Source organism: Ahaetulla prasina, chromosome 7 (assembly GCF_028640845.1).
Source record: "Ahaetulla prasina isolate Xishuangbanna chromosome 7, ASM2864084v1, whole genome shotgun sequence".
NCBI lineage: Eukaryota > Metazoa > Chordata > Lepidosauria > Squamata > Colubridae > Ahaetulla > Ahaetulla prasina.
The window spans coordinates 54,193,765-54,482,122 of record NC_080545.1 but is presented as its reverse complement, the minus strand read 5'-3'; the positions used below and the strand labels follow the sequence as shown (position 1 = coordinate 54,482,122).

At 38.2% G+C, this 288,358-nt stretch overlaps 5 protein-coding genes and 1 long non-coding RNA gene across 11 annotated transcripts in view; 2 read left to right on the top strand and 4 right to left on the bottom strand.

The window, feature by feature from the left end:
- ACSS3 (acyl-CoA synthetase short chain family member 3) overlaps nucleotides 1-30,860 on the bottom strand; it is a 52,714-nt gene extending 21,854 nt beyond the window's left edge. Inside the window, exons 1-9 of one of the 4 annotated variants that reach the window (XM_058189557.1) lie at nucleotides 30,717-30,860; nucleotides 24,483-24,627; nucleotides 17,671-17,859; nucleotides 10,229-10,363; nucleotides 9,801-9,941; nucleotides 7,638-7,718; nucleotides 7,462-7,557; nucleotides 5,615-5,766; nucleotides 2,337-2,440 (exon numbers count right to left, since the gene is read on the bottom strand). In XM_058189557.1, coding sequence (XP_058045540.1) covers nucleotides 2,337-2,440; nucleotides 5,615-5,766; nucleotides 7,462-7,557; nucleotides 7,638-7,718; nucleotides 9,801-9,941; nucleotides 10,229-10,363; nucleotides 17,671-17,859; nucleotides 24,483-24,521 — 937 coding nt within the window. In that variant the 5' untranslated portion in view covers nucleotides 24,522-24,627; nucleotides 30,717-30,860. Of the gene's footprint in view, nucleotides 1-2,336; nucleotides 2,441-5,614; nucleotides 5,767-7,461; nucleotides 7,558-7,637; nucleotides 7,719-9,800; nucleotides 9,942-10,228; nucleotides 10,364-16,363; nucleotides 16,501-17,670; nucleotides 17,860-24,482; nucleotides 24,646-25,883; nucleotides 25,973-30,716 lie in introns of those variants that run through there. The other 3 variants (XM_058189556.1, XM_058189558.1, XM_058189559.1) reach the window with 3 other exon arrangements.
- Nucleotides 30,861-41,362: 10,502 nt separating this feature from the next.
- Nucleotides 41,363-100,004, top strand: LIN7A (lin-7 homolog A, crumbs cell polarity complex component). 2 transcript variants are annotated; one of them, XM_058191546.1, is made up of 6 exons: nucleotides 41,363-41,402; nucleotides 74,015-74,133; nucleotides 87,111-87,182; nucleotides 95,085-95,294; nucleotides 98,149-98,361; nucleotides 99,567-100,004. In XM_058191546.1, the coding sequence occupies exons 3-5, from the start codon at nucleotides 87,123-87,125 to the stop codon at nucleotides 98,359-98,361; spliced, it is 483 nt and encodes a 160-aa protein (XP_058047529.1). In that variant the 5' UTR covers nucleotides 41,363-41,402; nucleotides 74,015-74,133; nucleotides 87,111-87,122; the 3' UTR covers nucleotides 99,567-100,004. The 2 variants fall into 2 exon arrangements, with proteins under 2 accessions (XP_058047529.1, XP_058047528.1); XM_058191545.1 differs by lacking the exon at nucleotides 41,363-41,402 and adding an exon at nucleotides 66,886-66,958.
- Nucleotides 100,005-120,856: 20,852 nt separating this feature from the next.
- Nucleotides 120,857-129,278, bottom strand: MYF5 (myogenic factor 5). Its single transcript, XM_058190969.1, has 3 exons — nucleotides 128,315-129,278; nucleotides 122,573-122,648; nucleotides 120,857-121,438 (listed from the first exon to the last, which is right to left on the bottom strand). Exons 1-3 carry the CDS (start codon nucleotides 128,849-128,851, stop codon nucleotides 121,236-121,238), a joined length of 816 nt encoding a protein of 271 aa, XP_058046952.1. The 5' UTR covers nucleotides 128,852-129,278; the 3' UTR covers nucleotides 120,857-121,235.
- A 3,412-nt stretch (nucleotides 129,279-132,690) lies between these two features.
- Nucleotides 132,691-159,944, top strand: LOC131202209 (uncharacterized). 2 transcript variants are annotated; one of them, XR_009156093.1, is made up of 4 exons: nucleotides 132,691-132,854; nucleotides 143,441-143,542; nucleotides 146,844-146,900; nucleotides 159,102-159,944. It is a non-coding gene; the product is annotated as an uncharacterized LOC131202209 (long non-coding RNA). The 2 variants fall into 2 exon arrangements; XR_009156092.1 differs by lacking the exon at nucleotides 159,102-159,944 and adding an exon at nucleotides 147,020-147,182.
- Nucleotides 137,846-140,926, bottom strand: MYF6 (myogenic factor 6). Its single transcript, XM_058190970.1, has 3 exons — nucleotides 140,257-140,926; nucleotides 139,953-140,043; nucleotides 137,846-138,707 (listed from the first exon to the last, which is right to left on the bottom strand). Exons 1-3 carry the CDS (start codon nucleotides 140,836-140,838, stop codon nucleotides 138,589-138,591), a joined length of 792 nt encoding a protein of 263 aa, XP_058046953.1. The 5' UTR covers nucleotides 140,839-140,926; the 3' UTR covers nucleotides 137,846-138,588.
- A 2,861-nt stretch (nucleotides 159,945-162,805) lies between the features above and the next one.
- Nucleotides 162,806-284,984, bottom strand: PTPRQ (protein tyrosine phosphatase receptor type Q). Its single transcript, XM_058191656.1, has 58 exons — nucleotides 284,937-284,984; nucleotides 284,214-284,351; nucleotides 283,487-283,622; nucleotides 277,655-277,909; nucleotides 276,597-276,814; nucleotides 276,139-276,325; nucleotides 275,729-276,013; nucleotides 273,086-273,370; nucleotides 271,731-272,000; nucleotides 271,006-271,266; nucleotides 270,305-270,435; nucleotides 269,602-269,731; nucleotides 253,664-253,924; nucleotides 251,162-251,322; nucleotides 250,215-250,326; nucleotides 249,452-249,678; nucleotides 248,436-248,505; nucleotides 247,761-247,960; nucleotides 246,216-246,450; nucleotides 243,816-243,944; nucleotides 240,493-240,639; nucleotides 238,534-238,706; nucleotides 238,210-238,417; nucleotides 236,992-237,117; nucleotides 236,712-236,891; nucleotides 234,213-234,320; nucleotides 232,769-233,050; nucleotides 231,326-231,508; nucleotides 220,414-220,515; nucleotides 217,407-217,527; nucleotides 216,379-216,536; nucleotides 213,734-213,879; nucleotides 212,614-212,782; nucleotides 211,771-212,064; nucleotides 210,921-211,196; nucleotides 210,205-210,356; nucleotides 208,135-208,276; nucleotides 207,356-207,628; nucleotides 198,947-199,273; nucleotides 194,174-194,295; nucleotides 190,672-190,858; nucleotides 189,605-189,849; nucleotides 189,086-189,152; nucleotides 187,859-188,017; nucleotides 186,598-186,820; nucleotides 186,067-186,140; nucleotides 184,994-185,093; nucleotides 183,040-183,168; nucleotides 174,798-174,824; nucleotides 174,111-174,192; nucleotides 172,899-172,989; nucleotides 170,886-170,962; nucleotides 168,392-168,526; nucleotides 168,155-168,280; nucleotides 167,059-167,207; nucleotides 166,416-166,551; nucleotides 164,336-164,456; nucleotides 162,806-163,125 (listed from the first exon to the last, which is right to left on the bottom strand). Exons 1-58 carry the CDS (start codon nucleotides 284,982-284,984, stop codon nucleotides 163,088-163,090), a joined length of 9,594 nt encoding a protein of 3,197 aa, XP_058047639.1. The 3' UTR covers nucleotides 162,806-163,087.
- Between the last annotated feature and the right edge of the window lie 3,374 nt (nucleotides 284,985-288,358).

Genomic DNA, 288,358 nt, shown 5'->3' with positions numbered 1-288,358 from the left:
ACATAAAATCTGCCTCTCATGTCCTAGGCTCTATGGGAAAAAAATCCCCAGTTCTGCCATTTTTTATATACATTCTTGTTCAATATCTCAGTGTCAGCTGCTCCTCCTTCACATACTTCAGCTTTATTTTATTTTATTTTACTCTATTTTATTTTATTTTATTTTATTTTATTTTATTTTATTTTATTTTATTTTATTTTATTTATTTTATTTTATTAATCATACTTATATACCGCACCATCTCCCGTAGGACTCAGGGCGGTTCACAGGCATATTAAAACAATATAATAAATAAGCATTAAAACCCAGTTAAAACTAAATATTACCATGGCCTGATCACTAAAACAGTAAAAACCAGTAAAAACCCCATTAAAATTTGCTAAAACATTTTATTCTTAGGCTAGTCCAGCGCACTGAAATAATAGAGTCTTCAGTTCCCGTCTGAAGGTCCGGAGGTCGGGGAGTTGTCGTAATCCCGGAGGAAGCTCGTTCCACAGGGCTGGTGCCGCCACAGAGAAGGCCCTCCCCCTGGGGGTCGCCAACCTACATTAATAGGTTTAATAAATAACATTTGAACTGTCCTCTGTCTGCTAATAGTACATTGAGGAATGCTATAAAATTAGTTACAGTGACCAGTAATAATGCACACAGCAGTAAGAAAATTTTGACTTAACTGAAGGGAAGGAAGAACTTTAATATATTAAGGAAATATAGAGAATATAATACCTGTTTATTGGGATCATTTGGTATTTTAGATGGCTCTAGAGACAATTGTTATGGCTTATCTATTTAAGAGGATGTGGATTTATTCTCCTTAGTGCCTGAGGACCAGGACAAGAACCAAAGGATGAAAGCTTTAGAGAGATTTAAACTTAAAACTAGGATGAATTTCTTGATCATGACAGCTTAAAACTAGGATGAATTTCTTGATCATGATAGCTTAAAACTAGGATGAATTTCTTGATCATGACAGCTATTAAACAGTGCCGCAGCCTGTTTCCTGGAATCATAGGTGGTCCATCATTGGAAGCTTCCCAAAAAAGACTGGACAACCATGACTCTGGGATGGTCTGGGTATCTCTGCCCTGAGCAGCAGTTTTGAACCATTTCCAACCTTATTTTATAAGCTGAGAATAACCGGATGGAGCAGAGGGACTCCACCCAGCCCATTCGAGACATAATTGGCACTTCAGCTGCTACTCAGTTTCATCCAGCTTGTTTGTTTATTTGTGACAGCAACATCTCCATGAAGCCAATCTCACAAGAGACTCTCAATAGTCATTTTTCAGTGGTGAGTTTCAACCTATTCTAGCCTCACCCAGTCAACAATGTGACAACATAAAGCTTCTGTTCATTACTGTTAAATCAACACTCTAGCTAGTGAAGATAGATAAATCATTAGTAAACACATGGCTGGAGTTTGGTTGACAGGGCTTCCCCCCCCCCAATTTGAACTGGCCTTTCCAGGATGAAGCAAAAGAACAGCTGCAGCAATGGCTGTCTAGCCTCCATGTCTTTCAGGATGGACTTTGAAAATAGCTATGACAACAAAGCTATTCAAGAAGTACTTATGATTCAATGCATGAGGGAAACTGCATCACTTCTATGTTCTCCATGTGTTCTTCCTCATGGCAATATTGGGACCAAAGGCAAAGAATGGTGAATTTGCTCTCTGTAACCCCTCAAACAATCCAAATGGCTATTGATGAGTGGGGTTAGATAAATGAGATATAAGTAGCATCAGAAGACTCAATTTTCAGACACACTTTTTCCAAGGTCAGTGCTGTTCCCGTTTAAAACTCTACCTTTTTTTTTTTCCAAATACCTATCAAATTGCAGATGGTGGCTATTTTCTCCCAACATTTGCTACCAGTTTTGAGGGTGTGGTTCATGTGCAACTCTTGCTTGCTTACAACTGAGCTGAGACTAAAAAAGTTTTTTTCTACTATATGTAATTTTTACATAGCTGGACTTTTCCTACTGGTGCATTTCAACTCTATTCCTTCCCATTTTACATACAGATAAGAAAAATATTTTTTCTAATAGATAAATACATATCAGTCTTTTGTTTTCCCAAGACAATAGTATTCAGTTAATTCATGATTCTTAGATAAACACAATAGCTCAAAACAATAGAAGGTACAGATATAGTAAAAGAAACCAAAATAAAGTGGGAAGACAGTACAGTAGCTATAAAAAGGAATCCAAATTAATGAAAAAATACAAACTTATTTAAGGTGCCCAACATGTGAACTAATCTGAAATACAAACTTCAATCAGAAAAGACGTAAAACTGTTTATGTGAATTTGTTTTCAGACAGGTATAATCAACTCACCAGTTTGCCACCAATGATCCAAAACTGGTACCTTGAAAATTTTTTTGCACCATTCTAATGTATCCACATCACAGCGTTCACCAGCTACAAACAACGTTCGAAACCTACATTAAATAGGATTATTTTCAACATTATTTTCCTACCAAGAAATATAAACATATAATAACAGATGCATTTATGTATAGTATTGTTTCCTACTTACAGAAGAGTTATAAAGCAAGGATACTCACTTTTTTTACATTTTATATTTGAATGCTACACCAGAAGTGAGGGCAGGATAAAAACTCAAGTTGACTTCATTATATTCACATTTTCAGGTAAAAAAAATAATTATAGTGAATTTATTTACTATCAATTACTATACCCTCCTGTCACTTTAAGAAGTGTGATTTGTAACAACTTTGGGAGATTTCCGAATTCATAAATATGATTTTTAAGGATCACTGATAACCTGCAGATCCTCAGATTCTCTATCTTACAAGGATTTCCAAATAGGTAATCGTATTAGTTTACTGCAGCAAAAGAACCTGAGAAAAATACATTTATTTTAGCATAATGTCTGTTAAACTGGATTGATTGTTTATTGTTCATTCAAGGATTATTACATTTTTCTTTTGCACAGCAAACATACATAATTTTCAAGTAGATGATGACGACGTGATACTGAAACAAGATTCTTCCATCATTACACACAGAGAGCACATTGCTAGATGAAAGAAATTTGTAGATGTAGAGAGCAAAAAGAATGGCCCTGAAGAAGGTGAAGAAGAGCTGCTACCAAGGCAGTAGTAAAATAAGAGTGGGGCGCAAGTCTTAGCCAATATAGTAAAATGAGTAAAGGCTGACAGGTGCCTCCCTAGATAGCACAGAGATAAAGGAAGGATTCAAACTTGCAGGATTCCGTTACTACAGCTGTTACAATTACAGTGGTACTGACTTACAATCGACTTACATACTGAATAATAAGTTAATTTATGGAAATGTGTAGAGGTTTGCAAGGAAGAGTAAGGAAATTAATTTGAGTGCTAGGGATCTGATTCAACAAGTCTGTAGTGGATGGAAGTTGGAATCAAAGGCAATAGAACCATCAGATACTAATGTATGCAAAAGTGATAAAAGACTTCTTGCTTGACAGCATGACATCCAGAAGAAAAACAGAACAGGTGACTTTCCAGAATGGAGCGGTTAAAAGAAATAGAGAGAGACAAAGTTAGATTTGTTCAAGAAAAGAAAAAAATGCTGTTGTGTGTATGAAAGATAGACACACATACACAGACCTATAAAGACAAAAGAGAGGAGCAGAAGGAATGTATCTTGAAGAACAATAGCTAGTAAAAAGAAATGATTGTAAGAGGCAGCCTGGGAAGATAAAGGGAACAAGGGACAATGTTTCTCTTCTTGCAGTACTGTGCCCTGCTGGGACTCCATTCCTTTAGAGATATGCTGAGATAATTTTGAAGAAAGTATGTAGTTAACATTTAATCAAAAGTAAGAGACAGTCCTGGGAAATTAAATAAAGCATAAGAAACAAACGCAAAATAATTGCACCTTAATTCTGTCTGGTAAACTAGGGCAGGGGTCTCCAACCTTGGCAACTTTAAAACTTGTGGACTTCAACAAAGCTGGCTGAGGAATTCTGGGAGTTGAAGTCCACAAGTCTTAAAGTTGCCAAGGTTAGAGACCCCTGCACTAGTGGGCAAAAGGAAACTCCATAGGCATTCTAATTTTATTATTATACCACCCAACAATAATGTGGCATTCCTGTAGTCTTTGTACTGCTTCTTGACCAATCTCAAAGGGCTCACAACTCAACTCCCTGCAGCCACATAAAGCTGTGGTTAAGTGCATGAGATTCAGATTAGTTAGCACAATCAACCAATGAGGGGAAAGATAGAAGCTACCAAGTTTCAGGCTGTCAAGCAAGAGAATTGTCTAACGGATTGGGGGGGGGAGGGAAGATTGGGGGGGTGACTTTCATTTCCAGAATTCAGAGGCAAACAGGATTTAAACTGGCCAAAGAGGAAGATCCAGGGGTGATCAAGCAACCAAGAGAAGAATGACACAACTCCGCAAGATTTTTGCAAAAGCAGCTTGTGGCTGTATTTTTATTACGGGAGAACTTTAAGCGGGCATTATGCTTTTGAAATGCACTGCTCAGGAGAGTACTCAGACTACTGAGAGCATGAACTGCTGTCTCTAGGCAAGCCTCACATTCCCAGTGAACTTACTAACTGTTTCCTCAAGTGATTCTTATCTCTGTGTAATATTGCCTGTGTATCTGTGGCTATTATTTGCTTAATGCAAGTAGTACACTTTTTTCTTCTTTACATAACTAAAGGTGTATATATATGTGTGCGTGTGTGTGTGTGTGTGTGTGTGTGTGTGTGTGTGTGTAGGTCTTGGTATTTTCGGGTCTTTTCCCGTGTAAGGTTGAGAGTATCTTGGCGACGTTTCAACGAGGTCTCACTCATCATCTTCAGGCTGGTGTCTTCAGCTTTGTGCTTCTATATATATATAAGAATATATATATATATATTCTTATTGGGTGTCCCAGGAGGGAAGGAGAACATCATCCTTTAGAGCCCTCCTGCTGACTAGAAGACTAGGCAGCAGATTTCTTTAAAGTGAATTAGATAGAAAAGGATCCTCCTGAGAGATTCCATGTGGAATCAGCTTCTTAAACTCAGAACCAGCCACTGTGCCAAAACAGTACAATGGAAGAGTGGATTATCGCAGAAGATAATTATCCTGTTCAATTAAAAATACGTTCACTCCAGCTCATTGTCCAGTTCTATCTAGTGTAAAATAACTGGACAATGAGCTGGAGTGAACGTGTAGAAAATAACATTTTTTCACCAACAAATTGTAATATGGTAGAGTTCAGGAATGAAATAATATGAATAGGCCTAACAATAATGAGAAGTGGCAATAGTTTTAGAAGATGATGTATTCTAAAGACAAAGCGAATTAAGGTAACTTGATTCGGGTAACTGAAATTATCTGACAATATATTTCAAATAGATTCCTGAATAAAAGAATTGAGATTAGAAGTGCATCTGCCACAGATGTATTTGGAATAAATAAATACAAAACAAGTTTAATGAGATCAAAGTCACATTCAGAGAGTGTTGTTCTTGCTGTTCTAGTTTGTGAAGCTTATTAAAGCCATTTGTCCAATCAAGGCCCATTTTAATGTTATTTCTGTTTTCTAGGGCTTTGCTATCATACCCAATTTTGCATCATCTGCAAATATGATAAGCAAAAAGACCAAAATTCACCTTGTCAAATTGTACTGTTTCCCCAGGACAGCCTCAGGGTCCTGTTGACGGATTGCTCTAATTGCAGTTGGTGCAGTAAAAAGAGCCACTGCTCCATATTCTGATAACACACGGAAAAAAGCACCTGCATCTGGAGTTCCTACAGGTTTTCCCTATAAAGAGATTAGTTTTAAAAATGTAACTGGGTAAAAGGTATTCCATAATTCTTTCACAGTTTAAGGGCTCATTGCAACATGGCATCAACTTGTCAGCAGAATACTGAAACTATGATTAAAATGCATTTGTACGAACATGAGGAAATTATTCATATGCACCCACATTAGTGTGTTAAGGCTGTCTGGTGATGCACTGAATAAATTAACAAGGTACAAAAAAACATGTCTTGCAAGTACTGCATTGAATTGTTACCAGGTAATTATTAGCACATTGCATACACATCTCAGCAGGTACAAAACCAGGCTGACCTTCTTTGGGTTTCAAGCACACTCAAGCCTAGATACCACTATTTGGAAATCCCAGACCTATACACTAAACTAAACTCCTTCCAAATTGTTATCAAGAAAACTCCATGCAAGTATCCATGAAAATTATCGAAACTGAGCTCAACTCAGAGTCTCACTTATTCTGTCAGCTTTGGAATCCATATTAGGATGGAAGCTTCCACACTGCCACCTTCTCATGTGTGGGAAAGTAGGAGGGGGGGATTTAGGAGAGGGAATGTATTTAGACAAAATAGCATTCTTCCTTTCGGTCAAGGTCAAGATGATCTTGCATCTGGAGAAGGCATGTGGAGTGCTGTCTCAAGATGGGACAGATGGTGATTGGAGCATGTGATCGACTGATGAGTGAGGGTATGGTTTGGGGGTTTTTGATTTACTGAAAGAAAACCCAGAACTCTCAGATTCAGGTTTTCTCAGATGTGCCAGTATACCTACTCTAATAAATGGAACTTTTGAGAAAATGTTTGCTTCAAAGTTTTTAATTGGAAATGGGGTTTTCTGGAATGCTGACATATTCATTCTCTCTGTTTTGGTTGATTTATGTTCATAATCCGGTACAGTTTTTAAGCCCAGGTACGAGCAGGCTTTTAGTCAATGGAGACTAGATTTTTTTTTTGCAAGTGAAGACCATGGTGGATGGGGTGATGATGAACACCTGAGTTGGGCAAGAAGGAGCTTCTCTCTTTCCCTGAGTGGTTTTGTGGTGTTGCTGTTGTTGTTTTGTTCCTTTTACCTATATAAAGCTATCTCAGTGGCTCAAAGGCTGACTTTGGGTATGCTTTCTGTTTCAAAATTATCTTTTTAAATTCCTCAATTACTTGGTGCTAACATTTTTGAGAAAATCACTATCTTATTAACCTGCCTGGGCCTTGCAGGCATCTTTGGTAAGATGTCTACATATATTATCAAAGAAAAAATGCACAACATGTATTTTAAAAAAGGTGTTTTTAAAACTCACTGCTTAGAAGTTGAATAAAATATAGTTCTCCTGATGGCATATAATGTGGAAAAAGTAGTTTATTTAAAATCAGAGGAAAAAGCTTCCAATCTTCACCTCTAGTATATAAAGATGTGGAACATGCAAACTTCAGGCTTGCTGTAGCTTGCTTACATAGCAGGAAACTATTATTTTCTTAGACTAACATAAGCTGCTAAACAGATGAGAGTGCTCCACAAATTATGTTTCTCCAAGCCTTCCTAATCACCTCATAACCAAACATTCTATATGAGACTGGTATTCCTAAAAGTAGTAATAGTGATCACCCATTAATTAACAGAATTGTATGTGTCTATTTGCTGAAGAGCAACTCAAATGAGTTAAATAATTAAAAATTTAAAAATAATCACCTCATATAAAATTGTTGTATTCCCATGCAGAAGAGGTCCATAGCAAATGTAAGAATGACCAACCACCCAGCCTAAATCAGATGCAGCCCACCAGACCTAAAAATGAGATATAAAATGTAATTAAAATATAGGCACAAATTTTCTTAATTGAAACATATTATATAAATTGAAATTACCTCTTTAGACTTAAGTCCATATACAGCTGACATGGTCCAGTTTAGCATAACTGCATAGCCACCTGTTGGTCTGACAACACCCTGAATGAAAGAAATTTGATATTTAAATAATTAATTAGAATTAAATGAGCACTTGCAGGAAATTAATATCCCTCTCCTTAATTCTGAGAGCTTTCAGGTTTCCAAGCATAGGTTACAAGATATAAATCTGTTCTTTATTCAGAATCTAGTTCTTAGATGCAATATGGGGAATGTGTAATTCTACAATGGCAGGAGAAAAATTGAGATTCTGCAGTTCAGTTAATCCAAATGCATTTTTTAAAGCATGGTGAATATTCTGCAGTCTTCCAGATATTTCTGAACTTTAACAAGGTCATAACAGATAATTCAATAACATGTGGAAAGTCACAGGGTTCCCATCCCTTTTTAGGACTATGAATAGATGTAGAAAGAACTTCAGGTAATTGAAAGAAAACAAGTTATTCTCATTTAATCACTACAAAACATAATTAGTATTTCTGAGGTTTATAGCTTCCATTTTCTAATCCATACTATTTTAATGTGGAAATGGTACAGGCTAGAAAATCCACACATTTGAATTGGCATAGTCACCATTTCTGGTATTTTATCAATTAAAACATCTTTTGGAGGGACATGTTATGGTTCAAATCATTGTTCAATTTAGTGTGTGTATGTGAGGCAGAAAAGAAATGCAATTCAGTGCAATGAGACAGCTGTTGCTTCCAACCCACATATATCCTTCTAACTTCAAAGAGCCCACCCATAGCTTTGCACTATTGGCTTACCAGCTCCTCCCATGGCCAGAGAAACTGTTACAATGGCTTAATAGACTTAACACAGAACAACACTGGAGAAGACCAGGTCAGTGTTGGCTTAGGCATAGGTTGAACACTAGCTTTAAAAAACTGGCCTTCCCTGCACTTTCCAAACTGCATGCTGGAGCAGCACATCCCACCAGATAGTTTCTTTTCTCCCTCAGATATTTAAAACAGCATGGACAATCTTGCCTGGCATTAGCCAACCACCCTTCCAAATCTTCAGAGTCAACTCAGTGACTGACTGGCCTAGCTCAATCACAGATCTGAGTCTGCAGCTGGCTAGTTTCACTACATACTGTTTCTTAAGAGATGTGTGTCTATAACTACTCTGGGAGCCCCACCTTGCTCCTAAACAGAAAGGGATGGGCTAGTTGAGGGGCAGGTATAGAAGGGCAGAAGACACCTCCTCACACACACATACACACACAAAGCAGCAATGTTCATAAGAGATGGTTCTGGAACAGTTTGAAAAGCAACAATGTCTATGAAGGTGTAATTCAACAATAACTGGAATAAGAGCTGAAATAATTGAGCCAGGAAAAGGAAAAAAGAGAATGCATTCTTCCTTCCCCATTCCCAAATGTTGAAAAAGCCCAAGCCTGATAAGTTTGAAAAACTCAGCCTATTCCTACTTGCCTCCTATCTTTCCCCAAACAACCCATTTACATCAAGACTGAATAGATCATAAAATAACAAATGGATTTTAAAGGTCACCTGGTGCCTGCCTACATCTTTTTAGGCAGCTATCCTGTTTTCCCCAAAATAAGACATTCCCTGATAATAAGCCTAATTGGGCTTTTGAGCGCATGGCAATAAGGCCAAGCGCTTATTTCAGGTTTCAAAAAAAATATAATAAAGGGTCTTATTTTGGGGAAAATATCTTTGTAAAAATGCCTATGTTTTTTATGATGCATAAGGATTTTCTATCTCTTAGATTTACAGGTAAATGTACCTTCCCTTTCTTCATTCTCATCTCTGATACAGAAGGTGGCTGCATTGCTATGATCTCTCCTCTTGTTCTTATGGGAATTTTTTAACTTTTGTTGCGACTTCTTTACACACACAGTAATATTCCACTGTTTTTGACCATATGCCACTAATACACAAGCCCAGGCTTTTAATCTTATCCCTCACTTCATACAAAAGCAAAGTTGTGCCAAATCAGTTAGGAGAATGAACAGAATTTGAACATTAACCCTCCTAAAAAAACTAGGAGAAAACTAAAGAGAAAAAAAGTTTAAATGAAATTAACTAATTAAATATTGCCTGATCTGGAATAGAACTTAACTTGATTACAATTATTTGCATTGAAATACAGACCTACCTTGGGTGTACCAGTAGTTCCTGATGTATAAAGAATATAAAGTGGATGTTCTGAATGTACAGGAATAGCGTCACATGGCTTTGCTTTGGCCATTTCTTCATTCCAGTCCAAATCACGTCCTGGCTTAAGAGGAACAGCTCCCTGTATACAAGGTAATAACATTATGTCTTGTAAAAGCACATTTATGTACATGCACAGAGAAAAGAATAAAATAATAATAAAATCTTCTTTATGCAAGAATTTTAGTATCTATAATAGCACATATAAATACAGTATACAGTATTTCAAGGCTGTAAGGGACAGGAAATTCAGACTAAAATGATGAAATGCCAGAATCCAATGAAATTAGAGATTGCAATTCAACTGTTTAGGGAAATATGATTTGAAAGACTAGAGCAATGAGGAACATAAATGGTTGCTATAATTACCATATTAGGGCGGCTATAAATCAGAACTCTTTCTGGTTGATGACTGATCATCTCCAGTGCTTTCTCTAGAAGTGGCACATATTCCACTTTTCTTCCAGGTTCTATTCCAAATGTGGATGTTACAACCAGTTTTGGCTAAAAAAAAGAGAGTATATTACATACATACATACATATACATATACATGCATACACATACAAACTCAAATCATACTAAGCATCAAGATCATACCTCCTTCTCCACAAGCAAAGAATCCATTCAGCATTGAAGAATCCCGGGATCTTTCCCCCATAATTACATGCACAAATGCTTGATTAAATAGAAAAATGATGTGTATGCATTTGCAGCAAGACAAAAGAATGACTTGTTTTCATGTTTAGAATTACAAGTTGTTTCAAGCCTTGGATTCATCACCCTGTGGCATAAATGTGTTTTTAAATTTAAATTAAGGGGACTTCCGGTGGCTCCGCTTCGTTAATGGCGGTCTATTTTAGCCCGCCAGTTCTGTGTGATTCTGTAGAGCCGCTCAGACAGCGTTAATCTGCTGTCAAGTGGCTTGAAAATCTCTCCCTCAGGCAAAGAGGGAGAGGTGAGCATTCGGGCTGAAGTAGAGCCCCCAGGAAAGCCCAAGAAAGATTTCTGGTGGCTTGACGGGAATGCTCCTTCTATAGCCCGAAAAAAGCTCCGGAATCCGGAACACTTCTGCCAAATGGCGGAACAAAACGCAGCGTCCATCTCCACGACTGAAATGGATTAGTGAAGGACTGCTAACGCGGACAGAACTGAAACAGGAGCGTTGGCAGTTGATTGTAAGAAGATTTTAACTCCCTGACAGAGAATGTATTCGTAGTCAAGATTGGAGATGATGAAAGGAAATGGTGTTTTGTGTATTGAAAGTAAATGGCGTTTTGTGTATTGGAAGTGAAAGCTAAGGAAATGCTTATTACAATTGCTGGCGTGGAACCTTTAAGAAGAATATAACAAGATATTTTTTTAAATGGAATTTTTTGTCTCTTTTTTTATTTTTTTATTACAGTGTTTAAGAAGAAAAGTTTACTGAATGTTTCTTTTTTCTTTTTCTTTTTCTTTTTTCTTCTTCTTGGTATTACTTAGTTTAAAAATGGCTTTTAAGCAAAGAGAATTAACCACTTCTAAAATACTGGAAATTTCTTCAGTTCAGATACAGAAATTAAAAGAAGATATCAAGGAAGGTTTAAGGAATTTTTTACAGGAGCTTATGGAGGCTCATCTTTCAGAAATAGATAAAAAATTTAATGAAATGGAGAAAGAAATACTGGATTTTAAAGATAGGGCGGAAGAGCAGAGGAGGGAGATAAAAAAATTAAAGGAATCAATTACCCCATTGTTACTATCTAGTATTCAGACGTAGGAAAGACTGGAAGAACTTAACCAAATTAATTTAGATTTGCAAAGGAAAATAGATGAAGTTCAAATTAATTTGAATTTAGAAAATAAAATAGATGATATTCAGGTTAAGGTAGATAGTGCAGATGAAGAAAGGGTTATATTACAATATAAATTAATGGAATATGCTATAAGGGTGAGGGGATTAAAAGAATGTAGGCATGAAAATTTGAAAGAGATTTTTACTCAGGCCTTTGCTCAGATAGATGGAGTGGAACCAGAAGATTTTGAAGTTAATATTGAAAAAAATTATCATGTTAATTCTTGGTTGGCAAGGCAAAAGCATTCACCGAAAGATGTGGTTATTTATTTTACAAATAAGAAGATTAGGTATGGAATTTTGCAAGCATTTTATAAAAATAAATTCCAAATATTAGGACAAGATATAAAATGAAGGAAATTCCTCCTAAAATGTTAAGAAAGAGAAAAGAATTTGCTTTTTTAGTGGATGAATTTAAGAAACATCAGATATATTTTAGATGGGAGGTTCCAGCTGGCTTAACAGTGAATTATAAAGGAAGAAAGTATTTTCTCAATACAGTTTTCAAAGCACGAGATTTCTACACTAATGTATTAAAGATTGGGAATCCTTTATCGGTAGATGTTAAGTTGATTGGTGAATAGATGGTGGAAAATGTGTAAGATAGAAGATAAGGGGAGGGAGAATGTTTAATTCTATTATATATGATTATGGTTAATTTTTGTAAATGATTTATTTTGGATACAAATGTGTAATTTTAGGGGTACTATTTGATATATTTGAGGTATAAAGGAATAGGAAGATGGAATATTGTTTAATTTTGGAGGATAGATAGTAAAATTTAGGAATTTGGATTAAATATTATATTTGAGAGATGGATGTAATGTCGTTATATGATTAACTAGAATTTAATTGTTAAACTGATATATTTTGGATAAGTTATAGGTGTAATTTTAATAATGTTATTTGATATAAGCAAGGTAAAGTGAAGATTTTAATTATTACAATTGACATATTGTGGAGATAATATAGGTTTAACAATAATATTAGTAATATTACTTGATGTATGTAAATGATACCAAAGATATGAAAAGATGGATTATTGTTTACCTTTGGAGATTGGACAGTAAAATTTAAGAAATTAAGTTGGAAATATGAACTATTCTTGAGAGACTGCTTAAGGAAGAAAGACAATACAGAAGAATCCTTGGTGAATATTGGAAGATGGAACGTTGTTTTGGTATTGATTGATGAAGGTTGGATATTAAAAACTATGTACTTTATTGAAGAACAAACACCAACTCAATCGGAAATCTTGGAGAACTCTAGGAGTGGAATGGTCTGATTGATATATAATGGATTGGAAGAAATGTATTTTCTTTGTTTCTGGAAGGGGAGTTAAGGTTTTAAGAGTGACTATGGATTATGATTTGTGTTATATTTTAATTTTTGACTGTTAGTTTTATACCCTGTATTCGGTTCTAGGAAGTCCCGGGGGGAGGGGGGAGGGAGGGGGAGGAAGGGGGAGGGGAATGAGGGTAGAAAATGGATTGATGGTTAATGTACAGAGATGATTGAAGATGTATAATTAATGTAAGATCGGAGCTGCCTGGCTACCATTTCAGAATGATGGGAAGGAAGGAAGGAAGGAGAAGAGAAAAGGAGGTAGGAAAGAGAAGAGGAGGAAGAGGAAAGGAAGGAAGAGGGATAGAAGAGGGAGAAGAAAGGAGTAGGGAGGAAGGAGGAGAGGATGTAGGTAAGAGAAGGGGAGGATGGTCGTGGAAAGTAGAAGAAGGTAGAGAAGGGAATAGAATAGAATAGAATAGAATTTTTTATTGGCCAAGTGTGATTGGACACACAAGGAATTTGTCTTGGTGCATATGCTCTCAGTGTACATAAAAGAAAAGATACGTTCATCAAGGTACAACATTTACAACACAATTGATGATCAATATATCAATATAAATCATAAGGATTGCCAGCAACAAGTTATAGTCATACAGTCATAAGTGGAAAGAGATTGGTGATGGGAACTATGAAACGATTAATAGTAGTGCAGATTCAGTAAATAGTCTGACAGTGTTGAGGGAATTATTTGTTTAGCAGAGTGATGGCCTTGAGGAAAAACTGTTCTTGTGTCTAGTTGTTCTGGTGTGCAGTGCTCTATAAGCGTCGTTTGAGGGTAGGAGTTGAAACAGTTTATGTCCAGGATGCGAGGGATCTGCAAATATTTTCACGGCCCTCTTCTTGATTCGTGCAGTATACAGGTCCTCAATGGAAGGCAAGTTGGTAGCAATTATTTTTTCTGCAGTTCTAATTATCCTCTGAAGTCTGTGTTTTTCTTGCTGGGTTGCAGAACCGAACCAGACAGTTATAGAGGTGCAAATGACAGACTCAATAATTCCTCTGTAGAATTGGATCAGCAGCTCCTTGAGCAGTTTGAGCTTACTGAGTTGGCGCAGAAAGAACATTCTTTGTTGTCCTTTTTTAATGATGTTTTTGATGTTAGCTGTCCATTTGAGATCTTGCGATATGATAGAACCCAGAAATTTGAAGGTTTCTACTGTTGATACTGTGTTGTCAAGTATTGTGAGAGGTGGAAGTATGGAAGGGTTTTTCCTAAAGTCTACCACCATTTCTACGGTTTTGAGTGTGTTCAGTTCCAGATTGTTTTGGTTGCACCACAAGGCTAGTCGTTCGACCTCTCGTCTATAGAGAGTTAAAGGAAGAGGGGTGGTGACCGGGCAGGTCCGATTAATGGTATATGACTGTACACTAAATATGTTATTGGATTTGAATGTTAAAGTAAAACTTTTTAATAAAAAAAAATTAAATTAAAACTTTTATTTTCCAATATTTAGTGTAACCCCACACACTAAAAAACTAAGTGATTCTTAGCCTGATGCAAAATCTGAACTCAGTTTATCTTTTGCGTAACCTAGGAATTTTGCTCATTACATCAAATACAGATTTAGATTGTTCAATCAGTAATGCCATATTCATCACAATTTGAAACTTTCTTATTAGGCATACCCTCTAATGCAGAAGTTCACCAACCATTGAGTCTTTCTTTAGGTTAGTCCAAAAGGTCTGAAAGATTAAAGACTAACTTAACTTGAACAAATGGTTAATGGTTCCCAAAAGAAAATATTTATTATTAGTGAAAATGTTACATGTATATGTAAAATCTGGGTAATTGCATATTGCTTGTATCTCTGTATTTCCCTTCAAACTACAACACTGTCTTTGCAAGTCTGCACAGAGAAATACAGCATGGGCTACGTATACAGTAGTGGCCAAAATTGTGGAAACCTTTTTGGAAAAGTGTATTTTTTTTTTGGTTTTTTTTTTTTTTTTGTTTTTGTTTACATTTATACCCCGCCCTTCTCCGAAGACTCAGGGCGGCTTACAGTGTATAAGGCAATAGTCTCATTCTATTTGTATATTTTTACAAATATATTTTTGAGGTTTCATGGCTAATAACACCATTGTTTTTTGGAGTAGTACCATAAAATTATATATCAATGGAAAGATAATTTAATCAAGAATGTAATGCAACGAAGTTTGTTCAATTATCTGTATTCTATGAAAAGGTATAGCCAAATAACCAGAAAAAGGAAACACAACTTGCTTAGGTTGATATCAGGCAGCTTTCCTTCATCTGATTGTAGCCAAAGAGCATGAGTGTTTAGAGAACCAATCAGGTGTCATCTTGCTTCGGCAATGAGCCAATCATATCACACTAGTATTCAGTTATTGATGTCATGTATTGAAGCTGAGAGGAGGACATTTGTCAGTGTGTTACGTGATCTCTATCAAGTTGGTTGGGGGTTTTTGTGTTCTTTCATTTAGTGAGCTTGTAAAATGTAAAAAAATTAAAGTAATGGTGCAAAAAAGAGTTGACTGGTCACCCAGAAAGTGAAGTAAAATAGTATTATTAAGTGAACAAGGCTACAGTTATAAAGAAAATAGAAGAAAAATTGGTGGAAACTTAACCAAAGGTGGCATTTCTAAGTTTTTGAAGAGGTATAAGGAGACTCAATCACTACAAAGCCACACTGGTAAAGGCAGGAAAAAGTGCACAAATGATGATAGAAGAATTAAGAGACTGTGCCTACGTGACAGAATGTTTGGTGCAGACTGCAGGAATTTGGCCTAAAATCTAGAATTCCACGAAAAAAGCCACTTTTATCATATCTCTTGATTAAATTATCTTTCCATGAATATATAATTTTATGGCACTGCTCCAAAAGAAAAGTGGTGTTATTAGCCATCAAACCTCAAAAATACACTTTTCCCAAAAGGTTTCCTCAATTTTGGCCACTACTGTATTGTATTTTGGGTTATGAAATAAGGAAGGAGGGCTTAGAATGGAACAGTCGGCAACAGTCCAAAACTCTACCCAGCTGCCATTTCTATGCAGATGCATTAACAAGATGGGAGAATATTATTTTCTTCAACAACTCCTAGTCAAATCTGGTCCACCAATTTTCTGGCTTCTTCGACACATAACATTCAATCTTGTTCTGATTTGGGAAAGTTATCCTGTTGATGGGTAAACAGAAAAAGCCCTGAGCCTTTTTACATCCTTTCTTTCCAACATTTCACTGGATTAGAAAAAACAAAAACAGACAATATGAAGAAGCCAAGATTAATTTTGTTCTGCAGCAAATACCCAAACAAATAATCCTCTCTGGAATCTGAAAGAAATTTCATTCATTTTTACTCCTACCTTTAAACTATACTTTCGGAATACTGTTAGAGAAAAACATGAATTAGCCACAACATAATCATCTGCAAAGCAGGCAAGCACTAGCTCAGAAGCAGTTGGAATTCTTTCTTTTCAACACTGTAATTGATGAATATTACCTGTAAAAAAGATAAGAAACCAGTTATCTATGGTCTCTGATCATGACATCCAAATTCATTGCAGTGAACGCATGGAGGAATTATCTTTAATAAACTTATTACTAGAGGATCAAAGGAAATCTTATTAACAAAACATTACTGATGAAACCCATCATTCATTGCTATTGTAACTTTTTAAAAAATAAACCAAGGTGATGACAAAAGCATACAAAATAACCAGCTAGCATCATCCAAAGCAAGATTATTCAACATGGTGTGTAGATGTGTCAGAGTATCTAGCATCTAATAGGCTTCTTGCCTCAGATGACTTCTTCAGAATAGTTTTGAGTGAAGAAGATATGAAAGCTGGAGGTAGTAGGAACGACAGAGATTATCCTTTCAATATATATATATATTTATGCATTGTTACCAGTGGTTCGTTTCAAATTATTTTACTACCAGTTCTGTGGGTGTGGCTTGGTGGGCGTGACAGGGGAAGGATACTGTAAAATCTCCATTCCCACCCCACTCCAGGGGAAGGATACTGCAAAATCCACATTTCCTCCTGATCAGATGGGACTTGGGAGGGAGAGAATAGATGGGGACGGAGCCAGTCAGAGGTGGTATTTACCGGTTCTCTGAACTAGTCAAAATTTTCGCTACTGGTTCTCCAGAATTGGTCAGAATCTGCTGAAACCTACCTCTGATTGTCACAGTATGCACTCTATAGTTCAAACATGTCTAATGCTAAAAAAAAATGAACCCTTGATTGAAAGATTATATTGATCAGTTAAGCTTCTGCTAAAGGAGCATGCTGTCCTAAATTTAAATTCTGTCTAAATTCATGCTATGTGCTAAGTTCTCATGAATTCAGAAAAATCAAGACATAGCCTGAACTAAGAATGCACGTATTATCCTTCTGCTTCAAGCCTAGGTCAGCTTACTTATAAGAAAGTTGCTCTTTTAGGTGCAACTTTAAAATATGAAATTACTTCAAAGCAAGTGTAAGCGTTTTTTTTCATGGCTGAGTAATAAAATTGGTTATTTGTGATATATAAACAATGTAAATGGCATCAGTTCTGATATTCTCACACAATTAAGCTGGCAGAAATCTGTGAAAGAAAAGTTTGTTTTTAAAGTATTTATCATAAGACTGCCATTTCCTCTCAGAATACGAGAGATGTTTATTACCTTGGCATGATCAATGCGACTAGAAAGCTCTTTCGAAGCAAATCCACCAAAAATAAGACTATGTATAGCTCCTATTCTTGCACAAGCCAACATAGTGTACATTGTCTGTGGTATCATCGGCATGTAGATAACAACACAATCTCCTTTCTTCACACCGTGACTCAGCATAACACCAGCTAGCTTGGAAACCTGTAAAAGTAGCAATTTACAATTATTGATATGAACTTAAAGTTTCTGGTATTAACTATTGTTTAGACTTTATTAAAAGCACCCATGTGATAAAGAGGTAATTCCATAAGGTTGGGCTTACAGTATATATTAGTACAAAGTCACTTTGATACAAAATCATATAGTAAAAGCCACCTTAACTTTTCACAAGCTTTCCAGAATATACAATATATGCCAATTGCCGCAGTGGTGAAATCCAATTTTTTTTTTACTACCAGTTCTGTGGGAATGGCTTGGTGGGCATGGTGTGGCTTGGTGGGCATGGCAGGAGAAAGTTACTGCAAAATCTCCATTCCCACCCTACTCCAGGGGAAGGATACTGCAAAATCTCCATTCCCATCCCATTCCAGGAGAAGGATACTGCAAAATTCCCATTCCCTCCCCACTCCCGGGGGAAGGATATTGCAAAATCTCCATTCCCACTCCACTCTGGGGTCAGCCAGAGGTGGCAATTGCTGGTTCTCCAAACTGCTCGAAATTTCTGTTACTGGTTCTCTAGAACCTGTCAGAACCTGCTGGATTTCACCCCTGATTTCCCGCCATTTCACATCCTTTCATTTAAAATACAGAGTGAATATAGAGGTACGTACTGTACTAAAATTTGATGGAAAATATGTATTCTGAAAAATTAAACAGGAGAGTTTAGGACTCAGGGGTGTCAAAATGGCGGGCCATGGAACAGATATATCATGCGCAGGACATGCCCACCCCAGCTTTGCAAAAGGGAAAAACATCACAAAATGTCACCTGACAGCAATATGATGCTGCGAGTTTGACACCCATGGTTTACGTTGTTTAATATTTAAGAGGTTCATTTTAATTTCCTTCTGTATTTAGTATGCATTCTTTGTAACTTTAGAAAGAATTGTAATAAGCTTGTATATTGCTTAACACAGTGTAAGCCGCCCTGAGTCTTCGGAGAAGGGCGGGATATAAATTCAAATAAAATAAAAAAATAAATAAATCTTTACACAATCAATTTCATATTCGTGAGTATGTATGTGTGTGTGTGTGTGTGTGTGTGTGTGTGTAGTTGAAGTATTAGTTTAAGGTATTATTACAGATATGTTTTATTAATATTATTATATGATATTTAGATTAGATTATATTTAGATTAGATTGTTTTCAAATCTACTAGCAATTTATAATTTGTGAGTAATCCCATAAATTTTTATGCTAGTTGAAGACCAAAATAAAAATGAATCCAGTTGCAATAATTTATGTGCTTATTTCTTGATGCAGACCAATTTACCTCTTAAAATATATTTCTGGTATCTCTACTCTTACAACACTACGATTGTTATTTATATTACAAAATATTATTCTTTGAAAAGAATTCACATAAACATGCAACTTCACATTATAAATACATAGAAAAGACAGTATTTGGCTTATTCTCAATTTGCATCACTTACAAATAAAACTGAATGAGCATCAATACAGAATACAGAATTTGCATTTCATGATATTACATATTAAATATGCAAGGGTTTTCACGCGGAGCTCCTGTAGAAAAAAAAAATATCAAACAAAAACACAAAAATATTTACAAGGCCCAAAGGCATTTCAATTCATCTGTCCTTTGATATAGTCCCTTGTATTTCTGTTGTAGGCCATTGACTTTTTATCTCCCTGAGTCTCTAAACACTTATCGACACTGTAACTATCATAAATATGAACCAGTTGCCAAGCATCCAAATTTTGATCACATGACCATGGGGATGCTGCAATGGTCGTAAGTGTGAAAAATGATCATAAGTCATTTTTTTCAGTGCCATTGTAACTGTGAACGGTTACTAAACTAACTGTTGTAAGTCAAAGACTTACCTGTATAATGAAAAAAGCTGAGAATCACATAAATATTTAGATAATGAGTAAAAGCAGTATGATATTCTTAGAAATCTTTTAAGTCAGAAGTCAGCAACATGTCTGCCTTTACAAGAATAATATGTTTGATCTTTTTTATTATTATATATTTCACAGGATGTTTTCATTTAGAATTAAATCCCCACAATTCTCTTAACCTATCCAAGTTTTTTAGCAAGGGCATAAGAAATATATCCACTGATTTTTCTTCTGTGGCCCTAAGACTCACCAGGATGCTGGTGGATTTCAGCAAATATTTTGACTTTTTTCCAGTATCAGAAGTTGAGATAATAATGGGCAAAATGGGTACCTAAAGCTTTGCAGACAATACATTTATTTCACCCTGGCTGTGGTGGCTCAGGCTGTAAGATAGCCTGTTATTAAAACACAGCAGCCTGCAATTATTGCAGGCTCAAGTCCCATCAGGCCCAAGGTTGACTCATCCTTTATAAGGTAGGTAAAATGCCTTCCATCCTTTATAAGGTAGGTAAAATGAGGACCCAGATTGTTGGGGGGGCAATAAGTTGACTTTGTAAATATACAAATAGAATGAGACTATTGCCTTACACACTGTAAGCCGCCCTGAGTCTTCGGAGAAGGGCGGGATATAAATGTAAATAAATAAATAAATAAATAAATAAAATACTGAAACTTCTTCCAGAATGGGTCCTGGCCCTGGCCCTAGCCTACCTACTTCTGGAGTACAAAGATCACCATTTCAAACCAAACCCTCAAACTATCTGATATCTTGCCTTGTAGGTACAAGACATTGTTACTTTTTTTTTTTTTTTGCTCTCTTTTTTAAAAAAAATGATGGAACTTTTTACCTTTGGATTCAATCATTATAACTTAGAGGAACACCCTATTTTCTATTAAGTCTGATTTTTCCATGGGAACATTTTCTTCTTGTAGCTTTCAGGTAAGCAATACCCGTGAAGTAGTTACTTTGGTTTCTCCTCCTATGAATTCCAGCTAAAATAACTTCTTTAGAGTTGGCCTGTAGCCAGTGAAGTTTGGAAGATGAATTGAAGGAGGAGAATGGAGTTTATTTCCCTGGTCCTAATTTGTATTACTTGTTCTAAACTAAAAGAAGTTCATAGAAGTTAACACTCCATTTTTCTTCAAGTAGTTCAGGTAGATAGCATTACTCCTCCTCCATAAAATCAAGCCACTGGCTCTGCATGACATAAGCAATATAGAGGCTTATTTTTATCCTCTTCTGAAAGTATATTCTAGATGTATATTATATAAGCAAGGGGAGGAAGGAAGAAGAAAAATAAATCTTTTGAGAAGTGAAGCCATACAAACTGCTCACTTAATTACTTGTCTGGAGGATACGGATAGCATTCTTCTATTAAGAAAATACAGCAAAACATTTATTCTATTGACTTGAGGAAAAGGCATAAACCCAATTAATAGGCATATCACAATGCCTCCTAGGTGTCCTGAGAGATCAATTTGAATAAATGGTTTATCTATGCTAGAATATTAAAGTGGAAAAGGCAATTTAGGGGATAAAGAGTGAAAATCCAAACTGAAGAAATCACCAAAATAACCAGATTCCACTGCATTTCTGGAATAGAGAGCAATTAAAGGAACTATTGGTCTACTTACACTAAATTAAAAACAGAAGGATGCCATTTTATTTATGGTGGAGCTTGCCTGTAAAACTGATTTCAACCTTGATCTGTTTATTTCATGAATACATTCAGATTGTTTTCTGGGAAATAATAAAGAAGTGTTCCTTCACTGTCATGTTCTAGAATATATTCCCCAGTCTAATGCACTGGAATTTTTGATCCCATCTCCAAATATTAAACAGGTTTATCCCTGCTTACCTGTTCAAAATCATATTAAGTTGACCTTGTACCTGGTCTAAAAATATATCATTCAAAAAAAGTATTTTAAAACATATAATGTTAGTCAATAATTCAGTACAACCAGACAAAATAATAATAAACTAATAATAAAATAAAGTAAATAAAATAATGATAATGATAATAAATAAATAAATAATAAATGAGCACCAACTCAGAAAGCTCAAACTGCCCAAGGAGCTGCTGATACAGTTCTACAGAAGAATTATTGAGTCTGTCATCTGCACCTCTATAACTGTCTGGTTTGGTTCTGCAACCCAACAAGACAGACTTCAGAGGATAATTAGAACTGCAGAAAAAACAATTGCTAGCAACCTGCCTTCCATTGAGGACCTGTATATTGCAGGAGTCAAAAAGAGGGCTGTGAAAATATTTACAACCCCTCACGTCCTAGACATAAACTGTTTCAATTCCTACCCTCAAAACGACGCTCTAGAGCACTGCACACCAGAACAACTAGACACAAAAACAGTTTTTTCCCGAATGCCATCACCTTGCTAAACAAATAATTCCCTCAACACTGTCAAACTATTTACTAAATGTGCACTATTAATCTTCTCATCGTTCCCACCACCCATCTCCTTCCACTTATGACTTTAACTTTGTTGCTTGTATCCTTACGATTTACACTGATATTGTTTCCTGATTGCTTATTTGCATCCTACGACTACCATTAAGTGTACCTTAGAATTCTTGATGAACATATCTTTTCTTTTATGTACACTGACAGCATATGCACCAAAACAAATTCCTTGTGTGTCCAATCACACTTGGCCAATAAAAAATTCTATTCTATTCTATTCTAAATTGTCTGATGTTAATGGGTTTTAAATCTTTGTATCTGTCTATCAATAAACTAACAGCATCTAAACCAGCATAACAAAGTAAACCACTTTAAATATTGATAATTAAGGAAATATCAAACATCAAAATATTCATTACATGTACCTTTTGCTTGGTGTCATATGGGCAAAATGTTGACTTGGAAGAGCTTAGAGATTCTATTTTGCATATAGTGGTATGCTGCACATGATCGTGTATTTAATTCAAAAATGGAAAATTGGAGACTTTTGAAATTATGCAACCTGGCAGAGCAACAAGACTTTTAAAACCAAGTTCTTACAACTCTCTTTTACAAATGAGAGAACAATACTGTTTTAAGAATGACAAAATCACAATTTATTGAGAAGGTACTTTTGTTAATATTCTTAGCCAAGTCCCATTCATAAGAACCTGAAGAGCAAATATTAGTTATATTTGGTAACTGCCTTTTTCTTAGAAATTTCCCCACATTCTTGTACTACATAAATGTCCTTTCTCAATCTTCTTTAAATAAATCCTCTGTGATATGGGCCAGATCAGTACTCATTCAGAATCAGATCATGGATGGTTGTTGCTTTCTTATTTTACTAACATGGCATTTGCTACATCACGAATTGAGCTACCTGAACTGGAGGATCTGGAAGACATCAACAATCTGCCGGATTTAGATCTAAACCTGATTATTATACAGAACTATTCCTATAGTTTTCCAAATCTTACCTAAAGTCTACAGTGGATTCAGAAAGTATTCAGACCCCCTTTACTTTTGTCAATTTTGTGCTGTGCTGCAGCTTCATTCTACAGTTGTTGAAATTCATTTTTTTTCTCGTTAATCTACATTCAGTACTCCATAATGACAAAATGAAAACAAAATTTTAGAAATGTCCATAAATTTATTTTAAAAAAACCCTGAAATATCAAATAGAATAGAATAGAATAGAATTTTATTGGCCAAGTGTGATTGGACACACAAGGAATTTGTCTTGGTGCATATGCTCTCAGTGTACATAAAAGAAAAGATACGTTCATCAAGGTACAACATTTACAACACAATTGATGGTCAATATATCAATATAAATCATAAGGATTGCCAGCAACAAGTTATAGTCATACAGTCATAAGTGGAAAGAGATTGGTGATGGGAACTATGAGACGATTAATAGTAGTGCAGATTCAGTAAATAGTCTGACAGTGTTGATGGAATTATTTGTTTAGCAGAGTGATGGCCTTCGGGAAATTGGGATAAGTACGCAGACCCTTTGTACAGTATCTATCGTCAATCTCCATTGAAACAATAATCTTTATAAATAAGACTAAGACAGATGCCATCTGAAGACATATTTAAAGCTGTTCATAGAAGACAGAAGCTTTCATCTATATAACACAGAATTATACAAAGAAACCAGTACACCGCTTTGCGATTTGATCATCTCCACTCATACAGCTCTTCGGTTATGCAAACATTACATTGACATTCAGCTCAATATTCAGTACAAATTAATTATACATCCTCTTATTCTATGGCAAAACTCTATAATTAAAAAAGACAATCTTCTAATGACTTTCAATTGTTAACCTACTGCACTGTCATGTTACATGTAATTAAACTGAAAAGATTAAAAATAGTAAATAGCCACAGCAGGGGGCAGCATCTTTCTGACCTCAGCTAATCTCAAAAAGCTGAGTAAGTCAGACATGAAAGGCACTTGTATAGAAGGGGTGCAAATTAAATTGGGAAACCACATTTACTATAGTCAAGAAAACAACATGGATGTATCTGTACAGTCAACAGGAGTCAAATTCAACTCAAGGGAAACTTTGAGAAAACAAACAAGAGAAGGGGCTCAGTGGTAGAACAAACTCAATAACAACACAGAGCAACAGTATCTGTTTCAAGTGAACTCGAACAGAATTTATGTATTTGCAATTATCTATTTTCTCTATTTGAAATGTTATAACTATTATAGGATATGTTTTATCATTACCGTCATTTAGTTTGAATATTCATGTAAAACATACCTGTTCAAGAACTTCATTGTAAGTTATAAACTCTTTCATATTTGTTACAGGACTGTCATAGATAATAGCAATTTGATCCCCGTGTCCATTCTCAATATGGCGATCCACAGCATTATAACAAATATTCAGCTCTCCTCCAACAAACCTAAAAAAGGAAAATGGATTGGAAAATTAGATTTAAATATCAATATGGTGGGCACCTGATTAAATAAATCGATTTTTCTTTCCTGATTTTTTCCGATTTGTGTAACATCACTTACAAGTATATAGTATTAACAAATCTAATTATAATTCTTATATACTATCCAAATAATGTGTAGATATCAAAACCAGCCCCATTTTAGATTAGAATTAGGTTACTGTGCAGAAATATGTATATATTATGCTAAAGCACAAGCAGAAAACGTTGGTGTAGATTTGAATAAGTATTTGATTTTGAGATTCACAGCTGATTTTGGAGATGTTAACCTGGAATCCTGATTAGATATACCGAGACACAGCAACAGGTGACAGAGAAATTTATGCTTTGTGGCATAAAACTTCAGGATATAACCTAGTTATCCAATAGGAGGTTATTTATAAGTGATAGCACTAAACTTGGCACATTCTTAAAGAAAAAGATTTCAAGATCCATAATTAACTCTAGAGTTCACAATATTCATTTTTATTGGCTGTATTTGGGTTTTTTTTTTCAACAATCAGGATCTTTTAGCCTATATAATTTAAGCTGCAAAGAAAGTAAAATCTGAAGAAAAAAAAGAATAGCAGATCCCTGAAATATCTTTACTTTAACATCCAAGTACAATTTGTATTCATGTTACAAAAAATTGGTGATAGAAGACTTCAGTGTCCTTTAAAAGTCATACTAATTATAAAACATCATGCAGAAAGGTTGTGTGGATCAAAATACAATGAATAAAATGCTTTCATCAACTGAGACATTCCTTTGTTTGGAGCTACAAATTAAAAGGGAAAACCTCTAACTGATTTTTGTGGCCAAATTATGTAATTTGTAGACTAAAAGCCGAATCAAAATATTTATATAAGAAAATCTGCAAAGCAAAGCAGTGCCTTGTCAGCCTGAATCAATGGTAAATTAAAGACAACAACAACAACCACTTCACAAACTGTTTCATAGGTCTTTGGAGAGGGAAAGTCGCCTAAATATTTCCTTAAAATATTTATATCCTTATCTTCCTTCAAAAGAGGTGAACACTACAAAACAAGAATTAACAACATAAAACATCAATTTTTAAGTTAAAACTGAAATGGCACCAAGTTACCACAAAATGAAAGAACAATTAAAAAATTAAAAATAAATTCAACTAAAATTAATTGAATAAAACAACCATTCACACTTCAAATAATTTCCTATACAGGAGAGGAGGTTAACTAATTTACCTTAGATTGTGCAAGATAGGATGAGATGGGCCAAATCTCAGGAAATCCCAATGCTTCCCACTGCTTTAACAGCTCTTTGACATACTGAAAGTCTATGATAAGGGCAACAAGAGGCACAAATAATGTCACTGTCATTATGAGTTCATAATGCAACTGACATCAGTTATGTAATTTACATCAGTGCCATCTCCTTGACTACATAAACTACATGTTATCTGTGCAATGATGTTATGACATAGATGGTGGGACAGCTATATTATGTATTTGAGGTCTTTGCTCCCACCGTGTACAGCAAAGCTTGTCTTCACAACAGCTACCCTCTGGAACACCATAGCACCTGACATTAGGTACCCACAACCCTGTTGGCCTTTTGAAAAGCCCTTGAGACTTTGCTATTTTTCCAAGCATGAAATAGGAAGTTAGTTGAATTGATTGCTGATTTCCTTAGCTATTATAGTATACTTCTATACAGTATAGTGTGCTTTTGGGAAAAAATTTAAAAAATGTTAGCTGACTAAAACTCATGTTTGCAAGATGGCTGGCCTTTTAAATTGATGAAAGAAATCAATAACAAACTTTTATTATTTACCATGCACCATTCTGAGCTTTTGTTATCTCTCTCCCTAGCTTCCATTCATTCTTGGATCTATTTTCAGTTTCACCATGAGAAATTAATTATCCCTTCCCTCACAGGACTATACAGACATGCTTATTGAAGAAGGGGCTATTGTGTACCAACTGCTTCTCAGTCAGTTTTAATACTTCAATACATACATAAACTTCACAAGCTTCTTTCGAGAATTATCTAAATTACTTATATCAAGGCACAAGGACGCAAGGACAACCCACGATTTACTTCCCATTCTTACAAATGAAAAACAGCCCCACCCCATCCACCCCTCCTTATTTCTGCAAATACATACATAATGGAATATTGGTCAGGAAGGGTTTTGCTTTGCATAAAAGATTTACGGTATATGGAGAAAGACACTGAAGTTAGGAGTACAACTTTTGTACGTGTAAGAAAGTATTTTTGAAACTGTGTTTGTATGACAGAAAACAAAGGTAAGCTTTATTTAAGAAACAACATCATGAAGGGAAAGCCTAAATTACTTACCTATAGCTAAGGATCTGTAGCAGCGGTCTCCAACCTTGGTCCTTTTAAGACTTGTGGACTTCAACTCCCAGAGTTCCTCAGCCAAGGGGACCAAGGTTGGAGACCCCTGATCTGTAGCATGTTCTCCTCTGTTAGAGAGAGAGAAAAATTAAGAACCTGAACAGCGCCAGTCAAACTCAGAAGAAAAAGATAACTAAAGGAGAAAAAAGAGATGACAGGCAACAGAATCTCAGGGTCATTAATAAGAGTCATGATGTTTTAGACTAGGAAAACAAATTTTCTACAGAAAAAAAAGAATCCCTCAAACCCTCTCTACATTAGCCCCTTTGTCAATAGATTTATAGGTTCAAAAAGCTAATGTATGTCAAGTTAATTTTCAACAAGTGATTCATGCATGGTGATTATAAAGTGTGCTCCTACAGAGTGGTTTATGGCTAAGTGTGCAATAAATACTTACCCAATTGCTATTTATATGTTTATTTATAGTGTAGTATATTAGCATACCCCTTCCAATTTTACAAGTCTTATTGCAATTTCCAAAAAAATAAATTTAAAAAAAACAGTAGATGAAAGCAATCAATAAAACATGCATTAAAACATTATATAAAATACACACAAATAATTTAAAAATATAGCAAAATAATTCTCCAAGAGTGGTCTGCAGACTGTTGGAGATGCATGATGCTCCAGAGGTAATTTGCTACAATTTCACACATTCAACAGCCTCAGCAGGTTGTCTTAGCACATCTCCAGATGAGCATTGCTAGAAATGGCAAAGGAGGGCTGAAGGCGAAGTGGGTCTCTGGCTAATGAACTACTAGCACATATCTAATAATCTGGTCAGAAGAGGCTGATTTAAGCCTTTTTGCTGCCTCAGCCCCTACCTGAAGTGATAGATACTTAATCTGGAATTGCATTTTGATTTTGAGGTCAGTTTAAAGGGATTTTTAAAACTGATGAGATGGGAAGGGATACAAATGCAACTCTGGCTTATGTGTGTATATATACACACGCACACACATCCTTCCACTTATGACTGCATGACTGTAACTTTGTTGCTTGTAACAAAACATTTATATTGACTGTTTCCTAGTATGATTTGGTTGCTTATTTGTACCCTATGACTATCATTAAGTGTTGTACCTTATGATTCTTGATGAATGTACCTTATCTTTTTATGTACACTGAGAGCATATGCACCAAGACAAATTCCTTGTGTGTTCAGTCACACTTGGCCAATAAAGAATTCTATTCTATTCTATTCTATTCTTATGGAGAGGGAGGGAGGGAGGGATAGAGAGAGAGAGAGATTGAAATTGTTTAACTGGGGTGCACACACACACATATATGGAGAGTTTGTTTAACTGGGCTGTCCTTGCAGTTTCCAAACTTACATTTTGTGGTCCCAAATTGCAGAAATCTTGAGAAGTGCTGACTTAGAAAATAATAGCAGCAATAAGAACTTGAAAATATGAGAACAGCATTGTACATTATTTAAAGGTTTCCAAAACTAAAAAATGCTTTACCTGGCCTAAAAAAGATGGTGTGAGATGTACCTCACTAGCGACAGCATTCCAAAGTCTGGAAGCCAACACTGAAAAGTCTGCTCCTGAGTACCCATTCAGTTAATTAACTGATTAATTGAATAATCACTCATGGCATGCTCCATAGTAAGATACTCAGAAAATACCCTCCAAAGATGACTTTAAGGTATAAGTAGGATCATATGTAGGATCAAAAACAATAAGGAAGTGATATAAGTTCATATTGCATTCTTGCAATTTTTGTACAAACTAAGTTCTGAACTATCATTGATCAGCAATCTGAAAAAAATTACCAGGATTTATTCAAATTAGGTCATAGCTGATGTACCAGTTTATGTTAGATCAGCGGTTCTCAACCTGTGGGTCGCGACACCGTTAGGGGTCGAATGACGATTTGCCAGGGGTCACCTAAGACCATCGGAAATATGGGAAGTATACTTGCGAGTCGAAGAATCGCTTCAGGCGCGATGAATTAAAAAAGAGAGAAATCTTTGCTCTGATGTCTCCCTCTCAAGCCAGCTGCAATCACTCCCAATTGCTAGCCTAATCTGGCTTCAGGCGCGATAAACTTAATAGGGGAGGAGTCTCTGCTTTAATGCCTCGTCCTCAAGGCAATCGCAAGCAGTTCAGATCGCTAGCCAATACAACTTCAGGCGCGATAAATTAAAAAAAACAGTTTGCCACTTTTTTTCTCCTTCTGCGGCTGCTGAGGCGTGCTGAGATCGCTGCCTAAAAAAAAATAACTTTACGGTTGGGATCGCCACATTGTAGGGAATTGTATTAAAGGGGTCTCTTGCCAAAGAGGCCAGTTACTTAGCTTATTACTCAAACCAGGCTCTTTTATTGCCTCATCTAAATCCAAAGTTTAAAAAAGGGTCAATCTGGATGTCATCATCATCATACTAACACTTTACTCTAAATTTTGAAATCATCTCACTCAGTGGTTTCATGTAGCTGTTGGACAGAATGAGGGATAAAACAGAACTCTGCATAACTCCACAACATAAATGCCATGTAGTTGAACAGAAATACCTACTGGTTCTCAACCAAACTCCTTGGAAAATGCTGCAGAGTTTCTGGAATCCATTGAAATCAATCATCCTCCATAGGCAGATGATTCTAATACATAAGGTAAAGGTTCCTCTTGCACATACGTGCTAGTCGTTGCCGACTCTAGGGGGTGGTGCTCATCTCCGTTTCAAAGCCAAAGAGCCAGCACTGTCCAAAGACGTCTCCGTGGTCATGTGGCCGGCATGACTCAACGCCAAGGGCGCACGGAACGCTGTTACCTTCCCACCAAAGGTGGTCCCTATTTTTTCTACTTGCATTTTTACGTGCTTTCGAAACTGATAGGTTGGCAGAAGGTGGGACAAGTAACGGAAGCTCACCTGTTACACGGCAGCACTAGGGATTCGAACTGCCGAGCTGCCGACCTTTCGATTGACAAGCTCAACGTCCTAGCCCCTGAGCCACCACGTCCCTAATACATACATGTATGTCCCTAATACATACTAATGTCCCTAATATATACATGTATGTCCTAATACATATACACACTTAATTGCAGAAACAGTTGCAGCAAATCGTTTAAATCTCAACCACAAGTGATGTAACGATTGACAAAACAACAGATGCAACAGACAACATCTTCAGACATTCCCAGTAAGGGGAAAAAATAGTCCAGACCATGACCTGTTATAGATGGTGGTAGATGAGACAGACCCACAACTGACGTAAGTTCACAAAGGGATACTGTTGGGTGGCAGGATGGGTGGGTAGAATTGCCAGTCTGATCCATATGTCCCACCCAAAGACTAAATGCCATTGGAAGAGGAGAGAGTGAGTTTCTACAGCAATTCTTCCTGCCCAATAACTGACTCTGAGCAAAATAGCAAATGGCAAAATAGAGTATATGATAACGCTTTCAGCAAGTCTCAGGTCAGCAGTGCAATTTTTTTTCCTTTGATCTCTGTCAACACAGAAGTTGTTGACACAATTAGGTTGCTACATTTGTCAAAGTGCATTTCCAAGAAACAGCAAACTAATAGCAATAATACTCCATGAATCATCTCATATTAAAAATAATTTCAGAATACTCATTAATGCAATATAAAAATGCCACAAAGTAATATGCTTTGCTCCTTTTACTCAGTATCAATATAGGGGAACTACCTGTTCAGGTTACTGGAGCTCTGTTCTTGTCCCTAATCAGAAAGGTTGAAACTTTAGGACAACTTTCCTTAGCCTAAGGTTTTTCCACCTTCGCCAATCAGCACAATCATTACAGTGTTATTGAAAGCAAGACAAACCTGTTTTTAGAGCGCAACTATACAAGAAAAAGAAAGAAAACAGGCAATTAAATACTGATATCGTCCATAGCAGGGGTCTCAAACCTTTGCAACTTTTAAGATTTGTGGACTCAACTCTCAGAGTTCCTCAGCCAGCAAAGCTTAAAGTTGCCAAAGTTGGAGACCCCTGGTTCATAGTGTAATCACTTTTAATTTCCAAGTTTCCTACAATTACAAATGTTCATTGTGCTTAATATTATAAGGACAATCTACCCCATGGGAGGAACATCAGACCAACCATTTCTTGGATGACCTTCTGGCTATTTATTTATTTATTTATTATTTAAATTTGTATACCGCCCTTCTCCCGAAGGACTCAGGGCGGTTCACAGCCAGATAAAATAAACAATAATAAATACTATTAAAATACAATTAAAAAACTTATTCAATTGGCCGAGATTAAAAATTTAGAATAAATGATAAAAACCCATTAAAAAACCCACAAATTTAAAAACTAATCCTAATCCAGTCCTGCGCAGATGAATAAGTGTGTCTTAAGCTCGCGACGAAAGGTTCGGAGGTCCGGAGTTGGCGAAGTCCTGGGGAGTTCGTTCCAGAGGCGGGAGCCCCACAGAAGGCCCTTCCCTGGGCGTCGCCAGGCGACACTGTCTCGCTGACGGCACCCTGAGAGTCCCTCTCTGTGAGGCGCCGGGTCGGTGAGAGGTATTCGGTAGCAGTAGGCGGTCCCGTAAATAGCCCGGCCCTATGCCATGGGCGCTTTAAAGGCGTTCACCAAAACCTTGAAGCGCACCGGAAGCCACAGGTAGCCAGTGCAGTCTGCGCAGGATAGGTGTCACATGGGAGCCACGAGGGCTCCCTCTATCACCAGCAGCCGCATTCTGGACTAACTGAAGCCTCCGGATGCCCCTCAAGGGAGCCCCATGTAGAGAGCATTGCAGTAATCCAGGCGAGGCGTCACGGGCGTGGTGACTGTGCACAAGGCATCCCGGTCTAGAAAGGCGCAACTGGCGCACCAGGCGAACCTGGTGGAAAGCTCTCCTGGAGCGGCCGTCAGGTGGTCTTCAAAGACAGCCGTTCATCCAGGAGCGCCCAGATTGCGCACCCTCTCCTCTCCAATGACTCGCCCCCAACAGTCAGCCGAGGACTCAGCTGACTGTACCGGGATGCCGGCATCCACAGCCACTCTGTTTTGGAAGGATTGAGCTTGAGCCTGTTTCTCCCCATCCAGACCCGTACGGCTTCCAAACACCGGGACAGCACTTCGATGGCTTCATTGGGGTGGCCCGGTGTGGAAAAGTACAGCTGGGTGTCATCAGCGTACAGCTGGTACCTCACACCGAAGCCACTGATGATCTCACCCAGCGGCTTCATATAGATGTTGAACAGAAGGGGCGAGAGAATCGACCCCTGCGGCACCCCACAACTGAGGCACCTCGGGGCCGACCTCTGCCCCCCTGTCAACACCGTCTGCGACCGGTCGGAGAGATAGGAGGAGAACCACCGATAAACGGTGCCTCTCACTCCCAATCCCTCCAACCGGCGCAGCAGGATACCATGGTCGATGGTATCAAAAGCCGCTGAGAGGTCTAATAGGACCAGGGCAGAGGAACAACCCCTATCCCTGGCCCTCCAGAGATCATCCACCAACGCGACCAAAGCCGTCTCAGTGCTGTAACCGGGCGGAAGCGGACTGGAGCAGGTCTAGATAGACAGTTTCATCCAGGTGCAGAAACTGATATGCCACCATACTCTCTACAACCTTCGCGCGGGCGGGTTGGAGACAGACGATAATTACCTAAAACAGCGGGTCAGGAAGGCTTCTTGAGGAGGGGCCCCACCACCGCCTCTTTCAAGGTGGCCGGAAAGACTCCCTCCAACAAGGAAGCGCTCGTAATCGCCTGGAGCCAGCCTCGTGTAACCTCCTGAGTGGCCAGCACCAACCAGGAGGGGCACGGGTCCAGTAAACACGTGGTGGCATTCAATCTACCAGCAACCTGTCCATGTCCTCGGGAGCCACAGGGTCAAACTCATCCCAGACAATATCACCAAGACCGCCCTCAGACGCCCCGTCTGAATCACCGCAATTTTGGTCCAGACCATCCCGAAGCTGAACGATTTTATCGTATAGATAACCGTTAAACTCCTCAGCACGTCCCTGCAGCGGGTCATCCGCTCCCCTGGTGAAGGAGGAGGCGGGTCACCCACTGGGGCGGCTGGGCGGTTATCTGCCGATGCAATGAGGAGGAGGCGTAGCGCCTCGCTTCCCTCAGTGCCACTAGGTAGGTCCTAGTATAGGATCTAACTAGTGTCCGATCAGCCTCCGAACGGCTGGACCTCCAGGAACTCTCTAGGCGTCTTCTCCCGCGTTTCATCCCCTCAGCTCCTCGGAGAACCAAGGGCGGTTGGGATCTGCGCCGGGTCAAAGGCCGCAGAGGCACGACACGGTCTAAAGCCCCAGCCGCAGCCCGTTCCCAGGCTGCGGCTAGTTCCTCTACCGTGCCGTGAGCCAGACCCTCAGGAAGTGGCCCAAGCTCCGTCCGGAACCTCTCCGGGTCCATCAGGCGCCTGGGATGGTACCAACGTAATGGTTCCATCTCCCTGCGGTGTTGGTGGCGGTCAGAAAGTCTAGGCGAAGGAGAGTGATCTGACCATGACAAAGGTTCTGTGACTATATCTCTCAAGTCCAGATCCTTCAACCACTGACCAGAGATAAAAATCAAGTCCAGTGTGCCTCCCCCGATGTGAGTGGGGCCATCCACTACTTGAGTCAGGTCCAAGGCCGTCATGGAAGCCATGAACTCCCGAGCCACTGTTGATGACGAGCCGGCAGATGGCAAGTAAAAGTCCCCATGACTAAAAGTCTGGGGTCTCCACTGCCACCCAGCAAGCACCTCCAGGAGCTCGGGCAGGGCAGCTGTCACGCAGCAAGGAGCCAGGTGCGACCAGCAAGCCCATCTGACACCTATGACCCCATCTCACAAGAGGATTCACACCCGGCAATCTGAGGTACAGTGGTCTCCCTCGGCTCTAGACTCTCTTTAATAACAACCGCCACCCACCACCCCTACCCTGGGCCTCGGCTGATGAAATGCACGGAAGCCGGCGGGCACATTTCGACCAGGGCACGCCCCTTCAGTGCCCAACCAGGTCTCAGTAACGCCTATAAGATCCGCGGCGCCCCCCTGAATAAGATCATGTATTGGGGGGCCTTATTTGCCACGGACCGTGCGTTGCATAACATAAGCCAAAGGCCCAGGCTCTGAGGGTCTTGACCATCCGGGGAACGGGAAAAGTCCGAGGGATCGGGGCACGCGATCGCTTGCAAACATCGAGCGCGTGCCCCCCTAAACCGATATGATCCCCCCCTTCCGCCATATCTGCCCCTCCCACTTACCGTGCAAATAGAACCACCCTCATAAAAAGGAACGCGTTCTCCCCCCTTAACCTCCAAACCCATTAAATAGTCACATGCAGCGCAGGAACTGGTCTCCCTCGACGGGCTACCCCAACCCTCCCCCCACCCCAACCCAAACCCGTCGGTTTCCCTCCCCCCCCTTAAAATCCCCTTTAAAACTCCCCTTAAAAAATCTATTAAAACAACTAATTAAAAAACCCCTAAGCCTCCTATTTTTCGCATGCCACCTCTCGGGACTCCAAAGCCCGTCCTCAAGGTGGGCCCTCGATAATCTGGAGGGCCAAACCCGCGAGAGAGGGGCATCTCGCAGGGCAAGTAGGTCAGCCGCAGTAAATGTTCGCATCACTGAGAAGGTCCGGCAAAAGGCCCATCCTGGGCTGGTCAAGCTGGTAGCAGGTGACAAAGCAGATGGTAAAGTGACCATGACCAGTCTGTCCTGATGGGAAACAGTTCGAGGTAATCCATGTGCGGTAGATGACCAAACCGCTGACTCAGTCAATTCACCACCCCATACAAACAACCCGGGGTGGACTATGGAAGAAGGGGGGGAGGAACGATGGTAAAGATATTATTTAGAGATGGTAAATAGTGGAGGGGTATCCGCTGGGCCCGCGGGCCTTCCTCCGGCGCTACCAAATATCCACGCCACTAGGGCAAGGTCACAACCACCTTGGGCCTACCGGGCCATCCGCCGCCTCAAAGCACCGGGGCAGGCCGCCGCCGCCTACCGCCTCCGCCCGGCCATCGCCACCGGGAAAGCCCCATCGCCACCGCAAGCAGGCCACTGAAATCCCCACCATCCGGGAGGGGACACCAGTCGCCAAGACCCGCCAGCAGTCCCGGAGAGAACCAGGCCGCCGCCCTCGCCGCCGCGAGTTCAAAGAGGCCGATGGAGCCTGGGCGGCCCTCCAGATCTTCATTGGGGCGCAGCCCCTCCGGGGTTCCTCCCATCGCCCCCGGAGACGCCCAAACTCCAAAACCCATCTTCAAATTGCCTGAGTCTTCCAGGCAGGAGTCCAGGGGGCGATGTCAACGCCGAAAAGGCTGGCGGCGGCTCGGCCGCCAGGATTACCTTCAAGGCGCCGTGACTCCGGGGTTCCTCCCAACGCCCCTCGGAGTCGCACAGCGCCCAGCCACCCTTTTTTCGGGTGGCTAGATCTTCCTCCATCAGGGCGGGGGCCTAGGATGTTGTTAAGGCCCCCCCAGACCCGGATAGAGCCCGAAAAGGCCCCTCGCCGCTCCCCCGATCAGCAGGGCGGCGCCATCTTGGACATGCAGAATTTGGTATTTTACTTGTAGTAGAATTATTACAAAAGAATTTATTTCTGAATCTATCAAGCGATATTGTGATACCTATTCGAGATTCTTGTCTTCTCTAATTTTGAACTTTGTTCTTAAATCATTAGGCAGAATCAAGATAGTAAATTTGTTGCAAGAGTGGATAACACATATGCAATCTCTGCATTATGATATTCTAGCTACATTTTTGGATAACTATTTAACATGACCAAAGCTTACTGCAGCTGTGCAGCAATATGATTTATATTCTGGTTAGCCTCTTCCCATTGGGAGGAATTAGATCAACAGAATGGACCTCTAATTTCACTAGCTTCTCTGTATGAAGTTGCTGCTGTTCCCTTAGCAAACATAATTCTTGTGAAGGAGGACAGGATGTAAAATCATAAATGAAAATATAACAGATTGTGTATTCAGGAAACATATATTGACCGCACAGACTGTAAGCTCAATTTTCAATATTTGCTTGAATATTGAATATTAACTTCAATGAATAAAAAAGGAGCTGTCACTTTCATTTGTTCAAATCCATAGATAAATTAGCAGAATTTGCAGAAACTCTAAATATCCATAAGAATGCAGTGGAAACCTGGACAAATATTCTAATTCCAGTCTTCATAAAAGGAATATTTCAGTACAGAGAGCCAACAGCATCACACATTGTAAGCATATCCCTACTGTATGGATAATCATACAGTATATTTTCAACTAAAATGATAGGATATCTAAGAATAATTTTATAATTCAAATTTATCTTACACATTATTAGAATATATAGAGGGAGAAAAGAGAGTATTGATGAAGTATTCTATTCTTTAGTCAGCTCCATTTCTGATATAAATTGCTTTATTTATTGATTACTGAATCACCTTCAAATATGCTAACATACAATTAGAATAGAATAGAATAGAATAGAATAGAATAGAATAGAATAGAATAGAATAGAATAGAATAGAATAGAATAGAATAGAATAGAATATTGGCCAAGTGTGATTCGACACACGAGGAATTTGTCTTGGTACATATGCTCTCGGAGTACATAAAAGAAAAGATACATTCGTCAAGAATCATAAGGTACAATACTTAAGGATAGTCATAGCGAAACAGTCAATATAAATCTTAAGGATACCAGCAACAAGGTTACAGTCATACAGTCATAAGTGGGAGAAGATGGGTGATGGGAACAATGAGAAGATTAATAGTAATGCAGACTTAGTAACTCGTTTGACAGTGTTGAGGGAATTATTTGTTTAGCAGAGTGATGGCGTTAGGGAAAAAACTGTTCTTGTGTCTAGTTGTTCTGGTGTGCAGTGCTCTATAGTGTCATTTTGAGGGTAGGAGTTGAAACAGTTTATGTCCAGGATGTGAAGGGTCTGTAAATATTTTCACAGCCCTCTTTTTGACTCGTGCAGTATACAGGTTCTCAATGGAAGGCAGATTGGTAGCAATTGTTTTTTCCGCAGTTCTAATGATCCTCTGAAGTCTGTGGCTGTCTTGTTGGGTTGCAGAACCAAACCAGACAGTTATAGAGGTGCAGAGGACAGACTCAATAATTCCTCTGTAGAACTGTATCAGCAGCTCCTTATCATGCTATGCTATTTAAAATGAAACCATTTTGGAATATTTTTCAGATATTTTCACTTTGTCTATTTCATTGTGGGGGGGGAACCTAATTTTTTTTTTTAATTTATCCTCAAAAAACCAGGCTGTTCCTTTCAAGGACAATGTGCCAATTGATCATAACTGCAAGCATTCAATGGTGACATCGTTTCTGACAAGGTGTAGTTTACATAACCATGGAAATAGCTACACAGTGTAATATTACAGAAGTGGTCCTGGAAGCTGGGTTAATGAATTCCTTTGCCACAAGAAAGAAATAGTGAGAAGATCAGATGAATACAAACACTGTTAATAACATATAGCAATGGAACCATTGATTGATCTAATGTCTTTAGACGCCACACACAATAGCAATAATCCTAAAAAAACAACAATACACATCTTTGCTACATTGTGATTCAACATAGCCAGAAAAGAGGGAAAAAAACCAAAGGAAACTCTTATCTGTGCATTTCCCTGAAAAATAACTTTCAGTTAAAGAAGGGTTGATCTTGCAGTGGCCCAAGATTGACATCCCCAATGAATCTATGGATCTGCTTTGAGACCTGGAAAGATTCTTCTTAATGATCTGTATTTTGATACAGCTGCAGTTTTATTACATTCACCTCATAATTTAAAGATATCACAGGATAACATGTCTCTTCTTCAGAGGTCGAGTCCTCCATTGGTATCTGTAGATCTTATGGCCATTCTTTTTGTACTCAGGGTAACGGTGTAATGCACCCAATATTCAGGTGACCTGCAGTTCACTGACTGGAGGATCAGTTCACTGCTATTTTAAATTGAAAACTAAACCACACAGTCTTTCAAACAGATTAATCTCCTCTTTAACATTTAGAGTGGCTTTCAAATTTCCCCCAATTATTATCATTTATTTCATGGAATTTCCTGTATGCAATTATGCACAAATAGATGCATAGGTAAGGAAAGATGTTATCATATTTATTAAATGTTATAAAGCTAATTAGCCAAGGAACATAGATTCATTTCCTGGCAAAATCGTTAACTCATACTAAAATCTAGATCTGCTGTTGATGCTTTTTTTCTCCCTGCCCTGCATTGCAGATATATTGGTCGCATTTGACTTTTCTTTTGCAATTGCTTGAGTTTCTTACTTGCAACCACCAAATCAGAAATTGTCTGAAAGATTTTTGCATCATAGCGGCATTACATATCATAGCTTTCATGTAAAAATTCTTTTTTCAGATATTCACCCAGTGGGTAGATTTAGATGTCACGCTAAACACTAATTTATCTCACGTTGATCATCATGTGAGATTTCATGAGAATGTATTCAACTCCTATTTTACAATCCTTCAACAAGTTTATTGTTCCATTGCAAAGGCAAATGAGATAAATTAAGTTACTTTACAATAGTCAAGTCTTATAATACAGAAAGATTGGAGAGGAAGGCATTACAGGAAAGTAAGCAGGCACACAGGGGGGAATATACCAGGGTATTTGGGTAGCATGCTCACAGCTGCTGGCACCAGCATATTACCTCCAATGGATATCTCCTATTTTGTGACTATTTGCTGTCTTTCAATCCCTTTTCCTCTGGTGAATGTAAATACAGATGTTAATTCCATTCTTGATATTTATCATAGCTCAGAGGTGAATATTCCAAAGGGCAGGGCACCGGTTAGGAGGCAAACAAAAACAAAGTTGTGAAACTGATTGGCTGAATGAACTTTCCAAAGATTAGGAAGCAAGGAAAAGAAAAGCATAGTCATAGTCACATGACTTCTCACTTAATGACCATTTTGCTTAAAAGACTGCTTTTGAAGTACTACTGTAAATCCAGTATTGACAGGTGCCAGGATTTGCAAACCTTATATAATTCAATGGAACATCTGCAGATACCCTCTGTTTTTTTTCCGAAAACTGGTTCTTTTTAAAGCATTCAACAACTATACCTAATGATTATGCCACATTTTTAGTTCACTTAGTGGGTCAAGGAACAGGTGGATTCCTAGACATTTAGCTTACTTCCTATTTGGCATATTTACCATCCTTCTCCAAAACCTGAAGGCATTGACATCTCCCTTCATATCTCCAAAACAGAGTTGTATGGATAGGTTAAGTTGATAGAGTGATTGGCTCAAAGCCACCCAGTGAATTTTTCATGGCTAAAAAAAACCTCAACCCTGGGTCTCCTGATCTTGGGACAACATCATAACCGTTACACTGCACTGGATCTTGCAGAACACCTACTCCCATTGCAGTAGATATCAACAGCCAAGTGTCCAAGCAGAAATAGAACAGTGTTCCCTAAACAGGATTACAGTATCTGTTCTTTAAGAAGAAGAAATCAGTTCCTAACATTTCAGCAGCTCAGGGTTTCTTTCATGGGAATAATATATTCAAGAGCTTTAGCAAATCTACACAGAAATAAAGTAAATTGCACTGAGAAATGGAAAATAATAAAAACACTAATTACAAGTATTGAAAACAAAAATATGTTATAAAGAGTAGCGTCTGTTTATTGTACAAATAACATTCGCATCGATTCCAAATGTCAAATTCTCTAACCAAATATTATTTAAGCAAGAAAGCATGAATTTAAATTCCACTGAGGACTAGATTATTACAAAGAATGGTCTTAGCTACTTTTCAAAAAAAAAACACTAAAATATGATCATCTACAGTGCAGTAAACCTTTCGTTCATCAAGTTATTTTTCAAAGTCTATACAAAAACAACTCTAAACTGAAATACAAGAATTTATATTTAGAAGCAAATGTCTGTTTAAAGTTTTGCATAGGCTTAACATACAAGACATCCATTTTTCCCATTGGGTGAATCAAGAAATAAAATAAATATCTGTATAGTATAAGGCCCCCACTTCACCCAAATGAAAAAAAGATCCAAATTTGTCTCCCCATCCCAGTGATACAAAATCACACCCGAGACTTCTATTGTCTCCATCCAGAGAAGAAAAGTAGGACATTGGGCCCAAATAGGTTGCCTATTTTGAACTATATAAATAATGGCTGAGAATCTATTTAGCCATAACACAATTTCTTTTTAAAAAAAATCTAATTAATGCTCAACAATATGAGCAAGTCACTTTATATAATAGTGCCAGAAGTTAAAAGAGCATTTGTTCTCTTTATTTCCTTTTTAATTAGCTCTGAATATAATGTTTCTCTTTAGTATTACTGGCATATTTATACTAGCATTCCTGCTTATGCTTTAGATAATTATTGCCTGAGAAAATAGTTTGAAACACAGAGGAAGTTTAATGAGTTTCAAGAGAACATGGTATGAAAAATGCAATCTTTTAAAAAAACTGACAACACAATCCTGTTGTCCATTTATTGAGGAACAAGTCTCCAAGATTGGCTCAAAAATGTGTATTGGTTTGAACTTGAAAAATGTCCCGTTGAGCATGCTTTGTTTAACAAAAGACTTTATTACCAGCAATAATGAACTACAGAAGGGATGCGGTGGCTCAGTGGCTAAGATGCTGAGCTTGTCGATCAAAAGGTCAGCAGTTCAGCAGTTTGAATCCCTAGTGCTGCATAATGGGTTGAGCTCCCGTTACTTGTCCCAATTTCTGAACCTATCAGTTTCTGAACCTATCAGTTCGAAAGCACATAAAAAATGCAAGTAGAAAAATAGGGACCACCTTTGGTGGGAAGGTAACAGAGTTCTGTGAGCCTTTGCTGTTTAGTCATGCTGGCCACATGATCATGGAGAAGTCTTCGGACAGCGCTGGCTTTTTGGCTTTGAAACGGAGATGAGCACCGCCCCCTAGAGTCAGGAACAACTAGTATGCATGTGCGAGGGAAATCTTTACCTTTACCTTATAATGAACTACAAGACTATGCGTACCTCTTTTAATTGCTTGAGAGACAGGCTGGTCTATTTATTTTTTCAATACATTTTATTAAGAAATGTTATTAAACAGATAAAATACACAAGAACCTAATACAAAATGCATTTTTAAAACGGAAAGAGAAATATTAAAAAGTGTAAAAACAAGTCATCTCCTCTCCTGAAAAGGAAATAATAATAAAAAGAAATTTCCCCCTTCGTTCCAGAAAGTATATTCAACATTAACAACTTATCACTGTTTCTTCAACAACAACCAAATACATCTTCATTGCATATCTCACTGAGAGGCAAGTTGGTTTATAAAGAATTGTGCTGTTTTCCATAGATTCGTGATCAGAGAAGGAGCAGCCTTACCTATATTTTACATTCCCCAAAATAAGTAAGTACTAGTGCCAAGAAAACAATTATTATACCTCAACAATAGTATTCTCTTTTTCAGTGTGCAAAATACAATAATCTGAAATGCAAATGAAGAGCACAGGTTACCTAAATACGAAACAGCCATTGTGCTGCTATTTTTGCTAACTAACAATAGCAACAAATAACACTGCAGATTGGTAAAATGACTTCCAAGTAATGCTATGTGCGACAATGTGTAATAATGCTGTTTTCCTGGCTGTGATGCTGCTTTCCAGAGTAGAACTGGAACTCAGCTTGGCAACAGATGCCGTGTCTTTGAATTGTGTGCTTCTGTTCAATGGGACAAAATGTCCACAAGTAATCAAACATTTGTAGTTTTTTTTATTGATGCCATAAATACATTTGTTGTTGCCATTTGTTTTATATATACATCTTATTATGGGTACCGTACATTTATTGTTGCCAAGGCCTTTTTCTGAGCTATAATTAAAGAAATAAATTATTTTCTTAAAAGAAAGTTAGAAGATAAACCTACCAGCAAAAAGGGACCAACAAAGTACCTTTGTTGACTATGACTATTTAATTAGATTCCATTTATTTCATGCAATCGTTGATTATTTTCAAGCTCATTTGCATTTTAAAAATTAGTTTCAGAGATATTATGCTGTATTTGTAGTTCAAGATTCATAGTATGGTTCCTGTTGGAAATATGGGCCTGCTGTTTCTTTACTGTAGGATCATTATTTTCAGTGAATAATTGGAATCAAATTGCTTATTCATTCTACAGTGAATGGCATAAATACCAAAAGTAAACTGCAGAAAGAATGCTATACTTTACAGGAAGAATAGTCTATAATTTGGAAGGCTTAGTTGATCTTTTGGAAAGAAATGAAGAGTAGTATGTTATTGATAAGGCTTTTGTTATATAGAAAACAATGTGGAGATATAGCAGGAGTGGGCATTCAAACCCATCAATAATGTCTGGAGGTTTTGTTCCTGACTTATATGAAAGTATTAACAAATCTTATTTTAGGCTTGAGCTAAAAATAAAGCTTGCTCTATCTATCTATCTATCTATCTATCTATCTATCTATCTATCTATCTATCTATCTATCTATCTATTGATCCATCCATCTCTCTGAACCACTCCATTCTCAAAGAAATCCTTGAGTTTTATGAAATTGTTAGGGCTATGCAGCACTTTGGATGAATTCCAAATAGGCCCTTTGGAGGATCGAAGGATATGAATATGGAATATACTTGTAATTCATTAAAACACTTATATATGTCCTGAAGTCATTTGTGAACCCAGGAAATGACACTGATGCTTTAAAGAGATGCCATAGCTCCATGATGGCAAACCTATGGCACGTGTGCCAGATGTGGCATGCAGAGCCCTCTCTGTGGGCATGCATGCAGTCACTCCAGCCCAACTCCAATCACATTTCTCCATCGCATTTCACTCAATTCCATTTTCTCACGAAAGAAAAAGATCTTGCAAAGTTGAAACTGATTGAGTGAACTTTTTTGCTTGCATGCTTCACAATGGGGGAGATGGGGTCCCCTCCTCCTGAAGCCCATTATGATGTGGAGCCCTGCATTGTCTCAGCTCGGCAGAAAAAAAGCAGTTGCTTTTCCTGAAGAGCTGCCTTTGTTGGGATGCCCCACCTCCCCGCCAGCCAGCTGAGCATGTTGCTCCTGGGCTCGTTGGCCTTCAGACATCATTCCCACCACCCAGCACCAGTTCAGGAGTTCCTCCCCCCCCTCCACCGTGGTGCCTTCTGCATTCCCACCATACCTTCCCCTCTGCTGCTGCAGCACTCGCACTGGCCATGAGGGATGTGCGAGCTGAATGTTTGGAGCCATGCTTGGCGGAGTTTGTAAGTGGACTTGGTGGGTACAAGAGAACCAAATGGGCTGGGGTCTCCCTTCTAAGCGACCTCGACAAGCTCACTTACAAACTCCAGCAAACACGGCTTCAAACATTCAGCTTGCATGTCTCTCATGATCAGCACTAGCGGTGCAGCGGCAGCAGGGAAGATGTGCGCCCTGCCTGCTCAGCTCTCACTGGCCAGAGGTGGGGCTCCATGCTGCTGCCTCCCAGCCAGAGTGCCACATTTGTTTGCTTGCTGGTCACCTCCAAGGAGAGAGCTGTGCTCAGATTGCCTGGGCCCCCTCCACGGGGAGAGAGACATAGAGGGAGTGGGGGTCTCCCCAACAGGATTCAGGTTGGACTTGCCTTATTTTGTATGGAAACTTTTAATGCTTGGCTTTGCCTTCCAGCCTCCACACACCCCTCTGGATTCACACAATAAGTGAAGCTGGACAGGAGAGCATAGATAGATAGATAGATAGATAGATAGATAGATAGATAGATAGATAGATAGATAGATAGATAGATGATAGAGAGAAAGAGAGAGAGAGATGGAGGGATAGATAGATGAGACAGAGAGAGAGATAAAGAGGGAGTGAGGGAAAGAGAGAGAAACAGAAAGAGGCAGAGAGAGAGGGGGAAAAGAGAGAAAGAGAGAGGGGGAGGGAAAGAGAGAAAGAGAGAGAGGGGGGGAGAGAAAGAGAGAGGGGGAGGGAAAGAGAGAAAGAGAGAGAGGGGGGGAGAGAAAGAGAGAGGGGGAGGGAAAGAGAGAAAGAGAGAGAGAGGGAGAGAAAGAGAGGGTGAAGAGAAAAAGGGGGAGGGAAAAAGAGAAATGATATTACAAAAGTTTTTATTTTTTATTGTTGCTAAATGTAATATTTCAAAAGCAGAAAATATTTCAAAAGCAGAAAAAAATGAAGGGGCATAAATCATGTTTATCTTAGAACAATTAGCTGAACTCTGCATTGTTTATCATTTTAGATAGTAAAACCTCATTATTTAGGTTAAATTGTTGTATTGACACTTTGTGATAAATTTGTGGGTTTTGGGTTGCAGTTTGGGCACTCAGTCTCTAAAAGGTTCACCATCACTGCCATAGGTGCTATGTTTTTAGCTAAACGTGCTATAAAACATATAGTATGGGGAATGAATCCAAAGTGTTGTATAACCCTAAAGATTACTGTTAAAGGAACAAAATGCAATTATAAAATTAAATTCACTACATAATCAAAAAACAAATAGCAGTTATAAACAGGAAATAAATGAGAGAGAGAGAGAGAGATATCCTCAACTTACAACAGTTCATTTAGTGACCCTTCAAAGTTACAACAGCACTGAAAAATGTTATTTCTGTCTGTTTTTCACAGCATCCCCATGATCATGTGATCAAAATTCAGGTGCTGGTTCATATTTATGACTGTTGCTGTGTCCCAGGATCACATGATCATCTATCGTGACCTTCTGATGAGCAAAGTCAATAGGGAAGCCAGATTCACTTAACACCCGTATTAATAACTTATCAACTGAAGTGTTTCACATAACAACTGTGACAAGAAAGGTCATAAAATGGGGCAAAATTCACTTAACGAATGTCTCACTAATAACAGAAATTCTGGGCTCAATTGTGGTCATAAGTCAAGGGCTACCTATAGATCAATATTCTGTAACCAAAGTATTTTCATGGAGCTTTGCTCTGCTTGGGTGCTACAATTGTTTAATAAAAATGGATTTTTAAATGTTTTGATATCCATTTAAATCAGGGATGAATAAATTACAGCCATTAAATGACATATATTCCCCAGCAATCCCATAGAGATCTCTCAGACTGTGTCATCAGAATTTAGCATTATGGTTTTTAATGAGTTTTCTTTTTTAAAATAAAAGTCAGTATAGTGTTACGCCTCCAATATCATTCATAAAAACACATTTAAAAACCAAACTAACCCCCTACGTTTTTAAGAAACCTAACTTCTAAATGATTTTTTAAAACCCTGTTCAAAAATATTAACATATTGACATCCCTGTTTTTATTGATTGATTGGTTTTTGAGAAGGATACAGTTAAAAACTATATTATCAAATTTACATTGGATTTGAGTGTTGCAATAGAATACTTTTCAATGTATATTTTTTTAATGTTCATTTTAGTATACAGAAGGAAACAACAAAAATGCATGAAAATGTATATCTAAATTTAGTATCATCTACAGTAGTCCTCGAGTTATGACCATAATCGAGCCTGTTGGTTATGGTTACAAGTTCTGATGGTCATTAAGCAAGGCATCCATGTAATCACCTGCCAAATAGGGCATGTTAAATTTTTCAGCTTTCAATTTCCAAACATTAGAGGTGCTCAAAAGTTGTGAAATGCCTTCGGGAATGTAAAGATATTTTGGTTACTTTAATATAGTTTAGATGTGCTTGGTAAATAACTACATAAATATGATAACTTTTCAAACCAGCAATTCCCCAGCAAACAATTCAGACCAGCAATTTGCCAGTTTTTTCAAAGAAGAATGTTATTCTGTGTGCAGTGAGTCGAGTGGAAGGTATCTTTATCATTTCATTCCAGAGAAAGGCTCAAAAGCAAGAAAACCTGCTCAAGCGATTGAAAATAATCTGGTATATTTCATGAAGACGAAGGGCATTGACAAAAGCTTGAAGACCATTGGAGGAGATTCTACAAATGTTAATACTGGCTCTGAAGGTGGTGCCATGCACCAAGTGGAGGTCAAACCAGAGCATCCACAGTGCTGATTGATTGGTCCGAAGGTGTATATGAGTTACCTTTGATGTGCAAATTGACTACAACAGAAATAAAGAAGTTCATTGACGAACCAATGCAAGTACTACACTGGCCTTGTCTGCCCAGTCAATAGAGAGAGGTATGAAGCAGGTCACAGAGTCAGCAAGCAGAGTGTATACACATGAAAAATGTGAGGGTTATATCAGAGGCCAAGAAGCAAGTCGGCGGCTGATATCAAAGAACAAATCAAAACAAGACTTGATGAAACTCACTTAAACATGTTTGTAACTCAGATAATTGCTTTCTGATGTTAGTTTATGATTGCATGGATTATTTTTTGATTAGCTAGATGAGATTCATACAGAAAAAAACTTTAATTTTTGTAGCACAAAGTGTAATTTTAGATAAGGTAAGGTTAACAGCTTTTGTGGTTATACATCCAGACGTGGATTTAATATACAAAGCTAAACATTGCACAATTGCAAAAATAATAGCAGATTTGAATTCTTAGTGTAAAGAAACATTTTTAGAACCCCTCACTGAAAAAAATAGCAAAAATTAAATGACATGCCCTGTCTAATGCTTTCCCTCATGTATTTGTTAAGTGAGCTCATGGGTCATTAAGGGGAGCACAGGACGCCTCAGGCGGCAAAGCCTTGGAAATTCTGGTGCAGAGTCAAACCCAGGCCTGCCTTGCCTGAGACTCCCAAACTCCCCACACCCAGATGGCACCAGTTCAATCCTGAGTTAAATATATTCTCTTCTATGGGAAGGTGGAAAAAGGGTTAGAAACTGAAATGTAGTATTCATATAAGAAATGCAACTGATTAATTTTCAATAATATGCAGAGGACTATAACACTGGCCGTGACTTTTTCAAAATCCAAGCTCGCAAATGCTTCTTTATATCAGGTGTTAGAGTATTTCAAAGAATCAGCTTTGAATCTTCAAAGAGAATGAGTTGAAGTTAATTAGCTTAAGTAATTATCTGAAACACTTACCTAATAATCTTATTCATTAACAAATACTGTTGATTGGATTGTTGTCCAGCAAGCAGAATCAGAATAAACTTCCCTGGTAGGAAAAAATAAGTGCCCTTGCTAGAAGTCTTTTCCAATAATGTTCATACTTTATTGCAAAGTACACTTTACTACGGGTATAAAGTTCAGTATTCATGGCCAGAAATAAAGCTGCCATATACCTGATGTAGTGTAAATCATTTGCCTGAGGTAACAAACTGCATAGGGCAGTTGAGCAGGGCCAGCACTTAGTGAGACATCAAGGCAAGCTGGTTGCTCTAATTGCATCACCACCGCTAATATTTTACACTGAGGAACCTTCAACATAAATTCCTTAAAAGAACAATCATTCTAGGGAGTCATGCTGGCCTGATTGCTCACTTACAAAGTCATCAAATTGGGATAATGGTGTCTTCCAGAATGAGTACTAAATCAGAATGCCAGAGCCTAAAAGATATTCAGAAAAAGGTGTTACAGTTGAGGCCTATATTCTGAGTGAGTTATCTGGTGGAAATGGCATGAGGAGAGATGGTTTCCACTGAGATCAAATGAACCTTTGTTTGAAGGGATGTCAAAGAGTTCATGGTAGATTAAATACTGCATGATTTTCTATAGGCAGACAGTTTGAAAACCATTGCTCTGTGTAGTGCCCCCAATCTACATTTGTCTTTTAAAGTCAAATATTAAATCTTACTAGCACATTTCTTATTTCTAAAAAAAAAAGAAAAAAAGAAAAGGTAAGCATATCTTGTACTCTTCAGCTTTGCTATTTTATGAACTTTTTATGGCACATATATTTATACATTAACAGAAAAGCTTCTTTGTAGTATAGCAGGTCATACGGTAAGTTAACACTATTAAAAAGAGTTTTAAAATTGTATCTCATGATTCCAACATATTTTTCCATGTATAGTTCAAAATGACAATGCATTCTAATAAATCTTATTTCTTGCCGGATTCTGCTTTATGTGTTTTCAAATATGAGTGAAATTTAGAGATTTATCTTTCAGAATATTAACAATGCAATTTAATCTTAAAATGAGTGATTAGTCAGATAGCATGCAAGAGATAAGATGTATACATGGAAGAGAGTGAAGATTCCCATCCATGTGCCTAAATAGAAATATGAAATATAAAGATGCCTATAGAAAAGAGTCTCAGGCTGGGAATAAAACGAAAAATATAAAAAAGTTGGAATTAATACTCATATGTTTTAGAGGATGGAAAAGCAAAATTATGAAAATAGTCAATCAAAACTAATGAGCCTAAATTCCTCTAAAAGTTAATTTCAGAAACTCTAGCATAGTTTTATAATCACTGCCTCTAGTGAAAAGTAAACACTTCAGTTTGATGTAAATTATTATTAATTGGTTATAACCAGAGAGTTATAAATTATAACCTAGAAACCATGGTTATGTCAGATAGGGTGGACAAAAGAGAACTCTGGGTAGTTTTGAGTAGGATTTCTGACTTGTAGCAATAGCAGCAACAAAATAAAGACATTTTATGAAAGCAAAAAATAAATGGTTGCATGAAAGGACTGTAAACTCTTAAGTAAAGTTTTCAGAACAAAGGAGAGAAAACTAACGTAACAATCTCAGAATTAGAACCACATGTCTGATGACAGTGGCTGCAATGAAAAAATATTGCCTGCCATGAGTAGGTTTGCACGGAGTCATCTAAGAAGGCACATACATTCTATCTCAGTGCAGCAAAAGAGCAGCCCATCAGCATCTGTTTTGTGACTCTCATTTATTTTATTTTAAGTTTGGAGAAGGGATAAAGTTCAGGGCAACTATTTGATCTCTGAAAAGCCTCCAAAAAAAAGCCCGATTGGAGCCTGCTTTCTGTCTTAAAGCTTGATGTTGGTTTCAGAGCTGATAGAAGTTACATATTTGCTCCAGCCTATCATTCTGATTTGCCATTACTGGGAATATTTATCTCAGCTCTTGAGTTTCTTTCAAGGTTGATTTACAAGACCTTTTAATCGAATCTCTCCCGTACACAATAATGTACTTTACTGCTTGGGTTACAAACTGATCATCTTTCTTCCACCTTTTCTATGCATTACAATATTATGAAGCTCCCATGGTGAGATGAGATATTAAAACAGGAATATTTACTAATATGGATATTTGCCTCCAGGTACAGGAATTAAATGGATTTTTAATGGAAGGCGCTTATGTAATGTACATTAATCACTTTTCTATTTAATATAGTCACATGCTACACTCATTCACTCTTCACCCTAACTCTTCTTGTAGCATCACATACAGTTTTAGTAATTCAGTCCCAATGTATTCAACTTACTTTTATGTTTCTTCTCATAGACACAACCATCACTTCTATATAACAATGTAGACAGAAGCATGCTCTTTTAGGTAGTGATTTTCACTCCTTTCAGTCATCAAAACAGTAAACATCTTTCTGCAAGCATTTGTATATCTTAAAAAGTCTCTATTTTCCCAGTTTTATTAAACATTCTAGCAAGGTACACAAATTTACATACCTGCTGTAGGCTTTACAGAGAGAGGAGGGGAGGGAGGGAGGGATGGGGAGAGAGAGACAGGAAGAGACAGCACTTATAATTTCTAATTCAATTTTGTCTGGCAAAAACTACCTTGATCTTCAATATTTTTTATTCATTTTTACATCATGCATTCTATTTAATATTTGATGCAAATAATTGGGTCCTTGGCCAGCACAAATTCATCTGCATATAAAATTATATCTATATCTCTGTCCTCAACCAAGACATACCTACTATCACCAGAAGCACCTAGTTTACACATATTATTTGTAAAAAAAAAAAAAAAGTAATCTTAGGGAATGCCTTATCTTACTGCCTGCTCCGTGTGGAACAATTCACTAAGGCAATAGAATACCAACCCTCTTTTTTCATCATCATCATCATCATCATCATCATCATCATTATTATTATTATTATACAGGGGGGGCTGCGGACCTCATGGGCATTTCGGAGACTTGTTTGGCCACGGAAGGGGGGGTTCCCCTGGTGGAGATGTGCCCACCGGGTTTCCGGGCATTTCATCAGCCAAGGGCCCAAGGTAGGGGTGGACGGGTGGCGGTCGTTATTAGAGAGAGTCTAGAGCCGATGGAGACCACTGTTCCTCAGATAGCCGGTTGTGAATCCCTTTATGTGAAGTGGGGGTGTAGGATGCAGGTGGGCTTGTTGATCACGTACCTGGCTCCTTGCTGCGTGGCAACAGCCCTGCCCGAGCTGCTGGAGTTGATAGCTGGGATGGCAGTTGATACCCCCAGGCTTATGGTCATGGGGGATTTCAACTTGCCATCAGCCGGTGTGTCATCGACGGCGGCTCGGGAGTTCATGGCCTCCATGATGGCCATGGACCTGACCCAACTAATTGACGGCCCCACCCACGTGGGGGGAAGCACACTGGATCTGATTTTTGTCTCTGGACAGTGGTTGAGTGATCTGCAAGTACGAGAATTAGTCATTGAACCTTTGTCATGGTCAGACCACTCTCTCCTTCGTCTGGACTTTCGGACCGCCGCTCAACACCGCAGGGAGATGGGACCAATACGTTGGTTCCGTCCCAGGTGACTGATGGATCCGGAGAGGTTCCTGATGGAACTTGGGCCGCTCCCTGGCGATCTGGCCCACGGCTCGGCCGAGGAGCTTGTTGCAGCCTGGGAACAGGCTGCGGTGGGCGCTTTGGATCGAGTCGTGCCTTTGCGGCTTCTGACCCGGTGTAGGTCTCAACCAGCTCCTTGGTTTTCCGAGGAGCTGAGGGAGATGAAGCGCCGGAGAAGACGCCTAGAGAGCGCGTGGAGGTCCAGCCATTCTGAAGCTGACCGAACACTAGTTAGGTCTTTTACTCAAACCTATCTAGTGGCATTGAGGGAGGCCAAGCGGGCCTATGTCTCTACCCTCATTGCGTCAGCAGAGAACCGCCCAGCCTCCCTGTTTAGGGTGACTCGCTCCCTCCTTCATCAGGAGGGCGGCGATGATCCCTTACAGGGTTGTGCTGAGGATTTCAGCAGGTATCTGTTTGACAAAATTGCTCAGCTTCGGGACGGTTTGGACCAAAATTGGGTAGTTCCGGGCGAGGAGACAGAAATCCAAATTTTTTTACTACTGGTTCTGTAGTGGATATGGTGTGGCTTGGTGGGCGTGGCAAGGGAAGGATACTGAAAAATCTCCATTCCCACCCCACTCTGGGGCCAGCCAGAGGTGGTATTTGCCGGTTCTCTGAACTACTCAAAATTTCCGCTACCAGTTCTCCGAACTGCTCAAAATTTCTGCTACCGGTTCTCCAGAACCTGTCAGAACCTGCTGAATTTCACCTCTGATTTTCACTCTCATTTCCTTCATTTCTTTTTTTTGTTCTGTGTCTATTTTTTTCTCAAGATCAGTCTTGAGACACTATCAATAAATGGCTTATCCCACATTCAGAAACTCTCATCAATCTTGTATTTTTAATAATTACCTCAATCTTTCATTACAAACAATAAAACTAATCATGCTTTTAAATCATTACTCATTCCATTATTAGCTGAATGTATCAAGTGATCTGTGCTTAAACAAACATATTTTTCCATGTATAGTTCAAAATGACAATGCATTCTAATAAATCTTATTTCTTGCGGATTCTGCTTTATGTGTTTTCAAATATGAGTGAAATTTAGAGATTTATCTTTCAGAATATTATTGATGAGGAGAGATAATGATGGAGTTAAGATAATCCCAAAACTTCCTTTATATGAATAGGTTATTCTTTATTGCCTACCAGTCTACCTATCTACTTACCTAGAATATAACTGGGAGGACTGGAGAAAAGAAACTAAGGTGTTTTTTTAAAAAATTTAGGTTTTTTTAAAAAAAATGCTCCTGGGTAGGTTAAGATCATTAATTTAACTTAGTTTCCGGAAAAGGAAATTAGAAATTATACTGTCAGTATTTATTTAGTGATTTGATACTGCAGTTTGGGAGCTTAATGTTGTGTGGCTCTGAAGGCCACAAATAATAGAGCTGGCTGGAAGTTGTGTGCAATCAGTTGGCTGCATCTTGCCACCCTTGTTTTATACAAATGCATCAACTTCTTATAGATTCAGATACTATAGTAACAAGAATAATGTTGCTTTCCTAAATCTACTTTGAGTCAGTAGTAGAATAAAAAACCCTATTTTCTACAAATAAAGTCTCAAGCCATCTGCTCTTTGAAGTTATATATTTGTAATCTGCACTTGGTCCAAATCTCATTTGTATATTAAAATAAAACTAGCCTCTGTATTGATGAGAACCATTTATATTCGTATTCTTAGATCAATTGAACATCTCATAGGAGCTCTAGATGTTACCATAATAGTGTTTCAAATGTTGTTGTTTTTACAGTTTATTTTTAGATAGCTTTGAAACACTCAGTGGATGGGGGGAGGGGAAGCTTTCTTGTGCCTTTGAAACTTCACAGTATTTTTTTAATAAATTCAGGTTGTCTAATGTGAGGTGAACATACTTTAAATTATGAAGTTACCATGTGGTAGTCATAGAAAGGATACTGAAGTACGATTGAGAACACCTATAGTTAAATCCACAGTTATGGGACCTTATGAAGATTATGACCGAACTTTATTTAGTTTTTATTCTCAATACCATAAGAGGAAGAATGTTTGTAGAAGAAACCTGGAATATAAATCCAACAAATAATGAAGAATACCAAGTCAAACCATTAACCCACATGCTGACTCTGATTAGTCAGATAGCATGCAAGAGATAAGATGTATACATGGAAGAGAGTGAAGATTCCCATCCATGTGCCTAAATAGAAATATGAAATATAATGATGCCTATAGAAGAAAGTCTCAGGCTGGGAGTAAAACGAAAAATATAAAAAAGTTGGAATTAATACTCATATGTTTTAGAGGATGGAAAAGCAAAATTATGAAAATAGTCAATCAAAACTAATGAGCCTAAATTCCTCTAAAAGTTAATTTCAGAAACTCTAGCATAGTTTTATAATCACTGCCTCTAGTGAAAAGTAAACACTTCAGTTTGATGTAAATTATTATTAATTGGTTATAACCAGAGAGTTATAAATTATAACCTAGAAACCATGGTTATGTCAGATAGGGTGGACAAAAGAGAACTCTGGGTAGTTTTGAGTAGGATTTCTGACTTGTAGCAATAGCAGCAACAAAATAAAGACAACAGTGAAATGGGAGGTTTCCTAATTTGTTCTTTTACCAGCTATTGTCTTAAACGTACTTTCTGTTTTTTTGTTTTCAGTAAGAATCAGTTTGGCTTTGTGAACACGGAATGGGGAAATCTGAGTTCTAATGCTGCATTAGGCAGAAAGTCAACTGGGTGACTTGGGGTCAACCATTCTCTCTCATCCCTAGGAAGAACATAATAACAAGCCATTTCCAAAAATCTTGCCAAGAAAACTGCAAGAACTTGTCCTTGTAGTCACCATGAGACAAGACTGACTGAAGGATGCAAAACCCAAAAGACAATATATGTAAAAGATATGTTTAAAAAGGAGGAGGATTCGTTCTCTTTGTGTCTGTGTGTCTGTGTGTGCTTTGAAGTCAGTGTTTTACTCCTAGTGGCTGCCTGGAGTAGTGTGCAGTTTTCTAGGCCAGTTTTCAGAAGTGGTTTGTGATTGTCTCCTTCCTAGGGATGAGAGAGAGTGACTGACCAAAGTCATTTGGCTTTGCACTAAGGAGGATCTAGAATTCGCATTCTCTAGCTTGATGCCTTTAACCACTATACCAAACTGGTTCTCCCTTCCCTCTTACCATTGGCTAAACATAAGCTGACCAGATGTCCCGCTTTTGGTGGGACAGTCCCACTTTTGGCAAATTTGTCCCGCGTCCCGCGGCGTTTTAAAAAAGCCCCACGTTTTTCTGTGGAGGCAACAACTTTCAAGACACGTGGACTTCAACTCCCAGGATTCCCAGCCATGGCTTCTCGTGCTGCACCGCGATTGGCTCCCTCTGGCCTCCTCTCAAAAAGAGAGCTTTGCCATTGGTTGCGCAGACAGGGCACACTGGCAATTGGGCGTTGCTAGGGAGACGGAGGCGTGTTCCTGCTCTGCCCGGGCCCCGTTCGACTCTCCGGCCTTGCACCTGCCTGGTGCCGGCGGACAAAGTTCCCTCAAGCCAAGCCCGTCCCGACGCTGGGGAGCAGCCGAGCCCTCATAGCAAGGTGGGTGCATGGGAAGGCCTGGGTGTGTCTCTCAGTTCCCGCAGGAGGAGGAAGGTCTCTGCGCCTGGACTGGGCCGCGAAGCGTGTGTCAATCGCCTCGGCCTGCTGTCCACCCAGCAGGACTGTCCTGCGGCCGCTTCCCACCACGCAGCACCAGCCTACCCTAACCCATCTGGAGAAAGAGTGATGGAAAGAAAGAGGGGGGCAGAAAATGATGAAGGAGAGAAAGAGAGATGAAGGATAGAAAGGTGGGGAGAAAGATGGAGAGAAAGAGAGATTAAGGAGGGAAAGATGGAGAGAAAGATGAAGGAGAGAAAGAGAAATGAAGGATAGAAGAGGAGAAAGATGAAGAAGATAAAAGGGAGAAAGATGGAGAAAGAGAGAGAGAGAGAGAGAGAGAGAGAGAGAAAGATGGAGAAAGATGAAGGAGAGAAAGAGAGATGAAGGATAGAAGGAGAAAGATGGAGAAAGATGGAGAAAGATGGAGAAAGAGAAGGAGGGAGAAAGAAAGATTAAGGAGAGAAAGATTGAGAGAAAGAGAGGGAGAGAGAAAGATTAAGGAGAGAAAGAGAGAAAGGTGGAGAAAGAGATGGAGAGAAAGAGGGAGGGAGAATGGATTTGTTCTGGTAATTGGTTTAACAAGCATGGCACTGAAAAAGTGACTTATGACTGTTTTTTCACACTTAAGAACATTGCAGCAAAACAGTTTTGCAAACAGGGCAAAAAAGCTATGTCACATGACCACCTGGACATGCCCACCCAGTCACATGAAGCACCGCAGTTGTGCATAGGGACTATCCAGATGGCTGAAAAAAGTGATTTCTGACAGGTTCTCACACTTTTGACCAGTCCTCACACTTATGACCAGTCATCATTTATCCCTGTTGCAGCATTTTGTGTGTAGGGACTACTCGGACGACTGAAAAAGTTATTTTTGACCTCACACTTTTGACTGGTCCTCACACCTACTGTTGTGTCTTGTCCGCTCTCACAGCAGCCGGGGCCTTCTTATCTGCTCCCGAACACGGAGGAATGTATGCCTCCCGGCCCCAGTCCTGGCTCCATGCCCAGACAAGCTGAAGAGGAGGGGGCACCTCCCGGTCCCAGCCCTGGCTCCATGCCCAAGCAGGCTGCAGAGGAGGGAGCACCCCCCGGCCCCAGCCCTGGCTCCATGCCCAGGCAAACGGAGCAGCTAGACCCCTCCCCCTCCTCCACAGCATGTGAGCCTGAGGAAAGTTTATTTCCAACAGCTGCTGATTGGAGTGACCCTCGCATCAGAAGACTGGATAGGCGGAGGCAACAGAAAGAAGGGAGGGGCAGGCCTTAATGAGTGCTGAGTCATGGAGCCACACCCCATGGCCTATATAAAGGATCTGCTTTCTGGCAGTCTCTGAGTCAGGCAAAGTCGAACTTATCTTGCTGAAGTCACTTTCTGGTCTCCTGCTTGCTCTGAGGACTTTGCTAGGACTTTGGGCAGAGCTGCAGAGGCAAGCCTGATTCGGATTTCCCTGACCCGGCCGTCAGCGGAGGAGTGGGACACGACACCTACAACTGTCCTCACATTTTACATTTTGCACCCTATCTTGTAACTGTGGTGAAGAGAAGCAGTTGTGAAATAAGTGACATGGTTGTTAAAAATGCTGCAATGGGCATAAATGTGAGGATGGTCATAAGTGCGAGGACTGGTCAGAAATTACTTTTTTAAGCCCTCTGAGTAGTTTCTATGTCCATAGCCAGGGCCACCCGGTCACATGAGCAGCTAGGCTCGCCCACCCAGTCACATGACCACCAAGCCACACCCCAAAATAAACCACGCCCACAGAACTGGTACTAAAAAAAATTAGAAACTCCCCCCCGCCCGGTCAATGGTGTCCCACTTTACCAATGTTAAAATCTGGTCACTATAGCTAAACATCCTGTGCAGAATACAACTTTCTGTAACTGCTTTGGATTTTTAAAAACGGGGAAAATACACAGTTGAATTTTAGTGGTGATTTGAGAACAGAGAATCTTTTCCTTCCTATCACAAATTGGACTGTATGTGAATTCAGTATTTGATGGGTTAACATATATGAATGAATCTTAATAGACAGATTGTAGTTCGATCATTAAAAAAATGGCACCCACTATGCTGCTTTTCCATCTTTATGTGATAGGAAAAGAATGGAAGAAACAACAGAAAGCACACAGGAGGTTGGTTACAAACATCTATGAAATTATCAGACTCTTTAAATACAGAGGGGAGGTACAGGACTTGTGTGGTATAAGTCTCCTATTATCTCCCATTAGTAAAGATGCTTTTTTTTGTTAGCCAATGAACTATATATGAATTGCTCCAAACAAAATATGACCTTGATTAGATCTCCATATATCACAACACAGTGCAGAACTGCATGGATATGCATTTAGTTCCCCAATGAACCAATGTTTTAATTCTTTAAAAGCAGCATTAAAAATATTATTTTATTATTTATTTTATTTTTCAAATTTATATACCGCCCTATCTCCCTAAGGACTCAGGGGTTCTACAGTTAAAATACATATAAATACAGATTAAAAACAACAATTAAAAACTTACGGAAAGTTCCCACAAACCAAGCCCATCCCGACGCTGGGGAGCAGCCGAGCCCTCATAGCAAGGTGGGTGCGTGGGAAGGCCCAGGTGTGTCTCTCAGTTCCCGCAGGAGGAAGAAGGTCTCTGCGCCTGGACTGGGCCGCAAAGCGTGTGTCAATCGCCTCGGCCTGCTGTCCACCCAGCAGGACTGTCCTGCGGCCGCCTCCCACCACGCAGCACCAGCCTACCCTAACCCATCTGGAGAAAGAGTGATGGAGAGAAAGAGGGGGCAGAAAATGATGAAGGAGAGAAAGAGAGATGAAGGATAGAAAGGGGGGAGAAAGATGGAGAGAAAGAGAGGGAGGGAGAAAGAGAGATTAAGGAGAGAAAGATGGAGAGAAAGATGAAGGAGAGAAAGAGAAATGAAGGATAGAAGAGGAGAAAGATGAAGAAGATAAAAGGGAGAAAGATGGAGAGAAAGAGAGGGAGGGAGAGAGAGAGATTGAGGAGAGAAAGATGGAGAGAAAAATGAAGGACAGAAAGAGATGAAGGATAGAAGGAGAAAGATGAAGATGAGAAAGGGGGGAGAAAGAGAAGGAGGGAGAAAGAAAGATTAAGGAGAGAAAGATTGAGAGAAAGAGAGGGAGGGAGAAAGATTAAGGAGAGAAAGAGAGAAAGGTGGAGAAAGAGATGGAGAGAAAGAGGGAGGGAGAATAGATTTGTTCTGGTAATTGGTTTAACAAGCATGGCACTGAAAAAGTGACTTATGACTGTTTTTTCACACTCAAGAACATTGCAGCAAACAGTCATTAGGGCAAAAAAGCTATGTCACATGACCACCTGGACATGCCCACCCAGTCACATGAAGCACCGCAGTTGTGCATAGGGACTATCCAGACGGCTGAAAAAAGTGATTTCTGACAGGTTCTCACACTTTTGACCAGTCCTCACACTTATGACCGGTCATCATTTATCCCTGTTGCAGCATTTTGTGCGTAGGGACTACTCGGACGACTGAAAAAGTTATTTTTGACCTGTCCTCACACTTTTGACTGGTCCTCACACCTACTGTTGTGTCTTGTCCGCTCTCACAGCAGCCGGGGCCTTCTTATCTGCTCCCGAACACGGAGGAATGTATGCCTCCCGGCCCCAGTCCTGGCTCCATGCCCAGACAAGCTGAAGAGGAGGGGCACCTCCGTCCCAGCCCTGGCTCCATGCCCAAGCAGGCTGCAGAGGAGGAGCACCCCTGCCCCAGCCCTGGCTCCATGCCCAGGCAAACGGAGCAGCTAGACCCCTCCCCCTCCTCCACAGCATGTGAGCCTGAGGAAAGTTTATTTCCAACAGCTGCTGATTGGAGTGACCCTCGCATCAGAAGACTGGATAGGCGGAGGCAACAGAAAGAAGGGAGGGGCAGGCCTTAATGAGTGCTGAGTCATGGAGCCACACCCCATGGCCTATATAAAGGATCTGCTTTCTGGCAGTCTCTGAGTCAGGCAAAGTCGAACTTATCTTGCTGAAGTCACTTTCTGGTCTCCTGCTTGCTCTGAGGACTTTGCTAGGACTTTGGGCAGAGCTGCAGAGGCAAGCCTGATTCGGATTTCCCTGACCCGGCCGTCAGCGGAGGAGTGGGACACGACACCTACAACTGTCCTCACATTTTACATTTTGCACCCTATCTTGTAACCGTGGTGAAGAGAAGCAGTTGTGAAATAAGTGACATGGTTGTTAAAAATGCTGCAATGGGCATAAATGTGAGGATGGTCATAAGTGTGAGGACCGGTCAGAAATTACTTTTTTTAGCCCTCTGAGTAGTTTCTATGCCCATAGCCAGGGCCACCCAGTCACATGAGCAGCTACCCACACCCACCCAGTCACATGACCACCAAGCCACACCCCAAAATAAGCCACGCCCACAGAACTGGTACTAAAAAAATTTAGAAACCCCCCCCCCCCGGTCAATGGTGTCCCACTTTACCAATGTTAAAATCTGGTCACTATAGCTAAACATCCTGTGCAGAATACAACTTTCTGTAACTGCTTTGGATTTTTAAAAACAGGGAAAATACACAGTTGAATTTTAGTGGTGATTTGAGAACACAGAATCTTTTCCTTCCTATCACAAATTGCACTGTATGTGAATTCAGTATTTGATGGGTTAACATATATGAATGAATCTTAATAGACAGATTGTACTTCGATCATTAAAAAAATGGCACCCACTATGCTGCTTTTCCATCTTTATGTGATAGGAAAAGAATGGAAGAAACAACAGAAAGCACACAGGAGGTTGGTTACAAACATCTATGAAATTATCAGACTCTTTAAATACAGAGGGGAGGTACAGGACTTGTGTGGTATAAGTCTCCTATTATCTCCCATTAGTAAAGATGCTTTTTTTTGTTAGCCAATGAACTATATATGAATTGCTCCAAACAAAATATGACCTTGATTAGATCTCCATATATCACAACACAGTGCAGAACTGCATGGATATGCATTTAGTTCCCCAATGAACCAATGTTTTAATTCTTTAAAAGCAGCATTAAAAATATTATTTTATTATTTATTTTATTTTTCAAATTTATATACCGCCCTATCTCCCTAAGGACTCAGGGCGGTTCACAGGCAGTTAAAATACATATAAATACAGATTAAAAACAACAATTAAAAAACTTATTCTATTGCCCAAATTTAAAATAGTATAAATAATAAAAACCCCTTAAAACCCGTAACTTTAAAATCTAATCCAGTCCCGCGCAGATAAATAAGTGTGTTTTAAGCTCGCGACGAAAGGTTCGGAGGTCCGGAAGTTGACGAAGTCCTGGAGGAGTTCGTTCCAGAGGGTGGGAGCCCCCACAGAGAAGGCCCTTCCTGGTGTCGCCAGACGGCACTGCCTAGCTGACGGCACCCTGAGGAGTCCCTCTGTGAGAGCGCACGGGTCGGTGAGAGGTATTTGGTAGCAGTAGGCGGTCCCGTAAATAACCCGGCCCTATGCCATGGAGCGCTTTAAAGATTGTCACCAGCACCTTGAAGCGCACCGGAAGGCCACAGGTAGCCAGTGCAGTCTGCGCAGGATAGGTGTAACACGGAGCCACGAGGGCTCCTCTATCACCCGCGCAGCTGCATTCTGACTAACTGAAGCCTCCGGATGCCCCTCAAGGGAGCCCCGTGTAGAGAGCATTGCAGTAATCCAGGCGAGGCGTCACGAGGGCGTGAGTGACCGTGCATAAGGCATCCCGGTCTAGAAAGGCGCAACTGGCGCACCAGGCGAACCTGGTGGAAAGCTCTCCTGGAGCGGCCGTCAAATGATCTTCAAAGACAGCCGCTCATCCAGGAGAACGCCCAGATTGCGCACCCTCTCCATCGGGGCCAGTGACTCGCCCCAACAGTCAGCCGAGGACTCAGCTGACTGTACCGGGATGCCGCATCCACAGCCACTCTGTCTTGGAAGGATTGAGCTTGAGCCTGTTTCTCCCCATCCAGACCCGTCGGCTTCCAAACACCGGGACAGCACTTGATAGCTTCATTGGGGTGGCCCGTGTGGAAAAGTACAGCTGGGTGTCATCAGCGTACAGCTGGTACCTCACACGAAGCCACTGATGATCTCACCCAGCGGCTTCATATAGATGTTGAACAGAAGGCGAGAGAATCGGCCCTGCGGCACCCCACAAGTGAGGCGCCCGGGCCGACCTCTGCCCCCTGTCAACACCGTCTGCGACGGTCGGAGAGATAGGAGGAGAACCACCGATAAACGGTGCCTCCCACTCCCAATCCCTCCAACCGCGCAGCAGGATACCATGGTCGATGGTATCGAAAGCCGCTGAGAGGTCTAATAGGACCAGGACAGAGGAACAACCCCTATCCCTGGCCCTCCAGAGATCATCCACCAACGCGACCAAAGCCGCCTCCGTGCTGTAGCCGGGCCGGAAACCGGACTGAACGGGTCTAGATAGACAGTTTCATCCAGGTGCAGGGGAAACTGATATGCCACCATACTCTCTACAACCTTCGCAGCGAAGGTTGAGACCGGACGATAATTACCTAAGACAGCCGGGTCCAGGAGGGCTTCTTGAGGAGGGCCTCACCACCGCCTCTTTCAAGGCGGCCGGAAAGACTCCTCCAACAAGGAGGCACTCGTAATCGCCTGGAGCCAGCCTCGTGTCACCTCCTGAGTGGCCAGCACCAGCCAGGAGGCACGGGTCCAGTAAACACGTGGTGGCATTCAGCCTACCCAACAACCTGTCCATGTCCTCGGGAGCCACAGGGTCAAACTCATCCCAGAAAATGTCACCAAGACCACCCTCAGACGCCTCATCTGAATCATCGCAATTTTGGTCTAGACCGTCTCGAAGCTGAACGATTTTATCGTATAGATAACCGTTAAACTCCTCAGCACGTCCCTGCAACGGGTCATCCCGCTCCCCCTGGTGAAGGAGGGAACGGGTCACCCGAAACAGGGCGGCTGGGCGGTTATCTGCCGACGCAATGAGGGAGGAGGCGTAGCAACGCCTCGCTTCCCTCAGTGCCACCAGGTAGGTCCTAGTATAGGACCTAACTAGTGTCCGATCAGCCTCTAAACGGCTAGACCTCCAGGAGCTCTCTAGGCGTCTTCTCCGGAGTTTCATCCCCCTCAGCTCCTCGGAGAACCAAGGAGCCGGTTGGGATCTGCGCCGGGTCAGAGGCCGCAGAGGCACAACACGGTCTAAAGCCCCAGCCGCAGCCCGTTGCCAGGCTGCGGCTAGTTCCTCTGCCTGTTGTGTCTTGCCCGCCCTCAGAGCAGCCGGGGCCTTCTTACCTGCTCCCGAACACTGAGGAATGTATGCCTTCCAGCCCCAGTCCTGACTCCATGCCCAGACAAACTGCAGAAGAAGGAGCATCTCCCTGCCCCAGCCCTGACTCCATGCCCAGGCAAACGGAGCAGCTAGACTCCTCCCCCTCCTCCACAGCAGGTGAGCCTGAGGAGGGTTTACTCCCAACAGCAGCTGATTGGAGTGACCCTCCCATCAGAAGATTGGAGAGGCGGAGGCAACAGAAGGAAGGGAGGGGCAGGCCTTAATGAGTGCTGAGTCATGGAGCCACACCCCATGGCCTATATAAAGGATCTACTTTCTGGCAGTCTCTGAGTCAGGCAAAAGTCGAACTTATCTTGCTGAAGTCACTTACTGGTCTCCTGCCTGCTCTGAGGACTTTGCTAGGACTTTGGGCAGAGCTGCAGAGGCAAGCCTGATTCGGATTTCCCTGACCCAGCCGTCAGCGGAGGAGTGGGACACGACACTGCCGTGCCGTGAGCCAGACCCTCAGGAAGTGGCCCAAGCTCCGTCCGGAACCTCTCCGGGTCCATCAGGCGCCTGGGACGGAACCAACGTTGTGGCTCCGTCTCCCTGCGGTGTTGAGTGGCGGTCAGAAAGTCCAGGCGAAGGAGAGAGTGATCTGACCATGACAAAGGTTCTATGACTACATCTCTCAAATCCAGATCCTTCAACCACTGACCAGAGATAAAAATAAGATCCAGAGTGCCACCCCCGATGTGAGTGGGGCCATCCACTACTTGAGTCAGGTCCAAGGCCGTCATGGAAGCCATGAACTCCCGAGCCACTGTCGATGACGAGCCGGCCGATGGCAAGTTAAAGTCCCCCATGACTAAAAGTCTGGGGGTCTCCACTGCCACCCCGGCAAGCACCTCCAGGATAGGTTTAATAGGTTTAATATCTAAACTAGATGTTGCGGTTAAAACTGTCGTGCTGAATGCCATTTTCCTCAGTGAAACCGCTCTATCTATTTGCTATAAAGAGCAGTCTTTGAACTCATCTGTCTACATTCTATCAGAAGAAACCTCTGATTATAAATCAGAACTGGTAATCATTATAATTTTTATTTTCCAACACAGAACAGAACGTGGCCCTACTTAAAAGCAAAAATGACAACTTCTACTGTGAACTTTGAGCTAATCAAAACAGTGGCATTTAAGGAGCCTTAAGCAGATGGTTTTTAGAGAGTGACGTTATGTAAGTGGCAATAGTTACTGTTCTTCAGCTTTCATTGAAACCTGGAACAATCTGTTGGAATTCTATTGTCTTTTTAGCAGATTGCAGGGGAGCAACCTATAGCCTACAAATTATACACAGATTATACATAATCTCTGCTGTGCCCTTTTGCAAACCCTTTAAAATGTACCACAAACATGTGATGTAAATCTGCAAGGGCACAAAGACACCTGAAGTTGTATAAAAGCAGCCCATTTTACTGACTATAAAGATATTTTTTTCTTTAATAAACAAAGAGGTAACCTAAAACAGCTCTGGAGGATGCTGATGGTTTTATTCACCATAACCTAGATTACAATCAACCAATGTTGTTGATGCTTTCATGTAAAAGATTGTTTTGTTGGCAAGGGATACAGATTTGACAGACTGACTCACTTGGCAAGCATATAATTCTACTTCAGTTTCTGTAGTACTGTATATTATAAAGTTGCAGCTTCCAAAGTAGAAGTGTAGAACTGATATATAAAAAGACCAAAAGTGCTTTAGAAAATGTTTATTTGGTACATGTATTTATATACAGATGGCACAGAGTAATGAGGGTTAAGCAAGCTTCTGTCCCAATGAGAGCCATTGGTTTTAAAGTAACTTAATACAATACACTTAAAATTGTCACTATGGTTTCTAATTAATATATGACTGTTGTGTAGAAAAATATATCCAGCATGAAATGGCATCAGCTATGGAGGGTTTTGTTTTTGTTTTACTTTTATAATATGCAAATACAACTGACAGCAGATATAGAAGGTTTGAAAAGACTGTATTCTCAAAGAACTCAACCTCTTGTTCTAAGCACTTATTTTTAAATTGGGGAAAAAATTGCAAAACAGGTGTACAACAATCTGAGGAACAGTACTTTCAGCATGCCTTATATAAATGTCTGGGTGGAGAGAAGAGGGGATTTCTGTGATAACATGCTTTTCTTAGCCAGGATTATAACTTAAAGAAAACAGAATTTGTATTTTATCTTTTCTTGACCTACAAAACTGGTGCCATGCATAAAATGGATTTTAGCTGTTTTGGAATAAATAAGAAATTCCTCCTCATAATTCTTTCTCCTTAAAAGTGTTGATAGAAGATCAATTATATAATACAATTGAAATTGTATAATATTGTGGATTGATAAATTTTGATTAACTAAATGCCTCATTTAAAATTTTAGGGGACACAAAGGTCCTTTGTAAGTACAGCAGTGGTACAAATATGGCAACACTATCACAAATATGAGTGAGGCCAGAATTTTCTATTTTTTACTAGTTTTTGGAGGAAATTTTGATGTTCTACTCTTTTTAAAAAAAATAAAACTTATATTGTCTACTTTAGGATTTTTCATGCATTTCATGCCTCAGAATGCTGAGAAACTATGCCACTGATTTTTAGTAAATTCAAAAAGCCTTATTTTGCAGCCCCCTTAGCCTAATTCTGGGCAATAAGTATAGGATTCCAGTATTAGGTAGCACTAGGGGAGTCTATCTCTGAAAAGGAAAACTTGCTCTTTCAGGTCTCTTTATGCTGCTTTAATAAAAATTAAGCAAACAAATAGATCTAAGGCTCTATGAAATCTCTGAGAACTTGCTGCCTTCATTAAAGCTGAGTTCTTTCACTCAGAGAATCCTAATTATAGGTATCCGTCAGTCATGCTTCTAGCTGGCGGGTATGTTGCAATTATTCTGTTTTCCTTCTTAACAGGTTTTATTTTCTACTGAAGCGAGGGAAACAGGAGGAGAGCAAGTGGGAAGGTTAAAAACTGGAGATGTCATTACAGTATGGTGAACAAAGCTGGACAACTGCATAATACACTCATAATACTGCATGAGTCAAAAAGAGGGCTGTGAAAATACTCACAGACCCCTCACATCCTGGACATAAACTGTTTCAATTCCTACCCTCAAAACAACGCTCTAGAGCACTGCACACAGAACAACTAGACACAAAAACAGTTTTTTCTCAAATGCCATCACTCTGCTAAACAAATAATTCCCTCAACGCTGTCAAACTATTTACTAAACTTGCACTACTATTAATCTCATCATTCCCATTACCCATCTCCTTCCATTCATGACTGTATGACTGTAACTTTGTTGCTTGTATCCTTACGATTTATATTGATATTGTTTCCTGATTGCTTATTTGTACCCTATGACTATCATTAAGTGTTGTACCTTATGATTTTGATGAACGTAATCTTTTTTTTTATGTACACTGAGAGCATATGCACCAAGACAAATTCCTTGTGTGTCTAATCACACTTGGCCAATAAAAAATTCTATTCTATTCTATTTGGAAGCATTTTCATCAACCTCTTCACTGTTCCATCAGTTGCTGGATTCACACACTATGAGAAACAATATGATTTCTTTGTTTTTATTGCAACATAACCTTTGAATCCAACAAATTTGATTTATAAACTATAGCTTATGAACTAAATTATATCTTCATCCACTGCAACCTTTGGATGAAATTGCATGATCAAACCATTCTAAATACAAAGCTATAAAAATGAGGGTTGTATGTGACTCACCACTTTTGTCTAGATATCTATGAGTATGTGTACACAAACATTCTTCTCCATATCAGTGGTTCTGTGAGTGTGGCTTGGTGGGCATGGTGTGGCTTAGTGGGCGTGACTTGGTGGGCATGGCAGGGGAAGCATACTGCAAAATCTCCATTCACACCCCACTCCTGGGGGAAGGATATTGCAAAATCTCCATTCCCACACCACTCCAGGGCCAGCCAGAGGTGGTATTTGCCAGGTCTCCAAACTACTCAAAATTTCCGCTACCAGTTCTCCAGAATCTGTCAGAACCTACTGAATTTCACCCCTGCTCCATATAATTTTATGTTAATACCAAGTTACAGCTCATTATTTGCAGCTCTTCTAGTGCACATGTCAAGTGTTAATGTTTTCAGATATGTATGGTTATATATCTTATTGACCCCTTCTTCCAATCACTTCTGATCCTTTTTCTTTCTGATCAAATCCGTGTATACCGATATGCATATATGTTACTATCAAATCCAAAAAGATAATTTTTTTAAAAACCCTGCATCATTTAAAGATGGGGGGAGTTATCCCACCCCCCACACATGTGCACTTATGCACACACACGTCTTGATAAATTTGACTTATCTGGAATTAGTTGCTCTGACTATGCCTCCAATTGAGTGAGTTGTGATGTTCATTACTGCTCTCAGCTTGTGGTAATTCTTGGCAGCTTGGATGAAATGAATTACTTGATCACTCAGTGCTGAAATGTCACAGGTGAACTTGCTGGCAAGAGCAACCTCTTGAGGTCCTCTAATGTATAACTTCGTCTCCAGGGTTTCTAGTTTGCACACTGGACAGTAAATACTTCAGGAAAAGGTGGGTGAGTAGCTTCTTTTTTGCTTCCCCAGTTTCTCTCATCATGATACCTTCAGGCATGGTAGATGACTCCCATCATCTCCTGCCCTGGCTAATATAGGGGGAAACATCTGCAAGATGCCAACCAACCAAGCTCAGAGAGAGCCAAGGACTCCACATGGGGGGGGGGGGGAATGGGTTGCAACAGGTTGCAATCAGCTGAGCCCCCCTGCTGCTTTATCAGGCTTGCTGGCCCAATTCCTTGGTTCATCTCGGGTGATCTTCTTCTGTTCTGCCTTGTAAGCACCTGCTGTGATGCCCGACATAATAAGGATGCCTCCGTCTACGGAGACCCGCAGAACCCTTCCGAGCCTCTCGGTTCCCCGGAGTTCCCTTGAGCCTTTGCACTCTCGGCCGTTGCCCAGGGATGCGAAGGACCTCGCGGTGACCCTGCCTCGCCTCCGCCGCTCTTTACCAACAGGCCGTTTCCCCACTGCCAGACCGCTGCCTTGTGGTGTCGCGGCGGCGCGCACAGCCTCGATCGCGCCCTTTTCCCACCTCTTCCCTCCCCCCCCCCATTTCTCTCTTTCACATTCACATACACACCGTTTAGCATCTCCCGGTCTTGCCCCCCCTCGCCTCCCGTCCTCCTCCCTCTCCCTTCCCATCCTCCCGTAGCCCCTCCTTGCCCCCCCTCCTGCTCCCAATTACACTCCCGCCCGATGCTGGAGCCCGGCGTCATTTCAGCTTCAGCCGAGCAGCAGACATGGCGACGACGCTGACAGCGGTCCAACCGCTCACTCTGGACCGAGGTAAGCGCTGCTGTGCTCGGCGCCGCGATCTGACGTCCGCCTTCCTTCGCTTTTTCCCCACCTGTTCGGTGGCAGAGAGTCAGGGGTTGGTTCGGGGGCTGGATGTGGTTTTCGTCTCCCCAGATCCAACCTCAAGAGCCTTCGCTACGGTGGACTCCCCGGAGGCGATTTCCCGGAGGAGCGATATATTGCCCAGCCGGCGGCAACGTGTTGAGGTTGAACCGCCCGGCCGCTTCCCCGCGGGCTCTTCCTCGCCCCTCGCCCCTTATGGGAAGCGCAGCGGCAAAGCCACCAGCCGATTGGGACCCGCTCTTGCCCCTCCATATCAGCCCGGAGGACTTGAGGCAAACGGAACGGGACCACCTTCAGGGTCGCGGTGGTGAACGAGAAGGGAAGGACCGGGGAAACTTTATTTCCGAGGCTTTGGGTGCCCGGGTGCCAGTTTGGAGAAGCAGATTTGGCATCGCGGAGGGTCAACAGCCAGATCAGATTTCCTGGAGACCTTGGCGTTGCCTGTGCCAACATGGCAGGTTTCAAAGGCAGAGAACTATCATTACAAATAAATACAGCCACCCTCCCAACTGGCAGTTAGTAATGTGGGGGAGACGCTTGTTCCAGGCATAAAGAAAAGGGAACATTGGGAAAGGACAACATTTGGACTTCTGTCACTGTTTCACCCAGTAGAGCAAAAAGATATTTATTAATCTGATTTCCATAACTTTGACACTAAGGGCTAGCATCCCCTTATATACTGCTATTTATAACTGCTCTCTATCAATAGGTTATCCCCTGTGGTGGAAATGCTATGGATTATGTTTTGTACATGATGGGGTGAGAGGGGGAACATGAGTCAACCCCCCTTTTCCTTTTTCATTCAATATGTTAATCTGAGATGAGAAAAATGTCATAGATTTGCAAAACTAAAATTTGAGGTGCAGTCCGTATCGCATGCCACTGATAACCAGTTCACTGCAAAATGCAGGTGCCTTGATTAGAAAGGTGCCATTCTAAAGCTATCAGGATGTTTGCAGTCCACATTTCTGAATGAAAGCAGAAGCCAGCAATTTGGCTGTAATTAAATCCTCACATACTTTTTTTTTTTAGAAGAAAATGTTGATTGACAATTCCAAAAGATAATGAAGTTGAGGGACAGATAGATTAACAAGTGGAGTGGAATGAAAAGAAGAGCAGGTGGAAGAGACAGAGGTGTGAAAAAGAAATTTCAGTTCAAGTATAGAACTGCATTTGAAGGTGGGGGGAATCCCTTAATTCAAACCAATTCTCTGTTTGCCCAAAGGAAACATCACATTCTCTTAATTAGAATATAACGGGGGGGAAAACAGTTTACGTTCTTATTTTCTTTTTGATACTACTTGTCGCCTGTGTGACCCAGGAAGTAAGTTCTATTGATTTCACTGGAACTTCTTTGTAATATTGCCACTTTAATAAATCAATATTCAAGAGCCTCAAAATATTTATTTTAAAATCGAAATACAGTATAATTGAAGCTTCTTAGGGACTCTTAAAACTGTCCTTAATTTTAAGTAATTAAAGAATTACAATAAATCCCCAAATTCCTGCTTCACCCTCAGTGTAAAATTCAGATTCTCTGTGTAAAATTCAGATTCTCAGTATAAATTTGAATAGCTTGTTGGAGTGTAATGAAGAACCCTGGAATTTATATGTTGCCAAAGCTTACTTAAAATTCACTTCTGAAATGGACAATTCATGATAGCTAATTCAAAAAGAATAAAGTGTTAGCAGTAGCACTTTATTGACAAAAAAGGATGTCTGTTGCTTCCAAATAGTTAGAAACTCAGTGTGTAATCTGCAGTTTCATCCCAGTGAACTACTTTAAAGCAAGACAAATTAATTCTTAGCAAAAGGTTAAACAGATGGCAATTTATTAGGAAGCATGGATCTTTTTTTCCAAAGGACAGTATGACTACCACATACTATAGTCATTACACTCTGCACTTATTTTTTTTATTTACAAACGAAATAGAATTGTAATTACTCTTAACTTTTTATTTTATATGTTTAAGTCGCAACTACAACTTTAATGAGAACGTACCGAAAGTGGTAAGTAATCAGCTACACAAAAGTAGAGTACAAATATTAATAAATAAAATACTAGGGGAAAAAGCTATCCTTAAATTACATAAATTTATCACGTTATTCAGGTCAGAATTTAATACTGATGTTATATTAAGCAAAATTAATTACTTAATTAGAAGCTACTTAACATTTCACATGAAACTGAAGATAATTGTTCATTAATAAATGCATTTGCATAATGAAATAATTATCACATAAGTGAAATGAAATAAACTCACTCATATATGAAAACAGCCATGAGCAGTTTTTAGACAGGCATGCAAACCTTGCAAAATATGTAGCCTAATAATTTAAAAAGAGATTATTCTTCTCGTTAGCACACATTGAAAGGCCCCTCTCTGAATGCTCTTCACGGTCCTAATAGGTAGAGGTCAGAACTTTTCTGAAGAATGTCCATATGAATTCAATTGGATCTTTTCCTTTAAATGTGTTTAAAAGGTAAAGGTTCCCCTCGCACATACATGCTAGTCATTCCCAACTCTAGGGGGCGGTGCTCATCTCTGTTTCTAAGCCGAAGAGCCATCACTGTCTGATGGCAATTCTGTGGTCATGTGGCCAGCATGACTAAATGCCGAAGGTGCACGGAACACTGTTACCCTCCCACCAAAGGTGGTCCCTATTTTTCTACTTGCATTTTTTATGTGTTTTCGAACTGCTAGATTGGCAGAAGCTGGGGCAAGTAACGGGAGCTCACTCCCTTATACGGTGCTAGGGATTCAAACCGCCAAACTGCTGATCTTTCTGATCGACAAGCTAAGTGTCTTAGCCACTGAGCCACTGCATCCCCTCTAATGTGTTTAGAAATGTTCCTATACATATATTTTAGGACATTAAGTTACACCACATTTGGAATGGTTCCAGAATTAGTCATGCGTAGAATAAACCCATTTAAATCAATGAGGGTCATAGTCACATGGACTTAATATATTGATACTTAGTCAATGACTTTGCTGGCTGGATTGTGGCTTCTTACATGTTTGCTATTCTCCATACACAAAGCTCCTCTCTATTCTCAGTTAATGTTTTTTATATTCTATCATTCAGTCTTCCCCACTATATGTCAGATGATCTTATGTATTCCAAATCCCTTAAACCCTGGAACATCCACAATTCAATCTTCTAGTTAATTGTGTTCTGCCTGTTTCCAACTCTGCCAGAATATGTCTGTATAGGCTAAATGATAAAGCTTCTCAGATTCAACTGTAAAGTGATTACATCTTCCATTATTTTGAAAATATATTCTACATAATAAAAAAATAAGTCAATTTGTGCTGCTTTAAGAAACTGTGTGCTGACAAGAATTGCAGACAGAAGTTCATGTGCTTGAGATTCAGCTTAATCTACCAGTGAAAATTTCTCTAGTTTGAAATAATTTAATGCAAATTTTGGATATCATATATAAAGGTCTCTATTAATGGGGAAAAGGCAGTATAGAATCTGAAAACCACATGTTCCTTCCATGCTAAATTCCCTACAAAAGTGTTTGAACACTCTCAGCTACCTGAGCTGAACCATAGGAATCATTAATTTGACAGTACCACTGATTTATTGGGAAATTCTAGACATACTATAAACCATACTACGGTAAAAATAACTACTTTTCATTGATAATTAAGTGCAGCTATGTACAGAATAAGGGTATGACCTCATAAATGCAATCTAAAACTGAACTTTCAAATTAGCTTTCAAATGGGAAAAGAGAGGAGGAAAAGAACGTGGCTAACTGGAAATTAGCCAAAGCAGATAAATTAATATAATGATAGCTACTTTGAAAAAATACATTTGTTCATTAAAATATATCTATCAACTTTAAGTTACATAATGAAAACAGTGAAAATTCCATGCATCCACATTGCTGCTTAGAAAAGCAATGCCAGCAAATTACAGATATTAGTTGTATCTTCTTTTAAACTTATTTACTTATCAAGTTGTCTATTAATTTTTAATCAAATGTATAACTTGTACAAAAGACAAGTGATAAACTGAATTGAACTGAATTTTAAACCATATAGGCATTAATACATCAGAGTAGGACAGTGGAATTTGTAAAAAAAAAAAAAATTATCCTATGGTTTCTCAGAGCAAATCCAAATAGGGAGCATGGAGTGCTTGAGACAGTAATGGTTATTTTCCTCCATTGCTTTAATGAAGCAGATGAACATTTTGAGTGATATTGCACAACATCATCACTGATTAGATTTATCCAATATCTTTTAGAAATAAACAGACAGCTGAGAGCTTACAACCGGAATGAATGAACAGGGGATCAAACAAGGACAGGGTTTGTTTGTTTTTTCTCTTTTGCAAAAGGAATGAATGATGAGGTTGATCTGTTAAGTTCTAGGGAGGGTTACAGTATTTGGTTTATTGTTCAATTTAGTGTTTTATATCTGAAGATGTGTGTTTGCTTATTTGCAAACACACAAACTATTCATCTGGTATTAAGGACAAAGGTAGCTGCTTCAGACTGGTGGAACTGCATTTCCCGCCTAACAACTCAGACAACTCTTTAAAAAGCAGGACAGGTAGCTGAGAGTGTTCAAAAATTTTGGAAGGAATTTAGCATGGGAGGAACATGTGGTTCTCAGATTCTGCTGATAAGAAGAATATATCTAGCATGTGTTGAAAATAATTTCAAGGCTCATAAAGCCAACTGATCATTATTCATTCCTGCTCAGCATATGAGGTTAAACAATCCAATATTTCATTAGACAATAAGTATGAAGTCCTAAATATTTAGATAAAGATTTTAGAGAGCAAATAGTATTTCATTCATCTTTCCTTTGATGCTTAAAAAATGAGAAGCAAAAGTAAGATCCTGGAAAAGAAATATTAACTAAGAAGATAGTATTGTCCAGAAAGATTTGGACTTCTAAACATGGACATCACAAATGACTCGTAGGCACAAATGGGATGTACCTGAAAGAAGTAGAGAAAATGCAAGGGTAGGGAAGAACCTTGTAAACACCCCTTAACAGCACGGCTTTCAATTACATAGGTTGAAAGAAAGAGGCCCTGATTCAGGTACATAAAGATTGCACATAATAGTGAAGGTACAAGGCAGAAAACATTACTTAGAAATCCTCAATATAGGACATTAGGGAGACCAGTAGAGGTTAACGTTCCACATCTTCATTATCTATGTAGCAATGAACATAGTGGCAAAGAGGAAGAACTTAAATCCTACATAGTAATACAAATAGAATTTTATAGGTATCATGGAAATATAGAGGGATTAGAGTTGTGACTGGAGTGCTTGTGGAAAACAAATTTTAACCAAATATTTAGAAATGCAAACCTGAATTATCCAGAACTACAGACCAGTTAATTCTGGGCAAGCTTCTAGAGCAGATTTTTAAGCAGTACATCTTCAAAACAGAAAAGAGTAAAAAGAATGCCATCATCACAAGGAGCTAATGTGGGATTCTCAGTAAGGAGCCATGACAGTCTACCCTTATTTATTTTTATACAATGACAGGATTAGTAGATCACAAGAATATTGTATTATAGATGTAGTGTATTTTGATCTCAGTAAAATATACGATACATTCTAAATAGACTACAACTACTATTGACAGGTATATGTGAACTAGCTACAAGTAATGGCATCCAAATAATGGTCATTAGGGAAGGAAATGTCAAGTAATTACTCTGGGTTCCCTCATCATCCCAGTGCCCTTTGGCATCTTTGAATTAACCAAAGGATGAAATAGAAGGATGCTCATTAAATTTGTAAGTGATTAGCTAATATTTTAAAAAATATTTAAAAATCACAATTCAGAATAATCTTGACATATTTGAAAGACTGTAATGCATTAAATTGAATGAAATATATCCCATCATCCAAGTATTTCAACTCTCTTTTCACACTGAATAAATTTCCTGGTTTTGTCCTATGGGCAGGTGAAGATTATAATTATATATAACCTTGAGTTAGATTTTGAGAAGCTTAGTATTTTGAAGGTTGCCAGCGCAGAATAGAATAGAATGGAATGGAGTGGAATAGAATGGAATGGAATGGAATGGAATGGAATGGAATAGGATAGAATTTTTATTGTCCAAGTGTGATTCAACACAGAAGTAATTTGTCTTTGGTGCATATGCTCTCAGTGTACCTAAAAGAAAAGATACATTCATCACGAATCATAAGGTACAACACTTAATGATAATCATAAGGTACAAATAAGCAATCAGGTAACAATCAATATCAATATAAATCCTAAGGATACAAGCCACAAAGTTACAATCATACAGTCATAAGTGGAAGGAGATGGGTGATGGGAATGATGAGAAGATTAATAGTAGTGCAGATTTAGTAAATAGTTTGACAGTGTTGAGGGAATTATTTGTTTAGCAGAGTGATGGCCTTTGGGAAAAAACTGTTCTTGTGTCTAGTTGTTCTGGTGTGCAGTGCTCTATAGCATCGTTTTGAGGGTAAGAGTTGAAACAGTTTATGTCCAGGATGTGAGGGGTCTGTAAATATTTTCACAGTCCTCTTTTTGACTCATGCAGTATACAGGTCCTCAATGGAAGGCAGGCTGGTAGCAATTGTTTTTTCTGCAGTTCTAATGATCCTCTGAAGACTTGTATCTGTCTTGTTGGGTTGCAGAACCAAACCAGACAGTTATAGAGGTGCAGATGACAGACTCAGTAATTCCTCTGGAGAACTGTATCAGCAGCTCCTTGGGCAGTTTGAGCTTTCTGAGTTGGTGCAGAATTAACTAATTATCTAGGTAAGCAACTATAGGAAAAACAAAACTGCAGAACTGAACTATATCATAATAAAGTAAAAAAGTTAAACTAATTCTGTGTGGTAAAAATTCACTTTATAATATTTTAGTTGAAACAATATATCTCTCTCTTCTCTCCCCCCCCCTCCTCCTCTTCTTCTTCTCTCTCTCCTTCTCTCCCCCCACCCCCTCATTTGTATCTGTTCAGATATTGCCAGAGCAATTGAACTACTAGAGAAACTTCAAGAATCGGGAGAATTACCAGGACACAAGTTACAGTCGCTTAAAAAAGTACTGCAGAGTGAGTTTTGTACAGCTATCAAAGAGGTATGATAATAAATTTTTGGCAAAACATTCTCTGGGGGTGTGTGTGAGTGGAAAGCCCACTGCTGTTAATAGAGACAGAGTGAACACACCATTTAGAAGACCTCTGTAACATGCCAATAAATAAATACTGCTCTAGAGAGTTTCTGGAAATCATTGGCATATGTCCACAATCAATGCTGCAATAATAAAAATACTTTTTTGCATAAAAATACATAAAGTCTGATCTGACATAAACAGAACCCACCCTCCAAAATATTTTATACTGGGGATTTAGGGGATACCATTACATCACACATGGAGTGCAGGCAGAGGAATTATGAGAACAATCCAATGAAGATGTAGTAATTATTAGTTTCTTGCTACATTTTTTTGTTCTAGCGTGCAAGGAGATTTGCAGAGCCTACAGTGTTTGTTGGAGATAGCTCTCTAAAGATGAGCTCTAGAGAGAGCTAAACAGGAAAGTCCAGTCCAATTAATTAATTAATTAATTAAATAAGTAAATTAAATAAATAAATAATAATCTCCTAACCATTGTCTCAATATCAAGGCAAGCACACACTGAGTATGTTAGTGCTCACAGATCAATGATGGCTACATCACTGGATTGATAGACCCAGAAAAATATGATTATCAATGTAAACGTAAATACATTTACTAGGAAATAGAACTTATTAAGACCTAGGGTGTTTATTCAATTACAACCTGTAGGAATTTGATACATACATTTGTAATGTTTTATATGAAAAATATAATTTTGATTGTAACCTTCCTTATTTTTAAAGAATGCTGATATATATTATTACATATAGGCACTTTCTTTTATTTTTTCCCCAAATAATTAAAACTGATTGCTATAAATAACTATGGCTTTACGAATTTACCAACTCATAGTCAGTGGTAAAGCATTAAGGTTTCAGTGATTCACATGCTCATTACAGAATCATTTTCCCCCTTTCACTTAAATAAAGTTGGGGAATCAAGGCAAATCGAATATATGGATTGAAATAGTATTCCCAACTTTAAAAAACCCTTGAAAGCTTGGAAAATGTAAAATTGGTAGTCCTGGGTGTCATAACTTTTTTACTATCATAAGCAGCATCCACGGAAATTCAAACAAACATTTTAAAATAATTTATATTCCACATATCTTATGAAATGTCATTGTTCTTGTTTGAAAACCTACAATATCACATGGCACAATTTCAAAAGTAATTTTGTGGATCTATGAGATTTTGACATTGCTTTTTACAGTAGTATTTTTTTGTATTCTTATTTGATCCATCATGCATAAAAGAGTTATTGAACCCTAATATAAATAATACTATTCAATGTTTTAGAGCAGATTCCATAATAAAGCCCTTAATAAGGGCCGGGATAGCTCAGGCAATAGAGAAGCCTGTTATTAGAACACAGAGCCTGCAATTACTGCAGGTTCGAGCCCGGCCCAAGGTTGACTCAGCCTTCCACCCTTTATAAGGTAGGTAAAATGAGGACCCAGATTGTTGGGGGGGCAATAAGTTGACTTTGTTAAAAAAATATACAAATAGAATGAGACTATTGCCTTATACATTGTAAGCCGCCCTGAGTCTTCGGAGAAGGGCGGGGTATAAATGTAAACAAAAAAAAAAATTGAATCAACCAAATATTTCAAATTGATGACAGAATGTATATAAGTTGGTCTCTATATCAGAAAGCATTAATACCTCAATGACATTGCTTAAATACTTTTTCATTTTTATATGTGAAAAAGTAGCAGCTAACATATAGCAAAACTCAGAAATTACTTAAATTGATATTCACTATTGGTTGAATGAACTAAAAGCTATTTAGCCAGAGCTTGACAATTGACTGTTCTTTACAGGCTGCTGATTTTTTTGTTCCTGGTAAAGAATAAAACAACCTAAAAGCATCTTTGCAGAACACTCTGCAAAACTAGAACTACTGCAAAAAATGGAAATGCATCAGTAGTGGTTTTCACTTACCTTCGCTACCAGTTTGGAACTGTGTGTGCACACGCTCGCTTCACATGCGCAGCACTTCTGCACATGCACAGAACTTTCTGCACATGTGCAGAGCATCTGTGATGATGTCCGGGTGGGTGTCCCATCACCACAACTGGTTCACCCGAACTGGGGCAAACCGATAGAAAACCACCACTGAAATGCATGTTCAGTCTGCTTATTAACTTTCATAATCCATTTCTCTAAACTTGGTGGGAAGGAAAATCACAATGCCCACTACAGAACTTGATCAATTTATACTTTTCCCTTGTTTAGGCAACAAGAGGGTTTGGGATTCTATAGATTTAAGGAATTCCTCAGTAGCACCCAGTCTACCCCACCAGCAGAACCCACTTCTGCTGATGGAATAGCATTACTATTCTATTCTATGGCAGCAAGAGGTAAACTTTTGGCAACTAGCAGCTGAAGGCTCCAATAGATGGCTGGAGGTGCTGTGATATTGCTGAAATGGACAGTCTGGGCTTTCCAGTGGGATTATTAGTTTGGAGGAAGGAAATTTAAATTAGTTTGGACTAGCTTAGTCCAAAACTAGTTTGTACTTTTTACTTACATATAGTTTTTCAGTTGATGGCTGCCTACAAAAAGGCAGTCAACTCCTGGGAATTCCCATTATAATGATGAATGTTGTGGGGAAGTGTATATAGCTTATGAACTATTTAGAACATTGTACACTCTGCCAAAGACTGGCGTGACATATTATACGATTGCATTCTGAGAAGTTTATGTGTACAAATAATATACCAGCATACACGATTATTTTTCTTTGCTCTTAACTTTCTGGTATTCATAGAATAAAGATAACTAGCTCACAGTTTTTTTAAAAAAACACTTAACAATTTAGAATGTGCCTAGTGACTGTATTATCAGTTTATGGTCATAACTGATTAATTTTTAGATCATTACTTAGAAGCTCACTTTAGTGCAAGTAAATGGTGAAAGTTTGCACTCTCCTTAGAAAACAAATTATTTCTTTTAAAAACCCAAATCCGCTTTAATCAACATTTTATCATCAGCCATGATGGACAAATGCTTAGGAAGTATCATCACAAAGTGTACATAACATGCTTGATAATTTCTAAACTCCAAAGTTATAATTGATTCTCCCGTCTTTATTCCAGACATGTGGTATCATAACATCAGGCAACATATGGATATCCACAAGTGAAATACATGTTATGAGTAACATTGGAGACTGTCCAAAAATGAGATTCTTTTTTTGATGAGATTTCTAAGTAAAATTCTTATTCTTCTAAGTTCCATTCTGTTTCGGGTTGTCGTTGGTCTCTAGAGCAACTACCAGAACAGCATGGAATCTTATTTTTTCTTATTTTCTTATTTTTTCATAATATTTTGTATTATTTATGGTTATATTATATTCTGATATTCTGGTCCAGACAGTTTAAAACAGCTGTTATAATTACATTTTGCATGTTGTTGGCACTCATGGCATAAATGTAATGCCCCAGAATGTAGCAAAGCTGGCTGGGAAATTCTGGGAGTTGAAGTCCACCAGGCTTAAAGTTGCCAAGGTTGGGGACCCCTGGTATATATGATGCTGGTCAATTGAAAAAAAGAAAAAGAAAAAATCTTATCATGAGAATGATAAGCTCATTCAGCTATAAGCTCATGGGCATGCTCATTCAGAAATGCAAATACATGGTAATGTTTACTGTGATGAAATGCCAAACAGTCCTTGGGAACACAGAAGGGACAGCAAGAGCATTAAAAGAGGAAACAGGTCTCTTAAAGAAGAGATTCATGAGTTCAGGGGAAGGAGGAAACTGTAAGAAATTGACTCTGTGTAATTCCTTAATTGTATTAGATATAAGCTGATCTGGAGAATTGCTTTGGTGGGTCTTCAAGATTGTGTACATTACCCTACTAGTGATAAATACCAGAAATTGAAATTATTTTTATTTTCTGCTTTGCCAGCTTCACAGCTGACAATTATTAATCATTAATGACACAACAATTGTTATCTTTTAAATATATTGGTGTCATTCTCATAGCTTCATATATTTGATTGCTTGTATATAAGCAAGTCTTCTTTGCCCTTCCTTGTCCTGTTTAAAAAGTAGTCTAGCTCATTCACTGCTATGTTCTCATTTGGTACCTTTTGCATTAGGATAACAGGTTCCATAATGTGAGTTAAGAATTGGTCTGTATTGCATATAATAGACTGTATTAACCTTGTTAATATTTTGTTCAAGTACTTGAACAAAATGTGATGAATGGAATACTAAATATGCCCTGTGAGAGAACAGGAATTGGCTAGTTTTAAATCAGTTCAGGGGCATCCTTCCTTGTATCTATTCAGTACTTATATACAGTAGAACCTCTGGACACGACCATAATTCATTCCATAACTTTGGCCACAACCTGATTTGGTTGTGACCTGAACCTAATTTTGGAAATTTGGCGCTTACAAAAAAATGGCGCAGAAGGGAAAATCGGCTGCAGAAAAAAAATTGTGAGTTTTTTGGTCGGAACCCGATGTTGTGATCAGACGCGTTCGTGACCAGAGGTTCTACTGTACCATAATTTCTTAAGTTAAATGCTCCATTATAATTCATCCTTTATGTAACTTTTAATTAATTCTCTGTCATGAAGCTAAATGGGAAACTATAAAATGAGGTATAGGAAACACGTTGTTTCTTTTACAGATGTTAGTTACACACTGACTTGTCAAGAGAGATATTTTAAACAACAGTGCTTCAGGATATTTAACTCCAAATATAAGGATTGAAATTAAATTCAGAATGAAGTCAATATTCATAAACACTCACACCCACACCTACACCCATAGACACACAGTGATAAATTCCTTCAGAAAAAAAAGTATTAACTTACTCATTTTTCATGTGTTCCCATCATATGGTCTGTAATTAAAAATGTCAATCCTCCTAAGAGCTACATGAGTTCATCGCAAGTCTGGGATTGTTAATAAGTCATCATAACCACTGCATGAAGCAAGATGACACGTAGCTTACCTGCATAGCTCCCAATTGTTACAACATCTGTTGTAACAATGTTTGCTTCCCAGGGGTGACTGCTATCAGTATCCTGAATGAAACATGTTACTTTTTTCAGATGAAAAAAAAAATGCCACAATTCCAGCACAGCTTTTAGGAACTTGAGACTCCCCCCGCCCCCCGCCCCCCCCGCCCCCCAAATCTGTATAATCAATCCTTTGGTTATTCTTGCTTTTTATTAGTTACTTTTTCTGGCAATCCTGTCCAAGCTGAGCTGCTTCCCAATCATCAGCCATAATGTAAAAGCTTTTCAAAGAAGACATTGAAATTTTTGGGATTTTTGGATAAAGAAACTCAGTCTACCACTGAGCAAAAATCATTTGCTTTTATTTTGATAAGAGTTCCCAGAGCAATGTACCCAAAATAAAATTGAAAAGCAATTGCAATGTAGATAAAACAAGCCAGAAAAACCCTAAGACACAGACAAGCAAACAAACCTAACTTCCTGCCCTTTTCACATTACAGCTTAACTAAGGAATTCCAGGTATAGCAGTGCTGGCCCTTGAATCTAGCAGTCCTCCTCTTAATGCTAGGTCAGCTGATGACAACACACCCATTATTTAGGATTTAATCCTGGAGGAGAGTGCTAACCTCGATTTGTATTATGTAGTCTGGATGGTAGAAGACAGGCCGGTTTATCTGCTGCAGCTCATTTCATTGAACTAGTCCATGTATCAGTAGGATAGGACTGGATGGCAAGGAGGTTGAGTTCCTAAAATAGGAATTTCAAATACAACGATGGCTTGGTAGCTCCACGATTTTGCAGAGTTATTTGCAAAAATGAGTCCATCAAACACATATTCATACATACGATACATTCAATTACCAAAACCAACATCAGCCATAACAAACTTCGCTCACGTCCCGATTTATCCATATTGCAAAGAATCCGCTCCCATGAACTCTGCTCAGAACTTAAAAGACATCAAGAGCAAGGACATACTGACTTATACGTTGACTACCATGCTGACTGTATCAAAAGAAAGTCCCACAACCCACATCCTAACATCCAATCCTCCTCCATCCAACCCCCCATCATCCAAAACTAGGTACGCATGCCCCTGACTTCCTCTATATCAACTACTACTGATCTTAAATGCAAGCTACTTAATGCAAGAAACCTTGTAAATAAAATACCCAAATTCCTTCTCTTACTAAATACAGCTATATTCGACATTATATTTGTCTGTGAGACTTGGCTGAATACATCCCTCCCTGACTCCATTACTACAGTAAGAGACTATCATGTTTACCAGTCAGATCGTGAAATCCGTGGAGGAGGTGGTGTCGCTATCTTCTAACAAAAGTCTCTACATCTAAAAAATATTCAAGTTACAACTTGATCTTCCTGAGACCATTGTCTGTGACCTGTCCTTAAATACCACATTTCGATTCTTACTTTGTTACAGAGCCCCAGATTACGACATCGAACATGCGAACAAGTTAACTTCACTACTAACCTGGGCAGCCTCCTGCCCATACCCGATAATCTTTCTTGGTGACATTAATTTATCACTTATTAATTGGGCCCTAAATGAATGTACAACTGAACCTATACATGCAACCCTGTATAATACTGTAACTGATCTAGGACTTGTTCAACTAGTAACAAACAACACTAGACTCAACAACTGCCTTGATCTCATCTTCTTAAAATCAATTTATGGACTACAAATAGAACCATTCTCCAACAGCAACCACAGCATGATTGACTTTTGTCTCAACTTACACTGTCTCAAAAATCATAATGATGGGATTCCTTCATTAAAAAAGAACTATGATCTCATAGACAATGAACTCTAATACCTTGATTGGCAAATTCTATTCTCTGGCTGTAATACTGCTGACATCCATTACAACATTTTCTTGCGTGAAGTCAAAAGAATTTTTTTTATTCATTTATTTTGTCATAACAGTATATATAAGCATTAACATGAAATAACTATATAATATATAAGCATATATATGAGCATAAGTATGTAATAACTATATTAATTGGATATAATGAAGAGGAACAATAGGACAGGGAACGGTAGGCACATTTGTGCTCTTATGCACGCCCCTTATAGACCTCTTAGGAATGGGGTGAGGTCAATAGTAGATAGTTTTTGGTTAAAGATTTTGGGATTTTGAGAAGAGACCACAGAGTCAGGTAATGTGTTCCAAGCATTAATAACTCTGTTACAGAAGTCATATTTTCTGCAATCAAGATTGAAGCGGTTAACATTAAGTTTAAATCTATTGTTTGCTCTTGTATTGTTGTGATTGAAGCTGAAGAAGTTTTCAACAGGAAGAACATTGCAATAGATGATTCTATGAGTTAAAAACAGGTCCTGTCGAAGGCAGCGGAGTTCTAAATTTTCTAAACCCAGGATTTCAAGTCTGGTGGCATAAGGTATTTTGTTGTATTCAGAGGAGTGGAGAATTCTTCTTGTAAAATATTTGTGGACAGGTTCAATTGTGTTGATATCAGAAATGTGGTATGGGTTCCAGGCGAGCTGTATTCAAGAATTGGTCTAGCAAATGTTTTATATGCTCTGGTTAGTATTGTAGTGTTTTTGGAAAAGAAATTACGTAAGATTAGGTTTACAACTCTTAGAGCCTTTTTTGTGATGTAGTTGCAGTGGGCTTTGGCACTTAGATCATTTGATATTAAAACTCCAAGGTCTTTAACAGGGTGGGGGTCATCTGTAAGGTAATGTCCATCAAGCTTGTACTTAGTGTTTTGGTTCTTTTTTCCAATATGTAAGACTGAGCATTTGCTGGTTGAGATTTGGAGTTGCCAAGTTTTAGACCATTCGGATACAAAGTCAAGGTCTTTTTGAAGGGTAGTTGTGTTGTTGTTGGTGTTAAATAGTTTGACATCATCAGCAAAGAGAACACAATTACTTGTGATATGGTCGCAGAGATCGTTGATGTATAATATGAAGAGCATTGGTCCAAGAACGCTGCCTTGGGGAACGCCACTTTTGACAGGAACAGGATTTGATAGAGCATTGCCAATTTTGACCACTTGTTGTCTGTTTGATAGGAAAGCAGATAATCCAATTGTGGAGGGGTCCTAAAATACCATAGGATTTTAGTTTTAGGAGAAGTTTATCATGTAATTCTGAGTCAAAAGCTTTACAGAAGTCTATATAGATTGTATCAATTGCTTTGCCTTGATCAAGATTTGTAGTCCATATGTTTTTGCAGTGAAGACGTTGTAAGTTACATGATAATTTTTTTCTGAAACCAAATTGTTTATTAGAGAGTAGGTTGTTTGTTTCTAGGTGGACGATAATGGATTGGTTGATGATTGATTCCATTACTTTGCAGATGACACAGCATAGAGAGATTGGTCTGTAATTTTTAACTAGGCTGGGGTCTCCTTTTTTGAAGACAGGGATGACTGTGGCTAGTGACCAAAGTTTAGGAAGGGAACTGGTCATGAAAGCTTTTTCAAAGATTATGCTTAGGGGTTCTGCTATATTAGTGGAAAGTTTTTTTAAGAAGTATGCACATAGTCCATCAGGCCCAATAGATAGAGATGGTTTCAGTTTGTGAAGAGCTTTTTCAACATTATCTTCTGTGAAGTCTATATGTGTTAGTTCATTGTACTCATGGGTTCTGATGATCCCAGCTGAGCCGCGCGCTCATCAGAGGCTTTCTTTAACTTTTAAAAGCATTTTTTGACCGAAGAAAAAATGCTTTTAAAAGTTAAAAAAACCAAAAAACCTCTGATAATCACGCGGCTGAGCTGGGGCGGGGGGGGCAGGGATTTTTGCTACCAGTTTTCTGAACCACCCGCCGCCATCGCTACCGGATCGGGTGATCTGGTCTGAACCGGGAGCATTTCACCCCTGCTTTGGAGGACTTTTTAGCTGGAGTTATCAGGAAGTGAACTGGAGAACTTCAGTAAGCCAGGTGTCAGTTCTTCATTGGATTATCATTTTTCTAACCAGTAGTAGGGAAAAAACTGATACAGATATTATTGTAGATTTTTCTTGTTCTTTATTCTTTTCTTTTTCTTCATTATGTTAATTTATTATATTGCTCTTATAGAAGGTATTTTGTTTAAGTCTCATACTCAATATTTTAAAATCATTGTTAAAATCATTACTTTATATCATTATCAATAATAAATGATTATTGGTGTGCCAGATTCCTGCTTGAGCATATATTACCCATATATATCACAAAAAGTCTGCAGATTAGCCTTTAAGAAACTAACTAAGGAGTTTATGGTCTTTGAAATTATGTCATTATTTTGTAGATATTATGTAATGTTTCATTACTTTATTAAAGTGCCTATGATTAATCACTTTAATTTGCCTAGGGTTCACAGCTTTAATAATTATGCACTTCCTTAGTTTAATGCATTCTTGCCTGTATGCCTCAAAGCAAGTGGTTCTATTTCCTGCACTCTTCATTATAACAACTGTTAGAAAAAACACAGCGAATCCAACTCAGATATGTCTATTTTTTTCATACTCAGGACAGTAATGGTTCTGAAGTAAAAAAAAACTTGGTGCATTGTTGTACCTGCTTCACCTTTTGAACATTCCAATATAATTCACTAACAAAAGAATTGGTATGTAGATTAAAGCTATTTATTTATCCTATTAATTAATAAAGAGCAAAATGAAACTTCCAAGATGTAAAGACAGCATACCTAATATTCTTATTAAAACAATAGGCCAAAGTCAGCATGCTTTAAAATACACTACTAGCATGATGTAAATCATTGGGCTTAAAATGTGATAATTTGGTTAATTGCATAGTTTAACTAGTGAACTTCATGACTGTCACAGCATTGAATATTTTCTTAGCCCAAATTTGATAACCCAAATTTCAGTTATTTCACACTGAAAGACACAGTTCAAACAAAATAACTTCAAGGAAAACAAAGAAAGTCCAGGTGCCTTTTGAAAAAACACCTTTGGGACAATCATGACTTGAGTGATCAAGAATCTCCATAGACACTTTGCCTACATTTAAGGATGGTTCAATACATTTTGCTGCTTGAAGCAAAGCATAAAATGGCGGCTTTTCATTTTAAGTGAGATTTGCCCCATTTTATGATTTTTTAGGTCGCATTTGTTAAGTGAATCATTGCAGTTATTAAGTTAGTAACACGGTTGTTAAGTGAATCTGGCTTCCCCATTGACTTTGCTTTTCAGTAGATTGCAAAAGGGGATCACGTGACCCTTGGAACTGCAACCGTCATAAATATGAACCAGTTGACAAGCATCCGAATGTAAATCACACATCCATGGGGATGCTGGAATGGTCATAAGTATGAAAAATGGTCAAAAATCACTTTTTTCAATGCCATTGTAACTTCAAACAGTCACTAAATCAGGGGTGAAATTCAACCAGTTCAGACTGGTTTGGGCGAACTGGATGCTAATTTTACATCTGGTTTGCCGAACCGGTAGTTGCAAGTTCTGGCTGACCCCACCCACCCCTCCCCACTCCTCCCAGGAGTCTCATTTTGGCTCATGTTGGATGCCAGGTAAGTGCAGGACAGAGGCACTGGAAGGGTGAAAATTGACTGTTCCAGGCTGTTTTTGCCCTCCTTGAGGAAAGCCTCCAGAGCCTGGGGAGGGCGAAAAATGGGCCTCCCAAGAGTCAGAAATGGGTCCGTTTCTGGCCTCGGAGAGCCTCTGGATCCTGTGGGAGGCCATTTTTGCCCTCCCAGAGGCTCGAGAAAAGCCTCCAGAGCCTGGGGAGGCAAAAACACCCCCCACCCTCAGCAGGAGGCTGAGTAGGCCACGCCCACCATGGCCACACCACCCAGCAACTGGTAGAGAACCGGTTGCTAAAATTTTTGAATCTCACCCTTGCGCTTAATGGAGTGTTGTAAGTTGAGGATTACCTGTATAGCACAGGGAGGTGAGACAAGAACAGTTTCTGCTGTATCAGTCCTCACTGTTTGCTGTATGGAATCTCTGGCTCATTTTCTCTTATAGGACTAAAACAAACCTACTGTTCGATTTCACTGAGGAATAATAAAGCAGACTTTAAAATATTTTAAAAATTAGTTGATGGCTTCCTAATTATCTGAACACCAGCATGTTGTTTACCTGAAGCACACATTCAAGTTAATGAAGGTATACAATCACAATGTGTCATATGACTAAGTTATGGTACATTAAATTAAACCAGAAATTACTAAGACTGAATTAATTATTTAACATTTGATTACAGTTACAAGATGATCGTTTGTAGCATGCATTAATTCAACTTATAGAAATAAAAACATCAGATCTTTTGCTTTTTCACATAACAGCAAAAATATGCAGACACATCTTAGTAAATATGCAGCAAATCTCACATCTTAGCAGTAACAAAAACACCTCTTGTTTTCCCCCCTCTAAATTACATTTGGAAATGAAGAACATTTTAAGGAAGAAATATTCCGATATTTATTTGCGTAAAGATTTCTATGATATCTTCTTATTGAAAATTTGACACTGAATCTTCAGTTTGGTTCAACATTTTGGGGCCACCATTTTACACATTTCTCTGGCTGATGAATTTTAGGGCTCTGTCAAAAGCCAATTATATTCCATAAGGTTATAATTTGTGCACTGTTTCATTAGCCTGCACTGAAACAACATTGTTGCCATTATGGATTCACGGATTTATTGTTACTGTTGGGCCATTGGAATTTGTAATTTTTCTGTATGGGGGAAATTTTTATCCAGATAGTGCATGCATTAAAAAAAATTGGTGACAGTTTATTCTGTGTGTTCTCTATGGCATTATCACTGATAATAACAATTTATATATATGATATATTTGACGTATTTTCAAATGTCTTTTTTTACTTGATTTGCTTTCTTTCCAATGCCATTGCTGTATTCAGAAAATAAATCCCTTGTAAAAAAAAAAAAGGTATTCCCTTAGTGAGCTTGGCAGATAATTCAGAATATGAGTATCCAAAATGAGTGATTAATTGTATATCTCCAAAACAGAAAAATGTTACCTCAAAAAAGAGAACAATTTTTGGCATAAAATTTGCAATTATGGTTTTATACTATACAGATAAGTACTGGAAATAATGTTTATTATCAAAATACGAGAAAAATGAGGCCTGTTGAACTACCAACTGGGAGTCAGATGATATGTAAATTTAATAAAGATGATTATATTTTATTATCTTATACCAGTGATACCTAACTTTTTTGCCATCGCGTGCCAGGAAGGAGGAGGTGGGGGGGATCACGCGCATGCATGCCCACACCCATAATTCTATGCGCTCTGCCCCCGGGCATGTGTGCACAACCCCCGCTTCCCCCCGTTCCAGGCATGTGGTGGCCCAGTAGGCCCGTTTTTCTCTCTCACCTGGCTCAAGAGCCTCTCTATGAGTCTGGGGAGGGCAAAACAGCCTTCACCCCGCCCCCCACCCCAGAGACCCTCCGGAGGGCAAAAACGGCCCGTTTTCCAACTTACATTTGGACAGGAAGTGACATTTTTTGCTATCTCCAGCCTCCAGAGACTCCTAGAGAGGCTCTGGAGGCTGGGTACATCAAAAAAGTCACTTTTTTGAGTTAATTCATTGAGTTTATTAGGCACATTTCACATAGTAATTAAAAATTGCAACAGAGTTGGATTTTGAAGGTATTTCCTCCCTAAATTAAATAATATTTGAATGTTTAGAAAATTGAAATTCTTCCATATCTTAAGGGTAGACATCTAGTACAGGAGAAATACTGTCCAAGCTTAGGTGACATAGGCAGTGTAGAAATCTAGTAAATAAATAAATTATTAGCAAAAGATACAGAAAGGTCCTTGGAGGTAAGTGTGTTGTACAGTGCAGTGCAGTGAGAAACTTCAAGGACATTAATGATTGGTAAAAGATTGGCACTAAATGTTTTGACTTGTGAAGATTGCACAGATTAATTTTCTTTTCATCATTCTCTTTGTATACCTTCAGGTATATCAATACATGCATGAAACCATAAATGTTAGTGGCTGCCCCGAATTCCGTGCCAGAGCTACCGCCAAGGTAAGACATTTGTAGTTTAAGGAGGTCTATTCTCCACATAGTCCAGTAATTGACTGTGCGCGTGTATGTTTCAGGTTTTCGTGTGTACACTATAAGAACATTTAGACATCAGTGGCAGCCCAGAGTCTAGAACCAGTGTGCTACTTCCCAGGTAACAATCATACCGGCAAGTTCAACATTTGTGCTACTCCTGTAGTTTTAAGAAAAGAGAATGCTATGTGTGGCCAAGAGGCATATTGGGGATGGGTGAGGGGATGGAGTGGATTGGAGTCACTTTCCAATCAAAGCTTCTACTTACTTACAATTAAATACTGACCATTAGCACTTATGACTAATTTCTCTAATAGATTCTACTTGTATAGTATGGCCAAAAATATAAGGCTACCAGTTTCAGAAGTGGTTAGCATGCATTTCCTCAACAGAAAAGCAGCAGAAACTCCTGAAAAATCTGATTTTAGATTAAAATGCTGTAAAAGTCCTTATAAATGAGTGTAAGCTCTCTGCATCAAAAGAAATGAAATTCTATGAAATAAATCTGAAATTTAATTTGCATTGAACAGAAATAAAAATTAGTAACAAAATAAGTATTTCTTCAAGAAAACAGTTCCCTTGTTTACTATTGATAAAACCTGAATGAATTTCAAATAGGCTCTCTGTAGGTGTGGTGAAGGGCTGGGGGAGTATAAAATACATAATACTAGAGAACAACCATTATTTGCAAGCCAGAATAATAAATGTTACTCTTCTTTTCACACTACAGCCAGCAACAGAATTATATTAATTTTAAATTGAGATAAGCTATGGAGGAAAGTTACAGAAGCCATATAGTATATTTAACATTAAATATATTGAAGGTAATTAAGATAATTTAAATTTTTTATTTATTTATTTATTTATTTATTTTATTTTATTTTATTTTGTCACAACAATATATGTAGGTATCATACAAAAAGATTATATAGTATATAAACACATATATGAGTAAATATAAGGAGGTATAATATATATATATATAGGAAGAAGAAAAGAATAATAAATAATAAATAATGTTCTTTCATTTGCTTATTGGGTAGATTACTTTTCTTCTAGAGGGGATTCAATTCGATCTAATATAAATGCTACAGATATGCAAGTTTTAATTTACTTGAGTCTAGAAAGATGTTTTTAGATTGTTTAACTTCATATAATAGACAATCCCCTTCATAGACAAGATTTAGCTTCTGCGCATGTCCAAGATGGCGCCGCCCTGCTGATCGGGGACGCGGCGACGGGCCTTTCCAGGCTCTTTTTGGGTCTGGGGGGGGCCTTAATACCATCATAGGCCCCCGCCCTGATGGAGGAAGATCCAGCCACCCGTAAATAGGGTGGCTGGGCGCTGTGCGACTCCGCGGGCGTTGGGAGAAGCCCGAGTCACGGCGAGTCACGGCGCCTCAGAGGAATCCTGGCGGCCTACGGGCGTCCCGACCCGCCACCAGCCTTTTTCGGCGGTTTGGCGGCGGCGGCGGCGGGGGTTAGGGGGGCGTTGGCAGCGCCCCCTGGACCCCTGCCTGGAAGACTTGGCCAGTGGAAGTTGAGGTTTGGAGTTTGGGCGTCTCCGGTGGCGATGGGAGGAGCCCCGGAGGGGCTGCGCCCCAATGAAGATCTGGAGGCCGCCCGGGCTCCATCGGCCCTTCAACCTGCGGTGGCGGGCGGCCTGGCCCTTCCCTCTCCGTCGGGCGTTGTCACTGGTGAGCCCTGGGTCTGCTGGCGGTTGGCGGCGGGTGTCCCCTCTCATCTAGGGAGCTCCAGTGGCCTGCTCGCGGTGGCGATGGGGGCGTTCAGTGGCGATGACCTGGCGGAGGCGGTGGCGGCGGCCTGCCCGGTGCTGAAGTGGCGGATGGCCCGATAGGCCCAGGGTGGCTGTGACCTTGCCCTAGTGGCGCGGATATGTGACAGCGCGGAGGAAGACCAGCGGGTCCAGCGGACACCCTCCACTATTTACCATCTTTATAACATCCCTACCATCGTGCCTCTCCCCTTTCTTCCTTAGTCCACCCCAGGTCGTTTGTATGGGGTGGTGAACTGACTGAGTCAGCGGTTTTGTCATCTACCGCACATGGATTATCTCGAACTATTTCCCATCAGGACAGACTGGTCATGGTCATTTTATCATCTGTTATGACTTTTGCTGCCAACTTGACCAGCCCAGGATGGGCCTTGCCGGACCGTCTCAGTGATGCGAACATTTACTGCGGCTGACCTTCTTGCCCTGCGAGATGCCCCTCTCTCATGGGTCTGGCCCTCAGATTATCGAGGCCCACCTTGAGGCAGGCTTTGGAGTCCCGAGAGGTGGCATGCGAAAATAGGAGGCTTAGGGTTTTTAATTGGCTGTTTTAATAGATTTTTAAGGGAGTTTTAAAGGGATTTTAAGGGGAAGGAAACCGGCGGGCTTGGGTTGGGGGTGGGAGGAAGGGTGGGTGTTGGGGTAACCCGTCGGGGAGTCCAGTTCCTGCACATGCTCGTGGCGGGGGTTGGTGGGTCCGAGGTCATGGGGAGTCGGTGTTCCATTGGTGGAGGTGGTGCTATTTCCACGGTAAGGGGAGGGGCAGATATGGCGGAAGTGGGGCTCATATCGTGTTAGGGGTGCGCTCGTGCTTACAGGCGATCGCGCCCGAGCCCTCAAACTTCTCCCGTTCCCGGATGGTCAGGATCCTCAGGGCCCTGGCCTTGGCTGATGTTATGCAATGCACGGTCCGTGGCCAATAAGGCCCCCTAATTCACGATCTTATTCAGGGGTGCCGCGGACCTTATGGGCGTTACGGAGACCTGGTTGGGCCCAGAAGGGGCGTGCCCTTGTTCAGATGTGCCCACGGGTTTCCGAGCATTTCATCAGCCGAGGGCCAGGGTAGGGGTGGTGGGGTGGCGGTTGTGATTAGAGAGTCTAGAGCCGAGGAGACCACTGTACCTCAGATTGCGGGTGCGAATCCCTCTTTGTGAGATGGGGTCATAGATGTCAGATGGGCTTGCTGGTGGCGTACCTGGCTCCTTGCTACGTGACAGCTGCCCTGCCCGAGCTCCTGGAGGTGCTTGCTGGGGTGGCAGTTGAGACCCCCAGACTTTTAGTCGTGGGGGACTTTAACTTGCCATCGTCCGGCTCGTCATCGACGGTAGCTCGGGAGTTCATGGCTTCCATGACGGCCTTGGACCTGACCCAAGTAGTTGATGGCCCTACTCACGTTGGGGTGGCACTCTGGACTTGATTTTTGTCTCTGGTCAGTGGTTGAGAGATCTGGACTTAAAGGAAATAGTCATTGAACCTTTGTCATGGTCAGATCACTCTCTTCTTCGTCTGGACTTTCTGACCGCCATTCATCACCGCAGGGAGACGGAGCCGACACGTTGGTTCCGTCCCAGGCGCCTGATGGACCGGAGGGTTCGGACGGAGCTTGGGCCATTTCCTGAGGGTCTGGCACACGGCTCGGCTGAGGAACTTGTTGCGGCCTGGGAACGGGCGCGGCGGGGCCTTAGACCGGGTCGTGCCTTTGCGACCTCTGACCCAGCGCGGGTCCCAACCAGCCCCTTGGTTCTCCGAGGAGCTGAGAGGGATGAAGCGCGGAGAAGGCGCCTAGAGAGTTCCTGGAGGTCTAGCCGTTCAGAAGCTGATCGGACACTAGTGAAGTCCTATACTAGGGCTTACCTAGTGGCAATGAGGGAAGCGGTACCTCGCCTCCTCCCTCATTGCATCGGCAGATAACCGCCCAGCCGCCCTGTTTGGGTGACCCGCTCCCTCCTACATCAGGGGAGCGGGATGACCCGATGCAGGGACGTGCTGAGGAGTTTAACGGTTATCTATACGATAAAATCGTTCAGCTCGGGATGGTTTGGACCAAGATTGCGGTGATCTGGTGAGACGGCTGAGGCGGTCTTGGTGACATTGTATGGGATGAGTTTGACCCTGTCGCTCCGAGGACATGGACAGGTTGTTGGGAGGCTAAATGCCACCACATGTTTACTGGACCCGTGCCCCTCCTGGTTGGTGCTGGCCACGCAGGAGGTGACACGAGGCTGGCTCCAGGCGATTCTGGCGCTTCTTTGGTGGAGGTGTCTTGCCTGCCGCCTTGAAAGAGGCGGTGGTGAGGCCTCTCCTCAAGAAGCCTACCCTGGATCCGGCTGTTTTAGGTAATTATCGTCCGGTCTCCAACCTTCGCTTGGCGAAGGTTGTAGAAATATGGTGGCATATCAGTTTCCTTGCACCTGGATGAAACTGTCTATCTAGACCCGTTCCAGTCCGGTTTCCGACCCGGTTACAGCACGGAGACGGCTTTGGTCGCGTTGGTGGATGATCTCTGGAGGGCCAGGGATAGGGGTTGTTCCTCTGCCCTGGTCCTATTAGACCTCTCAGCGGCTTTCGATACCATCGACCATGGTATCCTGCTGCGCCGATTGGAGGGATTGGGAGTGGGAGGCACCGTTTATCGGTGGTTCTCCTCCTATCTCTCCGACCGGTCGCAGTCGGTGTTGACAGGGGCAGAGGTCGGCCCGGGCGCCTCACTTGTGGGGTGCCGCGGGGTCGATTCTCTCGCCCCTTCTGTTTAACATCTACATGAAGCCGCTGGGTGAGATCATCAGTGGTTTCGTGTGAAGTACCAGCTGTATGCGGATGACACCCAGCTGTACTTTTCACACGGACCACCCCAACGAAGCTATCAAGTGCTGTCCCGGTGTCTGGAGGCCGTCGGGTCTGGATGGGGAGAAACAGGCTCAAGCTCAATCCCTCCAAGACAGAGTGGCTGTGGATGCGGCATCCCGGTACAGTCAGCTAAATCCGGCTGACCATCGGTGGCGAGTCACTGGCCCCGATGGAGAGGGTGCGCAACTTAGGCGTCCTCCTGGATGAGCGGCTGTCTCTAGAAGATCATTTGACGGCCGTCTCCAGGAGAGCGTTCTACCAGGTTCGCCTGGTGCGCCAGTTGCGCCTTTCTGGACCGGGAGGCCCTATGCACGGTCACTCACGCCTCGTGACGTCTCGCCTGGATTACTGCAACGCTCTCTACATGGGGCTCCCTTGAAGGGCATCCGGAGGCTACAGTTAGTCAGAATGCGGCTGCGGGTGATAGATGGAGCCCTCGTGGCTCCCGCATAACACCATCCTGCGCAGGCTGCACTGGCTACCTGTGGCCTTCGGGTGCGCTTCAAGGTTTTGGTGACCACCTTTAAAGCGCTCCATGGCATAGGGCCGGGTTATCTACGGGACCGCCTACTGCGACCAGATACCTCTCACCGACCCGTGCGCTCTCACAGGGAGGGACTCCTCAGGGTGCCGTCAGCTAGGCAGTGTCGTCTGGCGGCGCCCAGGAAGGGCCTTCTCTGTGGGGCTCCCGCCCTCTGGAACGAGCTCCCCAGGACTCCGTCAACTTCCGGACCTTGAACCTTCCGTCATGAGCTTAAGACACATTTATTCATCTGTGCAGGACTGGCTTAGATTTTAAATTTTATAGGGGTTTTAAATTGATTTTAATATTTATATTTCTATTTTTAATGATAGGGCATTGGAATAAGTTTTTTAAAGATTATTTTAATTTTGTGTATCGATGTTTTATATGCCTGTGAACCGCCCTGAGTCCTTTGGGAGATAGGGCGGTATATAAATTTAAATAATAATAATAATAATAATAATAATCCCCTTCATAGGGGATGCGGTGGCTCAGGGGCTAGGACGTTGAGCTTGTCAATCGAAAGGTCGGCAGCTCAGCGGTTCGAATCCCTAGTGCTGCCATGTAACAGGGTGAGCTCCCGTTACTTGTCCCAGCTTCTGCCAACCTAGCAGTTCAAAAGCATGTAAAAAATGCAAGTAAAAAATAGGGACCACCTTTGGTGGGAAGATAACAGCGTTCCGTGCACCTTTGGCGTTGAGTCATGCCAGCCACATGACCACGGAGACGTCTTTGGACAGCGCTGGCTCTTCGGCTTTGAAACAGAGATGAGCACCGCCCCCTAGAGTCGGTAATGACTAGCATGTATGTGCAAGGGGAACCTTTACCTTTACCTTTACTAACTTCATATAATATAGTGAAGTTAAAAATTGTCATCATATGGTATACTTAAAACTCTTAAGAAGGTCTGCCATTCTCATTTCTTATTCATATGAAACAGGAGGATTGTACAGCAATGTTTCAATATTACAGTATTTCCTGGTTATTTCTGGGCTGTCTGCATTGCATTTTCCTTATGCATTTATGTCTGGCATGCATGATGACAAATTTTGCATGGTAATATATATTGTATATGTAATTAAGACTGTTCATTCATGCTATCAAAATCCATCGATTAAATGGGATCCCAATGAAATTTAGCTATCCTTTTACTCTAGGAGATTTAAGACTCATGGAAACGATGCAGCTGAAATTAACCACCATTGTGGGATTATATGCACATTTGATTTGAAGGCAACTTTATCAATTCTCAGAATCAAATGAACTTTCTGAATTGAGTTCATGATTTGAACTAAATCATAAAAGTTGATGTCATCTTATCATTTTTTTCTGAAAACATTCAGCTGAATACAGAAATTTGAACTGAACCAATTTAACTTTCAACTCATCAAATCAAATTCAATTAATGATTCAAATTGGATCAGAGCCTATCTTTACACCCTACTGCCTAGTCTCATATAGTTCAGTATACATGCTGTCTCCTGTTTAAATCAATGAAAGAGTTAATTGAGTATATTCTGCTTTTTGTTTCAATAAATCAAATAAGTGCTCAGTTATGTAGAGCACTCTGATAAAAAGTTACTATTTTCACAATTTAAAATTGTTTTTAAAAATTATACTCCCCTCCCTAAAGTTAAATTAAATTAAAACCCGTATTCAGGTTGAGCTTCTACTGATTCTTTTAGCTACTGTTAGAATTTAGGAAACCTTTAACATTATATTGGCTATATGTTCAAAGCTTTCATATTTTAAAAGATAATTAAACTTTATAATACCGCTGCATGTTCCACTGCAATATAAAGGACTCTAGTATCATATGCCTCTTCAGCCTTAAGAATTGCTTTGATTTGCATCTCTTCATTCTGCTTAACCAAGCGTTCAATAAAAAGTAAAACAAAATTCAGAAAGAAGAAAAGCATCTTTTGAAATCTGCTTACATAGGAAGGAAATGTGTTCAAAATAGCCAATAAGGATTTGAGTACATATATACATACTAATCATACCATTCCCTTTTCAGAAAAGGAAATTTATGTTGCGAGTATTAGTGTCTAAATTGAATTGGGGATCATCTGCTAGAGAACATAGAATTATTTCCATTTCTCTGTAAAAGCTACTTACAGGTAAAAATAATCTGATGTTTAAGTTCAAGCTCAAAGCCTTTATTGTCATTGTACATCATGTATACAACGAAATTCGTTCAGCCTCTACTGGTGCAGTTCATACAAGAATACAAGACAACATGAATAATATAAAGAATAATCCTTATACAAAGTCATATGTTTCCATATGCACATATGTACGTACATATGTACATATTTATGGATGTAAAACTCCATATTCCCTGAGTTTCCCTTTCAAAAAATTCTTCTACATATAGAACATAGAGCCATTGTGTGATATGAATTGCATTGACATAATTGCAAATAACCACATATACCACATATACAGGAGTTCCGCCTGAGCATACTGTACATGGAACAGAGACCTTGAGTTTTAAGCATTCCGATCCTTAGAATAATACCACTGGGATATAACTGTACGCAGATCTCTTGGGTACAGCAATATTACATTTTATTAGGTTTTTTAAATGAAGCAATTAAAGAAACAAATTTTAAAGCATCGTTCTTATGAATACATATTTGAAACAAATGAGCAGAAGTGCTCCTAACCGTGTTCATAATATGTTTAAAAATTGCATTTTCCCCCCTAGGCAACAGTTGCTGCATTTGCAGCTAGTGAAGGGCATTCTCATCCCCGAGTGGTAGAACTGCCAAAGACGGATGAAGGCCTTGGCTTTAACGTAATGGGAGGAAAAGAACAAAATTCTCCTATTTATATTTCTCGCATAATTCCTGGAGGAGTAGCTGAGAAGCATGGAGGACTCAAACGGGGAGACCAGCTGCTTTCTGTTAATGGAGTGGTATGTGAACACATTCCGATTTTATTAATTCTGCTTATTTAAACTGCTTCAGACTGAAAAAAAATCTGGATGACTACTGCAGTATTTTTGCTGTCTTCTAGTAATATTCAGAATTTTGCAACCCAGATCTGGTAGTTCTAGTGTGCATACAAAAAATACACATTCAGAAACCTTTGGAGAATTTTTTAGTCTCCCTGTGACATCTTAGTTTGCAAGTGACTATTATTCAGCAAGAAATCCAAAGGGCGGTTCCACCATGCAATTGCCCAACTAGCATATATTAATATATGATTTTATTTATGGTTTAGTTGAAATGAGTTTTTATTTCCAATACAGAAGGTATCATAGCAAAATTCAGAGACTGTCATCTTCTTTATTCATTGTATATTAGAAGAATGTTTTGCATACAGAAAGTGAAGCATGGCTATTGGCCGTTACTAATATTTAATGACTCCATCCCCTACCTTTTTCACAATAATGCATTGATCCTGAACAAGAAAGTCTGTGCACAAACAGGGGTGAAATTCAGCAGATTCTGAAAGGTTTTGGAGAACCGGTAGCGGAAATTTTGAGTAGTTCGGAGAACCAGCAAATACCACCTCTTACTGGCCCCAGAGTGGGGTGGGAATGGAGATTTTGCAGTATCCTTCCCCTGCCACACCCACCAAGCCATGCCACGCCCACCAAGCTATGTCCACAGAACCAGTAGTAAAAAATTTGGATTTCACCACTGTACACAAAGATTTTGCAAGTACTGGAATTCAAATGGTCTGAGTCTCATCCAGGCTCAGTTCATTGATGTTGAGAGATAGTAAGCATCAAACTTAAAAGACTTTAGTCATGACAAGTCTCTGATGATATAAATGCTTGATGCTTCAGCTTCAAACTCAAGACTTCAGCTGCACATTTTGATTCATTTACATACATGGAGCTTTTGTATCTATAGTCCTATACCAATGCTTCAAACATTTTGAAGTTACATATCGCAAATTGACAACTGAACTGCCTTCACACCATTTTCATTCTGAAAGACAAAGAAATCGAAATGATACTCAAAGATGCAGTGCTAGGTGTTGTCACCCTTAAAGCTTTACATAACATTGCACTTTGCTACTTCTAGGACCATCTCTTCCTAGTGGTTTATGCTATCCCAGAGTGAGCATGTTCTCGGTGCCACTGCAAAGCGCTGTCATTTTGCACCTTCTTTTCTATGGCACTTGTCCTATGGAATAGTGTCCCCTCTGAAATATGGACAGCCCCGACTCCACCAGCCTTTTGGAAAGTTATGAAAGCCTGGCTCCTCCCCAAGCACTGGAGTTAGGTTGTTGATGGGGGAGCTTTGGCAGGAGTGTGTGTTGTTTAATTGGGGTCATGGGGGCTCATGTGGTTAGGACACTGAATCAAAAGACCACTAATTGGTTGAAAGCTCTGCAGTTTGAAACCCAGGAGTAAGCCACATGACAGAATGAACCCCCCTCAATTTGCCTTAGCACCTGTTCACCTAGCAGTTCGAAAGCATGCAAATGCAAGTAGATAAATCGGTACCATGGTTGGAGGGAAAATAACAGGAACATGAAAGGAGCCACCTCGGACATCCCTGTGGCAACAGTGATGTCACCGGCTAATCCTTTCAACCTGGAAGTGCCTTAGTAGTAGGTGCTTCCAACAGAAATGTGGAAATAGTAGTAGTAGTAATGTTTAATGGTTGGGGTTTTTATTTATTTATTTTGTCAAACACAACAATATATATAAGTATAAGCATGAAATAACCACACAAAATGAATACAACCAAAGGGAACATTAGGACAGGAACGGTAGGCATGCTGGTGCTCTTATGCACACCCCTTACTGAGGTGTTACTTACTCAGTTTTACTGAGCTTCAATGCAATTTTAGCTGACTTTTTGCTGTAATGAAATTCTTTGTTATTATTGTGTTTGTTACTTAGATTTTATTGGCTAGAGAGGTAGCCATATAAGTAGAGTAAATAAATATATCATGAATGAAGGTGAATATACATGTCCTATGATAATGTTGCAGGATCCAGTCGGTACTTGGGAGGTGAGGGATTGACAGCAAACAAAAGCCAACAACTTAATAGCCAGCTGTCAACACCCCAAGTAATATCTAAAAAGCCACACACAACATGTACCATATAAATACCACACAGAGAACAGTCTAGCACACACTCTGCTAGGGAGATGTTTCCTGAAGATAGGCTCCAGTACAGGTCCAAAAGCTCAGAAGACAAAACCTCTGGTTCTGGTGACCAGTTCAGACTGGATCCTGCATATAAATATATCACACATTTTTTTCTACTTGGAGGATTTTGATGATGCAGTTTCAGCTCGGTTGATTTTGCCTTTCTTTTTCCTTTTCCACTGGAAAAGCAATAACAATAACAGTAGCACTTAGACTTAAATACCACTTCACAGTGCTTTACAACCCTCTCTAAATGATATTCAGTGTCAGCATATTGCCCCCAACAACCTGGGTCCTCGTTTTACCCACCTCGGAAGGATGGAAGGCTGAGTTAACCTTGAGCCAGTAAGACTCGAACTGCCAAACTGCTGGCAGCCAGCAGTCAGCAGAATTAACCTGCAGTACTGCATTCTAACCACTGCACCACCACGGCTCTTAGCAATAGAGTAACAAAGATACACTTTAGAGTAGCTACTTCCTTAGGATCTAAAATGTTAGACAAGGGGATAGGCCTAACTACAGACTCCAAAGCTATAGTTGGGGAGACCTAGTGGGACCAGGTTGTGCCATAGTATAGTTTTTTTCTTTCTTACTCATAGTTCTAAAGCTGAAAGCCTCTTGCTTTTTGCTATTTTTAAACATCCCACAACCAGAGTGTGGAAGGAGAACATCATGAGAAAGCAGTGGAACTTCTGAAGGCTGCTAAGGACAGTGTAAAGTTGGTGGTGCGTTACACTCCCAAAGTTTTAGATGAGATGGAAGCTCGCTTTGAAAAACTGAGGACAGCACGGCGTAGACAACAGCAACAGTTGTTAATTCAGCAGCAACAGCAGCAGCAAAATGCACAGCAGAATCATATGTCATAGGTGAGTGTTTGTCTGTCTTATTTTAACTAGATCTTTCTTTAATTGAATTACCAGATGTTGGTCTGCCTCATTTACAGACATATATAGTCCCCCATTTCCCAACATTCTAAATAAAAAATAATTCAGGGACTAAAATATCTGTTTCTGACTTGTTCATTCTGCTGTGTATAACAGGGGTGCCCAAACCCCAGTCTGCAGCCCATTGGGAACCAGTCCACACAAGTGACACATTTGCACAAGTGGCACCAGCACACAAAAACCATCCCCTCCATGTTGTAAGGGGGAGGGGGGCAAATAATGTCATGTGTATTATGACATTGTGAAAATGGTGCAAATCATGTTATTTGTGTCCATTCAGTGATGCAGCTCATGCCAATTATATAATTCATGCTATTTGTTCAATGATTTCATAATGTACATCTTGATAGGAAGGCTTGTAGTAGCTACCTAAAAAAATAAGCATCATCTGAAATTAGGCAGTAGCTGATTCCATGCACTGTGTTAACCCTAATGTCTTAGCATGATTTTATAATCAATTATTGTAATTAATAAAGCATTATTTCTCACCTAGTATATAGACAAGGACAGTATAGTTTAATCCAAAAAATCTTGATTGGAACAAAACATAAATGCATATGATCACGTAAAGCCAGGCATTATATTGCTTTAAAAAAACTTTCTAATCATTTCTAATATTAATTAAGCTGATATTGCTAATTTCTGTGCGTATATATTTTGCTTTTAGATTCCCAATCTCAACTATAATTATAAGGGCTTTTAGAAATTAAACCACAATTTTCAATTATGTGTTATGCCCATTTTTATTCCACCTTTATTATATTTGTAAACAACTCAAGGGAGCAAACAAACCTAATATTTCTTCCTTCTCCTATTTTCACCACAACCCTGTTAGGTAAATTGGTCTGAAAGAGAGTGATTGCTTCAAAATCAGCCAGCTGGCTTTTATGCCTAACCTGGGACTAGAACTGCTAGTTTCTAGGTTGATGCCTTAATCACTATATGATATATTTAATTTAATAATAAAAAGAAAGAATTGCTCTAATTATTACTGCAGTACTGCCAGAAGTTTTGTAACGTAAGCCCATACATGCATTTAAAAAATAATAATGAGAAATTAAAGTAATTGAGAATGTCAGTCCATTTATGCTTTTGACGGTTTATATACTTTTGTTGTTTAATTATAGATGGCTATCAAGAAAGACTTTCTAAACCAAGAATGTAACAACTTAATAGCAAAGCTGTGCTTTGTATTCCAACTTTACAATAAAGAGCAAGAGCAACTGTGTTCACCAGCAAACTGTGCAAAATTACAATAAGAACGGTTTGGGAAGTCAGCAGCATAATCAACTCTGCATGATTTTTCCCAGAATTGGACCTAGGATGAAAGGTTTATTTGAGTCTTCTTTTGTATGGTAAGGTTCTCATGATGACAACTTGTTAACAAAATTCAAGAATATTCTGAGAAATCACGATCATTATGTATGTGTGTGTGGCCCAATTCTGTATTCTTTACAATGAAATTCAAATGAGAATTTGCCAAATCAGTGTAAGATTGGTCCCCATTAAGAAGGAAGACTATCCTGGGTTTGTGGCCCTTTTGCAGTTGTAATCTTTCTTTTAAAATATAAGTGATAGACTATATATATATATATATATATATATACATATAAATATATATATATATATATATATATATATATATATATATATATATATATATATATATATATATAGCAAAGCCCATCAGATTGTACATTCCCATCAAAAGCAAGGCATTATGGACAAATATATTCCGTATCTGCATGTTATTATATTGCTTAATAGTTTCCTTCACAATCATATAGAGTTGTTTCATCCAAATTAACATAATTTTCCATTTTTTCTTCTGCATAATTTTTTTTTCTTAAAGTTACAATGTTTTGTTGATTAGTCAATTGAGTTGATGAGGTATGGGATAAAAAGGAGATTATTAATTAAACTATTAATTACTTTTAAAGTGATTTACTTATCAATTCATAGGTGATAGGCGCTATCCTAAAGTAGTAATTCATCTTCCCCTTTACATAAGAATATTTAAAGGAGAAATGCCGATAGTAAGAAGGAATGATGATGCTTCTGCTTCAGTGCAAACTATGTCACAAGTTTAAACTGTCTGAAACAGATGAGATTTCTTTTAAAAGCTATTTAGCTTTAGGCTTTGGACCTTTTTCATATATTACATGAAGATATGTAGGTCTCAGGTCAGAATCATACACATCAGATGTGTTAGGATTGTCTTTAGCGTTCTGACTGGAAATTCTGGAAATTTCAGTTATAATACATTTGGTGAGCATTTGATTGGGGATAGCTGCTATACCTTTGAAACAATCCTACTAAATAAAGAAGACTCCGTTTTGAATAAATACACATAGTAGGCCATGCCAGGTAATCACACTTTGTCTTGAGGTAAGATTTTTTGTCACAGATTTCCTGCATGCCCAGTACCAGAAAGAGGCTTGAACAATAATCTTTCCAGCTAATAAATAAGCCATGGTGGATTTGAGATGCAACTCAAAGTGAAGCTATGTGGTGACCTAAATCCACTCTTTATAAGTGGGTTATGTTCCTTTGTGAAGTAGCTTCAAAGGGCTGCTTCAAGCTTATGACACTAACAAAGTTAATCAGTCTTTTCACACTTGTACAACCTCACCTTACAGTATTTGAGTATGCAAACTTTCATATGCAAAAGTTATGCAGATGTATTCAATTAATTAATCAAGTCATCAAGTAAAATATCTTTGATTTGATGGAGTTCTTATTTGTATGCCATTCCATTTGTAGATAAAATTCTTATTCCTGGAGAATACCAGGCACAAGTTTAATTCTATCTTTTGTGAGCAGTAAGATTAGAAAACTGTATTTTTGAACATAGGCATTCCTATTATATCTATTATAGTTATATCCCTGAATCTAAACTAAGTATACAGTATATTGATAAGATATATATAGAGAGAGATTGTTATCTAATATATATGCATATGTTGTCAGAATATATTGGTTTCAGATGTAGGTTCTGTACTTACTGTATATTGCAAACATTTTTGAGATGATGTTAAAATAACTAATAGTATCTCACAATTTTATCTATTTTTCCAATATATTTATTTCTGATGTTGTTAGATTTAGTATTAAAACATATAGCAGAAACTTCTTTTTGTGTAACAATGCAGCTTTCCCAATGTGGTATGCTTTAGATGTGTTTGCATTACAAGTCCCAAAAATTCTGGCTAATATAGCTATACTTCCTTTTCTGGAAGGCACCACCTAGTGTGACTTAGCATACAGGACTCTTGTGCAGATTATAGCTGGACAATTGATTTAAACATTATAATTAACTAATTTTATTGTCAAAATGAGAAGATATGTGCACCAAAGAGGCACGAATGTTTTTGATGTAATGTTAGCTTTAGTTAAGTAGATTAGTTCAGCACCTGACTCCATTCATAGATATAAAATTTGATCATTTACTTTATGCATACAGTCTCTGACTTACTTGGATATGTAGCAATACATTTTCAGCAATGGTATTAAATCATTTGCATGAAGTCAATTGGATTAAATCATTTCAATACCCTGTATAAAATGAACATCGAAATAGGATGTGGTCAGCTGTTGCTATTTCCTTTTCAAAGGAAACATTAACTCTGTTGCAAAGTTATAAGAATCCCCCCTCCCCATTTTACCCAGCAGAGCTAAACAAACGAACTCACAGAAATTCAAGATTCCTAATAAATAGTGAAGAAAGTTAGGAAACCATAGCTCAACAATTCTAGAACATAGAATTGTTGGGCTAGAACACTTCTATGTTCTACACAGAACAGAAGTGATATTCAAATACTTTTGCACCTTTTTCTAATACTTACCTTATGTAATAGACTCCTGGTTTGTCTGGAGTGGCCAATTTCTAGGTGCTCTTGTTTTTGTAGGGTTTTGTAGGGACAGAATTGGTGTCATATTCTTTACTGACTGTGTGAGAACTAATTCTAATACCAATAACATGGAGGACAATGTGTTTGTTGTTGCCCAGGAACTAATAACACTATCATATTTGTCAGTTTGGGAGAATAAAAAGTCTCTTTAAAATCCATCACATCCCTTTTTTGATTGAAAATCAGTACCTGATGTTTGATATGAACCTTTTCTGTTAGGTCTAAGTCAGGGGTCTGTAAACATGGCTCTTTTAAGACTTGTGGACTGAGGAACTCTGGGAGTTGAAGTCCACAAGTCTTAAAAGAGCCAAGTTTGCAGACCCCTGGTCTAAGGCAATCAATGGTTGAGATGAAAACTCAGAACACCGGCTTCAATTTTTCTTTCTCAAGATTAGGCCATTCTGTACTGAGAACAAGAGTGGATAGAAATTGAACACTCAGTGAGACCACTTTAAATAAAAAAATCAACAATAACAAAATCCTACCTATCTCAAATATACTGTATGCCTCAAGTAGATTCTAGAATCAAATCACATTTGCAACACAATAAGGAATGTGGGAGCTATTCAAGGGAATTTCAACTGAATGATTGCTCTGTTGTCCCTGTATATACAGATCTCTGAACTATACAGCATCTAGATAATGGTTAGAGCTTTAAAAATTATAAAACAACTAGTAAGTGGTTGTCTCTGTTAGGTTGCAGAAAAGCTGAAGAAATGCTTCAGACAAATGCTTATCTGTTCGCCCAACCACCTGATGTTTAGAATGTAGTGCCTAAGTATATAAAGGATGCTTGACCTCTATAACCACATGCTATTCCAGTTTAATTTAGGGTTTTAGGGAGGATCCAATATATACTTACTAAGGTTTATAGAAGAAGAATTGAGTAAAAAGCACAGTGTCTTAATGAGTCCGTTTATTGATTATATTATTATTATTTATATTATTATTATTATATGATTATATGATTATATTACAGAAGTAGAGAAAAATGGCTTGATGGGTTTTATAGATTAAATAAGAGGAGATAACAAAAAAATAATTACAAAGGTATAAAAGACTAAGAAATGGTTAATGGGTCCATGAAGAAAGTGAAGGGCGTAAATGGACTATATGTTTTTTAAGTTAGACGTTAAGTTTTATATTTACAGGTTCATGTTTTTGTATGTTTATTGTGGTGTTTATGTATAGAATTGTAAAAGTTTTTTAAAAAAAATCAAAATATATACAATAGTGGCCAAAATTGTGGAAATCTTTTGGGAAAAGTATATTTTTGAGGTTTGATAGATAATAACACCACTTTTTGTGGAGTTTCAAGATAATCATAGTCCACTGCTGGAATGGCCTGGGAATAACCCAGACCTTAACCCAATTGAAAATCTATGGAGCCGACTAAAGAAACTTATTAGTCAGAAGCAACCCAGCAATAAAACCCAGTTAATAGAAGCAATCATTAAATCTTGGTTTCACATTACAACAGTTGCAGAACTAAAAGACTTGGTTCACTCCATGGGAAGATGTTTTAAGGCTGTAATTCATGCTAAAGGTTACCCAATTAAGTATTAACTGGTCCTTGGTCGTGCTTCATGATCAGTGTGGGTTTGGGTCTGCTTTCTGGGTGGATGTGTGGTGGTGACATCCTGTGTGGACCTCGTGAGTGTGGGTCTGGTGTCATTCCTCGTGTTAGGGACTCATTTGTCAATAAGGGCGGGTTTCCAAATGGCTGGTAGGCGGGAGGTATCATCTCGTTTGTTCATGATGTGTGGGCGTTTTTCTATCTCGATGGCTTCTCTGATTATTCTGTTGTTAAAGTGTTCAGTTTTGGTGATAGTCTTTTTAAAGTCAATATCATGTCCTGTGGCTTTAAGGTGTTGGACCAGGGAAGAAGTTGGTTCCTCTTTTTTGACTGAGTTATTGTGTTCTTCAGTGCGTGCACTTATTCTTCTGTTGGTTTGTCCAATATATGTGGTGGGGCAGGCGGTGCATGGGATTTCATATACTCCTTGATTTTCTAACTCAATTTTGTCTTTGGGGTTTCTTAGGATGGTGGATATTTTTTGGTTTGTGCAGAATGCTGTCTTGATGTTGTGTTTGTGGAGGATCTTGCTGATTCTGTCTGTGGTGCCTTTTATATATGGGAGGAGGGCTGTGCCATTTTCTTGTTCTCTGTCTTGGATTTTAGTGGGGGATTCTTTTTGGATTAGTTTGGTAATCTTATTTCTCTGGAATCCATTGGATATTAGTACGTTAGTGAGAGTGTGTAGTTCGGTTTTTAGGTGTTGTTCATCAGCTAAGTGTTTTGTTCTGGAGATGAGTGTCTTGGCTACGGAGTTGATCTGTGCTGGGTGGTGGTGTGAGAGTGCATGCAGATAGCGGTTTGTGTGTGTTTTCTTCTGGTAGATGGTGTGTCCTAGGGAGCCATTGGGTTTCCTGTAGACTAAGACATCTAGGAAGGGAAGTTGGTTGTAACAGCTGCAGTCACACATTGCTCCCAGAAGCACGAAGCTGAAGCTTGAAGATGACGAATGAGACTTTGTCGAAACATCGCCAAGACACTTCCAATTTTACGTGGGAGAAAACCCGAACACTTTGAAACCCAAGCTCTAGAAAAATCGGATCACAAACCCAAACTCTGGCTCAGATATGTAGACGACACCTTCATAATCTGGCCACACGGGAAAGAAAAACTTGACAACTTCCTCACACACCTCAATAGCCTACACCCCAAAATACAGTTCACCATGGAAACAGAAGTTAATAACCAACTTCCCTTCCTGGATGTCTTAGTCTACAGAAAACCCAATGGCTCCCTAGGACACACCATCTACCAGAAGAAAACACACACAAACCGCTATCTGCACGCACTCTCACACCACCACCCAGCACAGATCAACTCCGTAGCCAAGACACTCATCTCCAGAACAAAATGCTTAGCTGATGAACAACACCTAAAACCCGAACTAGACACTCTCACTAACGTACTAACATCCAATGGATTCCAGAGAAATAAGATTACCAAACTAATCCAAAAAGAACCCCCCACTAAAATCCAAGACAGAGAACAAGAAAACGGCACAGCCCTCCTCCCATATATAAAAGGCACCACAGACAGAATCAGCAAGATCCTCCACAAACACAACATCAAGACAGCATTCTGCACAAACAGAAAATATCCACCATCCTAAGAAACCCCAAAGACAAAATTGAGTTAGAAAATCAAGGAGTATATGAAATCCCATGCACCGCCTGCCCCACCACATACATTGGACAAACCAACAGAAGAATAAGTGCACGCATTGAAGAACACAAGAACTCATTCAAAAGAGGAACCAACTTCTTCCCTGGTCCAACACTTTAAAGTCACAGGACATGATATTGACTTTAAAAGACCAGAACTATCGCCAAAACTGAACACTTTAACAACAGAATAATCAGAGAAGCCATTGAGATAGAAAACGCCCACACAGCATGAACAAACGAGATGACACCTCCGCCTACCAGCCATTTGGAAACCCGCCTTATTGACAAACGAGTCCCTAACACGAGGAATGACACCAGACCCACACTCACAAGGTCCACACAGGATGTCACCACCGCATCCACCCAGAAAGCAGACCGAAACCCACACTGATCATGAAGCACGACCAAGGACCAGAAGCCAGACCGCAGCTGCAACATTAGCCATTTCAAACCCCTCCAATCCATTCATGCAGCAGACCCACTATGAAGATGTAGCACGACCACAAAGCCAAACAACAGCTATGCAGCTCACCAGCTCAAATCCCCCTGCAGCACAGACCAGACTGAGCACACCCACAGCCCCACCCCCACAGGACACACCCCCAGCCAATCAGAGCACAGAAAAACCCCCATCCAATCAGAGCACAGCCAAGCTCCCACCCAATCAGTTCAAATCCCCACTAGCAGTTAAAAGGAAGAAACAGCTGCGATCACACATTGCTCCCAGAAGCACGAAGCTGAAGCCTGAAGATGACGAATGAGACTTCGTCGAAACGTCGCCAAGACACTTCCAATTTTACACGGGAGAAAACCCATATATATATATGAATAAAATTAAGAAGGATTCTCTTTGGTTCCATCTTCCATCTATGAAGACAATTCAACATGTGGCAAATATTTAAAGAATCAAATACCAACCCCCTCCCCAGGATGTTTAAAATAAGTAACAACTGATGGGCTAGTGTAGCTCTGCACAACTGCAGAGATGAATGGGCCAAATGAATAAATTAAAAATAATTGCAGGCTGCAAAGAAATATTTGGAGCAGCAATTAATTATTTGGTGGCTAGCAGAGAATTGGCAGTGAATTTATTGACCTTATTTTTTAAAAAAATGCTGGCAAGCTGCACAGGGCAGCTTGGAAGGCCACAGGAAGCTCATCGGCTGTATATTGTGCAGGCCTGGTCTAAGTGAATACAGCTACTCTGATTTATGACCACAATCGAACTCAAAATTTCTATTGCTAAGCAAGACAATTATTCAGTTTTGCCCCATTTTATAACCTTCCTTGCCGCAATTGTTAAGTGAATCACTGCAGTTGTTAAGTTAGTAATGCATTGTTAAGTGAACCTGGTTTTCCCAGGGGGAGGTTCCAAATCTCGTTGCTACTGGTTCACTTATGCATGCATGGACGCTTGTGCACACATGCGCATAGCACTCCTGACCATGCCTCCTGACGTCTCCCGGTTTTGCCTCCTGCCACCGCTACTGGTTCGCCTGATCCAGTGTGAACCAGTAGCAACCCCACCACTGGGGTTTCCCCATTGACTTTGCTTGTCAGAAAGTCACAAAATGTGATCACATGACCCTGGGACATGCAACCGTCACAAACACAAACTAGTTGCCAAGCATCTGAATTTTGATGACTTGATCATGGGGATGCTGCAATGATCATTAGCGTAAAAAACGGTCATAAGTCACAAGTGGTTGTAAACCAAGGACTACCTGTATTGATCTAGAAGCCTTAATAATTCTCATGAACCTATTGAAACTAATCCTCACTTTTCTTCTTTTAAAAACAATGACATAGTTTTTTGACATCTTTAACTATGGTTAACTAATATATTAACGGTTGGATTAATCCAACTGCCTGTCTCTATCATGGCACCCATTGTCTCTAATATTCATCTTCCCTTTTTCCAACCTGCTCCTCTACACTTTTTAATAATATATTTCAACTCTTTTAATTAACAAATGGGCATTTGACATCCTTTAGCATCATTTTTTATGCCAAGAAGTATTTTTCAAAGGAAATTGGTCAGTTGACCGCAGCCCAGCAATTTGTCTGAAAATGTGGTTTCCTTGCTAGGTAAAAAGATAAAAGCTGGAAGGGTGGAGAGTAGGGTACCTTGCACAGAGGTTATGGGGAAGGTCAATAATCTGACAAGGAAAGGGAATTAACAGGGAAGCCACTTCAATATCCAAATGTATATGTTGCAGAATACGTTGGTTGGTTTGGGGTATTTTAACATACACACTTTATGGTATAAACTCATTGAAATCTGGTTTCAGTAGGATGTGAATTACAATTATAAAATACCCTCATTATAACCGCTCTAAACCTGAACGGAAGACTATTTAAAAACTATGATTTCTCTTGGATTTATTTATAATTTTATTATAAATCCTGGCTATAAATTGCCCTCAAATTTAATTGTCAAGTAAGGATGCATCAGAAGCTTTAAAAGCGTATAAAAGGATCTACTTGCAGAATCCTTTAAACTAATGGAAAATGTAGCCGCTGTTGTCTAGGATTTGCAGTAACAATGGCCTTTAGAAAGAGTAATAAAAGAAATACAAGCTGTTAAAAGTGAGGTTGAAAGCAAGAAAATTTAGTGTATTCAAGGAATAAATCTTGCACTGGATCTAAAGAAGAATCTAACAAAAAATCCCCAGTCTTGGAGCAAAGAAACTGAATCTATAGACATTAAATCAACATCTGGAATAACAGTTGATTGACATAGCAGAGAGCATATAGAATAATGGAGCAAAATCCAAAAATGTGGTATTGCCACAAGATCAGGTAAATGTGAGGTAAATGTGATAAAAAAAACAGATAAATATGATATTTATCATCCTTCCTCACTGTTCTACATTCTGATCATTCCTTTGGCATTTGAAATTCAAATAAACTCAAAAATATATTTTTAAAAAATAAAACAATAACATGCTTGATATAAATCATCCCTATAAAATATAATATTCAACAGACAGACAACCAGTTAGAAATAGAAGAGCAAAGGCTAAGCAGTTACATATTTCATTTTTTCCAAGTCATGGATATCATTCTTAATCATTGGGGACAAGGGGCATATGGAGGAAACAAACATTTCTAACAGAATGTGAACCTTTGCTCCAGTTTGGGAACTTCTGACAGAAAAAAGTCTGGATTGCCTTCATTAGCAAATCACCTTTCAACCATGTTGGAAAGGATTCAAAATGAGGGGGACGTACATGATATAATTTCATTTGGAAGCAATGGACCTTTAAAGATTCAGAACTATCCAATCACAAATAAACAGGACTCATTGATCACACTTTTATATTTGTAGTCGAGTTTATTTTTTTTTTAAAAAGATACCATTCTTTAGTGCAATTTATTAGTTTCAACTCATCAAACAATTGCTAAGTGTTGACCGATCTCATTGGAGCTGGAATGAATAATTATTGTTCTTCAAGAAAATGGAATACAGAATTTATGCATACTTTCAAAATTCTCATTATCATGATATCCTTTAACTGGGCCAAATGGTGCATCATATGGCAACATTTTTTAACCAAAGTATCTCAAATGGGCTAACTTATAGAATGTGTCCAAAACACAGGACCCATGACTCCCAGGGAATGAAATTTGGGAAAGTTGTGCTGTTTCAACGTTACTGGCTGCTGCTGTGCTGTAGAGCTGCTGTTACCATCACATCAGTGGTGGGTTTCAAAAAAATTTATTACCGGTTCTGTGGGTGTGGCTTGGTTGGCATGGCTTGGTGGACATGGCTTGTGGGCATGGCAGTGGAAAGATTCTGTAAAATCTCCATTTCCACCCCACTCCAGGAGAAGGTTACTGCAAAATCCCTGTTTCCTCCTGATCAGCTGGGACTTGGGAGGCAGAGAATAGATGGGGGCAGGGCCAGTCAGAATTTTTACTACCGATTTTCTAAACAACTCAAATTTCTGCTACTGGTTCTCCAGAACTGGTCAGAACCTGCTGAAACTCACCTCTGCATCACGTGATCTTCCTTTGCAAAGTTCCATGACAGTTTCCCAGCCAGTCTTGCAATCTCTCACTCCCTTTAACACCCAGCAGGAACCATATATTAAAGGGAAGGGAAGGAAGGTTTCTAATTTTTTCTGCCAGCTTCCCACAGGAAACTGAATAGGGAAGCTGACAGGTCAGAAGTTGCTTCTCCTCACACTGCTTTTTTGCCCACTCATGATAATTTTGTTTCTCTGTTAAGGCAAGGAAATATCTCTGAAACGATGATCCTATGGAGCATGGGTTGCCTAGTTACTTTTGAAAGTAGAATGTATTAAAACCAAACTATTATAGATAACATCATTAGTGGCTTACCTACATTTATTTAATTTTATTAATAAAAAGATTGATTGAGTTCTAAAAGTAATATGATTAAAAGGACAAATATATTTTTAAAAACGTCTTAATTACTACAATTATTTATGAGATGCAATTTGAAATAATAGTAATGAATGAAAAGCTTGTATAGAAAGGTGTTATTTTCTCCCCTTTGTTTCATTCTTTTACTTACGACTTATCATGATATAGATTTATTTTGGATAGTTAATATTTTAATTGTCTTTTTAAAAAAAGACATGTTTATCTTTTTAATTAGAACTATTTAGCAGGCAGAATAACAAGGACCCTGTAAAATGTTATCACCTGATTAAAAACTAGGAAAGCCATCTAGTATTCCAAAAGAAAATAGCACTCTAAAATTTGTACAATCAACCCTGCTTATATATTCTGTCACCTCAATATTTATAATTGAGGTATTTTGTTTATTGATGAGTTGCTGGATGGCTCTTGAAAGATTATTGGATTATAAATTATAAACCATTTTTACTTTTCTACCATATGCAGATCTAACTATTTTTCAATTGAGAACTGAAGTTTATGTCTTAAAAATACTGCTAATTGTAACTTGAAGCAATGCTCCCCCCTCCCCCCCTCCTTCCCTTCCTCCCTTTCCCCCCCAAAAAAAAGAAAGAAAGAAAGAAAGAAAAAGATGCAGACTTGACACTTATCTGGAAGTCACAAATCTTCTGACGTGCTTTCCTTCTTGCTGGATGACTTGGGAGCACTCCTGGTTCCGTCCAGTTCTATAGAACTAGTAGTAAGACTGGTGGGAGGCTCCGCCCACCCACCACGATGTCATCATGGGTGATCTGCACATGCTCCCATTGCAAACCGGTAGTAAAGGTAAGTAGACCCCACCCCTGCTTGGGAGGGATGCTCAGTGGAGTTGCCCACATTAACAGACAAAGGCTTCCAAATGTTGAAAGCCCACAGCACACACCTGTGGAGAGATTTGAGCTGTATCAATCTTTTAAGAACATAGAGCTTGTAGGGAAATGCGTAATTAAAGCATGTTAATTTATCAAGATGGGTGCCAGAAGAGACAAGCTTATTCCTCAAAAGTAAAAGAGAAGTTAGTTCTTCCATCAATTCAGTTGTTACTAATTTAAAAACAAGCCTTATTTGGTCACTGGAAATTCTCTTACCTCTTCAAGGTAACCATGCTCATCTGCATTTTTGTATACAATTAATACATTAAAATGACATTGCATTTTTTACATGGCACTTGTTGCTTTTTAAATTATAGACATGTACTAACAATTCCTTATTCATTTCATTTTAGAGTTCTAACTTGGTTCCATGCTTCATTTAAAAAAAAGTAAAATAAAATTCCTAAACAAAATATATTTACAAGATGATAGGTAGGTGTACGTGGATATTGTGCCCTTCATTTTGTCACAGCCAGCTCTCTGCTGATCTACAGCCTTCCCAGTTCCCTGTAAAAGCAGACAGCATTTTGTTTTTAAATTTCTATTTAATCCTTATTAATTTTAACAGTTTTTAGATCGCCTTTTTATCGTTTTGTAACTTGCTGAGAGTCACTTTGACAGTGAGATGGGTGGCATATAAATTTGTTTGTTGGTTTGTTTGTTTAAATCAGGGCAGATGAGTAGCAAGAACAGCCACCAGAGGGCAGAATTCAAAAAAGTCAGTGTGGTAGCCACAATTACATGACAGAAGTTCTTATCTTTTATCTTTTATTTTTTTAAAATAGTTTTATTTATTTTTTCTTTAAAAACAAAAACAAAGAAAAGTTTCCATTTTGCAACAGTTCCGTATCAATATATATCCACAGTTTGTGTTTTTTTAGCCCCCTACAAATTCACGTATTTATTTTTATGGTTCCCTTATTTTTTATATATTTATAAATACTACTCCTTATTTATTATACAAACTATTATATCCATATATTAATTTACACATAATATATATTTAATATCATTTTATTAAAACTTCTTGATTTCTAGATCATTTCTATTATATATTTTCTTGTTTATTATTCCTGTCCTCTAGCCATTTGTACCATTTCTCCCATATTAAGTAATATTCCGTTTCATCCTTTCCTTTTATTTCTTTCGTCAATTTGTCCATCTCCGTACAATCCAAAATTTTCCTTATCTTCCTCTTTTGGTGTAACATTATTTTTCCAATTTTGTGCATTGGTTATCCTAGCTGCAGTTATAATATGCAGAATTATATATTGTATTTCTTTGTTCTAATTTCTTGTAGTATACCTAATAAAAACAGTTCCGGTTCCAGTCTATATGGAAGAGGCTGAAGAGGTTGTAGAAAAATGCTTTTAAAACCCTCTGATGATCCCAGCTGAGCAGCGCAATCATCAGAGGCTTTTTTTTTACTTTTAAAAGCACTTTTTGGCCAAAGAAAAATGCTTTTAAAAGAAAAAAAAAAAAAACCTCTGATGATCGTGTGGCTCAGGTGGGCATGGGGGGGGGGCAGGGATTTTTTCTACCGGTTCTCCGAACCACCTGCTGCCATCACTACCGGATCAGGTGATCCAGTCCGAACCAGGAGCATTTCACCCCTGCTGTGTATATAAGCTTTTGTGATACCCCACAAATTTTGTAGCGATGTGTCTTCTTTTTTGTTTACTGTAAAACATAATCTCAGCTCTTTTTCTAACATTTGTCTGTATTCTTTATCATTTAATAAGTTTTGGTTCGTTGTCCATCTTTTTTTCTTTTTCTGTCCTTTCCATATTATTTTTATTGGATTAGGATCCACCCAGTTGTTGGTCTGTATTTGTATTTCTTTCTATCTCTTTCCGCAATTCTGGTGTCACCCATGCCATGTCAATCCTTGACCAAGACTGGTGCAGATATAAATAAAATGTATATTGGCTGTTTGTCCCATGTATTTCTCTCCAGGCATCCTATAAATTTAGTTCTGATGTCATTTCAAAGAACGATTTTGGTAGTATGTTTTTCTTCTTGTTGTTTTTCTTATAATCTTTTTAAATATCCACTATTGCGTTAAAGTCGCCAATTATGCATATACTTTCGTATTCCATTTCTGTTATTTTGTTATGTGTTTTTTTATAAAATTCACATTGGTTATTGTTTAGTGCACATATTATCATAAGTAATATTTGCTTTTGCTCTATTTCTAATTCTACCATTAAAATTCTACCCTCTTCATCTGTGTATATTAATCTTTATTTTATTTTTTCTTTGATATATGTTGCGATTCCTCTTTTTGTGTGCATGTGTGTATGTGTGTGTGTTAGTGTGTTAGTGTGTATGTGTGTTAGTGTTGTATAAAGTGTTGAAAATCCAAGTAATTTACTATGTTCTTTCTTAATATGTACTTCTTGTAAGCATATCACATCTATATAATTCCCATAATTTTGCAAAGGTTTGTATTCTTTTCCTTGGTGAGTTTAGTCCATTTATGTTTATAGAAAGCATTTTAATTTCTTCTTCCTTTTTTACTTGTATTATTTTCTTGTGTTTCTTCTCTCCCGCTTGCGCCTTCCTGTTCTATTCGTTCTCTTTCCTGTATCCTTTTTTCTTCTCTCTTTCTCTTTTTCCTCTTCCTTTGATCTTCTTCCTGGCTTCTACTCTCCACCTCTTTTCTACTCTCTTGTTCCTCTTTAGTTGTGAAGTGATGTTCATAGAATTCTTGTGCTTTACCCAGTGTATCAATTTTGAATTTTTTTTCTTGCCATGTGATCAGGATGCCTTCCGGCACCAACCTCCTATACATAACCTTGTAGTTGGTTAACTGAGCTGTTAGAAACTGATATTGTCATCTTTGATTTCTCACCTTGTGGTATTTGTTTCAGTTATTATTTCTTTCCCCTTGTATATATCAGTTCTTCCTTCATTTTTTTTATATAGTTCATCCCTTATCGCTCTCTTAGTAAATGTTACATGTGCTTCTTTGGCTAGTCTGTGTCTTTGTGCATAATTAGTATTCACTCTGTATATTTCATCTATGTCTTTTCTTACGTCTTATTTATCTTTCTGTAATTTCTCTGCGAGAATCTCTGCCATTTTCTCACTCAAGTCTGCTTCCTTCCATATTTTGGAATCTTAAGTAATAAGATGCCTTTTCCATCTTGAGAAAGAAGATTGATTCTTCAAGCTCTCTATTTGTAAGTATGAATTTTTGCTCCATTGTTTCCATTTTCCATTTTTCCATTTTTCAGTCTACTTGTTCCATTTTTGTTTCTATTGATTTTATCCTCTGTTCATTTTCTGTAATAGCTTGTCGTATCCTCCCTATTTTGTCATCCATACTCTTAATATCTTCTTCCATTGGTCCAATTTCAGCCTTAATTTCTTCATGATGTTTTTATGTTTCCTCGTAATTGTTTGCTATTGCCTCTTGCATTTTAGTCATTGTTTCTTGAATCATCACACTCAATGCCAAACCTGTTTTCTCCATCCCCAGCATACTCTTGATTGATCTTTGATTCAAGGGTGATGATGTTGCAGATGCTGGGTATGAAGCTGTTTTTTCCCCTATCTTGGTTATGATAATTGTACTTGTCATTTTTATCGCTTCGCAAATGTTTTTCAACAATGACATACAATTTTAACTCAAATAGTTAAGTTTAAGATTAGAGTTTGGTTATTAGTTCTAACACTTTCAAATTACCTTATATATCTAAATATAGTAATATACTAATGTAAAATTAATTAACTTTAATGTTATATAAATATATCAAGGATATTTGTAGACTTATGTATTATATATATGTTATACAAAGTTTAAATTACTATAATTACTATGATTAATATACTTGTTATAAATTTCTTCTTATACTTTAGTACTTTAGCACAGATTAATTATCAGTAAATATATATGTATATAGATACAAATATAGATAGATTTAAATATAGATACGATTTTATAGTATACAAAGATTATTATCGAAGTTTAGCTCTTAACATCAATATTCCCTCACTTAATCACATTGGTTATAATCACTTGTTTGTTATAATTTATTAAATACCACTAATATTATATTTCATAGAACTTCTATATCATTTCACACTGTTTCGTTTTTTCATTCAGTCTTTTCTTATGTCCATTCCATCCAGTCCATTCCACTAGATGGCGCCTCTTGTGCTGTCCAATAGTCCCCCTTTATCATTGTTCTCAATTATTTCAATTATACAGTTGTACAGTTGTATACTTTATATAATTATAATATTATCCAAGTTTCAAAAAAAAATTCTGCCGATGCATATCAATGTTCACCACTCCTCTGGACTCTCACTTTTAATCCATTTATGATATGTATCAAAGTTCTTGGTGTTCCTATTGAAATGACTTAAGTTTTCCTGCTTCTTAATCACCACAGTTCACATCAAATTGTCATTTCTTTATAATCACCTATAACCACTCCTTATAATTCTGTAAAGTTTCACTTTATTCCTTCACCAAGTTATTTAAATCTGAAATCCTAGGTCTTCACTTCCTTGTGCTGTTACCATTTAACTACACAACTCAGCTCTAGTCCGCTCTTTGGTCGTCGCTGCCTTCCAGGCAAAAATTTGCCCTTTTTCTTTTCTTTCACCAATCCACAAATAATCCTCACCTCCTTTCTGGGAATATTTCGACCACCAATATCAGCTGCTGCTTTTTCACTTTTTGCTTCCTGCTCTTGCGGCTGTCACCACTCCAGATCAGCCAATACGGCCAATTTCTTCTCTGCTGGTTTTAGAGATTTTCTCCTATATGTTCGGGGGATTGCTTTCATCCCGACGTCTTCAGAATGTCCTCTTTATCCTGTCAATCTCTCCAGGATTGACTTTGCCCTTAAAGGGCTCCTGGCAGAGAAATTTCGAGTTATGGGTACGGAACTTCGTTCCCTTGCCCACTTCACAATGACATCACCACCGGAAGTCTCAGCTCTCAGCTTTTAAAATGTGTTGCATATGCCATCTTGCCAAAACCTCTGACAGGCATTGGGAGAGGGCTTCAGAGTGCTTGAGAGAAAACAATAGTTCCTCTATCCTCTCATAAATATCAAATGAGTGTAAAACCCCAAAATTGTTGAAAGATGAAAGTCATTAGAAAATGCTCTCAAAAGCCTTTTAAAGCCTTAAAAAAAGTTAAAGTTTAAAGTTTCAAAGTTTAAGGCTTTTTTTTTTTTTTACAAAAGGAGAAAAACTTGGGGGAAATTGGAAGACAGTATTTTATTAATAAAACTTAAATTGTGGTCTTCATAACTCAATTTAAACATTTCCATTTGAAATTATAGAAATGAAAATTATTAATAAGCATTAATAATAATGCTTATTAACCCAAAGAGTTAACAGTCAACATTCATTTTTTGCCTTTCCTTTGGCAATAAAATGTAGTACCAGATTTTTCCAGCAGATGTCCTCCTGTATAAATGTAATGATTGAAATCATTTTTTTAAAAGGCAGAGACAAATATCTGCCAAGTAATTCCAGCTTTCCCTTAAAAATGCTAACTTCTTTTCTTTTCTTTTATTTCTTTCATTCTAAAAATATGTTGGTCTTCAATGTAATATTCTCCAAGTGTTTCAAGACAGGGATCTGCAGTCTTAAACATTGCAAACTATTTACTATCACCCAGAAAATGGCTGGGTTTACATTAAGACTTTTAGTGAACTTTTAACCTAGTGTATCATGGAAACTCCAAACAAGTGAACCAGTAAAACCCTGTTAGGAGAAATATATTATTATCACAAACTAAAATGACTTAAATATTGAACAAGCTTTGGGGTTATGCAGAACACTTAATCAAAAACAAAGTAAGAGGAAACAAAACAATAAACAGGAGTTTGTTATCTTGCTATCCAAGCCTTTGTGTGATATTGTCTATATTGCTAGTGTTTAAGATGCCATTGATAGACTGAATTTTATTGTTGCTGATCAGAATTTTTTGTAAGTCATACAAGCCCCTTGGGATGCAGCAGAGGAGTATATAAATATTTGTAAAATTATTAAATATGTGCTTTGGCTACAGAAGATCATACTTCATAGTGTCTGTAGTCATTATCTGGACTAGAGCTTCGTTATCAAGTCTTTAACACCAAATTAGTTTTGTTTCTTCCTGAAAGGGTGTGTTTGAGGAGTGTCAAATGTCACAGCAGCATCATATGATGTATCATGATTTTTTTTCTCTTCGCTAAATCAGGGGTGGCTGTGGCCAGTGCATGATGCATCTGGCCCACAGGCCATGAGTGTGACACCCCTGCTCTTGAGTCTATATATTAAGTTAATGATAGTTATAAATCACTAGCTGGATACCTGTGTTTCGCTATGAAACTATGTGATCAGGCTTGATAAATCAACACTTACAGCTTGAAAATTAATGAGTAGTTACAATCAGCCTCTCCTCTCCCCGTCTCTCCCTCAGGCTTACCCCACAGAAGCCTCTCCTATCCTATCCCCTTCTCTCCCTCAGCCTTGCCCCCAGAAGCCTCCCCTATCCTACCACCATCTCTCTCTCAGCCTTGTCCCATAGAAGCCTCCCCTAACCTATTCTCTGATTGCTGCTGTGAAAGTAAAACTGAAAATGAAACTCCTCTCCTCTGCTTGTGTTTTGCATTTGGAACAGATTTCTTTCAAGGTGGGGAGGGGGAGTACAACTCCTTAGCATCAGAGCATGTTAATCATAATATAGGAAATACTAATGATCTGATGGTCATTTCAAAAAATCCTTTCTTAGTGAGCACCTAGAAGCCAAGAGGAATACACATGTCAAATTTCAAGTTTGTAGGCTTTACAGTTGTGGAGATTTTGTGATTATGTTTCGCTTTTATATATATAGATTGCAACATTTAAAAATAAATTAGAGCTTTTTTGAATTTATTTTTGAAATGCTACTATGTTCATTTCAGTGACATTTTAGGGTCATGATTATACCAAACATGCATGTTGATACCTAAACAAGGTAATGGGAGGTTATTAAAAATGTTTTCAGAGTTGCATGCAGTCTTGTGAAATACAACTGCTCCTAAAACTTAAAAAAAAAAGAACAAATTGAAAAGTTAACTTTGCTTTATGTAATTTTCATGAATGTCATACTTAGTTATTAATCAGTTAATTCATCACCAATATGAGTTGTCCAATATTTCTTCACATGTTTTGTGTTTTGCTTTGCTTTAGAATCTCCATGTGCGCAGGCTTTGGTCACACAGCTGAAACTACTCATTAAAATACTGTTATCATAGTTTCAAATGTCAAATGTTAAATGCTTTTTTATAAAAAAAAATATGAAAAAATTCCTGCATTGCCAAAACTGCATGTCAGGTTTTGAATGAATCCAGCTGGAGTTCTGCTCACAATTTTTCTGATTGTTCAAGGTTAGCATAGATGAATCCCAAGCTTCTATATCTTTCTTGCAATGCTTAATCATTTGCATCCATTTTTTTATTAAACAGGCCCTTCCACAGACTTGGTGGCAGTTTCAACATGCCACTGCCTTAGAATCATAACACCAGAAGAGATTATCTGGATCATTATGTCCTACTTAGAGCAGCAATCCAAATTAAAACAATACGATAGCTGTGCAGTCTGAAATAGAGAGAGCCTGTCTTCTCTCTAATCCAGGGGTATCAAACTCGCATTGTCACAGCAGTGTCATGTGATGTATCGAGACTTTTTTCCCCTTCACTAAATTGGGTATGGGCGGACTGCGAGTTTGACAGCTCTGATCCTTTGTACATCAAACTGCTCTTAATATTAGCAAGTTTTTTGTCTCATTTCAGTTTCATGCCTGCCTTCCTTTAATTCCACATCTCAAATTCCACATTCTGCATTCTGGGATGATAAACTTGGCCTTTTCTATGTGTACTGTATTTCAAACAATTGATAAGGATAAACTCAAGAAATCTGAACCAATTGGGAATGTCCTTTTAAATAATTGAATGCTATATGGTGAGGTGATTGAAGGAGAATATATATTGTTTTATAATCCGGGTTAACTGAGTGGTAGGAAGAAAATTAAGAAAGGGATAATAAATTATGTTGAGAACTAGCTCATAAATCCATTAATATATCTGCAATTGCAGCATAGTAGGTAAAATAAAACTACAGTGGACACATTAGAAACTAGGGCAGTGTTTCTCAAACTTGGCAACTTTCGGATATGTGAACTTCAATCTCCAGAATTCCCCAGCCGGCTATCCTGAAAGTTGATCCACACTTCTTAAAGATGCCAACTTTGAGAAATTCTAGCTAGAATAAGTTCTTCTGATTAAATCCTGCAAAAAATTTGTTGACTAAGAGAAGTTATCTAGATTTTCTATCATTGCTTACAAAAGACAAGTTGCCAAGGGTCTACATAATGAATGTTTTGAGAACATACCTATTTTTTTCTAGTTGTTATTGTTTTAATCTAATGAAAACTGTTATATTAACAAATCCCAGCTGCCTTCCATGATCTTGAAAAGAAAGTCAAATATCTGTTATTCCACAAAGGTAGGATGGAAAAGATCAAAATTTGATATCTGTAATTCTCTCCCTCTCTCTCCCTCTCTCCCTCTCTCTCTCTTTCTCACACACACACTCACATGTATTATACTATAAGCAGATGTTCAGTTTTGGTTGACTTCATTTTTGTCTGCAGTAAAGAATCCACACTGTCAAGTAATGCCTTAAATTCACTACTGAGTGAGCCAGCTGCAAAATAAGGGGATTTGAGTGTGGAAATCCTAGATTTACAGATGTATCAGGCTGAAATGTGAACTACTTTTTCTTCTATCAAACACTAGATTTAATTAAAATATTACCCAGTTAACATTATTATTGTGTTACATAGGATCAACAGCTCAATATAACTTAGAACAGGGGTCTGCAACCTTAAACACTCAAAGAGCCATTTGGACCCGTTTCCCACAGAAAAGAAAACACCGGGAGCCACAAAACCCTTCCCGTGCCTGCCTATTTCTTGAGCAGCCACAAAACTAGCATATGTAGTTCAATTAAATGTTCTGTTTTCTTCTGAAACTTTCTCTTTTCTTGGATTTATCCAAGGTTGGCCTACCCGGGGTTGAAAAGCTCAATAAATTGCATGCTGGCGGATGTCGCACGTTGGTGGTTGTGACACATAATTTGAGTGACAGGGAGCCACAGCAGAGGGGTGAAAGAGCCACATGCGGCTCCAGACCAGCAGGTTGCTGACCCCTGACTTAGAACAACTAAGTACTACATAGTTTATGTGTGTTTGTATGTATAACACCCAGTTTTTTGGCACAGGCTAGCTCAGTTGGCCTCTGAGGAACAGCTATCCATCACAAAACATGAAAGACAACTCCAGACATTGGAGCTGCATAGAGATCAAAAGTGTTTTCAAACATTAGGCTACGAGTCTTTTGAATTTAAAGAATGGAAATATCATATTAAAAGAACTACTTATCATTCAAATCCTATGCTAAGGATCGCTTTACATACCTTGAATAGAAATCCACATACAAATAAGTCAGTGAAGCTTTTTATCATTCTTATCAAAAGCGTAACTATAAAAATAAAACCAGAACTTTACTGCCTTCCCCTTTGATTTCCTAAATGGAAAATGACAGAGGCTCACCAACGCACCTCAATGCTTAATACTGGCTGAGAGCGCCTGGCTGAAGGAGAAAAAGAGAGTAACAGAAACATGATAAGATGTTATTGCATTCCACAGGTCTTTGTCAATACTGTAGGTCTAAAGCAGAAGTAGCAATTGGAAACCTGAATCAAGGTTTAGCTAAGAAAATATAAATGTCTCCCCCTAGTGGTAAAATAAACATTAAAATAAACAGAGATCACAATATACAGTGGCCTAAGCCAAACACCTGCCTTTTGAGCTACGCTGCTTTGTCCTAGCTAGTTGTAGAGTTGATCCTAGGTTATTATTTTTAGATACTATCATATTATAATATTATAGATAAAAACAAGAGATCATGTAGCTAATGTATTTTTTTTATTAAAAGTACTTTTATGAAATATAATTTAATCCCATGTTTTCTTATAGCAATTCAAAACATGGATCTACATCCACACATTTGGCTTCTATTCTTTACAATAATCAAGACAGTGATGTCATACAATTTAAAGGCCAGCATATGATTATAGTACATAGCATTATGAAGTATTTTGATTTAATATGTCATTTGCTTTTTAAAAGGGAAGCTAGGACAAAATAAAGTGACTTTTTTTTTTGTATGCATATTTTCGGTCCACCAGAGTTCCAAGAGCTTCATATTTCAATAGGGCATCTCCTTGTTGATGTTGGGAATTCTCAGAAGCACCCAATCATTGGCCCAGCTGGTGTCAAATCTCAGGCAGTTCAAAGGACATGATAGATGAGGTTGGAATGAGGCGCCTGAGGAGAGGCTGGCTGGGATTCAGGGCTGGCAATACTGGTAGGAGAAAGGGGAGCAGCGTCCTGGGGGGAGAACCCCTCCTGATCCGAAGAAGAGATTCTATCCACTATGCTGGATAAGCAGTCCAGACTGGAGAGGGTGGTGCTTGCTGCTTCTGAGGGGTAGGCTGGGAGGGAAAGACAAAATAGCACTTAGTGGAAAGAGATATAGAATCAAAATTTGATGCTACTTCCTGAGTTGGTCTAAGCCAGCCACTGCAGATGTCACACATGTTCCTTCAAGTCTGCCATCTCCATTAATAAAGGAAAATCCAGGGGTGAAATCCAGCAGGTTCTGACAGGTTCTAGAGAACCGGTAGCAGACATTTTTTGAATAGTTCAGAGAACTGGCAAATACCACCTCTGGCTGGCCCCAAAGTGGGGAGGGAATGGAGATTTTGCAATATCCTTCCCCTGGAGTGGGGTAGGAATGGGGATTTTGCAGTATCCCCTGGAGTGGGGTGCGAATGGAGATTTTGCAGTATCCTTCCCCTGCCATGCCCACCAAGCCATACCACACCCACCAAGCCATGCCCATAGAACCGATAGTAAAATAATTTGGATTTCACCACTGGGAGAATCCATTATTTCTCTCCTTCAAGCTATTTGTCAACTTTTGCTAATGCATGGAAACATGTCCTTTCCAATCATTTCAATTCAACTGCCTAGAATTACTCTGATGATTGAGGTGACATTACAACACCCAATGATTATTGGAGCAAATTTGACTAATGTTTAGGAAATAATGTTGTTTCTTATGTGAAGCCATTGGTCAGGCTTATCTTCTGGAGCAGATCTTCCAACATCCTCCAAAGTTGCATATTACAGTTCTAGGAACAATTACTCAGAAGGGTCAGCAACTGATTAGGGATTCTGTAAAATACGTTTTAGGAAGAAAAACCTAACCCGAATGTGTCAACATTTCATATATTTGAAAACTGCTATCATTCTGTCTTTTAATTATTTCTTCTCCCACCTAAGCATATGCAGTTGTTTCCATTTTTGTTTATGGGACTTGATCCTAGAAATTACATAAAATAGTTGCATAAAATATTGTATATTATTTATGCATTCCACTCGGTACACTTTTAAAGAGAAAGCTAACAGATATTCGAATCTAAGGTAACTGAATTTCTCTTTTCAAAGTCTACCATGTGCTGCCAGATATTACCAGAGCAGCTACTAGATTATTGTATCCAGTTGAGTATCTCTGTTTTTATGCTCTTAATGCACCTTGGAGAGTGAAGATCTGTGAGCCTTACCATTTTGGAGATCAGAGCAGTAACTCTTGCTATAAGTGCTGTTCCTTCTGGACCACAGGGGACTGCTGCATTCAGTCTGAAATAGACAAGAAGTCATGAGGCTGGGACTTTCTATACATTAAAGGCACTCTCAATTACTGTAGATTTCACTTGCCAGAATATCTAGAAAGAACAATGAATTTGGAGAGATATCAGGAATATCCGGATGCATCTAAGTACAGGGTTGAATGTAGTCCATTGAAGTCTCATAGAGGATGCCTTCTGGTTGTGCAGTTGTTTCATGTAGTGTGGCTCAAAGCAATAGCACCTAGACTTATATACCACTTCATAGTGCTTTACAGCCCCACTCTAAGCAGTTTACAGAGTCAGCATATTGCCCCCAATAAACTGGGTCCTCATTTTACCCACCTCAGAAGGATGGAAGGCTGAGTCAAACTTGAGCCTGGTGAGATTTGAACTGCCAAATTGCAGACAGCCAACAGTCAGTCAGCAGAAGTAGCCTGCAACACTGCACTCTAACCACTGTGCCACCAAGTTCACAGACTCTGTTTTTAATTATTTTACACATAATTTATTTATTTATTTATTTTATTAGATTTTTATACCGCCCTTCTCCTGAAGGACTCAGGGCGGTGTACAGCCAAATAGTAAAAAAACTCACAATATAAACATTAAAACAAAACTAAAACCAAGCATATTACAAGAATGGCTAAAATTTAAAACAATTTAAAAACCCTAAAATTTATAAATAACCCCAATTAAAAATTTAGTAAAACTTTTAAGCCAGTCCCACTTGAATAAATAGGTGCGTTTTCAGCTCACAGCGAAAAGTCCGAAGATCAGGCACTTGACATAAACCAGAGGGAAGTTCGTTCCAAAGCGTAGGAGGTCCGACAGAGAAGGCCCTACCCCTGGGGGCCGCCAGCCGACATTGTTTGGCGGACGGCACCCTGAGAAGGCCCTCTCTGAGTGAGCGTACGGGTCGGTGGGAGACATAAGGTAACAGCAGGCGGTCCCGTAAGTACCCGGGCCCTAAGCCATGGAGCACTTTAAAGGTGGTAACCAAAATCTTAAAGCACACCTGAAAGACCACAGGAAGTCAGTGCAGACTGTGCAGGATCGGTGTTACATGGGAGCAACGAGTTGCTCCCACTATTACCCGCGCAGCTGCGTTCTGGACTTGCTGCAGCCTCCGGGTGCACTTCAAGGGCAGCCCCATGTAGAGAGCATTGCAATAATCCAAACGGGAAGTGACAAGAGCATGAGTGACCGTGCATAAGGCATCCCGGTCAAGGAAAGGGCGCAACTGGCGAACCAAGTATACTTGGTGAAAGGCCCTCCTGGAGACGGCCGCCAAATGATCGTCAAACGACAGCCGCCCATCCAAGAGGACACCCAAGTTGCGCACCCTTTCCATTGGGGCCAATAACTCACCCCCAACAGCCAGCTGTGGCTGCAGCTGGCTGTACCGGGGTGCCGGCATCCACAGCCACTCCGTCTTGGAGGGATTGAGCTTGAGTCTGTTTCTCCCCATCCAGACCCGTATGGCTTCCAGACACCAGGACAGCATTTCGACAGCTTCGTTGGGGTGGTCCGGGGTGGAAAAGTACAGCTGTGTATCATCAGCGTACAGATGGTAACTCACCCCGAAGCCACTAATGACCTCACCCAGCGGCTTCATGTAGATGAACATGAACAAGGTTTGTCATTTAAAAATTGAGGCGATCATTTCAGACAGCTGGTTTTTGCAGTTAGAACATCCCCACAAATGGGGGGGGGAGATATGGGAAGTCAGGTGTAGTACTCTTTTGCTATGTATCCTCACTACGTTTGCTTATTATCTTCCAGGTGCAGTCCTCGTGAGAGGGGAGCCACCTGTCAGGCCCCAGTTTTCCCTCAGGGTTTGCCTTACGGGGGTGGGGGGGAAGCTCCTGGTGTAGGGGGATTTATGAAGCAGGCTATTGCAGTGGCGTGCCAAATAACTGCCGTTGGAGTGCCAATCAGCTGCATAGTGGGGAGGCGGGGCAGTGCGAGGCAACTGGAATGCCCAACGATCAGCTGTTAGAGAAAGTGAAGGTGTTGACCTGATGATCAGCTGTGAGGCCTCGCGGAGCAGCCGGGCAGGGATCCAAATGGCCGATCTGAGATACAGCTGCTTTCTGGGCAAGGCCTGCACCAATGGAGGGCATGGCTCGCCTACATAACCGCGCTGGGGACGGATGCTCCCAGCGTTGACTTTACTTCTGATTGCATCTATTACGTGCTTATTGCTTTTTGGAACTTATTTGTGTGCCTGAATCCGGCTTAATAAACCCAGTTATCAACCACACAAGTGGAGTTGTTAATGCTGAATTGGGTCTGGAGCTCGGACCTCTTGAGAATTACTACTAATAGTAGTAATTAGCATTGTTACAATTGCATAATTACATTTCAGATAGTACATGCTAGGAACTGTACTGAGTGGAATCTGAGCCCATCTATTTATGTGGCCACTTCCCAAGATTTAGCTACCCTAGCCATGCCAAGAAAACTCCTTTGTGTAATAAGCTAACTAACCAAGCTTATCTACACTGTGGTACCCATTTATCTACTCACATTTGCATGCTTTTGAACTGTTAGGCTGGCAGGAGTTGGAGCAAGGAAAGGAGCATAGCAGGAAAAAATGGCTTTTTACTAAATGCAAGCACGTCAATACTTGGCATCCCCTGAGAAAACTGAAAACAACATGGCATAGAGACCATTTCTTGTTTTTTACATGTGCATTTTGTCCATCAAAGTTGGGACAAGCCTAGTCTTTTCACTCTTTAGACTGTTGCATGCATTGCATTTCGCTAGGGAGGGAGCAAATGATGGATAGTTGATAGATGATAAATAGATGATAATAGTTAGATACAGATAGATGATAGTTCGGACTATCTGATTTTATATGCATTATTTTGTATCATGTATTTTCTATATAGCATTGCTGTTTTGTTTTAAATTAAATTATATAGCCAGAATCATCTTGATTTTGGGCAGGGCCTAAATCTAATGTTGGAATTATAATAATCATATTAAGACCATTTCTGCATTTTCTGAAAAATAATAATGTAAACATATATCAACACATGCATACAACTGTATAATAAAACATCCACGCTAAGCAAAAGTAGCTGAGTTACCCACAAAAATAACGCATGTGAAGAAATGTTATCGTTATTAGGACTGCTCAAAGGTCATATACACGTGTAAACATTTAAGATGTGAAAGTGGCACTTTCCAAAGTGGTGTTACAAAGGAATGAGGGAACTGCCTTCAGATGAGGTGTTCATGGTTGAACACCAAGTAAACTTTATTATGGCTTGTTTGTGCTCTCTGCATTTTTCACATGCTTCAACCTGGCCTAATAAGTTTTCTGAATAAGGCTTTTGAAACAGTTAAGAGCAAGGCCCATCAGAGGCACTTTAAGAACTGAAGCAGGCAGCTTCTTAGCACTTAAACTGAAACACAACTGGTGTTTCACTCAAGCTCAAGCAGGGAAACCTGGTGATGTCATGAACTTCAAAGCAAACACTTTAACAGACTCAGGGTCAAGCTCTTGCCTTCAGGGATCTATAACTTTAGCAAACAACACAATCCTACCAATGGACAATCTGAATAAATCCCACCAAGGAAAATCCCACCACAGCCTGACAGTTGCAACTTCAATATGCCTAGAATCATCACTACCTACACATCTCTGAATCAGAACACCTCTGAGATTTAACTAAACAAGTTTATGGTCAATGGCCCTAAATGTTAAATCAAGAGATCTAATCCTTGATGGATCTGGCTGGATTACTTAGCTACCCCCATCCAGTGAATTTCCCTGGGAAAACATGGAAATCTAGTGCAGAATTACAGGAGATTGATGTATGCAGTGAGGTGCAGTGTAGTTTACTCTCAGAGAAATTAGTACAAGAATTTCCTAAAGTTGTGTGCCATTTGATAAGATTGCTCGCAAGGAAATGTGAAGGATAAAAGCTTGGCCTCCCAACCGTAATTTTTTTACACTGCAACCTTACAGCTCTTCATCAGGAGTATGAGTTAGACTAGACTACCGTATATAGCTGTTATGGTGACCCTATGGCACATGTGCCCAAGGTGGCATGCAGAGCCATCTTTCTGGGCACATGAGCTGTTGCCCAACTCACCTGCAGCTGTGCATGCGTGTGCACCCCAGCTGGTATTCAGGCCTCTGGTGTACACGTGTGCAAGTCAGGGGACCCAGTTGGTCTTTGGAGCTCTCCTGCGCATGTGCGTGTGTTTGTGCATGCAGCGTGCACGTGCACAGATGGCCTTTTTGCGCGTGCATTGCGCACATGAAAGCTGCATGCACAGATGGTGAGATTGCAGGTGCAGCTCATGGGGGAGCTGCGCAAAAGCCACATGCATGTGCAGATGATGTGGTTGCACATGCAAAAGCTGTGCATATGCGCAGATGGTGCAGTTGTGCAAGCAGTGCATGGGGAGGAGCCGCATGTTAGTGCGGATAGTGCGCACATGCGCAAAGCATGCAAAGCACATACTTGTTTGGCACTCGGTGAGTAAAAGGTTTGCCATCACTGCTATATAGTATTTCTTAATGTCAGGAAATTTAAGATGTGTGGCCTCCAACTCCCAGAATTCCCCTGCCAGCTTTGGAGTTGGAGTCTACACATCCTACAATCGCTGAGCTTGAGAAGACCTGCGTTAGATACCTGTTCAGAAGATGCACTTATAACACAAGCACACAACTCAATCTGTTCAAAAAATTGTAAGGGGTTAACCTCATAATCATTCTCTTCCTTTTTTTTTGAATCTAGGAAGGCTGCCTAAATCATGTATCCAGCAAACAGACTAGGAAAAGAACAATTTGCTGTGCCATAAATTTTGAATGAATAATCTTACACCGCAATAATTACATGCAGCATAAGGAGATATTATGTCATGGGACATTTAGTGGGGCAATTAATGGGAACATGTTGAGCCACAGAACAAACAGGTTCCTCTGGAAATTTGTCTCCATTTTCCATTTGCAGAACTTGGACCAGCAGCTAACAATTCATTTCAAAGAATTGTCAAAAGGAAATACAAGAATACTTTTTCCCTCCCCCTAAAATCCCCATTAAGACAGTTATAGAAATAAAACAATTGTGATCCACCACAGTGCTCTTACACACCTACCACACAAACAGCACAATGTTATTCCTACTTACTATAAGTGCTCCTTCCTAAGTCAAAGTTACATGCTACTCACTAAAGCTTTCCATCCCACGTGGAATGAGCAAAGGTGGTGGCACAGCCAGAGAAAAGCAACTCAGCATCAGCGATTTCCACTGGACCCAGAAAAGGACCTGGCTTCCCATGGGAGCTCCTGTAGGGGCCATCCCCATCCGCTAAGGTTGTTCCTCCTCGCAGCCCCCAAACAAGCTGCATTGCTGCCAGAATCAGAAAAATCTGCCTCTGGGCTCCGGCATCAACCTACCAGGCAGCTACCATTCGACATTTTGAGAATGTCAAATTCTGCCTCAATCCCGGGAAAGCTTCGCTAACCACTCCGCGATTGGGAACGGGCCCCCGGATGGGACGGAAAACAATTACTACTTTAAAAAGAGCGAACAGGAGCAGGTGAGGCTGCGGCGAACAGCCCGGGGTTCCCTCGGATCCCACTCCGCCCCGCTTAGCCTTCTGAGCCTGCCCGCCGCCGTCCCCTGCTCTCCTTCCTAGGCAGACCTTCCTTACCAGGCCGTCGGAGAAGCTGGAGTTGGGACTGGGGGGCTCGGAGCAGCCGGGCGCCGGCAGCCCGTAAAACTGCTGGACCTGCTCCCGCAGCAGCTCCTGCAGGCTCTCGATGTAGCTGATGGCGTTGCGCAGGATCTCCACTTTGGGCAGCCGCTGGCAGGTGTTGGCCGAGGTGCAGCGCTTGAGTGCCTCGAAAGCCTGGTTGACCTTCTTCAGCCGCCGCCTTTCCCGCAGAGTGGCCGCCTTGCGCCGGTCACCCGGGCTCGCCTTCTTCTTGCAGGCTTTGCAAGCCCAGAGCAGGCAGGGGCCGGCCTGCGAGTGGCCCGTCGGGGCGCGGACGTGTTCCTCGCCGTCTGAGCCCCCGGGAGGCTCCGCTGAGGGGTCTCGAAAGGAGGCGGGGACCATCCTCTGGGCAAAATCCTCTTCTTCTTCCTCCTCCTCGTCCTCCTCCTCGGGGGAAGGGACGAAGGGTGAGCTGCCGTAGAAGAAGCCGCCCGAGGGGGGCGAAAACGGACAGCCATCCATCACCTCTTCCATCCTCGCTGCTGGACTGCAGGGAGAGGCTGGGGCATCGGCTCTCTGGAACTGGCCGAGCGGCTCCCGACTCTTTATATCCCGGGTGGGCAGCCTGTTCTAGCAGCACCGTCACGACCCCTGCTCGGGGGAGCCCCCCCCCCTTCTCTCTCAAGGGGCCCTGCGCTCTTCTGGCGCGGATTGGCCACTGCCTTTTGCCAAGACGCGGATCCAGGAGGTGCAATTAGTAACACTTTAAAGATCACAAGCAGCAGGAAAAACAAAAAAAGCGCAACCGGGAGGCGAGGCAGCACTCCGGCAGCCCGACCTGGAGTTGCTTCAGCCTCTCTCCCCACCCCACCCCCAAAAAATCCAGGCGATCCGAAGAGTAGCCGAAAACCCCTCCCTGGCGTCCGGCTATACTACTCTGCGGTAAAAGGAAGAAACTGGTTGGCGGCCGTGAGCAAAGCCAAGCGATCGCCTCGGTCCGTTAAAAATAAAGGAATTCAAAGTTTATCCACAAAAAGACTAATCCATAGCAAATGATTGCAATGATTTTTCCCCTCCTCTTTTCCTTCTATTACTATTGATTACTGATACTATTGAACTGGGTCCTTCCATAAAAAAGACACATCTCATTATCCCGACTAAGATAGAGGTTATTACAGAAGTAGACGTCGCGTTTAACTTTCTATTGCTGGACCCATTTAGCAATTTTCCAAGCAAGGGTGGGAAAAAATTACGTTTTGTTCTTTCTGGAAGCGGAGCTAAACAAAACGTTAAGGATAGCGGGCAAGTGAAACGAGGCCCTGGAAGCTCCTCTTGCAGTCGAGCAGAGGCGGTGGTGCAAATTCAAAGCTGGCTTAAGTTCGTGGGTGGCGCGAACCGCAGCCGAAAAGGACTTCCGAGAACTTTCATTCTGACTTGCTCAGCCGAAAGTGACTTTCAGAACCTGAGCCAGGCAAGAGAGGGGGACGTTCATGTTCCCCCGAAATCCTGGGAAGGGACAGGGCTGCCCGGTCCTTCAGCTCCGAGACAAGTCGTTTGCAACTCCAAAGCTTCTCCTGCGCCCCCACCCCACCCCCGTCCGCTCTCAGTTTCTTGTGCCCTCGCAGTTTGCCAAGAGGCAGTTCTGTGAAAAGGCGAAAACTCTGAATTTGTACCGTTACCGATGTGTTCCAGCTGCTGGTGCGCCCTTCGCCCCCGGTGTGCAATTTCTAGTCCCGCCACCTTTAAGGGAACTTTATAGAAACTTCCCGGAGGCCCAGGCAATTAAGAAAAGAGGGAGGGGGGACGATGGGGGGGTCATTAGTGGGTAATGATAAGACATTTAGCAGGCAGCGCTTGCCAAAGTCCCGGGACCCTTTAGCCCCGGTCACGTGGGATCCTCCTAAGAAAACAAGCGGTTCCCTCTCAAATTCAATTCAAACCTTTATTGTCAGAGTACAACATATGTACAGATTGGCTGAGCCTCCCTTCGTGCACCTCCCCAACTCACAGTGAAAGACAGGAAAAAAAATCCCTAACCCAATGAATCCTACTAACAAACACACAATCCTACCGCACCATGTGAATTTATTGCACATCGCGCTGCCCCGCAAGTCAATCATACTATATTGTTGTTGTAAAGTTATTTTCCATTCAGAAGCCTGACAGCCCACGGTGGGCAATTCGCTTTTGTTTCTTTACGGTTGCCAGAGGCTCAGCCGTGCTAATCTGTTGCAGAAAACAGCAACAGCCACCAGGAGCCCTGGGGCACGTTCAAGACTGACAAATGGCACAGGGCCTCGGGTTGGGGGGGCGAGCGTCCACTGAGCCCAAGAGGGGAATTGCTGTGCTGAACGGTGGGCGTGCGTCGCGTAATCCAAGAAGTGGATGCCCGGGTGGTGGAGGTGGTGGTGGGGCACTGAAAAGAGGGAAAGCGAAAGAAAATGCAGGGGGAGGGGCTTCCTCAGTAGCAGTTCAGTTACACGTGAGGGCATTTCACAAAGCATTTTCTGGCGTTTACTTTTCTTCCGGCCTCTCCAATTCCCAGTTTATCCTCTGTAATGAAACTGAAATGCTTTTTCCAGACTCCTTCTAATTTGGGGCTACCAGACACTTACCGCAGCTCTCTTCCCACAATATCCGATTCCCAAACAATCCTAGTTCACACGGCCCCCGTAAGTCCCTCGTTGTATAGCGGGGCTTCTTCCTAAGGCAGAGGACTTCAAACTTGGCAGCTTTAAGACTTGCGGACTTCAACTTCCAGAATTCTCCAGCCAGAGAATTCTGGGAGTTGAAGTCCGCAAGTCTTAAAGCTGCTAAGTTTGGGGACTCCTATCCTAAGGGGACATAAAAGCTCGCTTCCTTGCTCGCCGTCTGCGGATTATTGAAACGCAACTCTGACTAGGGAAGTCCATTTAAGAACAAGTGGCCTCCAATTCAAAGGGACCGACTGAGTCATCGCGCTATTCTGAACTTGCTTCCAAGGAGTCGCCTTTGCTTTTTGAAAGTCAACCTCCCATCAGGTGTATCACCCCTGGTCGCTAGGGCCATTCCCGAGTCCCACGTTAAGATAGTTGCCTCCGCTTTTGCAGCTGCAATTTTTTACTTAAACCAGGGTTAAAGTTAAGCCAAGCCAACCCTCTGGTTCGCAAGCATTCCGATCTGACAGTTCATTCTCTGGTTAATTAATTCGTCTTCGAGCTCAAACAATTTCATCCGTTTTGGTTCTCACTGGATTCCGGGCCAAGAAGAGCCTCTGCTTCTCAGGTGCTGCCGGACGCAAACTCCAAAGCAAAGCTGACCGGGACTGATAGACGTCGAATGTGGTCGCCGCCCTGCTTTTGTCGGGAGCTCCAAACTGAAGAAGCCGGGGAATATTTTCAAGATGGAGAGAGCGTTGAACAAGGGAGTGAGTTGAATGGCCTTCCTCTTTCTGTGCACGTTCCGCACAAAAGTTTATGCTTTCATTATATCTTTTACTTTTAGCTTGGCTCATTGTAAAGATTTGTGCAGTGTGTTTTGGGCCGCGAATAGGCCGAAAGCGTTCGGCTGAAAACGTTTCGTCCTTACGCAATGCTCGGCATATGAACCGGGAGGGGAGAGGCCGGAGATCCGGAAGGAAAGAAGGCCCCGTCTTCCCGGGGAGTGGAGACTCCGCCATTGCGCTGGCGCTTGGCATCTTCCGCCACTTAAGCCGTAGGATGGGAATCGGTTGCATCCAGGGGTGTCTGTAGGGTGTGGTCAAAAAAGTCAAGGTGGCACGGCACACACACACGCACACCACCTTAACTTTTTTGCCCACAGCCTACGGACACCCCTGGATGCAACAGAAAGCCCCTTCAGTACCTCATCCTTTGCTTGCTTATTGCAGCTTTCCCTGCCAGGGCGGCGTCTACTTGTCCTAAAGGCGCTTCTTCCGAAGGCAATAGAATTTTCTTTTTCTATCCTTTGAAAACGTGTCGCTTCTCATCCAATAAACTTCTTCAATTATAAGTAAATATAGAATATTCTGAGTCAGAACTGAAGGAGCTTCCTGGATGAGAAGGAAAGTTTTCAAAGAAAAAGAAAAGAAACAAGAAAGTCCACTTGCCTTTTGGAAAAAGCCCCTTTGGAACAACCACGAATTGGATGATTGAGAATCTCCATAGACATGTCCTTCGAGTACATTTCCCATCATCCCCAACCAGCAGGGCCTCCACTTCGTGTTCCCGTGCTAATAGAGCAGGGGTCTCCAACCATGGCAACTTTAAGCCTGGAGGACTTCAATTTTGGGAGTTGAAGTCCTCCAGGCTTAAAGTTGCCAAGGTTGGAGACCCCTGTAATAGAGGATCCTCTCCAGTTCCTGTTTCGGCGGATGCATCTGCGTGACGGGAAGGCCGACTCTCTTGCCGGGGCTTTTCGATCCTGCTGCCAGAAATGTCTTGGGCCAGCCAAGGAGGGCAAGTGGTCTTCGGTCAAGCGTCGGGGCAGAGACGGGAAAGCCCTTGATCGCGGCAGCGGCTGGAAGAGTGAAGGGCGTAGGCGATTTTCCCAGCCGGCGGTGAGTTCTTCGCCTCGTTTCACTGGGGGTAGGAGACGCGTCGTAGTTCCTAAACTACGCGTTAGTTTAAACTCCCTCCCCATAAATATTTCACGCGCAGATCCCCCGGGACCACACTTAATTCGGTCAAGGGATGCCTAGTGGCCATATTCGCACGACGTCCTGAGTTTAGATAGATCCATTGTGGTTTTAAGTTGGTTGTGCGAATCTATTGTATGCCTTGTCAGTGTATGGTTACAAACAATGCACGGAACCGGAGAACGGGTTGATTTACTATAAAGTTAAGAGCATGGTATGAGCTCTCTCCCCGTTTCTAAACACGGGTCAGATGAAAAGTCAAGTCCATTGACTTGAGGATTCCGCGGTTGTCTCGGCCCAGCTTTGCAGAATCGAAGCTAGCGCGAGTGCCGAGGCGGCTCTTTGAAGTTGCTGGATGCAACTAGAGGGGGGAGGGGTTAAAAAAAAGTCAAATTGAGAAGTGAAGTTCAGGTGTAGACCAAATGCGTAGGTCTCTACTTTTGTACCCTTGTGGAGCTATGATCGGAGCCCTCTGCTTCCGTCACTCAGTCCTCCTGATGGACATTGTAGTATGACAAGAGTGGAGGAGGCGAGATTTAGGAAAATGAGAGGTGGGTTGGTCTTAAAACTATTCCCCAGCAGACAAGGACACCTCCAGCTGCGTTTCCCTCTCCTCTGGGACTCTTGCCACTGGAGCTCAGTTTTCAGCCACCCAAATGAGTGAAGCGGGGGAGGGGCCGCAGCTTCTTGGCATCCCCCCCTCCCGGAGCCCGGGTCCTCCCTTCCCCAAACTTGCACACCTAAGTCAACACAGCCCTACCTGCTCCAGGGAAGGGTGGGCTCAGCCTGGCCACCAGCTGCAGAAGCCATCGCCTTAGGCTCCGGCTGGGCGAGATCAAAAGCGGTGGGCTGGAAGAGGTCAAGCTGCCTGGGGCTTAGTCCTCTGGCGAGGAACATCCAGAAAAGGCCCCAGTTTGTGGAGAAGCCGGACGGAGCTGACCTTGAGTTCCTTCTCGGCGTTCTCTTGCTGTTTAAGGGCTGAGGGGCCGCTCACGACCGACCTGCAGCATAAAAGATTTGGAAGGTAGCCGGAAATTATGGAAACCTGCCGGGCGGATCCACAAAGGTGGGTGCTTGATTAGGCTAGTTTCCCAGGGGTGAAATCCAGCAGGTTCTGACAGATTCTAAAGAACCGGTAGTGGAAATTTTGAGTAATTCGGAAAACCGGCAAATACCACCTCTGGCTGGCCCCAAAGTGGGGTGGGAATGGAGATTTTGCAATATCCTTCCCCTGCCACGCCCTACAGCCATACTACGCCCACCAAGCCACGCCCACAGAACCGGTAATAAAAAATGTGGATTTCACCACTGGAGTTTCCTAATAGGAACCTTTGCTCTGCTCTGACTCCTTTTTTCCGGTATCCCAATCAACTGGGTTTCTCACCCCGCTCAGCTGGGGAACAAGTTGCCCGATACCTCTGGATCCAAAGTCTGGGCCACCGGTGAGCGCACCTGCCAAATCAAAGGTTTCTTCCCACCCTTCATGATACCTCACAGCAGCGCTTCCTCTGAGGCAAAGAAGGCAGGAGCGGGACTAGGACAAATGCCAATCAATGAGATTTTAAAGAGATTAAATGAAAACAATTTTACTGAATTTTTAATGCCACCCATTTCATTAATAGGGCGACTGGGGGAAGGACTAATTGATTAAATCATTAATTAATGGTATATACTGAGGCATACTTCATAGTTTATTAAATTAGTTAAATTAACCGTTACACAGGGTAGAATGTGATAGGTCCCGAAAAATTTAATGGAATAATTTTAATTTAATAGAAGCCTTTCAGGGATGAGGAACCTGCCCTCCTCGGTCCTCCACCCCAGCGGAACTACAAGGCCCAGGATTCCCCTGTCCTGATGCTGTTATGCTTCGGTTGTTCTCTCCGTCCCCATCGCCCAAAAGAAGATTCGGGAGCACTTCGAGGAAAAAGTGCAACAGAGAAAATCTCGGATCCCTTTGTAACAGGGGTCGTCTCCAACCTTGGTCTCCAAAGCTGGCTGAGGAACTTTGGGAGTTGAAGTTGGAGACCCCTGCTTTTTAAGCCCTCCGCATCCACCCTCTTCCTGAAGGAAGTGCAGGGGGAAAAAAAACCGAGTGAAAATCAGACTTAACTCTCTCCAGCCCCAGTTTCTAGGGTTTTGTGCTTCCACCACCTTTGTGAGGTCTTTGGCTTTAGACTCGAATAAAAATTGATATTGCACGCAAACACTTTCATTCCAAACCCAACCCGGGTTTCTTCGGCTGCAGCCACACCGGGGGTGATGGTTGTGGGGGTTGGGTGAGTGATGATGGTGTAGCAATAGCACTTAGACTTATATACCGCTTTATAGAGCTTTACAGCCCTCTCTAAGCGGTTTACGGTCAGTATATTGCCTCCAACAATCTGGGGGTAATAGTGTAGAAGAGAAATGAACGAAAATTATTTTTCCTTCTTGATGAGAAACCTTGAAGTCCCCCTTATTCCAAACAATTTCTCGGGTTACCCTGCTTTGCTAACGAGGGCGGGGGAGGGGAACCAAACACCGTATCACAGACAGGGAGGAGGAGGTGGGGGAGGGGGGAGAGAAAGCTGCTTCGTGTTTCTATCTCAGCCGTAGGAGAAGCCATTCAATATGGTAGCTCTTTCTTCTAAGCATTCTTAGTTCGCACCTAGATCTGGCGCTATGGCTCTTCACCTAGGAAAAATATTTATAAAGAATGGTTCTGCCTTCTCCTGAAGACATATTTTATTATGTATTAGTTACATAATTAGATTGTAAGATTAAATTAGGAAAAATCTTGATCACATAAAACTAGTCTTAAGCGATCATAAGAATACAAACATTCGAATATAAACATTCGATGTTTATTCTAACTCACAACTGCAAAGTTGTTCAATTTTTTTACATTTGGGATTCTAAACTGCAACGCTAATGGATAAGAACCAGACTTTTCTGTATATACACTTTATAGTTGAAGACTAAGCACGCTTACTAACGGAGCAAAATACGGTAGCGGGATTCAATTTTTTTTTACTACCGGTTCTGTGGACGTGGCTTGGTGGGCGTGGCAGGGGAAGGTTATTCCCATTTCCTCCCGATCAGTTGGGATTCGGGAGGCAGAGAATAGATGGGGGGGGTAGTCAGAGGTGGTATTTACCGGTTCTCTGAACTACTCAAAATCTCCACTACCTGTTCTCCAGAATTGGTCTGAACCTGCTGAAACCCACCTCTAGTATGTATGTAGGAGACTGCAGAGCAAGCCACGGATATACCACAAAAGCGGTTGGACCGTGGCTTCACCCAAAACGTCTTCAGTGTTTGGGTGTGCATGAGTTGAAGGCCGAAGATTTTCCAAGTCTTTTGCATCGCCCTCAAAATAACCGTCGCCAAGAAGTCTGTGTGAATGGCGGGCAAAAATATCGCAACTATTTGTTTTGAACTCCTCTTCCGAGAAGAAGTGGCCAATACAGAAAATATTAGATAAAGATCAGGACACTTTTGCAAACCTTTCGGGACTCTTGTGCGGGACTCGAAACATTGACGTCCGGGACGCGTTTCCTAGGAAGTAAGACCGAAAGTATTCACTGAACTTTCTCCCCACCTAAGAATTGTACAAGTGCAACCTTATGATTTATTTAGATTTATTCTGCATTACCAATAAACGAGGTGTGGCTCCATAAATCCAAGTAAAGCCTCGATCTCCGCAAACAGAAGCCCGAGTTATCCTCCAGAGGCCTATGGGAGAGTTAACTGAATTATTGTAGAGGAAATTGCCAGTTGTGAATTTCCCTCCCTCTCCCTGGTTAACTCTGAATAAGTCGTGGGAAGAAAATAACCTTTTTTGAAAAAAAATCTCCGAAGTAAGGAATCCTTCGAAGGTGGCTAGTCCTGAGGGAGAAAAGTGGGCCATGGGTTCCTCCGAGGGTCCGGAGCAAAGCAGCCTCGCCCGAGTCCCCCAATAGCTGCCTCCTGGAAATCCCCCGTCTTGGAGGGAAAGGCGCTGGCCATGCCGCTGTTCCTTGGTGGTCGTCCCTCCCTGCTCCCTCCCCCTTGATAAACAAACAGGGACAACTTGGAGCGCCGCCTTGCACAGCTTCAGAAGTTGCTGCCTTTTCTACGAGCTTTAATTGGGAAGGGGAGTTTTGTTTGTCCCGGTTTCTCTCACCCCACCCCTCACGCCCGCCGCCCCGCTGCCCCTTAACCTCTGCCGCGGGGGCCCATCACTTGGCCAACTTTTGTCGCACTCCGGAATCCCCGCCCAGAAAGTTTGCTGATGGGAAGACCGTCCCAAAGCTTCCCCCCATCTTAAAAAAAAAAAGCGGGAGGGGGGCGCTGCATGCATGTAAACGTTTTGACAAGGTTGAGCGCTGGTGGACAATGAAAGCTGCGATTCAACATTGGCACAGATGCGCTGATACACGATCCCAATACAAATAACCCTAAGGAGTCTTTGGGAACTCTGCAGCCAACGCGCGATAGATAGGGCGTTCCTCTCATCCAGCCATTCATTTTAGTTTTGCTGGAAACGATTCCGGCACACGCATGAGGTGAGGTCTCTAACAAAGCTTGTGTTGGGGACAGGGGCGGGAAAGCGGGAGCTCGACTGTCAAGACAGGTCCCAAAGGCAATCAAACCAGCCAGTTTAACGCCTAGCGGTCTGGAGACTTTTGGATTAACTAGTCAAAGTATTGAGACCAAAGGAAATAGAAAGGTGTTTCCAGCACCTGAGAGAGATCTCTGCGGCAGACAAATCCTGAAATTCCTGGGTGCCCAATTTATCTCTGATCCGCCTCAGAAACTTCCAAAGACGGAGTTCCTTTGAGTTGAGGACCAAGAACTGCTAAGAATTCCGGCTTGTTTTATTCATTTACTAGTAACAGAAACACTTGAAGGGAAAAATAGATGTCGATCCTGGTGGAAGGGAGAGGAAGAGGAATTTCCAGATTTTCGTTTATTTATTCTTTTTCTTCCAGTTTTTAACTGAATCCCACAGAAAGATGAAAATATTCTCGTCAGAGTTTTGTACACAAAGAGATTTATTTTACAGCTTTGGGAATGTTACCTACATTTTCTTATATACAAGATCACATCCCACAATTTAAATAGATATTCTGTTAAAAAAAGGGGAAGTGCTAAAATTATATACTTTTGTAATTTTATAACACACGCACACACATGTACACACTCACATCCACATCCACACAAACCAAGATCTCGGGATCCTAAGGGTCCTTCAAACAGGAACGAGCGTTTCAACGAAGTTGTTCTCCAAACACAAAATAATATATTAATTATAAAACAGTTGAGAGATAAATAAAAAATAGAATTTAAATCAGAGAGGGCCAGTTCCCTTTATCGCAGGGGTCTCCAACCCTGGCAACTTTAAGCCTGGCAGATTTCAACTCCCAGAATTGAAACCCCAGAAGCAAAGTTGGCTGGGGAATTCTGGGAGTCGAAGTCCACCAGGCTTAAAAGTTGCCAAGGTTGGAGACTCCCGCTTTATCGGATGAGCAAAGTTTCCTCTGAAGAAGGTGCACATTAATTTATTCCGCTGCGCTGCCTTCTTCTCCCCGTTAGAATTTCCAGAAGATTAAATTAATTCAAGGTTTCGCTTCAAAGTGCGAACTCAAGCAGTTCCTTCCACTGCCCGTTTTCAAAAAACGCTACCGGGCCACTATTTTTCCACCACTTCTTCCCCGTTGGGTACTTTGCGATCTTCGGAAGAGATACTGTTCACGATAGAGGAAAGGCAGCGGAGGCTGCTCGAGGCTGAAGAATCCACGGGAGTCCCTCCTGTTTTGGAAAGAAGGGAAAAAACGTGTAAGAACCAGGACCCAGTGAGAGTAAACAGCAAGGAAGTCAACTTTCCACCGTAACGCGTCACCCAAGAGCTATCCTCCCCTCCCCCACCCCAGTATTTTAATCATCCTCATTCTGCTGGTTAGCACCTTCCAGACTTTTATGATGGCACCGGCTTTCGGAATCTCTCCAATCAGGTGTGATATACAAGAACTGAATGGCCGTTGTCAAAAAAAAAAAAAGGAAGAAGAAGAAGAAGAAGAAGAAGAAGAAGAAGAAGAAGAAGAAGAAGAAGAAGAAGAAGAAGAAGAAGAAGAAGAAGAAGAAGAAGAAGAAGAAGAAGAAGAAGAAATGGTTGCTGCTTCTATGACCTCCATGCAGTTCTCAAGGTCCTTATGAAATCCTCGGGGGTCAAGTTCGATTCCGGGGTAATTTGACATTAATAATTCTGAACGTTTTTGCTTTCTTTCAAGGAAGAAGATAAGCGCACAATGTGACCCTACATGCACAATGTGACACTCGTGCAGCTAGCACGTAACTCGCTGCGTTGAATTACCAAACCCCGGGAGTCTAGGAAAACTTGTGCCATAGCAAATGGTCGCAAACTCTTTGGTTATTTTAATTCAATCAAATTTAGGGCCAGATAGGCTGCTTAAATCTGTTCTTTGAAACCAAATTTTACCATTTCATTCAGTGGGATCTGTTATCTCCGAATCGTCTGTAAAGCCCCACCAATATAATTGGATCCTAAAGCGCAGCTGTTTCGGAAGGAAAATGCTCCTACAGGCGTTTATTTAAGAGTTTTAAACTTCGAAGCCAGCTTTTAGGATGCCGGTTGCCTTGATTCTTTAAAAAAAAAAAAAGGAAGATCCGGCTGTACAAAACGCTTGCTTTGATTCTGGACCTGAGCTACACGGAAAATAGATGCGGCGTTCGGTGAGTAAATGTACTCTAGATATAAAACCCCCGGTCACAATTTTAGGCTACTTAGTTATCCTGTTGAAATCAGCACTTGCTCCCTGGTTTTGCAACTCTCAGACGGGACAGAAAATCCCGTTTGACTGAGGCTCTTTCTGTCATCTAACAGCCTCTCCATTTTATTAATTGTGGCGATCGAAGGATTTGTACGGATTTGGGCTGTCCTGGGAGCCAATTCGGGCCAGACAGATTCCCCAGCTAACTCAGAGGCTGAGAAATGCGCTCCAATAACCCGACAGCCCAGCATGAAGCGCGCTTTACCTTCCTTGGCGCTGATCGGCAGTATCCGGGAATGGTCAGAGGCACTCGGCCAGGCGGAGCTGCAGGTGCTCAAGTAGTCGGGGGTGGCCATCTGAAAAGGAAGGAGAAGAAGAAGGAAGGAAGGAAGGAAGGAAAGAGAAAGGAAGGAAGGAAAGTGGGGAAAGAGCGGGAGGCGATCACTAGCCACTTCCAAGCACCCCGTCCCGCCCCACAGCCGCGCCCAGCCCTCTTGCCCGGCTGGCCAAGGCCAAGTGAAGAGAAGGGTGTCCGGGCAGTGGCCGTGGCCGAGCCGCGCCGCGCTTACGTTTCCGCGCTTGGGGCCGCCGAAGCCGAAAGCGCCGTTGTCCCCTGCGCTTCCATCGCCAACGGGCAGGAGCAGCTCCTGGCCTTTGTCCTGCTGGTCGAGGCGCTGGAGCAGCTCCTGCAGCCTCTCGATGTAGCTGATGGCGCTGCGCAGGATCTCCACTTTGGGCAGCCGCTGGTTGGGGTTGGCCACCGTCCGCCTCTTGAGGGCCTCGAAGGCCTCGTTGATCTTCTTGAGGCGCCTCCTCTCGCGCAGCGTGGCCGCCTTGCGCCGGTCGGTGGGCGCCGCTTTCTTCTTGCACGTCTTGCAAGCCCAGATCAGGCACTGGCCCGGGCAGTGCAGCGCCTGGAAGCCCGGCGGCGCCAACACGTGCTGCTCCTCGCCGCTGCTGTCGCCGCCGCCGCCGCCGCCGCCTCCCCCGCAGGGCTCCGGGGCCAGCTGGTCCTGGCACGACGAGGGCGACAAGGTGCTGTCGCTGCCCGGGTAGAGCGGCGACCCCTCGGCCATGTCCAAGCTCTGCAGGGCTCCATTCTCGCCATCCAGATAGAAGAAGTAGGAGCCGGATTCGAAAAGGTCCATCATGATGGGCTCGCGGGTCGCCTCTGGGCCTCCCGGGGGTGGGGGCGGGGCTGGCCAAAGGCAGCCCGGAGAGCGCGCGCCGGAGAAGCGGCCCGACGGAATTTAATTAGCGCGGTGACATAAGAGCCCTGGGCTGCTTTATATATAGTAGTCCCTGAAACTCTATCCAACTTTTAGCTGTCGCCGCGCCTCACCCTCCTAGGAGCCGAGCAGAAAGCCAGCTCGAGGTGCCAGCCTGAGACTGTTATGGGCCAGGAGGAAAAAAGGAGCAGAAAGGACACAGCTCCCGTCCCCACCCCCCAAAAACTGATAAAGCCAAGAGCCATTAAAACAAAAAACCTGGTGGGGGGAGAGAATGAATGACAAAGCTGAGTTGCTTGTCTCTAAATGTAATAAGAGCAAGGGGTGTGAAGTAAAAAAAGGAATACAGGTAATCCTTGACTTACGACCACAACTGAGCCCCAAATTTCTGGCTCTAAGTGAGACATTGGTTACATGAGTGTTGCATCATTTTGCAATGGAAGTTGATAAGTTGGTGACACGGTTGTTAAGTGACACGGTTGTTAAGTGAATTGGGCTTCCTGTTTGTCAGAAAGTTGCAAAAGGTGATCACATGACTCAGGCCACTACAACCATCATAAGTATCAGTCAGTTGCCAAGCATCTGAATTTTGATCATGTTGCAATGGTCATAAGTATGAAAAATGGTCATCTCACTTTTTTCAGTGCCTTATAATTTCAAACAAACTATTGTAAATCAAGGTCTACCGGTAGGTAATCAATTTCAGTCTCAAACAGGGATGAATCCTTGTGGGCCCAGGGCTAAGTATAGATCTCCAAAGTAGGCATGAAGATTATACCCACAAAGGGGCAAATCAGTATCTTTGTTGAGCTGAGCATTACTGTTGGCTTTTTCTTTCAGCGTACCATTCCTATGATCCCCATCAATTAGGTGTGGTCCAAGAGTATAAAGGCAAAAGAACACTGCCAAGAAGATTGGCAAGGAGCTATCCTCTGAGCCCCTTATCACAAGACTTTGTTTAGCAGCTATGATCCACCCTGCCCTCAGGAACACTTCTCCCTACTGCACCCCATCCCAATTTATTGTCAATCTTCAGAAAAGCCTGGTTATTTCCTCTGGGACTGGGGTCATGATGACCTCCACATCTGGAGTAGGTGTGATAAGATCCCTGATTATCTATGAAGCATTCTCTGTGCTTATGCTCATTGTTTGGTTTTCTGTGGTTTTGTTGTAAGTTGCCCATAGTTTCAGTGCTTGATTTGGGTGGCCATACTTCTCTATCATCCATCCATCCATCCATGGGCTAATTCATAAGACTCTGTTGGCATACAGTGAATGTGCAATCAGTAGATATCTGTGTGCCATATATGCCAGATTGCCCAATTTTCAATCAGACCCCGGGTCTGAAGCCAGTAGCAATTACTTGTTTTCACATGTAGTTTTTAACAATACAGTTGGACTCCAATTCAGACCAAATCAAAAATCTGTTTTTGATATACATAATGCAAATGCTTAGTAACACATCTAGTTGCATTGGTTTCTGATGGCCATGTTTTTTTCCTAACAATTTAGGAAGAGGAAGACAGAATTGTGAAAGCAATGGTTTGAAGCCAAAATCTGCACGGCCAGTTTCTGTACTTTGCCTATTAAGTGCCTGTAACATACCAAACATTGTAAAACATAACCTTGTTGTTCACCTTCATGAAAAAGGTCTCCTTAGATAAATGCATAAACTTGGTTTCAAGGAGTTGCAAGTACATGTTACAAATAACTCTACTGCATAGAGATAGAATCATTAATTTTTAGTGAAAGAGCTTGGAATCCAAACAGCCTGTCTGCTTTCTTTGATCAGGGAGGGATCTAGTGATCAAGACACTTCAGAAAATATCCATGCAGAAGTAACTAGCTTTTACAGAAGTGCCCTTGCAACCAGAAAACTAATAATTTGTATTTAGCAACTGGAGGCTGTACTTTTTCTAGTATCTTGTTGTGGAAGATAACAAGATGGTAGAAGTCAAGGTGATGATGTCATAATAGTCTAAAAGTAATACTGCTACTTCCCCAAAGTTTTTTTTATTTTTTTTTATTTTTTTATTTGTCACAACAGTATATATAAGCATAAGCATGAAAATAACTAAATAATATATAATGAGCATACTTATGCTCATAAGTATGTAATAACTATATTAATTGGATATAATGAAAGGAAACAATAGGACAGTCTTCCTCCAAAAATCCAATTTATCACATCTCCATTCACACAGGCTTCTACTATTGTAAAAGAATGCAGGCTTGGACTTTAGAGAGGGGTATGTAACTGGCTCAGTTGGTTCTGTCTGTAAACGCCATATCTTTTTCCAGACTTTCCAATGGTTTGCAGTTTTTCAATCACATTCCTTTTGTGAATCTAATTTATCCAGTACTACATGCATCTGAAGATTTTCCACATTATTATTTCATCAAACTTTTTTTTTTAAAAAGCTTTCAACTAAAAATTGCTTGTTACTATCCAAAGGACTTTTTTTGGATATCAGCCACCCTTGCTTGTCTGTAATCCGATACACTGTTTTTCTTTGTAACTTAGCCAGGAAACAAAGGACGCTGAAGCAGAAAAAAACAGGAAAGATGTTTTCTGGATATTTTGATCCAAGGTTAAATGAAAACAACACCACCACCTAAGTATTTGGTAAGTTTAAAAAATGCAAAGACCCTGTGGTGAGAATCCAAGATTAATGTAAATCAAGTGAAAGGATTTTCACCATCCAAGTATATGCCGTGTTTTCTTACCGAAAATGGAAGTTATTCAAAACAGCATAAATCAAAGGAAAAAAAGAGAACAGGTAGTGTCCAGCAAGGGGTTAAAATAAATCAGTATTCAGCCAGATGGTCAACTTTAAAAGATAAAAAACAGATTAAAACAGAAAATTCAAAAAGTGAAGTTAAAACTCAGGTATGCTTAAGAAAATAAATTGCCGAAAGAAAGATGTATGACCAATGACTTTTTGATCGCTCCCAAAGGGAACTAGAATCTTCAAGACTCCCCTTCCCAGATGGATCCATGACTATCCAAAAGCTGTTTTGAGTCATTCCTAAGTGCTCAAATTCAGGGAGCAGCACTGCCAGAGAACCAGCTTTGGCAGCAATATTAGCAGATCATTGGTAAGAGAAAGAGAAAAAAAAACTCTTACTGCCCAGCAGCCATCTTAGGGAGGAGTCTCTGAATCTCATTTATTACTCACCTTCAGAAACTGGTTTTTAATTCCTTTTCAGTTATTAGAAAATTTTGGAACAATATGTTTTATAGCACTGAGTGAGTTTTCTTTCACTAAGAAGTTTTAAATATAAGTTTAAGTACAACTCAAAAAAATATTTTTAATAAAAAGCAAAAAAGCAATTAGAATGTTGATTTTGAAATATTACAAGTAGACTAAGGGACCAGATGGATTTGGAATAAGATTTTGGAATTAATAAGAATTATCCTTCATTTGTAAATTCATTATTTCCATCTCCTTGTAAGCTGTATTTTTAAAATTCCACCCATAAATCAATTTCAATTTTATTCAGCAGAACCTAATCTTCTGTAATTATACCAGCAGATGCTAGTAAAATGTTAAAATAATTCAAAAACTTCCTGTCACTATAAGTCACAAGTTTCTTTTAAAGTAGGATCTGGTGCCCTCTAATGTCTAATCTTAAAGTCTTTTTATCAGTTCAGAATATAAACAGAGTAATGTTCCTCTCATGCAATTGGATCTTTTCAATCAATATCAAACCCTTAAATCGAGTCCATCTGATTACATAAGCCATATGAACATTTTCAAAACCAATAACAATATTTTATTGTGCATTGCCCAGAGTCACTCTTTGGGAGAAATGGGTGGTTCAGAAACATGAAAAATAGCTGCCTTGGCCCTCCCAAGGCCTCCCTCACCCCACCTCCCGAAATATACTGTGCTCCAGTTCCTGTCCCTGGAGTCCCCACAAGTTTTAAGCCTGATTTCCTCCACACATTATTATGTATTAACATAACATTTACTTCAGTGTGGAAAGCAAAAGTTCAGAGGTGGAAAAAAAATTATCTTTCAAAATGATAATCATGAAGACTGCTCTCACTGAGCAGATGGAGTGCATCAATCAATGTCAAATTGACACCAGTATTTATTTAGAAGAACAACTAATGTAAACATATACTTGAGACATTGGCATCCAGTTCTACCTTTGAGTGCAATCTTCTTCCTTCCAGATACGTTGAACTATTGCTTCAAGCAGGCAAATATTTCTGCTAACATGGAATTGTTGATGTTAATATCCAGCATATCTGGAGAAGAGTTTAGGAAAGGCTAAATAGGAGCATTGCTTTATTACTTGTATACAATTATTTAACTGCTAACTGTATCTCAGCTCTTAACACAGAAGAGGACAAATTACTTGTTCAAGGAAGGACCAATAATACCTGGGGCTGTTTTGTGTATGTACACATATGCCATCCAATACGTTTAATTAAGAGATTTTTTTTTAAAAAAATACTATAGTGTTGTTGTCTGGTAGGAGAAATCTGAGAAGTGCTATTAGATCAGGTTATATTTTCATCACTACCGAGTGATGACATCTCCAGTATGGGATAGTAGATTACTTTTCAGTAAATTGACCTATCCTGGCACAGATTCTAAAAATTAAATTTCACAAGGAAGTATCCAACACATTAAGTTAAAAGTTCAGTAACTTCACAGCCAACCCTACTACAAATCAAGAATCCTATGGTATTTGCAAGGCCAATATTATTTGGAATTCAGTGGAAAAAGATAGACATTTCACTTCATTTTTGTTCCTCACTTAATCAGATTCTATACAGAATAACTTTCTTTAAACAGACAAGGAACCCAATCTGTTTTTATTTTACTTTTTTGAACTGGTGTTAGAGTGGTGGTATAGTGTTATCAGTCTTAAAACCCCAGGTGTAATATATTTACAGTGCCTGTTGGTGACTAATACATTTAGTCCCAAAGCCCATATTTACACACACACAATCACTAAGATTGTGCAAAAAAAATTGGAATTTTGATTTAAAGGCAATGCAATAAAGTGATTACTGATTGAACTTTAAGGTCAAAACTACTATCAGATTGAATCAAATAACTCTGAATTGATTTGGATGCTCCTGCATTTGCAGTGAAATAAATTTTCCAAAGAAATTCAGAAATAATGAACTGAATTGACATCATTCAGTTTGATTAGTACATCTGAATTATATTGGATTAATTTTTCAAATCAAATAAGTTATTCAAATTTAATTTTTCCTGTTTCTCATAGGTTTAATGCAGTGGTGAAATTCAATTTTTTTTACTACTAGTTCTGTGGGCGTGGCTTGGTGGACATGGTGTGGTTTACTGGGCATGGCTTGGTGGGCGTTGCAGGGGAAGGATGCTACAAAATCTCCATTCCCTCCCACTCCTGGGAGAAGGATATTGCAAAATCTCCATTCCCACCCCATTCTGGGGCCAGTCACAGGTGGTATTTATCAGTTCTCCGAACTATTCAAAATTTCTGCTACCGGTTCTCCAGAACCTGTCAGAACCTGCTGGATTTCACCCCTGGTTTAATGGTCATCATATGAAAGCCATTGTTTGCATTGTTCCTGCTATTTTCTCCATTACCTTACTTTGTACAATTTTTCTGATGAATTCTTGAAAAGCTTAAAGCTTGAATATAATTTTGTAATCCTAATAAATATGTAAAAAAAATTGGACCTATGAAGCTTATTGTAATTTTCTTAATTGATTCAGTCAGTTATTAAAAAGTGAATTCAATGAAAAAAACAAATACAATTGAGTTTTGACATGAGTCAGTGCAAAATAAGTTTATTTCTTCATTTATTAGATTTTTATCCCAACTTTATTACTTTATAAATAACTGATGGGGCAGTGAACATACTTAAAACTTCTTTCTCTTTCCCTTCCTCTTTTCCCTCACAAAATAACCCTGTGAAGTGGATTGGCTGAGAGAGTATGATGCCCAAAGATACCCAGCCACCTTTCATGCCTAAGGTAAGACTAGAACTCACAGTCTTTTGATTTCTAGGCCAGCACCTTAACCCCTATATTAAGCTTATTATTTTAAAAACCATGTAACTGCAGCAGATATAGAAAGCTGCCTTATCTTTCAGAGCTCCTGGAGCACGGGGGACCATCAGAGTACTGAAAAATGCTGATGTAGTTCTAGTTTTCAAGAAGGTTAAAAAAGTGGTTCCAGGAAACTACAGACCAATCAATGCCGGGGAAAATCCTGGAAAAGATAAGCAGTGGATCTGTGAGCATCTAGAAATGAACAAGGTGATTACTGGAAGCCAGCATGGGTTTATTAAAATGGAACATACTAGACAAACTTTACTGCATTCTTTGATAAAGAATTAGTGGATCAGAGAAATGCTGTGGATATGGTATGCTTGGATTTCAGTAAGGTTTTTGATAAACTACACTGCAGCCTGTTTCTTAGTAAGATAGAGCAATGTGGAATAGATAGTACCACCACCAGACAGATTTGCAATTGGTCAGCCTTAGTGTGTACCATATTTTTTGCAGTATAAGATACACCTTAGTTTTTGAGGAAGAAAATAAGAAAAAAGCTGATTGGCAGGTAGATCATCCTCCCTGAATACCCCCAATCAGCTGTTCCAGAGGTGAATTTTAGCAACAGGTTCTTTGGTTGTGAGCTCTGTGCCTTGCTTTTTTTCTTTTTCTTTTTGCTTTTTTTCTGCCTCTGAAAGCCTCTGAAATAGCTTCAGAAAAAATGCCTCTGAAGCTCTGCTTGGGGGCTCCTTTTCTGAAATTCTGTTTGGGGGCTTCTTTTCTGAAGCTCTGTTTGGGGGCTTCTTTTCTGAAGCTTTGTTTCTGATGCTTTTTTCAGCCTCTGAAACCTCCTTTGAGAAGCTGGGTGGGACTATATTTGGAGTATAAGATGCACCCAGATTTTCATTCTCTTTTTTGGGAAAAAGGTGCGTCTTATAATTCAAAAAATATGGTAGTCCTCAATGGATCTCCATCTACATGGAGGAAGCATGCAGTGGGAAACTTTAAGGTTCTGTGTTGGGCTCAGTGCTCTTCAACATCTTCATACATGGTCTAGGGGGATATGAGGGGATAGATGGGGAACTCATCACATTTACATACAACACTAAGGTGAGGGGAATTGTCAACATCTTGGAAGATAGAGTCATGATTCAGAAGGATCTTGACAAACTTGAGCATTGGGTCCTATCCAACAAGATGCAGTTCAGTGGTGAGAAAAGTAAGGTCTTGTACTTGGGCAGGGAAAATCAAATATTTAGAGTAGAAAGTCCCTTGCTCAACTGTAGTAACTGTGAGGGGGATTTGGTGTCCTGGTGGATCACTGCTTAAGTATAAGTCAGAGTGTGCTGCAGTTGCCAAAAAAAGCCAACACAGTTCTAGGCTGCATCAACAGAGGGAAAGCATCAAGGTCATGGGAAGTGATAGTACTACTGTACTATTGAGGTTACATTTTGAATACTGCATCCAGTTCTGGTCACCACGATACAAAAAAAATGCTGACCCTCTTCTAGGGTCATCTTTGTTGCAGAGAAGAGCAACAAAGATGATAAAGGGTCTGGAGCCTAAATGCTACAACGAACGGCTAAGGGATTTATATATGTTTAGCTTAATGAAGAGAAGGCTCAGGGGAGACATGAAAAAGTCTCCTAATACTTCAAGAGCTGTCACTGGGAAGAGGGCTTTGATTTATTCTCCATAGTACCCAGGAGTGGGACAAGAAGCTCATCAGATGGAGATTCAACCTAGAAATGAAGAGTTTCCTGACAGAATGATTAATCAATATAACAGCTTATCTCCCAGAGTTGTGGATGCTTCATTGCTGGAGATTTTCCAGAAAAGTTTGGATAATCATTTGTCTGGGATGGTATAAGGACTCCTGCCTTGGGCAGGAGATTGGATTAGAAGACCTCCATATTGGAATTTTAAGGAATTTGATAATTCATTTTTGACAATACTGTAATATTTTATATCTGGAAATGATAGAATCTGCATATGAGATGTAAAGGAATTACTTATCCTTCCTATCTTTCCTATCTTCTATCCATCCACTATCGGAACTGATGAAGCTTCTCGCATGAGAAGGAAAAAAAATCTTTCTCAAGGAAAAAATAGTCCAGTTGCCTTTTGAAAAAAGCACTTTTGAGACAACGATAACTTGGATGACTGAGCATCTCCACAGCTATTAAGCTGAAAATGCTTACCAGTATTTTGACATATTCCTAAAAATGCTGGGATGTGACTCAATTAGCTAGTGACATCAGCATGGATGGTTGGTAGTAAACTGTGAGTGGGGAATGAATGAATGAATGAATGAATTCATTAATCCATGAACTCATCTTCTCACTAACTTCTGGTACATTTTGAGAAAAAGCATGAACCTGGGGGAATGGGTGGTGCCACCTAATGAGAAGGAAGGACTCACTGGAGAAGAGCCTAATGCTGGAAAAGATTGAGGACAAAAGAAGAAGGGGACGACAGAGAATAAGGTGGCTGGATGGAGTCACTGAAGCAGTAGGCGTGAGCTTAAACGGACTCCAGAGAATGGTAGAGGACAGGAAGGCCTGGAGGAACATTCATTTGTTCATTCATTCATTCATTCATTCATTCATTCATTCATTCATGCATTCATTCATTCATTCATTTAATTATTTGTATAATACAAATACAAGTATCAGTATAGACATAGACATGGACACATGAAAAAGTGGCACCAATAAATGGATATAAATAAGCAAAACATACATGAATATATATAAATGGGGACAGTAGGACAGGGACGGTAGGCATGCTGGTGCGCTTATGCACGCCCCCTTAGGCATCTCTTAAGAAATGTGTACGGTCAATGGTAGACAGTTTAAGGTAAAAGGTATGGGGGTTAGAGAAACTAACAACAGGATCAGGTAGAGTGTTCCAGACATTTACTTTGTCCATGGGGTCACTATGGGCGGACACAACTTCGCAATTAACAACAACAAAATTTCTGTCTGGCTGCAGTTGCTTTTCCCAAATGGGGACAGCAACCCCAGCTTCATTCCCTCACAGAATTATATTAAATGCTCCTAACAATGTTATTAGAGATAACTATTTTGGTTATTATTAAATGAACTTGCCTATTTTTCTAGTTAATTTTCTTTGAGCAGGTATATTTTCATACACACATACCTACCTCTGCATCCACAAAATGCTTGAAACATGCCATACGTTTCATGTTTATATATATATATATATAAACAGAAGAATAAGTGCACGCATTGAAGAACACAAGAACTCATTCAAAAAAGAGGAACCAACTTCTTCCCTGGTCCAACACTTTAAAGTCACAGGACATGATATTGACTTTAAAAAGACCAGAACTATCGCCAAAACTGAACACTTTAACAACAGAATAATCAGAGAAGCCATTGAGATAGAAAAACGCCCACACAGCATGAACAAACGAGATGACACCTCCCGCCTACCAGCCATTTGGAAACCCGCCCTTATTGACAAACGAGTCCCTAACACGAGGAATGACACCAGACTCACAAGGTCCACACAGGATGTCACCACCGCACATCCACCCAGAAAGCAGACCCAAACCCACACTGATCATGAAGCACGACCAAGGACCAGAAGCCAGACCGCAGCTGCAACATTAGCCATTTCAAACCCCTCCAATCCATTCATGCAGCAGACTGACACCCACTATGAAGATGTAGCACGACCACAAAGCCAAACAACAGCTATGCAGCTCACCAGCTCAAATCCCCCTGCAGCACAGACTAGACTGAGCACAACCAAGCCCCCACCAACACAGGACACACACCCATCCAATCAGAGCACAGAAAAACCCCCATCCAATCAGAGCACAGCCAAGCTCCCACCCAATCAGTTCAAACCCCCACTAGCAGTTAAAAGGAAGAAACAGCTGCGATCACACATTGCTCCCAGAAGCACGAAGCTGAAGCCTGAAGATGACGAATGAGACTTCGTCGAAACGTCGCCAAGACACTTCCAATTTTACACGGGAGAAAACCCGAACAACCAAAGACCTATATACAAACACCCGTGAAAACCTCAGAAAACAAATATATATATATATATATATATATATATATGTGTGTGTGTGTGTGTGTGTGTGTGTGTGTGTGTATGTATGTATGTATGTATGTATATGTATATGTATATGTATATGTATATGTTTATGTATATGTATATGTATATGTATATGTATAAAATACCTTTCTATAGCAAATTGTAGGAAGGTGCTTCTCCCTTCAAATTATTCAGAAATGTTTGAATCTCTGCCAAATCTATACTATCTTTTTGCATGCCGTCATGTAACTAATAAGGACAAGCTTTCTGCTATGTGTGACTTTGATATGAAATTTGTCCCAGTGAAATATGACTGCAGCCTTTTCCTAATAATTGGGCATGACCATACAACACGTACCGTAACCTAATAGGGATATATCTATAATAATAACTTATAAAATATTATGAAAGGTAAAAAGACTGGACAGAAACATCTGAAGAACATTTAAAATGCATTGATCATTTTTTTTACAGTAGGCTCTTAACTCACAATACCATGACAAAGTAACCATGCAGTTTTTAATAAAACATGGGGCAAATATTTTCAGTTAAAAGCATTTGTGTTAGTGGATAAGTAGCAGTCACTTTGAATTCAGATTGGACAAATTCAAATTCAGGTTTTAGTTTAAAACTTTAAACATTAAAATATTAAAACAAAAACTTTAAAACATTAAAAAGTGTTTAGTTTCACACGTTGGTCACTGCTAAATGAGAAAATAAATTATTCCAGGCTCAGACAATATGCTCAACTTTTGAAAACCACCACTGTAATTAGAAAGCCACATCGGAGGTAATATGGCAACCTACACATTCATGTTAGTCTTTTTAAATAGTGTGCTATGGGTGCACTAGGGTGATCATCTTGAATGAGAAAACCCATCTTATTGCAACGCTCTCTACATGGGGCTGCCCTTGAAGTGCACCCGGAGACTGCAGCTAGTCCAGAATGCAGCTGCGCGGGTAATAGTGGGAGCAACTCGTTGCTCCCATGTAACACCAATCCTGCGCAGTTTGCACTGGCTTCCTGTGGTCTTTCGGGTGCGCTTTAAGATTCTGGTTACCATCTTTAAAGCGCTCCATGGCTTAGGGCCCGGGTACTTACGGGACCGCCTGCTGTTACCCTATGCCTCCCACCGACCCGTACGCTCACACAGAGAGGGCCTTCTCAGGGTGCTGTCTGCCAGACAATGTCGGCTGGCGGCCCCCAGGGGTAGGACCTTCTCTGTTGGAGCTCCTACGCTTTGGAATGAACTTCCCCCTGGCTTACGTCAAGTACCTGATCTTCGGATTTTTCGCCGTGAGCTGAAAACGCACCTATTTATTCAAGCGGGACTGGCTTAGAAGTTTATTAATTTTAACTGGGGTTATTTAGATTTTAGTATTTTAAAGGGTTTTAAATTTTAATATGTTTTAAATTTTGGCCAATTTTATAATAAGTTTTTTAATTGTTTATTTTAATTGTATTTTGTTACTGTTTTTATTTTGGCTGTACACCGCCCTGAGTCCTTCGGGAGAAGGGCGGTATAAAAATCTAATAAAATAAATAAATAAATAAATCTTATATGAGGATGTAATGGGAGGAGAGAAACTTACTGTTCATGACTTTACTATTTATAAAAAAAATATTTTGTTCATAAAATTTTGTTCAAGGAGAGAAGCAACTTAGAACTAAGGAGACATTTCCTGAGAGTTAGAACAATTAATCAGTGGAACAACTTGCCTGCAGAAGTTGTGAATGCTCCAACACTGGAAGTTTTTAAGAAGATGTTGGATAACCATTTGTCTGAAGTGGTGTAAGGTTTCCTGCCTGGGCAGGGGGTTGGACTAAAAGACCTCCAAGGTCTCTTCCAATTCTGTTATTATATATATTAAATCTTGCTCAAAAATATTTTTTTCCTAGAAAATTTAACAGGGCCTAATTCAGTGTTATTTGTGACATGTCCTGCAAGAATATGCTTTTTTACAAGATATTTTTAGTCCAATAGAAGAAATAAATCCAATGTTATATTAATGTTCTGTGGAATAGGAAGAAGGATGCTAAATATAGGGGCCGGGATAGCTCAGGCAGTAGAGAAGCCTGTTATTAGAACACAGAGCCTGCAATTACTGCAGGTTCGAGCCCGGCCCAAGGTTGACTCAGCCTTCCACCCTTTATAAGGTAGGTAAAATGAGGACCCAGATTGTTGGGGGGGCAATAAGTTGACTTTGTAAAAAAAATATACAAATAGAATGAGACTATTGCCTTATACATTGTAAGCCGCCCTGAGTCTTCGGAGAAGGGCGGGGTATAAATATAAACAAAAAAATAAAATAAAATAAAATAAAATAGTCAGAGTTCAGCATTACAAGGAAACTTTTTTAGATAAAATAAAATAAATCCAAATATAGGATTTGAAATCAAAATCAGGGGGTTAAGGTAAATTTATATTATACATGGTAACTCCAGCAAGATTACTGTATTCACAATGATGGGAGAACAATGAAATCCACTGGGATGGATTGTGAAAATATTAGAACATGCAGAAATTCCAAGATTCACTTGTTTGGTCAGAAAACAATAACAAAAAGTTTTTTTGTAAGATAAAAAAACTTTTATAGACTTTTTGCTAAAAGAGAAAGAAGTGAAATGATTTATCATTTAGAAGATTAAGATAGACTTGGACTAATTGATGGGCTGATGGACTTATAGTAAAACTAGCTGAATACCTATGCTCCGCCATGAAACTATACGATCAGGCTTGATAAATCAACAGTTACAGTTTGAAAATTAATGAGTAGTTAGGATCCACTTCTCCTATCCCCTTCTCTCCCCCAACCTTGCCCCACAGAAGCCTCCCCTATCATATCCCTTTCTCTCCCCCAGCCTTGCCCCACAGAAGCCTCCCTATCATATCCCCTTCTCTCCCTCAGGCTTGCCCACAGAAGCCTCCCCTATCATATCCCCTTCTCTCCCCCAGCCTTGCCCCACAGAAGCCTCCCCTATCATATCCCCTTCTCTCCCTCAGGCTTGCCCACAGAAGCCTCCCCTATCCTATCCCCTTTTCTCCCTCAGCCTTACCCATAGTAGCCTCTCCTCTCCTATCCCCTTCTCTCCCTCAGCCTTGCCCCACAGAAGTCTCCCTTAACCTGTCCCCTTCTCTCCCTCAGCCTTGCCCCACAGAAGCCTATACTATCCCCTTCTCTCCTTCAGGCCTCATAGAAGCCTCACCTATCCTATCCCCTGGTTGCTGCTGTGAAAGTAAAACTGAAAGTGAAACTCTTCTCCTCTGCTTGTGTTTTGCATTTGGAACAGATTTCTTTTCAGGTGGGGAGGAGGAATATAACTCCTTAGCATCAGAGCGTGTTAGTAATAATATAGGAAATACTAATGCTCTGATGGTTATTTTGAAAAATCCTTTCTTAGTGAACACCTAAAAGCCGAGAGAAACATGCATGGCAAATTTCAAGTTTGTAGGCTTTACGGTTCTGGAGATTTTGTGGTGATGCGCGAGTGGTCTTTCACTTTTATATATATAGATATCTAAGAGAAACGAGTGATTATAACATTGTAATATACATTTAAAAAGAAGGTCAGAAGTCATTATATTTCTTTAGTTCTTTTCTATTTTTATTTGTTGTACTTTTTTCTTTTTCTTTTCTTTATTTCTTTTTATTCTGTTTTTATTGTATGGAAAAACTCTTAATAAATAAAACAAAAACAAAATAATTGAATATCTTCTATATAAAGCTATGGGCAGTGGGACATATAATGAGAATACAAGCACTTGAAGGTATAGAACAGTGGTCACCAACCAGTGGTCTGTGGACCACTGGTAGTCCGTGAGAAAATTTTGGTGGTCCATAGAAAAATTATTTGCATTTTTATATTGCACTAAATACTATTTATCTTTTTAAGTTATCATATTAGTGGTCCGCAGAATTTAAAAGCATAAAACAAACCCAACAATCTCAGCTCATCATATATTGGTTTGAAAACCCAACTGTTCCTGAGAAGTTACCGTGTGCTGCATAAAAGCTGAAGAATATTCATAGCATCACAGGGTGAGTTTTCATCTGTTCAGGATTATGAGATAATATTTCAATTCCCATAAAAAAAGTAAAGAGCAAATATTTAAAGAAATGCTAGTTTTCTAGATACCATCAACTCCAGTGATTCACATTTCCTGTGTCAAAATATATTTGTTGCATCTACAGATAATAGCCTTCACTCACAATTCAGTGCCATAAGGACACAAATTTATATTTAAATTCTATGTTCCTGGGATGTATGACTGCTTTATATGGTATTTGGTTTATTTGGAAATAAATTTGTTTTCCACAGTATGGCACCTTCCAGAAGTTATAGATCTCAATTTTCATAAATTTCAATAAGTATGACAAATGGAAGTAATGGAGGTTGAAGATTTTGGAAAAAATCAGGTTGGAGAAAGCTGTTACAAGGGAATGGGTTCAGAGTTCTTTGTGACAGGATCTGTCTGCTATGTGCTAAAGTTTGAAAGACAAAGAAAAATTTGAAGACAGAAAAGTCCACATTTTGGACAGAGAAGACCATTGGTTTGAAAACCCAACTGTTCCTGAGAAGTTACCGTGTGCTGCATAAAAGCTGAAGAATATTCATAGCATCACAGGGTGAGTTTTCATCTGTTCAGGATTATGAGATAATATTTCAATTCCCATAAAAAAAGTAAAGAGCAAATATTTAAAGAAATGCTAGTTTTCTAGATACCATCAACTCCAGTGATTCACATTTCCTGTGTCAAAATATATTTGTTGCATCTACAGATAATAGCCTTCACTCACAATTCAGTGCCATAAGGACACAAATTTATATTTAAATTCTATGTTCCTGGGATGTATGACTGCTTTATATGGTATTTGGTTTATTTGGAAATAAATTTGTTTTCCACAGTATGGCACCTTCCAGAAGTTATAGATCTCAATTTTCGTAAATTTCAATATGTATGACAAATGGAAGTAATGGAGGTTGAAGATTTTGGAAAAAATCAGGTTGGAGAAAGCTGTTACAAGGGAATGGGTTCAGAGTTCTTTGTGACAGGATCTGTCTGCTATGTGCTAAAGTTTGAAAGACAAAGAAAAATTTGAAGACAGAAAAGTCCACATTTTGGACAGAGAAGACCATTGGTTTGAAAACCCAACTGTTCCTGAGAAGTTACCGTGTGCTGCATAAAAGCTGAAGAATATTCATAGCATCACAGGGTGAGTTTTCTATCTGTTCAGGATTATGAGATAATATTTCAATTCCCATAAAAAAAATAAAGAGCAAATATTTAAAGAAATGCTAGTTTTCTAGATACCATCAACTCCAGTGATTCACATTTCCTGTGTCAAAATATATTTGTTGCATCTACAGATAATAGCCTTCACTCACAATTCAGTGCCATAAGGACACAAATTTATATTTAAATTCTACGTTCCTGGGATGTATGACTGCTTTATATGGTATTTGGTTTATTTGGAAATAAATTTGTTTTCCACAGTATGGCACCTTCCAGAAGTTATAGATCTCAATTTTCATAAATTTCAATAAGTATGACAAATGGAAGTAATGGAGGTTGAAGATTTTGGAAAAAATCAGGTTGGAGAAAGCTGTTACAAGAGAATGGGTTCAGAGTTCTTTGTGACAGGATCTGTCTGCTATGTGCTAAAGTTTGAAAGATAAAGAAAAATTTGAAGACAGAAAAGTCCACATTTTGGACAGAGAGGACCATTGGTTTGAAAGAGGGGTAAAAGAATCCATCTATGTTAGAACTAAACACCTCTCCCTCAACAGAGGGGGAGGAATAAGATACTGCCTATCTTCACATGCACATGGACCGCACAGGTCCAGTTTGTGCACATTTGTGCCAACTTTCCATTGATTTTGCTGATGGGAAACTGGAAGGGAACATTGGAAATTGCTGTAATATAAGCTGGGCATCAAGTGTCCACATCACAATGACATGCTTTTGGTGCCACACCAAATTTTGCAGACTGGTCATAAATCTCCCTTGTTTAGGTGCATCATAAGTCTGTATGATTTCTGACTTTGTGCCAACTTTCCATTGATTTTGCTGATGGGAAACTGGAAGGGAACATTGGAAATTGCTGTAATATAAGCTGGGCATCAAGTGTCCACATCACAATGACATGCTTTTGGTGCCACACCAAATTTTGCAGACTGGTCATAAATCTCCTTGTTTAGGTGCATCATAAGTCTGTATGATTTCTGACTTTGTGCCAACTTTCCATTGATTTTGCTGATGGGAAACTGGAAGGGAACATTGGAAATTGCTGTAATATAAGCTGGGCATCAAGTGTCCACATCACAATGACATGCTTTTGGTGCCACACCAAATTTTGCAGACTGGTCATAAATCTCCTTGTTTAGGTGCATCATAAGTCTGTATGATTTCTGACTTTGTGCCAACTTTCCATTGATTTTGCTGATGGGAAACTGGAAGGGAACATTGGAAATTGCTGTAATATAAGCTGGGCATCAAGTGTCCACATCACAATGACATGCTTTTGGTGCCACACCAAATTTTGCAGACTGGTCATAAATCTCCTTGTTTAGGTGCATCATAAGTCTGTATGATTTCTGACTTTGTGCCAACTTTCCATTGATTTTGCTGATGGGAAACTGGAAGGGAACATTGGAAATTGCTGTAATATAAGCTGGGCATCAAGTGTCCACATCACAATGACATGCTTTTGGTGCCACACCAAATTTTGCAGACTGGTCATAAATCTCCCTTGTTTAGGTGCATCATAAGTCTGTATGATTTCTGACTTTGTGCCAACTTTCCATTGATTTTGCTGATGGGAAACTGGAAGGGAACATTGGAAATTGCTGTAATATAAGCTGGGCATCAAGTGTCCACATCACAATGACATGCTTTTGGTGCCACACCAAATTTTGCAGACTGGTCATAAATCTCCCTTGTTTAGGTGCATCATAAGTCTGTATGATTTCTGAAGAAGTCATTGTAACTTGAGGACTACCTATAAAATGATTAAAATAGTAATAGAATATAAAGCTAAGTGGAAACAATTTTTACTCCAAAGTTTTCCAGAATAGCCCTGGTTCCCCGTTTCTAGAAGACCATGAGGAAGGAGGCCATCTGCCCTTCAAGAAGGCTATTCCAGAGGCGTAAAACATACTCCTGAATTAAACTTGTCATCCCTTTTCCAGAAATGAATGAAGAACACGTGTTTTCTATGAGCACAATGAAATAGGAGCTGCATAAAAGCTGAAGAATATTCATAGCATCACAGGGTGAGTTTTCATCTGTTCAGGATTATGAGATAATATTTCAATTCCCATAAAAAGTAAAGAGCAAATATTTAAAACCAGCTAAAGCATAAAACAAACATATGCTAAAAAATTTTTCCCAAAACTATTATACCAATTCTCCTCTCTAGCTCTGACTTCCTCCTTACATAACCAAAATCCTTCAAAAATTAACAATAAACAGTAATAAAATATATAGATCAGTAGAACAAATTAATCCTAAAATATTTAAAACCAGCTAAAGCATAAAACAAACATATGCTAAAAAATTTTTCCCAAAACTATTATACCAATTCTCCTCTCTAGCTCTGACTTCCTCCTTACATAACCAAAATCCTTCAAAAAATTAACAATAAACAGTAATAAAATATATAGATCAGTAGAACAAATTAATCCTAAAATATTTAAAACCAGCTAAAGCATAAAACAAACATATGCTAAAAAATTTTTCCCAAAACTATTATACCAATTCTCCTCTCTAGCTCTGACTTCCTCCTTACATAACCAAAATCCTTCAAAAAATTAACAATAAACAGTAATAAAATATATAGATCAGTAGAACAAATTAATCCTAAAATATTTAAAACCAGCTAAAGCATAAAACAAACATATGCTAAAAAATTTTTCCCAAAACTATTATACCAATTCTCCTCTCTAGCTCTGACTTCCTCCTTACATAACCAAAATCCTTCAAAAATTAACAATAAACAGTAATAAAATATATAGATCAGTAGAACAAATTAATCCTAAAATATTTAAAACCAGCTAAAGCATAAAACAAACATATGCTAAAAAATTTTCTCCCCTGTTAACAGGAGTGGACCAGGGGAAGAAGGAAATCAACAATTGCCACAGACTGAGAAGAAGCAGGATCTTATTCACCAAGGCTGCCTTCAACAAATTTTGGGAGTTTCCCCCTTCCCCTCAGACAGCTCAGGAGATATGGGGAAATTGTAAAGCATCATATTTGTCAAGAATATCTGAATATCGCTTTCACTGGTGCTTTTACTAATAGTATACCCCTGCAATTCAGAAATAAGCACAGGGAAGATACATTTATTTTTGTCTGGATAATGTCATATATTTCATAGTGAATGTGTCTTGATTTAAAAAAAAGAGTAAAAAAGATGTTGAGACTCTAGAAAGAGTGCAGAGAAGAGCAACAAAGATGATTAGGGGACTGGAGGATAAAACATATGAAGAACGGTTGCAGGAACTGGGTATGTCTAGTTTAACAAAAAGAAGGACTAGGGGAGACATGATAGCTGTGTTCCAATATCTTAGGGGCTGCCACAAAGAAGAGGGAGTCAGGCTGTTCACCAAAGCACCTGAGGGTAGAACAAGAAGCAATGGGTGGAAACTGGTCAAAGAAAGAAGCAACTTAGAACTAAGGAGAAATTTCCTGACAGTTAGAACAATTAATAAGTGGAACGACTTGCCTTCAGAAGTTGTGAATGCTCCAACACTGGAAATTTTTAAGAAAATGTTGGATAACCATCTGACTGAGATGGTATAGGGTTTCCTGCCTGGGCAGGGGGTTGGACTAGAAGGCCTCCAAGGTCCCTTCCAACTCTGATGTTATGTTATGTTATTTACAAAACTGCCTAACAGTAGCATATATAAAAAAGAACATAATATAATGATTTTGAAAAAAGTAACATGAAGCCTGTGTTATGATAAGAATTTAAAAGCATATAAAGCTAAGTGGAAACAATTTTTACTCCAAAGTTTTCCAGAATAGCCCTGATTCCCCGTTTCTAGAAGACCATGAGGAAGGAGGCCATCTGCCCTTCAAGAAGGCTATTCCAGAGGCGTAAAACATACTCCTGAATTAAACTTGTCATCCCTTTTCCAGAAATGAATGACATCTTTTTGAAGTCTCTTTCTGTGAATGCATGGTAATTTGTGGAATCTGGCTATAATTTTGAAACCATGTAGAATTATTATTGCTATGGGTGGTCACACAGTCATCCAGATGTTTAGACTGGATTTGGCATTTTTGCCCACTTATTGACTCTTTCCTTAGGACCTGGGCTAAGCAGACATTGTTTAACATTAAATGAGCATCGCAGGATGTAAACTGTTCCAAGTAAAGTTGCTTTTTGCAATTGACTGATAGTGATTTTGTCAATGCTAATGGTCTTCAAATCGTGTTTCAGATGTTTTGGGATTGTACCCAAGCTGCCCAGACAGTTTTGGTACTCTGCTTTTTTTTACCACAGTTATTCTACTTCTATTTGCAGGTCTTTGTGTTTTGTGATTTTTCTCCATTCCATTTTCTTTTCTTCTGCTGTCAGGTACTGTAATGTCCATTATCCAGAGTTTTTGGTCTTTATCAACAATTGATAAGGCTGGGGTTTTATGTGGCAGGTGCATGTCTGTTTGAATTCTAAAGTTCCAGAGCACCTTAGTTTCTTCATTTTCTATTACTGTTATTGCTACTTGTTTGATTAATGCGATGTGGCTTTCAAAGATCACTCAGGCTCAGAACATAGGTCGGTAGTTATTCCCAAAACCATATTGTACTTCTTAATGCCCATTAATAGTCTGTCTTGCCTATCCAATAGATTTTCAGAAGCAATTTAGAGTAGCTAGTTTTATCTTTTTAAATGCTTTATTTTATTTTATTTTTTTTATTCAAAAAGTTTTACAAAAAAATTTTTCCCCCCCCTTTCCCCCCAACCCCTCTCCCTTCACAAACCCCCTTCCCGCTCCCCCCCTGGCTTCCCGGAACAAACACAAGGTATAGTTAAAAATAAAACAAACATATGCTAAAAAAAATTTTTTCCCCCAAAACTATTATACCAATTCTCCCTCTCTAGCTCTGACTTCCTCCTTACATAACCAAAATCCTTCAAAAAATTAACAATAAACAGTAATAAAATATATAGATCAGTAGAACAAATTAATCCTAAAATATTTAAAACAAGCTAAAGCATAAAAGTCCAATCCAGTTCAGAGAATATCTCCCTTATAGCTTCTATAACCATATAATTTTCCCCCCAAGTCTTTCTTACATAAGATCTTTCGAGAATATTCTATTTAAAATTCAATACAACAGATTATAAAATTTCAAGACAGAGAAATTACAATATCTATTCAACTTTAGTCCTTCCTCGTCAAAATCCAGTATAAATCCAAATATCTAGTCTTTTATGATGGTTATAAAACATATAATCAACCCATTTCTTCCAAATCTTCCTTACGTATTGTCTTTCAGAAACGCTAAAAAAATTTCCTGTTAATATTTCAAAAAAAAAAAAATTCTTTCAAAAATGATACTTTTGTCTCTTGCCATTTTTGATGCATTAGTCTCTGTCTTTCCTTCATTACTCCTTTTGAAAAGTCAGTCACAATATTTCCTAATAGTTCCTTATGTCCAAGAATCCACGAGTTACTGCCGTATATTCCCTCAATCCGAAAAGAGAACTCTTGGAAAGCATTAACCCTGTGAATTTTTCCATTTCGGGAGACAGCCTCCTGTAGCACAAATTCAGGCTTTTCATCCAAACTTTTTAAAAAAGGCTTCTTTACATCCATTCCATATTCCAAGTCCTGATTACTTTGGTTAATTTCCTCCAAACTCTCATCCAAAACGCCCCCACTTTTTTCCAATTTGTATTGTTGAGTAATTAAATACATTCTTTCTGTATAATCCTGTATAAAGTCACGAATCCATTCTTCTGAAAAAACCTTCATGGCAAAGTTCTTGCTGAAAATCCCCTTATAAAATACTTAAACAAACTAAAATAATCCAACAATCCACAGTCCAGTACAATAAGATAAAATCTCCATTCAGTTTCACTTTCTCAACAAGTAAACGCCATTTTATTTCATTGTGTTGATTGTAGATGAGAGAAAAAAATTTTTTTTTAAAGAAAAAATAGAAGTCAGATTTAATACTTGCAATTTAAATGACTGATCTCCTGTGTTTTATTCCGTCTGCTTATAAATATCCATAACAATCAATTGAAGCAGAAGTGGTCGCTCTCTTCTCTGTCTGCTTAAAGCAGAAACACGCTGGGGCTGGAGCTTTGCAGAAGGAATTCCAGGGAACTTTCCCTTTCGAGTTCCCCAAACGGGGCCTCTAGAGAGAGCTCTACCTTTCCTTCTTCTTGCTCTTTCCCTTCCCCTTACCGGGGAAGGTACTTTCAGCCGTTGATTCCGCCGGCTTTTACAGAATCCCAGCGCGGGCGCCCTTAGGGCGTCCTTCGGAGAGAGCGGAGCCACCAGAAGCCTTTTTAAATGCTTTATGACTTGGTGCCTAGTTACTTACAGACTTTCTTTTCCAACCAGAGTTGATCCATATGATATGTAATACTGGTATAAACTATAACTGGTACCTCTTTTTTATGAAATGTATGTAATTTATAGTATATCTTTGATTACATTACTCATTAGCACTGAAAAATATAATTATGATGGCAGTTTATCATGGATTACAATATATTATTAGTTATTGTTAGAAAAAAGTGGAGAAATAATATAAATGAACACCCACTGAGCATCTCTTGCAATGTGTATTTTATTGTAATGTATATTGCTGGGTTGTTCTTATTGTGTACAGTTTTATTATACTAATCAGATTTTATTCGGTATAAAATTATAATTTAATAATTTATATTATTTATGAAGGCACATGGAATATAAAACAACTATTATAATTTTATTTTGCTACAAAAATATTTTTGTTTATAATCATTTGTATGATGGGGATATATTTTGGCCCCTATTGTGAAACAACAGCAACATGAACACAAGTGTATATTTCCTGAAATGGAATGCATTTTCATTTGTGTATTTACATAGTAGTTTCTTCCCACTCTAATTCCACATCACCTGAAAAAGAAAGAGAATACTGGTTAACCTTCTACATATTAATCTTAAATTGTACATATAGGTTTAGTATGTATTTAAAATATATTACATGGATTTCTTATGCTTCCATTATCAGTGGAAGAATAAGCTACTTATTGGTTGTTGTTTTTAAACAATCATCATGGTAATTTTGTTAATTGTTCTTTTCAACTTGTAGTTTATATACTGACTAACACAAACACACACACACACATATACACATTTTATACTCTACATACAATATACGCTATATTGTATTAAATATTTCTTTTTTTATAATATATATATTATGTAATATATAAGTTCTTTTCAACCTGTAGTTTATATACTGACTAACACAAACACACACACACACATATACACATTTTATACTCTACATACAATATACACTATATTGTATTAAAACAAAAATATGTGTAAGTACTTAGTGATATAAAGGCATGTAAGAACCATTTTGTGTTTTGAGTAAAAATACAAGAAATGAAGCAAAGAGGAAAAATAGGGTGATAATCTGAAAAATGAGGTTGGCAGAACTAAGGCAAGAATTGTATCCAATAGATCACCAATAAGATAAAAGGGCAAAATCATAGACCCCAATGGCAAAGTATTTTTATTAGATCTGGAAGCTGACAGGATACAACTGGGGACAATTCCATGAACAGGGCAATGAAATAATTTATTATCTTTACAGTAGAAACCTGGATACTGATGAATTATAACATGGCCAAAAATTATCAGCTCATAAAGTTGTCACTTAAAGAAATTTACTAGAAGGACTTTTGCTCCCAGTTTTGTGAAGGAAGAAAATACGATACAATAAGGTAATAGACTGTCTATTGTGGAAAAGATACAGAGAGCAAGAACAAAAGAATGTGACTGAATTAAAATACAAAGCCAGGGAATACTATTTTATTAATGAATAAAAAGAGGACTAGGCTGAAAGATATGAAAGTTCTGAATAAGAAAGTACTTCTGGCTGACATCAACAATTAGGTTAAGAAGAAAACTATAGAATTTCATGAGTTTAGTCATTGTGCAAAGTTGGTGCCTTTGACTTTATCCAAAAAGTTAAAAACAAAAACATCAAATAAAGTAATATAAATAATGCTTCTCATAATTTTCAAATGTACCACAAATAAATGCACTACCTTTTTTTAAAATATTTTTTTTTTGATAAAATACTTTTATATACCTTCCATTGCATCCAAAGAATCCATCTTTTGCAAAACTGAATAGTTAACAAAACATATAGGCTGGTTGTTCTTGATTGTCAGCAAATCTAGAACACACTGGTGTAAAAATATGTACTGTGCCTAAAAAGCGTGAAATTTAAAAATGGTTAAGCTTTATTCAGAGATATTTTGGTGCTAACCTGAACTTGTTTTGAGGCAATTTTTGAATTTAATACGCAGATTACTTTTAGAAAAAGCCACATTCTTATAACAAATCCATATTTTGGGGCTCTTCTGGAGCTCATTCTAGTTAGATAGGATTCTATCACAATTATTGCAGCTGTTTCAAAGGATATATGTTGAAGAAGGATACAGGATGAGGATGGGATAGGATGAGGGAACCATGTTTTTATCACAGTGGTAAGTTCACATATGAATAAGATAATGTCTCAGAGTCTCACAGAAATTAATCTTGGAGAAATTTTTATTTTGGTTTTTGAAATTCTGAGGAACATTCCTCTAGGTATACTATAATAACAGTGTCTTCCCAGTTTGAATTTCCAGGTGAATAAAAATAAAACTATGCCAAACCCATTAAACCTTAAGGAGGTACTCATGGCAAGATCCTGATTTGCTGCCAATAGTAGGGTTAATCTAAAAGAGAAAGGACATTTTCCTTTGAAGAGCTGCTTTAAGATGATTGGACCTGATTTGAGATACAAGAAGCAGTGCTACGTTTTAATATATTTTAATATATATTAATATAATATATTTTAACATAACACATCCTTTTGGATCCCAAATTTTGCAACATGGGTTTAGTATGGTTTGGCATAGTGCAAACTATGAATCCAGGAAAAGGATTTTCTTGGATTCACCAAACAAGCACCATCAAACAAAGAATGAGACTTTAGTTAAATCAAGGCACCTTTATTGACTGGAACAGGGGTCTCCAACCTTAGTAACTTTAAGACTTGTGGACTCCAACTCCCAGAGTTCCTCAGCCAGCTTTGCTGGCTGAGGAACTCTGGGAGTTGAAGTCCACAAGTCTTAAAGTTGTCAAGGTTGGAGTCCCCTGGGCTAGAACATTCCTCAGACTGGAAAGGTCATCAGTTTCCTACTTATTTTCACAGTGGTGGCTTCCGATTGGCTTACAGGTTCAGAAAATCTGATGCTTATTATTTTAGGGCTGAAGCAAAGTTTCTCATCTTTCTAATTAATATGTTTGCTCCAGAGATATATTTTCTAAAGGTAATGCACTTTGCATGAGGAACAATCCTCAAGCAACATATTCTATGATATGCTGAATGCGAAGAACATACAACTTTGACAAAGGATTATTTTGAGTGTTGTTTCTGACATTCGGACAAGTTGGGAGGAAAGTTTATATATACTGTATTTCAGTCAATCATTCCTGCCTCTATCTATATTAAGTGCTGGCTTTAACAATAAATGGTTGCTTTTATTCTCAGTGCTCTCCTACCATCGCACACATTTGTGTCGGAAATCCCTAAAGCACTTCCAGATTGAAAGGATTAGTTGATAACATCACCGTTACCCAGGGGATGTCCAACTGGGGGCTCCTTTCATGTCCCTGTTAATGTGCCCACCAAATATTTCATCTATTTGTGTTTGCACACTTTCAAACTCCTAGATAGGCAGGAGCTGGACAGACTGATGGAAGTTCACCCAGTCCCACAGCACCACTTGGGTCTTAAATACAGGCTTGCTAATTGTCAACCCAGTGTTCTAACTATGTGAGCTACTGTGCTCCTTCCCCTACCATAACAACACCATTACCATCACTAGTTGTTGTTACCATTATTTCAGCAACATGGACCTTTTTTTGCTTTTCTTATTTCACTGTATTAAAAATATTAAGACTTTCAAAGATGGATACAAATAGAAACAAATATCTATTCCTCAGTGACATTCTGGGTTTCAAATAAAATTGATATATGTACATAAGTTTACATCATAATATTTCTCTCCCATGCTAAGGAAGTAAGGGAGAAGGAGGAGAAAAACAAGTTACTTATACTCTGAGAAATCACCTGCAATCTGAGAACTGAACCACTGCATGTATCTTAAATATCTTACCAGATTCTGTACCATGCACATCCTTTCACTTCTTAGTTCAGCTACAAGTCCATAGACATCCACAAAATCATGGTCATTTATATGCTGTATTAAATGGTCAAGAGCAATGTAAACTCCTGTTCTTCCAACTCCAGCACTATAAGAAGTAGAGGTGAAACACACATGGAAATATCTGGCACTTTTAATGGAAAAAATCATGACGACAATGAACCAGATTACAGTTTGACTGAATATTATGACAAAATAATTATTCTTAGGTAAGTATAATATTGGAGATACATCACTTCTCATCATGTAAATGCTTTGTATTATCTATAATATCTAATCAAAGCAGAAGGGACTTTTTAAAAACCTAAATACAATTCTAGATTTATGGTAAATGTTATATTCTAGATTAAGATTTTTACTATAATGGTAGCTACAGTATTATACCTAATTCACTATGCATTTATTATCAATCTGGGATTTATGCACTTGAAACCTTGAACTCTTGAATATGTCTGTTGCTGTATATTAAATAGGTTTCACCACAAATTTCAATGTTCTTAATCTATACAGAGATTGTGTGCTCCATCCATTGCTTCTGTTCTAATAAACAAATCCCATTATTTAACATGATGGGATCTGTTAAAAATCTGCTTACCTGCAGTGAACAATTATGGGTGTGTTGTCATGTGATCGGCTGCCTCGGACCAGCTTTGCAAAGTGGACTAATGATGCACTTGTTTCAGGTACTCCATGTTCAGGCCAGGCAGTAAAGTTACACTGACGTACCATCATACAATCCCCATGCTGTTAAGATACGCAAAGAAAAGTACTTTTTTTTAGAGTTAGAGGAGTATTTAGTTACCCTTTAAGAGGCCATTCATATTGGGATAAACTACAATTAGATTTTTTGGGTGGCACTTTATTAAGATATTTGTTATCTAAGAAGATAGGTATCTAAGACGTATCGTACACCTAAATGTCTAAATTGTTTACAACAGCCTGATAAGCAGTTCAACCAGTAATTATTACTAGGAATGGAACATTAATTTTGTGCCTCATTGTCTTAATTTTGTTACTAGGGCAAACTGCAGTTGACGCGATTAAGAATTTAAGAACCAATGACATCATAGAATCACTGGGAATATTACAGAAATGAAGCCACCTAGTTTACTGATTCTTAAATATCAGATTTCTGAATATTTTTCATAAGGTTATTGTCAATTGAACTGACATGTTGGGCATTATAAACCATCTGTAAAAGTCACAGCCAATATAATTCAGCATAATTTGAAATCACATTACTAAGTGATATTTTAATTTAATGGACATTTTCCCCTTCATTATAACCCTCTGTGCCTGGGTAATGCTAGTGAACGTTTTCTCTCTTTTTTGATTTATAACTTTCCTGCCAAAAATTAAAATATTATAGTGATGAATATACTTTCATAACTTGTTCTTTGGATTTCATTTTCCCAGAAAATAAACACTTATAATATTTTTTCCATAATTTATTGTTGTTATACTATAGTACAACAGCAGGATAAGGCAAAAGAATATCTAAATATTCTTTTCTAACTTTACAGAAAATAATCTGATGACATCAAAAAATTGGGAATCATAAAAGCCAAGATATATTAATCAAGAAATTTAAACAATGATCCCAAAATAAGACGTGTTGTCAGACATTACAGCTGCAGACAGATTACAATTTTCACAGAATATATGGAAGTTTAAATAAAACCTATTCTTACCTTTTCAATTTTTAGATCCCTGATAGTCCAGTCTATTTGAGTATCTTCCACTAATTTAGTAATCACTATATCTCCAAATACGGTAACTGGAATATTATCTTCAGGCCAATATTGATGGCATCTTATCTGCAGTCAGGGGGCAATATGATGGCTTATAAAATCATACCATTATTTTAATGAATATATAATAATAGTGAATCTTCAAATACATTCATAACCCATATATTGGTAACTTACCCGCCCTTTTTCATAACACTGAGTTAGCATAACAACAGTTTTCGCTCTTGTTTCCCATACCATTCTCCAGAAATCTCCCACTGTGCCTGGTAATGGTCCTTGAGTAGCAATAAATTCATTTGGACATAAATAGCCCTAAGGTAAAAATGAAACTTAGTACATATTGCTAAAGAAAAAAAGAGGAAAGATCATATTCAGCTATACAGTCCGTAAAATATTTAACATGTTTTCTTTCATGTAGACATTCAAAGTTACCCTTCCTGAATACAATACATATTTCTAATAGCTATTAATTAACTGGTCTACATTCCTTGGATTTCTATATATGTGGTTTAGAAAATGGTGATGATTAGACATTAAAAACCTAAAATCTCAGGACCGCAGTGGCTCACGAGTTTAGAATGCTGCACTGCCAATCAGCAGGCTCATGTTGAAAACCTGTTGCTGCCGTGGGGTGGGGTGAGGTCTCATCACACACTCCAGCTCCATTTGCCACTTCGGCATTCCCCCAGGCAACGATGATGTCATTGGCAAATCCTTTTCTACAGAAGCATGTTGGTGCTTCCAACACAACCCCACCCCCCAAAATCTGTAACATATTGTAAAATGTCTCTTTTCAAATGTTATATTCTATTATAGATTTCTTTCCTTAATGGGATTTTTCAAAACTATATTTCTACAAAACTTACATATAAAATCACCACGATAAAATATTAGAGATGTAACATTTCTTGAAATTTTGTAACAATGGGGAAAAATCAGTTTATCAACTGGAGAAAACTGAACTTTCGGTAAAAAATGAAATATATGTAATACTTAATTTTTAACATCTTTTTCTGATATAAACTCACTTTGATAGAAAATGTATTACATATACTATAGTTTGGCTTGGTTGTAAAATATGCCTGCTGTATAACATTGAGTAATTTATTAGGTAATAACTATAAAATTATTGATTGTATTTGATATTAAATGTTCTCCCATTTCTTTTAAGTGGAGCTACAAACTATTACATGTAACAGAATGCAGAATTTTTTAAAACAATCAAATGGCAAGCAGATCAAGCTCGAAAACAGAAGAAATAATCACAATTGCTGTAAAACAAAACAAAACTGATATCTTAAATTTTACCTTCTGCTACATCAAAGAAATTTAGAAAACTATGATTTTAGCAAAAAGATTGGTGGAATTGCTACATTGACAAATCAGTTTATTTCTTAATTTGATATGTTTTCAAATATATAGCATTTCCTTTTACACATTATAACCTTTAAAAGTAAATATTCAATATTCCATGAAGCTTCCCCCCCCCTCCACCTCTCACCTCCCAACTCCCGCAAAACACAGGCACACAGACTGGGGGATTGTTCCTGATTCTTCACATCTTGCTTTGTGTATAAGGTTTGCACCTTGATAAGCTACATTAGTGACTGGCATCTATTTTGTACAGCATGTTATTTAAAACAGTGGCTTTCAACAACAAACAACAAACAATGCAAACAAATATTTTGCATCCATAAGTTGAATTCATCGAGTAGTAAAGATTAATATATCTTTTTTTGCTCTCTGTTTCACAATTGTAAAACAAGTAGCTCACAGATAGTTATGAACCACTTGACCTATAACTAACTAGAGGTTTTTACTTGAGATGTAGCTCCCAAATTCTTAAAATATTGCATTGGTTAAGGACACAGCATAACAGCTAGTCCAATCCAGTAGATTTCAGTTCTAAATTGTAAGACACTAATGGTACCTAGTTAGTTAATAAACATCTGCAAGCAAAGAATTAAGCTCAAGGAGCACCAAAAACTCTATAGTTCAACCCTCAGGCACATACTTTCTCTTTTGTTGCAGAAAAATTGATGCTAAAAATACAACATATGTTAGAAATTAAAATTTAGAAATCTGTTATTTAGTTCTTTTGAATTACTTGCAATCCAAAATCAACAATACATTTTTTGGAACTAAGAAAAAGATAAATATTAGGCATTTCTCTACACACATAGTAATGAATCTTACAAAGAAAACAAATTCCACAGTATATCACACTACGATTATCTTTCTCCTGCATGCATCCAGAGTGGTCTGCTGCCAGCTTAAAGTGAAGTATTTGGCTTCCAAGAGCTTAAAATATACCAGACAAATAGTCTAGGTGTTTAGCTGAAATATGATAATCATACTTAAAAGCAGAAGAAAGTAAAATGTTTTATGAACTGATGGAACAGGCAATCACGGAACATTTTCTTGAAAACTAAAATATACAATTATAGTATATTTCAAGGTATTCAATAAGCTGTTTTTGTTTTGCATATGAACTGAATGAATAAAATAAAAATCTGATGATGATGATTAAAGTTAGTCTGTAACTGTATTGCAGGACAGGGAGAGAGTAAAAGGAAATTCATGCATTTTTCCATAAAAATATGTTTCTTTCTAAATCACAAAGTGGCATGGAAAAGAATGTAGTTACAATTTAAAATGGTTATAAACTTACAGATACATAGCTGGCATTAATATAATCAGATCCTGGTACACAAGCATCTGGCATTAGCTTCACTCGATTATTATTATCTGTGCAAAAGAAATTAAATCAAAGCATCTTTCCAAAGTTTCAATGGATGTATATATGGATAGATAGGCAGACAGTGATAGATATGGATAGATGGACAGACAGTGTATCTATGTACATGTATACATGCACATACAGATAAACCATTTTAGGAAATATGACATTTAATGATATGCTAACATCATACTTGAAACAATTTACCATCTCTTTACATACATGCATATATAATATCTATTTTTTTTCTTTCAGTTTTATTTTTAACCATTAAAACCATTGCTGAGTTTAACAGAATCAAGCAATATACCCATTAACAATAATAATCTGGCTTTTTGAATAAGTTTCTTAATGGTTTTTTAATCTGTATATATATGTTTTTAAATAAATAAATAAATAAATAAACAAAAAAGACTTTTAGATAAATATTTTAATTTACAACTTTTGTCTCTTCAAGAGACTTTTGTCTTTTCAAGGAATAAGATCTCTCCCTCCCTCCCTCCCTCCCTCCCTCTCTCTATATCTATCTATCTATCTATCTATCTATCTATCTATCTATCTATCTATCTATCTATCTATCTATCTATCTATGCCTGTGGGAAGGAAAATTGAATTCTCTGCTGGTTTTTCCATCTCAAGTTAAATCTATATATGTCTCTATGTCCTTATGTAGTTCTCCTGAATACATTCAAAATTGAGTATGTTATTTGTTTCCAACAGAACATATCCTGAATATTAACAAATATTACTATGAAGCATCCTGGAATGGCAAAAATAATAGAATTATACAAAGCTTCAATTAGAAAAAGATTCAATCAAATAACCTACTTGAATCTATTCAATTATTGGATTAAAGCAGGTATCTGAATCTAACTCATGATTCATTGAGCTGATCTGCTTGGATACAGATACTTTTATTTAATGTAATCGTAAACAAAATTAATTCAAACTGATTTTAAATAGTTAAATTGCAAAATCAAATTGAATCTTGGCTGGATGCATATGTTAATAAATAATGCAATAGAAGAATAGAGTTTTGAGTATATGTCCAAAAAGAGATAAACTCTGAGTATGCATTCTGCTACTGCTTTAGGCATATTAGCTCAGGTCAACTTGAGCACAGAATATTTCCTGAACTAGTAGCAGATAGTAGGAGCAGCTGTTCTCAACACTTAATAGCACAGAATGTGGCTACATTAACCGAAGAATGCATTGTCCCCATCTCACATCACAGCTAATGCTTAAAATAATAATAGCATTTCTTTTCTTAATAAGTGAAAAATGAAGCAGTGTTGACTATAGAGGGAGACAGACTCCTGACTCCTGTGATAAAATCTATCCTGGATTTCTAAATTGCTATATATTTACTCTGATCTTTCCTGGATCAGCTACAGACCACATTTACAAGTATCTTAAGAAAGCATCATCATGTTCCAAAGAAAAAGTGAGCATACCCAGAGATGGATCCAGCACTTTTAGATAACTTTATTTTACTCCAGAGTACACAGCCCAAGAAGAATAATTAAGATGGATTATATTACAAAGCTAAGAAACCACGAGGCTGTATTATTTCCTGCCCTGTAACTGCAGAGTACAATCTGCTGCTTCAGATCTCTCTACTAATCCACAGACTCTCTGCCTGCCTAATCTGAGAAAGTCCCAAGGGAGGACTTCCTTTATGATATCCTCCCTTTACTTGAGATATAATAGACTGTTGCAGAGATTATGGTACAATGGAAGACAAAATATATTTACACATCTCTCACCTACTTCATAACAAAAATAAAATTCTGGGATTTCCACATAAATATTTTTCTTTAGGAAATAAGTAAAGAAATGGCTTTATTCATCATATTGTATAATCAAAAAAGATACAAACAATTTTGACCTGGCAGTATTTAAAAATTAATTTCAAAAAATATAATTAGTAAAACAATTACGTACATGGTTTGATGTTTGGAAAACGATTTTTAGATTTGTTCCAAGGAAGATCAGCATCAGTTAATGCAAGATCTGGAAGAAACTTTGGGAGTTCCTATAAAATAATATATATGTTGCTATGACATTTAGGTTACTCATGTTTTCAGCAAAAAAAAAAAAGCACACAGGAAGTATAATAGCACGAACACTTCCAATTAAAACTGTGCCAAAATGTAGTTTCCTTTTTCACAATGATTTTCATTTGTATCAAGAGACTCCAGACCTTTTACCTCATTTTTAGGCTGATTTAGAATTAGCAAATCCTTTATTAAGTGATAGTAGAGGACGTAGTTGTAGTTTCTTATTATATTTCCTTCTGCAGTTTTCAAGCTGCATGCATTTCTTGATCTAAATCGATTTTCAAATTTCAGTTCCTCTGATATTTAATTGAAGCACAAAGTCAAGGAGTCTACAAGCTGCTTGAGGGAAAATTATGGATGGATATGGGTGAGAGAACAGCCTCATAAAATATGCATTATGAACCATAAAACTGGAAAGAAGGAAGGAAGGAAGGAAGGAAGGAAGGAAGGAAGGAAGGAAGGAAGGAAGGAAGAATGGAGGGAGGGAGGGAGGGAGGGAAGGAAGGAGGGATGGAATTTTTTTAAATAAACTGTATGGGATTTGGAAGAAATTTTCAGCACAGCACTTCTTGCAATATAATTAATGTCCTGCCAGTCTAGCTCAGCAGTGGTCAACCAATTGCTACAAGGCTTTAGTCTCCCAGCAGATCTTTAGAAGGAATCCCACTGCCTTCAAGGACAATAGACTTTGATCCACAAGACTTCATTTATGCTTATGCTGGAGTATGATATACTAAAGATTTTACTTGAATCATTTTTGCTGCATACTGTGAATATATTCAGAGAAAGTTAGGAAGTCAGATAAAAATGGAATATTTCCTAAGAGAATATAGAATGAATAACTTGTATATATTTTTTTTGTTTGAATGCAAGTAGCAGTAAGGGAAAGTTTTCTCTAGCAGGAATAAGGAGTATGAGTGTATGAACTCTTCTGATCAAATGGAATGAGAAGTAATATGTATATAACACTGCTTTCCATATGAAAATATCAAATGTGACCAAATTATTTATTGAATACTAATGATCAAAGTACAGCAAATGTGACACATGAAACAAGTGGAGACTTTGCATGTTGTGACAACTGTTGGTAACATACCAAAAATTCCTCCTGAAACTTGATGTTGTTATTTGTGCAAAGATCTTCAACATGCTGCAGGAAACATTTCTTGCCTATTGGCCTTGAAATAAAAGAGGAAAATTGATCATTTGGGATTTAAAATAAAGACATTTCTATTGGAAAGTTAACCTATCATTTTTATGCACATAAAACAATTAAAAAAAATACTTAGTTTGCATCTGGAACATTTTTGAAATAACAAAATTCTATCTTAAATTTTATATTATTTATTTGACAGCCTGCAACTGTTGTCTACAAAGTGTTTTACAAATGTGATTATTCCCAAAGGCAATCTTTTGATATTTATGCACATTTGTAAAATCACCCTTCAGTTCAAATCCAGCAGATAATGCTTCTTTTGTCACACAGAAACCATTTTATACAATGCAGGGCTTTAGATACATAAAATATAGCGGTGACTTCATTCCCATAATGACATGGTTTTTAAACCCCTAGGAGTTAAATATCCCTATATTACTTGCCAAGCTAAAACACAGACATGCAGGCTTCACCCCAGAGAGAGAGAAAGTATTTCTCCAGTTACCATGCAATTGGTCATGCTTTTATGATTTATACACAGCTTGGAACTTTTTCTAATGAGTATACCAATATATATCACACATTTCAATTCATCAGACTAGACACAGTATAAAAAACACAACTTACCTGATGGATTTTCTATAACTAAGTAACCTGTAACAGAGATTGTGTTAAATAAGAAGCTGTAAGTTGTGAGTTAAGCAACTTTTTGCAGTCTAAATTGATTCTGGACTCACCAAAGTTAGAAGTAAAGAGTCAAACAACATTAAATATTTTTGAATGATTCACTTTTTAGAAGTTCTTTAAATTTCAATTTTATGAGAACAGTGCCAATATAAATTATTTTAAATTCTTTTTGCAAGACAAGTCTTGCAAGTCTTAAGAAATATAGGAAGGCCACTATAGGTGGAAGAGGCAGTTAATGTCAACTGTCTTGGCTTTTGTGAATGGTATAGTGTGGTATGTGAGGTTATTTAGCCTCAACCAGCCCCAAACTATCCCTATCCCTATTGCAGGTGGGGTAAATTTTTCACAATTTAGTTACTCCTTTCTAACCAAGTTATATGTCATTCAGAAGAGTTTCTAAATTCTATACTTTCTTAACCTCTATGCTTCAGTAAAGGGATTCCAGTATGATGTCTCAGTTTTTAAAGGGTCAATGTTTGCTATATTTAAAATAGGATGTGGTACTTTCTTGTACTACTTAGGTATGTGATAATATGTTGGTAGACTTTTCTTGAATTGGTGACCTCCTGATGTGTGGGATTGCAACTCACAGATTCCAACACATTTAGAGAGCACTAGCTTGGTGTCAGTTACATTGATGTTTATTAACATTTTAAACAAATACAATGGTTCTTTGGTTTTCAACTGCTTTGAAATTCATCGAATTTCATTTTGACATGAAAATTACTCATTGTTTGGTACTCAATGCACATGCTAAAACTTGTCGGTGTCAGCTGCCTTGTGATTCACTACATTATTCTGTATGGGAAAAATATGTTTGGCACTCATTGTGCCTCTGGGAACCAATTAACGAAGAGTACTGAGGTACCACTATAAACAGCATATAGAATGAAAAGGAAAGCATAAAAGACATATTAGCAATGTAATAGTGGCCATTTTGCGAAAATTATATTCACAAATTGTAATGCTTGAGAATTTCCTTACATAACTAGTAATTTAATAATTAAGCAACCTTGATAATTAATTAATAATTAAGTAATTTAGTAGATGATTTTAAGAATTTCAGGAGAGGGCCTGTATTTTTTTCCTAGGTGTACATATGGAATGACTAAAGTGTTATGCATGGATGTGTATCATGCATGCTATTTTTTTCTGTTTTTCTCTTAGGTTGTTTCTCTAAAGCAGGAGTATAAAACTCAAAGTCCAGGGCCGGATCCAACCCATAGGGTGCTTAGATCTGGCCTGCAAGGCCACCCTGGAAACAGTGAAAGACCAGCCCACAGTGCCTCTGCCAGTGAAAATGGAGCCCAGGGAGGCCACCCAAGATCCACCCAGTCCGTTTTCAGCTGAGATGGCCTTCTGCAGCCCTCTGCCAGTGAAAACGGAGGCCCATGGAGGCCGCACATTCTGTTTTCGCTGGCAGAGGGCTGCAGGAGGCTGTCACAGTCAAAAACAGAGCCTTGATGAGTGACGTTGACCTGGCCATGCCCACTCTGGCCATGCCCCCCAACCTCCAAGATCAAACACAACCTTGATATGCCCCTCAATGAAATTTAGTTTGACACACCTGCTCTGAAGTATAAAGTGAGCTGCATATATTTCACTTTGGATCATGTGATCAGAGGATGAATGGTGTAGGCCCTAGAATGGAGCATAATGAGCCACTGATACCCTCATTCCTGCAAGTTCCATGTCACTTAGGGGATTTGAAGGTGATAATGAGCATCCTGAATTGCACCTAGAAATAAATTGGAAGCCCAGTGCAGCTTGTCCAGAACTAGTGTGGAGAGCCAGAACTATACATGCTGCCATGTTCTGGATCGGATGTAGTTTCTGGAATAGTATTCAAGGACTGCCCTGTGTAGAGCAGTAATCCAACCAGGAAGTGGCGAGGGCATGACTGTGAGCATGCCACTTATTGATGAGTCAGATACACAGTTGCATCTTATGTAAACCTAGATCTGCACGAATCAAGAAGAGGGCCGTGAAAATATTTACAGACCCCTCGCATCCTGGACATAAACTGTTTCAACTCCTACCCTCAAAGCGACGCTATAGAGCACTGCACACCAGAACAACTAGACACAAGAACAGTTTTTTCCCGAAGGCCATCACTCTGCTAAACAAATAATTCCCTCAACACTGTCAAACTATTTACTGAATCTGCACTACTATTAATCTTCTCATAGTTCCCATCACCAATCTCTTTCCACTTATGACTGTATGACTATAACTTGTTGCTGGCAATCCTTATGATTTATATTGATATATTGACCATCAATTGTGTTGTAAATGTTGTACCTTGATGAACGTATCTTTTCTTTTATGTACACTGAGAGCATATGCACCAAGACAAATTCCTTGTGTGTCCAATCACACGGCCAATAAACTTCTATTATATTTATTCTTTTTTGATGCAATACAATGCTCAGGCATTATGAATGTAGGTAATATGGGTTATGAAAATGAAATATTTCAAGAAGTGGGTTTCCCTTGGAGCTGTATTAAGTAGAGCTTATTCACAGGCAAGTATGTATAGGATTACAATTTGAATTACTGAAAGATTTGTAGACTAAGATTTTTGAAATATAAAGAACATTTCTTTCTATTAGACAGTCTTATGAAGGAGACTTGGATTTATTCCTATATCACCCTGCTTTACTGGTCACCTGATCTGGACAATATGTGCCACTGTATTAAGATGGGGTTTCATTTCTTGGAAATTTATGTAAAATTTCACCATGATATAATAAAATATCAAATTATGACAAATGTAATTTAATATAACCATGAACCACTTGCATGGGAATAAGCTTCCATCTCATTTCTGGATCAAGTTTCACCAAGGATAAGAGCATGAACCTTTGTATAAGAGCTATTTACTTTAAAAATACTAATCACTTGACTTCTGCTTTCCAATAGACAATTAGTGCCTGCCAATTACTAAAAGAGGAAGCTCTTGCTTAAGCAGAACTGGATTGGCACCCAAACACTAAAAACTTTAATATACATCAATAAATGATATATGATTAAGACTATCATGTTCTATAGGAGGTTAGAATGGGTTTAAGTTATATTGAGTAAATATATTATGTAATGATTATAGACACACTGACTAAAAGAAATGCTAATTTGCTAAGCACTCAGTAATAAGATTTACAGAAGCTTTGTTCAACCTGATTCTTCTGGCTTTAATGGTTAGAACTTATCTGGTATACTTTATCTTAGAAAAGCTTGAGTTACAGAATCAAGGAACATATTGTGTAGATGACTTATTTTTAACCATCCAATTCACCCAATGCTGATATTGTAACATAACTGCAAACAACAAAACTGCAAGATGTTTCAGCTTCGTGCAGGAAAATCAAACTACTTTATCCCACAAGCCTCACATCATATTTTGGGGAAACATTTGGATCATCAAAGCTATTCTATATACAACAACAGTTTATCAGAGCTTGCAATATTAATAGTATTTTGAAAGATAGATCGAGTCTTGGAGCCTAGGCTCAGTTTCACTTCTAGTAAGATTTTCTTCCCTGCCCAGATTCAAGTTATTTGTCTAGATATAAAATCAACAGAAGCCATTTATTTATGTTGGCAATGGTGACCGCCACTACTCTCTGGGTCAATCACTTAAAAACTGTTGGGAATTATATCTTGTACAAAAGACCGCACAGAAATGAATATGTAGACTAAAGGCTTAACTAATAAGCAACATGAGTATTTGCTAGGAATAGCGATGGAAATGTTATTAACAAGTTAATTAAGATCTTCATTGGTCTGTCTCTTTAAGAACAATATAGAATAATTATACCTTACTGAAAGTCTTTATAATCTTTTTTCATTCCCAGAATTTAAACTATTTCATAGCAATCTAAGATATTTAAATAAATAGGTTCTACAGATCATTTGTGAATGATCTCAGCACTTTACAAGCTTTTTACAACTGAAAAGAATAATTTTGAAAACACATGTGTTAATAAAATAAAGTACGGCTATTAGAATAATAATGAATTTGTTTGTTTGTAATTTTGTAACTTCAATTTATTACAGTCATTAGCTGCTGTCAAATTCAAAATAAGAGAAGATCAAAGCAAACAAAAATATAAACATTTAGCTTAATCTTTCACTCTGAATTGCCTGCCTCTGTCTTGATATCAAGTAATGAAACTCTGTAACGTTATACATTATATTAAATAAATGATTTATCTGCGAGAAGGAAATAAATAAAGTTGTTATCATGTATCTTGTAAACAACAAGAAAATACATTTAAATAAACAGGGATGAAGAATAAATGGAAATTATACTTCTGTAGTTTTTCCAGTTCAGTTTCTGAAGTATTATACTTAAGCTCATAGTTCTGTTATTATATTTTTTAAAAACAGATTTCTAAAAGCTGCTAAAAATTTCTCTGCTAAGAATGAAATTATGTCTACATGAAAATGGCAGCCCCCATTTCCTTCCTTCTAACATATTCTAAACGACATTTGAGCATAAGTCTGTATGATATTTGTTCTCCAACCCTATGAATTTGTGGTTATGATAATTGCTAGAATAGGTTTATCTGGTTAGCCAGGATTATCCTGAATACTCTCATGATTGGGAAATTTCCGTAAAGAAGATTAGAATTTTAGCTTTTGGGAAATCTAAAGTTGCAAATTACGAAAATAGCACTGTGAAATTCTGAATCTTGATTTTAGTTATTCACAATATCATCTAGAATTTGCCTTTTATTTCTAATAGGAAAATTGGAGTAAATGAGAATTAAATTAAAATATGTTTTGGTCACTGGTCAATCCAAGTCTGCTAAACTAGAAATATACTGTATATAAAGTTTGAATCCAATTTTTCTATAACTACAATAGAAATAAAGTATTTGGGATCTACCTAGAAGCCTTTTAAATGATATTTTCCCATATCACAACAAATTAATTATTACTTCAGGATTTGCCTGGGTCTCCACAATGTGATTTTTTTTAATAGTGCTTTAACAACAACAACAATAACAACAATAACAAAAATGCATATAAACAATGCTTCCTCTTCTCCCATACTTATTTTTGGTCATAGTGTAAGCCTTTGGCTTATATATTATTTATTTCCTGAAGCTCTTTTTGTTGCATTATACACTTTCAATTGTTGTTGTATTTATAAAATAGCAAATTGATTTATCCAAGCCAGGGTATGGAACTTGGGGGAGGGAAGGTGGGCAAGGTAGATATAGAATATTATGCTGAATCATGCATGTGCTATTATAGCACTAATAATGATTAAATTGATTTTTTATGTCATCAGGAAAAACCCTGCATTGTCTCTGCAAGACACCAAAACCAATGTCATTACTAGTGAACGGATACAAAATTCATCTGAAGTGCTAAGAAAAGTATTATTTCAAATAAAAATCAGCATAACCTAGGATCACACAAGTGAACACATCATACTGGAAACCACGCATTGAATCTTCAGCCATGCAGTAACTTACTGGATGATAAATATCTCCTTGCGTCTGAAGAAAAAAGAGGAATATCTGGAAACAAAACCCACTTATAATTAAGTACTCAGACAGAAACCAGCTTTGTTATTCAAATGAACAGTTGTTCACTTGAGATAGAAATTAAATATAAAACTGACAGGGCTAAAAGGGCTTTCTGACTGCCTACTAAAATGAACGTTTTTTGTTGTTGACTATTGGTTTATAAACAAGCCATCTATTTATTTATATCAATCGATTTTACAATGGGTGACTGGGCAGTGCACAAAGGATTAAAACCATCAAAGTATGGTGCAAAAGTATAAATCTAAATTATGAATGATAATAATATGCAACTCAATGTATGTCTATGTCGAAAATATGATATTAATCCATATAGATCAAACAACAAATCCAGCAACAGATCTGCTTTAATTTCCTGTTACTATTGCCTGGGGGAAGATCCTGGTCATTAATGCATTAGTTAAAATGTCAAACATTTTACTAATTATTTATGTATGATGATTACTTATAAATGATTTTACATTCATGTATTCCAAAAAAATATTTCTTCACTTTCAAATTCCAAAATGTTGCCCCTTCACTTAAAATAACCTGTCAGTTTTAAGCTATATTAAGTTCAATTCAATATTGAGGTCTCTGTCCTATTATTTGAAGTAATGACATTTATTGAGGAAGGATAGCTAAACCATTAGTTTTTCTGCTAATTCATCTGCTAAATTGATGTATTTTTTCACAAATGGTAACATGAAGACTGCTAATTTACAAGTTAGAGTTGTGAATTTAGATTCCTTCATTTTAATAGGGATTGCTGGGCTTTCCCGAAAATAACACCTATTCAAAAACAGCCCTACCATATTTTTTGCCCGTGCACCTAATATAAGCCCTACCGTCCCAAAAAATAAGCCCTAATTAAGTGCCTGCACAGCTGGCCACCCACCCATTCAGTCTGGGTGGTTGTGGTGCTGCGGCCGCGAAGTGAGACTTGTGGGTGGAGCTGCCCCACCCACCCCACACTGGCTTATTTCAGGGCCCCCCACAGCCAGGCCATCAATCCCCAACACCTGCCTTGCCTTGCAGTGGCTCCATCAGCCCCATCCAGCAGGACCTCATATGGGCGCTGGCTTAATGCTGCTTGCTCAGCTGCAAAGCAGGAGGCTGAGAAATGTGTTGGTACTGTGGCTGTGAGGTGAAGCAGGTGTCGGGGCATGGATGGCCTGGCTGAGGGGGCTCTGAGGTATGCAGGTATGGGATGCATGGGGCAGCTCTACCCCCTGTCTCACAGCAGCAGCCCTGGCATGCCATATGGCCTCCTGCCCCCTGCAACCAAGCAGAAGAAATAGGCCTCCCATGTACTCTTAAAGAACACAGGAAAAAAATATAGCCCCCAAAAATAAGCCCTAGTGCTAGTGTCCAAAAGAAAACAAGACAAGGTCTTATTTTCAGGGAAACACGGGTATTACCATTCTGCCCAGAATGGGCAGCCATGTAAATTTGTGAAATAAATAAATAAATATATTTAATGAAATTTCCATATTAATCTTCTTTAATATTGCAACATATAACATGGTCATATTAAAAACATAGTCAAAATATTTGCTGGTCAAAACCTACAACGTAATTTGCGATTAGTGGTTCCCAATCACTTTACATGGACAACTATACCAGCAGGAAAGGTTTTGGGAGCCATCACATAAAGCATGGCAATGTAGCATCAGTAGTCATCCTGGCATAACTTCTTGTGTCTTCTTTCTCAGATATATATAAAACTCCCAAATTATATAAAAGTAAGTTCATAAAGTTTAAGTTGCCAAAATCTTGGAGGATCACTTAATCGTATGAATTTTTTTGTGTTCTGTCACAAATCTTGCAATTGATAGCAGCAATATCTCACTAAGTTAAATAAAAATACATTAACATATATTTTCCTTTTAAGTATATTCATTAGAATTAGTGGCAAAAAAAATCTTCAATAGAAGATGCTGCAGAAACACTTTTGAAGAGTACTGTAAAATATTTTGTTATAATCTAGCCATTTAATTTCCTTCCTTCCTTCCTACCTACCTACCTACCTACCTACCTACCTACCTACCTACCTACCTACCTACCTACCTACCTTCCTTCTTCTACTTAAATCTCAGAACAATCTGGTAAAGAATGCTTGCTTTGGAGTTTTTAATTGGAGTTAAGGTTTTCTGGAACGCTGACATTAGGTTGAAATAAGCCATACGGTCAAAATTATGACTATTCATGAATTTTGATCTCCTGAGAAAAATCCAGAATCTGTGTATCATGCTATAGCATGAACTTGATTGCTGACAGATTTCAGAGATACTATCAGATAGCAGAGAGCAATATGTTATTGCATTACTTTGAGATCAGCACTATAAAAGAGCATTATTAGTGTCTTCACATTTCTACATCAAAAACACTTCAGCTTAGGGATATAATGTGTAATAGCAGGGCATGATACATAAAGGCACCCTTCTCTCTTATCCCAACATGGGGAAGACCAAATGACTATCTAAATTCCTGAGAGAAGTGTCTGGAGGTCACTCTTTGAAAGAGGATCTGTGTGACCTGTGCAAATAAGAATACCACAAATACTTCTAAACAAGTAAAAGGTCACAATAGGGTCATGGCTTCAGACCTCCAGAACTACTGTTTTGCCTAATGAGTTTGCTTACCGTGTAAATCTTTCATCCTTCATATCCAGATCTGCCACTGTGATCAACTGGTCCAATTTAAATTTAGTGTCAATAATTTCTGCATCCCGTGGAGAATATGTACCCCCTTCTTTTTGCTTTTGACGAATTCTAAACCAAATGCAAAGGATATTGAATAAGATACAATATTTAATATTATTTATAAACCTCAACCTCACTGGAGCATTTCTGAAACATGTTCTGCAATGCATAACTATAAAGAATAGATTTTAATGTAACTCATTCCAGGTGGCTTAGCATAGTATCACACTTCAATTTACGAAGTCCCTGAAATATGAAAACTAATAAAAGGAAAAATATAAATATAAAAATGCTATTTTTTATGTTTTATGTTTTAAATTTTGGAATTGTGGTATCATTACAAAGATTTGCACTCCAAATATAGCAGTTTATCATTTATCTGTATATGTACTGTATATGTACTGTATATGACTGTAACTTTGTTGCTGGTAATCCTTATGATTTATATTGATATATTGACCATCATTTGTGTTGTAAATGTTGTAGCTTGATGAAGGTATCTTTTCTTTTATGTACACTGAGAGCATATGCACCAAGACAAATTTCTTGTGTGTCCAATCACACTTGGCCAATAAAAAAATTCTATTTTATTCTATTCTATATAATAAACATTAATGTTTCAATTTTAGCAGTATAGCAAGAAATAATAAAATATCAATGATACTACAAGAAATAACTCCTACCCTCATTTTCTGCTGTTACATCAGCTGTGTATACCTGGCAATAGTCATACTGAATCCTCCTGTCATTATCTTATTGATTTTTGATTAGAACTGAGTTGTAATCAATTGTAATGTTCAAAGTTGCCTTCTAGCTGTCCAAAATTGGCTGCACTTTAACCAGAAAGAATTTTCAGTTTTCCAGTAACACAAAGAAAACAGTGACCTTTACACTAGGATTTTTAAATAAAATCTTTATGATATATTTGCAAGTGACTATGTGCCATAAAGTTAATGCTGATTCTTAGCAACCACGTAGATTTATTTGTATATACATAGATTTACATGTATACCTATATACCTTTCACCTATATAATTTACTGCAGTTGTCCACTGCTTGCTTTTCTTGCAAATGATGAAAATTATCCTTGATTATACCACATCTATATATTGCTTTGTACATTATATGACTTCTTTAAAAATCTTCTTTTTTTAAAGAATTGTATCAATTGCACCTAACTTTCTAAACTAATACAACTTTCTTTATTTTCTCCTTCCACTCCACTAATTCACTCTTTTTCAATTATTTGAAGTTCAATGTGTATTTTGTTTCTTCTATATGACCGAAGTACCTCAACGTACTTGTTTTTTACTGGTTTTGTGTTCAGTCCACATCCACTAGCATCTATTTATTCTTAAATTTGTCTCTTATTTTTCCATCCACACTTATTAAAAGTATCCTATTTTCAGTGCATTCCATTTGTTTCCTTTTGACAAACATCACTCTTACTTTTATACAGTAACACATATATCACCAAATTTGGTTTGGGTTGTATTAGGAACAGAGAACAAAGAGATTGTCACTTCATTTCTTTCCCTAAAGAATGTGTGTTAGAAAGAATAACGCAGAGTGTAGCAAGACCTGCAAGGGAAGACATTTTTGCAGGAGAAGAAGTGGCATTAACCTTTTTGCCTTCTGCCTTTGAAAGCTCATACACTAGACCTCAGTCATGCTAGTCTTTCATTCTGTTTGCTGATTAGGTATCTATACAGTGCTTATAAATTGTTGAATAAAGTTTATGACCCCTTGTTATAATGTATTCCTTGCTGGATAGAAAATTATAACAATACGTATTTATTTGTTAATGAATTTAAAAATATAATTCATTTCAATTAATAAGTAATTCTACCTCTAAAACTTAAAAAATATCTCTTATACCTAGTTATATACTTACCTTGCAAATGCATAAATTACAGCCACAAGGAGAACAATAGAGAGTATACATAAAGTAACTGCAAGTATTATTTCTACAGCTCTTTCAGACAGCCCATCACCTGTAATGTAAAGTCAGTAGTATATTAGGATTTAAACTCCAAACTATTATTAGAAATCATACACTAGTTATTACAATTGCTTCCTGACCATTGCTGCACATGGTCATTACGGCAATGATCAGTACTAATAAATGCACCAGTAAATTTGCTAGCCTTTCCGAGAAATACTAATTAATAATTTTTCCAGCCTAAAAATGAATGCAGTAATTTATTAAATGGCATGAAGATTTCCAAAAATATGCAAGTGACCCTAGAGCAGGAGTCCCCAACACCTGATCTGTTGACTGGCACTGGTCCACAGAATGGCAGCAACTGGGCTACGCAAACAAATGAAGCTTCATCCGTGAGATGACCCCTCTGGTCCGTGGAAAAACCTTTTTCCATGGAACTGGTCCCTGGTGCCCAAAAAGTTGGGTGTCATCGCCCTAGAGCAGGGGTGTCAAACTTGATTTCATGGAGGGCCGCACCACAATTGTGTTTACCTTGGGGGCCAGGGTGGGCATGGCCAGCTTGACGTCACTCATGTTGGGAGCTCCCCAGAGCTCCAGAAGCATCATGGCTAAAAACAGAGCTCGGGAGACCGTTTTCGCTGGCAGAGGGCAGCTGGAGGCCACCACAGCCAAAAACAGAGCAGCCTCCTGAGCTCTGTTTTCACTGGCAAAGGCACCACTGGCTGGTCCTTTGTTGTTTTTAGGGTGGCACTGTGGGCCAGATCTTAGCACCCCACAGGCCAGATCCGGCCCCTGGGCCTTGAATTTGACACCCCTGCCCTAGAGGAACTCAGATGAGATTACATATATAGGCAGAGTGTTCAAGAGAAACAGAAGATGTGAAAGTCAATAGTCAATCAGCCCCGTACCTTTGATGCAAAGTAGTTATTTTTATAACAACAGGGATACAGGTTCACTAGGAAGTTTTAAAAACAATTTGTACATTTCTAATAAATAGACATTTGTGATGAAACATTTCTTACCTAAAGTTTTGATGGGATCTGAATAATCTGAATCCGTATATTGACCTCTGATATTTGTTGCTCTGAACTTAAATCTATAAACAGCAAACATAAAACATTATACACACATACACACACAAGCTTTCTTTATAAGTATACAGCATATAAATTGTATATATAAATTGAAGACACCATCTTGTAGCTTGTGACATGCTTTGCAGCTCTTTGGATTCAAAGGAAAATGGTGCTTTGGAGCATGATAGGACATTGTAGATCCATACCGGCAATTGCTGGCAATTTAGGTGTGTCTTTTTCTCAAAATGCATTGCAGCTGCAAAGGGCAAGAATGAAATTCCAGGAAAACATATGTCTGCTTTAAGAAGATACCAACCATTCCTATATAAATATCCGCACATGCTCCAAACCATTCAAAGCTGCTGCAAAATCCTGCATATTTTCAAATTAATTTTATTTTAATGCAAATCATATTTTATTGTAAATTGTCCAAAGTCACTCAGGTGAGATGGATGGTATAAAATAAATAATACTTACACATAGTGGTTTTTGGGTTTCAGTGGTCCATTGCAAATTTTTTCTTCACTTCCTGGTATCATACATGTGCTATCAGCCCCTATTACATAAATATCTTCTTTGGTGCTCATTCCTTCACTCCCTTTTATACATGGAGGATTGGGAAAGCCTTCATTTACCAAATAAGGTCTTGCTTTATTAAAGTATGCATCATACCACTTGGTGATATTGTCATCATTCTGAACTGAATTCCCAAAAAAGAGAAGTGATATAGTGGTATAGGTAAATATTCCTATTTGTTCTCTTCTTTTATTATTTACCAGCTCTATTTGTGCATTTATTGTATTTCTCTTTTAAGGTAATGCTTCCGATAAATTACAGTGCAGCATACAAAAGCATACACAGTTACAAATATATTAGCCTTTAAGGCAGGGGTGGTCAAACTCACATCATCACGACATCATCATGTGATGTATTGGGATCCCCCCCCTTTGCTAAAACGGGCAGGGCCATGGCCAGTGCATAATGCATCCGGCCTGTGGGCCAGGAATTTGACAGCCCTGCTTTAAGGTATACAATATTCTGTTAAAGAATCAAAAAGAATTGTAATTTTATTTATGTATAACTACCTTTAAATATTTTATCTCCATTCCTAAATAAAAAGGATAACATATGACTCTAGATAACATGAAGAATTGTGATTAAAAAAACCCCCAAATATTGAAAGTGCTTATCACAAGTTTGAATAACTTGATACGATTCTCATACCACCACGTCCTCATTTCATTTATTTATAGTGCAATATTAAATGTATCTACTCGACAATTAATTTGAAGATTATTCAATAGTATATGAGGACAAGACTACTATTTGATTAAATATAATATCCCATGTTTCAGGGGACCTAATATCACAAAGTGCTGTAAAATTTATATATATATTTAAAATGGAATAATTAATTAATATTTTAATATTTTAAAATATTAATTGCTATTTTAATATTAATTATTATTAATTAATATCTATATATTAAAAATTGTGTAAAACCAATGGCAGGAAAATTTCTGTTTTCTCTGTTGCTAGTTTTCCCGCTCAATGCTTCTGTTCGTTCAAGTAGGATATCTTCTGTTAATCACATTCTTTTTGCCATTCATTTTCATTTATAATCCTTATGGAGAAAATTCAGAAATCTCCATGAGCAAGTAAGATAAACAGAGGTTAAGAAAAGGTAGAAATAGAAAGAAGATTTATAAATTCCTTTTAAGAAGAAAACAATCCCTACCTCCTGCTTCTGCAACAAGAATTTGTATTTTCTTAATAGGCCCATGATCATCATTATAGTAGCAAACTGGCATGTGAATAGTAATTGTAGTGGCTGTGACAAGTAATGTTCCACTAGTATCATAAACTGGTGCTGGCTTTTTACTAGGTCTTGGTGGTTCTGTTTTGAGACAATAAATATTACAATGCTTTACAGTTAAATGTGCACACAACAAATATTTTAAAGTTACTATTTAGATAACTATCCCACTAGAGGAAGCGTCTAGATTTATAGCAAACCCCATCTCCCCATCTTGATTTCCCTTCACACCCTCCGATCTTTTATTCTCACAATGCTGTATTCACATTTTTTTCTTTTTAATTGTTTTTTCTATTCCATTACTTTAGTACTGTTATGTTTACAGTTTTTTTCATTTCTCCATTTTTACTGTTGTAAGTTGCCACAGCGAGATAAGTGGCAAATAAATTTAATAAACAAACAAATAAGTACTATTGAATTGAATCATTGCCATTTTATGATCCTACCGAAAGAGATAATTCGCAAATTGTAAATCAGTAGCTATCTGTTTTGCTATCCAAGCACTTCTAGTCATTTCGTATTTAAGATAGGGAATTGTGTTTATTTATCTTTGAATAACTGAAATTATTATTGAATTATATTCAGTGGTGGGAATTCAAGTAATTTAACAACCGGTTCTCTGCCCTAATGATTTCTTCCAACAACCAGTTTACCAAACTGCTCAGACAGTTAACAACCGGTTCTCCCAAAGTGGTGTGAACTGGCTGAATCCCACCACAGATTATATTACTATAGTAGAGATTGCACAAATAAACTTGAGTTATGTTTCACAAGAAACTGGAAAATATGAATCTCATTCGCAACACTATTTATGTACAAAATTTATAGTGCTACCCATAGTGTTATTGTCAAAACAGGTTTCAATTTATTTTAATCCCTATTATTATTTGAAATAAATTTATACTGGATTAATGGAACATGTGTTTTAATAAACTTGTTCAGGATTTCAGTCTTTGTACACTTTAACAAATTACTCAATTCAGTATTATGGCACTTATGTAAGATCTAACTTTATTTGATTATGACCAGACAGAGAACGAAACAAGATATATGTATTGAATTCTAGTAACTAGTGTATAAAAACCCAAATGAAAGCAAGCTGATGTTATATTTTTGTAGTCACTGGCTTTACTATTTATAATAGTTTACCTTTAATATCTGTTGTTATTTTAAGATGAATCTTTGGACCTGCACCAGCACTATTGATTGCATACACCTAAACAAATAAAATAGTTTTTAACATGTTTAATCTAACACTAATTAATGCATCAATTAATTATATTTCACTACGTATATCTATAGGGATACATATATAACATAAAAAGTACATGGGAAAATAAGATTTTACTCTGAATATATCAATAACTTCATTGAAGCTAGTGGGTTTTATTTCTATGTATGAAACAGTAATTTTTCTTTTTGCTAATCATTCTTCATTATATATTTTGACAACTTCAAGATTATTGAAATAAAATTAAAACAGGAAATCCAATTACATTCATTCATTTTATAGATCTCTAAACAACAACGGTCTATTGTCATTAATGACATACTAACTGGTTGGACAGCCAATAAGTTTAAATACATAAATTAAAATGAATAAATAAATAAATAAATCCTATTCAGTTTTTTAATATTTCATTAAACTTATTATTGATTTTAACTTACACTGATATTATATGTGTGTCCTCCTTTTAATCCCTCTATCATGGCAGTGATTGACTTGTTTGTTCTGTCTATAATGCTTAAATTATAAACCTGAAAGATTTCTATGTCATCCTCTTTATATACCATAGCTTGATATACTTGAATATTCCCATTGAATTCAGAGGGTGGTACAAACATTACTTGAAATTTTGTTACTTCATCTGGTATCTTCTGAAAAGTTACATTGTTAAGTGGGTCCCTGGGCACTGAAAAAAATTAATAGCTGATGAAACAGTTAATTAAAAATATTACTAAGCACATCTAGAGTCTAAAAGATTAGGTTTGGATTTTTTGCATAAAAATGATTTAAAAAATGAACTTGTGACTTACGGTTTTGGCAATTCAACAGGATAGATTATAGAAAGAAAAGAATCTTGATGTAACTTTAGAGAGAGAGGTTAAATATATTTATATTTATAAATGCTACGAAGCATCAGAAGCCATTTTTACTTTTTTTCTTACTTTTCTTAACTTTTGCTTTTCTTACACATTTTGCTTTTTCTTTGATTTATTTTTCCTTTTTCTTTCTTTGAAAAAGCAATTAAACAATATCCTAATTTCTTAGTGAAAAAAATTATGGCATAGGTTTCTAAAAAAGACCTTAAGAAGCAAAATCTATAGTGAATTTGCTTGTACTGTATTGCATTTTGGGGAAAAAATATAAATATACTGGGTTTTTTTATATTCAACAGATTGACCACGACTTAAAGTTGAAGATAATAGCTGATAATTTAAGCTCCCCTGTGATATTAAATTCCAGGTAAATCAGATAAAAATTACATGGTTCACCTTTCTTTTCAAAAGAAAAACAGAGAAGCTGAAAGTTTTAGTGGAAGTGAGGGGATTGTATTTAGATTTTTTTTTCTCTATGTGATATGACACTGCATGGGATACTTTGTTGTTTTAGAGAAGCATTTAAAAATTATTTATGCTTTTACATTTTTTTTACAACTTTGGTTGTAATTTACTTTGTAATATTGATGTACTCAGGTAGTTAATAAAATGAACAAACAGAATTAGTGACTTACCGGCTTCAAAAGTGGAAACAATAACGGACGAGCTAGACTTGCCTTCTGTATGTGCAATCTGAACATCTTCTACAAAAGCAGTGACTACTATGGAATACCTTGTAAATGCTCTCAATCCTGAAATACTGAGGGTTTTATCTTCATCATTTGCTTTGACAAATGAAGCTTGATAGTAATCTGTATCCACCTGTACCAAGCAGGTACAAAAGCATAATGTTTATTAGATTATTCATGAGAAACTATGGGTGATATATCATCAAGGAAAAACTGAATTAACAGGACTAAATGGTCATCTAACTGTGCAAGAAAAAAGAAGTGCAGAGCATGTGTGGGGTGGGTAAATTTAAGGAATAACACAAACAGACACAGCATGCATAATGACTTTGTCATGGCTTTTTATCCCAGTACTAATGCAATAAATTTTCCTTAGATTTTTTTTGTATGGCTATATAGTGGGGAACCTTTGGGGAACCTTTAATTCAGAAATCATTGGCATAATTTTCCAGATATTTTTCTGTGAAAATACTTTGTAATTTTATGCACTGTAATGCATAAAATTGGAGATTCATCATGCTTTTTGCTCTCTTGATTTTTATATCTAACAGTCTTAGGACCCAAAATCACAAAATACTCTATTTCATCATTGTTCCATTAAACAGTAAATAGAATAGGTACAGACTATACACAATTGCTATACTTGATTGTTTCTAAAGGACCACAACCCTATAGATCATCAGGCCTCAACTGAATATTTAAATACACCTGCAGTTATTCTATTTATATGTGATGTATGTACAAAGATAAAAACCAATAATATTGCAGGACTAGTTCCTAAAGTATAAGTAGATGAAATATAATAGTTTAAAGACTAAATGATAAAATGTAGTCAGATAAAACTATGGAATCAATAAAGGATCTTTGTACACATAATAGATTTTCAATGCGGCATCTGAGCTATTGAGCAAGCCTGGGTTTTGGACATCTGAACTAGAAGGCTGCTTATCTTAATATTGGAATCCAGTTGTATATGCATAAAGTCAAAATGTTCACCAAAGGCATGATTATTATTATAAGGTGGGATCCTGTTTCAGAAGAATCCACATGGGATCTCCATTTCAAGTGGATAAATCAATGATGAAATTAGAAAAGTTCCCAGAAACAGAACAAAGAAAAACATTTCATAGAAATGAACACCAAAACATTTTCACGTTTGTCATATTCCAGTTTTTTTTTCTATTATGAAACAGGAAAAAAAATTACTCAAATGTCTACAGTAGCAGTGCCATAGGGTCATATCTATAGAAGATGCAGCTGCTAAGAAACTAAGATAGTTTAAGCACATATTTTATTTGACAGATGTGCTTTAGTGTCCCCACTGAGAGTTAACCTTAAATAAAGATTCTGATGTACTAAACAGATAGTGATTTCCTGGGATGACTATCAAGGGACAAAATACTTCTTCATATATCACTGCTCATTATAACAACATAGGAACATAATAAGACTTCTTCCATTTTCACAATGCTAAGCTTTGTATTCTGTTTGATTGGTCCACAGACTATTTCCTATGGAAGATTAGCTAAACTCATTTCATTATCATTAACTTTTTCCTAGCAAGTATGTGTTTACACACATATATTCAGTTTAAGAATAATACTGGGGACAATATGATGCAGTGAATAAAAAGCATTCGGAAGACTTGGTTTTAAATCCTTACTCAGTAAAGTACCACACTGGGTGGCCAAAGGCTAGCCTCAAAATGGTAAGTTGAAGTAAATCATATGTGTTAAAGGGGACTGAAAAATGCAATAAAAATGATGTAGGGTTGGTCATCACTGAAAAGCAAGAAATACTTGATCCTTAAACAAACAAGAAAATGAAAAGAAATAAGCAAAAAGAAGGAAGGAAGGGAGAGAGAGAGGAAGGAAGGAAGGAAGGAAGGAAGGAAGGAAGGAAGGAAGGAAGGAAGGAAGGAAGAAGGAAAGAAAGAAAAAGAAAGAAAAGAAAGAAAGAAAGAAAGAAAGAAAGAAAGGATAATATATAACTGAAACAGTTAAAACTAACAATAAGTGAAAATAATTGCTAGAGGATTGCTCAAGGTTTTAGTGTGTATAAAGGCCTGAAGGGAATGGAGGAGACATTCTTATTATGTGAATGAAAGACTATTTATAATACATTGGAGTTCGCTCAGTAAATCATTATACAAACAAACTGATTTTATATTTTAATCAATTATTATGAACAAAGATAAAAATTCAGAATAATATTACAATAGCTGAAACCATCAAATATCTCTGCTTTACAAAATTGATACATGCCATAGCAAATTCCATTAAAAAGAAATATTTCTTAATACTGTTTTTTTAAAAAAGGAGAAATCAGTATATGTAATAAATAACATTAACAAATTAGATAATTAAATTAGACCTAATTTTTTATATAATACTTATGACCGTGACCAGCTGTACAAATAGTGCTTAGAGCACTGATTCTATTTGAGTCACATCTTCAGAAGCTTAAATGGAAAGTAAGTAATGGGAAACTTCCTCAAAGAAAGTACTGTATTTTCGAACTATAAGATGCACCCCCCCCAGAAAAGTGGGTTGAAATGTCTGTGCATCTTATAGAGCAAATGTTGCCAAAGCCCCGCCCACCCGTCAGTCCACACCCTTCAGCTTCTGCCTCCCAGCAATTTGCCTCCTTGCAGCAAACAGCAAACAGCCTGGTCAGCTTCAGCACAGCCTGATTTAGCATGAGCAGCTGATTGGCAGTTGGATCAGCCTCCCAGAATATCGGCTGTTCCAGGTGGCGGGGATCGCTGCTGCCTATACCTGCTGCCTGGAACGGACAGTTGTGGTGTCACCTAGTGACCATTTCACTTTTGTCAGACTCAATTGTGGTTGCTAAATGAGGACTGCCTGCATGTCATCCCTCCCTTGTATTTTGGGAGAGAGGTGAATTAGAAAGGATAAAAATAATGCTATTAGAAGCAAAATGGTATCACCACTAACTTTTTATTATGGCTCAATCCACTCTTTGGTTTTAACCTTGCCTACTAGGAATCTTCCAAACAGATATTTCTGAGAGAAAATAATTTTAAAAAGATAAAAGGTTACCCAATCCTAGTACAGCTAATTAGATTATTACTGTTGGCATATCAGCTGCAGCTTCTTTGGTCCAGTGAACAGTATCTTGTATTCAGAAGCCTGGCCAAAGGCTGCCTTTAACATTTTTGGGGAAACAAATGGCTCTAGTTGGTGAGATTCTGCATATTTTCTATTTATTCCCAAATATCAAGATACACTAGTATTGATTTTCTGCTGTGTTGCCAGGGGAATATTAAAGGTGTAGAAAGAGATACAGAAGCTGCAGGTTCCATGCTCCTATTGCATACTAACAATCAATAAAATATTATTTAATAGCTGATTTCTAAGTAAAACTCTGCTTTTACTTACTATATGAATAATAAGAATCAAAGAATAGAAAACTTGAAATGACTTACTGAGGAAATATCAATGAGGTAGAATGTTGGTCCAGTAATTATGGTAGGTTCATTCCAACTAATATTAATACTGTAAGGAGATGTAGCTACTGCAGTTACATTTGCTGGAGGAGCATCTGGAGCTACAGGAAGAAAAGTACATGAGAAGATTACATTAAAAAAGATTTATATCAAAAACTGTGATTCTGAGTGTGAAGTCTTTATTATTATGCAATAACATTAATTAATACAATTAAGTGCCAACTGCCTAAAAGAGCAGATTATAGCTGGACATGAAAATACTTATTTACAATGCTAAAATACAATTTTCCTCCCAAAACTTTCTTTACTAGTCATTACTTTTACCAGAGGGTACTATGCAAGTTCTCTGATGGCAAGAGCACCTGTTTAGGGGAAAACATTATTATTAGTCTTCCAGAGATCAATACTATGGGGGGTAGGAATATGATTAAATTTTGCTAATTTTGCATTAGCACCAAGATGGCCATACTCAGCTTTGGAAATTCAATTTTTCAAGATTGGACTCCTTGCCATTAATAATTTGGCCTTGATCTCCTTGTAAATGGGGCAGTGAGGGACATAATCGATAAATGTCCTCCACTTGACCAACACTACAAGGACAGAGGCAAATCTCCTTTTGAGATATGTGGACAACAAGGTCTGCAGACAAGGGGGTTGAAGCCTTCTCAATGAAGCACTGATTGTGTTAATCAGATACTGGGAAAGGCTTGTATCTTTTTTACAGTGATGACACCAACATGAAAATTTGGATGATTGTACTACTCCTTGGGGTAAAAAAGAGAGGAAAATGAAATAACAGTTGATTTAGTTGAGGTAAAGTAAATCTTAATTATTTAATGGATAAATTTAATTATTTAATAATAATTTAATGGATTTTCAAAAACGGAAAGATGATTCATACATGTGATTATGTAAAACTCCCCAGCCAAAGATATTGTCCCTATGTCTGAATTTGATGCTTGCTCTTCAGAAAGTAAATCTCTTTCTGTAATGCAGCTTCTGCCCCAAGATTATTTGAAAGCAAATTCCTCTGATACCAATGAAATTAGAAACTGTTCACATGAACATTTAAGCTCTGACAGCCTTTTTATTTAGTTCTGCTGTTAGCTATGCTGACATAGGCTGAGCTGGCCTCTATACAGAATTATGCCTTGCACTGAATCAACCTCTTAGTTTTGAGGGATTGCAAGTATCCAAGAATTGGATAATTCTGAAAGTAGCAGTCAACTAACTGTATATGTGGCCATCTCCCAGTGGCAACATGTCTGGGAAACAAAACATCATGACTGAAAACCACAGCTGCAAAAAACTCAAAAGGATGAACATTTAGACACTTCCATATAAATGTATTTAGGATCAGGATGTCAATGCCTTTCAAATTCTTAGTCTAAAGCACCAATATATCTCTTTATTGGCTTTTGTCATAGTTGAAGAATTTTCACCGAAAAGCAGAATTACACTTCAGATAAATTGTTATAACTAAAATACGACTGGAAATTAGAAATCTATTAGTTTCAGTCTATAACCTTTATAACAAACATCTTACACAAACAAACTTTGTGCCAATGGCAACTGTCACATATTGATTTAAGACTGTTTGTGAAACAAGTCTAGCCAGAAATGGGTAAGATATCACCATAGCCTTTCTCTTATAAATCACAGCAATTTACTCAGTAGGAATGACCCAGTCTTATTCACTCATTCCCATATAATCCAATCACTTCCTCTCATGACTACTTTTCTCCTGGTTTTCACAATAATGCATTTTCTGTAACTAATACCCGTCATTTCCTGATTATCATGCTTCTATGCTTGCACAGGAATGTAGGTCTTATGGAGGTCAGGGTCATTTTTTCCCATCCATCTGTGTCCTGATGCAAAGGCAGCAGTTAAGTTTGTTAGCTGGATGGTACATTTGGATAGCTTATCATTTTACAAACTGATCTTCTGATACTCAAAAGAATCTTTTGATTCAAGCTCTATTCGTTTTAGCAAGGCCTTTAAAAGAGTAGTTTAGGAAATATTCTTTTCACTATCAACTTCTACCTGATTTTTTTTTTTACCAGTATGGAATCGTTAGATAAGCATATTTAAGCAAATAAATTTAAATTTATTATTTTTATAAATGTCTTCTGGTCTGAATTTTATTTGAAACAATTGCAGTGCAAGGGAATGCTAATTTCTCTTCCATTATTGCACAACCAGTAAAGAATTAGGAGTATATGGGGGGAAAAACACATAATGCTCCCTCTAGATTCCTTGGAAATCTGATGGTTAAAAAATGGGTAAGTTAAGCAAGGTACTTTTTTTCTTAGAGCAAACTTCCACTGGAGCTCTATGGATTATACCAATGTTCTTACTCTGTATTTCAATATTCTGGAATACAATTTTATATATAACCACATGATAAGGAGAGAGCAAGTACAGTAGGAATCAGATTGATATCCAGACCATGCCACTCTGCTGCAATTCTTTGTTGTTGTGTTTTGCTGGTCATTTTCCTTATATTACTACTGTATATTTATTATACCAAATGAGGAAATATACCAAAGTGATTATCATCGGGAACAGATGGAAACAGCACTCTGATATTCCTATAACAAAGGAACCAACTTCAACATGCCTAGACACAATGTGCAGATTTAGAAGCCCACAGAAAATTGGTAGGAAAACAGGAACAGCAAATTAAATTTATCTTTTCAGATGGATTCATTATATTCTATTAAACTACTGATTTTCATGTTGGCAAGCAGGAACAAAACCATCCAAAATTAAGTTCAGTATAGGCTCAATGGAAATTGCAAAAAGCTGCCATTGTTTCTGTTATCAACTTTTCAAGGACTGGATAGACCTCAGTGATCCAAAATACAGTAAAACAAAAAATTTTCACATACTGAAACTGCAGACCAGGAAATTATTTTCTTACTGAATTTCTATTTTCCTACTCTATCCTGGGACATAGTACTTTGAATACCCATCTGGAAAAGAGGATCGAACACTTGATCTTAGCCAAATGTCCAAGCAGCATAGAAATTTTATGAGAAGAAGGATAGGCCTTTTACCTCCTACATACACTATGTGTCAGAAAGAGGAAATTTGGATATATAGCTTTTTCACTACTTTATAAAAACAATAGTCAATAATTCTTTTATTATGACAGAAGCATATGGTTTAATTCAGATACTTTAGAAAATATCTCATTGTAAAGCAGAATTATATAATTTATCATCAGTGTAATAATAGTCCCATTGGCCTATTTTATGAGACAGAAAGACAGCTCCTAAGAGAACAATTTGTAAAACAGAAGACAGAGTATTCTATCTAAATTATGGAACAAAAAATAGCACAAATATATAAAGTTAAGGTTTTTATTCTTACAATTATCAATATGCAAAAATGTTGATGAAAATCTTAAAATATAATAAATTTAAACGCATGTTTATGAAAACTGTCATGGCTACATAATACATGAGATGATTTCCTTGGTGTTTATTTCATCATTACACAATGAATTCAAAATATAATTTGGCAAGTTAAAAAATGCCATCAATTATTCTTTAAAAAACCTTATATCCATAAATTTATTGTGAGTTTGTAAAGAGAAAATATTCTAGTATTTGTGTATGTTAATGATATCTTCCTCTTATTTATTGACTTGTTTGTTAAATTTACATGCTAGACTCTCTCACAATAAGATTTGGTGATATACTTATCATTCAATTATTTTTCCTTTTCAGCAATCTTGTGAGTTGATTGAACTGAAGGACATGAACCTTTACTTCCTCTTCATAATCTAGGGATATGAACAAACTTCAGTACCCTCATCATTTCATGTCACTGTGTTTCACACAAAATGTTCAAACTAAACTGTTTTCGGAAGAAGTGGTGACTTGCTGCTTGACTCAAAAAGACAAAAGATAAGGTTGAACTTAAGCATTGTTGTTCTTTGGAGGGAGTGAGAAAATATTTTTACCTTACTTTAAATATTTTTTATAATTTGAAAATTTATTAAATTTAGTGTGTTTAATAGCTGCTGAACTGTACTAATAAAAAAATCTTATCTAAAAAATGCAACCATCAATATGTTTTGCTATGCTGTCTTTGCACCATTAGAAATGGTATATTTATTTTAAAAAAAACAAATCTTCCAGTAATGCCAAATTTATTCTAAGCAAATAAGTTGTTTTAATTTTATTAAAAATTGTTGTTTTAAATGTTTAGCCTTTGAAAACCTTAGTTAAAATACAGCTATTGGTGAATGAAGAAAATATATGAAAACTCTATGTTAAGTTTATATATTCAGTGTGAGTCTCTATTATATATTTATGTTGTGCAAAAAAACTCCAAAAATAAATATATAATATATATATAAATATATAAAAATAAAAAATATAAAAAATAATTATGGAAATGAATGGTTAAACGCAAACCTATTTAATTGTTGTCAGTCTCCAATTTCATGACCAGATATGTTATACATTCAATTCCTAATACACACGAGAGAGAGAGAGAGAGAGAGAGAGAGAGAGAGAGAGAGAGAGAGAGAGAGAGAGAGAGAGAGAGAGGGAGAGGGAGAGAGGGAGGGAGAGAGGGAGAGAGAGAGAGAAAGAGAGAGAGATTTAAACTGTAAGTGAATATGCTTGGAGAAACACAGTATAAATTTTGTAATTAATTTTGCCTATTGTTAATTTTTCATGGGTTTTATAAAGTTGAGTTCTGTATAAAATTAAGGATTAATATAGTCTTACTTACAGCCAGGAAGAGTTTGTGTGACAATCCAAGGTGTAGAATTGCCATAACCAGCATTTGTACAAGCAGAAACTCTAAATCGATACCATCTAAATTTTTTCAGGTCATATACTGTTTCTTCTACAACCTTATCAGCAAGATATGAGTATTGCTCCTTCTCATATTCAATACATTCAGAAGAATCCCAACTACTGCAATGGATGGATTGTAACTGTGTAGTAATCTTGTAGTTTTGAAAGTAGCCCAAAATAGTAACTGGCATTATCCATCTCAAGGTCACATTTGTTGACTGTACCTTTGAAAATATTATATCTCCTGGAGCGCTTGGAGCTAAAAATAGTAATAATAAAATTATAATTATAATAACATTATATCATTGTGCATTAAAGCTAATACTTTACACTTCATATTGTTTATCCAGATACATTTATGCATACACTCTTTCTCGGTCTGAAAGTCTTTATTCCATGCACTAGAACAGTGGTAGTCAACCTGGTCCCTACCGCCCACTAGTGGGCGTTCCAGCTTTCATGGTAGGCGGTAGGGGTTTTGTCCGATACTGAAGCACTTTCCTTTTTTTTAATTTAATTGACTATTAAAAAATATTCATAGCATTATTTAAAAACATTTTCATTAGGTTTTCATAAAATTCCCTGTGACAATTTAAATTTCTGAAAATATACTATTTGTATCACCCGCGGATAAGTTTAGTTCACGTTACGTAAGTGAAATTAAATGACGCTATAGTGCAACCGCAAACAAAAGAGCCTCATCCCAGAATAGCTTGCGCATCTCCCCCCACACCACCCAGCTGTAACAGACAAGCAGAGCTGGTAGCCGACGCCCCCTCCAAACCCAATCCACGATGCGCAAGAGGCATGTGCAGACGACGATACACGGTGTATTACTGTGGAACCAGTGGGCGGTTAGAAAATTTTACTACTAACAGAGATACAAAAGTGGGCGGTAGGTATAAAAAGGTTGACTACCCCTACACTAGAATAAAGAATGGATATTTCCCATAGTCACAGGCATAGCATTGAAACTATAGACAACTGAGAATACAAGTATACTTTATGAAGTCTACATGTTTATACAAATGTTGTATACCCTTAGAGTTTTAGGATAAACCATTGGAAACATATATTCATTGTTATTACAATCTGGTTCAGACTTCAGTTTGAAGAAGCAATACTAGGACAGTTATTGTTACTTTGGCTACATCATCTTTTGATACCATTGCTATGTAGAATTCTTTTGGTACCTCTTTAAAATTGAGAAATTTGGCACAAACACACACACATATACACACACGGCAAGATTTATTATGGATGAAGGGACTATAATGTGCATGAAGATTTATTTGTAATTTAAGAACTTTTCTCATTAGTTCCAATGAAAAAGCATATCTACTCCTATATTCCTCTGTGTATTAGAATTCTTTTCTTCGCCTGCATCTGCTAAAGTAAAGATCTGTATTTTCATCTGAAATATTACACTATTTTAAAATATTTTAAAATGTTTTGAATATTTAACTTATTTCTAAATACAAATGCCAAGGAATACCTAACATTATAAAAGGTGAAAAGCTGAAAAGAACTGAAAACTATTTCTTAGCTTAATTATGTGTTCTTAAATGAGTCAAATTCTTAATTAAATTCCATTCTTTTGGCTATTGGGCAGTCCTCTGCTTTTTTTTATCTCTAATGACTGCTTCCAGTATCTCTCAATGTTTCCTTTATATAAAAAAGTTACTATTAGATTACAGATTCCAAGGCTGAACTTATATTAACAGAAAGAAACAAATAGCCATTTAGGTTTTCTAAAATAAAGTAAATACTAATAAAATCCTTTATTTGTTCATATTTTTTAATAAATATGGTTTGGCTATCATGATATACTACACTACTTATTATTAAACTATTGAATGAATATGACTCATCTGTTAAAAAAAATATTTTCATCTATCCATGGGAGCCATATTTTCTTTCAGTATTTGCCCTTTGTACTTTATTCTCTTTCAGTTTAAGCACAAGAAGACGACTAAGAAACAATAACCATAGAAATTCAGAATTATCATAAAAATAATTAAAGGAAATATAATTAAATCTTGTTTATTCTGTCATTAACTAACCTCTCTAAAAAACTAGTATTGCATACACTATCTCAGTTATCCATCACTTTACGCATTGCTATTGCATATATTTAAACTAATATCTCTTTTCCAGAATCTCATCAACCCAACCCAACTACAATTTTCTTGATTTCCCATCTTGTAATCCATTCAGTCTTCTTTCATATATTGTTATCTGGTTTGATTCTCATTCCTGACAAAACCAACTTAGCATTATTATTCTCATTAATCCAGAGCTTATTCTTGATTCTACCTCTCGCTTTACACATATGTTTCTTAAGAAAGTCACAAGCACTGCATTCAATGTATTTCTATCCTTTACCCAAATTTTTATTTCCATATAACAAAGAAGACTGTAGCACACACTTATGCACAAACATTTTTTGTTTCTTTTGATAAATCTTCATTATTACAACAGACTATACACTACTTACTACAGACCCTTCTACTAGTATTTTTTCACTCATTTCCCCATCTTTGACTAACAATCTATGGAAGTTCATTCACTCAGTTTTCCCTGTTAAACACAACTACCTTGCTCCTTGATATATTTATTTTAAGACTCATACTCCTTGTTGCATCATAAAATCTATTTTATATGTATGGCAAATCATTTGGATTTTCAACTGTTCAACAAGACAACATCTGCATATAAAAGAATACGTAAATTACATTTTCAAGCAACCCTCATATATTCTTCTGCAAATATTCACATCTTATATCTCTTTATTTTAGTTCTCATTGTTGATTTATTATCATGTGTGCTTTATCATATTTTAGTATAGCAAGTAAGTCACAAATGTAACTACAAGCACACTCATACGCAAGCTAAAAATTCTAATTTAAACACTCCACTTCTAAACTGTTATTTCACACAAACATGAAGTATGCTAATATACACTGAGAAAACACAGAAATAAATAACTTCATAACTGAGAACGATTCATTTGAAAAACTATTGGTAATGAGTTTTAAATGTAAAGGATATTCTACATATTTAATATCTTGATTTTTTTCAAATGGCATTTAGCCCATCTTGATGCTATCATAATATAGAACATTTCCCTATGAAGATTTATAAATGGTTACAGGCCATTGGAAAATTCATATCAATCTACTCTAGAAATGTTTCATCTATGCAACTTATATTAAGATCAGAACTTGATGCATAAACAGAGGAATAGAATCAAGATCATGTGAAGTGTTAATACTACTTTATAATGCCTTGGTAAGGCCACACTTGGAATATTGAAAGACTTGAAATCCTGGGGTTAGAAAACTTGGAACTCCGTCGCCTTCGACAGGACCTGGTTTTAGTTCATAGAATCATCCGTTTGTCAGGCCTGGAAACCATACTAGGCCTTAGGGTTCCAGATGCTGCCACATTTTTCCCCTGAGGGGAAGAAGGGGGGTTGAGGGGTATGGTAATATTCTTCAAGCGGTCAAGGTTGGATGGTGTTCACATCTGCAGGAGGAATGGCGGGAAGATATTTGAATGAACTGGGAGAACGTGGGACCATGTGACCAGCAAAGGGGTTAGGGGGGTGGGACTCTTGGGGTTTGTATAACTGGGAAAAGAATCCGAAAGTTCAGTTTTGGAATTTCACTCATCATGTGCCAGTTTCCTTATGCTAGTAAAGAACTCTGAAAGACAATGGCTTCTGAGTTTTTTTTTATGCAGAAGAGGTTTTTCTGGAACCTTGACAGTATTCCAAAACTCCTAACTTTCTTTTGCTTAACGGTACCCTCTCCTCTGCTCGGGGGGGCATTAGGGGGGTGCTGGGCCCCAGCCTCCGCAACTTCCATAGCGGTGCAAAGACCCAGCAAAGATGGAAGGGCAGCAAGCTGAAAGCGTGGAAGGGGCGCAAAGGCTGGAATCTGAGGACGTGGTCGAAATCACCTACTTCCCATCGGAAGATATGACTCAAAAACCCGAAGTGGTAGAGCCTGCTTGTCAGCTTGGTGCATGGCCTAAAGACTCCGATTCATGGGTAAGCTGTCATTCCGGCCAAACCCCACCCCATCAATTGCAAGAAGTGAAATCCCTGGGAGAAAACATTTTCCCGGGGCGGAATGGAGAGCCCCCTCCCTCTTCTCAACCTCAATGGAGGACAGTAAAAACTGGAGAATTGAGAGAGTCACTGGATTGGGACCTGAGAAACCCCCTGAAATCCCAATCCCTATTGGACCTCCCAGAACCTTTTGAGCGTTTGGAAGTGAGGCCTCGTATAAGCTCACCTCACCTTAAGGGATGGACTACCCTGGAAGGGAACCAAGATTTATGTACCTGTCACTATGCGGCTGCCTATACTACAGAGAAGCCACGACTCTCGCCTAGGAGGTCACTTTGGATTTTTGAAAACTCTCCACTTGGCTAGAAGACAATTCTGGTGGCCAAAAATGAAATCAGATGTCGAAGACTATGTGCGGAGCTGTGCTACCTACGCTACCATGAAGTCCAGACCAGGGAAACCCCCTGGACTCCTACAACCTGTAACCGAACCCACCAGACCCTGGGAGGAGATTGCCATGGATTTTATTGTTGAACTCCCACCTAGTGGGGGAAATACGGTGATATGGACCGTAGTGGATTTGTTCTCTAAACAGGCCCACTTCACTGCGTGTAGCGGATTGCCATCGGCGAGAAAATTAGCAAAGCTCTTCGTGAAACACATCTACAGACTGCATGGAGTTCCTAAAAGGATAATATCTGACAGGGGTTTTCAATTCACAGCCAAGTTCTGGAGGGAGTTCCTACGGTCCATTGGGTCGTCTCAAGGACTTAGTTCTGGGTTCCATCCGGAGACCAATGGGGCGGCTGAAAAATTGAACTCGATGGTGGAACAATACATACGGTGTTATGTAAATTACCAACAAGAAAACTGGTCAGATTTGTTACCATTTGCAGAGGTCGCATATAATAATGCTGTACACAGCAGCACGGGGTTAACCTCTTTTCAAGTAACCACCGGCATGGACTTCGTTCCAATGCCTGAACTCCACGTGCAACCCCCCACTTCCGTTTCCCTAATGGACTGGATGAATTCATTGAAAAAAGGGTGGGAAAATACAAAAAAGGCCTTAGCTGTAACAGCTCGAAATTACAAAGCCCAAGCTGACAAACACTGTTCCCTTCAACCCCCTTTTCACATTGGGGATAAAGTCTTTTTATCTACTAAGTATCTGAGGTTGAGAATACTCAGCAGAAAATTTGGTCCAAAATTTTTGGGTCCTTTCCCCATTGTAAAGATTATTAATCCCATTACCATCCAACTCAAGCTCCCTTGAATGTTGGGGAAAATACACCCGGTATTCCATAGCAGCTTATTAAAACCTGCTAGACAATCTGGACTGAGACCTCAACCTGCTGCTCCCCCACCACCCTTGATAATCCAAGGTGAAACCCACTATGAGATCAAGAAAATCCTTGACTCTAGACTATACAGAGGTCAATTACAATATTTAGTCCACTGGAAGGGATATCCATTATCTGAATCTACTTGGGTCAAAAGTTGGAAAGTAAATGTGGACAATTTGATTAAACAATTTCACGACACTTTCCCCGACAAACCTAAAAAACCTCTTGGAGGGGGTAGAGGGGGGTAGAAGGGAAGTGTGGACCACCGACACACTTCTTCATTAATTCTTTGTTTTCTTTCCTAGGATATAGCTTCTTTTCCAAGGGGGGATGCCTGTCAGGCCTGGAAACCATACTAGGCCTTAGGGTTCCAGACGCTGCCACATTTTTCCCCTGAGGGGAAGAAGGGGGGTTGAGGAGTATGGTAACATTCTTCAAGTGGTCAAGGTTGGATGGTGTTCACATCTGCAGGAGGAGTGGCGGGAAGATATTCGAATGAACTGGGAGAACATGGGACCATGTGACCAGCAAAGGGGTTAGGGGGGTGGGACTCTTGGGGTTTGTATAACTGGGAAAAGAATCCAGAAGTTCAGTTTTGGAATTTCACTCATCATGTGCCAGTTTCCTTATGCTAGTAAAGAACTCTGAAAGACAATGGCTTCTGAGTTTTTTTTATGCAGAAGAGGTTTTTCTGGAACCTTGACACCATTGTAATGTCCTTCCTGGCAATGACTACTTCAGTTTCAACTATAATAACACAAGAGCTACCAATAGATTTAAACTTAATGTCAACCGCTCCAGTTTGGATTGCAGAAAATATGATTTCTTTAACAGAATTATCTGTGCTTGGAATGCATTACCTGTCTCTGTGGTCTCTTCTCATAACCCCAAAAGCTTTAAACAAAATCTATCCACTGTTGACCTCACCCCATTCCTAAGAGGACTCTAAGGGGCGTGCATAAGAGCACAAACGTACCTACCGTTCCTGTCCTTTTGTTTCTTTCCCTATATATATATATATATGCTTATACTTCCTTGTTTCTCCTCATATATTTGTTTATACATTATATAATCTTTTTGTGTTATGCTTGTATATATTGTTTTGTCAAAATTAAATAAAAAAATAAAAAAATTGCATTCAGTTTTGGTCTCCACAATGTAAAAAAGATGTTGAGATTCTAGAAAGAGTGCAGAGAAGAGCAACAAAGATGATTAAGGGACTGGAGGCTAAAACATATGAAGAACAGTTGCAGGAACTGGGTATGCCTAGTTTAATGAAAAGAAGGACTAGGGGAGATATGATAGCAGTGTTCCAATATCTCAGGGGTTGCCACAAAGAAGAGGGAGTCAAACTATTCTCCAAAGCACCTGAGGGTAGAACAAGAAGCAATGGGTGGAAACTAATCAAGGAGAAAAGCAACTTAGAACTAAGGAGAAATTTCCTGACAGTTAGAACAATTAATCAGTGGAACCACTTGCCTGCAGAAGTTGTGAATGCTCCAACACTGGAAAATTTTAAAGAAGATGTTGGATAACCATTTGTTTGAAGCGGTGTAGGGTTTCCTGCCTGGGCAGGGGTTTGGACTAGAAGACCTCCAAGGTCCCTTACAACTCAATTATTATTATTATATGATGTCTAGGAAATAACAGACCCCTAGAATTCAGAATCACCTCTTGAATTCTCAACAATTTAAATCCCTTATGTAGCCTGATTACCTAATTATTTATTTAATTTAAAAAATACTTTTCCTTGAAAGGAATATGCAGTCATGGGGCTGGTTGGTACTGTAAGAGATGTCCTTTGGCCTTTAACAACCAATTTTTAACAGGGTTCAATTGCCTCCTCGAATATTTTCTTATCTCTTTAAAATTTCTTATAATTTTATAATATTTTCAAATTTAAAATTTAACTTTAACATTTTAATTCTCAAATAATGGTTTATATTTTGGTGTTCTACTGTACACTACCCAGAGGCTTTTTTGAGGGAGGTACATGGTCCAGAAATGCAAAACATAAATAAAAATTGGAGCATTGTTGAGAATTTGATAATCGGATCAGATTACTAGTGTTTTATTATTGTGTCACCTTTTCTGCTATTTTTATAAGCTGCCATTGCAGGTTTTTTTAAACAGCAGAATCTAAATATTGAAAAAATTTAAAAACTAAAAATTCAACCATCACATTCTTTTTTTTTTACAGTTCTCAGAAGTTATAGTTCCAATCAGTTTTTACACACTAGCAGCATTTATTCTCACAACTTTGTATATTTTTATTCTATAAATTGAAGCAAATTATCCTACAGTGTAGACTATAATAAAAGATGTAACATTCATTTGAGAATGTCACTGTATCATAGGTTATCATATGTAATTCTTTTTATGGTCATGTATAGTTACACCCAGTTGTAATAAACCTAATGATAAACAATCAAGTTATACTTTGAAGGCTCTTGTTCAGAGATTTTGGGATGAGATGGTGAACCTAATTTGATTTCACTTAGCATCAGAAATAAATGCCTTGGCAGTGACTCTGAGTTGGCTATGTGTCTGTGACTAACTCTGTCCACCATAAATAAGAAGCTGAGAATAACTTTAAAACTGTTTCCATTCCTAATTACATGTCTCCAATTTCAAGTGGCTGCTACTCAACACAAAAAAATGCATGAGAACACACAGCTAAGAGAACGTTAACCCAATAATAAAAACTTGATTGTTGTTATAGTAGCTTGCATGAATTCCTAAGAACAATTACTTGGAACTGTTGCTCTTCTAATATATTTTACAAAATTAACACAACGTAATTTTTAATGCATATCAATAGTATGCTGTTCCACTCAGCTCAGAAAACTTAGTTGAAAAGACATTATGAAAGAAATTTCTGAAATTATTAATTATAGCTTGACATGTAGCCATTTGGTACCTGTTTCTGGAAATGTGCTGGTATTGCATAACTGTTCTTTCCCTTCTCCAGCAGCTGTTGCAGCTTTTATTTTAAATTGGTAAATTGTATTGGATAGCAAATTTCTCAAAATACACACTGTTTCATTATGAGGTGATAAGATGGTTGAATTCTCTCTAAACGTTATTATGTAATTTGTAATGATTCCATTTGTTTTCAAAGGAGGGTCCCATTGGAGCAGGATTGACTGCCAACTGGTTGCAATACATTGGGTATTCTGGACAATACCTGGTGCTTCAAAGCAAAGTACAGATTATATTCAGATAAAACCGAAAGGCAGTTGCAACTTCAATATACAAATGCAAGAAAGTGTTTCAACATTTCATATTATATCATAATAAAAGCACTTTAGTGGAAGTTATTGGCTTTTTCCACAGTGGTAAAAATACAACAGAATGAAATATAGTTTGATGTACCTCTACTTCATTAATTATGGTTTTTATAATTTCTCTTTACAGGAGATACATATATCATGCTTCTTGAGCTAAACAAAGTAGCATATTGGCAATAGAAAGATGGATGGAATTGGGAGAAGAAAATCAGCTTTGATGTTATATTAATAATTTTAATAACTGTCCAATTGGGTTTATAATAATTAACCAGATCCTGGAATTATGATAAACCTTTTGTTTTTAAGTTAAATAAGAAATCCATAGGTTTATTTGGATTAAATTTGGAATAGCTAAAATTCTTCTACAAAACCAGTACATATTAAAATACTTGATCTTAAAAAATCTAACCTGATTCCATTGTTGTGAATTGTACAAGGTTACTAAATTGATTACCATTTCCAACTTTTGTAAATGCAGAAACACTGATGGAATATACGGAGAATGGTTCTAGTCCAAATATATTCGCTTCATTGTGTGAGCCTGAAATGTTCTTAGATTAAGAAAATAGTTAATTACGATAATATTTTATTGCTGTAATAAATTCTCCAGAATCATACAATAATCAATTAATGAGAAATCAATCTATTATGAAATATATAATTTTCTGAAACTAGACTGTATTTCCAGTGTTATATTTAGCTCATATAACATGTTCATGTGAATTTAGAAGGGAAAAATTACATGCATGCAGGACTACTAAAGCTTTCAGGTGAGTATCTATAGCAGACTAGATGTCCTTGAAAGAGTGGGAATGGCAATGTGTTGGAGATCAATGGCCACAGAGCAAATTCTTGTTGGCTTTGTCTTTCTGGATAAAGTTAAGATCACAATATCGCCCGCTTGCACTCTGGACAGCTGCTCCTTGTGAGTAATTGTCCAGAACAGAGGTTTGGCAGTTGACTCATGAGTAAAATAATTGGGGGGGGGGGTTTCAAGTGAAAAGCCTCACTTTCTTAAATACTTTTGGATGGAATTAATTTACAGTTAAAGATATATTTCCTTCATAGCAGGATAAGACAATTCCACCAGTTGAATCAATGTTCTTTTTAGACTATAAAGGAAAAAAAGGGGTTTTAAAGATTTAGAACTTTTGGCAAAAAACTGACAAGGAGAGGATGTAAGATAGTTTAATGGATAAATAGGATAGTTTTTAAAAATATTTTTGGGTGAAATTGCTTTTGAATAAATTGGAATTAAAATAGATGATCTAACATTTGTGGAAATGTTTTCTGTTTGCTGTTAAAAAGTACAGACAATTGTTGGGATTTTACAAAACCAAAGATAAAGGTAATGTAAACCAGATTTTGATGCTGATTATAACTACAGTACAGAGAGTATTTTAGACAAAAATATTAAGGGCACAGGAAGACAAAACAGGAAAAAATAAATAAAAGGGACAGCTTCTCTTTCATGCTTTACCTTACAATTGCGACACTTTCAGTTTTGGATTACAATATTACAATAGCAATCAGAAAAAAGGGGCAAAAATAGCAGGGAAGAGAGGATTGCTAGAGCAATAAGCACAGAAAGGAAATACATCAGATTTACTTCACGAAAATGTTTGAGGAATTGGGCAATAGGTTAGCCAAATCACTTGAATACATTGATTAAATAATTGGATATTAAAGTGAAGTGAAGTAATGGATCAAAGACTTGTAAAAAAAAAAAAAAGGAAGAGGTTTGGATTAAAAAGTGAGTGCTTCTTCAGAAATAGAAAGTTCTTTGAGTTAGAAGGACATAGCCCAAGATTTGGGTGGCATAGGTACTTGTGGTATAAACGTGTATAAACTCATACATAAGTCAACCTACAAAAATATGTAACCAAATCATCATGACAAATGTACTACCCATGGAGAAGCCGACCTTTGAAATTTTGTGTTTTAATTTTCAAAATTAGCTTATCTGTGAGTGCCTTGTTTTTTAAGGTATTTTGGTTTAAAAAATTGAGGGTCAGCATTTCTAAGGATAGGTCTATTCATTAGCATATATGGGATATATGAGTACTTTTAAAAAATATTACTGTATATATGCTTAGATAAGTCCATCCATGGATAAGTCAATCACAATTTTTGGGGTGCATTTTGACACATAAAAATCTTAGCTTATCCACAAGTATATATTTTTGTATATTTTTTTTTATTCATAATATTTCCATTATTCATACTTTATGCCAAGAAAAATGTTCTTCATCAAAGTTCATCTCTCAAAAATCCTAACTGGATTCAACTGATGTAGTGCCTTTCCTGTTCTACCTATTTCAGAGTTGCTTCATCCAGAATGAGAAAAATGTTCTTTGATTTTTCCCTGGACAAACAAATTATCTTCTGATTATTACCCACCACAGAACTGATGGTTTTTATATATAAATATATTTATAAGTTTAATGTTTGCATATAATATTAATTACGTTAATTGTACCTGGTAAAAAGTAGCTTGACTATTGTTTTCAGAAATATTAAAAACATATTTTCTAATGACACCATTTGGCCTAGGACTTGGATCCCACTTCAGCCATGCAGAGTTGTATGTGTAATTGATAACTGTCAGATTCTCTGGAGGTGCCAATGGGACTGTGAAAAAAACATTATTCAGATTAAGGCAATATGTCAGTACTTTTACACACAACAAAAACCCAGTACTTGTTATATGTTAACATTTTTGACATGTTCTCCTTATATAGATTTTTTTTTAAATCATATATGAAGCCACATTTTTCAGAGATCTAAACATCTTTTCTGCTGGTCTGTATAAAGCCAGATGACCTATACATGCCTTAGTCCCTAGATGAACAGCAGCTAGCAAATACAGAGAAACTGAAGTGAATGACCGCTTACAAATCCACATACACTGTAACTGCATTTTTCAAATGTTCTGTGGCTATGGCTGAGTAACTGGGCATTATAAGGAAATCATAAGATAGTCAAAGGTTCCATCCAATGCAATTCACAAAATAAAAATAACAGAGGCAAGATGAGCAATTGCAAATAACAATGAAAATGAGTTGATCCCAATTATTCAACAGAACTCTAGTTCAATTAATGACAAATAAGATACTAAAACATGATCATGGTATTATCTTGAAGCCTAGTAAACATTTGATTCATTAAGAAATCTGCATCTTGCAAATTACTCACCTGACTCATCTGTAGAGAACATAAGAACAGAATGTGGACCACGACCTTTTACAGTTTGAGCTGATGCAAAAAAGCTGTATAGGGTAAATGGCAAAAGGTCTTCTAAAATAATTGAATTATTGGAGGTAGTGAAAGAAATATTTTTTTCTGGCCCTTGTAGATTTAAGTCATAGCCTGTTATAATGCCATTTGGCCGATATGGAGGATCCCAAGATAACATCACTGAGGTAGATGAAAGGTTTCTGTAAGTTTTCAAAATAGGTGCAGAGTCTGGAACTGTCAATAAATCAGAAAGAAACATAAAAGGGGAGAAGCAAACATTAATCTGAAATATACAGAAAGCTCAGTATAGGTGTGTCTTTGTGTAACATTTATAGCAAATCACCTATCTATACACAAACAGGCACACACAACTAATACCCATGTTTTGGGAAGAGTAATGTGGGTTAAATAAGTAATTGTGTTTTTGAATTACATATCAACTGCTGGGATTATTCAGGAATAATATAGTATTATTATAATATATAATACTATATTATAGTAGTATAATACTACTATATTATAACAGTATAATACTATATTTTTCTGGAATAATATAGTATTATTCCACTATATGATCGTTTAGCTAGATCAAGTATAGTTATTATGATGAAGAGTAAAAAGGAAGTTTGTCTATAAGTTCAATCCAATTTTTAAAAAAATACCGATACACATGGACATACTATATTAGAAAAAGAAATGAACTAGCTCATGCCATAAACTACACAAATATAGTCTAAGTTATATAAGTTGTATGCAAGCTTATGTCTTAAGAAACCTGTATTTAGCAACCAAGCTATAGATAACATACCATCTTCTTCAGTTCTGATGTATAAACTTAAAGTATACATTTCCGATGATCCTTTTTCTGTTGCTGGAGTAATGTTTAGAAGATAGTTTGTATATTTTTCCAAATTATTAAAAATCATATTTGTTTCATATAGAAGAAGCGACAAAATCCCAAGATTTGTTTGAGTATCCTTCATTGTTAGTGAAATATTATAGAAGATGAGTCCATTGGGCTGCATTGGTGGGATCCAGCTTACGTTTATTACCGTGGAAGAAACGTTCTGATAAGCCAACTGATTAACAGGTCCATCCGGTACTGAAGGAAAATTTAAAAATGTTATATGTACATACAATGCCTCTATCCCTGATATCAATATATGCAGTTGATGAGAAGCATTATACATAAAAATAAGTCCCTGTTGTTCATGGGGCATTCACATCATTTATTTTTATTTGTTTAAATTTTTAGGTTTTTATCCTGCTTTTACTACTTTATTCAAGATAGTAAACATATATAATAGTTATTTCTCCTATTTTCTCCACAATAACAATCCTGTGATGTAAGCTGGGCAGAGACACAGTGACTGGCCCAAAATCACCCACCTGGATTTAATAGCATGTTTAGAATCTCAAGTCATGGTTTTTAAAAAAACATGATTTATACAAATTATATCTAATCTCTCACATTAAATGCATAGTGGCAAAAAGTAAAAAAATATTTACTATATGATTCTGATAATCAGATGGCTTAGATCATAATGAACCTTAAGAGAACTTAAAGTTCACACAAAAAACCTTATAAAAGAGTCTGTAAAGAATTACATATAGGGTTTCTACAAACAATATAAACTTTTTTTTTACATACAGTCTTGGTCTGTATATAGTTGCATTATTTCACTGGTTTGGTTTCCATTCCCAAGAGCTGTGTTTGCAGTTAACCAAAGTGTGTAGTGTCTCCATTTTGCTAAATTGTCCAATACTATCGACAAAGTTGAATTATCAGCACTGCTGTCAATTGTGGAAGTAGTAAAATTCTAGACGGAAAATGTTATTGAATTAAAATTAATATTTCTCTATAACTAATGTCCTCTCTCCTATGATTAAATAAACATTATGTATTGTAAATACATAATGTAAATAAACTTCTTGGTGCAATAGTATTATTATTAGGCAACCCAATCATATAGATGTTGGTGAAGAAGAAATAATTACATTCGCTTTATCTGAGTTCAGTTATTTCACTTTTTTTTGCAAAGCTTATTGCTTGATTTATATACGTTCTGTTTGAAAGTGGAGAGAGTCTGACTTTGGTCATGCAAGCTGTGTACACTTTAAGCTTCAAATATTACATTAAATTCATATTATTCCTTATTTACTTTTGTAAATTCATAGAGATTACCTGGGTAAGCCTCTGCTGTTTTTTTGGCAAGGATTTTCAGAAGTAGTTTGCCACTGGCTCCTTTCTAGGGCTGAGAGATAGTGACTGGCCCAAGTTTAACCCACTGCCTTTGTGCCTGAGGTGGTGTAACTAGAATTTACAGATTCCTGCTGTCTTAACCACTGTATCAAAATTCTTATTCTTATTTAATTAAAAATATGCTAAAGATTGTTAACAATTAAATATAATAAAAGTACAAGTAATAGCCAAACTAATAAGGCTAAGGACACCCTTGACAAATAACAGCATGCAACAAAAACCATTGACAAAAAACAGATCGCAATAAGAAATAGCCACAAGAGGCTACATTCATGCAAATTCTAGCCACATTTTATGAATTATCTTCAGAACATGCATCACTCTAACTTTCTGTGTTTGAGCACATAAAATTACTTCCTTATTACTAATGTAGAGATAGATAGATAGATAGATAGATAGATAGATAGATAGATAGATAGATAGATAGATAGATAGATAGATAGGAGATAGAGATATATAGATTTTAACATTGTCAAACACTTTCAGAGAAAATTAAAAAGTGATATACCTGTACATAAGTGTCAGAACCATTTTTGTAGTAAATTGAATAAAACTGAATGACACCATTAGGTTTTTGAGGAGGATTCCAGAATACTCTTACTGATGATGAGGTGAGATTTTTATACCACAAGTTTTTAGGTGGATCACCTGGAACTGAAAAATGTAAACATTTACCAACCGTACAGAAAAAGAGACTACAGAGGCTCTACAAATGTTTCAGGAAGGGATTTTATGGCTAAAATCCTTCCTTTCTGCTGATCTTTAATGGAACTTAGCCTTAGTCTTACAAAAGGCTGCTATTATAATGATATATGTCCTGACCTCTTTGCTTTCTATTGTTTTATGATATGGAAAGGAGCACAATAATGTATCATTAATGAACAAACCAAGCGAGCATTGGTTATTGAGATGGGAGTATACAATTCATGTTGACAGTTAATTCTGGTAAAAATAAATGAAAAGAAACCATTCAATAATTTATCATTTATTTACAAAGACATATATTAATATGCAATAAATAATTGCATGGTTCTTTGTTTGCATTACACTGGATAAAGCACAAGTCTAAATCGACATGAGCTGCTTACAAGGCATTCAGACTGTCTTTGAACTGAAGTAGCCAAATACCAGAATGAAGTGCATTGTCCCACAGCTTCAGAGGACAAATGGATGAAACCGCCGTGAGTCTTATGAGCTCTCCAGAAAAGAAAATTGTGGAAGTGGGAAGGAAGTCATTCAGCAGTGCTTAACTTTTTTGTAGTTTCAAAAGCAGCCTGACTACCATCAATAATGTTGTATGTCACTCCTGTGTATCCACATTCATTTTAAGCTTCTTAAGTAGCAGCTTTTCAAAAGAAACCCAAAATATGAATGAAATAAGAGCAGCAAATGGTGCATACATACACACACCACCAATTGCAAGATTTGAAGATTATAAAAATATTGTTCATTCAGTATGCAGAGTATCTACCTTTTATGAAAGGGCAAGTTTCAAAATTCATATGAAAAAAGTATATATTAAAGTATATATTAAAACAAATATCCTTTGACCTGAGTGGTACAAAACCACTTTTTTGAAGGAACATTCTTTATAGAAAATTACAACCACAAGATGCCGTGTGACTTCCAATCCTGTTGTGACCCAGGCCCAAGTAGGTAGTAATAAACTTAGTCCGTGGAAAAACAAACTTTATTTGAACAGCTGGGAATTACTTCATTCCCCGTGTTGTTCAATTCAAAGTAAAACAAATGCCTCCCAACACAAATTCCTCAGTTATCTCACAAACCTTAGTCCAATTAGGCAAACTGCCAAAGGCCCTTCCTTGCAAATGTCCAGAAGCCACAAAAACAAAGATGTATACGAAGCAGAAGACGAAGCAGAAGATGCAGCTATAACGTTGTTTTCTGGCAAAGTTCAAATGCCTGGTCTGTTTTAAGCCTTATGAGAGGGGCCAATCATCTCTTGGCCCTACTCCTGAGTTTTCCTCTCTGCTTGAGCTGCTCCTGCCTTCTGGCAGCTCTTCTCATGCGTGCATTAGGAACAGGCTCCTCCTGTTCCTCTGCCTCACTACTATCAGTCTCTGGAGGCTCTGGAGTCCGCACCTCACTTCCCAATGGCCCTGGCCTCACCTCAGCCTCATCTCTGTCTGACTCCATTGCCAACTCTGTAGGCTGCTGATGGACCACAACAAATCCCTTTTCTTGTAGCCTCTAGAGCAGGGGTGTCAAACTAGATTTCTTCAAGGGCTGGATTAGCACTGTACTTCTCCGTGTGCTGGCCATGGGGGGAGAGAAACAGGATGGACACCTCCTGCAGCACACTGCTGGACAAAACGGGGCATGGGGCCCACACATGGGCCGTCTCCTCACCCTGTTTTGGCTTCCAGAGTCATCGTGGGCCGGTCCTGTGGGCCAGATTTAAGCACCCCGCGGGCTGGATCTTTAAGTTTGACATTACTGCTCTAGATCTTCCTATGATCATATGACTAATAATTGGCAATATGTAGTTTTCTATTATTTTGAATTAGGAAGCACAAAAACTGTACTGTTTAGTGTAAAGTAGATATTATTAAGAAAAGAAATTGTTAATTCTACATCAAATTCACACCAAAATTATCCAGTTTATCACTGGAGATCCAAATGTAGCAGAATTTATGTATATGAGTAGAAACAGGACTATTAAGAATATTTAAGAAAGCAGCTCAACATCCAAAAAGGATAAGGAACGTATCTTGCAGCATGTGAGCATCATATCCTTACTGTGGAGCACAAACCAAGGGACAATAACATTCTATTCTTTCTATTAAAAAAAGCAATCAGGAGGGAAAAGCCTTAGAGCAGAAATAAAGAGGGGCTAAAACAGAGGGTTCCTCACTTGATCCTAAAGCCATAGTAGTCCAAGGATAAAAGACACAAAATGTTTGTGTTGGCAACATCCCCAACTACAAAAGCTTTTGACTTCTACAAATACATAAAACTTAATCTCTGAATACTAAAAGATAACCCTTCCTATTTTATACATAATATATTTACACATATATACATATATAATATTATAATATAATAAATACTTATCCTACTTTTAAATCACTACTAAGAACATTCTCAATAGTATATATCATATTATTTATTCTATTAATGATACCCATTTACCTCCTTCAGAGGTTCTGAAACTTGTTGTGTCACTTTTTATATTTCCATCACCAAATCTGGTACTTGCTGTTATATAAACACTATATTTCTTGTTATATTCTAAATCTGTTAATTCTAGTGATAGTTCAGATGCATTGATATTTCTTGACATAATATCCCTAAGCAAACATATAAAAGAGAATTAAACAGCTGATTAACCAAACGAAAACTAAATAGTTCTATATGTTACTACATGTGCTAAACTACAGAGTTTCAATTTAACACCACTGTGTTTTTTGTTAGTTCTTCACTCCACCTACAGTAACAATTGATAGTCTTTCCAATACTAAAGGCATTCAGATATCACACTGGATTAAAAAAAATGTTTTTGTTCGTGAGAAATAGCTTTTTTGTTGCAACATCTTCTCCAGGGACATCCGTACCACCACCACAATGATACACCACAGTAGGACTTGGAAGGTTAGAAGGAGTGGTGATCATGCATGAAATTAGCATAATATTTAATTTGAATTATAAGATTGGAACTCTTCTTAGAAAGCAACATAAAGGACTGGTAAAGCTTCGGTACATTACTAGTTCAGCATCTCAACAATGCATAGCTGTTTAATATATATGTAACATCATGGTATATGAATCAAGGACCAGAATATGGATATAAACTAATTACAGATACCAAATGCCACAATTTGTTCACCTTCACATTATTAAGTAGAAGTGAATTAGCCATTTGCTACTAGTGTAAGACAAGATCCACTCCTTTCAGTGACAATCAATAACAGTAGATGGTAGTCCTCTAGAGAACCACTAAAATTCTATTTGGTGCAGCAACATCTTGGTTTTGAAATGATGATTTCAAAATGTCTGAAGAATCTAGTAAGCATTAATTTGTAAAAACATTAGTTGTCTATATTTAAGCTCAGTTAAGAATATTTTTTTTCTAATTATTCACTAATATTCATGTATGTGGAATAAAACATGAATTATAAGGTTAAAGGGAAACTTTTCTTCAATATTTAGGAAAATCTTACCAAATATAAACTGTATAATAAAGGATAATTCCATTTGGCTCAAGTGGTGGTTGCCATGACAATACCACAATGGCATCAGATAACTGTTTTACTGTGAGCAATCTTGGAGGGGAGCTAGGAGCTGCAAAGTAAATATACAATATATTGTTGATTAATTATTGCTACAGCAAATTTGAGTGTTTACAGTATCACTAGTTACAGTTATTATATTTGAAGCTGTTTGTTTTACAATGGCACTTAAGAAAGAATAATTTTACATGGTGGTGCAAACCATCTGTTTCTTTGATTCTGAAAAGAAATAATATTTTATGAGAAAATAAAGCAACAGGAATATCATAGTAATTTACCTTCAGTCAAAGGTTATTGTAATTTGTTTCCTAGTAATAAAATATGAATTTAATCGATACAAATCTATATAAATTAAATAAATGAGTTCCCCTGAGAAGGGTGAGAACCAATTAGCATTACAATGGAAGATGATAAAAAATGCCATAAAGATTATGTCTAAATATAAATTTGAGTCAAATATTCCCGTTTTCTTATATTGATTAAAATAAGTCAGTCAAAGGAAGTATATTTCTTTCTCAATGGGGTGCCATAGTGGGGTACCTCACAGCTCTGTCTTAAGCCTAGTACTCTTCAATATCTTCATAAATGATTTAGATAAGGGGATAGAAATGTAACATCAAAGTTGCAGATGATACAGAAGATTTTTGACAGACTTGAACAATGGTCCTATCTAGCAAAATGAAATTCATTGGTGAGAAAAGTAGTGTTCCATATTTAGGCAAGAAAGACCAAATGCAAAGGTATAGAGTAAGTGGTATCTCGCTCAATAGTAGTAACTGTGAGAAGGATCTTGGAGTCCTAGTGGACAATCACTTAAATATAAGCCAGCAGTGTACTGAACTGCCAAAAAGCCAATATAGTCCTAGGCGGCATTAACAGAGGGATAGAACCAAGATCACGTGAAGTGTTAGTACTACTTTATAATGCCTTCGTAAGACCACTGTTGGAATATTACATCCAGTTTTTGTTGCCACGATATAAAAAGATGTTGAGACTCTACAAAGAGTGCAAAAATGAAGAGCAAACTCTAGAAGAGCAACAAAGAGATTAGGAGACTATAGGCTAAAATATACAAAAATGTAATGTAAATGCAAGAATTAGTACATCTAATTTAATGAAAAGAAGGACTAGGGTTGACGTGATAGCAGTGTTCCAATACCTAAGGGACTGCCACAAAGAAGAGGGAGGTTAATCTGTTGTCCAAAGCACCCAAAAGTAGCAATAGCAATAGCACTTAGACATATACAGCTTTAAGTGGTTTACAGAGTCAGCATATTGCCCCCAATAATTGGATCCTTATTTTACCCATCTCGGAAGGCTGAGTCAACCTTGAGCTTGGTGAGATTTGAACTGTCAAATTGCAGGCAGCTGGCAGGCAGCAGAAGTAGTCTACAGTACTGCACTCTAACCACTGTGCCTCTGTGGCTCATTTTGTTCAAGGTAGAACAAAAAGAAATGGATGGAAACTAATAAAAGAGATAATCAACCTAGAACTAAGGAGAAATTTCCTGATAGCAAGAACAATTAATCAGTGAAGGCTTGCTTTCAGAAACCTCACTGGAGGTTTTTGAAAAGGGATTGGATAACTATTTGTCCAAAATGGTATAGGGTCTCCTGCTTCAGCAGGGGGTTGGATTAGAACAGGGGTCTCCAACCTTGGCAACTTTAAGCCTGGTGGACTTCAACTCCCAGAATCCCCAGCAAAGCTGGCTGGGGAATTCTGGGAGTTGAAGTCCACCAGGCTTAAAGTTGTCAAGGTTGGAGACCCCTGGACTAAAAGACCTCCAAGGTCCCTTCCAACTCTGTTATTCTGTTATTCAATATTTCTGCTATACCTTTCTTACCTCCTTTGAGTTCCTGAAAGAGAAATCCATATAGTCTGATGCCCACAGAGAGCCTGAGACTATAAATTCCCACAATCAAGTCTAACCTGAGAACCCAGATTGGTCCAAAATCAATGAGCTGCATTAAAAAAATGAGGAGAATCTAACACATTGTCAGAAATGTTTATTTACTTATTGTAATCTTGTATGCACCATTTTACTTTTATGTGTCCTGTTATGATACAATACATATTCATTATATGACATATACAAGTTTAATAATAAGTCACTGTGCACTTCTATAAAATACCTGCTGGGGCTTTAATTCCAGATTTAAAAAAAAATTAGATTCAATTGACCAAAGTTATAAACTATAGAATATTTTAATTTTATTACTACTTTAATTACTAGAATATGTAAAAAGTGTTATCAGGATTCATATTATTGGATATTCATTAGGTATATTGTTATAAATAATAACAAATATAGCCATTTGAATCAGATGATCAGATGTTTTAGCATTTTCTTGATAAATATAGGCATTTTATCATGCCAGTCAAGTTTACTTTAAATCACATAAATTATCATCGTATTCCTAAAGCAGATCATCACTTTAGTTATGCGTGAAATGAAAACAAGTGCTCAGCTATGAAGGAATTTGTAAAATATTTTGACTAACAGTTAGAACAGTATGTACTTCCAAGAAATTACATACTAAACCCCCCCCCCTTTTTTTTTTTTTTTTGCTTGCATTGCATTGCTCTTAAATTTTTATTACAAGTAGAACTTGTTATTTAGAAGGGCTTATACCTTATGAAAAGTCTACCTGTAATAAAATGATGAGTATAAGCACATTATTCCCTAGCTATTGAATGGTGTATTTCAATTTTCTATTATTTTGAAGCAGAAAAAAATCCTATTCTATTATTTTCACCGTACTCCAAAAAAACATTAAGTGAAGCTCCCATGTTAAAAAAGTTTTCCACCCCTAATACTAACACCATTTTGAGCTTCCATAAGCTTACAGATGGGAGTTTGTAGCTAATATCCTTCTATCACTCCAGCTTAACCAACTGATATGAAAAGAACACAATAGTCAGCAAGGTAGACCTTACCATCTTCATCAGTTATTATATCCAATGGTGCACTCCGAGGTCCTTCACCTTTTACAGTGCTTGAAGATACTTCAGCCAGATATTTTGTATATTTCTTTAAGCCTAAATAAAGAATATACATGTAATGTGTATATAGTGACACTTATATGCATTTTCTGTGGTGCTATTTATGCTATTTTGATAATTTCATATTAATCAGTGTAGAGAACAGACTTCAATTATAAAATCACAACATAAAGATTTTAATGTACAGACATGGAAATCACATTATTGACACAAATGCTAAATTTATCTAAATGGTATTTAGGTGTTAGTAATGTTTTAGAATAAATTTAATATTTAAAATATTAATATTAATATTTAGATGGGGCACTAATGTTTATATCTTTATCACCAAGTAAATTTTATATTTATATAAATATATACATAAAGATATATGAAAGTTCTATAATAATTTAAATTTTAAATTAAATTAAATGTTTTACAGAATAAATTGACTACAAAAAATGAAAACGTATATTTATAATATTGTCCTGACTTTTATTCTTTCACTTTTCAGAGATATCTTTTTAAAGGTATACTAATAAACAAAACAAAAATCCTACAAAGCAAAGGCCAGTTAAAGCATTTGACATACAGTATTTATTTTTATATATCAAATATATTAATATATGAAATAAATAACTCTTATTTATACTACTCAATGTTCTTTTTTAAGCCACAGCTATGACTAACTCTCTTTAAGTGTTCAAAAAACCCACGGGTTTCTGGACTGGACTGGACTGGATTGGACTATGGACTATGAACAGACTGACAGCCATTTCTACCTTATTAAGACCTTCTGTAGAAACATTTTCCATAGGTTTACCATGGAGGCTGCCGGCCTGTTTACCTGGGCTTATCATCTTCATCTGGTTCCAGCTTTATTTGTCCTCTTTGACATCTGGACATCCGTTGGAGGATCCATCTTTTAACGTCTTACCATCTGGGATGTTACCATCTTAGCACCCTCACCGATTCGTACTTTTCTATGCGTTACGCTGCACATGAACTCTTGTGCCTGCGAGGTGCCCCCGCCTCGCAGGAATGGCCCGTCTCACTACCAAGGGCCGGCCTCAATGACGGGTCTTGGGACCCACAGAGGTGGCATGCGAAGAGAAAGAGCCTTTGGGGTTTTTTAGATAGGGCATTTTTAAGGGGTGGGAGGGTTAGGGCGGGTGTTGGGGGTAGCCCGTCGGGAGGGAAACCAGTCCCTGCGCGCGCTCGTGGCGATTATTTAGTGGGTTCGGAGGTTATGGGGGAATGTGTTCCTTTTGTGAGGTGGTTCCATTTGCACGGTAAGTGGGAGGGGCAGATATGGCGGAAGGGGGATCGTATCGGTCTAGGGGTCACGCGTTCGATGTCTGCAAGCGATCGCGTGCCCGATCCTCTGACTTTTCCCGTTCCCCGGATGGTCAAGACCCTCAGAGCCTGGGCCTTCGTCTTATGTTATGCAATGCACGGTCCGTGGCCAATAAGGCCCCCCTAATACACGATCTTATCCAGGGGAGCGCCGCGGATCTTATAGGTGTTACGGAGACCTGGTTGGGCACTGAAGGCGTGCCCTGGTGAAATGTGCCCACGGGTTTCCGTGCATTCCATCAGCCGAGGCCCAGGGTAGGGGTGGGGGTGGCGGTGACTATTAAAGAGAGTCTAGAGCCGAGGGAGACCACTGTACCTCAGATCGCCGGGTGTGAATCCCTCTTTGTGAGATGGGGTCATAGGTGTCAGATGGGCTTGCTGGTCACGTACCTGGCTCCTTGCTGCGTGACAGCTGCCCTGCCCGAGCTCCTGGAGGTGCTTGCCGGGGTGGCAGTAGAGACCCCCAGACTTTTAGTCATGGGGGACTTTAACTTGCCATCTGCCGGCTCGTCATCGACAGTGGCTCGGGAGTTCATGGCTTCCATGACGGCCTTGGACCTGACTCAAGTAGTTGATGGCCCCACTCACATCGGGGGTGGCACTCTGGATCTTATTTTTATCTCTGGTCAGTGGCTGAAGGATCTGGATTTGAGAGATGTAGTCATAGAACCTTTGTCATGGTCAGATCACTCTCTCCTTCGCCTGGACTTTCTGACCGCCACTCAACACCGCAGGGAGACGGAACCACAACGTTGGTTCCGTCCCAGGCGCCTGATGGACCCGGAGAGGTTCCGGACGGAGCTTGGGCCATTTCCTGAGGTCTGGCTCACGGCACGGCAGAGGAACTAGCCGCAGCCTGGCAGCGGGCTGCGGCTGGGGCTTTAGACCGTGTCGTGCCTCTGCGACCTCTGACCCGGCGCAGATCCCAACCGGCTCCTTGGTTCTCCGAGGAGCTGAGAGATGAAGCGCGGAGAAGATGCCTAGAGAGCTCCTGGAGGTCTAGCCGTTTAGAAGCTGATCGGACACTAGTTGGGTCCTATACTAGGACCTACCTAGTGGCACTGAGGAAGCGGCGTTGCTCGCCTCCTCCCTCATTGCGTCGGCAGATAACCGCCCAGCTGCCCTTTTTGGGTGACCCGTTCCCTCCTTCACCAGGGGGCGGGATGACCCGTTGCAGGGGCGTGCTGAGGAGTTTAACGGTTATCTATCACGATAAAATCGTTCAGCTCGAGACGGTCTAGACCAAAATTGCGGCGATTCAGATGAGGCGTCTGAGGGTGGTCTTGGTGACATTTGTTGGGATGAGTTTGACCCTGTGGCTCCGAGGACATGGACAGGTTGTTGGGTAGGCTGAATGCCACCACGTGTTTACTGGACCCGTGCCCTCCTGGCTGGTGCTGGCCACTCAGGAGGTGACACGAGGCTGGCTCCAGGCGATTCTGAGTGCCTCCTTGTTGGAGAGTCTTTCCGGCCGCCTTGAAAGAGGCGGTGGTGAGGCCCTCCTCAAGAAGCCCTCCTGGACCCGGCTGTCTTAGGTAATTATCGTCCGGTCTCAACCTTCGCTTGGCGAAGGTTGTAGAAATATGGTGGCATATCAGTTTCCCCTGCACCTGGATGAAACTGTCTATCTAGACCCGTTCAGTCCGGTTTCCGGCCCGGTTACAGCACGGAGGCGGCTTTGGTCGCGTTGGTGGATGATCTCTGGAGGGCCAGGGATGAGGTTGTTCCTCTGTCCTGGTCCTATTAGACCTCTCAGCGGCTTTCGATACCATCGACCATGGTATCCTGCTGCGCGGTTGGAGGATTGGGAGTGGGAGGCACCGTTTATCGGTGGTTCTCCTCCTATCTCTCCGACCGGTCGCAGACGGTGTTGACAGGGGGCAGAGGTCGGCCCGGGCGCCTCACTTGTGGGGTGCCGCGGGGTCGATTCTCTCGCCCTTCTGTTCAACATCTATGTAAACGCTGGGTGAGATCATCAGTGGCTTCGGTGTGAGGTACCAGCTGTCGCTGATGACACCCAGCTGTACTTTTCCACGGGCCACCCCAATGAAGCTATCAAAGTGCTGTCCCGGTGTTTGGAAGCCGTCACGGGTCTGGATGGGGAGAAACAGGCTCAAGCTCAATCCCTCCAAGACTGAGTGGCTGTGGATGCGGCATCCCGGTACAGTCAGCTGAGTCCTCGGCTGACTGTTGAGGCAGTCACTGGCCCCGATGGAGAGGGTGCGCAATCTGGGCGTTCTCCTGGATGAACGGCTGTCTTTTGAAGACCATTTGACGGCCGTCTCCAGGAGAGCTTTCCACCAGGTTCGCCTGGTGCGCCAGTTGCGCCCCTTTCTAGACCGGGATGCCTTATGCACGGTCACTCACGCCCTCGTGACGTCTCGCCTGGATTACTGCAATGCTCTCTACATGGGGCTCCCCTTGAGGGGCATCCGGAGGCTTCAGTTGGTCCAGAATGCGGCTGCGCGGGTGATAGAGGGAGCCCCTTGGGGCTCCCGTGTTACATCTATCCTGCGCAGACTGCACTGGCTACCTGTGGCCTTCCGGGTGCGCTTCAAGGTGTTGGTGACAATCTTTAAAGCGCTCCATGGCATAGGGCCGGGCTATTTACGGGACCGCCTACTGCTACCAAATACCTCTCACCGACCCGTGCGCTCTCACCCATGCCCAGGCAAACGGAGCAGCTAGACCCCTCCCCCTCCTCCACAGCAGGTGAGCCTGAGGAGGGTTTACTCCCAACAAATTTTAAATTTTATAGGGGTTTTAATTGGTTTTAATATTGATATTATTTTAATAATCAGGCTTTTTGAATATGTTTTCTTAATGGTTTTCTTAATTTGTATATATATGCTGTTTTATTTGCCTGTGAACCGCCCTGAGTCCTTCGGGAGATAGGGCGGTATATAAATTTGAATAAATAAAATAAATAAATAAATAAATAAATAAAAATCGTTCAGCTTCGAGACGGTCTAGACCAAAATTGCGGCGATTCAGATGAGGCGTCTGAGGGTGGTCTTGGTGACATTTGTTGGGATGAGTTTGACCCTGTGGCTCTCGAGGACATGGACAGGTTGTTGGGTAGGCTGAATGCCACCACGTGTTTACTGGACCCGTGCCCCTCCTGGCTGGTGCTGGCCACTCAGGAGGTGACACGAGGCTGGCTCCAGGCGATTACGAGTGCCTCCTTGTTGGAGGGAGTCTTTCCGGCCGCCTTGAAAGAGGCGGTGGTGAGGCCCCTCCTCAAGAAGCCCTCCCTGGACCCGCCTGTCTTAGGTAATTATCGTCCGGTCTCCAACCTTCGCTTTCTGGCGAAGGTTGTTGAGAGTGTGGTGGCTTGGCAGCTCCCCCGGTACTGGAGGAAACTGTTTATCTAGACCCATGCCAGTCCGGCTTCAGGCCTGGGTACAGCACAGAGACAGATTTGGTCGATTCTCTCACCCCTCCTGTTCAACATTTATATGAAGCTGCTGGGAGAGGTCATTTGTGGTTTCGGGGTGAGCTGTCAGCTGTATGCCGATGACACTCAGCTGTACATCTCCACCCCGAACCACCCCAATGAAGCCATCAATGTGATGACTCGGTGTCTTGAAGCCATTCGGGTCTGGATGGGGACGAACAGGCTCCGACTCAACCCATCCAAGACGGAGTGCTGTGGATGCCGGCAGCCCGGCACAGTCAGCTTACCCCTTTGCTGACTGTGGGGGGCGAATCATTGGCCCCCAGGGAATCGGTGCGCAATTTAGGCGTTCTCCTGGATGTACGGCTGTCTTTAGAAGATCATTTGACGGCCGTTGCCAGGGGAGCTTTTTGTCAGGTTCACCTGATTCACCAATTGCGCCCTTTCCTGGACCGAGACTCGTTATGCACAGTCACTCATGCCCTCGTCACTTCCCGCCTGGATTACTGCAATGCTCTCTACATGGGGCTCCCCTTGAAGAGCATCCGGAGGCTCCAACTGGTACAGAATGTGGCTGTGTGGGGATTGAGGAGCTCCTCGTAGCTCCCATGTAACACCTCTCCTGAGTGGGCTGCATTGGTTGCCGGTGGTCTTCCGGGTGCGCTTCAAGGTGTTGGTTATCATCTTTAAAGCGCTCCATGGCATCGAACCGGGATATTTACGGGACCGCCTGCTGCCGCCGGTTCCCTCCCATTGTCCGGTGCGTCCAGTGCGCTCTCACAGGGAAGGCCTCCTTAGGGTGCTATCGGCCAACAAATGTCGGCTGGCGGCCCCCAGGGGAAGAGCGTTCTCTGTGGGGGCCCCGGCTCTGTGGAACGAGCTGCCGGTGGGACTCCGTCTTCTCCCTGATCTTCGGACCTTTAAATGCGAGCTCAAGACTTTCTTTTTCCACCAAGCGGGGCTGGCCTGATTGATTGATTTTAATAATTAGGGATTTTAGCGGGTTTTTAACAGGGGTTTTATCTTTGTATTTTTATTCTAATAGTTTTAAGTATACAGCAGTTTAATAAGTTTTTTATTGTTATGGTATTTTTAATGGTTTTTTGTATTATTGTTGTTTTATTTGCTGAGTCTTCGGAGAAGGGCGGTATAAAAATGTGAATAATAAATAAATAAATAAATAAATAAATAAATAAATAAATTTGGCACATAAAATATAGCACTGATCATATCAGTGCACATTTGCTTAATTTCTTAATTCTACTTAAAATAGAAGAAAATATAATTACATATAATTATTTTGAATTATTCACCATAATCAATTCATATGTTTAATGCAAGGTATATGATTGTATTTGTTAATTTGATAATGAAAAATACATACATAGCATTTGATACAAAGTCGTCATTACACAGCTAGGTTACTGTTGTGTAAAATAATAAGGAAAAATAGTTATTACCTGTAATAATTAGTGACAGATGTGTTGTGTTGATGACCCTTACTTCACTTCCATTAATCTCTCTGAGATATATAGTGTATGTCTTTATAATGCCATTGGGTACAGATGGAGGAAAGTATGATAACTCTATTGCTGAAGAAGACATGTTCCTGTAAGTTATATTTTGGGGTGGAAAATCAGGTACTGAAATGAAAGAATTCAGAGAATAATATTACATGCAAATTTTAAATAATTGTGTGCTACAGGTGTACTACATTAAACAGTATTATGATAACTGAAACTCAAATGCTATTTTGAGTTTTCATCAAATGCTATTACATTACAGAAGCCAGTTAAATACAAAGCAACATTACATATTACCAATATATAGTCTGAAGTCTCTGATCCAACAATGAATTAGCAAGCAGTGAATTATCAAAGATTTGGTTTACTTTTAGTAAATAAAAACAGAGGTACAATTTTTCTCAGTTCTGAAAGAGATATTTTCCTTTAATTTCAAATTCAGCTAATCTACATTCTTTTGCTTGTATAAAATCCTGATTTCTTTATTTTATTGCTTTTAAAATAGTGACAAAAAAGGAAAAAAGCACAAATATAATTATCAGAAAAATATATACTTTGTCAAAAGAAAGAAAAAACACACAGAAACTGCTCTTCAGCAAAAAGTGATAAAAATACAAAAAAAGAAAACAAAATGCTTGTACAATAATCCCAACCCTACTCTAGTTACCTATCCACCTCCCCACAGGTAATTTATGGGAAACTACATATTTATTTTAATGTACAATCAATAATTTTTTATTTAGAAATTTCATTTCTCTATTATGGCCGCTATTCTCTAACTTGCCTTCTTATTCATTTGAGTCCTTGGTTTCATGATTCCAAATATAAAACTAAACATGATAAAATGGGATTTATATGTATGTTATAATTGGAAAACTTGTTAATAATACCAAATTGTAAAACAACTAAGAACAAAAAATAGCATGCATTGAACTTTTTTGATATTCTGATGTTTGATACTGATGCAATCAAAATATTAACTGAAAGAGACTAACCTCTGATCATCAAGCAAGATACTTTGTTATGGTCATCAGATATTTTGAGAAATGCTTCATGGCATCATTTGTCTAATTCAAATATAGCTATATGTAATTTTTAACCTAATTATGTTTAAAAAGGTGAAAGTTTCCGGAGAGTCGTGTCCGACTCTAGGGCACGATGCTCATCTCCGTTTCTTGGCCAAGGGAGGCAGCATTGTCTGAAGACATTTTCCATGGTCATGTGACCAGCATGACTATACTCCAAAGGTGCAGGAAACCTTTCCATTGAAGTGGTACCTATTAATCTCCTTGCATTTGCATTCTTTTGAATATCCTTTTCAATATATTTAAAATTGAATTCATAGAGACAAAGGAATATTCTAGTATTTCCACTTACCAGTTTCAGCTGTTCTTACAGATAATGGGTCAGATGACTGATTCCCATAACCAAGGCGAGTGAATGCTCTTACAGAAATATTATACAAAGTGTATGGTTTCAACTCATTTAAAATAAGATGTGGTGTTGTAGTATTTTTAATTGTTAAAATACTGCCATTATCAGACATGATTTCATAATGAGTTATGATCCCATTAGGCATTTTAGGTGGTAACCACCGTAAGTTGACTTCTGAGGCAGTCACTTCTAATGCCTCAACATTCTGAGGTGGTGAACTAGGTTCTTTCATTGACAAAACAGAAAAAAAGTGATTGCGTATTAGGGTGCATTCATTCATAACTATTTTAAAATACAGAATTTATCAATTACAGTAAAATTGTGTTCTTTGTATTTTTATCATATTTAGACCAAGATTAGGTAACCTTTTATGAACTAAATACATATTAGTTGCCAGATGAGACCTTTGGGAACAAATTTGCCAGTGTATATTTGAGCAAATGTAAAACAATTTTTGGACATGCAAATGTACAATCTTTAAACAACCTATCCTCTAGAGATATGAAAGAATATCCAATTTCAGCATATGCATGTACATATTTTTCCCAAGCACACTGATATACATACATACTTACATGCATACCCATATGCATGTAAGTATATAACTGTATCCTACACATCACATTCTTTCTCACTTGTCTCATGCAAAACACTCTAGTTTTTATCATTACTGGCAGCAAAATGAGAAAATTTTGCATAAGTGGAAATTGCAAGCCATAATTCAGAATTGTTAAAAGTAGCAGAAACTCAGTGATTCTCATCCTCGTTGTCAATTTCCTTTACTTACTTCATCATCACAAAGTCCTTCATATCACTGCTTTATGCTGATACTTCCTCTAATACCATACTTGCTTTCAGTGGAAACTTTCTACCTGCTCTCGCACAGATAAAACTGTGCTATTTAGTTGGTTACTCTGCAGCTACATTTATAAATTAAAGTTAAGAATTAAAATTTCCCAAGTTAATGGCAGCAACTAACTCATCCGGCCTGAAGCTCAGATTCGGGATGGGTTGGACACTGATTGGGTGGATCTAGGCGGGATGACGCCGGCACGCCTTGACCACATTGTTTGGGCTGAGCTTGACTCTGTGACTCCTGATGACATGGACAGCATACTGGGGAGGCTGAATGCCACCACATCTTTATTGGACCGTGTCCCTCCTGGCTGGTGCTGGCCACTCAGGAGGTGACACGAGGCTGGCTCCAGGCGATTACGAGTGCCTCCTTGTTGGAGGGAGTCTTTCCGGCCGCCTTGAAAGAGGCGGTGGTGAGGCCCCTCCTCAAGAAGCCCTCCCTGGGCCCGCCTGTCTTAGGTAATTATCGTCCGGTCTCCAACCTTCGCTTTCTGGCGAAGGTTGTTGAGAGTGTGGTGGCTTGGCAGCTCCCCCGGTACTGGAGGAAACTGTTTATCTAGACCCATGCCAGTCCGGCTTCAGGCCTGGGTACAGCACAGAGACAGCTTTGGTCGCGTTGGTTGATGATCTCTGGAGGGCACGGGACAGAGGTTGCTCCTCTGTTCTTGTCCTGTTAGATTTGTCAGCGGCGTTCCATACCATCGACCATGGTATCTTGCTCCAGCGGTTGGGGGGTTTGGGAGTGGGAGGCACCGTTTTACGGTGGTTCTCCTCCTACCTCTCCGACCGTTCGCAGACGGTGTTGACAGGAGGGCAGAGATCGACCGTTAGGCAACTCACTTGTGGGGTGCCGCAGGGGTCGATTCTCTCACCCCTCCTGTTCAACATTTATATGAAGCTGCTGGGAGAGGTCATTTGTGGTTTTGGGGTGAGCTGTCAGCTGTATGCCAACGACACTCAGCTGTACATCTCTACCCCGAACCACCCCAACGAAGCTGTCGATGTGATGACTCGGTGTCTTGAAGCCGTTCGGGTCTGGATGGGGACGAACAGGCTCCGACTCAACCCATCCAAGACGGAGTGGCTGTGGATGCTGGCAGCCCGGCACAGTCAGCTTACTCCTTTGCTGACTGTGGGGGGCGAATCATTGGCCCCCAGGGAATCGGTGCGCAATTTAGGCATTCTCCTGGACGTACGGCTGTCTTTAGAAGATCATTTGATGGCCGTCGCCAGGGGAGCTTTTTGTCAGGTTTGCCTGATTCGTCAATTGCGCCCTTTCCTGGACCGGGACTCGTTATGCACAGTCACTCATGCCCTCGTCACTTCCCACCTGGATTACTGCAATGCTCTCTACATGGGGCTCCCCTTGAAGAGCATCCGGAGGCTCCAATTGGTACAGAATGCGGCTGTGTGGGGGATTGAGGGAGCTCCTCGTAGCTCCCATGTAACACCTCTCCTGAGTGGGCTGCATTGGTTGCCGGTGGTCTTCCGGGTGCGCTTCAAGGTGTTGGTTATCACCTTTAAAGCGCTCCATGGCATCGGACCGGGATATTTATGGGACCGCCTGCTGCCGCCGGTTCCCTCCCATTGTCCGGTGCGTCCAGTGCGCTCTCACAGGGAAGGCCTCCTTAGGGTGCCATCGGCCAACAAATGTCGGCTGGCGGCCCCCAGGGGAAGAGCGTTCTCTGTGGGGGCCCCGGCTCTGTGGAACGAGCTGCCGGTGGGACTCCGTCTTCTCCCTGATCTTCGGACCTTTAAATGCGAGCTCAAGACTTTCTTTTTCCACCAAGCGGGGCTGGCCTGATTGATTGATTTTAATAATTAGGGATTTTAGCGGGTTTTTAACAGGGGTTTTATCTTTGTATTTTTATTCTAATAGTTTTAAGTATACAGCAGTTTAATAAGTTTTTTATTGTTATGGTATTTTTAATGGTTTTTTGTATTATTGTTGTTTTATTTGCTGAGTCTTCGGAGAAGGGCGATATAAAAATGTGAATAATAAATAAATAAATAAATAAATAAATAAATAAATAAATAAATAAATTTGGCACATAAAATATAGCACTGATAATATCAGTGCACATTTGCTTAATTTCTTAATTCTACTTAAAATAGAAGAAAATATAATTACATATAATTATTTTGAATTATTCACCATAATCAATTCATATGTTTAATGCAAGGTATATGATTGTATTTGTTAATTTGATAATGAAAAATACATACATAGCATTTGATACAAAGTCGTCATTACACAGCTAGGTTACTGTTGTGTAAAATAATAAGGAAAAATAGTTATTACCTGTAATAATTAGTGACAGATGTGTTGTGTTGATGACCCTTACTTCACTTCCATTAATCTCTCTGAGATATATAGTGTATGTCTTTATAATGCCATTGGGTACAGATGGAGGAAAGTATGATAACTCTATTGCTGAAGAAGACATGTTCCTGTAAGTTATATTTTGGGGTGGAAAATCAGGTACTGAAATGAAAGAATTCAGAGAATAATATTACATGCAAATTTTAAATAATTGTGTGCTACAGGTGTACTACATTAAACAGTATTATGATAACTGAAACTCAAATGCTATTTTGAGTTTTCATCAAATGCTATTACATTACAGAAGCCAGTTAAATACAAAGCAACATTACATATTACCAATATATAGTCTGAAGTCTCTGATCCAACAATGAATTAGCAAGCAGTGAATTATCAAAGATTTGGTTTACTTTTAGTAAATAAAAACAGAGGTACAATTTTTCTCAGTTCTGAAAGAGATATTTTCCTTTAATTTCAAATTCAGCTAATCTACATTCTATTGCTTGTATAAAATCCTGATTTCTTTATTTTATTTCTTTATTTATTTTATAGTGACAAAAAAGGAAAAAAGCACAAATATAATTATCAGAAAAATATATACTTTGTCAAAAGAAAGAAAAAACACACAGAAACTGCTCTTCAGCAAAAAGTGATAAAAATACAAAAAAAGAAAACAAAATGCTTGTACAATAATCCCAACCCTACTCTAGTTACCTATCCACCTCCCCACAGGTAATTTATGGGAAACTACATATTTATTTTAATGTACAATCAATAATTTTTTATTTAGAAATTTCATTTCTCTATTATGGCCGCTATTCTCTAACTTGCCTTCTTATTCATTTGAGTCCTTGGTTTCATGATTCCAAATATAAAACTAAACATGATAAAATGGGATTTATATGTATGTTATAATTGGAAAACTTGTTAATAATACCAAATTGTAAAACAACTAAGAACAAAAATAGCATGCATTGAACTTTTTTGATATTCTGATGTTTGATACTGATGCAATCAAAATATTAACTGAAAGAGACTAACCTCTGATCATCAAGCAAGATACTTTGTTATGGTCATCAGATATTTTGAGAAATGCTTCATGGCATCATTTGTCTAATTCAAATATAGCTATATGTAATTTTTAACCTAATTATGTTTAAAAAGGTGAAAGTTTCCGGAGAGTCGTGTCCGACTCTAGGAACAGTGCCTATCTCCGCTTCTTGGCCTAAGGAGCCTGCATTGTCTGAAGACATTTTCCATGGTCATGTGGCCAGCATGGCTATACTCCAAAGGTGCAGGAAACCTTCCCACTGAAGTGGTACCTATTAATCTCCTTGCATTTGCATTCTTTTGAATATCCTTTTCAATATATTTAAAATTGAATCCATAGAGACAAAGGAATATTCTAGTATTTCCACTTACCAGTTTCAGCTGTTCTTACAGATAATGGGTCAGATGACTGATTCCCATAACCAAGGCGAGTGAATGCTCTTACAGAAATATTATACAAAGTGTATGGTTTCAACTCATTTAAAATAAGATGTGGTGTTGTAGTATTTTTAATTGTTAAAATACTGCCATTATCAGACATGATTTCATAATGAGTTATGATCCCATTAGGCATTTTAGGTGGTAACCACCGTAAGTTGACTTCTGAGGCAGTCACTTCTAATGCCTCAACATTCTGAGGTGGTGAACTAGGTTCTTTCATTGAGAAAACAGAAAAAAAGTGATTGCGTATTAGGGTGCATTCATTCATAACTATTTTAAAATACAGAATTTATCAATTACAGTAAAATTGTGTTCTTTGTATTTTTATCATATTTAGACCAAGATTAGGTAACCTTTTATGAACTAAATACATATTAGTTGCCAGATGAGACCTTTGGGAACAAATTTGCCAGTGTATATTTGAGCAAATGTAAAACAATTTTTGGACATGCAAATGTACAATCTTTAAACAACCTATCCTCTAGAGATATGAAAGAATATCCAATTTCAGCATATGCATGTACATATTTTTCCCAAGCACACTGATATACATACATACTTACATGCATACCCATATGCATGTAAGTATATAACTGTATCCTACACATCACATTCTTTCTCACTTGTCTCATGCAAAACACTCTAGTTTTTATCATTACTGGCAGCAAAATGAGAAAATTTTGCATAAGTGGAAATTGCAAGCCATAATTCAGAATTGTTAAAAGTAGCAGAAACTCAGTGATTCTCATCCTCGTTGTCAATTTCCTTTACTTACTTCATCATCACAAAGTCCTTCATATCACTGCTTTATGCTGATACTTCCTCTAATACCATACTTGCTTTCAGAGGAAACTTTCTACCTGCTCTCGCACAGATAAAACTGTGCTATTTAGTTGGTTACTCTGCAGCTACATTTATAAATTAAAGTTAAGAATTAAAATTTCCCAAGTTAATGGCAGCAACTAACTCATCCGGCCTGAAGCTAGTTAATATATTTTAATATGGTAACAGTATTAAATATGGTATTAATAGTATTAGTGCTGTCTCTTATTTTAGAACTTCAAGAAATAGAAATTGCTTACAATGTGGCTTGCAAAACACCTTTTTAAAATTGTCATATTAAACCTCAATTAGTCAAAGAAAACATCAGGACAGGTTGGAATATGCCCAGTAAAAAATCTCTCTCTCTCTCTCTCTCTCTCTCTCTCTCTCTCTCATACACACACACACACACACACACACACGCGCGGCTTACATGGTTTTTATTATTTATTGCAAATTTAAGCAAATTTATTGGTTAATGGGCATTGTAGATAAATCAATTATAATTGATCAAATTGAAATTATAAAATTAATATGAAAACAATGTACTTACCATCTTCAAGTGTTCTTATAAAAATATCATTGTCTTCAGAAACTGCACTTTCTCCAAAAGTTGTAGAAGCTGTTACCCTCATTTTATAATCTGTGTACTTTTTTAAGCCTAAAACAAAGATGAACAAAATCTGTAAACGAAATTTACTGTGCATTCATTTGGGCACTTTAACAAATATCTTGTTTACTCACATAGTTATTGAGATGTTGTTTTCAATTCTAGCACATTACAAATATAAGGACTTTGGAAAAATTATTAACTATTATATAAAAATGCTATATGGACAAACATTTAGCATGTGATCTTGATTGATAAAACTGCCTTTAAAATGTTTTCTTAATTTTACATTTTAGGTTTAATTTTAATGGTCCAAAATTAAAAAAGGCTATTTCAGTACTTTGACATTTTTCTTTTTTATTTCTTACCTTTCATATGTACAAAGTAAGCTTTGTAATGAGTTAATTAAAGTGAATTAAATTTATTTTAAGATTAAAATATTGCTGTTCTAATTATGCTATTATACATTTATTTATAACAGATTTATTTCACTTGCAATTAAGCTGTACTTTGTTTATTTTGATGTTAGGAACTTTGTCCTGTTTAATATAACAATCTAGTGATATTCATGATGTTCAGTGGCAGGGATCAAACATAAACATTGTTATAAGTTAACGATGCTGAGAAATTTTTAATTATCAAGGATCTTTACCTAGTTTTGTACTGTCAGTATAACAATATGACTAGTCCAAATATACGGTAATCTGAAATGCATGAAATATTTTCTGGTTGGTAATATTATATTGAAATATGTACAAAATTTGTTTTTAAAAAATATTTTACACTTCAAATGTGTTTTTTTTTAAATTTATTGGACTTCTCAATAAATTTTTAAAAGGTTGGTTATTGTCTTTATTTTGAATGTGTAATATATTTATTAGATGTATATAGCTACCCATCTCATATAAGTGACCCTAACATAATAAAAAAAACCAAATAATAACAAGACTTAATAAATAAAATATATTTTAAAACCCAAAAGAATAAAAAAGCAAAGTGACTTTGTGTAAAAAAATGTCTGGTCCAGGAAAGGGCCCAATTGTTATCCAACAAAGATTTGGGCAAAAGCCCTCCTGGCCATGGCTATCACCTGCTCTTTGAACAAAAGCCACGAGGATCCACAAATTGTATTCTGGTAAAGGTGGAAAATCACCACATCCAAGAACCACTTTCTCTTGCTCAAGTTGAACTGAAGCAACTGAACTGAACTCTTCCCTATCCAGGGACCCATAGCCTTCAGATATCAAGGCACAACCTCGACAGCACAGATTGGCCAAATTAGGACCAATCAGCACCTTGATGGTCGATTCCCTTGCCGCTGAATTGTCACACCCAGCATTTTCATATAGATGTTTAAAAGAATGGAAAGAATAATGAGCCTTTGAGCTGTTCTCCTCTCCTGCCATCAATGCTGCCCGGAACAACTCTTCGAGGAATGAGGAGAACCATGATAGCTCCTTCTTTGTTGTATATTCTAATTTCATTGAAATAAGATTCAGTGATGTGCTATTAAATGATATTATATATGTCTGAAATTTATATATTTGGCTCCGTTTATCTAAATTTGGAAGGGCTAAGTGTGGCTCAGTGGTTAAGATGCTGAGCTTGTCAATCGACAAGTTCAGTGGTTCAGCGGTTCAGCAGTTCGAATCCCTAATGCCATGTAACTGGGTGAGCACCCTTTACTTGTCCCAGCTTCTGCCAACCTAGCAGTTTGAAAGCACATAAAAAATGCAGGTAGAAAAAATAGGGACCACCTTCCATTCCGTGAACCTTTGGCGTTTAGTCATGCTGGCCACATGACCACAGAGACATCTTTGGACAGTGCTGGCTCTTTGGCTTTGAAACAGAGATGAACACTGTCCCCTAGAGTTGAGAACGACTAGTACATATGTGCGAGGGCAACCTTTACCTTTACTAAATTTGGCCCTGTCAAAATTTGAACTACCAGATGCAAAGTATGGCTTAACAAAAATTTTCAACTTTGAAGTGGCACTTCTTTCATTATGTAATCATTGTAATAATGTAGTATGTACAAAGCATTGTATCTTTTTCTTCTTTTTTAAAATTTTTTCATATTTTGAATTGCATTCATTCTTTTTTTTATTTAATTTGTAATGTTAAAAAGAACAATAATAATAATATAATGATAATAATGAATGTATTCACTATGATTTTATTTCATTAAGTTCTTTTTAGCGATCTATTACAATTGAAAAACAAGAATAAATGTGGAGAAAGAATGCAAATAGAAAGAAAAATAATCTGTTTTTAAGGATAAAGTACAACCATCATGGCACAACTTGACATAAGTAACTTCTACAGAATTCTATTTTAAACTTATATTTCTCAACATTCACTCATTCACACACTCTCCCTTTTTCCCTTCTTCCTTCCTTTGCTCTGCCCTTCTTTATCTATATATATAAAAAAACATCCCACCTGTAATCAGTATGTGTTTTTCTGATGTAGTCAGTTGAAATGCTTTGCTTGTATCCACCTCCATTGCATAAACTGTGTAATGTGTAATTTTTCCATTGGGATTTAATGGGTTATCCCAAAAGAGCAAAATTGAAGATGAACTAATATTTTTATAATCTATATTTTCCACAGAACTTGGAACTACAAAACAGAATAATTCATTTAAAAATTTAAATTTAGAAAAAAATTGAAAGAAACTAAATACTGCCAACATGATAATATTTCTGTTATAAAAATTTACCTTGTTCACTTGTCTTAGAAATGAGAATAGCTGGTGGTCCTTCTCCAATGATGGTAAAAGCAGACACAGCAATTGCGTATTTAGTGAAAGGCTGGAGTGCAATTACACGATATGACAGCTGCTCAACTGAAAGATTGATGGTATCAAATGTTTTATATTTTTAAAAAACTAAAATCAGTCATAGGCATTTCTAGGACTAGTCCGGAGGATATTATTTCTACAAAAATGGTATAAGATTGCAGTTTTTGTGTGTTTATGTTGAATGGTCACTATCAAAATAATTGCAAAATTGATCATCATGAAGATATTCATTGCACAGCAAAGAATAAGAAACAGGAATGCTGTTTCTATGCATGTTTAATGAAGAAGAAATCATACTGGACTCAATGGATGCTATTCAAAAATAAACTTGAATACTAGATTTACAAACATAGATTGCTTTCATTTCTGAAGCACATTTGCATCAGTGCAAAAAAAAGGAAAAGTAATCTTGGCATATTGGAAATGGAAAATATGTTTTTGAACAGTCACTGAAAGACAAAAATAATAGCTAGAAATCGTAGAAACAACTTTCCAGCACTGTTTTATTTCCAACAGACATCCGAAGTAATGAAAATAACACCAGCATTATCTTTCTGTTACATTTAATGGCTCCCTTTCAAATTTTCAGAACATTTTTAAACCGGTATCCATCAGCCAAACTTTATTTAATGGGTCATCAATATCTGTGTTAAGTCACAAAAATGCTCCTTTGATAATACTGTGTAAGTGAATACACTAATGGCATCACTGTGTCAAAGGGTCACCTCCACCTGTTGGTTGCCCCATGTTGCTGAGCTGTAACTTTTTGACCTATTTACCTTCAGTGACATTTGGAAGCCTATTAGTCAAAAACTGTTGGGGGGAAAAAATTAAAGGTCTGCATGGGACATGGAGATAGGTTAATCTCTTCCAATCACACCTGCTTTGGCAACTGTAATAACTGATTGTCTATGCAGCTTGTGCAATGGGTCTGGCACCTTCTTTCTCAGAGACAGAGGTCAACTGCGTGACAAGGGGCTACTAAGCTCTGCTTGTGTGGCATTTCCCCATTTGCAGAATGTGACATCAGTAAATGCCCACTAACAATGCGGCCTAACTCTTTGCTAAATATACTTTGTGTAATAGCCATGATCTGACCAATGAAGTAGCTATAGAAAACAGCTTTTTCCTACTTACCAGAATTTAAATATAGTTCTGCATCATCATTTAAAGTTAGGAAATTATCAGCAGGAATACTAGTATATTTTACTGGAGAAAATTCATGTACTTTTGGGAACATTTCAGCTGAACCTTCATATAAACTGGTCGCTGTTTTTATTTTATTCAGTGAGGAAGATGATGCATATTCTTCTAACATATCTGGATCCCCAGATTCAGTAAAATGCTAACACAGAAAGAGAAGAAAGAAACCACTTTCCATTTTTTTAACCTTAGCGATAGGAATGTAGACAAAGGAATAATGTGAATATATTAAATGTAGGTAAGCATGAATTAAAGTACCTTGATTTTTTCTGTCAGAATTGTATCTTCAAGGATCTCCTCTGTTTCCTCATGGAAAACTTTTACTCGGTACTGAGTGATGACTCCATTTGGTTGCTGTGGTTTTTTCCAAGCAATTCTTATAAAGCTTGCTGCTTCCTCTACTACATGCAAATCAAATACAGGTCCTGGAACTGAAATGTAATTTATATAGTAAAATTACAGAACAGCAAGCATTAGAAAATATTTAACCTTAAAATTGTTGTTGTTAGTTGCAAAGTCATGTCCGACCCATCGCGATCCCATGGACAATGTTCCTCCAGGCCTTCCTGTCCTCTACCATCCTCTGGAGTCCATTTAAACTCATGTCTACTGCTTCAGTGACTCCATCCAGCCATCTCATTCTCTGTCGTCCTCTTCTTCTTTTGCCCTCAATCGCTCCCAGCATTAGGTTCTTCTCCAGGGAGTCCTTCCTTCTCATTAGGTGGCCAAAGTATTTGAGTTTTATCTTCAGGATCTGGCCTTTTAAAAAGCAGTCAGGGTTGATTTCCTCTAGGACTGACCGGTTTGTTCACCTTGCAGTCCAAGGGACTCACAGAGTCTTCTCCAGCACCATAGTTCAAAGGCCTCAATTCTTTGGCGCTCAGCCTTTCTTATGGTTCAACTTTCACAGCCATACCTTGCAACTGGGAAAACCACAGCCTTGACTACACACTTTTGTTGGCAGGGTGATGTCTATGCTTTTTAGTACGCTGTCTAGATTTGCCATAGCTTTCCTCCCCAGGAGCAAGCGTCTTTTAATTTCTTGGCTGCAGTCCCCATCTGCGGTGATTTTGGAGCCAAGGAAAATAAAATCTGTCACTACCTCCATTTCTTCCCCATATATTTGCCACGAGTTGAGAGGGCTGGATTTTAAGATTAAAAGTAACATTTATTTGAAATTACATCTGATGGATACCATAAATGTCTGAAGTGTTGCAAAGAACACTATGGGAATTTGCTATTGTCTTTTTCTAGCCTACAGTGCTGACATTCTCCAAGCTTATCTTCCAGTGTTGCTAAACTACTAATTACTGTCCCTATTATTCTTTTTTTTTTTTTAAAAAATCTAGTTAGGATTGATGACCTTCCAATCAGTTGACCTCATTCATTCTCCCATAACAACCCATTCTGCCCAAGAATATTGAGTGAAACGCCACATCTCCCTAGAGCCCTCTCCCTAGTGAGAACTGCTCTTGAGAGCACTCTAGCTATACACCTGCAGGTACAATTTGCAACTGAGATAAGCAAAACTGGCTGAGGAACTCTGGCAGTTGAAGTCCACAAGTCTTAAAGTTGCCAAAATTGGAGACCCCTGCTCTGGAGTTTTGGTAGCGAGACTATTTTCATGATTACTTTCCATTTATTGTAAAAGAACTGGAGTTGGGGAAAGTGCATGGAAAGAACAGCCTAGAAACAATTAATACACATCTTGCTTTTGAAGTGAAAACTGCACACATTAATGCATCATGTGAAAATTGAACTGATTTCAGTTAAAAGAATCTGTAACATAATCAGCTTCTTTACTAAACAAACTTTTCTTGTAATCACTTACTGCCATCTAATGGCCAAATAGTTGTGCTGTCCTAACAATTGGGAGCGAATAAAACTAAGATTGTTTAATTCATCTTTCAACGACAACAACAACAATAATAAACCGTTCAAAATACTGTCAGAGAACCTGCTGAATTTTACATACTATTTAATGGCTAAAGGATGCCATGAAACTAACGGAAGACTCATTCTTATTTATACCATTATCATTTATTCCAGTGTTCTTGGAAGCAAGCAATTGATTCAGTGTTACTCAACATTTAGAGCTGCACACAAATACACATCCACATCTTCCATAGGCTGTATTTGCCAACACTATCTCCCTATATTAAAATATGAATACAATGTATTAAAATTATACATATTTTTATGACATATACAGCTTACCTCCTGCAGGTGTGAAAACTGTTATATTAGACTTTGGGCCCACTCCAGCACTTGTTTCAGCAGCAACAAACACATCATATAATGTAAATGGTATCAGATTATTAAATGTAAATTTGAGATCTTTTGTGCTGTTATCCAAAATACGAACTGAAATAACCATTTAAAAAAAAATACCAGACAGTTAAGGTCTTTGAAATTATTTTAAAAGGATTTTGTTCCTGATTATGTTAAAGAAAACTGAAACAAGCAAGTATTATAAACTGATAAGGTATGTCAACTACATGTTAATGAATTTTTATGACACCTGGTAAAAAGGTAAAAGACAATAATAATACAGATATATCCTATTAGCTTAATCCAGGTTTTGGAAAATGCCTATACTTCCATGTATTTAATACTCAATTAAACGTTACTACATATTTAATTATGTCAGTATACATATAATTATGCATATAATTTAAATGACTATACTATGTTGGCTTGCAGATTAATTATTAAAGAACTGACCACACATTGACTAGAGTAAGCAAGTTTAGGGTTAGGGTTTTACCTGAAATTTTGGTATACTGGCAAAATGGATCAGTACTACCTTTCAGTTAACAGGGCATTGTTGCATATATTAAATCAAATAGATTGAAGACAGTAAATTTTCAGTTTCTCTACCTTACTAAAAATGTTAGGTGAGCACATTGATTGCTCAAAATAACAGTGGGTAGCATATACTTATTACTCATCTGGTGATTATCATGGCCTGTAAGATTAACACACTAGCCCTTCATGACATGGGACAAGGCTGTTTGAGGGATCGCCTTTCCTCACCTTCCTCATCTTTTTATATTCCAAAAGCCCCATAAGACCTGGTTATGTGACTAGGCCTAAGGATCACATGGAACCACAGATGTTAAACTCTAGAAAGAATGCAGAGAAGAGCAACAAAGATGATTAGGGGACTGGAGGCTAAAACATATGAAGAACGGTTGCAGGAACTGGGTATATCTAGTTTAATAAAAAGAAGGACTAGGGGAGACATGATAGCTGTGTTCCAATATCTCAGGGGTTGCCACAAAGAAGAGGGAGTTGGGCTGTTCTCCAAAGCACCTGACGGTAGAACAAAAAGCAATGGGTGGAAACTGATCAAGGAAAGAAGCAACTACATCGCAAAAAAGGCTTTAAAAGTTGTAAACCTAATCTTGCGTAGCTTCTTCTCCAAAAACACTACACTACTAACCAGCATATAAAACATTTGCTAGACCAGTTCTTGAATACAGCTCGACTATTTGGAACCCATACCACATTTCTGACATCAATACAATTGAATGTGTCCAGAAATATTTTACAAGAAGAGTACTCCACTCCTCCAAATACAACAAAATACCTTATGCCACCAGACTTGAAATCCTGGGTTTAGAAAATTTAGAACTACGCTGCCTTTGACATGACCTGAATTTAACTCATAGAATCATCTATTACAATGTCCTTCCTGTCAAATCCTACTTCAAACAACACACGAGCACACAATAGATTTAAGCTTAATGTTAACTGCTCCAATCTTGATTGCAGAAAATATGACTTCAGTAACAGAGTTGTTAATGCTTGGAATACACTACCTGACTCTGTGGTCTCTTTCACAAAATCCCAAAAACTTCACCCCATTCCTAAGAGGTCTGTAGGGGCATGCATAAGAGCACAAATGTGCCTACCGTTCCTGTCCTATTGTTTTCCTTCGTTATATCCAATTAATATAGTTATTACATACCCATACTCATATATATGCTTATGTATTGTATAGTTGTTTCATGCTTATGCTTATATATACTGTGCGACAAAAATAAATAAATAAATAAAATAAAATAAACTTAGAACTAAGGAGAAATTTCCTGACAGTTAGAACAATTAATAAGTGAAACGTCTTGCCTGCAAAAGTTGTGAATGCTCCAACACTGGAAATTTTTAAGAAAATGTTGGATAACCATCCGTCTGAGATGGTGTAGGTTTCCTGCCCGGCCAGGGGGTTGGACTAGAAGGCCTCCAAGGTCCCTTCCAACTCTGTTGTTATTATTATTATAAATTTTTGAGGGAGCCATTTTTGTTGCCTTAAACCAGGGGTGTCACTCATGTAGTCATAGTGGCATCATGTGATGTATCGGGACTTTTTTCTCCTTCGCTAAACTGGGTGTGGGTGTGGCCAGTGAGTGACGCATCTGGTCCGCAGGCTGGGAATTCGGCAGCCCTGCCTTAAACTATGGGTTAAAAATGAGGAAGGAAGGAAGGAAGGAAGGAAGGAAGGAAGGAAGGAAGGAAGGAAGGAAGGAAGGAAGGAAGGAAGGAAGGAAGGAAGGAAGGAAGACACCAAGAGGAAGATGAAAATGCAGAAGACAATGGTTGGATGGAGTTAATGAAATCCTGAAAAAAGTCATAAGTTTAAAGAACAAATGATATGGTGGACATAAAAATGGTTAGCAAGGCTAGAAAGATATGAAGAGGTAATGTGTTGGTATAAAGTAAATTTAACTTTGCTCATTATTTCTTAGTCTGAGTTCTGGATAATGTTAGTTATCCCTAAAAGGAAATAGTATGATGCAGTGATGAAATGTAAAATTTGTTACTACCAGTTCTGTCGGCGTGGCTTGGTGGTGGTGGGTAATGTGACTGGGTGAGTGTGGCCAATTTTTTTTTTAACTTTTAAAAGCATTTTTTCTACAACCTCTTCGGCCAAAGAGGTTGTAAAAAAATGCTTTTAAAAGGCTCTGACAATCCCAGCTGAGTTGCCTGATCGTCAGAGGCTTTTGTTTTCTTTTAAAAGCATTTTTTTGCCTTTAAAAGAAAAAAAAGCTTCTGATGATCAGGCAACTCAGCTGGGATCATCAGAGCCTTTTAAAAGCATTTTTTAAACAACTTCTTCGGCCGAGGTTGTAAAATTTTTCAACCTCTTCGGTAGAAAAAATGCTTTTAAAAAGCTCTGACGATCCCAGCTGAGCCACTTGATCATCAGAGGCTTTTTTTTTAACTTTTAAAAGCATTTTTTTGGCCAAAGAAAAAATGCTTTTAAAAGTAAAAAAAAAAACCCTCTGATGATCATGTGGCTCAGGTGGGCATGGTGGAGCAGGGATTTTTGCTACTGGTACTCTGAACCACCCACCGCCATTGCTACCAGATCGGACAATCCAGCCCAAACCGGGAGCATTTCACCCCTGGTATGATGGTATATAAATAAATGTTACAACTGTATAACTCTAATAGTTTTATGAAACAATTAATGACTAAACACAGTAGATTATGAAACATGTGAACACAATAATACAAAATCAAATTAACCGATTTACCAGATTGTTCATATAATTCCACTTTGTAAGTAAACTTTCCAGTAACAATGTTTGGTGGCTCCCATGAAATTGAGAAAGATTTTCCTGTAACATTTCCCATGACAAGATTCTGAGGAGGATCTTCTGGAACTAAATTTAAAACAAAAAACAAAAACCCACACATATTGGAGTATTTATTTCATAAAATCTGAATTGTGCCCTCCAAGTTTCTTTACACTACTGTAATTATTTTTAAAATTCATCCTGATAGTAAAACTACTAGCATATGAAAGCAGTGGTCAATCCACATCAAGAGATATAATACACGTGGAACTCAAATTAAAATGAGCATTCCTAATATGCCAACATATAAAATGGCAGATTTTTGTTTACCTAGTTAAGGAATTGATATAAAGATAGCAATTTCTGAGGTTTTATGGGTATGAAAAAGAGACTGTTCATTTTTATTTTTATTTTTTGCAAAATACTTTACTGTGGCAGTAAGATGAAAAAGGCAATGGGCTGGCTCAATCATTCTTCTTCCATCTGCCCAGGGGGCCCATTCTTGGATTCATTTCATCCTATCTCTTGCACTGTCTTTTTTATTTTATTGTAATTTGTTTGTTGTGAGTTGCCTAGAGACGCGGGGAGTTGGACGGCATACAAATTAATAAATTATTATTTGTCTTGGAGAAAAATTTATCGAAGTGGTTAGTAAGAGTCAAAAATGACTCGATAGCACATCTGGAATGTTTAAAAAAATCAATTGATTATAATCAAATATGTTTAATAATGAGGCAAGTTCCATACAATTTTATTTCATTCTAAATAAAAAGCTGGTGTAGATTTGTCCATAATTTGTATGCATATCCATATTTCATTGTTAATATTAACATTTTTTCTCAAATACATGAACTTTAAGCCTTCAAGCCAAATTTTAGGCACTCTGTTGAAATAAGGCAGACAAAATTACACTATCTTTCTTTTTTTAATGGCCAATATATGTTTAAATATAAAATGTATTATTAGAAGCCTCAAAAAAACCTGAAAGCCAAACTTTAGACATCACTTTCTAAAAATAATCTTGGTTATTTATTTAAACTGCCTTGAATATTTTCTTCAACATTTAACTTTGTTAGTGATATCCCTAACCTATTGCTATTTCTACACAGCTGACAAAATGCTTCAGCTGCTCGAACTGTAATGAAGATTAGGTCAAACATGACATTATTCAAAGGCACTGGTGGTCATAAAAAGGACAAATATTTTGTATTCTACTAGCTGCCAATATGAGAACAGCTGTTAACGGATAGTAATAAATCTTGTCCATGCAAAGTCTGATCTCTGCTTTCTAAAGATTATTTATCATTCTTTATAAATCTTGCCAAATATAAGGGCATTGACTATATTGTTATAAAAACAGTTATCCTTGGAATGGAGAATTAGTTCCAGCAGTTCTATCAAGAAATACATCTTATCTAAGGAACATTATCAACTAATTTGCAAGTCCAGTGCTATCTTTAGTGAAATAGCTGGATATAAAAATGGCTTTTTAACATATACTTGCTATATTTTTATTTGTGATTGGATTACTAAGCGTTTTGATGGAAGGTAAAATTGGTTACTTTGTTAAAAAAGTATCCTGAGTTGTCCCATATTTATGAAGGATTTCATTATTTCTTTCTTCAATTATGGAAACTAAGCCAATATTAAGCTTAAACTAGAGCATGGGTGTCAAACTCAATCATGTCTGTTACACAGACTACTTTTCTCATTACAAATTACCTTTCTCTCCATTGTTTGTCTCAATCAAAGTATAATAAGCAGCATGGAAAAATATTCTGCTACAACTCTCTTTAATTGATTAGTTTACTGTTTTGGACATTGATAATTTCAAATACTAATTTGTACATCATATGTCCCTTTCCCTCTCATGTATGGGCTTGAGAAATTGCCTCAGAGGGAGATAAGATATCTACTCATTGGTCTATAAGATAATGTATATCATGCAGATTTAAAAACTTCAATATAATTAAATTTTTATTGCAAAAAAGTTTTTTTTTATTTCAGTGTGCTTCAGATGGTTCACCACGTGTCTTATATGATTAAATAAAATGCAAATACCTACACTGAACCAACCACAATTTTCATTCAGATTTCTCACTGACATCCATACCTTCTCTTTCTAGCATTTCTCTGTAGAACAGATCCTTTATTCTCTTAAATCCCAGGGACAACAGAAGAATAAAACTTGATCCATTCCTTATATAAGGACAGAAAGCTACATACCCAAAAATATATTTCTGGAAGATAAATTGTCCTACAATAAATTTTGAAAGATTCAAGATTTGCAATTGCAAATGCTGTCCATATTGATTTCCCCTTCTTAACTTTGTTAGGATAACTTTTAAGAATATGTACCTGATTCTGGTGTCCTGACAATTGCACTGTCAATATAACCTGCTTCAGTGGTTACTGCTGAAACTTCAAAAAGGTAAGTTGTGTATGGCCTAAGATTAGTCACGACAAAACTGACAGGTTCATTCCAGACTGAATTCATTGCCTTGGGAACAACTGTACTTGAGGTAAATGTAGTAGTTTTACTAGACGTAGTTGAAGGAGTGGTAGTACTCCATAAAAATGATTCATTGTTATCCTGTAAAGACAAACATTGAAATAAAACAATTATTTTTGTGGCTGTTTTTATTGTTTTTATATTTTAATTGTTTTAAAATTTTAGAATTGTAAGCATTTGTAAATTGCTTTTCAGATTTATTTTATTCTAATGAAACATAAGAGTAAAAATTGTTTTCATGTTTTTAGTATGTCAATGTTGAAAAAGTATTTCAATGAACTCTGCACATATTGTAAAGGAGGGGAAAAATGCATTAGACATAGATGCATATGGATAAAAATACAAAAACTATAGGATAAACTTAACTTGATAATGCCAAACAATTGGTCAACGCACATATTTTCTTATTTAATGATTTAAAAAAATATGTTGTTATATAAATGTCTGTCAAATTATGAGAAGTACGTCATCTATATATTAATTTACTATTTGGAATTGCACATGCTTATGAGAATCAAAATACATCATTGTGCTGAATACATTTTATTATTATTATTATCTCTTTTATTCATTAAACATGAAACTCAGTCAACTGAAGAATTATTATTATTATTATTTAGGGATTAAGTTTTTCTGTAGAATGTTTTAAAGTTAAACAGAACAGGACATATGCACCTTCAAGCGTAGTATTCATATGTGAAATTAAAATGTGTTCATTTTCATAACTATTGAAATAGAGAAACTGACCTTTTGGATTGGACCACCTAAATTTGATGAGCATAAAATTTTGCCATTGATGTATACAAATTCAAGGAGGCACTTTGAAATTGTATGTTTTTAGTACAAAGAAAATTCAAATTTTAAAAAATTCTGCATTCCAGATCATCTGGAATCTGGATCAAACTTTATAGATGGATACTATAATTTCACTTTCTCTATCAAATGGAATCAATATTAATTGATGACTAAGATGATGATATTTTCATTTATTTATACCTTTAAAGTGGTTTATAAGAAAGCAATAAAAATTTAAACATAAAAAGGATAAAAAACCTAAAAGCAAAACAAGAAAGAAAATCCATAAACCAAAAACCTAAAAGAAGAATTTAAAAACAAAACAATTCAAACAAAAAACATTAAAATTTAATCTAAAATACCAAAGAAATAAAATGTTTACCTGTAATTAAAAGGACAATAAAATAAGTTATTTTATTCTTCCATTCATGCTTTAGAGATCTCCGGTCAGTTTTGTTCTTAGGATCCCTCACACTTTGCCCTTATGCAACTATCACTCTGATTTTTTTTATTGTGAATTTTGAACTGAAACATGGACAGTCCTGAAGAATCAACTTTTATTTTTTATCTAAAACCAGCATGTTTTATATACTCACATTGCATTCTGGTAACCTGCCAGACAAAAGATCTTCCACTTTAACAGAGACATCCTTCACTATTATTCCACTTCTTGCGTGCTTTACACTAATTTTGAAACTAGTTATTTTCCCATTTGGCTGTTGTGGCAAGAACCAAATCAGATTTACAGCTGAGTGGTTGAAAGCTTCAACTGTGAGATTTACCACTTTACCAGGTGCTTGGAAAGGAGCAGCAAAAGAAAAAAGAAAAAAAATTGATTTATTTTAAATAGACTCTTATTAAAAACAGTATTCTGTTATTACTGCTGCATTACAGGAAGACATCACAGAGCTCATACACTGTTGTAATTCTAGGATGCCAAACATAAATGACAGATTTCCTTAGTCCCTGGACAGAACAAGATTTTCAGGTTCTGTGAAAATTTTATCTGGAGCGAACTATGTAATATATAATTATTATATATTTTAGAATTAGAATTGAAAAGTATATAAATGAAAAGGATTGACCTTAGGATTGAATTTATGTAACAAAAGTTTCTATCCTCATATTGTATATGTAATAAACAACATTTAATTTAAAAACAAAAATAATGTTCTCATAATAACACGTGATTCAGCACAATTTGCCTCTTTAGGTCCAAGCATATTATGTAGCCTGACAAGATTATTAAGAGATGTTATAAACCAAGTTACCACTTTCTGCTGTTTGAAAGAGAAATGGCTCACTAAATATTCCAACGCCAGCACTATTTTCAGCAGCAACCTGCAAGAGGACAAAATCGGTGAGAAATAAGATTGCATTTTAAGTGAAACAAACAATATTCATGCAAACTACCAAATTCATGTATGCTTCTGTGAGAAAAAAAGACCCAATAAAAACAGAAGATGGAAATCATTTGAATGTTCTCCACATGTTCTTTATTAAGTGATATGCATGGTATGAATGTTTTTCTCAATGAAATTAAAAAGTGTGTGATAAAGATACCAATGGATCCATACATTGCTATTATGGGAATTGATCAATTTGAGATATTGCTTGAACAGGTATGACATATTCAATAGTTATGATGTATTCAACTAAATACACTTAAATATAACTGATTTAGTACATTTTATAGAGACGTTTGATGCAGAATTGCAATATGAATATACTGAAATATCACCTGAACTATCCTGAAATTGTCCTGATAATGAGATTCTTCTCAAATTAATCTTTATCTTTGACTTGAACAACTTATTGGACTTTTGCGAGTTGGATCTTGTTAGACCGTGTTAGACTGGAACTTTCGGGAAAGTTATTACTCTTGTCTTTTTAAACTTTTATATTATATAAAAAATGAACATGTGTGATTTTCCTCAGAAGTATAAGAAATACATTATTCTTATCAAATAAAATGCATTGGGACAAAAACACAGAAGGGGAGGGGAGGGGAGGAGGGGGAAGGGAAGGGACAGCTTATTAAAATACATAAGAACACTACCAGTTCTGGAAATTAACATATTTTTTCACTGTATTAAATTATTAAATGCAAAGCCTTCCATTAGAGAGCACAACTGAAGTGAAACTGAGGTGAAATTACATGCCTGCAGTTAGATTTACATTAATTATAATTTGAATATATATATAAATGCTTTGATGCTTACAAATTTCAAGAAGTAAAATACTTCATTTTAAATTATATTTTATAAATAGTAAAATATAAATTTACCTGAATTTCATAAGTTGTTCCAGGGTTAAGGTTGGTTAGTAGAACTTCCAAACTATCTGGTTTTGTTGTAACTTGGGTATAAATATTTTGTATCCACGGACAAACCTCTTTATATTTAACTATGTAGGATATTATTCTCCCATTTGGGAAATGTGGTGTATTCCACGAAAGGAGAATTCCTGCAGATCCAACTTTTTCCCCAGCAAGGAAAACAGGAGGTCCTGGATCTGTATAAATTACACATTTTTACATTAAACCTAGATATTCTTTAGCTACTGGAGAATAATGACAGAGTTTACCAGTTTTTAAGCATCAAAGAGCAGAAAATATGAAGTTGGCTTTTTTAACTTCATGAAAGATAATAAATTGCCTTTTGGAACATCAAGTACTTTCTTTCTCTAAGAATTTTAATGGAATGCTGTAATATTCACAGACAAACAGCTTCTGATGCCAGTTTACTTTTTTAAGCTCATTATTAAAGCATCTGTGTGCATAGGGTTCTCTACCTAAAATTGTATGGAAGAGTTTGCCAAGACATTTTTGAATACTCATATTTTGGCAAGTGTGTTTTAAATCATATTTTTCAAAAGGTAATTTTCTCTTCAACTATGCAACTCTGGAATTACTTCTTTAAAATAAATCTTTTTCCAATTACTTTAGAGCAAGCACTGTGAACAATTTCAGTTTGCAAAACAGAAAATTAGATACATATTTTTGAGATATTTTGAAAAAACACTCAAATGCAATTTTCCCGTAAACTCACTAGTTACATTAGTTGTCACTGTTCTGCTGACAGGTAAACTATACACTGAAGAGGAAACCGAAGAAACAGTCACATTATATATTGTCCCAGGAGTGGTATTCAAAATTTCAGCCTAGAATGGGAAATTAAGATTTAGAACTGCATCTCTCAATTTAAACAAAAGCAAATAAAGTATTGAATAAATCAATAATACATTCACATCACTAGTATTCATAACATTTTTTTTAAAAAAATTCATTACTCTTAGATATAAGCTGTCTATTCAAAAATGTTTTAAAAGCAGTAGTTAATAGTTTGTTTTAATGGCCCTGTTTACTTGTAGGATTCTGCAGTTTTAAGTAACAAAACTAATTAGACTGTTCATAACTGAGAGATCCTGAGATGACCTAAGGAAATATACTATCATTGTCATTGAAATATAATCTACATCAGTCAAGACTCAATATTCATATGAAATACCTGTGCCTTTGTACGTCCAATAAAAAACAGAAGCAAAAAAACATGAAAAATCATGGTTTGAATGTATGCATTTATATATATATATATCCAAATACTGCAATCAAACGGTGCTCTTAAAACTTTGTGATAGCTTATGAGAGAAATGTTGCCTGCATTAATGATTTAAGTCTAGATCTCCCTGGCAAGTACACAATTGATGAACTTGTATTACTCAATAGCTCAGCCCTGCCTTTATTAAAATATTCATGAACACTTAAATGACTAGCTAGAGGTCTGAGGTAGACTTTGTAAAAGTATCATGACTGTTGTTAATGCAACAAAGAATAGATGTTGAAATCTGCTCTCATAAATTTGGTACATGTAACTTTCGCATTCCCTACCCAGCTTAAAAGCCACAAGATAGAATGTCATGCTATGCCAATTGTGCTGTTTGCGCAGCTTATAAACAAATTTGAACTATAGTACTATAAACAAAAGCCCTCACATACCTGATACTCTCCACTTCCCATATCTTGGAGAGAAACAAAGCCATGAGGAGGTGCAAGCTGCACATGAAACTGTTCTACATATCCATTCGGCAGCCTCCAGTGCAAAGAAAAGGAATGTGAGGACACATTGAAAACTGTCAGTTTCTGAGGCATTTCAGGGTCTTAAAAATAAAAAAAAATTATACATTGATCTTTCCATTAAGAAAGATTATCAAAACATTAAGTTCTAAATAAATTAGTGCCAGTACATCGATCTTTGCATGCATCAACTATCTGTCATAAGCTATATACCCATGATGGAGAACCTATGGCATGTATGCCAAAGGTGGCACACAGAATCCTCTCTGTGGGCACGCTCACCGTCACCAGCTGCTATTCTGAGTTCCATTGTGTGCATGCATACTGGCCAGTTGCTCTCTTCTGGGTTCCGGTGATCTGGCACTCGGTGCCGAAAAAGTTAGCCATCACTGCTATATACTATTAAGATGTTTAAATCCCAACTTTTTTTTTATTACCTTTAAGTTAGTCTTGTCTCTAGGCAATTGTTTGAACAAATCCCTGAAATTACAGGGAAGTGATCATCAAGAAGAAGTCACCCAGCTGGCATTGTGCCAAGGTGGGATTAGAACAGTGACGGCAAATCTTTTGGATTCAGTGTCACAAAAATTCAGAAAATGCCTAACCTGACTCTCCTGGCATATTATCTCTCCCTGCACATAAGAATATGAATGTTCTTGTATGATTCACCCACAGACCTTCTGAAAGTTGCATAAGAGAGAAATACTCTTGCATGGCCTGTGGTGCCTCTGAAAATCATGCAAGAACAGGTTCTGTTCTTTTGAGATTTTCAGAGGCTCTAGAGCAGGGGTGTCAAACTCGCGGCCCATGGGCCAGATGAGTCATGCGCTGGCCATGCCCAGTCCTGGTTTAGCAAAGGGGGGGAAAAGTCACGATATATCACGTGATGATGTGATGGCACAAGTTTGACACCCCTGCTCTAGAGGCAGAGTAAGAGCCCAGCCTTCTCATGTGACTTCCAGAGGCTCCAGGGCTGTATAAGAGCACACCACATTCACATGCAACCTCTGCAGCCTCAACATTGAGCAAAAAAAGGGCTACTGGCATGCAATCAAAAATGACATTGCAGGTCAACCTGTGACACACATTTCATCCATTTACCATAACCAGATTAGAACTCAAGATCTTCCAGTAGTCTGATGCTTATTTATTTATTTATTTATTTATTTTATTTTTATACCGCCCTTCTCCCGAAGGACTCAGGGCGGTGTACAGGCATAATAAAACCGACAATACAATATACAAGTATAAAATACGATTTAAAAAACTTATTTAAATTAGCCCAGTAATTAAAATTTACCATATTAAAAAACCCCGTTTAAAATTAATAAAATTCAACATTAAAATCCCAGTTTAAGCCAGCCCCGCGCGGATAAAAAGATGAGTCTTGAGTTCGCGACGAAATGTCCGAAGGTCAGGTATTTGGCGTAAACCCGGGGGAAGCTCGTTCCAGAGTGTGGGAGCCCCCACAGAGAAGGCCCTTCCCCTGGGGGCCGCCAGCCGACATTGTTTGGCGGACGGCACCCTGAGAAGTCCCTCTCTATGGGAGCGTACGGGTCGGTGGGAGGCGTGTGGTAACAGCAGGCGGTCCCGTAAGTACCCAGGTCCTAAGCCATGGAGCGATTTAAAGGTCATAACCAGCACCTTAAACACTATGCCAAACCAATTCTTTTAAATTCCCATTATCTGTTCATAAATGGAATATATTAAGTAAATATAAATAATTTAATCCCTATTTTTATTATCAAAATGTATCATTTTGCATGAGAATAATGTTACAGTAGAAAATAATGTAATAATGTTACTGTAATGTTACAGTAGAAAATATTCACAGTACTCATTCTTAAATCAGGATTAGAACCTGGTCAATGGAAAACAAATTATGGATGATTTTGAACTTGAGATATCTCTTCTTGTACTTGTATAATCTTATTCCTAAAATGTGCTTCACTTTTAGTCTATTTACAATTTTGAAACTTTCCACAGAAGTATTATGAGCCACGGTGTCACAGTGGCTAGAGTGCAGTACTGCAGGCTACTTCTGCTGAATGACTGCAATTTGGCAGTTCAAATCTCACCAGGCTCAAGGCTGACTCAACCTTTCATCCTTTTGAGGTGAGTAATATAAAGACCCAAATTGTTGAGGTCAATATGCTGACTCTGTAAACCGCTTAGAGGGGCTGTAAAGCACTGTAAAGCGGTATGTGCTCTTGCTATTTCATGCAAGAAGGTGCATCATTACATAATTATTTGCCAAACAATCTTTTTTAGCATTTGCACCATTGCCAAGTTAGTTGTCTATTTTCTTAGCCTATCAAATGGTAAAACAATTTACACTTTTTCACAAAACCCTAGTTTAAGATGTTTTGAAACTGATTCTAGTAGCATATTTGTCAACAATTCCCAACACAGAAATTCACAAACCTGTCACAAATTCTGTAAAGGAAACTGCACTTTCAACACTGCCTTTTACTCTCTGCAAAGTGAAGTTATAAATGCTACCAGGAGTCAGATTTGTAATGGTGTGATGAGTCTCACCGCCTAAAATAGCATATTCCTTTGTGAATGTCTTGTTTGATACAGATGCTTTGTAATGGCTGAAGTCAGTCTCACTTGGATTCCATGTTAATTTAGCAGAGGTTGTATTTTTCTGAGTTAAGGTTAGACCGCATATCTTCACTGGTTCTGAACAAAATTTGAAAAAGAGAGGTAATATATGTGGAAAAGCAACCAAATATTGAATAAATATATTTCTCTTGAATAAAACATACAGAAACTTTTTTACAAACACTTTGACATTGCTACGAGAATGAAATTAACTCTTTCAAATGCAATCTGATAATAGTTAATTATTGACAGATGACAATTCCAATGCAATGAACGTAGAAGGTTGATATAATTCCTGTTTCTCAGCCGTCCAATAAAAATGTTATTGGACAAAATAATTGGTCACTATTTGGAGTCAATCTTAATTTCTTCTCTGCAATTAAGATTTTGCAGTTTAGCAAAAAGTAGTTTTTGCACTCGACATATTGTCTGGTGTGTGTGTGTGTGTGTGTGTGTGTGTGTACGTACAGGGAAAAAAATGTTAACTTACTTTTGGTTTAATAAGTGTGATCAAAATTATATATTTTATGTTTGTATTATTTCTGGATGTTGTCTGGTTACATCTGTCAATACAGACAAAGGCGCACTATGTTGACCTCTTTCCAGCCCTTATTTTCTGGAATTATGCCATCCCTCAAGGCATTTGAAGCAGCAAGTCCGACCATGTTATGTGCAGTCTTAAGAAGATACTATGCAGTCCTTACAAGTCCAAGATAACAAAATGCCTAAAATTCTGCCCCTTCTGCTTGCTTTGGATGGTCTCACTCAACTGAATGGCCATTGCTATTCAGCAGACCAAACACTATTTCCAGGGTTATAAAACATGTCCTTCACACAAAGGTATCTGCTTTAAATATTCAGGCTCCCATGAAATCTACAAACTTCTCAACACCAACTCACACCTTTTTATCCATTTGGGGAGGGAGGCACATAATCAAATTTCTTGAGAAACTTTGGTTTGGGATTGCAGTTTCTAACATGATAAGTGGAATTTGTACATACATACATATAGTGGGCTTAATCATAAATTGTTCAATAATATGGCTCAGGAATGCAGCCCTTTTTAGCTAAAATATTATAATTCTGGTAATATAAATTAAAGTAAATTCTAGTAAAATCATTTTATTTCGGTGGCCCAGTGGTTAGAGTGCAGTACTGCAGGCTACTTCTGCTGCCAGCAGTTTGGCAGATCGAATCTCACCAGGCTTAAGGTTGACTCAGCTTCCATCCTTACGAGGTTGGTAAAATGAGGACCCAGATTTTTGGGGGCAATATCCTGACTCTGTAAACTGCTTAGAGAGGACTGTAAAGCACTAAGAAGCAGTATATGTCTAAGTGCTATTGCTATTTCTGTTTTGGAGTGACTATTGGTAGTGGTATGTATTTTATGCTGGTCTATGATTGAAGTATTATCAATGAAATACATACATATATATCTATAAAAGTATGACTCTGTGTGTATGTATTTATAAATGTATATGTATATGTGTGTGTGTGTGTGTGTGTGTGTGTGTGTGTATGTAATTTCAGTCAAATACCAGCATAAAACTAATAACAGTTAATGTAAAACAGAAATAATTTGTTAATATAAAATTAAAATGTATCAGACAATTACTTGTAGTAATTTTTATCATCGCAGGGATGCTGGCAGCTTGTCCTCTTATTGTCTTTACTTGAAAAATGTATTCAATTCCAGGCATGAGGTTTTTCACTATAGCCCTGTTATCAGATATTATTGTTGTTTGAAGAGTTTTGTTGCCAGGTATCAAGCAATAAGAAAGCTAGGAAAAAGAACATACTTTCACATCATATTCTAGTAATATTTAAATATAATTTTAAAGGTAGCACAGCAAAGAGAATGCACTGTGGATTAGAGCCAAAAAAATGTAATGGACGTAAGCTAGTATTCATATAAAAATTCAGAAATTACTACAAAGAATAAATTCTATAGCAATGTTCTTGTCAAACGAGATATTAGAAAATATGTCTATACTTGCATTACTAAATTCATTAAGCAGTGGGCAGTTACTACGAAACAATGATTCTGCAATCTTGCCTTTGCTTTATATGCTGGCGTCGCTGCTTTGCAACTGATGATCTACTTTTCCCATTATATATCCCAGTAAAATATGAAATCTTTTTGTTTTTTATTTTAAAAATTTACACAGGTAAATCATTTAGATAAATCCACTTTCCTGTGGCTTTCTAATCTTGTTAAAAGTAACCAAAGACTAAGTATATATGCATTTTGCTTGCTTATTTTTAAAAAAATCAAAGGATGATATGCACAGCAATAGCCAGCAATCTATTTTATATCTGTGCAGTAGGAATTAATGATACATTTCTCATCATAAGTGTATCTCATCATATGATATTCCTGTCTTTTCTGGCAGCAGAGAGCTGTGGTAGCACAGTGGTTAGAATGTAGAACTGCAGGCTAACTCTGCACTGTCAGAAGTTTGATCCTCTCCTGCTCAAGATTGACTCAGTCTTCCACCCTTCCAAGGCTGGTAAAATGAGAGCCAAGATTGTTGGGGACAATATACTGACACTGTAAACCACTTAGAGAGCACTAAAAAAATAAATAAAAAAATAAATGAATGAATAAAATAAAATAAAGCACTATGAAGTGGTATATAAGTCTAAGTGCTATGGCTCTTTTAGGAGACTAGACTTCTACTCCAAAACCCATCCCTGACAGATTTATTATGAAAACAAGTTGGCTCTGTTTTATTTTATTTATTTATTTGTTACATTTATTTGCTGCCAATTTCTCTGTGGGGCTACTCTAGGCAGCTTATAACTATGCTGCTAGATCAGGCATGTCAAACACGCAACCCGCAGGCTGGATCCGGCCCATGCAGGCCATGCCCACCTCAGTCCCACAAGGGCAAAAAAATCCGGATTGACACCTCTTTGCTATATTGTACATTCAGGCAATGACTTCTGTAAAGCCTTTGACTCAGTGGTACACGACAAACTTCTTCTAAAACTAAAATCCTATGGCATCTCCGGACCTCTCCATAATTGGATAACTGCGTTCCTGTCAAACAGGCAACAAGTGGTCAAAATAGGCATACCCTATCAAATCCTGCTCCTGTTAATAGCAGTGTCCCCCAAGGCAGCATTCTAGGTCCAACACTCTTCATATTATACATTAACGACCTCTGTGACCATATTATAACTAATTGTGTTCTCTTCGCCGATGACGTCAAACTATATAATACTACCAACAATGCTGCTATCCTTCAAAAAGACCTTGACTTTGTGTTGGAATGGTCAAAAATTTGGCAACTCCAAATCTCAACCATCAAATGGTCTGTCTTACACATTAGAAAAAAGAATCTAAGTGCCAAAGCCCACTGCAACTACATCACCAAAAAGGCTTTAAGAGTTGTAAACCTAATCTTGCGTAGCTTCTTCTCCAGAAAGATTACACTACTAACCAGAGCATACAAAACATTTGCTAGACCAATTCTCAATTACAGCTCGCCTGTCTGGAACCCACAATTCATTTCGGACATTAATACAATTGAGCGTGTCCAGAAATATTTTACAAGAAGAGTTCTCCACTCCTCTGATCACAACAAAATACCTTATGCCACCAGACTTGAAATTCTGGATTTAGAAAATTTAGAACTACGCTGCCTTTGGCATGACCTGAGCATAACTCATAAAATCATCTGCTACAATGTCCTTCCTGTCGAAGACTACTTCAAGTTCAACCACAACAATACACGAGCACACAATAGATTTAAACTTAAAGTGAACCGCTCCAATCTCGATTGCAGAAAATATGACTTCAGTAACAGAGTTGTTAATGCCTGGAATGCACTACCAGACTCTGTGGTCTCATCCCAAAATCCCCAAAACTTTAACCAAAGACTGTCTTCTGTTGACCTCACCCCATTTCTAAGAGGTCTGTAAGGGGTGTGCATAAGAGCATCAGCGTGCCTACCGTTCCTGTCCTAATGTTCCCTTTGGTTGTATTCAATTTGTGTGGTTATTTCATGCTTATACTTATATATATTGTTGTGTTTGAAAAAATAAATAAATAAAAATAAAAATAAATAAATAAAAAATGAAACTGTAGGGGTGGTTATACACTAGCATGTTTATTAATCTGAATTTAAGGTTTGTTGCCTTGTGTAAATCTAAGAGTGTCAAACATCAAAATGCTAGAATTATTTTCTCCATTTCAGTGTTTCATGAGTGTTTCCATATTATAAACTATACAAACATTCACTATACCTATCTTTCAGTTTATGTACAGCTTATAATGTGGGGAAATAACAGCCTGTAATAATGAATCCCCTGTGGCTTATATTTAGACATAAATTTCAAATTTCTTTTCTTTTTAAAATTAACTTTTTCATCTTTAGTCAATTTTTGTTGTTATTTTGTTCTGTTGTTTCACTTTTATAAAAGTACCAAGAATTATATTTGGAATATTTGAAATTTTAAGGCCTATACAAGAATTGCTTTTATTTATGCAAATGATCTGTGCCCTAAATGCACTTTGCAAGTATATTCTATCTGGGTTAGCACAGCCCAATTAATTATAAAAAATGAAAATGCTTTGGAATCAGTTATTTCCTGAATTACCTATTCACTCTGTATTATGGGTAGAATCTGAGCTTGTTTATTTCTATCCAGAATTTGAACTGATGAAACACCTGATCATAATTTCATCCATGTTTTCAACCATGTCTTCCACTGGATCTGAGTGAAGGTTCATAATGGACTATTATCTGTATGTTTCCAACACCCCACCCCAATGCAATAACTTTTCCATTTGCTTCATGAAGATATTAAACAAGATAGTAGAAATCTAGGAACACTTGACTGATGCATAACCAATGCATCCAAGGGTCTAAAATATTGTCCCTGCAACCACCAACTGGACTACTTGGTGGCGTAGCAATGATGAACTTTTTATCCATTAAAGTTTTTTCACAAGGCATCCATGAGAACAACGAATGCAATTTCTGTCCTATGTCTAAGTTGGAATCCAGTTTTCACAGATTTAGTTGAATGTCCTATGGAGCTTTAGTAACTGTCATTCACCACTTTTTCAATACCCTTCCTCAAAACAAAATTAGAAAAACGATAGAAGGAATGGCCTCTTAAGTGGACAGACCAACTCTAGAACCTTTCTTTTTAAGGAGGCATTTATTACTGAGATAACTCCTCATTCCATCGCTGGTCTTAACTAGACTGGTAAAACAGGGAAAAGTCTGCACGTGGCAGAACTAATTTCACAAAGAACATGTTATATGAGACAGAGGACTGTAACGTATATTCCAGAATGATTGTCTCAGAAACAAAGATTGACCAAAATAAAAAAAAACAAAAAAGTAAATTTATGTTGTTGGTGGTATAAGAATCTGTTATAAATACAATTTAGTATTCATATTATTTAGATTTGGTTAGCATTATCTAAATCCAAAACTATTAAAAACAAATGAATGAACTAGATGAGCCAAAAATAGGATATTGAAATATTGATGTTACCTTTACACAATCAATGTCTGAGCTTGTAATGAAAATTGGATGAGTGGAAATGATTAATTTTAAATGATTGGCTACACAATCCTATTTGTACACCTGAACTTTGCTAAGCAACCACTACTTCAAAGCTTTGTTCATTAATATTTTACATTTAATCTAATTTATTCAGAAGCACTCTCTTGCATGGTTTCTTGCTCTGCAGTATGTCATGCAATAATATGACATAGCTGGGATTAATATTAAATAGTGGTTTCTTTCAATAAAGTATTAAAACATCGTTTCAGAGTACCATTTAAAAATATTGGCAAAAAATACATACATATGCAGATACATTACAAATATTTGTTTTTGAATTATTCTAAGATGAACAACAAAATAAATTTGTAATGGATATTTTTCAGGTTTAGCTAAGTCAAATGAACAAAACAATTAGAAACCCTACAATTCTTTTAAATATAGTTGCATGGTTTTATAAATAAAGTCACTAAAACTATAATTTGAATAAATATTTTTTTTAATAAAGGCTTTTTAAAATTTTCTCCATTCACAATTTTTCCCATGTCCCCACTTAGAACAACTGTCTATATTCTATTTTGCTGAACTGTGTAATACATGGGCTTGCTTTCAGCATATACTACTGAAAAAGCAAACATCTGTAATGATAAATCAGTCATAATTATTTCCATTCTATTTTTCTTACCTCAAAATTATCAAAACCTCCATTAGGCAGTTCCCAAAACAAGTAAACTGTATTCTCTTCTATTCCCAAGGCATGTAAAGCTAAAGGTGGATCTGGGTCTGAAATAGGATTAAATAAGCAAATGTAGATATCAATGAAGTAAAAATAGTCCAAATGAGATTGCTATCCATGAAAACAGTAACTATATCATATATCCCGAAAATATCTTTGAAATTAGCAACAGAGTATTCTAACTCCTAGGCATCATGATAACAAAAGTATCCAAAGAATCCTAAACAAACCGAAGACATGGGAGTCATTTATAGTGTGTATTACAAGAACTAAACAAAAAACAAAAAACAGTATGTGAAGCAACCAGAGAGAATATAAGAGAACACATCCATGAGCATCAGCTGGCAGTCAGAAGGCATGCTGAAAATGCTTTAATTTCACAACACATTGATAAGTTCAGTCTCACGTTCAGTTGAAAAACTGGAGACATCTTAGATCAAGATATAATTCAATTTCATCACACATCTGTTAATCAATACCCAGACAAGAAGGAACCAGTACCAGACAAAAAAGAACAATCAAGGAAGAACCAATACACTCAAAATGCAATACAATAAAACAAAACAATCCCCCAATTGGCTAGTAAGAAAAGCAACCATATATAGACAGCTAACAAACTCCACTCCTCCATGCACTGATTATCTTACCTAGCTTGGTAGTTAAATATCTGCCAGAAAAGAAACAATATCAGAGAACAACAAAAAGGCAACAATACAAAAATATTGTCTTTTCAATCCTGAAACATAAAGAGCACTGGAATTCTGTTTGGGGATACAGTGTACTAAGAAATACCAGATTGGCTCAAGTTTTTTAAAGCAGCAATGTAAGTTCAAAACATTATTAAATAAGATGATGGCCCATAATCAATTGTTCAAGCAGTGCAAATTAATGATTAGCATAAACGGAAAGCTAAATGCCTCTTCAATTGCTTTCTAGTCACTACTTCTGCTCTGATATGAGTAACTTTTGTTGTGGTTAAATAGATATCTTGATTAGAATCGCTCCATTACTTTTGATAAAACAATGAGTGGAACAAAATAAAATAGTTTGTGACTAAATTATTTGTATAATCAAGGCATATCTAGGGCTGAGTTCGTACTGTATATGGATTTTACAATGTAACTATGCACTCAGGTAGCTCTGTAAAAATAGTTTAAGATTTGTATTTATAAGGCATATAATTAACTTACCAGTTGTAACTCTCAGAAAAGTAGGGAAACTGCTCTTCAACCTGTTAGTAGTCACAATTTGAACAAAGTATTCTGTTCCTGAGGAAAGGCCATCAAATCTGAACATTCTACAATTAAGGAAAATAACATTATTATTAATATCAGGATGAAGCATTTTAAAGTTGGATGACATCAAACAGGGAAAAATTAAAAATATGATACACTGCTGAAATAATTAATGGAACACAACCTGAACTGCACAGTTTAAGTAAATAACCCAAAAAAGCTAATGACTATTCACTATGCATTAAATCTCTTTAGTGATACTGATAGATTATTCCTGCCTTGCAGAAATGTAGCCAGAGGTTTACTCTAAATCAAACAAACTATTGAAGAAGAGTAGCATGCATTATATTACATAAAAGAATCCAAGAACAAGCATTGATATACTTAAAAATTGAAACTTACTGAATGTGACGGAAACAAACATGAAAATTGAAATAATGTAATAAAAGCCTGAACAGAATTCTGGCAAGGAAAAATATAACATGGTTAATTTCTACAAAAGATAGATGGGAACGTTGATGGCTTACAAATGGAACATTTAAAAAAGTAATCTGAAGATTTGATTTTGACTTCTCAAAGAAAGCTACTCAAACTAAAGCAATCAAAACCAAAACTGAAAAATTGTCAAATTATTCAAATTGCATGGTATGCAAAGAGACAGAAAAAACAGTTTCTCATATTTATTTAATTTATTAATTAATTTATTTATTTTGTCACAACAATATATATAAGTATCATACAGAAAAGATTATATAGTGTATAAACATATGTAAGAGTAAATATTAGGAGGAATAAGCATATATATATAAGAAGAAGAAAAAGAAAAACAATAGGACAGGAACGGTAGGCATGTTTGTACTCTTATGCATGCCCCTTATGGTCCTCTTAGGAATGGGGTGAGGTCAATATTAGAAAGTTTTTGGTTAAAGCTTTTGGGATTATGGGAAGAGACCACAGAGTCAGGTAAAGTATTCCAAGCACTGATGATTCTGTTACAGAAGTCATATTTTCTGCAATCTAGATTAAAGCGGTTAACATTAAGTTTAAATCTATTGGTTGCTCTTGTATTATTGTAATTAAAGCTGAAGTAGTCTTTAACAGGAAGGACATTACAATAGATGATTCTATGAGTTAAACTTAGGTCTTGTTGAAGGCGACGGAGTTCCAAGTTTTCTAAGCCTAGGATTTCAAGTCTGGTGGGATAAGGTATTTTGTTGTTTTCAGAGGAATGACGAACTCTTCTTGTAAAATATTTCTGGACACGCTCAATTGTATTGATGTCAGATATGTGGTGAGGGTTCCAGACAGGCGAGCTGTATTCTAGAATTGGTCTAGCAAATGTTTTATATGCTCTGGTTAGTAATGTAGTGTTTTTGGAAAAGAAGCTACGCAAGATTAGGTTTACAACTCAACTTATACTTTATACTCAACTTTATACTTTACACTTTATACTCAATATACTCAACTCATGCAAAAAGGTTGCACAAGGTGATTATAAACAATGACATAACACAGTTGCAAAAATGATTCACTGGAATATCTGTAAAAATTATCATGTGAAAAACTAGATTAAAAGATTGTGGAATTTCTGAATAAAAACTGATGAAGTCTTGGTCCATAACACCTCAGATTTAAACTGATGAAAGAGTGGAATAATTAAAGTGGCAATACCAGGTGATAGCAGAATAGAAGATAAAGAATTGGGGAAGGTCACAAAGTATCATATTGTGAAAATCAAAATTAAATGATTATGACATAAACCAGCTATAGCCCCAGTGTTTCAGGCACATTGGGTGCCATACAAAAAATTCTTAGACGGTGCTTAGAAAACATGCACATTTACAAAATTCCCATCTGTCAATTAGAAAAGGAAAAACTGCTTGGATCCGCTCATACACAACTCCAATATAGTACAACATCTTCAAATGCTGGAAAAGGTAGAAAGAAAAAGAAGAGGATGAACAGTAGTAATGTGTATTGACACAGCCATAGTTACGTCGTCTTCAAAAGGTACCTTTTCTCTGATGATAATCTTTCTTCCTTGCTATAGTTTTTGCCAACCAAAGTAGTAATATATCCATCAACTATACCAAATGCTGGTGGCCAGGTGACAGTTATTGATCCAGAATCTTTACTCAAATTCATATATTTAACTGAGCTGGGCTCTATTTATGAAACAGAAGAGTGAAAATGATCAGTTCATATAAACCTATAAATTTTTAAAATTTGATTACAACAGAGTTCAATGTAAGATGACTGGCTATATAAAAGTTTTAAATAAACAAATTTCCATTCAAGAAACACAAAAGTTATTAATGTCTTAGGTAGCATCTATATTTTGAAGTTAACTGTTGTGTTAGCTCAGCCAACCTAACATTTCTATAGTTCTTTTTATGGTATAACCCAGTTGTCCAATTTTTGTGACTTTAACTGTATTTATTTCTTGGATATTTCTACATTAGTTATTGAAATGACTCAATAGATGAATAACTGCTAAAGTTCAAACTAATTCTTCTGAAATGTGGCATGCTTTTCCATAGTTTAATGTACTCTATCTACAGTACAGGTTTTGAGACATAATTCTTCAATATTTGTTTATCAAATGTAGGTATCTCACTATCTAAGTGATTCAATCTTTACAGTGCCTCTCACTATCAGTCACGTAGAAGCCTCACAAAACTTTGATATCCACATTGGGAGAAGTTTCATTTATTGCATGGAGATGAATCAGAAATTGTACTGATACAGTAACCAGTATGGGTTCCTTTCTACCTGAGGGACGGTCTGGACCGAATTTGGGATGATCCAAGTGAGGGAGAGGAGGCACGTCTTGTTGAGCCCATTTGGGATGAGTTTGACCCTGTGGCTCCCGAGGACGTGGACAGGTTGTTGGGGAGGCTTCACGGCACGACATGTTTACTGGATCCGTGCCCTTCCTGGCTGGTACTGGCCACTCAGGCGGTGACACGAGGCTGGCTCCAGAGGATTATCAACGCTTCTTTGTTGGAAGGGGTTTTCCCTGCCGCCTTGAAAGAGGCGGTGGTGAGACCCCTCCTTAAGAAGCCCTCCCTGGACCCAGCTATTTTGGGTAATTATCGTCCAGTCTCCAACCTTCGCTTTGTTGGGAAGGATGTAGAGAGTGCCGTGGCGACAGCTACCCCAATACCTGGATGAAGGCGTCTATCTAGACCCGTTCCAGTCCGGCTTCCGACCGGATACAGCACGGAGACAGCTTTGGTCGCATTGGTGGATGATCTCTGGAGGGCTGGGGACGGGTTTTTCCTCTGCCCTGGTCCTATTAGACCTCTCAGCGGCGTTCGATACCATCGACCATGGTATCTTGCTGCGCCGGTTGGGGGGATTGGGAGTGGGAGGCACCGTATATCGGTGGTTCTCCTCCTATCTCTCCGACCAGTCGCAGACGGTGTTGACAGGGGGGCAGAGGTCGACCGCGAGGGGCCTCACTTGTGGGGTCCCCCAGGGGTCGATTCTCTCGCCCCTTCTGTTCAACATCTACATGAAGCCGTTGGGTGAGATCATCAGTGGTTTCGGGGTGAGATACCAGCAGTACGCTGATGACACCCAGCTGTACTTTTCCACCTCGGACCACCCCAATGAAGTTGTTGAAGTGCTGTCCCGGTGTTTGGAAGCCGTACGGGTCTGGATGGGGAGAAACAGGCTCAAGCTTAATCCCTCCAAGACGGAGTGGCTGTGGATGCCGGCACCCCGATTCAGTCAGCTGCAGCCGCGGCTGGCTGTTGGAGGCGAGTTATTGGCCCCAAAGGATAGGGTGCGCAACTTAGGTGTCCTCCTGGATGATCGGCTGTCGTTTGAAGATCATTTGACGGCCGTCTCCAGGAGGGCCTTCCACCAGGTTCGCCTGGTTCGGCAGTTGCGCCCCTTCCTTGATCGGGATGCCTTATGCACAGTCACTCATGCACTCGTTACCTCTCGCTTGGATTACTGTAATGCTCTCTACATGGGGCTCCCCTTGAAGTGCACTCGGAGGCTTCAGTTAGTCCAGAATGCAGCTGCGCGGGTGATAGAGGGAGCTACACGTAGCTCCCATGTAACACCGATCCTGCGCAGGCTGCACTGGCTGCCTGTGGCCTTCCGAGTGCACTTTAAGGTGTTGGTTATGACCTTTAAAGCGCTCCATGGCTTAGGACCTGGGTACTTACGGGACCGCCTGCTGCTACCACATGCCTCCCACCGACCCGTACGCTCCCATAGAGAGGGACTTCTCAGGGTGCCGTCCGCCAAACAATGCCGGCTGGCGGCCCCCAGGGGAAGGGCCTTCTCTGTTGGAGCACCTACCTCTGGAATGAACTTCCCCGGTTTCGCCAAATATCTGACCTTCGGACATTCCGTCGCGAACTGAAGACACATCTCTTTATCCAAGCGGGACTGGCCTGATTTTTAAAATTTTTAAAATTTTTAAAATTTTTAAAATTTTTAAAATTTTTAAAATTTTTAAAATTTTTAAAATTTTTAAAATTTTTAAAATTTTTAAAATTTTTAAAATTTTTAAAATTTTTAAAATTTTTAAAATTTTTAAAATTTTTAAAATTTTTAAAATTTTAACTTTTGTATATTGTATTGTTTTATCTTGCCTGTACACCGCCCTGAGTCCTTCGGGAGAAGGGCGGTATAAAAATCAAATAAATAAAATAAATAAATAAAATAAAAAGGCATTGTTGGAGGGGGTCTTTCCCGCCGCCTTGAAAGAGGCGGTGGTGAGACCCCTCCTTAAGAAGCCTTCCCTGGACCCAGCTATTTTGGGTAATTACCGTCCAATCTCCAACCTTCGCTTTGTGGCGAAGGTTGTAGAGAGTGTGGTGGCATGGCAGCTTCCCCAGTATCTGGATGAAGCCGTCTATCTAGACCCATTCCAGTCCGGCTTCCGGTCCGGGTATAGCACGGAGACAGCTTTGGTCGCGTTGGTGGATGACCTCTGGAGGGCCAGGTAGGGGTTGTTCCTCTGCCCTGGTCCTGTTAGATCTTTCATCGGCTTTTGATACCATCGACCATGGTATCCTGCTGCGCCAGTTGGAGAGTTTGGGAGTGGGAGGCACCGTTTATCGGTGGTTCTCCTCCTATCTCTCTGACCGGTCGCAGATGGTGTTGACAGGAGGGCAGAGATCGACCGCGAGGCGCCTTTCTTGTGGGGTGCCTCAGGGGTCGATTCTCTTGCCTCTCCTGTTCAACATCTACATGAAGCCGTTGTGTGAGGTCATCAGTGGCTTCGGGGTGAGTTATCAGCTGTACGCTGATGACACTCAGCTGTACTTTTCCACCCCGGGCCACCCCAACGAAGCTGTCGAAGTGCTGTCCCGTTGCCTGGAGGCCTTACGGGTCTGGATGGGGAGAAACAGACTCAGACTCAATCCATCCAAGACGGAGTGGCTGTGGATGCCGGCACCCTGGTACAGTCAGCTGCAACCGTGGCTGTCTGTTGGGGGCGAGTCACTGGCCCCAACAGAGAGGGTACGCAACTTGGGCGTTCTCCTGGATGGACGGCTGTCGTTTGAAGATCATTTGGCGGCCATCTCCAGGAGAGCCTTTTACCAGGTTCGCCTGGTTCGCCAGTTGCGTCCCTTTCTGGACCGGGATGCCTTATGCACGGTCACTCATGCTCTTGTCACTTCTCGTCTGGATTATTGCAATGTTCTCTACATGGGGCTACCCCTAAGTGCACTCGGAGACTCCAGCTAGTCCAGAATGCAGCTGCGCGGGTGATCGAGGGAGCTGCACGTTGCTCCCGGGTAACACCGCTCCTGCGCACTCTGCACTGGCTACCTGTGGTCTTTCGGGTGCGCTTCAAGGTTCTGGTTACCACCTTCAAAGCGCTCCATGGCTTAGGGCCTGGGTACTTACGGGACCGCCTGCTGTTATCTTATGCCTCCCACCGACCCGTACGCTCACATAGAGAGGGACTTCTCAGGGTGCCATCCACCAAACAATGTCAGCTGGCGGCCCCCAGGGGAAGGGCCTTCTCTGTTGGAGCACCTACCCTCTGGAATGAACTTCCCCCCGGTTTGCGCCAAATATCTGACCTTCGGACCTTTCGCCGGGAATTAAAAACTTACTTATTTATCCAAGCGGGACTGGCCTGATTTTTAAATTTTTAAATTTTAACTTTTTGTAATTTTATATGGGCTATTTAAGACTGGGTCAATTGACAGTTTTAATTTGGCCATTATTGAATATGTATTTTAAATTGATATTTTAACTTTGTATACTTTATTGTTTTTATCTTTGGCTGTACACCGCCCTGAGTCCTTCGGGAGAAGGGCGGTATAAAAATTTAAATAAATAAATAAATAAATATCAACATATTAATTCATGTACTAAATTTAAGAAAATATTTACATGTTTTATGTATTAATTTAATTAAGAAATACCATATTCTTTTTTCTATTCTGAGAAAATTAAATTGGGTTTTATCAATTTATTTAGCTGGGTACCTGTGTTTCACTATAAAACTATGTGAGGGGCTTGATAAATTGACAGTCAAAGCTTGAAAATTAATGAGTCATTACGATTGGCCTCTCCTCTCCCCTTCTCTCCCTCAGCCTTGCCCCACAGAAGACTATCCTATCCCTTACTCTCCCTCAGGCTTGCCCCACAGAAGCCTTCCCTATCCTACCCCATTCTCTCTCTCAGGCTTGCCACGCAGAAGCCTCTCCTATCCTATCCCCTTCTCTCCTTCAGGCTTGGCCCACAGAAGCCTCTCCTATCCCCTTTTCACTCTCAGCCTTGCCCCACAGAAGCCTCCCCTATCCTATCCCCTTCTCTCGCTCAGCCTTGCCCCATGTCCTATCCCCTTCTCTCCCTCCCTCTGCCACACAGAAGCCTCTCATGTCCTATCCCCTTCTCTCCCTCAGGCATGCCCCACAGAAGCATATCCTATCCTATCCCCCTTCTCTGCCTCAGGCTTGCCCCACAGAAGCCTCCCTATCCTATCCCCTGCTTGCTTCTGTGAAAGTAAAACTGAAACTCCTCTGTGTGTGTTTTGCATTTGGAACAGATTTCTTTTGAGGTGGGGAAGGGGAGTAGAACTCCTTAGCATCAGAACATGGAACAGATTTCTTTTCAGGTGAGAACTCCTTAGCATCAGAGGGATGTTTGGAAAGTGAAATAGTATTTGCTGTGTGAGCAAGAAGGAGACAGGAAGGAGCCTGGCCATGGCTTAGCTCAAGTGCTCTGTATTAAAGCTGCTTCCTGCTGTAAAAGTAAAACTCATCTCCTCTGCTTGTGTTTTGCATTTGGAACAGATTTCTTTTCAGGTGGAGAGGGGGAGTAGAACTCCTTAGCATCAGAGCATGTTAATAATACTATAGTAATAATACTATAAGAAATACTAATGCTCTGATGGTCATTTCAAAAAATCCTTTCTTAGTGAGCACCTAGAAGCCAAGAGGAACATACGTGGCAAATTTCAAGTTTATAGGCTTTATGGTTGTGGAGATTTTGTGATTACGGCGTGAGTGGTTTTTGCTTTATATATATATAGATTTGTCCATCGGTAAAATAGACATTACCAGCACACTTTTACCTCCAGAAATTTTCCCTTCTGGATTTTGGGCTTTCCCTGACATCTCACAAATATGCTTTAGCTGGAACTGTTTGAAATGTCATGGAGAATACTCTCCGAACATGGGAAATGCTGGAAACCAATAATGTAAGGTTGGATGAAAACCTTGGATTAGTAATCCAATAGACACCTATCTAGAAGTATTCCCTGATGAATTAAATAGGATTTACAGTAGATATGCATTGGAATTCTTGTAATCAGTATACTTCCTTTGAAGTCTATAATAATACAGGTTGCTCAATGTAATTAAGAGTAATTTATTATAAATATGAAAATTCACAAGATGAAAAGGCAGAAAGAGGCAGTTGGATTTATACTTAGTATAAAAATAAGTGATGTATAATGAGAAAAGAAAAACAAGTTGAACAATCAAGTATATTAAAATAGAAGCTTATGACTAAAGATCTTCTAAACATCTGAAAGCCATAAAGGTAGAAGAGGAAGGTTGTTTTGACTTCTTGTTAGTGAGCTTCCTAAATACATCTGGTGTATGAGATAGACCACCAGATAGTTAGGCTTAGAACTGATCCAGCAGGTATTATTTTCTCAAGGGTTAGCAGTCTACAGTGTGGTAGAGAAGCAACAGTTTATGTATAAGATGTTTGTTATGCTTGAAACAATCATAAATGTTACAACTAATAGAAAAGTTACATTGTCATACCTGTTTCTACTTGTATGCTTACAGGAGGGCTGTCCTTGTATCCTTCTTTTTCTGTTTTAACCATAAAGTTATATAAAAAGCCAGGAATCAAGTTGGAAAATTCTGCCACTTCTTGCGTCACCTTTTGGACCTATAGCTCAAGATTTTAAAAAATGTATTCTTTATTTTATTTATTAAATTTATTTGCTACCTGTCTCACTCTCCAGATATTGCCATATTTGTGATTAGTGACTATGTGTCCCTAGAATCATGCATCCTTTTTTCAGGATTTTCCATATAGTAATCTCCAGTGGTGAAATCCAAATTTTTTTACTACCGGTTCTGTGGGCGTGGCTTGATGGGCGTGGTGTGGCTTGGTGGACATGGCAGGAAAAGGATACTGCAAAATCTCCATTCCCATCCCACTCTGGGGCCAGCCAGAGGTGGTATTTGCTGGTTCTCTGAACTACTCAAAATTTCCGCTGCCGTTTCTCCCTAATCTATCAGAACCTGCTGGATTTCACCCCTGGTAATCACCCTAACAGGTGATTCTGCATGCATTCCTTTCCAAAATACACTACAGGATTCATGTAGCGTGACTCGTCTTTGCTTTACCATATAGATGCTTCCCTATATTGTCACTTGTACTAAAAATGAACAAGAAAAGCAATATAAGAGTAAAATATTCAGATTTGCTTTTGAAAGAATTTATTTGGCAACATACCCTATACGTATCTGCACAGTTTGTACATGTGACTTCATATTGCTGGAAGTTTCCTTCTGCCTGATCCCAAATAATCTGTACTGAAATATTGGTGATTCTGCCTTCATATATATTTAGTGGAACTGCAAGACCTATAAGAAGCAATATGAAAAATACTCATCAAACACACCAAAAAGTGCCTTGAATGAATGGTAGGATCCAATAATTCCCAGTTACATTATGTTTAGCAGAGAACTCAATACCTAAAGTTAAACTTGGGATCTTTTGAAATATACAGTTTCCTAATTTGATGATAACTTTAGAATTGAAATGAATATATTTTTTTTGTTTTCGACAAAATGTGCACCAATGCATGCTAGTGAAAATAATGTATGCAAATACAATAAAATGCTTGCAAAAATGTGCATGTTGAGGAAAATTATATATAAATACTGAATAAATAAACAATTTGAAGACAGAAAAATAGATTTGCCTATCTCTGTATGCTACTTCTTGATTTGGACTATATTCTTCTGATCTTGAAGAAGTAAATTTTTGTGTTGTTCAGCAACTCACAAAAACAGGTGCAAATGTGATGCCTATTTACATATTTTAATTTTTTTTGCAAAAAATATATGGTTATATGAGAATGCACAAAATATGCATCTACTGTTATCTATTTTTTTTTAAATTTAAATCATCTCTAAATTCAAATAACTTACATGTTTTTATAGCTGGCAGGTGACGTACAGAACTTAACATATGTCGGCTATATGTAAAAATAAAAAAATCATATTCTGTTCCTGGAGTTAGTTTTTCTATAGTTACTTTTCCATCATTCAATAAAGTAAATGTTGCATTTGGGCCTTCTTTACTTATGATGTGAATGCCATCAATTATTCCCACAGCAGGTATTTTAACAAATAAAATCAAGAAAGTACTATGGATTTCATAAGGAATAACCATCTGTACTGGTTTGGGTTCTAAAATGGCAATAAACAGAAAAATATGATCAATGTATTATTTACAAATAACTGCCAATTATAATAATAAATATTGCACAGGGTTTTATTTTGAAGGATAGTGTCCATCTCACATATTACATGGAAAGTAAAAATAGGATTGACAAAAACAAACTACATTTATTAATTTAAAAAAAACTACATTTATATTCTACTCTACAAAATTTCACAATATTCTATTGACAAAGCAATACATTAAAGTGCTTATTAAATATCTGGATCCACTTATTTTAATTATGATTCCATTATCTACTAAATATTATGATCTTCATCACCTTTGACACTTTTTAAAAAAATTAGTAATAAGATTGTTTTTTAGTTCATGCATTTATTTTACAACAAATGCTCTAGTTTTAGTTTTTAATAATAACCTGAGCAATGTTGTGTTTAAATCTGAATAAGTTTGAAATGTATATAAATCTTACTAAGAGTACACTGAATGGTAGTCAAATCACTCTTATTTCCAGATATTACTGTAGCCACTCCTATATCATACGTCATCCCAGGAATTAATGGTTCAATTTTAAATTTCTCTGTGTTGTTTACTAAACACATCATGCTTTTATCCTTGAATGCAGTTGGTTTTACTTGAATATAGGATTCCTGGCCTTCTTCTGGGAGTTTCCAAGAGATAATCACATGGTCCTCGCCTACATCCTCTGGATGGATGAACAGACCAGTAGGTGGCGTCACACCTAAGCAACAAAAATAATATATCCCTTTGTATCTGGGACATTAAAATTTCTTTCTTTGTCATAACACTATTTTTAAAAATTGATTTCTCAGTTGTGAAAGATACAGACATGACGAGAACACACAGTGGTTTAATCATGCAAAAAGTATTTCGAAACAGATTCCTTGTTTTTAAGATTTAAAGAGAAAATTATTATGTGTAAATATACATTTTATAAAGTACACTTGAGGGTGTTTTTAGCAGTTCAAGTTTAATCAGGACAATAGAATAGATAGGATAGGATAGGTAGGATAGAGAGGATAGGATAGGATGGGATGGGATGGGATGGGATGGGATGGGATGGGATGGGATGGAATGGAATGGAATGGAATGGAATAGAATAGAATAGAATAGAATTTTTTATTTATTGGCCAAGTGTGATTGGACACACAAGGAATTTGTCTTAGTGCATATGTTTTCAGTGTACATAAAAGAAAATACACCTTCATCAAGAATCATAAGGTACAACACTTAATGATAGTCATATGGTACAAATAAGCAATCAGGAAACAATCAATATCAATATAAATTGTAAGGATACAAGCAACAAAGTTAGTCATACAGTCATAAGTGGAAGAGATGGGTGATGGGAATGATGAGAAGATTAATAGTAGTGCAGATTTAGTAATAGTTTGATAATGTTGAGGGAATTATTTGTTTAGCAGAGTGATGGCATTCGGGAAGAAACTGTTCTTGTGTCTAATTGTTCTGGTGTGCAGTGCTCTATAGCGTTGTTTTGAGGGTAGTTGAAACAGTTTATGTCCAGGATGTGAGGGGTCTGTAAATATTTTCACAGCCCTCTTTATATACATTTAGTATATTTAGTTCTTCTATATAAAAAAAAGAAATAATGTTTTCTGAATTCACTCAGAAGTTTAGCTTCCTGATAAGAACACTGCACTGCAACATGGAAGCTCCTATGTGTATTTGAAATTGAATACAATTTTATAATAACTTATATGAAAGCAGATATGGACATTTTATACCTACCAAACAGTATTTAGTATTCAAGGCATTATTATCAGGAGTACCAATAATTAGCTTTACCTGTTATTATTTGTATAGGATCCTCATAGCAGCTGTGAGTTCCCTCTCCAGCAACACTTTGAACATATGTCCAATATTGATTATATGATTTGACATTTCTGATTACAGCAGAAGTGTTAGTTTTTCCAAATGAAAAAGTTTTCCACTTCATTGTTTTGCTATCAAAAATGTTCACTAGGTAATGATGGAAACTTGCATTGAATGAACTTGCTGGAGAATCCCATTGTAAAAATATCTCTGATGATGTCACTCTTGCTACTTTTACATTGTGCAGATGTAATGGTCCTAATGATAGGAAATTGAAAAAAACAGTTCTAAGGTGAGAGTTTAAAAAAATGTGACAAATAAGCAAATAATAAAAGATGCAATAATAAAAAGCAGAGGCAGAAAATTAAGTAGTAGTAAACTTTACAAACAGACATTTGTTTATATAAACTGCCTTCAACTAATTTGGAGCTGGTTTTGTATTTGAAATCTTTCCCTATTTCTGAAAGTCCCCTGATTCTTTTTAGAAAGTAGAAAACAGTTTTTTGCAGAAGAAACAGCAGCTGTATTCTAACTCAAGCCTTGAATTAAAATAAATTTAAGTTCTTCAGCTACAGACTGGGGATGATGTGATCAGGGTGCTGATCTGTTTAAGATAGGTCTGCTGCAGGAGTAACCCTTCCCCATCCAGTCTCTGGGTCCTACCTTACCGTATTTTTCAGAGTATAAGATGCTCCGGACTATAAGACGCACCTACCTGTTTTGGTGAGGAAAACAAGAAAAAGAAATCTGCCTCTGTCTCCTAGCAATTTTGCCTCGTTGCAGCAAACAGCAAATAGCCTGTTTTACTTTCATTTTCATCACAGCTTGATTAGCACAAGAAAAAAAAACTGCTCCCAACAATTCACCTCCTTGCAGCAAGCAGGAGAGGCCCAAACAAAACAGCTGAGGGTTGGGAAGACGATCCAACAATCAACTTGTGCATATTAGGCTGTGCTGAAGCTGAAATGGACTGTTTTTTCTTGCTGCTTGCTGCAAGGAGGTAAATTGCTGGGAGGCAGAGGCCAAAGGGTGGGGCCAGTGGGTGGGCGGGGCTACATATGGTGTATAAGACACACCTAAATTTTCACCCCCTTTTAGGGGAGGAAAAGGTGTCTCTTATACTCCAAAAAATACAGTACATTTTTGATTGCTATTGTCTGTGAAGGAAACCAAACTGGCTTTCATAGCCTCTTTCTTTTATATGGGAATGCTAAACCTGCTTGGATATTGGTGCATTACAGCAGAGATACATACACTCAAAGATACATACGCGCATTGCCAGTGTAGTCATTTGAAAACTGTGGATTTTTTATATTTTTATCTGCCTTATATTGGTTGCGTTTTACCCAGAGTCACTTTTGGGAAGATGGGAGACTATATAAATGTGATTAATAAGCAAATAAAAATAATGAAACATCAGTCTAAAAGAAGATTGATTTTAGGGAGTACTGATCTCATGAATCGTTGGCATTATTGCATGAGCTTCTCTATTGGAATGACATCAAATCAATTTTCCGGTGGATAGATGGAACAAAAATAACAAAAGGAAAATAAACATATTCCTGGGTGATAAGATCCCGAAAGAACATTTCTACAGCTTTCAGACATTTCATTCATTTACCTTCCCAACATTTTCCCCAAAAAACATCAATCTCAGAATAGCAATAGCCCTATAAGAGTTTTCATTTCTACATAGTTAGCTTATTTGTAGGAGACTTAAGTAAGGAGGAGAGTCATGAACGGACAAGTCAGTTGTATTGAACAAGCTATAGTTTAACATTAACTTTATAGCAAAAAAATAAAAGAACCAGGTTGGTTGATCCAACAAGATTCATGGATGAAACTGCAGGAATTATCCATTTCTCCATCCTGCCCTATCCATAGTATAAAGAAAATTCAACTATTATTGTCTGCCAGAAGATGAGACTGGGTAGAATAGAAAAGGAAGAGAGGAGCTACACTCTGAAATTGTAAAGATAGTTACAATTGTTTCTAGGCTGTAAGGATAACACAACTCAAAGAGAGGCAAATGGGCACATTAATGTGGCATTATATGAGGAAGAGGCTTAGAAGATACTATAAGAACCCAGTGAGAAAACCATTTTAAGGCAAACACATCACCATTCTTAGGGCATTAAAGCAACCACGTCTTTTCAAGATCGTCAAAGCTGTTTCAAAAGATATTTGTGGGGTTTTGCATATTCAGATCTGATACATCAAAGAAATGCAAGTGTTTGTGTGCATGCACCACACATAGCAGCAAACCCCTATTAGAGCTTCAAATATTATACTTTAAGATAGTAAGCTAAATATTTTTAGTACAGATGCTACTGTACATAGTAAATGCTTCATTAAATATATGATTTGAAAACACTTTTTCTCCAAATCAAAAAATAATTTTCTCCCCTAACTGCCATTTTTATGACAATATTTAATACATATTGTGATAGTGCACAAGGGGTTAAAATTAATTTGCAATATATTCTGAGCCATACCAGAATTTGAATCTGATTGTTTACTCAGAGGACATTAAAACACAAAGCAAGTTTTTGTTTTAAAGGAGCATATCTATTAAACAATGACACACAACACAATTTGTATTTTATTGTAACTTACTTGTCTCTACCTTCATAACAGGATGCAAACTAATTTGGTCTCCTTCAGGGCTCTGGGCTGACAATAAAAATTTGTAAGAGTGACCTGGGTCCAGATTGAAAATATTTGTGTGTGTTGAATTTAGAGAAAAAAATTTGGAATACTGTTCTGAGTGTTCAGAATAGTACTTAATGTTAAGTTGAAAATTTGAATTCAGCCAACCATTCAAATTGTTCCACACAAAGGCTGCTTCATTTGTACCGACATCTTGTATTTTAAATGTGAAATTTTCAGGAACTGAAGATACTGCAAAAACAAAATAAACAAAAAACCCCTCAAATTTTAAATTAAAAATGCCAGTTCTCAATAAGCAATTTTTTTTTTGCTTTAAAGAATACATTTTAATTAAAAAAACTTGAAAAAATAATTACATTCATATTCACAAATATATGGCAAAGAGATATAGCAGAAAAATCCTATGAAGAGATAATCTGGGACAAATGGATTTCTCTGGAAAGCATAACAATCGGTTTCATTTTCTGGTATCAGTGACAGAGAAGAAAATTCAGATTCTCCAAGATATGGGGAGTCATCAGTCCACGCGAGATGTCCTTCTTCCTAAAAGAAACAAGATTACTGTTTTCTTAAATTGCTAAGTTGTTTTCTTCAATATACTTCATAAATTTTAAATCATAATTAATTTAAATTAATCATTATTTTATTATAATTGTTCATATATGTGTAAATTATGCTTTTATAATAGTATTACTGAAAATTAGTGTGTGTGTGTGTGTGTGTGAGCACGTGTATATTATTATTCAAAATATGTAGCAGGAAGACAAAAGAATCAATAACAGATCTACAGTTTAGTAAAACTTAATATACTGACCTTAACATCATTAAGTCCTGTCCATACCAAGTTTAGCTGGTTGAATGACTGAAGATAAGAAGTCATAAAGGCATATTCTTCTTTGTTTCTAATATCAACAAGATGTGCCCCAGTTGAAAACAATCCACACTGATGTTGTGCCATATTCCAAGGTTTGCTTTCTGTATTAACTTTATAGCAACTCTGTTTGAAAGCTGTCCAACCATCTGAACACAAGCCTAGTAAGGAATATTTAATTCCATGCTTTTTCCAATAAGCATATGAATGATAAACTAAAACTTTCAAAATTTAAGAAAAGTCATATTTCAAATAAGATAAAAATGGGAATGAAGTACACTTTTTTGCATCCATTAAATTCATAAAAACAATATGAGTACCAGATATTAGTATGCTTTCCTACAGGATGCAAAATGACTGCATTGCTTGCTATGTAATAATCAATGCTGCATTCACATGTTATTTCCTACACTTAGTCCACAGATGATGCTATAGATATAAATAATTAATGTAAAAATTATATATATGTATGTTTCTTTTCCATCTATTTTAAAACATATATTTCAGTGTAATTCTGCCATTTTTGAAACAAATCTTTCAGTAAATAAACTATCAGGATTCAGATTTCAATAAGGTAATGCATATATTTATCACCATTGTTCCAAAAATAATTTCAGAAAAATTTAAATACTATTATGTATAACTTCCTTAATTGAAGCAAACTGCAATAAGTAATATATTTTCATTATAATTCATAATTCAGTAAAGTTATATATTGTTATTCTCACTAAAGAGCACAAGACCTGCCTCCTATTGCAATATGAATTTACATCTGGAAATGTACATTTAGCAAAGGGTTTTAATTATACAATGAATTGGGAACATTTCGCTATTATATTCGCTAGCTATATTTACTCCCTACATTTCTTTAAAGGAACTTTTTTAAAAAAACAAAAACAAAGCTAACATGTTCTTAACCAGACAATGGTCATGGTTAAATGCAGAACTATATTGATATTCATAGAGAAAAGTGACAATAATGCATTAATTATAATACTGACCTGTTTCAATTTCAAACTCCAGGATCTGACATACATTAATAAATTCTAAGTCAAGTTGCTTAAATTGAAGAGAAAATGTGTGCAACGTTGCAGGTCTCAGATCAGACCATTCATAAACTCGTTCTTTATTTTTAAATATATAAGAAACATTTTTATGGAAAATTCCTATCGAAAAATCATGAACCAGCATATTCCAGTTAAACAATACACTTGTACTTGTCACACGAGTTTTGACGCTACTTTCTGGAATTCCATCTATAACAGGCATAGAGAAAATCAAATTATATATTAGATTATTTACATTAAGATAAATTATTTTGACAATGGCAAAATAGAAATGTGGTCAACAAATAAACTGAAAATTATTTCAGTTCAGCACAATTGTATTTATGTGTGTGTTTGCATTTTATACAGTATGTAAAACGATCTCCTAAAGTTGAGAAAGTGAAAGGCTCATTTTCAAAAATGCAGACATGTTTAATTCTTTGCTCCAAATAGCAATGTGTGCAAAACGATTTGATACTAATGGCAGCTAAAGGGTATAACTGTATTTGAAGTTTATGACAAACATCAATTCTGAAAAATAAATTTTACAAAGGAGGAAGTGTATATTAATGATATACAGGTCAGCTCCCATCTGGGTTAGATTGGTCCAGTTCAAAATATAGCATTAATTCAAATCAAATATTTGAACTAAATTAATTCAGTTTGGAGAGTAAATTTGATTAAGTTATTCTAACTGAACAACTCGATTATAGTTGTTTTTTAAATTTAATACAGTTTACAAGTGCTCAATGTAACTGGGCACCTAAGAAAGCAAGAACAAATACATACAAATCTAGAAGGCAATTTTTCTATAACAAACCAAACATACTATAAGACCTTGATCACTATCCTGCCCTAAAGCCTGGGAGAGTAGCCAAATTTTCAGTGACTTTCCAAATGTCATCAAAGTGTTTGCTATATGAATCTGATGCCAAGAACTGCATGCCAAGAACTGCAACAAAGAAGTATACTTTCTAAGTTCTCGTGGTTGACACTGTTTCATGGAAGAAGCATGATGCATAGCCACTGCCCAGTCTCATTAAATCAGGCAGAAATTATTTCTTATTTGGGCAAACTTCAAATAAACAAGCCATATGCTATAAATAGTGGCACTGCATAGCACATTACAGCATACCCATCACTGCCCACGTCATCACTTCTAGAACAGTGATAGTTTCTGAGTGGTCTTTAAAGGCAGCCCCAGAATCCATTCATGTCAATCACATTTTTTGTGAGGTGGCTGCCACATAAATAAGATAAAAAAACAAACAAGCAAAGTGACAAGGTGTGAATTACCGTATATACTCGAGTATAAGCCGAGTTTTTCAGCACGTTTTTTGTGCTGAAAAACGTCCCCTCGGCTTATACTCGAGTCTACGTCTTCGGGAACCCCGCACAGGAGGGGGTACCGAACGGACTCCCATGGGAGGGACGGGAGCGGCCCGCCGAGGTCTCGCGATTTGTCGCCCCAGGCCGGCCCCATTCCCGTGTCTGGTGGGCGGACGGCGCAAACTTGGCGGGCTGTGCATTGGCGCGGGAAGCCCTGGTGGTGCAGTGTTCCCGTTCGCCCTGGCCTCCGTCCTCCGATCTCCTGCGCTGGGAGGCGGCGGCGAGCCAGCGAGCAACCGGGCACGCGGACTTTGGCAAGGAGGAAGGTGGGAGGAAGCGGAGCTGCCGGCTGTGGGGGTTGAGGCGTGCAAGAGGAGTGGCGTGGAAAGGCCTTTTGTGTGTGTGTGCGTGTGTGCGCGCCTGTGTGCCCTAGGGAGGCGGAGCTGCCGGCTGTGTGGGGGTTGAGGCGTGCAAGAGGCGCGCCTCCTCTTCCTCCACGCTCGCTCCTCTTGCACGCCTCAACCCCACCATCCCCACCCTCTCCAGCGTGAAGGTCACCTCCTCCCTCTTCCAGGCGGCGGCGGCGGCGGCGGCGGCTCGGCTCGGCGGGCGCCACAGCCGGCAGCTCGCTTCCCTCACTGGTCCCAGTCAGCCGAGCGGTGGCGACATGCGGCGCGCTCCGCTTTCACCGTTCGGCTGGATTGGGACCGCTTAACAGGTCCGCGCGCGGGCGGGGAGCCGCCAGCCTTCTCGGCTGAGGAGGAGGTTTCCCGAGCGGTGAAAGCGTCGGCCGAGAAGGCTGGCGGCTCCCCGCCCGCCGCCGCCTGGAAGAGGGAGGAGGTTTCCCGAGCGGTGAAAGCGGAGCGCGCCGCATGTCGCTTTCACCGTTCGGCTGGACTGGGACCGGTGGGAGGGAAGCGGAGCTGCCGGCTGTGGCGCCCGCCGGAGCCGGAGCCGCCGCCGCCTGGAAGAGGGAGGAGGTGACCTTCACGCGCGGAGAGGGTGGGGGATGGTGGGGTTGAGGCGTGCAAGAGGAGCGGCGTGGAGGAAGAGGAGGAGGCGCGCCTCTTGCACGCCTCAACCCCCACACAGCCGGCAGCTCCGCTTCCCTCCCTAGGGCACACAGGCGCGCACACACACGCACACACACACAAAAAGGCCTTTCCACGCTCACTCCTCTTGCACGCCTCAACCCCCACAGCCGGCAGCTCCGCTTCCTCCCACCTTCCTCCTTGCCAAAGTCCGCGGTGCCCGGGTTGCTCGCTGGCTCGCCGCCGCCTCCCAGCGCAGGAGATCGGAGGACGGAGGCCAGGGCGAACGGGAACAGCCCACGCCCAAGAGGGAAAGGGAGCGAGTGGGTGGGTGGCTGGGGCGAGACCCCACCACAAACACACACACACGCCCGTGAGGCGTCTTGCTTGCATGTCACACACACGCACGCTCGCTGGGGAAAAAAAAGGATGGATGGATGGATGGAAGTAAGGAAGGAAGGATGGATTGATGGATGGGCGACCGCTTTGAGCGCAACCCTTCTCCCGCAACTAAGGGGGGGGTCAATGTTTTCCCCAATCCTAGGGTGTGGGGAAACAGTCATTCTTTCTTCCCCCCTAGTCTCTCCCGAGATCGCACTGCAGCGCCCATCATCCCCAGCCGGCAATCTGAGCTCGTGCCATCGATGTGGTCCTTGAACTTCCCCCTCCTTGTTTCTAACCCAGCCTAGGATGGCCGGCGTGGAGTGTGTGGTGGTGGTAAAACGGCCAGGAGAAAGCTTTCGCTCTTTTCGAGAGGTCCTCTTGGAAGGCTGCCTTGGAAAGGGAAAGTGGGGAGGGGGCAGAGATTTCTCCCTCAAAGGTCCCCTTGGAAGGCTGGGTTGGAAAGGGAAAGTGGGGAGGGGGCAGAGATTTCTTCCTCGGGTCCTTCTAGAGTCCTTGAGAAACTGATATCATACAAGGTTAATAAATTATACTCCTCCTCCTCATTGATGAGTTTTTCATCCTGAAATTGATTGAAACATTGTACCATCATATGCTGCCATAGTATAGTGTTAACAACATCTGTAAAGATGATATATGAGCATGACACTAAGTTTTTTCTATATTTCCCCCTTTATTGAAAAACTTCCATCATGCTTCTTTCTGAAAACAAAGGTCATTATAATATACCTCATTATATATTTGATTTGATGATATTTCAGTTAATAAATACCATTTAAGGTGTTAAGCTTCTTTTCTTTTTCAGCAGCAAAGTGAATTACAACTTTAAAGAACTTTATTACTTTATATTCATTTATTTTAAGTATAGATTTTAGATTTTTAAACAAATATGTTTAGAGCTTTTATATCTTTCAAGTTATTCAAATTATCCCCTCAGCAGGTATATAATGGCATCCAATTCCAATATCATGTTGGGGCTTTTGAGCAAGGGAGGAGGAACGTGAGCACCGCCTTTCGCGCTGGCATTCCGGGATTTCCCTTTGTTTAGAGCTGGGAATCCTCCTTCCCCCTTTTGCACTCCCTCCCTCCCTCCCTCCCTCTCTCTCTCTCTCTCTCTCTCTCACACACACACACACACACACACACACAGACTTCTAAAGTCGATTGGCACAATGAAAGGCAAAGACCACAATTGTTTTAAGAAAGAAGCTTTAGCAGGAGGGGATGGGAGGGTGTTTTAAGTTTTGGCAAACAGCCAGGCCAACTGTATTGGAGAAGGTCACACAACTGGCCTTAACATTTTAGCTGCTGTCTTTTTCCTCACACTTGGGTTTAATGATATTAGAGACCCTTATTGCCCTGCCAAAAAAAAAAAAGAGCCACCCCAACGTCTATGAAAATTAACCTTCTCTGCCAAGAGACACTGTGCAGGGTATTTTCACTATTGGTGTGCATACAGGCTTAGATTTGTGCTGGGTTCTTAGTGCTTAGAGCACTGACCTTCAGAGGCACCCTGGTCCCTTGGAAGCTAAAGGAGGACTCATTTTCATGCTTGCAGTTGTATTGTCAATTTCTGTGAGACAATGTTGTTGAAGTAACTCACTCACTCATTCATTCATTCATTCATTCCTTGTGTGTCCAATCACACTTAGCCAATAAAATTCTATTCTATTCTATTCTATTCATTCATTCATTCATTCATTTTATTTTGTCAAATACATATTAAATAATTATATAAATATAAGCATGAATTGAATACATAAAAGGAATACAACTAAAGGGAACATTAGGACAGGGACGGTAGGCACGCTGGTGCTCTTATGCACGCCCTTACAGACCTCTTAGGAATGGGGTGAGGTCAATACTAGATAGTCTTTGGTTAAGGCTTTGGGGATTTTGGGAAGAGACCACAGAGTCAGGTAGCACATTCAGGCATTAACAACTCTGTTACTGAAGTCACATTTTCTGCAATCTAGATTGGAGGTTCACTTTTAAGTTTGAATCTATTGTGTTCTCGTGTATTGTTGTGGTTGAAGCTGAAGTAGTCATTGATAGGAAGTACATTGTAGCAGATAATTTTATGAGCTATGCTCAGGTCATACCAAAGGCGGCGTAGTTCTAAATTTTCTAAAGCTGGGAATCCTCCTTCCCCCTTTTGCACTTTTATTGTTTTTCGTTCAAATAAATATTCATGTTATTTTACTTGGCTCTATCTTTATTTTTTACATTGACCAGTAGCTGCCTCATTTCCCACCCTCGGCTTATACTCGAGTCAATAGTTTTTCCCAGTTTTTGTGGTAAAATTAGGTGCCTCGGCTTATATTCGGATCGGCTTATACTCGAGTATATACGGTACTCTCTGAAAGTTCACACATGCCCCATGATCAATATTAATTTTAAAAAAACCAATTGTGATCTGATCTAATTTGTCAATTACGGTATATGAATCAAAATTTAATGTCACCCCTAAATTTGTACTGTATAAGACTACCAAAAAGCATCTGAAACACAAACGTAAAATTTTGATCAACAAAATGCCAAAATAATATCAAAATAATAAGTAATATTTGTATCATATGATGTTTTTATCTTAATTTTAATACAAACTTAATGTGTGGGAAGTTTATATGGAATATAGATAGTCCTTGATTTATGACACAATTGAATCCAAAATTGCTGTTGCTAATCGAGAAAGTTGTTAAGTGAATTTTGCCCTATTTTATGATCTTTCTTGCCACAGTTAAATGAATCTCTGTGGTTGTTAAGTTAGTTACATGATAGTTACATGATAGCTTCCCCATTGACGTTGCTTCTCAGAAGAACATAAAAGGGGACATGATCGTGCGACATTGCAACCATCATAAATATGAACCAGTTGCCAAGCATCAGAATTTTAATCATCGGATCACAGAGATGCCACAAGGGTCCTAAGGTCGTAATTTTTTTCAGTGCTGTTGTAATTTTGAATGGTCACTAAATGAACTGTTGCAAGTCGAGGATTACCTGTATATGTTGTTCTACTTACATATTTTAAATGACTTTGCATATAGAACTTTTCCACTTTTTACTGATTGGATCATTACATCATATTTCTTGTCTTCTTCAAGCAGAACTGTAACTTTCTGTACTTTTACTTGAATTGCAGAAACACTTTTCATATTCTATAATTTAAACAGATTTTAATACAGTATTATTATACCTAAGGCTAAAATCATCAACAAATTTTTGAACAAAATATGATTTGCTTTTCAGTACTTATAGCTCCTTTTTTGGATAAATTAGGCCCCTTTGTATATTTCCAATTTAATAGAATATCTGCACTAATAATTCACAGTTATAATGAGCCCTGAAGAGTCTGCTCTACAAAAATATTTCAATTGCTTTACTTTGCAATTGCAATTGCTTAAGAATAAAATCAAGAAATAACTACCAGAGAAGTAGCAACTAAAGAACCAAGCATTAGCCTTTTCTTAGTTCATGAAATATAATCATGAAAATAACCTGTTTATATGTGTCATTGTATACCATTAACCAAACATAACTGTTTGATGATTTGATGCATAACTGTTTGATTATTTAATGCCTATTTATCAATAAAGTATTATCAATGTCAATATTATCAATATTAGCAAATGGTAATAAATGTAATATATTTATAAATTATAAGCATTCTACACAATATTTTAACACATTTTCTACCAAAGAAAAGAATAGCACCACTAAAAATGTACAACATGAAAAGTTTGGCTTACTTTTTGAACAAAGTCATCTGAAATGTGATATGTTATAATATAAAAATCTGGATATTGATCTTCTGGAAATTTTGACCATTCCAAAGAAACAGCTCTAGATGGGTTCTTCACTTTATCACACTTCAGGTTGCTGGTTATCTTTAGTAAAATAAAAGGCAGGCAGAGATATTTCACAAGATGAATATTAAACCATTCCAATATTGCTACTATATATAATTCTACATATCATTTATTTAACATTTTATTTGGCTCAGATTATGACTTAGTTCATATCATGGAAGTCATCATTAAATATTAGTCTTTATTCTCTGGTTTGGATAAAAAAAACCCTGAATTTCTAGATATTAATATTCATTACAAATGGCAGAATATCTTGAGAACATTGCTTTCCAGCATCTCATGATACCATGAGGATCAAGAAATATGAGATGGTGTTTTAGTACCCAAAGCATTGATGAGAAATGGAGGCTACATAAATCCCCAATCCTAAACCAGCACTGCCACTACTAGAAAAAATTGTGATTTAAGTGAAAAGAAGTGTATATCCAGAGTTCAGCTAAATATATGAAGAGCAAGCAAGTATATTCCTACCCCTAATTTCATATTGTCCAAATAAATGTTTAAGTGACAAAGTGGCGATAAAAGATCTTAACTAGTCATGCTATATGCTATGTCTGTATGTTCCTAAAAAGAATACAAACACCAGAAGATATCTATTCTTACCTGAAATACATATTGGGTCACAATTAAAAAGCACATTGTCTTGTCCATAGTGTGGTTCAGTCTCAGATTTTAAAATGAGTCAAACTTCTGATTGAATTATGAAGCCAATCCTGTAAAAAGAAAGAAATAATATAATAAAATCTACTTAAAAATCTACTTTTTAAAATACATTATTCTGTACTCACATCTTTGAGAAAACATGCAGCTGTTCAGTTTTCAAGTTAGATCTTTTTTCAGTATATGATCATGTGATAATACAGATAGTCCTCAACTTACAACCACAATTGAGCACAAAATTTCTGTTGAGACATTTGATAAATGAGTTTTGCCCCAATTTATGACCTTTCTTGCCACAGTTAATAAATTAGTAACCTGGTTGTTAAGTGAATCTAGCTTCCCCATTGACCTTGCTTGTCAGAAGGCCGCAAAAGGTGATCACATGACCTGGGGGGTAGCAATGGTCATAAGTATGAACCAGTTGCCAAGCATCTGAAATTTTATCTCATGATCATGAGGTTGCTACAAAGTTCGTAACTGGTCATAAGTCATTTTTAGTGACTTATTTTTCAGCTATTGTAACTTTGAATGGTCATTAAATGAATTGTTGTAAGTCGAAGACTATCAGTAGTTAATTCAGGTTAATCTATAGTTCCATTATATCCAAATGATATATACAACTGCAATAATTTGAGCAGTGTTTAACTTCTTTTTTACTGATGCATATGATTATAAAGCATATACAAAGAATTCAATTATTGATAAAGTATTTGTAATGTTCTATATCTAGCACATCTAACAATTTCTTTGATGCTATTGGTGTTTATCAAAAAAGTGTATGCTTACATTTTTAACTTTATATTTAAAATTATAACACAGGAAGAAATTTTAATGTATACCTATTTAAAATGCAAGCAATATCGTACATTATTCATGGGAGATACAATGACGCAGCAGCTTAATGACACTGGAACTGCCAACCAAAAATGGTCTACATTCTGGCAATTTGAGTCCGGCTCCATGAGGAGTGAACTCCTGTCACTCAATCCTTAGCTCCTGCCCACCCAGCAGTTCAAAAACATGCAATATTGTAAGTAGATAAATGGCTACCACTAAGGTGGGAAAACCTAGTTGTGTTCATGTGTGCAGTGAGCAGAAGCGTGTTGGAACTGACCGGATGTGCGCTGGACCTGGCCAGATGTGAGGCATCACAACACAAGATGAGGCAAGACTGGTGGAGGAGCCTAGACAATCCAGCAACCCAAGTGCTGCTAGCTTATTGGTGTAAATCTAGTTTGCCCCCTGTAGTACATCAATGGTAGGCATGCAAACACCGAACAGAATGAATTAGTAATCTAGGACTGCGTTGTGTCAGGCATGTGTAGATTTCCCTGATGTTGTATGCTATATGCTAAATAAATTATTTCTGTGGGATATGGTGGAAGAAAGAGTTTTATACTGTATTTGGTAACATAATGGAACAAAGGAAAATAGGAGGAGGAAGGTGTATTTTTCTTTGAAGACATTTAACTTCTCATCTAAGAAGCTTCTTCAAAGAAAAACAAGAAAGCCAGTTGCTTCTTGAAAAAGCACCTTTGGGACAATCATGACCCGGACGACTGAAATCTCCATAGACTTGTGTTGGGTATGTTCACCGCCCTGAGTTATTTGTAAAAAATAATAAAGGTGAGATACAAAATAAAATAAATTAAATTAAAATACAGAAGTCAGAAGGATGTTGCAGACACTCAATCAGTATCATTAAAGTATCATACCATTCTGTGGCATGACCAGCTTGCACTCTGATGAACAGTTAAGTACACTGGAGATCATGGAAACTGAAATCTAAAACCTGCTATTTCTTTTATTAACCTATATCCGCTATAGGAGGTGCCCTCACCCAAAGCCTAAATTGGAAGCCATTCCTTTTTGTTCTAAAGATCCTGTTATTCCTAATTGTAATCAGCACATAAGCCACTGAATCCTAAAATGTGGTTACTACTACTATGTGGAGAAGGAATGGGATGACTGATAAGGGATAGCTCATTTGGAACCAGGGAGAAGCATTCTCTCACTACTGTGAACTCCCAGTATGTGCCAACTACATCTATTTATTTATTTATTTATTTATTTATTTATTTATTTATTTATTTATTTATTTATTTTGTCACAACAATATATATAAGTATCATACAGAAAGGTTATATAGTTTATAAACATATGTATGAGTAAATATTAGGAGGTATAAGCATATATATATATAGGAAGAAGAAAAGAAAAACAATAGGACAGGAATGGTAGGCACGTTTGTGTGCTTATGCACGCCCCTTATGGTCCTCTTAGGAATGGGGTGAGGTCAATAGTAGATTCATCTAGAAGATTCATCTAGAAGAGAATAGGCTGTGTGGAGAAATCCCATAGTAAGAAAGTCAAGTTTGTTGGAAACAACATTCAAACATTCAGGGCCGCGGTGTGGCTCAGGCTGTAAGAAGCCTGTTATTAAACACAGCTGCCTGCAAGTACTGCAGGTTCTAGTCCCACCAGGCCCAAGGTTGACTCAGCCTTCCATCCTTTATAAGGTAGGTAAAATGAGGACCCAGATTGTTGGGGGGGGGCAATAAGTTGACTTTGTATATAAATATACAAATAGAATGAGACTATTGCCTTACACAATGTAAGCCACCCTGAGTCTTCGGAAAAGGGTGGGATATAAATGTAAATAAATAATAAATAATAATAATAATTCAAACAATCTGTTTTGGGTCCAGAAACCTTGAATAAATGCTTCTTCAGGTGCTTGATAGTTTTCTGGGTCTCAGAATCACCCACTGAGTTTTCATGAGGGAAAGTAGTCTTGAACTCTGGATTTCTCTTACCACCCTGTTTTGATTAGGTAAATTTCCTACAAGCTGAGTTTGAGGGCTGTTAATTTAAAGCTGGTGTTGTTTGAACAATAATACAAATAGGATTGCCATTGCCTTCATCCAGGATGGCTTTTCCCAGTTAGTCTATAGTCCTGAGATTTATTTAACTTTTCTGAAATCAATCAGTTACCTCGATATAAAACACACATTAATCTGAGTAAGTCAGCCGGCAAGCAAGAAAGGGGAGACTCATTGAATCATTAGGTGTTTCCATGCACATGATGGAGCACAGAGTTCATGGAATCCTTTTTGCCAGGATTATTCTTCAGCTATGCCCAACCTCGAACTCCATAATTCTTAAACCAGAAACCATCCGCTTTTCAAAAGCCACAAGGTTCTCAGTTATTCGAGGGAAATTAAACTGAACGTCTGAAGATCAGGCGCGCGGGTCGCTTTGAGGGGAGACTATGATTTGGCGGAGCTCGCTTGCGCAGGACCTCTTTCCTCTTCTGTACAGAGCGAGACGCCAAAGCGCTTCCAAAACAGTTTGCTCTGCCCACC

Bases quoted from the DNA above. Each gene is read 5' to 3' on its own strand.
- MYF6 (XM_058190970.1), bottom strand. From the start codon at position 140,838: ATGATGGACCTTTTCGAATCCGGCTCCTACTTCTTCTATCTGGATGGC. The intron at 140,044-140,256 runs GTAAGCGCGGCG...CTTCCTTTTCAG, and splicing joins GCGGCCCCAAGCGCGGAAAC to ATGGCCACCCCCGACTACTT. The intron at 138,708-139,952 runs GTAAAGCGCGCT...TTTCCAAAACAG, and splicing joins GCCGATCAGCGCCAAGGAAG to GAGGGACTCCCGTGGATTCT.
- PTPRQ (XM_058191656.1), bottom strand. From the start codon at position 284,984: ATGGACAAGACAATGTGCTTTTTAATTGTGACCCAATATGTATTTCAG. The intron at 238,707-240,492 runs GTAAGCTGTATA...ATTACATTTCAG, and splicing joins AGTTTTCACACCTGCAGGAG to TTCCAGGACCTGTATTTGAT. The intron at 216,537-217,406 runs GTAAGATTTTCC...ATGTTTGCTTAG, and splicing joins TATTATACAGTTTATATTTG to GGATATTATGTCAAGAAATA.
- MYF5 (XM_058190969.1), bottom strand. From the start codon at position 128,851: ATGGAAGAGGTGATGGATGGCTGTCCGTTTTCGCCCCCCTCGGGCGGC. The intron at 122,649-128,314 runs GTAAGGAAGGTC...TGTCTATTTCAG, and splicing joins CCAGCTTCTCCGACGGCCTG to ACTGAATGCAGCAGTCCCCT. The intron at 121,439-122,572 runs GTAAGGCTCACA...TTTCCCTCCCAG, and splicing joins CTGCTCTGATCTCCAAAATG to CCTACCCCTCAGAAGCAGCA.
- LIN7A (XM_058191545.1), top strand. From the start codon at position 66,913: ATGGCGACGACGCTGACAGCGGTCCAACCGCTCACTCTGGACCGAG. The intron at 66,959-74,014 runs GTAAGCGCTGCT...GTATCTGTTCAG, and splicing joins ACCGCTCACTCTGGACCGAG to ATATTGCCAGAGCAATTGAA. The intron at 87,183-95,084 runs GTAAGACATTTG...TTTCCCCCCTAG, and splicing joins GTGCCAGAGCTACCGCCAAG to GCAACAGTTGCTGCATTTGC.